Genomic DNA, 204478 nt, shown 5'->3' on the forward strand with positions numbered 1-204478 from the left:
TGTCCATACGTCAGAGTGAAGGGATAGTCTTGTCACACTGTTGGTGTTAGAACCCTATACAGTTGATGCCCTTTTGACCCAAACTAAAACACAGCATTTAACTAGTGCTAGGTTAACAGGATAACAATTAACACTTTTGGCCCTTCATATCACCTTGAAAAGATGTTCAACCCTGAATCCAGCTACTCTGTTGCCATTCCCAGCGACTCAGTCCCAGTCACAAGAGTCTCATGATTGTATATTCCTTACTGAGGAACAGACAAAGGGTTGTCTCGACTTGCAAGATACGCCCCTCTCGAATGTTGATGGGGAACTGTGGGTTGATGGGTCCTGTGTGAAATTACCAGATGGCACAACATCAGCTGCATATGCAATTACAAAACTTCAGACGGTAGTTGAGACAGCTCGTATTCCACAGAAGTCAGCTCAGGCAGCTGAGCTAATAGCTTTGACAAGAGCGTGTGAACTTAGTACTGACTTGTCTGTGAACATCTATACGGATAGCCGCTATGCTTTTGGAGTAGCTCATGATTTTGGGTTACTTTGGAAGGAAAGAGATTTTCTTACATCCCATGGGATGCAAATAATGCATGGAGAATTGGTACACGATCTTTTGACTGCCTTGACATACCCGAAGAAAATAGCGATTGTTAAGTGTAGCGCACACAAGAAAGTGACTGATAAAATAGGACAAGGTAATGCCTTTGCAGATCACACAGCCCGTGAGACTGCAATGCAACGAAACACTACATCTATGTGAGTAGTGAAGTCACAGGCTGAATGTTGGCATGATGCCAGGCAGGAAGTGCTAGACATGCAGAGATCTGCTTCTGCAGAAGAGCTTGAGCAATCGTCTAAAGAGGGAACATTGGATGTTGAGAGCTGTTGGAGAAATAAAGACATGACCAAGCGGAAATTGCCCACAGCCTATTTGCAGTCTAAGACTCCTATGGCACATGGGCTGACACATGTTGGAGCCTCCTCGATAACGAAATTGCCTACGCAAGTTTGGGAGCCTCCAGAAATTGCCGGCACAGCTAAAAAGATCTTGCTTGATTTGTCTTCAGTACAATCCTGGGAAAGGGAGACAAACTCCTACAGGAGAGTTTGCTACACCAACTGCACCTTTTGAAGTTTTGCAAATGGATTACATTCAGCTTGAACGCTGCAATAACCTAAGTATGTTCTAGTAGTGGTATGTGCCTTCAGTAAGTGGATAGAGGCACACCCTACGAAAGATAATACAGCTCTTACTACAGCAAAGGTGCTTCTAAAGGAATTCTTCCCCAGATTTGGTGTTTGCAAACTTTTGTGGAGTGATAACGGACCCCATTTTATTGGGCAAGTTGTTGAGTACGTCCTGAAAGGATTAGGGATAAAGCAGAAGTTTCATGCTGCCTTCCATCCACAATCAGCAGGGCTAGTGGAGAGATACAATGCTACTCTCAAGCTGAAGCTAGCTAAGATCCAGGCTTCTACATCTTTGAAATGGCCTGATGTGCTACCATTGGCATTGTTGTCCATTAGATCAATACCACATTCACGATCTGGCCTTACACCGTATGAGGTGGTATTTGGGAGGTCTATGAATATTTGGGGAATCCCATGATGTACCATGTGTCTTGATGAGTGACTACCTATCACAGTTGACTGACAGTTTGATTACTATTCATCAACAAGTTCGAGAAGCTCTTCCTGACAGGTCTGAGGGTGAAGGCCACAGACTGCGGCCTGGCGACCATGTTATGATCCGATTCTACCAGAGATCGAGCAGCCTGGAACCTGGGTGGCGCGGCCCAGAGCAAGGCATCCTGGCAACGCAAACTGCGGTCCGAGTGACGAATAGGAGGAACTGGGTGCATTCTACCCAATGCAAAAAGGTGCCATCCACCCTGGTGGAACCTACTGCCCTGATTGATGTAATGACCCGATTCTCAGACCAATTCTATAGCTCACCATCCATTGCATACCCAGTCATCACGTTACCAACACCCTTCCCAGGCCCTACAGGACATACCACTCAAAATACCTACCTGAGAATGGGGAGATGACTATTTACAAGGTTAGATAGTCAAAGATACTACTAATATCTAAGGATTTCTACATCACATCCTATGATAAATCACGTTTATAGTCTTAAGACTGTCATGTTTATAGTCTTACGACTGTCACGTTTATAGTCTTACTACTATCACATTTATAGTCTTACGTCTTCTCCCACATTTATAGTCTTACGACTGTCACGTTTAGTCTTACGACTTCTCTCACGTTTATAGTCTTACGACTGTCACGTTTATAGTCTTACGACTTCCCTCACATTTATAGTCTTACGACTGTCACGTTTATAATCTTCCGACTGTCTCTATTTATAGACTTCCGACTGTCTCTTTATAGTCTCCCGACTGTCTCTATTTATACTCTTCCGACTGTCTCTTTATAGTCTCCCGACTGTCTCTATTTATAGTCTTCCGACTGTCTCTTCCTATATCATACACTGGAGTGGAAACCTAATCACACCACACAGAAACGATGCTTGCACACACCTCGAAGCTATTCCCTAATATGATCAACACTCTCCCCTGTCATCAGTTGTCTTCCCAGAGGGAAATTAGGCGTCCCTCTGTACATCAACACCTGGCTAGAAAGAAAGGTTAACCCTATCACAGAAACAACATCCAAATGTATCCATTCAACACCTCTTTATTAACAAACAGGGGAAAAGAGTATGGTTCTCCTTCTTAGAAACAACATACACATGTACCTAATGCACACTGGGGTCTCTTTATTACACAATGATAGAATGACAGGAAGGAATCTTTATTACTAGAATAGCAATTACCAACACATACACACACGAGGAGCTGAAAGAAAAGTGATTAATTATGGCATACAAATAGATAGCTGAAAGAAAAGTGATTAATTATGAACAGGTATAATTAGAACATTCTCAGAACACCTCAACCTATTAAGAAGGGGTCCAACTCCCTGTTCCTCTTTGGTTGAATCAGAACTCTCTGTCATCACCACACCACCATCACCAACGGGCTAACTTCTGATGTTACTCATGGCCTCTGTACTCCACTGGCTCCAACTGCACTCCAACTGCTCCACAAACCAACTCCAGATGTAACTCCACCAACTGTCTTACTCTTCTGCTCCACTGCTCCAAGATACTTGAATCCTTCTCTGGTCCTCAGCTACACCAACCCTGTACGATATCATTACAGGATTCTCCAACACTCTCCTTCTCTATCTTCAACCTCCAACTTTCTGCATCACAAGTCAAGACTTCTGACTCGGGCTGTAGCTGACTTCTTCCTGGCCTCTTCAACTGACCAACTTTCTCTGACCGCTCTGCTCTCTTGCTCTCTGATAATATAGAACGCTCTCTCCTCACGGAAATTTCCAGTAGCAGCTGACTCCCACCGAATTCCTGTGCCAGCTCCCAGGCTCTCCGCGCACCCACAGTGGCCACTTGCGTATTGCGTCTAGGGCCCGAGAGACAAACACATTCCTTCGATAAGAACCAGTCTTCACCAGCTCCTCACTAGCACATAACAGCCTAAACTCTAAACATTACCTATAACCTACAAGCACCTCGGACAACTGAGGCAAGAAGACTGCTCTCTAGTTTAGGCCTCTAGGCCCGAAAAAGGATAAAGAAGGCACAAATCATGTCAAAGCCAATAGGTAAACCCTGCAAATAGGCACAAATAAGGCTGAAATAAAGGATTCATAGCAGTATACTGAGATGGCAGTGGATCATAGTCACCACCAGTCCAAATAGAACAAATTATCCGGTCATTACAATTGACCATTGAGATATTTTGGATACAGAAAGAGGCCAAGTCATATCACCTGAGGAAGTCTTCCCGGACCACACTTTTCCTGGTGCATCTCGATATCAACTGCGGCCCGGAAAGAATCTGCATTGCTAAAAAAGACTGGTTGAGCAACCTTCCTGGGTTAGTAAGAGACTGAGCTGAAGAGGGGGGCGGGGATTTTTTTATATAGTGACACCCGTCTTAACCCTCAGTGAAGAAACCAACGGCTGCCAAGGAATTTAAAGCTCCAACGAGATTTTGTTACTTCAACAACGAGATGAATGTGCCTATGGAGAAACCATCAACTGCTGCGAGGAATAGCAACAAGAGAATAATGTGTATTGTTGAGTTTATCGCCACTGTGATCACTATGGCAGTGATAACTTGGGTTGTAGAGGAAGTAACTCCTGTCCGGCAAACACTGAATATCACTACTCCAGCCCCCATTGAGCACCATTATTTTCCCCTTCCTTATCATGAGCAACAGCATACAAAGTCCTATCTTAACAATACTTTCATCCAGATGTTGCACCACACGCACAATGCTACAAACATTACTAACTGTTGGGTATGTGGAATGATGCCAGCTCATCAGAAAAAGGGAGGAACAACTTTCATTCCTCTCCCCTTTTCCCACAATGGCTCTTGCCAAGCTTGGTTTGCACTTCTATTTGCTTCCCAAGAGGCTAAAATTGCTAGTATGGCTGTAGGGAGAATATAAACTACTATCTTAATAAAGCGTGTTATCCTGATGAAGAAGGTGATCCACAAGCTAAAGGGACTAAATGGGAGTGGGAGGAGTTCCGACCAGGAAATGCTTCTACACATTATGTCTACCCAAATGCTCGAACTACCAAGGGTAATGGGCCATTTGTTATAGCTGTCACTAGAGCCCGAGCAGATTTGTGTCTCAGCAGTGATGGGAAGATTCCAGTAGGAAGAAGCAAATGTACTCAGGTTTTGACCATTGAGGGCAGTAACAATAGTAGCTTTACGTCTTCTCATAATACATACTTCATCTGTGGGGACAAGGGATACTACCATCTGCCTGTTGGATGGTCTGGAGTCTGTTATTGGTTCTTTTTGTTACCTCCTGTGTTTTTGGCACCTGCATCATATCAGAAGGACTATTGATTGTTTGATGACATTTCTAAGAATAGATACAAAAGAACAATAAGTAATGATGAGGTGGATCAAACTGACACTGCACTACAGCAATACGTTGAGTTCTATTTAGGACTGTTCTTTGTTGGTGCTGCTTTGAACAGCAGGAAAATCAAATCTTTTACTTGTGATGTGGAAGCTGTGACCAACCAGACAGCTATGGCACTTGGAAACATCACAGAAGAACTACAATTTAAAAGGATTGTGGTGCTCAAAAACCGTATGATCCTAGATGTAGTCTTGGCTGATTGAGGTGGTGCATGTCGCATCATCGGAAGTAGCTGCTGCGTGTACATCCCATATCGCGCCCCTTCAGTTTTTGATGCGATCTACAAGTTATATAAAATTGCTGCTGAGATACACCCTGATACTGGCACCTGGACTTTTGCCAGCTGGTTTTAGACATTGTTTACTACCTGGGGCTGGAAACTGTTGACAATTATGTCTATATTACTTGCAATTCTGCTGACGTGCTGCCTATGTATACAATGTGGTCCAATGCTTTGCTCCATCTGTATCACTGCTTGTACACCTACCAGATGTGATGTTAAGCAAATTAATGCTCAACGTGTATTAGATAACGAGATTGTTGAAATGATGAGAATCGACATACATGATGTATACTTAGACTCTTCCAGATTATGAATGTCTTCAGCTAATACTAAAAGGGTCATCTGTGGAAATTTGTCAGAGATCGCTGTTAGCATTTAGCTGAAGCCATCTTGTTTCCTGCAGCCATCTTGCTGGCCATTTGCTCGCCATGAGCTTTTTCCCTCTTCACTGTTGCTTTCCCTTGTGCAGTGTTCAAGAACTGGCTATACTTAGCCCCTGCTACTCCGCACATGCTCTGTAGCTGCCCATGCACCTGCTCTAGTCTGTAACTGTAAGGTTGTTTCTACTAAAGTCAGCAACTGTTAGCTCCTCCTTCTTTGCTGACTGAGCATTTCTGTATGACCATCTATGTATGTAACTCTTCCTATGTGTGCTTGTACCGCCTTCTTTTGAGCCCCTGTGTGGGTATAAAAGGCCCATGGTTCTTCTACTCCTTGTGCTACTTCATACACTGCAGAAGGGTGTTGTGTGAATGTAGTTCCACCTCATGAGGTTTAATAAAACTTGTTTTTGACATTTCAGTTTCCGTGCCAACTTCTATTTGCTAGACTGAGGATTTGTGTGCAGAGTAAGGTGAACCCCTAGCACTGGTAGGCCTTGCTGAGGTCTACTTCTACACTCACGCAAAGACTGGGTTCATGGCCCTGCAGTCGGAGCACGACTTCAGGTTGTGGTCACGCACCAAACCCCAAAGGCACATGAGGTGTGGGTCCGTAACCGACATCAATTTGCAACAGGAGTCGCAAGCCTTGAAGTTGGTTCGAGGACGGGACATCCCTCCGTGCACCAGGAGTCTAACGACTTGAAAAAGAGGTCTACAAAAAGTCGCAAAAAGTGACTCGAGGTACCACTCTCTCTGGAACTGTGTTGGCTGGTGCCGAAAAAGAAAGAACTGACAGCATACAGGGGTAGCGTCTAAGTAGATACCGCGATGTCATTCCGGCGATGACAAACGCGGAGTAGACCGATGCCACCTACCAACGCGCAAGGGTACTGCTGAAGACAAATTCTCCATATCCAGTCTGACGCCTGGGGGTAATTTAAAGTGAGGAATCCATAACTAATAGTCTCTTTCAGATGTAGCAATTTCTCACAATCTAGGTAATCCTTCCTTTAAAAAGGATAAATTGGTCAAACAAGGTCACCCTGAACAGAAGTCACTGGAATCCTGGGTATGGTAGTAAGTTCACTAATTGCAGAACAAAGGAACACTTTTCTTGATTATTTTTTTTTAATTCATTAAATAAAAAAAACAATCACCATTGTTGCTAGACTGCATAAGGAAGACAAGAGCAGATTGGCTTTAGAAACATCTCATTGTCCATAAGAGAGCACACCTTTTCAGCCACTTCTTTTGCTCTTCATCTGTAGAGAGATGTTAGCCGAGGGCAGTTTACACAGTAGTGTACAATACACCCACAACCCCAATAACCCTACTTCGAGTCTCCTCAGTCCAAAAAGGGTGCAGACAAACCGCACTCTTCGATGGCGTAGATCTCAAACTAGTGCTGGAGGAGGTCTAATACCTACAGGGGATTCTCTGGTGCCCAGCTCCAGCAAATTCCACCTGGTAGGTATTCCGAGGTCACCTCCCACATTCAATTTTGCCCAAGTGAAGGGGACACACTTCTTATTGGGGAACAGTTTAGACCTCAATATTTCCTGTGTATAAAAACTGTCCAGGTGAAGTGGGTCATTTTCTTTTGGTGAGGATCGTACACCCGGCTCTGCCTTTGTTTATCCCCCCACCCCAGGAAGATCACTGGGTCAGAGGTGAATGGTTGTCCTTCGGCATCTGGGGTATCTCCGACTCCTGGTTCAATTGCCTTGGTGGGTCTTTCTATGTCCTCTTCTCTCTTTAAAGAGGTGAAGTTGGTACTTTCATTTGGGCAGAGTTCTTCAGCCCAGCTCTTCACGTGCCTTGCCCACTTGCTTGGGCATCTTCTTACTGGACGTGTCTTCCAGCTCTTTGGATTTGTAGTAGTGTGGGGCCACCTCCAGAAGCCAGCTGCTGTCGATCTCAATAATCTACAGGGGGAGAAACCAGATAAGTTAAACGAGACCTGAGGAAGAAGGTAGCTCTTGGGTCGATTAGATAACAAAATCAGAGCAAATGTTTAATGGTGGGATTCAGGCTGCAGCTATCCATTGAGTTACACTACACATACAAACCGGTCTAACCCTTACTTTTTGCAGACCATTCACCTTCAGAAAAGCATCTCTTAAGATTGATTTACAAACACCATGCACCCTTGGGCAAGCAGCTACAGCCCATGGGTTACACAACCACACCTGCACCCTTAGGCAAGTGGGCCCTAAATCTTCAGACAGACAGACACACACACATACACACACACACACACACACACACACACACACACACACACACATACACATACACATACACCCTTATGTTTTGCACACTGTGCGCCCTCAGAGCACCAGCTCTAGCCCTTGGGTTGCACAAACATTTTGTACCCTTAGGCAAGCTCCCCATGCCCTTCTATATATGATAAGGTTATCTAGCCCCAGAGTACTTTCCCTTCTATTATTCCCAGCTGTCAAACTGGATCCGGAAATCTTTAGTGAACAATACCCCTGCGCAACAGTATGTGGTGTTGTTCACCTCCACGTGGCGTCCTTCACAGTGCCTATATAGGTGCCACCCAGGCACTTTGACAGTTCTTTTATTTCCACATCAGCCAGTGCAAATCCAGGAAGATCTACCTCTTGGTTATTTTTTGACGTTTTGGAAAAGTCTTACCTCTTTCGGCCCTATTATCGGAATTCCCTGAGGGTGCAACAGGGTTTGCACCCGCTTTGCACGCACTCTGGGCACCTTGATCTCACAGAAGGGGCCACAGACACTTGTGCGTCTCCTTATGTAATACCGAGAGCACTGGAGCACATAATGCGCCAGAGCTATTATCAGAGAGTGTCCCCTCATTTGCATGGGGCTATTGGGAATCCCTTTGCCTATGCGTCCGTGCCGTATTACAGTCGCGGGCGCAGAGGCAAAGAAGCTGTCCGGAGGTGCACTGACAGTGCGTCACTTAAAACGTGAGGCACTGTCAGTGCGCCCCCTGATGGCAGCCCTCTGGCGGGGGCAAAGGGGTCCCATGGACCCCCCTAACATCCCTGTGCAGGCAGGTGCAGTTACTCACTGCACCACGTGCAAAGGGCTCTCTAATCCCCTTCAAAGTGCTGGTGAGTTGGAGCCTGCACTGTGGAACACGGAGTGGCTTTGAAGCAGCCCCTCCGTTTTTCACCTGAACGCACTGCTCTGGGGCAGCAGAAGTTTGTGGCTGCCCTGGGGGCAGCACATTCACTATAATGCAGCGCATTTGGCTGGTTAGTGCTCATACACATACCGTCAATAAATGATGCACACAACTTAATTACGAGATCCACTCCAACTTTGACTGAGCTGTAGATTCACATGCTTTGCATACTCCTGCCATCTAGTGTTGGGTCCGGATGTTTGCAAGTTGTTTATCTCAGTAGAAGTCTTTCCAGTCACGAAGTAAGGTGAATCCTTTCGGTGATAGCGCGCATGGGCATTGACTCCATTGTTAGATTGTTTTCCCGCAGAGGGTGAGAATGGAGTTAGTAAGTGTAGAATAAAGATGTCCATGTGTATGTATATGAGCTAAGAAAGAACTGTAAAAGGAATGGTACCCGGGGGGGCGCGTGGGCGCAAGTGAATCTACAGCTCTACATGCGAAGAACAGATGCTTACTGGGTAAGTAACATTATCCGTTCGAGGCTTGTAAGCTGTAGATCACATGCTTTGCATAGACTATACAGCAGTAAACTCCCAAAGCGGTGGATAACCTGTAGCTGTTGCAGTTTTTTGAAAAATTGTTTTAAGAAAGCCATAGTAGCCCCTATTTTGCGGGTGGAATGCGCACTAGGGGTATTGTCAAGGTGCTCTTCGCTTTCACATGACATGTTTGGATACATTTCAAGATCCATCTTGCAATACCTGTTTTTGAAATGGGATTGCCTTTGTGTGGTGGCAAAAAAGCAACAAAGAGCGGTTTTGTCTTACGGAAATCTTTTGTTCTTTCTACATAATATAGTAGAGCTCTTCTAACATCTAGTGTGTGTAGAGCACGTTCTGCTACAGAATCAGGTTGAGGAAATAACACAGGTAGCTCAACTGATTGATGCGAAAAGCAGAAACCACTTTAGGAAGAAATTCGGGATTGGTCTGAAGAACCACCTTGTCTTTGTTAAGATGAAAGAAAAGGTCTTGTATAATTAATGCCCGGAGTTTGTCAACTCTCCTTAGGGAAGTGATTGCAATAAGAAAAGCAACCTTCATTGAGAGGAATTGTAGTCGACACTTGTGCAGTTCAAAGGGTGGACCCATTAGCCTCATAAGGACTATGTTCAAGTTCCATACAGGTGCAGGTGAGACTCTTGGTGGTATTACTCTTTTTAGTCCTTCCATAAAGGCTTTTATCACTGGTACTCTGAATAGAAATAAGTGTCTGTTTTGTAAGTATGCAACTACAGCTGCTAAATGCAATCGAATGGATGTGTAGGCTAATCTAGATTGCTGTAAGTGTAAGAGATAACAGATGATGTTTTGCACTGAAGCATCCAGGGGATTGATATGGTTATTGTTACAGTATATAACAAAACTTTGTTGCAAAACATGCCCTAGTAGTTGCTTTTGTAGCCTCCTTTTGGATATTCACACAGTCTGGGGGTAATTGTAAATAACCAAATTTGGAGGCCCGATTTCTCCATGGCTCTGAGTGAGGAGGCTGGAGTTGAGATGCAGCTTTTGGTGTGGAACTACTGAGAGCTCTAACGGGGTGGTGAACCAAGGTTGATGTGCCCATGTGGGAGCGATGAGAATGAGTTTGAGGGATGATGAATGAGTTTGAGGGATGATTGAGCTTCCGAACTACCAGCAGAATGAGCGGGAGAGGCAGACGAGCAGAAGCAAATATCCCTGACCAGTTCATCCATAGGGCATTGCGGTTGGAGAGTGGGTGTGGGAACCTGGAGGCGAAGCTTGGGCATTTCACGTTTTGAACTGTGGCGAACAGGTCTAAGTGAGGCAATCGCCATTCCTGAAAGTAGGGAAGAAGAATCTGGGGATGAAGTTCCCACTCGTGGATTTGCTGTCTCTGCTGCTGAGAAGGTCTACATTTTGATTGTTTACTCCTGGAAGATGTTCTGCTAGGAGATAAATGTTGTGATGCAAGCCCATTTCCAAATGGCATGTGCGACAGTTGGAGTGTGTCCCCCAATGTTTTTGTATATAGTACATAGCTGTCATTTTGTCTGCGCGGACTAAGACAGTTTTGCCTATTAGGTGAGCATGTAAGGCTTTGAGAGCTAGAAGCCCTGCTAGTAGCTATAGGTGATTTACATGGAGGTTCTTGTACTTTAGAATCCATAATCCTTGGATTGTGTGACTTTGTAGGTGAGCGCCTCAACCAGTGAGCGATGCGTCTGCGGTTAGCACTGTCTGTGGAACAGGGTCGAGAAGGGGCCGCCCTTTGGATACATTTTGTGGGTTCCACCACTGCAAAGAGCAATGGGTGCGGCCATCTACCAGCACTAGATCGGTCAAGTGACCCTGCGACTGGTTCCACTGACTTGCTAAGCAGTCTAGAAGGGGACACATGTGAAGTATTGCGTGGGGAACAATAATACCGCAAGACATCATCATCCCTAGCAGTTGCTAGAGCTTTCTGAGCGTCTATCATGGCTCCCAGAAAAGTTTGGTGTTGGAAGGCTGTAGACGAGACTTCAACACATTCACTGTAAACCCTAGTTGGAGAAGTAAGTGAATTGTGGCTTGAGTGTGTTGGAGACACTTCTGGTAAGTGCTGGCTTCGATGAGCCAGTCGTCCAGATAGGGGAAGACATGGATGTGCGGTCTTCTCAGATGTGCTGCAACCACTGCCAGGCATTTGGTAAATACTCAGGGAGCAATGGTGACTCCAATTGGTAATGATGACCTGCTATCATGAATGTGATGTTTTTGCGATGAGAGGTATGAATTGAACTGTGGAAATATGCATCTTTTAAGTCTCGAATAAACATAAAATTGCCCTGCTGTAGAAGTGGGAACACTTATTGAAGGGTCATCAAGTGGAAATTCTCAAAAAGTATGTAGAGGTTTCGTTCTCAGAGGTCTAGAATAGGTCTCAAGGAGCCGTTCCTTTCGGGCATGAGAAAGTACAGAGAGGACACACCTGTCCCTTGATGTTGCAACGACAGGTTCTGTGGCTCCTTTGGGCAGGAGCGATCGCACCTCTTGCTGAAGTAGATGTAAATGTTCTTGTGACATTTTGTGAGAACATCGTGGAATGTTTGGAGGATTGTTGGTAAGCTCCAGGCAATAAACATGTTGGTTAATTCCTAACACCCATTTGTCTGTGGTGATTGATTGTCAAATGGGGAGAAATTGTTAAAGATGTCCCCCGACAGGTGTTAAATGATCAGGGGGAAGTGTAGGCAAGTCACTGCTTGTTGGGGGAATTACGTGGTGTGGAACCTTTGCGGTTATCTCTGTATCCTCCGGACCAGGGTCAGCGGACTCGATAATTCTCGCCTCGGTGCCTACTCTAGTCAGAAACCACACTCGGCAACTCTGGGCATCAGCTTGCCTCATCTTCACAACGGCCCCCCCAGACCGCCGGGGATGCTTGGTCGCACCTTAGAGATACCCATCAGGGACCATCTCTCAGGGTGAGCCAGGACGGGTTCCCCAGCGGTCGAAGCGTGGAGATACTCCTCCGGGAGTCGATTCCTAGCGCTATATAAACCCACAATTAAAGAAACCCCTTGTAGAGAAAGATTGACTGTTGCCTTTGTAGAAGGCGGCAGTATTGTCTGAGAACCCCGCACGATAGAAGGAGTGACGAAAGGAGCTCCGAGTAGAGGGAGATTGAAGAGCTCCCATGGACTTGGCTACCTCTGTCTTTTTTTTTTTCAGTGACTTATCCACTTTGGGCCCGAAGAGATGCTCCTTGTCAAAAGGAGTATTTAAAATAGACTGGTGTACTTCGGGTTTGAAACTAGAAAGCCTCAACCATGCATGTCTTCAGTAACACACTTTTGTTGATCTCTCTAGCTGCGGTGTCTGCAGCATCTAAACCACCATCGAATTGACAAATTGGAGATGAACTTCCCCTCCTGCACGAAATCATGGGCTTTTGCTTTGCGTTCATCTGGGAGGTGTTGCAGCAGTTGCTCCATTTCGTCCCCGTGTGCCCCATCATACCTGGCTAGCTGGGACCGGGTGTTGGCAATGCGAAATGACATGCTGCTTGGGCGGCTACTCGTTTATTGGAGGCGTCTAATAGTTTTGACTCTTTTTCTGGGCGGGGGGGATGGGGGGCGGCATCTCCTGTAGTTGGTGAATTGGCCCGTTTATGGGCATTAAAGACCACCAAAGAGTCTAGTGGTAACTGTCCTTTAATAAAGATTGGCTCTGAGGGAGCAGGCTTATATTTTCTTTTAATCAATTGCGAAGGGTGTGAATGCAAGCACGCACTGATCTTTAAAAATATTATCGGCATGTCTCATCGTACCTTTAACAATAGGTGGTTAGCCCTTTATGTGCTACTAAGCGTTTCAAATTGGAAAACATCCTCAAGAGATTCCTTGTGTAACTGTACCCCATGATATTCTGCAGCTCTAGCTAGATATCCGACATTGTCGTCAGGAGGGGAAGGCTTTGCAGGGTAAAGATCTGGGTTGTGGCCTACAGGCGAATCTGTGTTATAATCCTTCCAGGGGTCTATTGGTAAAATATTGCTCCTCCCCTAGAATATACACACACAACACATTTACTTAACAGATGCTCTTTCATAATAAGATTATAAAGCCCATCTTAGTCTTACACCTTGTTAACTTTAACCAGCCTCCTAGTGTTTTGACTGGGAAGTCAACAAAATCTACCCAGGTTTGACTCGAGGTTTTGCAGTCTCTCTAAACCTAATCCTGTATTCCTCAGTGGGGAGTCCGAAGCACTCAATCACGGTACCGTTCATGAGCTCATAGAACTCAGCATCTCTCTCAAAGCATCAGGAGTCTATCCCTGCACTTTCCTGAAAACAGCTCCCAGAGTAGAGGACCCCAATTCTTTCAGAGGGCTTAACCACCCCTAACTCCTGCATTTTGCCAACTTCGGCACTGATTCTTTCCTTCACTTGGTCAGACTGTTTGTATTTCCAGGTCTGGTGGCTTAGTGGACTAACACGTCCACTGTAGGGGCCTTTGTTTGACCTCATGGTCACAAGTTCAAATCCCAGCGGGTTGACTCAGCCTTTCATCCTTCCAAGGTCGATAAAATGAGTACCACTGAGCTGGGTAACAATAAACATCTGTTATTCAGCGCGAAGATACCCTTCATGGTGAACGTGCGCTTTACAAATACACGTGTGTTATATCTATTTTTGACAGGCATATTGTCACCAGAGTCCACATCACGCGTACACCAGTGAGTCTGACCAGGGGTGAGGGAACAGAGCCCAGCATACTGCCCCAGGACTTGCCGACAGTCAGCTTGCTGTTGGGCAGAGAGGGTGTCTGAGAAGACCACTTCATCAACCGACCCATCTTTATAACTGTGGGAGAGGAGATCAGGGAGAGATCAGCTTTTTCCTGATCCTGATCAGTGACCATCAGCATGTTCACATCAGCCCAGTCATGGAAAGGTTTCAAGCAGTTCACACGGATGACCCTGTGAGGGTCCTGTTAGTGCCCAGGTAAACTAAGTATGTGTCGTCACCTTTCCTTTCAAGGCTAGGGTAAGGGCCACTTCATTTGTCCTGGAGTGACCAGAGAGCCACATGCTCTAGTCTCCGTGCCTTCTGGCCTGGTTGGAACTCCACCAGTGCATCCTTTTGGGTCATACCAGAGCTTCTGGAGCTCACGGCTGGCCTCAAGGTTTATGGATGCGTTCTCCATATACTCAGCAATCATTGAACGTAGGCCAAGCACACAGTCCACAATATCTAGATTAGGCTCTTTGAGAGGCTTCTCCCAGCCTTTCTTTACTAAACACAACGGTCCCCTCGCAGGATGACCAAACAGAACTTCAAAGAGACAAGTCTACTCCCTTCTGTGGCACTTCGTTGTAGGCCAAAGCAGGCATGGCAAGAGGACAGCCCATCTCCTTCTGAATTGTTCAGGGAGTCCCACGATCATGCCATTCATGGTTTTGATTAATCTCTCAACTAAACCATTGGTTTGTGAATGATACGGGGTGGTGAACTTGAAAGTCACACCACAGTCATTCCATGTGGCCCTTATGTAACCAGACATAAAGTTACTACCTCTCTCTGACACCAACTCACTCTTGAAAAGTCACTAAAGAGGGCTCTGACAACTGCAGGAGCTGGGGCAGTCCAAAAGTTGAAGAGCCTCAGGGTACCTGGTGGCATGATCCACTACCACCAGTATAAATACGTTCCCGCTCCCTGTTGGAGGGTCAAGAGGACCAACAAAGTCAACCCCTATCCTCTCAAAGAGAACCCCCAGTGGAATGAAGGGGGCCTTCGGGTGGTTAACTGCCTTGCCACTGGCTTGACATGTAAACACAGGAGTCACAACAATTCTTCACATTCAGGGACATACTGGGATAGTGGAAGTGAGCAACTAACCTACTCCAAGTTTTGGTTCGGCCAAGATGCCCAGCTAAGGGGATGTTATGCACTAGAGAGTAAGAACTCATCGTATCACCGAGGCACTACCACTTTCCTAGTGGTACCAGGTTTGGGGTCTCTGGCCTCAGTGCACAGGAGTCCTTCCTCCCAATAGGTTCAGTGGGAGCCACTAACATTTCCCTTTTTCTGGTCAGCATTGTGCTGTGTCAGGCTCTCAAAAGTGTGACAGGTCCTCTGTTCCTCAAAATTGTGAACGTAACGCAAAAAGACAGATCACCAAAATGTCAAGAGATAATTCAAAGAAGAAAATTTAATTTGTAATCAAGCCGCATTAGATGCAATTATTATTCAAAGCATTAAATGGCTACTTGTGTCTTTTTTTTTTAAATAGTGCTCATGGGTGTGTAGAGTGACATAGTGAGGAAGTGGTAGTGAGGGACAGGGTAAAGGTGTTTGTGACATAGATACAATACACACTATATACAAATAAGCCTTTCCAGCCTGTCAAGGTCAATTAGTTCCACAATACATTTCTCATTGGTACATCCTTATTTAGTACATTCTGATCCAAGGGCATGTGAAGGTTAAAAAAAAAACGGTCTACGTTTCGACCCCCATGGAGAGGAGGGTGATTGATGGCCTCACAGTGGGGTCTTCATCAGGACAGTAGAGCACCTGTGGGTAATGAATACAGTTCAGTACCTAATATACTATGAAGGGTGAAATGTCTCAAGTAGGGAATAATGAATCACACCTACTGGGCTGGAGGAAGAACTGCCAGAGTTAAATCCTAAGCGGGCTTCCAAAGAGCTCCTGGTTAACAGTGGAGAAGACACAGGGGTAAGTATTCATGTCCAAAGCAAAGTTACTACTGAATAGTAATATGCTGGAGGTTGTATACTCATATCAATTCTAGTCGTGAGGGGGTATGAGGAATATATCTCCCAATACCAGCGCTGAATAATCCGAATCAAAAATCTGAAAGAGGAAGGGATGGGTATGGTATCAAGTAATGGATTGTTGAATCCATTCTGTGGTCGATTTTAAACTTAAAAGTGTGACAGGTCTTCTGTCCCTGGCACAGATCCTCCCTGGATGGTCCCCCCTAGGCCTAGGAGCGCTGCCGTATAAGGCCCAAGTTCCTGGGGCTCCGCTTCCTCTGGGGCTGACAGGTCTTCTCTCCGAGGAGAAGGGTACTGGAGCTTGTGACTGATTTAAAGTTTGTTTCCCAGACTTCCAACCTTTTCTCTTGGAGGGTTGGGTCATTTTTCCAGGCTCCAACTCCTCTTTTTCACTCCGGGCTTTGCTTTGTACTCTGGTTTTCACACACACCCATTCAGGTATACCCACCATGGCTGCTTGGGTTTTTGAGCTCTGCCTCAACCCAAGCGCAGGACACCAGATAATTTCCTAGCAGATAGGCTACAGCACTAGCAGAGGATACCACCACCTTCTTTAGGCCAGTAACCCCTCCCAGTCCAAGTACACCATTGCCATGGAATGGACCTTAGTTTTGTTGCCGGCACCGGGGCTGAATAGGTCTCTTCGGTCAGGTATTGGTCTGGGGATATAATTTTTTCTGTTACCATGGAGACAATTGTTATGTTAAGGGAAAGTGGAGCCTTGGCTGTGGATCGCTTTAAAAAGAATGCATCCCGTTTTAAACATGGACCGCGGTGGAAGCCTCTTCAACAGCGACTTCGTGTGGCAATATCTTGATTGTTGGAAAGGGAGTCCCAAGTAGAGGGCACTGGCGTAATCAATTCTATACAAAATCAAGGGAATAATGATAAGAATGCTGGCCTCTCTAGTAAAGAATATTCACATTTTTCTGAACTTCTTAAGTTGAAGGAAACAAGAGGCTGTTTCAATGCTGATCTGGGGTTTCATGGAAAACTCATCAATTTGGACGCTGAGACGTTTTACCGTGCTCTTGAGATTTGGTGGGGGTCCTAACGCTGTTGGCCAGTAAGCAGGAGTCCAGTGGTTTAATTTATTATTGGGGATGACAATCTCTGTTTTGTCAGAATTAAGCTTTAGCTGGTTGCTTTTCACCCAATCTCTGATGAATAGCATAGTATTCTGGAAACATTCCCTAGAGTCCGGTGTCTCATCAATTGTGAAAACCAGCTGCATGTCATCCGCAGAGTTGTATATTTTTACCTTTTTCTGCTGTAGAGCATGCATCAAGGAGCGAACATAAAGGTTGAAGAGATCAGGGGACAGGGAGGAGCCCTGTGGTACCCCACAATTCACGCCGACTTTAGCAGAGCTGTAAGGTGAGAGACTGTTTTCTGGTATGATTTGCATATCTTGTGGGCTAGGAACAATGGATTCTTGTATTTTCTGTATTTTGTCTAGAAAATAGGAATTGAGATCATCGCAAAGTTTCTGTGAAGGGGTAATTGGAAGTATTACTCGATCAGGGCTAGATGAATCCCTCACTATGTTAAAAATATCTTTAGCTTTATTGTCAGAGTTTATGACTTGGTTAGTGAAAAAGGATTTTTTTGCCTCTACAAGGGCTTTTTTATAGGTTGTCATAGTTTGAATAAATAGCTCCTTGTTTTCTGGCGAGTATGTTCTACTCCGTTCTGCCCGATGCGTTCCTAATGTAGCTATTTTTAACTCAGCGGAAAGCCATTAAGAAGCCTTGTGACAACGAGAAGGACTAGTTTTATTTTTAGGAGAGGCGTGTATGTTACTGGCCATCAGTTGCCATTTCGAGATTTCTTCCTCAAATTTGGCCACATTGTCTGTCATGGCGGGTAGTTTGAATGCCAGAGTATTGCAGAAGGAATTCAAGTTTGTGCGATTCCAATTTCTGGCCATGGGTTTGGGTAGTAGAATGTTGATTAGTGTAAAGCTTATTAAATAATGGTCTGGCCGAATACACAGGTGAATACTCAGATTGGAGAGAGTAAGCTTATTAGACCAAACCTGGTCTCGTGTATGTCCTTTTATGTGAGTCGGCACATGTATATGCTGTTCAAGATTCAGACTCTGTAGCATGTCAGTCAATTCCCTGGAGTCCTTGCCCCCTCTTCATTCGCCCAGTAGTTCATATCTCCAATTATTAAACCTTTTGCATAGTCTACACTCAGTAAAGCGATGCCATTTGCTAGGTGTTTGGAAAACTCCATCGCTTTAGGCGTTCTATAAATAAGTACACACACCAAGGCAGAAGTGGGGGAATCCAGCTTAATCGTTATACTATCAGCTAATGTGATCCCTATCAGGGATACGGCGGTGAAGGACAGATGCTTTTTAATGGCTGCTGCCACACTGCCCCCTCTTTTCCTAGTGGATCTATTGGTCTATGAAGGTAATCATTTTCTGGTAGTGCCGCTAGCATGTCAGGAGTGGATTCGTCTGTTAGCCAAGTTTCCGTCATGAATAAAATATCTGGTGACTTTGTATTTAAAAAGGTTAAATATTTCTAACTGGTGTTTAACCATGGATCTCACCACTGCACCAGGTCCTGTTGGTGCACAAGTGGGAATCTTTCTGGGACAGATAGGGTCTCCAGTTTGGTGCCCATTGGTTCTGCAATTTTAGCACCAAGGACTGTGACTCCATGTTACAATGACGTGGTAGCAGCCTTCGCTCTGGTGGTATGAGCCCTTAGGCCTTCAGGAGGCTGCTTCTTTGCCAGAGTGTAGAAAATTTTAGAGCATAGGACGACCCATCGCGAGATAGTCCTCTTCTGCACCGCACAACCTTTCATCGCTCCAACGTACCCCGCAAAGAGTTAGGCGTCCACCCGGGACTCTTTTGTGCGGTCAAAGTAGAAAAAAACAACACTTTTTTGGGGTCCAGGCAGAGAGGTCATTTCTCTTCCTTAGAGGGGAGCGGAGGAGCATACAAAGTGAGCAAGGTGACAGACTGCCCCACATGGAATGGTGCTATTACTTTCGGGAGGAAAGAGGCCCTAGTGCGACTAGATTCAAGCTAGCCTGGCTGATGAGGGGTGTTACCCCGAAACCGGTCCCAGGATGCTTGTTTTCCGGTCCAGGGAAGACCTGGCTTGGCAGTTCGGGCTGGACTGTTCCTATGAGGCACAGGATCAAAACTGATTTGAAGATGGCGGTGTCTGAACTGGGGTGGTGAAGGGAGCTAAAGAATGATGATGGATTCAACCCAGATCTGTGACTGGGGGTGAATGTCAGAAACGTTTCCACGCTCCGTCCATCATCTCCTTGCATTTGCTTTGTTCGCCCTAAGTTGATAGGGTGTGCCCAGACGTGGGTCTCTTGCTCACTATGCCACTGGATTTAAGCTAGCCTGGCGGAAGAGGGTTGTTACCCCGAAACTCGTCCCAGTATGCAAGCCCAGAGCCACATGAACGACTTGGGCCCGGTCACCCGTGATCTTTTTTTTTTTTTAAACATCTTTTTATTAAACAAAGGACATTACACAACTCAAACTGACCAGAGCGCATAGAGTACTTTCACATATACATATAGAGAACATAGACTTCCAGAGGTAGACAAATAAAGCAAAATATAGTGAATAGGTTTAGGTGTCTTCCAAATCCACACCGGCAGGGTCCATGTCAGGTGGTGTGCAGATGTCCCCACGATAAGCGTTCCAAACACCCCAGATCTTACCCCACTTGCGAGGTCGCCCCCTAGATACATACACAGACCTCTCCCGGAACATACACCAGTCAAGGTCCTCCATCCACTTCCCAACCCGAGGTGCCCGAGTCGCACCCCAGAGCTGAGCAATATTGCGCTTGGCAATTGCGCAAGCAAGAGTGACCCAGATCTTACCATGGATCGAAAGGTCGGAGGGCTCCCAGACATTCAGCAAACATGCGACACGCTTCCAACTTGATCCGTACACCCCACACTTCACTCATCTTCAAGTGTATCCTCGTCCAAAAATCACGGACCTTCTCACACTCCCACAGTATATGTAGGAACGTTCCCGGCCCCCCACACCCTCTTCGGCAATCTGCAGACACTGCCAACCCCATCCTCAACAATCCAAGACCCGTGGTGTAGGAGCGGTGCAGAATCCTAAGTTGGACCAATCGAAGTCTCATTGGGACCGCCACTACTCTAGGGGATGACACCGCCTCCCTCCAGTCCTCCTCATCCAAAACAAAGCCATCTGTGACCCACTGGTCCCTAAGCTTCACCAGGGGATCCTCAGTATGATTAATCAGCTTATTGTATGCCAATGATATGGCTCTGGTTGGCATGTGACCGTCTAGCAATCGATCCTCAAGCGGAGAGGCCACCGGAGGTTTCTCACCATGGGGGACCACTGCACGTAAAGCATGACGAATCTGAAGGTACCGAAACCGTTCAGTATCATGCAGCTGGTACTTGGCCTGCAGCTCCTCAAACGTCAACATCTCATCTTTACCCCACACATCTCGCACCTGCACAATTCCAATCAAATCCCACCGGTCAAACCCTTTCGTTTTCCACAGTGTCCCCAACTTCTCCGAGCTCCACAAGGGAGTAGCCATTGTTATACGCCCTGCCCAGTTAAGGGCCCTTGTAGCCTCGTGCCATATCTTCGTTGCCGTCGATGGAGGACCCACCAAGGGGAAACGACCATATTTCGCGTATAACACCCTAGTATACTCTCCCCCGGGCACTTGGCCACGGTCCATAGCGAAACCCGGATCCATCGGTGAGCCATAGATTGCTTGATTAATGGGCGCCAACTGGGACGCCCAATAGTATTTCCTGATGTTGGGCAGACCTATACCCGCGTCGTACCAAGGCAACATAAATTTCGACAATGCAATACGGAGCCTCCCCTCCCACAAAAGGCCTCGCTGCAGCGATTCTATCTCACTAAAATACAACGGGGGCACCGGATCACAGGAATTCTGCAAAGCATATAAAAAGCGCGGGAGGGCCATCATCTTAAAGAGGACCGCACGGCCCAATAAGGAGAGGGGGAGTGTTTTCCACCTAGCGACATCACCACGCAGTCTGGCCAGCGGAGGCAACAAATTCAATCTGAAGCGAACCTTGGGGTCTCTCGAGATCTGGATACCCAAATACCGAAAACTAACCAGTTCCAGCTTCACTGGGCCCTTCTCTGGCACCTTGGGAGGCTCACCACTCAATACGAAGAGGACCGACTTCGCCCAATTAATTGCGAATCCAGAGTACCTCCCGAAAATCGCAAGGATATCCATAACAAGCATTTACAATGCAACGGTTTCGCCTTTGCAAAAGTTAGAGCTATTGGCATTGTAAATGGCAACCTTTTTATTTATGAGTTGATTTTGAAAACAGATAAATAAATGGCATTGTCATTTACAATGCCAATAGCTTAATCTCTCGCAAATGCCACACACACACACACCGAGAGCCCCCCCACACAGAGCCCCCCCACACACACACAGCCCCCCCACACACACCCACACAGAGCCCTCCCCACACACCCACACAGAGCCCACCCCACACACCCACACAGAGCCCCCCCACACAGAGCCCTCCCCACACACCCACACAGAGCCCCCCCACACCCACACAGAGCCCCCCCACACCATATACGTTTCCGCTCTCAGACCTATCATATGAAAGAACAGAAGTGAAGGTTGGCAACTCTATTGTTTTTAGTAAACGTATACAAGACTCAGCACTGTACATGCTGTGCGCACTTCTCTAAAGTGGAAAAGACACTGGCTTGATGTCTGTAAATGTACCGTGTGTTTTTATGCAGGGGGCGGTCTCTGCCAAATGCTGGTTACTTTGAGGTGAGGGGGGCACAAGGTATCTAGTGTGCAGCCAGAGTTGAGACTGCTGGGCGGGTGGCCCTTGACATGAAAATGAAAGTAAATAAGAAACTCAGGTGATCTGTTCGAGGGACGGCCCCGCTAACGCAAAATGCTACAACGGGGTAGTGGGGGCTCCACACAATCGTGGCAGAGGCCTCAACACAGACTGTTCCAGCCCACACAACCACCCCATCCCCAGGGCTTCATGTTATCCGGTGGGTGCAGGCGGGGCCCACCGGCACTCTTCTTTGGGGACGGAACTCATTGATAGCCATTAGTCTTTGACCCAACGGCGGAAAGAAAGAGGGAGAGCAAGACCGACAACAGTGGCAAAGGGAGAACACACAGATGAAAAGGAACCCAGGCGTGTCCAACCTAGGTGCAGGAAAGCTATACTGGTGAATAAACAGACATGGTGTGACATACAGACTAGACGGCCTTGGCATTTGGCAACCCCGTCATTCTGCAACAACACCAGCAACATTCTTAGAAACATGTAGGCGCTAGGACGTATTCTTCTCCATAATAAAGCACTGCCCACCTCTGACTGAAGCTCCCTAAAGACCAGGCAATAAGTCTCAAAGACTGCACCGATCGAATATAAACCCCTAACATGAGGGAACACAGAAAGTGAGACACCCACGGCTTTCATCACCCGTAGAGGAACATGAAACATGCAGTCCTCTCACAGTGAGCTACGACGGTAACGTATCATCGCATGGAACAAGGGCGGCATGGGGTCATCGCATGAAGAGGAGCTGTGCACGTGCCGAGAGCACAGCCTGCCACTGCATGGAGAAGAGCTGCAGGAACTACTGAACGCCGTCATTACACACAGATCCGTTACTGACAGGCTATCACCACATGAATATCAACTATAGGCATGCTCTTATGATATGGAGATTACCTATTAGCATGCGGTCATCATATGAAGAGAACAGCACCCATCGCATGTTAAGGAACTACAGACGTGGTCTCATCATATGAAGATTAACTACGAGTGAGCGGTCATCAAATGAAGAGCACATGCTTTAGCCAAAAACGTAAAAAGTGCATTGGAAAGCACTACACACATATGGTGCAGCTGATAGCGGGAGCTGGCATGGGAGGCGAGGCCGCAGTCTAAACAAACCCTGGAGGAGCCCGTAGGCCTCACGGACAGCGGGAGGCGGGGGGGTGGTAGCCTCACGGACAGCGGGAGGGTGGTAGCCTCACGGACAGCGGGAGGGGGGGGTGGTAACGTCACGGACAGCGAGCGGGAGGGGGGGTGGGAACGGGAAAAGACGGAAAGAAGAAACGGAAAAAGGACATGGGAAAGGGAAAAGACAAATATAAACAAAATGCCGCTTGGGCAGGCACACGGACAGCGGGAGTGGGGAGGAAACAGCAAGGAAGGCACTCACCTGGACTTCCTCCGGCGGCGGTCGGCCGCGGAATGGCCAAAACAAACCTGGACAACAACAAAAAATAAACCCCGCCCACGGCCGCGATGACGATGCGAAAAGGGTGGAGAGGGAAAGAATCGTCGGAACGCCCACCAATCGCCTCGGGAAATGACGGACAGTTCTCTCTTCCAATGGCTAGCCTCCATTTATGGAGCTAGCCAATGGAAGAGAGAGGCTGAACTGAAGTGTACAGTGTAACTCAAAAGATTTCGACCTGCGCCGAAAAGCTGCGTGGTGCAGCTTTTCGCCAGGTCGAAACCTAAAAACGATCAGGGAACTGCGTGGGGAGGCCAAATATAGTAAAATGTCTTCTACGTACAACGAGATCTTATCCTCCCTGTCCGAAGTCCAGCGCAATCCCCTGATCGAACGGTCCAACCGTACCCAGGCCGCAAGCGGCTCGAGAGCCGGGGCAAACAAAAGAGGTGAAAGAGGGCAACCCTGTCGGGTGCCCCTCCCAAGTGAAAAGTCGCTGGATTTATGGTTGTTCACGACTACGCAAGACAGTGGGGCCGAGTAGAGAAGGCGGACCCAACCGATAAACTCGGGGCCAAACCCCATCTTCTCCGGGACCGCAAAAAGATACGACCATTCCACTCTGTCAAAAGACATAGTGGCATCCAGGGACAACAACAACGCCGGCTCATGGATGTGGGACGCGCTTGCCACCACCCCATGGAGCCGACGGAGATTAAGGGCGGTGTTCCGACGAGGCATAAAACCGGACTGGTCCGGATGCACCAGCGTCGTGATGACCTTCACCAGGCGGGCGGCAAGCAATTTGGCCAACACCTTTGGCTCTACGTTCAATAGGGAGATCGGGCGATATGACGAGCAATCCAAACGTGGCTTACCCTCCTTATAAATGACCACTATATTCGCGAGGCGTTGATCATAGGGTAGCTCGCCACAGTCTCTGCTCTCAAGATACATGTCTTTTAAATATGGGGCCAAGCGGTCGGTGTGTAATTTAAACAATTCAATGGGAAGGCCGTTCGGGCCAGAAGCCCTGCCAGAATGAACACCTCTGATGGCTGTTGCCACATCATCATTAGTGAGAGCGGAATCCAAGAACTCTCTATGCTCAATAGATAGAACCTGCATCGGGATGTCGCGAATCATGTCGGCATTTTCCTCTTCCGTGAAGCCCCCCGCTGAAGTATAAACCTCCTTAAAATACCGGGCGAAGTCATCCACAGTCGCCTGGGGATCCGATGACACCGTGCCCGCAATACGCAGTTCCGGTATCAGCCGAGAACCCCAATTGCCCTTTTCCAACCAAGCTATCAACTTCCTGGCCTTGTCACCGTGTTCATATATTCTACTCTGCGTGTTAGCGTGCTGCGTCTTTGCTCCGTCACGTGTCAGGGTCCTGTACTCATCTCGGAGCAACCCGAGACGGTGCCTCGCCACAGGGTCGATCCCGGAGGAGACAGCGGTTTCTAAGACCAATAGCTCCGCCTCCACTCTATCTATTTCCGCCCTGCTCTTCTTCTTCTGCCCGGATATTAGGGATATCCGCCTGTAGCGCTGGGGGGACATAAACAGACAAAAACGTGACTGTCCTACCTTCCCAAAGCCCCGATATGCCGATATATCGGCCTCTATTATCAGACCACGTCGACTGAATAGTGAGAGGAAAGGAGTTTTTTTACCAAGATCCCTACTCCTCTAGAGCCAGAAGTAAAGCCAGCATGCGCCACTAATTTGTAGCCACCACGGTGAAGCGTCATACATCGTTTACCCATAAGATGGGTTTCTTGCAACAACGCCACGTCCGGCGAGTGCCTTCTAATCAGCTGATTCCCCATAGTGCGCTTTATCTTATCACCCAAGCCATTCACATTCCAAGGAGGACGGAAAACCCCAAACCCAACCTACCGGAAGCCATTCACCTCTCCCAAAAAAAACAGGACATCCACCGGCACCCATAGCGGATTCTGGTCACACAAAACAAACAAACCAACAAACAAAAGCCCCTCGGTCCCCAACCCCCAACCCCCCCCCCTGCTCCCCTGCATGTAGCATACGCTCATCCCCAACTTGCAGTGTGCCTGTCGCCCCCAACTAACTGCAGATATCTAAAAGTAGAAGAGCGGAGGAGGACCTTACAACAGGCCGCCCGACCCCACCACCCCAGACCAGCAACTACCCCCCCACCCGGTAAAGTCCAAAAAAAGAGTCACAAACAAAATAGTCCAAACAAGCATTTGCAATGCAATAGGTCTCGCATTATTAAAGTTTGAGCTATTGGCATTGCTAAATAATGCAACACCAATAGCTTTTGTTGCAGTTGGTGTTGCAATATTTAGCAATGCCAATAGATCAAACTTAATTAACCCGAGACCTATTGCATTGCAAATGCTTGTTGTAAAAAGAGGCTAATAGGCTATAGAGTACATGGTTACCACCACGATAGCCTATGGAATGTACTGTCAGGAATCAACCCGCTACTAACCTTAGTTGTCTAGTTTGCTGTCACCCTTATGGCAGGGCTCTCAATCATGTTTTCTTGTATTTCCCCTGTTACTGCTTTTTGATTGAAATGCAGCCCAATTGTTCTAAGGCATAATGCTTGATGTGGTTTCATTTGGGTTCGGAGGTACCAATGCTTGTTGTGTATCCATGCAGTATTGTGTCCCATGTGGAATCGAGTGCCTCATTCTTTCCTTTCGAGTAACTGTCATTCAGTGTGCTGGAGTTTTGGTTCACAAAAGAACAGTTTTGTTCATCTTGAAGTGGAAGGCTGGTTGTCTTCACGCATGCAGAACAGCTCTGATGTCGGCTGTTTGGTGTGCATGCAAATTAGGCTACGCGTATGATTTCCAGCAATATATAGCCACACCCTCGTTTTCATGACGCTTGGCTTTCTGTACCGATGCTGATTTCTCCTTCCTGCGTGCAGCGGTTCTTCTTAGAAGACTCCAGTGAAGGTTCCTGTTCCTTCAAGCAAGTCACGAGCCGACTCCAACTGTTTAACAAGCTGACAGCCAATGGTACAAAATACAACCTTTTAGTAATGCTAAACAACCATTTGTAATGCTGAAAGGGTAGCGGGTGCCCGGGGGCGGACGGCAATGAGGAGCAAGCTGCAATGCTGGCAAAGAAAAAAAAAAAAAAAGAACGGAAGGGGCATAGCCGCTAAAGTTAAAGCGTGCCATGCTTGTAAAAAATAAATACATACTGTAAAAGGAGCAGGTTGCGAGGAAAATAAAGGCGTGTGATAGCAATGAGGAGCAAGCTGCAGCGCTGCGTAAAAAAAAACCAGGAGGGGTGCGGCCGCTAAAGTTAAAGCGTGCCGTGCTTGTAAAAAAATTAATTAATAACACATTATAAAGTGCAAGTTGCAAGGAACAGCAATGAGGAGCAAGCTGCCGCCCTGCCTAAAAAAACAAGCTCTCGGCATTGCTGTAAATGCGTGGTGAAAACGAGGCCTGACACGCAAATAGGATTTCCGGGCGGGAGAAAGGAGAGGCGTGACACGCACGAACTGTCCGGAAGGGGCGGAGAAACAACGGAGCGGGCTGCGGAGACTGGACACGGAGGAACAGGACTAGAGGAGCATATCAGACCCGGTGAGGGGGGGCGTCGGGGCACATTGACGGTGCCCGCCCCCCTCCCAGTGATGGAAGCCCTGCGTGTGCCCGGTGAGTGGGGTTGGGAGTGTGTGTGTGTGTGTATGTAAGCCCTACGTGTTCGGGGGGGGGGATGTGCGCGCTTGTATGTGCCTGCGTGTGTTGTGCCTGTGTGTGTGCCTGCCTGCGTGTATGTGTGCTGTGTCTTTTAAACATGCCTTAAGTTTTCAGCAGATACGCACTCCGAAACCGAAAGCACTCAAGCTGTCTCCAGCAAGCTGACAGCAGCCAGATACGAAAGCGCGTTCACGAGGACAAATCTGAGACAGCCGAACGCTGTCTCAGATTCCCAAGAAACTGAATACAATAGGTAGCAAGCTAGACATGCATGCTACGCATGCGCAACTCTAGCTCGCCCTAAAAAGGGGGGGGGGGGAGGGAAGAACTAACAACCTCTACCAGACCCCTCTTCCCAACAGCCACACTAATACAGTGCGAAGTCAACTATTCACAGTTCTTCACTGTCTGTTTGGGCTTTAGTCCCGGCATCCGAGTCCTCGATCCGGTCCAGCCAGTCTACGGCAACCTCAGGATTGTCAAAGAACCAAGTCTTAGTTTCATGTTCGATCCGCAGACGAGCCGGATACATCATCGAGTACTTCATGTCCCGGTCTCTCAGCCGCCGTTTGATGACCATAAAGCCTTGCCATTGTCTCTGTACCATATGGGTGAAGTCCAGGAAGAACAACATCGAAGCGTTCTCATATGCCAGCATGCCCGCGGATCTCGCCGTTTGCAGGATAGCATCCCGGTCCCGAAAATTCAGGACCCGGGCAATAATGGGTCGGGGAGGCGCCCCAACCTTCGGGCGACCGCCGGGGACTCTGTGGGCCCTTTACACGGTGAAGAAGTTACTTGAGGCCCTTGGGCTTAAGATGATTTAGGACGAGCTCCTCAACAAAGAGGTCCGGAGCGATCCCCTCCAATTTTTACGCCCCCCCTCCCCCCCAGATGCGGACGTTATTGCGGCGCGCCAGACCTTCGTACTCATCGAGCTTTCGATCAATTTGAGTCCGGGCTGTCTTGAGATCACGCAACTCCTTCTACAATTCAGACACATCCTCGATGAGACTCGTCGTCTTTATTTCGAGGTTCTTGACCTTCTCAGAAGTTTTGGTGAGGTCGGCCCTTATGAGACCCACCTCGATGGATACCGTATTCAGTTTATTGTCCATCTTGCCCAAGGAAGATTGGATCCCAGTGATAGCAGCCATCAAATCTTTCATGGTGGGATCGTCCTCAATTGACTCGCAATATCCCTGCCCCCCCCCCCGCCGGGGTTCGTTTCGCATCGACTGGGGACCCCTTGGAAGTAGCGTATTTGTCAATTTTATTTGACTGGACCTGCCGAGAGCCTTTCGATGTTTTCAGCTGAGCTTCTCAGGGTCTCCTCTTGACGCCATCGCCACAGCAAAGGCAGGGGAAACCCATCACTCTTCAGTCGAGCCCAGGCAGGTTCTTCTGTAGTTAACCTCCGATGAGGGTAGGGAGGCCCAGGACGTCCCGTCCGCCACCCTGCTGCGACAAATGAAGTTCCGACCGGTCACTTCCGGTCCCGGGGGCCGCTGTTGTTGCACTCCGGCACGGGCAGCTCCACACTTGAGGTCCCGGCGTCCGAGATCGTAGGCCCCAATTTTCCCGACGACGATAATCGGTCACCAAAGCGCCCGATCAAACCAGAATTTCACCTGGTGACTCAGGTGCTGGTCCCCCACCCGATGGTAGGGACGGGGCTCAGGATACTGTGCCGGATAGCTGGTCAGGATGTGGCGGCCGGCGGAGCTGATGCTCAAGCGGCGATCTTGGTCGCTGGCGCGGCCCCCCCCCCCCTGATCTTCTTGAGAACTCTGGGCAAGAGTGGTATGGGTGGAAAGGCATCCAAGAGGACTGAGCCCCACTCGAGACAAAAAGAGTATCCGAGCATAAGCAGACTTGGAAACTCCAGCGCGCAAAACTCCTGACATTGCTGATTCTCGGCAGAAGTAAACAGAAGCAACCAAGGTTCTACCCACTACTGAAAGAGACCCTGCGCCACCTCCGGATGGAGGTGCTATTCGTGATCCGCTAGGTATCGACGACCGAGTTTGTCTGCCCTGGCATTTAAAGAAGCTGCCAGATGTTGAACCACATGGGATATCCCCTGCTGTCCCAGCCAAGTCCAGAGACGCAGGGCCTCTTGACAAAAGATCCCCCGTCCCACCACGCCCTGTTTGTTGCAATGTCACATGGCTGTGGTGTTGTCCGTGAACACCTGCACTAGTCTCCACTTGATGGAGGGTAGACAGGCTCTCAATGCCAAATGGATGGCTCTGAGCTCCAACATGTTGATGTGGAGCCTGGATTCCGCCAGAGACCAGTGTCCTCTGATCTCCACCTCTCCCTGGTGGCAGCACCATCCCAGGATCGACGCATCTGTCACTACTGTGAGATCTGGTTGGGGAAGAGAGAGGGGTCTCCTCTGACCCAATTGCGGTTTGCCAGCCACCACAGCAGGTCTCGTGCAATTCCCTCCGAGATCTGGACCATGTCAGAGAGATTCCCCTGATGCTGCGCCCACAGGAACTTCAGGTCCCACTTCAGAGCCAGCATACGCCATCTGGCATGTGCCACTAGCAGGATGTAGGAGGCCATGAGACCAATCGCCCTACTCTCAGGAGCCCCTGTTCTGGGCTTGGACCAGGTTCCCAGTAAGACGTCCGTGAGGGCCTCATAAAATGGGAGCAAAGCTTCTGATTAGGGAACTCCTGACTGAAGAACCTCTGTCAAGATGTTAGTCTTGACCGCCACTGATGGTAGCCCTTCGCAACACCACAGCATATGAAGCTGCCTCCTCCTTAGCCACGACAGGAGGGAGAAAGCATGCCAGTATCTGGAGAAGTATGCAGTCTGCTGGCCTCACCCAATTCCTCATATCAGTCCATTTCCTCGTACGGTTAAGCAACCACTCCCAATCTTCTCCCACTCCCAGCTTTTCAGAATATGACTTCGAAAGTGACCTAGGACCTGGAGAGCCTGTTGGCGCCGGAATCGGTGTTTGTTGGCGATGCTTCCGGGTCTTTGGGAATCAGAATGGGGCTGATGCCATCTGCGGCACCAGAGGCATCGGGGGTCGGTGCCAGGGAAGGTCGCAATGGCATGACTGGCACTGGTCCGTATCCATTCCCGCATCCATGGGGGGCCCGCAGCACCAGAGCCACCAGCTTGGAAACCGATGGGGCCCCCTCCGACTCCATAGGGCCCAAAGACGGACCGGAGGGGTTAGGCTACTCAAAAATGAGGCACATGGCCTCATAAAAATCTTTTAAGTTGTGCCGGGTCGCTCTGGCTCCTGGAAAAGCAGGGATGCGCTGAGCCCGGACCGAGAACAAGGTCTTGTACACTGAGGCTCCTCCATCGCATCGCACCGCCAGAGAGGGGAGATGTCTTCTTGTGATTTTTGTGCCTCTTACCTGAATGTCCCAACGATTTTGCGAAGGAATAAGTGGACTTGGGTGTCCTGGAGCAATGACCGGAACTTCTTCTCGACCGGGATGGTGATGCGACAACTGATGAGTTGAGTGACGCAGTGTCACCTGCCTGGTTGCAAGCAGCTTTAGGGACCGCTCCCTCAAAGCCTTTGGAGCCATAGCCCAACAGTCGGATCACGACTTTGAGTTGTGGTCGCGCTTCAGACATCACACACAAACCAACCGCGGGTCCGACAGTGACATGGCACGGGACAAGTGCGGGACAAGTGCTGCACGGTTTCAACCCTGAAGTCTTCCTAGACATGACTTCCTACACACCAAAAAAGTCGACAATAAATCCTGTAAAACAGTGGCAGATGGTCGCTCTCTTCATGGATCAGCACTTGAAGGGCGTAGAAAGAAAATAACTGATGCCAACGCACTAAGGTGGCACCTATAGAGGTGATGCGGAAGATGCCACGTGGAGGCGACCAATGCCAGGTATAGGCGCATAGGGGTATTGAGTGAAGAAAAATCTTCTGGATTCAGTCGGACACCTGGGAAATTCAAAGGTAAGGAATCTGCTGCTAGATGTCTCTATCAGATTACCCACTGATCTTGGGTTTCGGAGTATCGTGCTACTCACCGTGAAGAGCTCTGACGCTTCATCAGGGATAGTAAGCACTATATAAATAGAACTACTATTGATTGACTGTGGAGTCTGAGGTCTTACCCCACACACAATCTCTCTGAGCAGTCTTTCACCTCTCACGCTTGCTACCATGGGAGACGAGTGAGGTAAGGGGGTATGTGACCCATTTTACAGTGCCTTAGCAGAGCAGACACCAGAGGCACAAAACCACAGTTAGGGGGGCAGTACCCCTGTGCCCCCCCTCAGAACATCCCCTAACAGCAGAGCTAACCCCCAGTTTGCACAGATCACATAACTTGGATCTTAAATGGCCTGACAACACAGCTTTCCCTCAGGGTGCAGAGATCTTACAGGGTACATCAAAAGAGCGATCCCACAGGTTACACCCAAACAAACGAAAGACCAAAGCTTCTATACACCCCCCTCCATCAGTCCCAGAGTGAAAGTCAAGTTACCTGTCGCATGAACTCCTTGGTGGTGAACACCAGCTCATGGTAGATAAGCCACCGTGGCTGCTCCTCGAACAGACTGCTATTAGGGTGCACATACACGGTCTGGTGATGCTTGACAGACTTGTAGCCGCTGCGTGTGAGTCTAGCCGTGTGGTAGAAGAATCCTGCAGTGATGGCCTGTGGGAGAAAGAAGAGGCTGTGAAATAACAGAGGGGCTCTCGGACTTCTAGGCTGAAGCCTCTCACCAAGTCACACAACACGCCCCATACTCTGACACAGGAACCCTCTTTGCTCACCTTGGGGGAGTGCCAAATCAGCTAACATCTCTGAAATACAGAGGGGGTCTGCTATGCATTGGTTACTGCTGCCATCTATTGGTGAGAGAATTCCTCGTACAGAACTCTGGTAATGTCTGCAGAATACAGTATTTATAGTTGCAAGAAATTGGGTTATTAGTTGGGGGTTGGGGCTTAGGGCTACTGGCCCCTAACTATGGTTCAGTGGTTCACTGCTAATCAGGTGGACCACTGAAGTCACTAAATAAATCGGAGGTCAACCCCCCGGTAGCTGTGGCACAGAGCAGACAGACTCAACTTGGAGACAATGTGAAAAGCATTCACGCAGCACTAAAACAGTAATAAAGTTAAAATGCAAAACAATACAAATCACTAAAAGAGTTGGAAAAATAGACTAAAGTTTAATCAACCAAATGACATCAACATGACAAAACTCCAATAAGGGCAATCAGAGATATGAGTTTTTAATGTTTGACATATGACTGTTTTAAATAGAAATAGCGCAAAGAAGCACACCGAGCCAACGATAGTCAACAGTCGAGGTAAAACAGGACGTCGGTGCAATTTGACTCTGACCACGGTGGAGCACGGGTCGGATACACTAATCAGATTTATCCAGGTCAAATATTTTACTTTCTGACTTTAGTCCTTTAAGTCCCAACCCGCTACAGGAGTACAATTCTAAAGCGAACCAGGACCACAGGGAAGGCAGCTAGAGACTCACATGGTATGGAAAGAGTCCAGGTCCAGTTGCCACTGGTCAGCTGCAGGAAAAGGCCTATTGTGTGCCTGTAGCATTAACAGAAGACCCACCATATAACTGGTGGAGTCAATGCCTTTGTCCTGTGAATGAAACAGTGAGCAGGTTCAGCCTCCTAGGCTCCTCTCAAGTCTCGGTTCAGGTCACTTCTCTTCTGATCTTCCACAGGTCCAGGAGTGTTCTTCAGTGGCTGTCTGGAGAGGCCACAATTATGCTTTGCACGAGCTCGCATGTGGGAATGACTCATGAAGACGCCCTAACCAATGGGGTAAAGGTTCCCAGGGCTACCCTACACACTTTCGTGATTTTCGAGGTGACCAACGTCTTTGGCCACTATCAACTTGGCTCGGAGGGACGGTTGTGTGTGGGCAAATCCGAGGACTATGGAAATCAAGAGTGCCCCTCCCACATCCAACACTAAAATCTAGTTTAAGCCAGTTCTTGTACCACCAATAAACTCTGACATACAAGACTGTTAGGACAAAGCTAAGCTTTCATCAATAAGGCAATGGATACACACGTTATTTTGGCAATCTGTTCACCTCTTTTGAAGTGCACCCCAAGTGTTCTATAAAATACCCCAGCAGACCAGTCAAGCAGTCTTCACGCTCCAGCATGATCTGACACTGTGATGTGCACAAGAGGCCCGCTGTGATGGAGGCTGGTCTGGCTGGGGGGTGCAATTGAAGTTTCAGACCTTGGTGTTAGATATATCTAGGTGTCACAGGGTAGGCCTCTTTAAAAGTTAAGCAAGTCTTTGGGCGCAGCACACAGGTCATCCAGTCAAGGGTATAACAATACCTCCCCACAAAAAGGCCTTTTGTCCCTTTCCTGCAATCAACTTCACACCTCATTAACACTCACGAAAATGCTATTTGCTGGCAGGCAGAAGGGAGAAAGAAAAGTACAGATTTAGCGCCCAGGGACTTCAGGAACGGTAAAGGTGACTTTCTAAAAGTCAAATTAACGAAATATTTATTATAAATCTGACTTCACTAGTAAACTGGGCTAGTAAGAAATATTTAAAAAAAGTCCCGAAATTAAATTTGTAGGTGTTTCCTAGGCAGAGATAACATTTATTAAACTTGGGGGGGCGGAGCTTGCTCGAGTCCAAGATGGACGATTAACTCCCGAGCTCCGCCAAGCCGACAAATAATCTTACAAAATCCTAGTCCTTCGCCCGCTGGAGGCAATAATTACCCGCTGTGCTCGTTGGTGAGGCGACCCGGCAGAATTAAGTTGATCCGTGAGGAGCAATCCGACAGGGGACTAGGCCGAGAAGCACCGGTGCTTTCACCCAGCGTCATTGTGCGAGACTATTCTGAGATCCACAGCGAGGGGCACAAGGATAGCGGAGCGCTCCCCTGTCTTGACTGTGAGAGGGGGGCGCAGGATACTGCCTGCAGGCTGAAGTGGCGTTGTGGAGTGCGTACGGGTAGTTGCGGCGAGGAGAGTGGCCTTGCTCAGAATACCTGCCGACTGACTCTCTGACGGTGGCAACTGGTCTGCAACGTGGCCACTGCTCCCCTAAAGGATCCTGGGGGGCCGTAGCACTCCAGCTGAAGGCACTAATATTGAGTGGCAAGCTCTGGCGTTCCCAGATTCCCTTGGCTGCGTGAGGGGCTATCTGTTATTCGCTGTTGTGCTACAGGTCGCCCTCGGACATCGCGATGAGGAAGACTGACCGCAACCAGTCCAAACTCCCCTTGAGGCGAAAGTAGGCCCTCTACGCCACCGGAACAAGAACAAGACATAAGAAGCATGCTGAAATCTATGGAAAAAGGGCTACAAGAGGGTATCTCCTCGCTTGGGGTGAAGATGGATGCGCTAACGTACAGAATGGGAGAGAGGCTGGATAAGCATGCGGATAGACTTGACATGTCAGAGAGGAGGATTACAGAGGTGGAAGAAGTGCAAACCACCATGGATACAGAACACAAGCAACTTGGTAGACTGCTGCAACTACTGCAGGATAAGACGGAGGATTTGGAGGCCCGGTCTCGGCGCTGCAATGTGCGCATCCTTGGCCTTCTCGAGACGACTCATAAGGGCAAAATGGAGCCCTTCATTCTGCAGGGCGTAGGGAGGCTGGATGCAGGGGTGTCCTTTGAGGTCGGATTTCACCGTACTGGGCCACTCGCGGTTGGGGGGGGAGGGGGTGCTCCGTGCAGAGGCTGCTGGCGACGTCAGGGTGTCTTGGAGGGGTCAATCCACAGTGGACTCTGACTCAGGAGCTCTGGGGGACCTCGCTGGGACCGGTGGGCCACTCAAACTCGGGCCATGGCGACGGGTGCAGTGGTAGGTCCAGGCGTCGGGTTTCTTTGCCCTCAGCTGGCTCTGAGTCTTATTTCTGAGTTTCTTTTGTACAGAGCTGGAGATCCGGTCTTTGTTGAAGGCAGTCAGTCTTCCCAGGGGTTCTGGAGGTCGCTGGCTGCAGGACAAGACGATTCTTGCCGCAGGATCTCCAGAAACTGCAGACGGGCTGGTAGGGCTGGGGACCTGTCAGTTGTTCTCTGCAGTCTCCTCTGCTAGGAGCCTTCTTTTGCTTTTGTCCTTCTTTGTACATTGCGGGAATCTGCCTTCTTGATTCAGGGCTACCCCTAAATACTGTATTTAGGGGGCATTTTAGGGGGTCTCGGGGCTTGAGGAGACTACACTCTTGGTGTGCTCACCCCACGGGGGGGGTGAGTGAGCACAATCCCTAATCCTGATTGAGGAGTGCCTGCCATCTGCAAGATGGCGGGCACTGAAGAGTGGGCTTCACTTCGCCCCCTCACCTGAGGGGTAGAGTTAGCAGAGGTGGCACACCTTCTGGGCTGGCTAGTTTTTCCTGCCGGTCTTCCCACCAAAAAGGAGGGGAGACAGGAAGGGGGCCTGTTCCTGATAGCAGGAGAGGCTCGGGTCGCATTACAAATGCTGCCAGGCCTTTGAAGCTCCCCTGCCACAGAGGGCTCTTCCTGGCCTGGGGGAGGTGTGAAGGGTCTCACCCTAAGGGTCCAGAAACATGTCTCGTGGTGCCTGGCTGGTGCGTACCAGTCAGGAAACCCACCAGAGGCTGGTCGTTTTTCAGGGGGAATCTTTAAGAAGCCCTCTGTGTGCATTGTTCATTAAATCTCACACTGGTATCAGTGTGGGTTAATGTGCTGAGAAGTTTGATACCAAACTTCTCAGTTTTCAGTGTAGCCATTATGGTGCTGTGGAGCTGGTAATGACAAACTCCCAGCACCATATACTCTTAATGGCAGCACTGCACTTACAATGTCTAAGAATCCTACCTTAGCCCTGGCAACTAATAGTTTACTAAATTGCTTTAGTTTTCATTTCCTCCCAGATCTGGACGTGCATCGAGCGTCAGAGATGGAGTCTGGTGGAATGAAGTAGAGACTGTAGTATCTGGAGCCCGAATCTTCCACGATGCAGCTGATATGAGCCATGTGGGAACTTGTGGGTTAGAAAACAAGAACCTTTTCATTATTCAGCTAATGCTTCGACTGATTTCATCTCATGATGCTCAGTGTGCATCTCTGATTGATCACCCTAAACTATTCAAGTCCGGACGCCTCTCTCTGGTTTGATACCAACATTAACCAGACATTTGTCAATCACTGTCAAGCACATATAAAGCACATCCAAGTCAGAGTCCATGACACGCTCATCTTTCCTGCTCATATTGATCCTTGGATGTCTCTCACATGGTGCTTTGTGCCGCTTGAGATGCAATAACCGAGTGGGGTTTAGTGACACAGCAGCTGCAGCTTGAAGCAGAGCAGGGCTCGGTGAAAGTCTGTGTGCACAGTAGTGAAAAGGTTAGTCAGAACATGAGTATTTTATTTGCCAATGTTGCTACCTCTGGAAAAAAACAACTGATGGACAGAATGCTGTACAATGTCAAACATTCACCCCAGTACAGAGATCTGGGCCTAACTCCATCATTTCTTTGCTCCCCACACCATTCCAGTTTGGACCCAGACATATGCAAATCAGTCTTGACCCTGCGCCCAATGGGAACAGTCCAGCCGAACTGCCAGGCCAGGTCCTCCCTGGACCGGAAACACACATCCTGGGACCGGTTTCGGGGTATTTGGGGTGAATGTTTGAATAGTCTCTAGAGTAGAGAGAAAGAAGAGAGACCGGTGCCCTGGCATGTGTCCGTGCGCTCACCATGATCATGGAAGTGCCAGTCGGGAAGGATGCTTGTACCTTTTAGAGACATTTGTGAAGATAGTTCCAGAAGGAGAGGAAGTGTCAAACATATCACACCCCTCTCAAACTTTATAAAAGAGGTCTCCGAGATTCAAGCAAATGTACACGTTGTGGTCAGATAAGCGTTGATTTTTATCACCTAGCATGGAGCTGCAGGCTGGTATTATCATACTGGGAAGACAGGTAAAATACATACACAACATAACGGAAACCTCTACAATGTACACCCATGGTATGCTTGCTTGGATATGTTCCACAGGTAAAGGGTGCAATAGGGAAATTTGTGAGGATCGCTTTGCTACTAGCAAAAAGACGCACAGCGTTGACATGGGAGAGAAAACTACCACTGCGGGTTGAGAGTTGGGTCAAAGATCTAGCATACTGCAGAGAAAATTTGGAATTATATGCAGAGGAATCACCAACGAAGTCCAGACCTAAAGACATTTGGGAACCCCTAAGACAATATCTACACTCCAAATCTAAAACGACACCACGCAGAATTAACGTCCATGAGTAAGGGTCTATTGAGATCTTGGAACACGAGCTGACCTTGTATTTAATGAATATAGATGCTAATATTGTATGAAATGTCCAATTTCAGATGTTTTTGTATTCATGTTTTGTTTTTTGAATGCAATGCTGCCCTGTGTGGCAGTTTTGGTATTTGTCTATTCTGAAACCCAATAAAAAGAAATATATAAAAAAAAAAAAAAGAGAGGAAGTGTCACTATATATTGATTAAGTGTGTCCGAATGTTACTGGAAAGAGTGCTCGGAGCAAAGCATGGAAAGAATGAAGACCTGGGCCCTGAAATCAGCGCAAGAAGATGTAGTAGTGTGGGGTGGGGGATGGATGCGAGGCTTAAGTACTCTTATTCCTGTGCCTCTTTTTAAATGCTTTTCCTCTCCTCCGTTGTCGCCCATTGATATTGAACATCCCATGTGTAGGACTGAAGGGGCTGGACTGCGAGAGAACAGTGGGGTCCAATACAGATAGAGAAGCACTGTTCCCCCTGAAAACAATCTCAGATGACCAAATTGTTCAGACACTATTGGCATTCAGACTATGAATTCTGCAGGAATTCTTTGCCCAATCTCTCCCTTCAAAATATAATAATACATATACGACGTAAATAAGCAGATGTGGAAAATTCTCGGCTCCTTACATACTCTTCTGTACAAGTGTCCTCACCTTCCGGATTGGTATACCGTCTCTCTCACAGCTTGTCATTTCCACCTCGATTCTCTCCATCAACCCTTCCAGCTGCTCTCGCACATCTCGAGCCCGCCGCATCGAGCGAAACTGGATGTAGCATTCGTAGCACCACTGCGTAGAGAAGCCGCTATCCACCCACTGAAGAGAAAGGAAGGACAGGGGCCGAAGTCAGTCATTTATGATTATCAGACCCAAATCACGGTTTACACTAATGCGCGCCAACTGCAGAGAAGAAAAGGTTACTTACATTAAACGAATTATATTTCTGGTGGATACTATATCTTGTTAAAGATTCTCAACCCATAACTATACTATCCTCCAGGTTTCAGCTTGGTCCAGGAATCTTTTCCCAAGCAAAAACTCTCCAGTGGTGCCAGGTGTAAACACACAACTCCAACCACAGGTCCATCGGCCTCGGCTGTGACATTATCAGACCATACATGGCACAGAATGGCCGTCACTCCTGCTATGTTTTCTGCTACCCATTGAGACATTCGACAGATGAGCAGAAACACATTGGCATCTTATTATCTCAAGCACTAACTCAAAGGGAGGAGGGGAAGAGGCGAGGAATCTGGAAGAAGATGTACTATCCACCAGGAGGCAAAGATTACTCCCCAGTAACAATCAGTGTGTAGTTTGTAGTGCTGTAGATTCACATGCGTTGCACACTCCTAGCGTCTAGTTCTGGCACAGACGTTGCAAGTTGAAGATTCCTCACCTTATCAATGAGGCCACAAAAGCAACATCATCCAGGTGAGATTGAGTAGGCCAGTTAACTAAGGAAGTTATGCAACACAGCCCTGGTTAAGTATCCATCTCTGTGTGCCTGAGCCACACAACAGTAATGTTTGGCAAAGGTAAGCAGAGAGGGCCAAGGGGCTACCTAGCAGATATCAGTCCCTGCAGGCCTTTGTTTACAGAGCAGTAGAGCTGTCGTGGCATTATTTTATTTATTTTTAAATTTATACAGCGCATAGCTGCCCCAGTGACGAGGCGTTCCAGCGTTACCCAAACAAATGACACTGGACGACTTCAACCCAAGGGGGTAGCCTACGCAGGGACCAGCGAGGTCTTTATGGCCTTTTGAAATGCTAAATGATTCTGAAGTCCTCTAATTGAGATCGGAAGGTAATTCCAGAGGAGCGCTGCCTGGACTTTAAAAGAACAGCCCCAGCTTTGGCTCTTTGGAAGCGAAGAATACAAACTGAGCCAGAGTTGGCAGAGCGCAGGGGATGATTAGGAACATATTGGACCAGGAGATCCACTAAGAACGGCGGTCTTTGATGTGTCAGAATTTTGTAGGCTACACACAGTCTTAAAGTGAATTATTTTAGCTACCGGCAGCCAATGCAGTTTAGGCAGAAGGTTTGCAACTGAACGAAATTTAGGGAGTGCTAACAAAGCACGCACTGCTGCATTCTGGATTTTTTGGAGACAAGAGATACAAGATTTGTTGGCACCTAGGTAAAGCGAATTCCCATAATTTAGCCTCGATAGAATTGTGGCTTGCAGAATAGTTTGGCGGACCTTAGGAGAAAAATAACCAAGTAACGGTTTCAACCCTCTCAGGAGACCGAAACATGATCCCGCTAAGGCTTTTGGTTGTGCGTCAAATGAGAGCTCACTGTCTATCCAAAAGCCTAAGTTCTTTACTGCCTTCTTTACCAAAAGTGCGGGTTTTAATTTGTCAGGCCACCACTTTTCAGACCAGAGAACGCTGTCTCTACCCATCAGCGCAGTTGGCACAACTCACATCTGTGGGAACTTTCCTAGCCAAGGTGTGCAAGATCTTTGTTCATAGGGCGACCTCAATTATGTGTTTAGTGACCCCCTGCTTTTCTCGGCTCCGACAAAGCTCACACAGAGCTGATTATCCATTCTGTATTGTCTTGTGTGGTTGATGCAGTAAAATATCAGGCGCCAGGAATCCAGCCTATTTAACCTCTCCTCTTCCTTAATGGGGAAAGCCAAGGAAAAAAAGGATGGAAGAGTGATGGACTGGCCCATGTGAAAAGCAGACACAACCTTCAGTAACAAGGCAGAAGTACCAGCTCCTCTAGATAGAAAACAGCATTTGGTGACCAGAACATCAGGGCGGTTACCCGTCCACGAATGCTCCAAAGTTATGACCATCTGTGGAACAATGAAGGAGGTAGGAGAATGTCTGACCTTCTAGGAAGCACACCCCAAGGGGTCATCTAAACAGAGAGGGTTTATCGACAAACACAAAGGCAAACAATGCAGCTAGCGATCCATTTACAGTAGTGACTGCAAAGCTCTGCTGTGCAGGGGGGAGCGCAGAAGACTGTAGAGAAGAGATGAGATGAGAAGAGCAAACCTTCAGACAAGCACCAGGCAAATATCCTGACAAACAGCCCTGAAAAACTGACTTTGCACAGGTTTTCGGGCATCCAACATGGTGTTTGCCACGTCTGGTGGTAAACAGAATGCATATAGTTAGCACTGCTCAATCTCTGCATGTGCAGGTGAAGGGTTAGATGATTGAGATAGAGAAGCCAATCCTTCACTAATGAAAGAGGAAGAGGAGGCGACTGCAGAGTAGTAACAAACCATGTGTGTTTTACACCAACTCGTGACCAAAAATAAATCATCATCGCCCAATCGGAGGCAAGCAGGGGCAACAACTGCTGCAGGGTCTTCAACAGAAGTTGTATCAGCTGCAATGCATGAGCAGACCCCATGGCCAACTGAATCATTCAGAGGGACGTGCACGGAACAAAGCGGACGGCATCTTTCAAAGAGATCCATGCATCGAAATATCTGTCAAATCACGCTTTAGCTCTGGTAGAATCAGCAGTTTCCTTCATGGCCAAAGCACAGCACATTTATGGGGAGAACAAACCATCTGGATGAGTTCCATTTCTGGACTGACTTCCCCTTCTTTGTACTGGAGAACCCCACAAAGAACCGGTCATCCACCCAGTGATCCTTGGCTCGGTTCATGTAAAAACTAAGGGCTCTCCTGAAGTTCAGCTGATGAAGCCCATCCTCCACCTCGGAGGGATGTGCAGACAGACAGAGAGAAGAGCACCAGACTCCCTCACATATAAACACAACACAAACTTTGGTACAAAGGGGGCCCGGGCCTGAAGCTCCAACTTGTTTGGAAAGAAGGTGTGTGTGGTGGTTGTACTGACCCTCTCTGCAGTTCTCTGATACAACATGCATGAGTCACTGGACCAGGAGAAGTAGCCTCAGGACTTAAGATCAGAAGGCACAGGATCAGGCTACGGGCTGCTAGGCCGGAGAAGGACTTCTCAAAATAGACACAAAGAGCACTTTATATGGGCTGGAGATGGAGCTTCTGCACATTTCTGTACCACAAAGGTAAAGGACCGAACTTCCACTGAAGGGGTAAGAAACGTCACCTTCTAGAGAAGTGGCATTTTGTAAGCCTATGTAAACACCAGCTTTCATGAGATGGGGAGGAGGAGGTCAGTCTGCTGAGGAGCTCCTCCATCCGTGCAAACCTGGGTTTTAAAGAAAGGCGCTATGTCAGTGGTTAGTCATTAGAATAGGCAAGAACCTTCTTTGCTATCCATATACTGTCTGCCGACTTAAAGACAATTGTGGCGCTGCTTCAACCTTCAAAGGGAGCTGCCAGCAATGACGCTGTAGGCAGGGCCAAATGTACAATGGATGGTGTCTTAGTACATAGGGGCTTTCTTGAAAGCACTGCCAAAACTTGAACCTGTGAAAGAACAGAGTCAGGCATCGTCGTAGCTGTTAAATCTCTTTTAGGAGCAAGCTCACCCTTGGGAAGTGCCCAGAGGTTTGCAGGGGCATCATAAAAATATCCAACATGGCCTGTCAAAATGCCTCTGCCTGAGAAAGGTTTGCACAGAAGTCTGGAACTCCACATTCACCTTTATCAGAACACACATCAGCTCAGACGCCGAAGAGGAAACAGTGCCTCTGAGTTACCTTGTGGTCATCGGAATGGGTCTTACTTCGAGAAAGAAGAGAACTTCTCCATCCCTATTGCACATTAAATATATTTTGCAGGAAGATCCTTTGAGAGGAATAACCACCTGGTAGGGGACTTAAATAGAAGGAAAATGAGCCTTTCACTCTCCAATGGCCTTCAGGTGCAAGAACGAGCAACAGTCACAAGCCAAGGGGTTGTGGTCCAATCACAGACATCACATACAGATGTGTGAATGCAATAAGGGCATCTTCTTGCAATATGGTCAGTCATGTATAAAGCCCAAGACCTTAGGAGGTGTCATTTAACAGAGTCAGTTAAGAAATCACCAAAGATTTTCATTGGCAAAAGCCAAGGAGAACCTTGTCGATGAGGCACGGAAAAACTAGCAGGTACAGCAGGAAGATAACCACGAGGTGAGGAATATGCAGGAAGAAGTATCCATTAGAAGAATGCATCAGCTGCCCTCACATACGGAGTGTGGACACAAGTACCATGAACTAGACCAATGGGTTAAACTTAGTTCAGGCCATGATAGTAGCCATCAGTGTTTGGGCTAAAGACAATCCCTCCCCAGGGCAAGAAGACTAAAGACAATCCCTCAGCAGGGCAAGAAGGCTAAAGACAACCCCTCACTAGGGCAAGAAGGCTAAAGACAATCCCTCACCAGGGCAAGAAGGCTAAAGACAATCCCTCACCAGGGCACGAAGGCTAAAGACAATCCCTCACCAGGGCACGAAGGCTAAAGACAATCCCTCACCAGGGCAAGAAGACTAAAGACAATCCCTCCCCAGGGCAAGAAGACTAAAGACAATCCCTCCCCAGGGCAAGAAGACTAAAGACAATCCCTCCCCAGGGCAAGAAGGCTAAAGACAATCCCTCACCAGGGCAAGAAGACTAAAGACAATCCCTCACCAGGGCAAGAAGACTAAAGACAATCCCTCAGCAGGACAAGAAGACTAAAGACAATCCCTCACCAGAGCAAGAAGGCTAAAGACAATCCCTCACCAGGGCAAGAAGGCTGAAGACAATCCCTCAGCAGGGCAAGAAGACTAAAGACAATCCCTCAGCAGGGCAAGAAGACTAAAGACAATCCCTCAGCAGGGCAAGAAGGCTAAAGACAATCCCTCACCAGGGCAAGAAGGCTGAAGACAATCCCTCAGCAGGGCAAGAAGACTAAAGACAATCCCTCACCAGAGCAAGAAGGCTAAAGACAATCCCTCAGCAGGGCAAGAAGGCTAAAGACAATCCCTCAGCAGGGCAAGAAGACTAAAGACAATCCCTCAGCAGGGCAAGAAGACTAAAGACAATCCCTCACCAGGGGTAAAGGCTAAAGACAATCCCTCACCAGAGCAAGAAGGCTAAAGACAATCCCTCACCAGGGCAAGAAGGCTGAAGACAATCCCTCAGCAGGGCAAGAAGACTAAAGACAATCCCTCAGCAGGGCAAGAAGACTAAAGACAATCCCTCAGCAGGGCAAGAAGGCTAAAGACAATCCCTCACCAGGGCAAGAAGACTGAAGACAATCCCTCAGCAGGGCAAGAAGACTAAAGACAATCCCTCACCAGAGCAAGAAGGCTAAAGACAATCCCTCAGCAGGGCAAGAAGGCTAAAGACAATCCCTCAGCAGGGCAAGAAGACTAAAGACAATCCCTCAGCAGGGCAAGAAGACTAAAGACAATCCCTCACCAGAGCAAGAAGGCTAAAGACAATCCCTCAGCAGGGCAAGAAGGCTAAAGACAATCCCTCAGCAGGGCAAGAAGACTAAAGACAATCCCTCCCCAGGGGTAAAGGCTAAAGACAATCCCTCACCAGGGGTAAAGGCTAAAGACAATCCCTCAGCAGGGCAAGAAGGCTGAAGACAATCCCTCAGCAGGGCAAGAAGACTAAAGACAATCCCTCCCCAGGGGTAAAGGCTAAAGACAATCCCTCACCAGGGGTAAAGGCTAAAGACAATCCCTCAGCAGGGCAAGAAGACTAAAGACAATCCCTCACCAGGGCAAGAAGGCTAAAGACAATCCCTCACCAGGGCAAGAAGACTAAAGACAATCCCTCACCAGGGGTAAAGGCTAAAGACAATCCCTCACCAGGGGTAAAGGCTAAAGACAATCCCTCACCAGGGGTAAAGGCTAACTTCCAATACTACATGCAAGAAACCACTGATTTACACACAAAAAACATTTTCAGATATACGATGGCTTCAAGGCCCTAAAAAGTAGCGAATTGTTTCGGCTCTCTGGAAAGTGCTGCGAGGCAGTGTGTTGTTGCAAACAGCGCTTAGCAGAACAACGAAATAAACAGAAGGTGAAAGAAGGCCGTGGTCCATGTGCTCTTTCAGTCCTTGCCCACTTTACTGCAGTGTTACGCACAGGAGACGAGCCTGCGTGCTCATTCACTCCCTGCAAGAATCAAACTTATTTAGTAGTATATCTCAGCTCCGATGTGTCAATTAGGAAATTGCTATCTTTGTTAATATCATATGCATGCAATGGCACAGAGCTGTTTGCATGCATTGTTGGTTTCTAAAACACACTCAAGCAACTTAAATTCTAAAAGGAAAGTAAAACACAAATGTGGAGTTTTTGGAATATGGTATTCAGATCTTTTATTTGTTTCATTTGTTTACTAGGCAAAGTTGGCTATGAGCCTAGGGCATTCCCTTTTTCTGCAAGATTAAGAAGGCTGCTGAAAACAAATAAAAAATATAAATATAAAAGACAGAAAAATGCACCCATTTTTTAGAGCCGTATTGAAACAATTATTTTAAATTCAAAGTCCTGTGCTCTCTTTATAGTACAGGACGATGGACATCCAACACATCGATTTAAAGTGAAAAGGGGGGTAGATAAAAGCTTGTAATCAGTGTGAAATAACTTCATCATTGTGAGCCAAAAAACCTTCTTTCACTGAGGTAGCGCTGCAGGGTATACAAGTACACTCCACCATGGCTATTGACTACTAATGCAATAGCATGCTCTGCGCTTCATGTGTACATTCAAGACTAGAGTTCCCTCTTAAACAGCGCGTGCCCCAGCCTCACCTGCGTGTAAACGTTCAGCAGCACTAGGTGATCTCCTCCGGGCACGAAAAAGTTCATGCGAGCATTGTCCGCGTGGACCACCTTGTCCTTGGGACGGTAGAAGATGGAGTTGTTGACGGACAACATGGCGGCGATGGTGAGGATCTCTTCAGAGCACTTGTACCTGTGGGGGCGGGGGGCAAGAAAGAGGTTATTTGCCTGCACCAGCAGTGCACCGTCGTTGGCTCCGTCATAGATGCACATGCTTGAATATTACCCGGTTGGCCTGCCGGGAACCTTTGTGAATCAACCTTTCAATAGCAGTGTGCCTGTGGTATATGACATTAAGTCTGGCGAGCCAGAGGGGACCCATCTCTACTCCCCTCGGAGGCTCCAACTGTCCGATTTATACGAGTTCATCAGGTTATTGGAATGCATAAATCAGCGGTGTTAAGAAAGGAGAGGATTACAGAGCTGCTGTTGCTGCCATCCCTCTTGCAGAAGGAGCTACAACTCTGCCACTGATAAGTCTGCCCACAACCAAGTTCAATGCAAGAAACACTCCATCTAGCAACACTGCTCATTCAAGGGTCTTCCTTGCTTATACAGGGGTCTACCGTTATTCACTTACCCAAAACTTAAAAATAGCTAATTTGTCCTGCAAAACATTCTGTCTGTTTCAATTAAAATTTGAGACATCTCTCAACATCCCAATAGTGTAATAATCTCTCTTCAGCCATCGTTGGATTCAGGAAAATATTTGTAACACAATGCTTCTATTTAAGTGAAAAGACTATTGCACCTTTGGAAACAGTTAGGATTTGCCTCGAGAATCAATGATCCTTGGTAAAAAGTCGAATACGGCTTTTTAATCGACAGTGCGTGTATTTCATCAACTCGTCATGTAGAAGTCACAGCCAAGTTGAAGTCGGTCTTTCAGGACTAGTACTGGTCTGAGGATCTGTAGAAATGCTCAAAGGGAGCATTCATCAATGCAGCTAGAAGAATACATGTGTCAAACCTCTTATAAAAAGTATCACAACAGGTGACCTGAACTAAGACAGTTGGTCTGCCAAACACAAGAAAGTGGACAAGTAACCTTTTACCGTTGCAACTGAAAGGCACTGCTGGGCCAACACAAGTGCAATCAAAAGCATTTCAGCTAATCCAGCCTACAAGGAATCACAATCGCAGGTACCACACAAGGCATAGAAGCACACCCAGCATAGATCGACTTAAAGGAAGGGCGTCTGGCAGCAAGCATGACGTCCACCACTTCGGTAGGCAGGTCAAATGCATTTATTTGCCCACACTCAATCTCCATGCATGGAGGTGTAAGTTGTGGAGACTCGGGTGCAAGACCTGCCTTCTTGCTGTAAAAAGAGTTCCTTCCGCGACAGAAACCTGATCGGAGGGCAGGTGCTCAGGCTCAGAAGCTATTGGTACCATAGTCTCCAGATCCAGTCCGGGATAATCAAGCTCACTGTATTTCCTTACCTTGTTCAGTGCCAGAGTCAGGAAAGGAGCAGTGGAAATGCATGCACAATTCCTGTGCTCTGTTCCAACTGTAATGCATTCCCTAACGACCCTGCACCTGCTCTGAGGTGCATAAAAGCTCCAATCAGGGCTCTCCCGTTTCATTAAAATGCAGTGCACCACCTTAAGGTGGACACACCACTCATGGTTCACCAGATTCCTGCTCAACTTGTCTGCACTGGTATTCAAGGACCCTGCAAGGTGGTTGGCGAGCAGAAAGAGATCATGCAACTCCAGTCACTTCCAGAGGCGTACACAGCCAGGATCCCACTCCACCCTGCGCCAACCACCCATGTATGGATGGCAGGAAGAGGTTTAGAGCTAAAAACACCACAAAAAGCTGTAGGGGACTGATGTGCTGCTGACTTTCCTTAGGAGACATAACTCATCTGTTCTCCACGTTCCCTAGGGGACCCCTAGTTGGATGGATGAAAGCACAAGAAAATTAGGTGCTCTGGAACCAACAGAAGAATTGGCACTGAATATAGAAATGTCAAATTGTTGCAATGTTAATCTTGACTCCCTCACACCATCTCTTTGAAATGAGGGTGGCGGGATATGGTTGAGCCCTACTTTGTCTTTTTAAGTTTGCATTTGGAAATAAACTTTGGCTTACTCTGGACTTCGAACGTGAGCTAGACTGAGGCAGAAGCCAGGCCCACAACTTGGACCTAAGGTGAGAGCGGAATCCATGCTTCACCTACGATCTCTTATGTTCTTCCAGTCCTGGGTTGTCTTCAGGTGCATAAAGACACACGTCGCACAACTTAAGAGTCATGGCTGGAGCCCAAGTACCAGACACTCACTTGATGCAAATCCTTACCCACCATCTGCTTTCAGCAGTTGCAGCACAATTAAAAACCTGTGGTTTTTGAAGAGGATATGGTTCCCTAGCACACTATAGAAACATTTAGTGGTCATCAGAAGACCAACGAAAGTTGGGAGCTGAGCTCCAGATTCTTGTCAAGCAGTGCGGAAAGGAAGGTACAAACATCAGTGAGCAGGGGTGGTGCACATATGTGCCTCTGCTACGTCACTTCTGGGGTGGTTCAGAGTCATGGGGTGGGACGTACAGCCTTATCTGCCAGGCGGCACTTAGGACTGTAGCACATAAACCAGCTGTTTCTAGAAATGCTAGGTTCAAATGAATTCATTTCTATATCCTACATAGAGCTTATCTAAGACCTGGCATTATTAACAGGTTCTATGCGATTGCAGCTGCAAAATGCCCTAGATGTGGGGAGTTGGGGGCAGAAATGTTCCACATGGTATGGTACTGAAATTCTACCTGAGCTGCAGCTCGGGCTCCCGAACTTGCCATTCGCGGGCGTGAGCGGGGGAAAAAACGCCGCTGCACTACGCTAAGTGGAGTTTTCTGCAAACTCCGCGCGAACGGAACGGAGTTCACCGCCCAGGCCTACTGGAAAGGAACAGGTGTTCTGTTCATTCAGAAAGTGAATGAGCAATAAAAATGCCAAAAAAATGTGTTGTCTGTTCAAGGAATGAGGTCAAATGTCAGTTTGTCTTCTAACTAATTGCTGCTTGGAAAATGACGTTTATATTTCTCTCTTACTAGAGTTAGAGGTTTTTGTAAAGTGATAAGTCTAAAATGTCAGTTATTTTTCTCTAACACAACATTTAAATAAATAGCCTGTAAATTATTATTACAAATATTTCAAAATATATCGGGAATTACAAAAGCAATTTGTAATTAAGAAGTGTGATGGAAAAAAAGAGTTAAATAGGAGCAAAACAAACCAGAACACTTTACTTGGTGACGAGCAAATTACACATATTTGCAGAAACTCTACTTCCAAACATTGTTTGTACACTGTAGAGTTTCATCAGTAAAGCTGCACGTCCGTGGGAAAGCTTGTGGTCATTTCAAAGTCAAATCTGCTGATTACAAAAGACAGTGTGCTACCACTTCATTCTTTAGTTATTTATTTGCTAAAAGTGATATTTTTTAAACATGATTTGCGAAACATTCCTGCCCCCTTGATGAAAATACTGTTAATGAACTATGAGGCAAGTCAGGGGTCAGGTGTATCCTGTATGGGCTAGATTTGTATTAAATATGGACAAAACGTTTACTCTATTAAATGAAGAAAGACTTTTTTTGTACAGCCGACATGCTGAACTCGCACATTTGAAGGTGCGCTCATAAGTGATAATGAAGAAAATGGTGGCTCATGAATTACATTATTTATCCACGATCACATCATTCAAAACCAGTTTATGGGTCAAGACCATTACAAGTAGGTCGAGTAGATTATTTAAGTCACTAGACCTGCAGGTCTAGTAAACTTTTTGTGATTTTTCAATGCCCGTTTTGTTGAGCGCTACCATGCTCAAAAAAATATAAAATCAGAAGGACTCTGCCTGATATGATCTTGAAACGTAAGGAAATCTAAAACGCCAGGTCCCAACAAAAGGGAAACCTTTGGACTTCTGGGTCTCTAGGTTATCTCAATTTCAAAATACAAAAAACCTTTGTCTTCAATAAAGGATGAAAAGAAACACAAGCGTGAATCATAGTATTTTGGGATCAGTTAATTTTTTTAATGGAAAGATGTGATGTTGGTGGTCATATAATCATACGAAGCGCTTTTCTCTATTGACACCGGAGATGAAAACATTAAACAAAGCCTTGAAGATATCCGAATGGACGAAACACGTTGGCTACAACCAGACACGTGGAGATTATTTCAAAAGAATTATTAATAATGAAATCTATGAAGGAGTCTGTGCATTATGTGATACACATTATTGAAATTTATCAATTAATATTACTTTATTATTTTGGACAATTACTTGATGTTCTGCTGAGTCAATAGCCTGTTCAACGTTTGCCAGGAGTTTCTCCTGTGTTAAAAGGAAAGAGGTTTGTCCTTTTTTGCCTCGTGCATTTCGAAAAAAAATCCGTACAATAATCCACCTCTGGGAGGGCACTGCACAAGGAGAGAAGGCTTTCCCCATCTTGGAATTTGAAGGTGAGAGGCATTGTGGGATTGTTTGCAGCAGGGCAAACAGGAGCTTCTGAAAAAGTGGGTAGGGTTGCTCCTGGGAACTTTTACCCTATTGATTCATGCCACAAGTCGTTGCCAAGCACAGGCTAGTGAACTCTGCAAAGCAGGACAATCGGCATGCCTTTCTCAGGACACATTTTGGACCTGTGGAAGAACAGAAGAGGACTGGATCTGCCATCAGTGACCCGAGAGGCGCCTTGAAGTATGGACCGCCCCCCTCCCTTGTACACAGGACAAAGAAGTGGACTCTAAATGTCAGTTGGCTGACCGCCTGTGTTGCTACAGGGACATAGCACGCTGCAAGAGACCTTTTCCTGGAAGTACACAGCTGACCAGTGGCAAATTAACCTGGACCGGACTTTGCTGCTGGCCTCTGTCTTGTACCCGGTGAGTTTTTAAGTGCCTTCTCTTAGGTCCTGGGAGCCTTAGAAGTGTATAATCATGACACAGAAATGTAAATGCCACTTGTAGACTACAGTACCTATGTGTCATCCACTACAGTGGCAGTGAAAACATGGCTTTAGGCCTACCCTGTGCAGAAGTGCACTAGTTTGAGTTTTTTGGGCACCAGAAGAAAGTTAGGATACTTGGAAAAACATTTCCTACATAGCTTCAGGGGGACCTGTGGGTAAAAGTATCCTACTTGCAGTGCCACTGCGTCAGATTAAATTATAGCAGCGTCCCGTTTAAGGCTCCCAGCTCCTCCCAAAAATACTACATCACATTCTGTGTTGGGACCCAAAATATTGTCAGCAAGAAATCTCCGCAGATCTATAGCCCTAGGTGGAGAAACCTGCTTCAAGAATCCAGCCTTTGTCTCCACAGCAGCAGCTACATTTTCAGCAGCTCTAGGAGTATTTTTTTTCTCCAAAAGTGCCAAAATCCTTTCCTGCATTTGGACTTTAATTTGTCTGACTACCAGACTTTAACTGGGACCAATCCGCATGGTGTATCCGGCAGGACTCCAGCATCGTCGGTCTAGCTTCACGCATTTGTCCCGGTGTGCCACTTCCATAGACTGGAGCTTTGTGCTGCTATTTTCACTGAAATGTTTTAAACTTAAGTCTGTGAATTCCTTTATCGTTTTTTGGTTGTTTTGATCTTATTTTACTCAACGATTTCTTTTTATTTTAAAATAGGTTGTGGGATTTTATTGTGTTTTGTGTAACTTTTTCCACGGTGTACGCCTGCTCAAAGTCTTTACACGTTACCTTTGATTTAAGCTTGAATGCCTGGAATCACATTACCAGGTATTGAGCACAGGTTTATTTAATTTAATTTGTGTGACATCTAGCAATGGGGGACCTTATGCTGAGGTGGATTCTTGTACACCCCAAACAATAACTAACTTTCCTACAATATCTTAAAAGCATTGCTGATGCATTCGCAGCTCAGAGGAATCCCATGTCCTGCCTTCTACGTCCGGAGCGGCCATGCATGGTATATTGAGATTGCTTTATCTCCTCTGTGCAGCCGATGAAATTAACTAAATCTTTCTTCACCCTTTTCATGCAGCATGACGGCAAATTATACGGTACTTCAGATTTCTTGCCAATCCTAGAAAAATCAAACTACCCTTTTCTAAATGTGGGTAAGTACAGGCATCAGCCGGACCCATCTTCTCGCCTTTAGTTTAGCAGAAAAATAAGAAATAAGATTTTGTCAAATGCAGACACTGATAAACTCAATGTATTTGATGCTGTTTTGATGAGGGTATGCAATTTCCCGATATCATTGGGCGCGAGTCCTTGATCTCGGATACAAGAGCAACATACTCGTCCAATCCTGGGTCTTTCGATTGTCCTAGATGACCATCATCTTCATCGCTTTCATCTTCAGTGTTCAGAGTGCCAATGTTGGTGTTCATTTCACTACCATTTGTCGTGTCGATTGAACTGCTGTCATCATCATTGGAGATTTTGTCAACTTCATTGTGGTTGTCCTCACCCTCCGCCGCTCCCATCCGCCCACCCCCTTGTCTTGGGGCTACCTGGACTGAATCCTCCGATAACCGAGGCCCAGAACATTTATGAGATAATTGAAGAATCTTGAGAAACACCAGGAACTAGGCTGTTGGGGTGAAACCTCTGGCAGTTCGAGCCGCTGAGAGGAGAAGAGCTCAGTGTCAGTCACTCCGACGGGCCGGACTTCAGGGGATAGAATGAGGAGGACAGGTCGCGTGATGCCTATGTTAATTTCAGAATTGTCTTGTGTACAGGTACACTGCTATTAGACATCGGTGTCACAGGGTTCCCAGCTGGAGGACGGAGGAATATTCAAGTATATGAATCAATGAAAGACCCGATGCCAAAGAACGAGTATGCCTAAGAGCAACATTTCACGACCAATGAGAAACATCATTATTACTATAAAGGATTGAAAGTTTGTCTCAACTCACTGTTCAGAAGCAAGGATCATCTTCGAAAGCATAGGGTCCACTGGAAGTTCAGCCATTCTCCTTCCGAGCTTGAGAAAAGAGAGGAATAGAGGGAGTTAAAGAAGGTCACTCAAAAGACGTCATTACAAACTGTGTTTATCCACCGATTAATCCATGCTGACCTTTCCAGCCAGCAACAGACCAATGCTTGTGAGCCACTGCCATCACATGTGACAGGCTAGGCTCGCCCAGTCCAGAATTGAGGCCATTCCAAGAAAGGATTCCCGGCTGAGCCGATGCGGTCAAGGGTGGAAGGCGAGGCCTTCCCAGACCAGCACCGAGGCAGCCGCATAGAGGCCTTCCCAGACCTGCACCGAGGCAGTCCCTTTAAAGGCCGTCCTCCTCCAGCACTGAAGCCGTCACATGAATTTGCATACTTAGGACCCTGTGTTGTCCTTTCCAGGCCAGCACCGGAGCCTTCACGTTAATTAATAAACTGAGGAGCCTGCACTGACAAGGGTGGAAAGAGAGGCCTTCTGCGTCCAGCAACTGGCTCCTCTAATGCTCAGGAACAAAACAAATGACTAGCACATGCCCCACAGTCGAAGGTCTGAGTGGCGGAATAAATAAATGTCATTTTTGGAGATGAAGACAGGTGGAGCAGCGAAGAAGCCAAGAACTCAGGCAGTGAAGATATCCCCAAAATTACAGGTTGAGACAATCGAAAGCAGAACTACACCTCAGATTACAAAAGTCTTCCAAGCTTGAACATCGGGCAGGAGAAATACATCAACGGTTACTCAAGGGTCACAGACCTCTGTTCTCACACGTACAGAACAGACAGATGGTAATGTCTCAGGAGGCTTACGGCAGCAGATACACACACTGGCTTACAGTACGAACGTCCCTCGCCCCCTGTTAATCGGTCTGGCCATGCTCAAAAGCTGGCATTGCTTCTCCTACCTTGGTGAGCTCCCCCAGGTGGTTCAGTGCCCCCAAGGCATACAGCTGCTCGAGCGCCAGTACCAGCGTCTCGTGAGGAGGGGGATCCATGAAGTCAAAGTGAATCAAGTCATTGATCCCTGCAGCGAAGGAAACGAGAAGAAGAAATGTGAACCCACAGATCTGCCACCGGGGGCAACCCCAGATTTCAGTTTTTCCTTTCTACAATTAACACAAAGGATCCTAATGTTGTGGATCTGATCACCTCTTAAAACACAACATATCCTAGCATCACCACAGTCAACACCTACCTCCCACCCACACAGACTGCCAGCCGCCTAACTACCTCTTACACGGACACCGACCAACACAGGCTGCCAACCCCCCCCAACTACATCTTACCTCAAGATCATTCCAGACTGCCAGCCGCCTACCTCCCTCTTACCTGAGACCAACCCACACACACACTGCCAGCCCCTAACTACGGCTTACCAGGAGACCAACCCAGACTGCAAGCCCCTCCAAGTACCTCTTAAAACACAACATATCCTAGCATCACCAGTCAACACCTTTCTCCCACCCACACAAACTGTCAGACCCAAACTACCCCATACCCTGAGACCAACCCAACAGACTGCCAGCCCCTAACTACCTCTTACCCTGAGGCCACTTGTGGCTAGCCGCTCGGACACTAACTGCCTTCACAATCCAAAACGGAACATGCCCTATGCACACTACAATATAAATCAAAACATGTAGGCTGGTGTGCGAAGAACCATTAAACGAAGAGTTCTTCACTCTAAAGGAACTGTGTTTTTTTTCTCTTGGCAATTGTAATAAAAATAATAATAATAATAATAAACAGTTTATAAAGCGCCTGGTAACACCTTCCCGGTGTGTCCCCGCGCTAGTAAGGAAGAGCTAGACACTTTAGCATAGACAGCCCGCCCCGACGTGCCCCTATAGCCTATACAGATGCGTTTTCAATAATGCTCTAAACTTGACTTCCGCGCTCTCTAGTCTCATCTCCAGAGGAAGCTTATTCCAGCTGCGGGCAGCCATTACACTAAAGGAGCGTCCTCCCATTCTTGATTTATTAGCCCGCGGGACCACCAACTGGCCCGATCCTCCCGAGCGAAGAGCCCTCGAGGGTTCATATCTGCACACTAGGTTATCCAAGTAGGAAGGGGCCCTCTTCCATACAATACGATGGCACATGAGGAGGCATTTATATTGGACTCTTTTCTTAACCGGCAGCCAGTGCAGGGTGTCCAGAGCCCGACTGGAGGCCGCTCTCCTAGGTCGTCTCAAAATCAGACGTGCGGCCGAATTTTGTAGGACTTGTAATCGCCCCAAACTTTTCTCGGTGGCCCCCAGGAATAACACATTCCCATAGTCCATCCGGGAAGTAACCAGCGCTTGAATCAAGGTCCGTCTAGCTGGCAGGGGGAGTGGGTCCAGCGTTTTATTCAGTGTTTTCAGAACACCAAAGCCCTTACCGATATGTCCCTCATAAGACAGGGTGGGATTAACCCACACCCCTAGGTTTTTTGCTTCCTCACATGGTACCGGGGTGGGATCCAGACATGGCGGCCACCACTCTGATGACCAACTAAGACTATCTCCACCCACTATCAACACCTCTGTTTTAGAGCCATTCAGTTTTAAGCAGTGGGAGTCCATCCAATTAGCCAAAGCCTGCATACAGGCCTTAAAGTTGGATGCTGTCATTGCAGGGGCTTGGGACAGAGATAACAGCAGTTGGGTATCGTCGGCGTATGATACTAATTCCACTCCACACGCCTGAACGATACCGGCCAGGGGGGCCATATATAAGTTATATAAGGTGGGGCTCAGGGCAGAGCCCTGAGGCACCCCCTGGTCCAGTGCCCTTTCAGCAGAGCAGGCAGACCCCAGTTGGACTTGGAAGAAACGGCCCGTGAGGAATGACTTTAGCCATCCCAAGGCAGCCCCGGTTACACCACCATCGCTAAGACACTGCAGCAAGATGGAGTGTGCTACAGTGTCAAACGCGGCACTGAGATCAAGCATCACCAGTGCCATGGTGTGCCCAGCATCCGCTCCCTGTCTCAACGTTTCAGTGGCTCTCAGAAGGGCCGTCTCCGTCGAGAACCCTGCCCGGAAGCCCGACTGAGAGGAGTGAAGAATCTCAGCCCTCTCCAGGTGATCCACCAGTTGACGATTTACGACCTTCTCTGCCACTTTGGCCGAATAGGGAAGCAGAGATATAGGTCTCAGATTTTCAAGAACCTCCATACCCACATTCGGCTTTTTCCTGATTGGCAGGACAATAGCCTTCTTCCAGTCGGCCGGGAGCTGTTGGGAGGTGAAGGAAACGGGAAGCACCTGCCTAAGCAGGGGTTCAAGTACCTCCAAACCCTCAACCAGCACCCTGGGAGGCGCAGGGTCGCGCGGGGAGCCTGATTTTACACTGCGGCAGATACTACGAAGGTCTTCCGACGGGGGGATAACGAAATGCTCCAATCTCACCGTCAACCCTCCCCGCCCCAGTGGTTCTATAAACTCGAGGCCACTAGCAGGTTGTTCAGAAAAGGAAGCATAGATATTCTTGACTTTCCCAGCAAAGAATTCAGCCACCCGGTTACACTCTGCCACCAAATCGGTAGACGGGGCGTTTTGGCTCGGTACCTGGGATATTTCTTTACAAATTTTAAATAACTCCTTCGCGGAGTGCTCTGCCTCTTCTATCCGCGTGTGGTAATATGCGGCCTTGGCCCCTCGCACTTGCCTTTGATATTTCCTCATAGCTAACTTGTAGCCATCCTTGCTCCCAGTGCAGGATGTCAGCCGCCAACTGCGCTCCAGCCTCTTACACTCCGATTTAACCAGCTGTAACTCTGGAGTAAACCAGGGGGCGGTCCTGCTTCTTTTACTACAAGACTTAGAGCTGCTTAGTGGCGCCGTGGAGTTTAAGGCATTTAGAATGCGCTCATCCAGCTTAGAGTTCGCACTCTCAATATCCGCACCCTCCAGCGGACCCCCGCTTAGTATACGTATATTAAAACTATTCTGGGAGAACTGCTTCCATTTGCGATACAAATTTTCTTTTGTGTCAGCTATGTTCTTCTCATAGACTGGGCTAATTATCTCGAAGGGAACTAAATAATGATCTGACCATGGAATCGGGATTGGGGTATCCACAGTCACACCATCCCAGCTAGCAAACACCGGATCTAGTAGGTGACCGAGTGTATGCGTAGGCGAGTCGTTTTTCAACTCAAGTTGAAGTTCCTGAAATTGCTGACGAAGGTCAGTGACATCTTTCAATTGAGTATCTTCTAAATGCATGTTTATGTCACCTAAAACTAACAGTTCCGTCTAATCGCTAGGTGAGCGACGCCCTCAATGATACTAGACCTGAAGTTTCCGTAGCTGCCTGGGGGTCTATATAAGAGGATCTCGGATATAGAATCCTTTGGACTAAGCTTCAGATTGAACGTACCCGCTTCGCTACTGTCTATTTTAGTCGGGAGTAGAGTGCATTCAAATGGGGCCTTTACAATAATAGCAATCCCCCCACCTCTTCCTCCTCCCCTGTCAATTCTGGCTATGGAATATCCTGGAGGGACCGCGTTGATAATGTCCGGGTCCGAGTGTTCGCCCATCCACGTCTCCGTTAGAAAAAGAATGTCTAGCTTCTCATCCAACAGGAGATCCCATATTTGAATGCAGTGCTTACTCAGAGATCGACAGTTCAATAAGCCTCCTTTAACTCTCCGCCCATCAGCACAGCCGGCGGGTACCCTAATGCGTTTAAAGGAGCAGTAGGGGCAATCATGCAATGCAATCGCCTCCATAGATCGTCTGCAGGGGGTTTTTAGTGGTGGGCATAGGTCACGAAGCTCCTGATATTATGAATATGCTGTGATTATATATTATATAAACCCATGTTTTGATTTATATTGTAGTGTGCATAGGGCATGTTCCGTTTGTCATTTTGTAGGTTGTTTTGCAACTCACACATCGAGGGGTTATAGGGCTCATCCCCTCGCCCTCTATTGCACCTCCGCTTAACCACGTATCTTTAACACCTTTTGCGAAGATAGTCAGCTGAGCGCCCAGTAATTCCCCTCATTTCTAAAAAACCCTTTCTTTAGTCACTATGCCTTCACAATCCAACCAGAACAATCCTGCGCCGAGAATGACATGAACGATCAAAATCAGACACGGACACACACATGTTCTAATTCCACCTCCTGCATACGACAGACAGTCAACAAAACACAAGGGTCTGCAAAATGACATGCAGATCTATGGTAAGACATTATAGACATTATAAAATCAATGATGTTTGCCCCCTCCTTCCCTTAAATTTGCTCCCCTGGGATTGATTTGCATAAACCTTTACATTAACAGAAAACTAAACAGGCTAAAGTGTTGAAAATGTCATGTGAATGTTTGCGCAGGGTTTGGGACAGGAACACTTGGATATTGCATATCATTAAAAAAAACTTCATTGAAAAAAAACAAAAGTTATTAATTGAAATGAACCACCGTTAAAGAGCAGTTATGGTTCCAGACACTAAAATTCATCAGTTATGGTTTGGTAAACTAATCCTGACTTGCACTTCCGTCTAGCACTGTTTATGACCTAACCCATTACATCACTCGAAGACTGTTCAATGACATGTTTGATGACGTCGATGACGTCATCTAGGACACTGCTACTTAACCCATTACATCACTCGAAGACTGCTCAATGACATGTTTGATGACAACGATGACGTCATCTAGGACACTGCTACTTAACCCATTACATCACTCGAAGACTGCTCAATGACATGTTTGATGACGTCATCTATGACACTGCTACTTAACCCATTACATCACTCGAAGACTGCTCAATGACATGTTTGATGACTTCATCTAGGACACTGCTACTTAACCCATTACATCACTCGAAGACTGCTCAATGACATGTTTGATGACTTCATCTAGGACACTGCTACTTAACCCATTACATCACTCGAAGACTGCTCAATGACATGTTTGATGACATCGATGACGTCATCTATGACATCGATGACGTCATCTATGACACTGCTACCTAACCCATTACATCACTCGAAGACTGCTCAATGACATGTTTGATGACAACGATGACGTCATCTAGGACACTGCTACCTAACCCATTACATCACTCGAAGACTGCTCAATGACATGTTTGATGACAACGATGACGTCATCTAGGACACTGCTACTTAACCCATTACATCACTCGAAGACTGCTCAATGACATGTTTGATGACAACGATGACGTCATCTAGGACACTGCTACTTAACCCATTACATCACTCGAAGACTGCTCAATGACATGTTTGATGACATCGATGACGTAATCTATGACATCGATGACGTCATCTATGACACTGCTACCTAACCCATTACATCACTCGAAGACTGCTCAATGACATTGATGAAGGAATCACTGGGTCATCCATGACGCTGCTATTGAAGTTATCTTTGATTTTTCTAATGATGTGAATGAAAAATGTAGCTATGTGTAGTGTTAGCAATAAGAGTAAAATCTGGTCCTGCAAATGAGTAGTTTTGGTTCTGCTGTTTTTGTAACAGTTTCTAAAAAGTACTGAAGATCGTTTCCTGACAATACCAGCAGAGTGCCAGGTTTGTGGGCTGGACCATAACAATTAACGTGGAACTCCAGTCTCTTATGTGTAAACCCTTATGTGGAGTCACATAAGTGACTACAATGGGCTTTTGGATGCTGGACAAATGTAAACTGGAGACCCCTCCTAGTGTGTGCTGCACCTGCCATGACCTGAACCCTGAAATGTGGCTCTCAGCCGGAGTTCAGCCGAGCCTCGCATTCGAGGGAGATTTGGGAGGATCCCGACAACAATTCTCTGAGGCATCTGACATCAGATCGGAATTAAGATCTGTGAATAATGTTTGGATGAGGTTACTAGTTGCATGACAGGCAGGGTTAAGTGTGTGGAGAAGATTCCCCAGTCTTACTTACCCAGACTCTTCAGTAGCAGCACCACGTTGCCCAGGTTGGTGCGCTGGATCTCGGGAATGCTTGTGTCCTCCATTTCATTCTTGTAAGCCCAGGCTGTGTACAAGCGGAAGCATTTTCCAGCCGCCACACGCCCTGCTCGACCGGCTCGCTGGTTGGCAGAGGCCTGTGGAGAAGAAGGGAATGTAGGAGGTAAAGGGTTATACAAGCATGCACCAATAATGGGAGCATTTACCACAAATAGGAGGCATGGAGAGGGGAAGCAGCCCTTTGTTAGCGAGTAGGCAGTGGGTCAGCACACTTACTCAGGACTGGGACAATCAGCTCTTGGTCTGCTGATTCCTACAAGAAGTAGGAGGCGGAGAAGTGTGGTTGGGGGCCACCACTAAAGCCTGTATCTTGCAGCACAAGATTACCAACAAGAACTCGGACAAATACGAAGGTGTGGTAGTCCCCTTCTTAATATAAAGATACAGATGGATAACGTTACAGTTCCACAACCCGATGTCTCCACCAGGAACTCAAGGCCCCCAAGAGAATTAGTTCCGTTCTTTGTAGAGTCATAGACAATAATAACATAATAGTCAGATGCAAACTCACTCCCAGGAGGGGCTCATTTGATTTGTAAATAGTGATTCCAATGATGATGGTGTAGTGTGGTGCCTTTTCTAGGCACCTGATGCAGGTGCGAGGGCTTTTCCATACATTAAAGCATGGTGCTTCTATCAGGACTCCAGGACTGCAAGAGAGGCGTCGCCAACAAGGACCTCATGTCAGAGGCGTTTCCTACCTTAGAGCACGGCGTCACAATCAAGGATTCCATGCCTGTGCGAGCGTTGTAACTCTTCTGTTTGCAGAAGCCGGGGTCTATTACGTAGATGATTCCGTCGATTGTCAGGGAGGTTTCTGCAATGTTGGTGGCGACCACAACCTGAAAACAAGGAATAAAATAAATGATTTGCAAGTTTCGTACCCGCAGTTTTGGCCCGCAGTGGCTCGGGCCCACCACAAACTCTTCAAATTATAGTTTGCTATATGTCGTCTTCTAGCAGATAAGGAAACCTGGTGAGGGATAACAAATAAACACCAATTTTTTCCTGTTAGAAAACAAATCCTCAGCTCCTGTAACAATCAAGCCTGAAATCGAGTTCAATGTGCAGTCGTCGGCATTGGATAAGAAAGAGATATATGGATGAGGGCACGCGAGGGCACATTGACTTTCTTCTTTATCCAGCTGCACTTGAAATGCTTCCATTATTGGGTTACAGATGTTATCTATCTTCATCAGACTAACCAAAACAACATGATCTAGCCCCAGATTCCTTACCTTTGAACTTCCCAGGAGTCAGACTGGATCTGGAAGATTTTTCTTGAGCAGTACCCTTGCACACCGTTAGGCACCGTCGGTCCACTCCGTGTGACGTCCTCTCAGATATTGTGACGTCCGCGTCGTCTATATAGATGCCACCCGGGGCCACTGACATCAGTACTTTTCACGACTTTCCACGCCAGAAGCGCGGAGCCATAAAGTTGTCTGACAGTGGTGTGTTTAGACAACTAGGGCCCTGAAGGGGAACCGCCCTGACATTAAGAACTGATCTGTAGTGTGGGGAGGATTGGTGGGTCAGTACCAGATAAGGGGTAACCGAAGGTAAGTAATTTGTCCATCTGATAGAGACATCTAGCCTTTGAACAGATACCGAAGCAATATCTTCCCCGGAGTCGAGACTGCAGAAAAGTTTAAATCAGAAAGTCCTGTAGGAACGAACAGACAAAAGCCCTTCCCTACGTACCCGATTGTCCAAGCAATAATGTTTAACAAACGTTTGCAGGGATGCCCACTTAGCCGCCTAGCAGATGTCGAGGAACGTGACACCATGCTGGAGAGCTGTTGTGGCTGCCTTAGCTCTGGTAGAATTCGCTCTGGGGCCTTCAGGAGGCTGTTTCTTTGCCAGAGTATAACAGTTTTAATGCAGAGCATAATACATCCAGAGATGGTACTCTTCTGCACAGTACGTCCCTTCTTAGTCCCAACGTACCCCAGGAAGAGTTGATCGCCCACCTGGAACTCATTAGTGCGGTTCAGTTAGAACAATAATGCTCTTTTTGGGTCTAGATGGAGACGTCCTTCTTCCTTAGAAGAATGCGGAAGAGAATAGAAGGTGGACAAGGTGACAGATAGTCCTAGGGTGGAAAGGTTTCACCACTTTAGGTAAAAAAGAAGCCCTCGTGCGGAGCACTACCTTATCTGGGAAGATGGTCAGGTAAGGAGGCCGATAAGAAAGGGCCTGCAACTTGCTCACCCTCCTGGCAGAGGTTATTGCTACTAAAAAGGCTGCTTTGATGGTAAGCAGCTGGAGGGGGCAATTGTGCAGTGGCTCGAATGGTGCACACATTAGATAAGTGAGGACCAAGTTAAGGTTTCATTGGGCATGATAAAAGGTGGGGGGAAACAAATGTGTAAGCCCCTTCAGAAATCTATGTACAATAGGGGCCTTGAATAGTGAGCGTTGGTCTGGCATAAAGGGCCGAAAGATAACCCTTTAGAGTGCCCAGAGCAGAGGATGAAAAGGAGGATGTCAGAAAGGGAGGCAGACAGAGGGGCCAAAGACTGTTCTGTACAATATTTACAAAATTCCTGCCATCGGCACGTGTATATCGACTTAGTGGAGGGACGCTGGCTGCCAGAATAACTTTGAATACTTTGGGAGGGAGGTCGAATGCTGTCAACTGTCGCCGCTCAATCTCCATGCATGGAGGTGGAGGGTTGACAGGTTCAGGTGGACGACCCTCTCCTGCGATAGAAGATCCTCCCCAGGGGCCGCCTGATCGGAGGATCAATGCTTATCTGCAGAAGCTCGGAATACCAAGCCCTCCGTACCGAGTCCGGAGCCACAACAATGACTTGGGCCCAAGTCTTCCTGATATTCTTGAGCACTCTGGACAGGAGTGGTATGGGTGGAAAGGCGTATAAGAGATCTGAGCTCCACACTAGAAGAAAAGTCTCTGAAACTCCAATGCGCAAAATTGCTGGCATTGAGCATCCTTGACGGAGGCAAACCGATCTAACCAAGAATCTCCCCAACGCTAAAAGAGTGCTTGCACCACCTACGGATGGAGATGCCATTCGTGATCCGTTAGGCACCAATGGCTGAGTTGGTCTGCCTTGGTCTTCAGGGAACCGGACAGGTATTGAACCACCAGGGAAATGCCCAGTTGTTCCAGCCAAGTCCAGGGACGAAGGGCCTCCTGACAAAGGGTCCATGACCCCACCCTGCCTTGTTTGTTGCGGTACCACATGGTGGAGTTGTTGTCCATAAACTCTTGAAATAGCCTTCCCTTGAGAGATGGTAAGAAGGCTTTCAGTGCCAATCGGATCGCACGAAGCTCTAACAGGCTGATGTGAAGACGGGCTTCCAGTGAAGACCAGAGCCCTCTGATCTCCACCTCTCCCAGGTGACCGCCCCATCCCAGGAGTGACCTCTGAGAGATCTGGGTGGAGAAGGGAGAGGGGTCTACCTGTGACCCATTCGCAGTTTGTCAGCCACCAATGCAGATCTTGCGCAGTTCCCTTCGAGATCTGGATCAGGTCGGTGAGATTCCCTCAATGCTGCGCCCATTGGAACTTCAGGTCCCACTGCAGAGCCCGCGTGTGCCACCTGGAATGCTTCACTAGCAGGATGCAGGAGGCCATGAGGCCCAGCAGCCTCAGAGTCAGTCTCACAGAAATCCAGGATAGAACTGAAAAATCGGCATCATAGCCTGAATATCTTAGACTAGCCGTTCAGAACAGCACCAATGAAAGGGAGCAGCTGTGGAGTCACGCGAGACTTTGGCACCTCGATAGTGAACCCCAGCCAATGAAGGAGGTTTACTGTAATATGGAGGTGGGAGACAACCGCCTGAGGCGAGCCCTCTCACAACAGCCAGTGGTCGAGATAGGGGAAGACTGGAACCCCTGATCTCTGCAGATGAGCTGCGACTACCGCCATCACCCTGACCAACACCCGAAGGGGCACTGGTGAGGCTGGAGGGGAGCATAGTAAACTGAAAGTGCTCATGGTTGACCCTAGAGTGCAGATAGTGACAATGGGCAGGCAAGATGAGAATATGTAAATAGGTGTCCTGCAAGTCCAAAGATACCATCCAGTCTTCCGGGTCCAGGGCAGACAGAACCTGAGCAAGAGTGAGCATCTTGAACTTCTTTTTTCTGTGGAAGTAGTTGAGGGCTCCGAAGTGGAGGATAGGACGAAGGTCTCTGTCCTTTTTGGAGATCAGAAAGTAGAGGGAACAGCAACCAAAGCCTATTTCTGGCTCCAAAACCTGCTCTATAGTTTCCTTGGAGAGTTGGGATTTCTTCTCGAAGTAAAGCTAGGTGATCCTCCGTCAGCCGATCGTATGTAGGAGCAATGAAAGGAGGAGTAGTCTCAAATGGGGAGGGAGTAGCCCTTTCGGACGATATGTAGAACCCACCTGTCCAAGGTGATGTCCCGCCAGTGGTGGAGGTGATGGCGCATCATGCCACAAACTGGACGGATTTTGGAAAGATCGGACTAGGAGGATTTGGAGTGGGAGGAGGGAAGGGGATTTGTGGCCTGATCTGACCTGTAGGTCGGGCGAGCTGCGACCATGGCTGCATGGAGATTGCAAAGCTTGCACGGTCCTCTGGCTAGGATATGACTGGCGCGGGTGGAAGCTCATTCCGTAGCCACGAAAAGTGCGAAAGGCGGACATAGGACGAGATGACACAAAGAGGCCAAAGGACTTGGTCGTAGCCCGTGATTTCTTGAAGCTCTCTAGCGTGGTGACCGCCCTATCTCAGAGGAGATGACAGCCATGAAAGGGCATATTCATGAGATTAGCTTGGACATCCCTAGAGAATCCAGAAGTTTTCAGCCAGGCGTGGTGCCTAGTGTACACCGTCAAGGAAATTGCTCTCCCCAGCGTGTCTGTCGCTTCAAGGCCACAGCGTATCGTAAAATTTGCTGCGTCTCTCCTGTCTGCAACAGCATGGGAGAGGACAGCCTGGGCCCCCTTCGGGACTTGTGACAGCATGTGCACAACCATATCCCATAACAAATGGGAGTAACGGCCCAAGAGGCATGCAGTGTTTACCAACTGCAATGCTAGGCTGGTAGAAGAACATATTTTCTTTCCAAAGCTAGCAGCCTTTTGGATTCCCTATCCATGGGTGCAGAAGGGAACAAGCAGTAGAGGCTTGGACCACCAAGCTCTGGGGGGGTTGGGTGAGATGTGAGGAAGGTTGGGTCACCCGGTGCAATGCGAAGGGCAATTGTTCTATTTACAGTAGCCACTGTGCTGGGCTTGGACCAGGTGCCCAGGAGAACTTCAGTCAAGGCCTCATTAAATGGCAGCAAGGGTTCGTATGTGGAGATGCCAGGCTGCAGGGCGGACATTGATCTTGACCACCACAGTAAGGAGCTGCAGCTCTAAGACCTTCGCAGCCCTACGCACCACCATAGCAAAGAGAGCTCCCTCCTCTCTAGCCACGTTCGATGGGGAAAGCATGCCAGGCTCTGGAGAGGTATCCAAGCCACTGGCATTACCAAGGTCCTCACACCAGTCAATTTCTTTGGAATAAAGCAAGACTTCTAAGGGGTCCTGCATCCCCTCCCAATCTTCCTCCAATCCTAGCCACGCTCTTCTGGCACCTGCCTTGGAGGACACCTGGCTGGCTCCTTGTCGTCGGGGATGAGAATGTGACTGGTGCTTGCTGGTAGGCGGCGTCGGACACAGCATCGGGGAAGGTCGATTAGGTACAGCCAGAGCCAGCTTGGATCCGGGAAAAGATCCATGAAAGCCCTGGGCGCCATGTCCGGAGCAGACAGCGTGGAACTCAATGGAACTCCTTCTGCTGAGCATGAAGGAGCCCGAAAGCGTGCCAGCAGGGTGACCCCACCCAAATATGGCACACATGGAGTCATAAAGTTCCTTCAACTGGGCGGGGGTCGCTCCCAGTCCCAGAAAGGAGGGGAAATGTGGAGCCAACACAGGAACACAATCCACAAAACGAGGCCTCAAACGCTGAGACTCCTGTTGCGTTGGGTGACCGACGTGAAGTTCAAGCAGGCTTTGACATCTTGTGTTTTTTTGTGATGCTTCATAACTGACCCCTTCGAGGACTTCGAATGGGAGGATGGAGACTTGGAGCCCCTGGACCGGTGCTCGGACCTTCCTCTCGACTGAGACCAGGAGCGAAAACTCTACCTCAGAGGTGCCAGACGCTGGGCTGCAAGCAGTTTTAGGGACCGCTCCCTTGAAGCTTTAGCAGCCATGGCCCGGCAGTCGGAGCACGACTTTGGGTCATGGTCATGCGCCAGGCATCAAAGGCTCACTAGGTGGGGATCCGTGACAAACATGGCGCGGTGACAGGCGCTGCGCGGTTTGAAGCCAGAGGTCTTTTTGGACCTGATGCAACTTACCTGAAACAATGATAAATTTAGAAAAAAGTCCCCCAAAAAAGTTGGTCAAAAAACGACAGGGGGTTAGCTCTCTTTAACGGATCTCTGCTGGCTGGCGCATAAAGAAAGGAACTGACATCAGCATGTGCGAGGTGGCACCTACATAGACAACGGGGATATCACGATGGTGGAGATGCCGCCTAAGTTGTCACGCTGAGTCGGCCGACACCACCTAAGAGTGCACAGGGGTACTGCTCAAGAAACATTTTCCAGATCCAGTCTGACGCCTGGGAAGTTCAAAAGTAAGGAATCTGAGACTAGATGTTTCCATCAGATGCAAATTCTACTACCATCAAAGTGAAACTTTACTCGGGCTGTCTGAAGGGATTGTTTATGGAATCTGTAGGCACTGGGATGATAACCTCTTTGGAGACCAGGAGAGCACTCAAGGAGGTTCCCTCATATTGCGGCACTGGCGTCATACACGCGATGCAGCCACCTTATCAAGAAAAATAAAAGAAGGGAAAGATGTGCGCAGTGGCCATCTTGCTTTGGGTGAAAGTAAAGAAGAACACAGAAAGTTAGAAGTAACATGAAAAATACTTCCGGTGACTGAATATTCTTGCAGAGTAAGTTGAGCAGGTAAGGCCAGTGATTCTTTATCAATTTGCCTGCCAACACTGATATAATCCGCTGTTCCAAGTTGAACCCAGCCTTACTTTTAATTACTTTTCGTTTCTTTGGTCCCCTTTGGGATAATTTTCTCTTCTCCAGACTGGTTTGCTTTGTGGTCCTGTAATCATCACGTGGATGCATCTGTTTTTGCAGAGAGCTCCCTGCCCTAAAAAACACCTTTCTGGACTGTGACACTGTAGATGATGCCAGGATTTTCTATTACCTCTTTCTCTTGTTTTGTTCCAGTGTTTTCCCCAATTATTAGATGCTGAAAGCAGCTGTCTTGCTCCGATGTGAGCGACAAGAACTTGTTCAGGGAGGACTCTCACGGTTTCCAGAGAGAATCGAGCACGCTATAAGAGGACTTTTCCACAGGCCTCAGAATACGGATATTCATTTGTAACAGCACAGAGTAGAGATTGGACCTATCTTTCCGGGTAATACCCATAAATAATTGAGGAGATCTCAAAAAGGCAGTTAATTTGGCAACAAACCATCGCTCTGTACAATACGGATCTCAGGTCATACCACAGACTTATCTCTGGAAGGACTCTCCAAGGAATGGAGTCACGTTGCTTCTTGGACATAGGGAGGCTGAATACTTTATATTAACAGTTGCAAGCACACCTGGATATAAGGACCTTCTTTAAGATGACAGCAATTTAAGAGCCTTGAGGAAGTCGTGGAGAGACCCCCCCCATATATACGATGAAAGACGTGTTGGCTAAAGCTTACAAGATTGCCTCAAGAAGAGTGTCGAAGCACCGGAAAATAAATCAATATCATCAAGAAATGTTCTTCTCTTTGTTTTATACACGGTTTTGTATACCGACTGCTGATATAATCACAAGCTCCTCATACTGTTGAAACATTGGTTATTAATCCTAGGATTGCGTTTTTGGGGGAGTGGGGCGTTTCTTCCCACTTTGAGAGTACTGTGGGTAAAACCCTTGTACCAAAAACTTGCAGGTGACTCAGAGCGCTGCATACCCATTTAATTCCCACCGTAGTAGATGCTTTTCCCAATTCCCCTGTTGCTGCGCACATCCCAATTACTACTAACAGTACATATGTTGTGGAAGCAGTGGGTTGAGTCAGCACACCACGGACTGTACTTCTGGTTGCACGCCCGATAGTCCGCCAGGCCAAATCATAAATCCGATTTCTGATATGAATCTATTTGCGAACCAGTTAGGTGCCTTAGCTCAAGCTATTCAAGATATGAATAGAGAACTTCAGGTAACTTCTTTGGAAATGCCTTTACTCTTAGATAAATCAATTGCAGAGCAGAACTTTACAGCCTTCTAGTTCTGTAACACCCTATCCTATTATCACAGCCCATTCCGAAGGAGAAGGGTTTAAAGCGGCCCCTGTCATGACATCCAACATGTCCCAGTGAATAATATGACTGAAGTAGTTATGACACTGCCTGAAAAATATTTCAGAAACCATAAACTTTTTTTTATAGTCTAATTCTTTCAGTGCCAGTTATTTTGTTTTAACCAACCCCAAATTTCAGTTCAGATACTTGGAGGTAACTTTTAAATTGTCCTACTTAACTAAGGATGCTTTGCAATACAACAAACTTCTTTATTCTAAAACCAAGTCCCGTGCTTACTGATTACAATCTATAACTTTAGCAATTGTATTCCGTACTTGAAAGGAAATCTAAGCATCATACAGGGGTCTCTTGACTTTGAGAAAGGGCTCACAATAACAAGTAAGCTTTATTATCCACTTCCAACAGTTACAAAATTACATTAATTGGACCGGTAAGGCGGCCGCAGCAGCCTTTTATCAAAGCCTTAAGGAAGAAGTGAAGGCCACCTCATCCTTGGTAGTCAATCGTCCTGTTACAGCACTCAGGTCATCAAACTCACTCTTGAGGCTGAACAGGAATAAGTGATGTTGGGAGGAGAGACATTAGGATACTCGACGTTCTGATTGTTCTCTAAACCTTCAGTAGAGGCTGCCTCTTCTTCATCTACCACTGACAACCCTATGCAAACAGCGAGAATTAGGAAAATGTCTCAAGAGGGGAGAGATCGCTGCCGCACAAACAATTCAAGCTTATACTGTGGTATCTCTGGACACTTCCTCAAGCAAGTCCCCAGCTGTCGGAAAACAGAAGTGTCTGCAACTACAACAGGCAAAAACCAGACTTTCCCACCAACTGATAATGCAACCCATTTCTTTTTATCTGTCCTGATCTGTTTATCAAAGAGAATTACATGTACTTTTGACATGGAGGACTGCGGGGCAACAGGAATATTTATGGATAGCAAGTTTGCAAGGGAACGTTAAAAAAAAGATTCTAGCTGGGCTTATTCGGGCAGTTGACGACAAGCCTTTAGATTTAGGAGATTCTACACACATTAGTGGAGAGCTGTGCATGGGCAGAAGTTGCACATATCTTGAAAGGGAGAGTTTTAATATAATCTATGTCCTAGCCCCATTACTTTAGGAACTCCCTGGCTAAGCAGACATAAGCCTTCTATTGACTGGATTAAATGGAGTTCTCTGCTGCTTATTGTCAGGGGGCGTCTAAAGATTACTCCCCAACACATTACACAGCCTCTGTTGTGTCTTGCAACTTCTAAATAGTCCCTCTGCCTTATCAATAATTTGCATATGTGTTTAACGAAATGTCTGCCAATGTTCTCGCATCTCATAGAGATATCAACTGCACCACAGATGTAAGTCCTGGAGTGAAAATATCTTACGGTTGAACATATATCCTCATTCATTCAATTAAAGTGTAATGTTCAGGAAAATCAAGGGTTGATGCTGCATTCAGCATCTCCTGCTGGTGCTCCTACCTTTTTCATTCTCAAACAGAATGGAAAGTTAAGACACTATGTGGACTATAGGAAATTAAATGCTGTTACAATTAAGAGCCATTACTCCTTTCTTCGGTCTGACTGGATCACATTGTTTACCAAGCTTCATTGGAGAAGAGATTATAATCTAGATAGAATTAGAGAAGGAAATGCATGGAAGTCAGCATTTAACACCAAGTTCAGGCATTAAGAATATGTAATAATGCCTTTCAGATTATGTTATGCCACTGTTACCATTCGGCACCTCATCAATGAAGTAGTCAGACATATTGGACATTAATTTTGTAGTTTCATTTCAAAGACATCTTGATTATTTCTGGTACTATTTGTGGAGTGGTGTGGCTCAATGGTTAGAGGCGACAGACCTGTAAGCAGAGAACGGCCCGGGACCAGGGTTCAATTCCCGACGCGGCAGGGTCTTGGACCAGGGTCAACAGACTTGATAATTCTCGCCTCAGTGCCTACTCTAACCAGGGAACACACTCAGCAACTCTGGGCATTAGCTTGCCTCATCTCTACAACGGCCCCCCACAGACGCCGGAGATGCCTGGTTTCACCCTGGAGAGACCCAGAAAAGGGACCATCTCACAGGGAAAACCAGGACGGGTTCCCCAGCGGTCTACAGCGCCAGGACACTCGGGTAGAGTAACAGTGCGCTTTACAAGTATCCCACATTTACATTTACTTTTCAGCAACATTGAAAAAATGTGACTAAAGTCTTAAGGAGATGGTGTTGCCATCTGTATGTATCTCTGTGTACAGGAAAGGATGTTTATTTCTCCCGAAGAAAAAAAAGGTATCTGCTGCCATGTTACCCAGCCCATGGCAGGGTATCTATGCATAAATGGGAGATCGATTTGGTTTCTGAATATTTCTGGTGGTCTTCTATACAACCGGGATGTGAAAGAACATGTTCTCTCTCGTGTTACCTGTAGACAAGCTAACTCCTTTCATACTAAACTAATTGTGTGATTGTGGTCTTGTTCTGGTTACGACTTTCTATGGATTTTATCGCTGAATTGACGCTTTCAGATTCCTTTACCGTTCTGTTAGTGGCAGTCCAGTATTTTACCAAAATAGCACACCTCATACTATTGCCAGCACTACCAACAGCTCCAATAACAACAAAGTCATCTTCAAGAAAGTGGTGCGATTACATGACTTACCTGATGTCACAGATAAGGACAGAAGTCCTCAATTCTTTTCTACATTATGGAAGCCTTTATCCAATTCTTTAGGAATAGAAGGACATATCTCCACTAGTTGCTACCCGTTAACGATGGGCTGACGGAAACTATGAAGGAAGCCATCAAACATGTTGGTCTGTAATTACACAATATCACACAGACTCCGTGAAGTGGATTCTTGTCGCGGAATTTGTTTTTATTTATGAATCACTTCGGCGTGCAGTTCACCGTTCTTCTATTCTTATGTCTTTCATCCTCCTATGTTCCCTATTATTGTCAGCTTTCTTCAGTCTCACCTGTATTATTGTCAACTTTCTTCAGTCTCACCTGTATTATTGTCAACTTTCTTCAGTCTCACCTGTATTATTGTCAACTTTCTTCAGTCTCACCTGTATTATTGTCAGCTTTCTTCAGTCTCACCTGTCTGATCCACTATGCAATGGTCCATCACAAAATTATAATGTACCTAAATGTGCCTTAGGCATTTTATAAAAAGTATTCTATCATCACTGTGCAACTATTTTTTTTTTCCACTTGTAACGCGCACGGATACTCATGAGTGTCCCGGCGTGGGGCTCGAAGGGAACAAGAAGAAATTAACAAACAAAGAGATGTGTCTTGAGTTTCTTTTTAAAAGTAGCAGGGTTATGAATCGACCATAGGAAGAGGGGAAGGAACTAACAATTAAGTAGGAGATTCTGTCTGCGCCCAACTAGTTTCATACGTTTGCGTGGATTCCACCCTAAATTCACCCCTTATTTGTTGCGTCTTTTTCTATCACTGGGGTAGTAAGAAAAATGTTAACTACCCTGAAAGCCTCTACTCGTAGTGTGTCATGCTGTAGATTCACTGCTCTACATGCTCCTGCTAGCAAGAATTTTGGCCTGGACGTTAATAACTTACTTTTGTTTGAAGAAGTTGTTACAACATCGTCTGCGACTCCTCCCACCAAGTAGGAGGTAGTAAAGTGGCTGCTTCACTGTCGTCTCCATTGTCCTGCTGTATTATGTCTGGCATCTGAATATGGTTGGAATCTGACCCGAAGAGGTCATCCATTGTTTGCCAGTATTGTTGTAGAAGTGTAAGCCTATGCTGTGATTGTTTCTTGTACCTACCTTCCTCAGCCAATCCTGGTGTTTCCCTCCTGAATCTCATAAGAATGGTATTAGGGTCTGTTCCCGGGGAGTGAGGGGCTGGCTTTGGTAGTGTCACCACCATTAGAGGAACCACTGGCAGAGGTTGAGTGCTGGTGCAGCTCCAGGCTGCATCGGTGGTCCGCTTTGAGGGACGACCCTTAGGGCGAAAGGCTCTGAGGGTGAACCCATCAGCTGTATCACATTATGAGCCTCAAACAGACCCATGGGTTCCAAAAAGAGCACAAGAGGGGCTGCTGCATTCCTGAAAAGCACAATGGTGAGCATGTGATGAGAAATCCACATAGACCAGAATATCTGCTGGTCCAAACTGCAGGGCCAGAGCAGGGAGTGGGGACAGTAGAAGGCCCTTGTGGGAGAAGGAGCAGGAGCCAGAGAAGGAGGTAGCAAGGCCAGCAAAGGGTCCTTGGGAGGAGTGATGCCCACCAGTTCTAGATCTGAAGAGGAGTCAGCTGGAGAAACAGGAGTGAACGCCAAAGTGCAGAGTCGTCACTTTTCATCTTCTTTCTGTGCTTCTTCCTCTTTTCTTAGAGGATGGAGGAGATTGTGACTTCAAACATGGCCACGACCGCTGTCTGGCGGATGCACGTTGCACACGCCATAAAAAGCTTGGCCTCCTGCTCCTTGAGAGCCTTAGTGTACATGAGGCAGCATTTGTCCTTTGAAGTTGAGTCTTCCTTCGGCCCAAAGCACCACAGGCAGACATCGTGGGGATTGGAGATGCAGAGCCGTCCAAAACAGGAGCGGCAAGAGTTAAAACCTGGCCTCTTAGGGTGCGACATCCATAAAGCATTGAACAATAAGGAACCTTTTGGTAAAATGATATGAAGAAACAAAGAAAAAAGTAAATTAGAGTGTAGCCCCTGATCCATATCAAGTGGCGCAGAAAAAAGGGAACAGATATCAGGACGCCGAGGTACTGCCTACATGGATCTAGGGTCTTCACATTCTCGTGACAGACATCAGCTTGGAGCTGGCGCTAGCTGCCACTGCAGGGAAGCTATTGCAAAGTTTCTGGATCCAGTCATCGGAAGATGCGGAGTCTGCAAGTAGAAGTATCCAAACCTCACATACTTCTGCTACAATTTACACATACATTTTTGCTTCAATAAGGTGGCCATTAAGTTGCTAGCCCTTCTGAGACGTAGAGTCACCTACGCAAACCTATCTAAAAAGTACCTTTACATTCTGCCTCATTAATTTTTAGACACAATCAGTGGATGCTTTTAAAAGAACAAATAACTTGACGTCTGAAGCCCCAGCTGAAACAAGAAGAAGGGAAACTTTGTTTTGCTAGGACAGCCACTGCGATTGATCGACCTACCTTCCTGGCACCTGGAGGGGTCGGCTCAAAGATCTTAGCCTGCATGTCCGAGGGCAGGTTTGCATAGATAGGCAGAACAAGGAGCTCAGCAATTTTGGATCCCAGGCGCCGGCAGCGCTCCTGCAGCATCTCACAGCAAGCCTCGATCTCTTCCTGCAGAACACAGAGATCCCTTTATTCCATTAGAAGACAGTTTGGTGTGCAGACACCTACTCTTTCTTCCAACATTTCCTCCGCCAAATTCCACCATCAACAGAAGACACGATGCACCCGTTTGTGTCTCAAACAGAACTGCACTGAAATTAGACCTCTTACCTGTCCAGTGAGGAACACAAGGACGTCTCCAGGGGACTGCGTCACGTGGATCTGGAGGACGGAGACCACACAGGCTTCCAGGTAATCAGACTCTGGAGCCTAAGGAGATAGGCAGACAACGTTAATATCCAAAAAAGACGTCCACACATGCTCACTCTAAGCCTCTTGATTTTTAAAGCTGTAAAGCTGATCTTTGAGAGTTGACCTTCGGAAGAGACAGAAGTAGAGGCCTGTGAAGAATGGAAGTCACTTCTGAAAGGAGCTCTGTAATATCACAGCTAGCAATCTGGCTTATCAGTCAGTTTCAATCATGTTCTGGGGCTTCCCAGTGCATTTCTTTACAATATACAGGCAGAGCAAGGAACATCACCCCTGCATCCCTATACTCAGTCTGCTGCCTTGGCATGCTCAGCAATCATTGCTCTCTGGTAAACACATCATTCCTACCCATCTCACTCCCATAACTACTGCCACCCACCTGATCCTCCGTGACACTTACAAATCACTTTTACGGCCTCAAACTCCCGGATGTATCTCCAGCCTTCTTCTGTCCCTGGGAATCTATATCCCTTCTATACCCTTCCTTCTACTGCCAATCTACCACCATGCTTCCTCATCCCTGGGGCACTCAACGATCACTCCTACAACCTTTTAGTCAATAATTTCCCAAATAATCTCCCAGCTTCACCAAATCCCTTCTGCACAACCAGCCTATTCCTTAAAACTTACTACCACTTGTGAGCCATCGAGAGGCCCTGTGCTGCCCCGGTCCCCAACGAGAGGCTCTGTGGGGCCCTGGTCAATATCGAGAGGCCCTGGGCTGCCCCGGTCCCCAACGAGAGTCCCTGTGGGACCCGGTCCCCAACGAGAGGCTCTGTGGGGCCCTGGTCAATAACGAGAGGCCCTGGGCTGCCCCGGTCCCCAACGAGTCCTTGTGGGACCCGGTCCCCAACGAGAGGCTCTGTGGGGCCCTGGTCAATAACGAGAGGCCCTGGGCTGCCCCGGTCCCCAACGAGAGACCCTGTGGGGCCCGGTCCCCAACGAGAGGCTCTGTGGGGCCCTGGTCAATAACGAGAGGCCCTGGGCTGCCCCGGGCTGCCTCGGTCCCCATCATGAGGCCCTGGGCTGCCCCGGTCCCCACCTAGAGGCCCTGGGCTGCCCGGTCCCCACCGAGAGGCCCTGTGCTGCCCCTGTCCCCATCGAGAGGCCCTGTGCTGTCCATACAGAGGCCCTGCCCTGCCCTGGTCACCTTTGTATAGTAGATGTCCACAGGAAAACGTCGGCCTGGGATCCGGAAGATGGGGGCGTCATCAAAGAAGGCCGAGAATCTCTCGGTGTCCAGGGTGGCGCTGGCAATGAGCACCTTCAGGTCAGGCCGGAAGCGAGCGATGTCTTTGATGAGTCCGAAGAGGATGTCAGTGTGCAGGGTGCGTTCATGGGCCTCGTCGATGATGATGACACTGAAGAAGGAAGAAGATATGAGACTGAAATCTCCCGCATTTTATTGCTTAACCAGGTCTGGAGGCACAGCGGTCTAGTGCGCCCACTCAAGGAATCTGCTCATAGCATTCAATCACAGCGAGCCCACTCAGCCATTCATCCTGCCAAATCTGAGACAAGCAGGCTCATGGACATGGGAATCAATGCCCTAACAGATGAACATGTACTTTAAAAAAGCATGTTACCTTCATGGGAACATGTGAATGTCTACTCCAATCTCGGAATACGACTTTTCACGAGAATTGTCAACTCTACCCCAGACGTCTGGAGCAGGGCAAACGTTTAACATGAAACACGTGTTCACCTGAAGCGAGCTCACCTGTATCCTGCCAGGTCAGGTTCCGTCAGAAACTCTCTCAGGAGCATGCCGTCAGTCATGTACTTTAGCACAGTCCTTTCCGAGGTGCAGTCTTCAAAGCGGATACTGTATCCAACCTGCTCCAGGGGAAAAATGAACGAGGCCATTGGTCAGGAGTTCACCAAACCCATGTGATCACTTCATGTATATACTAGATCCGCTGCGTACCTTACAAACATACGGCACCATGTATATACTGGATCCGCTGTGTTGCTTACAAACATACAGCTGTTCGAGAAATGTATCTAATTCCACAGAATTCCTGACTCCCACACTCGTTCCCACTGCTCTGCTGGGACCACAGCCTCACAGGGCCATCAGGGCTCGAAAACCCCCCAAAATGGTACTAGTCCTGCAGGACTAATACCTTAATAAATGTCCTCGACCTAACTACAACCTACTGGACCTCCGTCTCTGAATGCGGAGCAAATGTGACAAGGTAACAAGATTTAAAGGCATCTTTATTGCTCATTAACTTTGTGAGCAATAAAAATGCCTTTAAATCTTGTTATCTTGTCACATTTGCTCCGTTTTCACAGACCGAGGACAAAAGTTGGTTTGTTTTCCTACTCGCCAGAAAGGGCGAGTAGGACCTAAAAACAGCTCGACCTTGTTAAATTTAGCTCGACTATGCGAGTGGAATTTTCGAGACCTGGCCATACCCGGAGCAGACCACACCAGCACACCCCATACTTCACCAAGCACACATACCACCTCACGCATCTAGATCACGTACCTCATTCCCAAGCTTGACCCCCATTTCTTGGGAGACCCTCGAGGCAACACTCATGGCAGCCACCCGCCGGGGCTGCGTGCATCCAATCTTCACGTCCTTCTTTGTGTAACCCTAAAGCAAGAAAAGGAATTCGATTTCAGAAGGTCGCCTTTGCCAGTCCCTCTCATTGAAAAGAGGCAGAGTTCATCATGCCAAGGTAAATTTAAAGAGACCAAAACAGATAGGGAGACTCGTCGGGTCACTGGAATTATGCGATTCCGCGACCGAGTCTTCTTTCACTTAATTATGGATTTGTTGCATCTGCCACATATTTATTTTTCTGCGTACTCTGCAGATAGAAAATATAATAATTAAAAACGTTGTTTCTAACTCAAATGAATCAAAGGTTACTAAAAACACGGCAATGTGGTTTAGCGTGTAGCAGAAGGTCCTCTGCAAACGTTAACTGGTGATCTTTCGGTCGTTTTTTCTGTATTTGGTTCTTAAACTGGTACTAATGAGGTCGAATCTTTGCCAAACAGTATTACACCATCTGTAAAATGAAGTATTAAAAAATGTGCTTTATTCTGCCACATTATCTGCCTTTTATTGCTGGATAATTTAGTCAACGCTGCCACATAACTGAGTGCTCCCCTGCTGCATAATTCCAGGGCCCCGACTAGTGTGCACAAGCCACCAGCACGGTTTCGAAGGAGTCATCGTCTACTTACATTCCACAGGTTGTTGACATCTCTCTTAATGTAGGCTCCATGGGAATATACTTACAGGCAGCAAGAGGTCAAATTATTCATCAATTGTACATGCCAGGGGTCCGGTCGAGAGCCTTACACCCTCGTACATCTAAAGTGGCAGAGATGTGGCCTTACTATGCGCCGTCTTCCATTTGCACTCACTAGTTCATACAGTTATGGAGGAATCCGTGAGGCCTCAACCAAGTCCATATAGCAGTTCTGCTACTGGTCTCATACAATCACTGTGGGATTAGAGTTAGCCTTACCCTTAGCTCGTCTCATATAGTTGCATCTTCATACCAGTCCTACGTGATCAAATGAGCAGCCCCCTAAGGCTGACTCGCACGTGCACTTATCTCTTGCTAAAGACACTGCAGAATAGTCTTGCACATGAGCTTACCTCCTCGAACAAGTACTGTGCAATCGGTGTCATCTTATTTATTTATTTAGAGGTTTTATATAGCGCTGGCTGGACCCAGGGGTATCAGAGCGCTTTACATTTTTGAGACAAGAAGGTCAGTAAGACATGGGTCATACATAGCATAAATGAGTATAAACAACATATAAGTCTCCGCCTGACATATTTCAAAATGATAAATATGTGAAATAAGAACACCGAAAAGTGGGAGATGTGATAATCAAAAATAACCAGGCATACATTGAAAATTGCAGAGGAGGATAGGGAGGTTGGTGGTCAGAATTGGGTTTGTAAGGACGAGAGCTGTAGGGTCAGAAATGAGGGCAGACGGAGGACAAGGGAAGGGGGGGTGCAGGGTGGAGTGAAGGTGGTAAACAGGGAGGTGGAAGTGACGAGGAGGAAGGGCGAAGTAAGGCTGAAAAGAAGGGAGGGCGGATGCATCTGAGGTCGGATAGATGTGGCCAGTGGAAGAGAGCAGATATGGATTATGGTCCCCAATATTTATTGAGGAGATGTAGTTTGAGTTCTTTTTTGAAGCAAGGGTAGGAAGGGTTGCAACGAAAGTCAGTTGGAAGGGCATTCCAAATGCATGGAGCGTTGCCGGAAAAGGACCGAGACTGGGTGGTTTTCTTTTTTAGAAGGGGGGGGATAAGAAGGAGGGTGTTTGTGCTTCTCAGGGAACGGGAGCAACCGGCTTTAGTGAGTTTGTTAGCGAGGTAGGTCGGTGTATTCTGATGGAGAATTTTGTGTGTAATGCAGGCTGTTTTGTACGTGGATCTACCTTTAATGGGGAGCCATTTAAGGGTTTTAAGGGTATCTTTCCTGAGTCCGTCTCACATGGTTCCAGACTCCTAGTTACTAGGTAATGGTATGCATGACTAGCTACCAGCCTTTTTTATTGATACAGCATCTAAACTTTTTCCCTATGAATAAAGTTGGTTAAGGGAACTAGTTGCTGTGTGTTTTATGCACTTTTTTATGTTGTATGTTTGTCACTAGCAGACTGTTTCTGCTTTTCACATTTTGTCACATATTTGTGTTGTTTGTGTTTGGACACTTTCCATTTTGTCTTTGAGAATGAAGTTACTACCGATGATGAGACAGGGGCTTGTCTGGAAATTACATACCAGTTACCCCGTTGGTGGTGTTTCCGTGAGGTGTCTCTTGGTTTTCACACATTTTTCACAGGAGAATGTGATCCCACACCTTGAGGCTGGATTTTGGTGATAGACCTAGTTGGGTCATACGATTGGGTGTTCTGTGTTTCTGCCAAGGAAATTTGGTTTTTAGGAATCTGGGCGCAGAGCAGTAAAATTACCCCCACAATTTTTGTGTGGTTCTGGAGTAGTTATCAGTACGAAATGACTGTTCTTCCTCCCTACTGACTTCTGTTGACGCCCCTGGACAGGGTCTTGTTGATTGTTCTATAACTTTTGAGTGGAGGACGACCCGGTCTGTTTTTCCCTCTGGGCTCCAATTGTGGTTTTCCTGGTTACAGGTGACATATGCTTACCTCCTTGTACAGGTACTGTGTGACCTGTGTGGTCTTTTGTGTGCCTGTCTCAAATAGTTAGACCCTCATAGTTACATGTGACATGTACCTATTGTTTCGAACAGGTATTGTGCGATTGTTGTCGACTTCCCTTAGCCCGTCTCACATGGTTACAGCCTCCTGGTTATGCGTGACAAGTGCTTACCTCCTCATACAGGTACTGTGGGATCTGTGTTGTCTTCCCTTAGCCCCTCTCTCATGGTTACACGGGACATGCTTACCTCCTCATACAGGTACTGTGGGATCTGTGTAGTCTTCCCTTAGCCCCTCTCTCATGGTTACAGGGGACATGCTTACCTCCTCATACTGGTACTGTGGGATCTGGGTCGTCTTGCCTGAGCCCCTCTCTCATGGTTACACGCGACACATGCTTACCTCCTCAAACAGGTACTGTGGAATCTGGGTCGTCTTTCCTGAGCCCGTCTCCCCCTCAATGATCAGGATCTGGTGCTCAGCAATGGCGGCGAGGAGGTCGCTGCGGTAAGGGAACACAGGCAGGCTGCGGCGCACCTCCTGGATAGACAGTTTCACTTTCTCCGCCTCGGACATCTGCGGACCATCCTCCTGCAATCAATGTCAAAGCTGGGTCAGGCTTGAGATGAGGACACAAATCTAACTTTCACAACTGGGCCAAAGCAGAGAGCTGAACGAACACACCATCATAAGATCACGGCATTCAAAACTGGGCTCATGTCTGTTGCTCCCCTCCTACAACCCCACCAACCCCCATTCACCATTATCCAGATGTAAGGTGCCAGCATGGTCCTGCCTCGTCCACGGGAGATACATACTGCAAAGTATACACAACCCTCCCCTCTCCTTTCCTTTCCATAGCCGCAATGGACCACTGGTCAGCATCTTACAGGGCCGCCGCTCATACCGTGGGTTACAACGAATTATCAGATCATCCACAGGACAATCTAACCCCAAATCATGCAAGAATTAGCAAGATATGGAGCCCTTTCATGACTCCACATCAATTGGGCAAAATCAGAACTTTCACCACTGACAGATGCCGCTCAATTACCACCTGCAGACTTCCTCCTCCGATGGGGTGAAGATAGCAGCAAATACCTTGGCGTTCATATTCATAGAAGCAGAGATCAGATCCTACAAAGCAATCACGGCCCGGCTATGGCCTCCCTCACGTCACAAGTGGATAGATGGATCAGACTCCCCCTCTCACTGGCGGTACGAGTGCTACAATTAAAATGGCTTTAAAAAAAGAGAGACCCGCACTACGCAGTATTTCAAGAAGTCTTATTCTAGTTGAAATGATAAACAAAACCTAATATGTTTATCTCGGCGATTAGTTGCGCCTTTTATTCATACTTTTTTTTAGAAAGAAAGATACTGTTTTTTAGCAAGAGAAGACAATATTCTTCACATACATAGCCAAACAATCCTGTTGTCTTAGTTATACAAAAACATATATACAAAAAATGAAAACATACAGTTATTACAAATCATTGCATTCTACAAGACATTACATTCGAAAAGAAACAGGTGAGAGATGTCAAATTCTTTCAAATAACATCATCAAAGTACTAAAAATGAAGTACAGTTCATTCCTAAATACTAAAGTGTCATCAATAAATAAGGCTTAATCCCCTTTATCAAAAGCGTTTTCAAAGGATAGGACTTAATCCCATTTGGCAAATGGGATTAAGTCCTATCCTTTGAAAACGCTTTTGATAAAGGGGATTAAGCCTTATTCTTTGAAAACACTTTTGACATCTATCCCATACTAAGTATCTACATTTATTGATGACACTTTAGTGTCACTGGGCACTGGGTCAACGCAGGGGCTGCAGTGGCACTGGGTCAACGCAGGGGCTGCAGTGGCACTGGGTCAACGCAGGGGCTGCAGTGGCACTGGGTCAACGCAGGGGCTGCAGTGGCACTGGGTCAACGCAGGGGCTGCAGTGGCACTGGGTCAACGCAGGGGCTGTAGAGTGGCACTGGGTCAATGCAGGGGCTGCAGAGTGGCACTGGGTCAACGCAGGGGCTCTAGAGTGGCACTGGGTCAACGGAGGGGCTCTAGAGTGGCACTGGGTCAACGCAGGGGCTGCAGTGGCACTGGGTCAACGCAGGGGCTCTAGAGTGGCACTGGGTCAACGCAGGGGCTGCAGAGTGGCACTGGGTCAACGCTGGGGCTGTAGAGTGGCACTGGGTCAATGCAGGGGCTGTAGAGTGGCACTGGGTCAACGCAGGGGCTGCAGAGTGGCACTGGGTCAACGCAAGGGCTGCAGAGAGGCACTGGGTCAACGCAGGGGCTGCAGTGGCACTGGGTCAACGCAGGGGCTGCAGTGGCACTGGGTCAACGCAGGGGCTGCAGTGGCACTGGGTCAACGCAGGGGCTGCAGTGGCACTGGGTCAACGCAGGGGCTGCAGTGGCACTGGGTCAACGCAGGGGCTGCAGTGGCACTGGGTCAACGCAGGGGCTGCAGTGGCACTGGGTCAACGCAGGGGCTGCAGTGGCACTGGGTCAACGCAGGGGCTGCAGTGGCACTGGGTCAACGCAGGGGCTGTAGAGTGGCACTGGGTCAATGCAGGGGCTGCAGAGTGGCACTGGGTCAATGCAGGGGCTCTAGAGTGGCACTGGGTCAATGCAGGGGCTGCAGAGTGGCACTGGGTCAACACTGGAGCTGCAGAGTGGCACTGGGTCAACACTGGAGCTGCAGAGTGGCACAGGGTCAACGCAGGGGCTGCAGAGTGGCACTGGGTCAACGCTGGGGCTGTAGAGTGGCACTGGGTCAATGCAGGGGCTGTAGAGTGGCACTGGGTCAACGCAGGGGCTGCAGAGTGGCACTGGGTCAACGCTGGGGCTGCAGAGTGGCACTGGGTCAACGCAAGGGCTGCAGAGTGGCACTGGGTCAACGCAGGAGCTGCAGAGTGGCACTGGGTCAACACTGGAGCTGCAGAGTGGCACTGGGTCAACACTGGAGCTGCAGAGTGGCACAGGGTCAACGCAGGGGCTGCAGAGTGGCACTGGGTCAACGCAGGGGCTGCAGAGTGGCACTGGGTCAACGCAGGGGCTGCAGAGTGGCACTGGGTCAACGCAGGGGCTGCAGAGTGGCACTGGGTCAACGCAGGGGCTGCAGTGGCACTGGGTCAACGCAGGGGCTGCAGTGGCACTGGGTCAACGCAGGGGCTGCAGTGGCACTGGGTCAACGCAGGGGCTGAAGAGTGGCACTGGGTCAACGCAGGGGCTGCAGAGTGGCACTGGGTCAATGCAGGGGCTCTAGAGTGGCACTGGGTCAATGCAGGGGCTGCAGAGTGGCACTGGGTCAACGCAGGGGCTCTAGAGTGGCACTGGGTCAACGCAGGGGCTGCAGAGTGGCACTGGGTCAACGCTGGGGCTGTAGAGTGGCACTGGGTCAACGCAGGGGCTGCAGAGTGGCACTGGGTCAACGCAAGGGCTGCAGAGTGGCACTGGGTCAACGCAGGGGCTGCAGAGTGGCACTGGGTCAACGCAGGGGCTGCAGAGTGGCACTGGGTCAACGCAGGGGCTGCAGAGTGGCACTGGGTCAACGCAGGGGCTGCAGAGTGGCACTGGGTCAACGCAGGGGCTGCAGAGTGGCACTGGGTCAACGCAGGGGCTGCAGAGTGGCACTGGGTCAACGCAGGGGCTGCAGAGTGGCACTGGGTCAACGCAGGGCCTGCAGAGTGGCACTGGTCAACGCAGGGGCTGCAGTGGCACTGGGTCAACGCAGGGGCTGCAGAGTGGCACTGGGTCAACGCAGGGGCTGCAGAGTGGCACTGGGTCAACGCAGGGGCTGCAGAGTGGCACTGGGTCAACGCAGGGGCTGTAAAGAGGCACTGGGTCAACGCAGGAGCTGTAAAGAGGCACTGGGTCAACGCAGGGGCTGCAGAGTGGCACTGGTCAACGCAGGGGCTGTAAAGAGGCACTGGGTCAACGCAGGAGCTGTAAAGAGGCACTGGGTCAACGCAGGAGCTGTAAAGAGGCACTGGGTCAACGCAGGGGCTGCAGAGTGGCACTGGTCAACGCAGGGGCTGCAGAGTGGCACTGGGTCAACGCAGGGGCTGCAGAGTGGCACTGGGTCAACGCAGGGGCTGTAGAGTGGCACTGGGTCAACGCAGGGGCTGCAGAGTGGCACTGGGTCAACGCAGGGGCTGCAGAGTGACACTGGGTCAACGCAGGGGCTGCAGAGTGGCACTGGGTCAACGCAGGAGCTGCAGAGTGGCACTGGGTCAACACTGGAGCTGCAGAGTGGCACTGGGTCAACACTGGAGCTGCAGAGTGGCACAGGGTCAACGCAGGGGCTGCAGAGTGGCACTGGGTCAACGCAGGGGCTGCAGAGTGGCACTGGGTCAACGCAGGGGCTGCAGAGTGGCACTGGGTCAACGCAGGGGCTGCAGAGTGGCACTGGGTCAACGCAGGGGCTGCAGAGTGGCACTGGGTCAACGCAGGGGCTGCAGAGTGGCACTGGGTCAACGCAGGGGCTGCAGAGTGGCACTGGGTCAACGCAGGGGCTGCAGAGTGGCACTGGGTCAACGCAGGGGCTGCAGAGTGGCACTGGGTCAATGCTGGAGCTGCAGAGTGGCACTGGGTCAACGCAGGGGCTCTAGAGCGGCACTGGGTCAACGCAGGGGCTGCAGAGTGGCACTGGGTCAATGCAGGGGCTCTAGAGTGGCACTGGGTCAACGCTGGGGCTGCAGAGTGGCACTGGGTCAAAGCACGGGCTGTATATTAGCACTGGGTCAATGCTTTCAGACAATATTTTATATTTTACACTGTCGCCGGAGAGAAGACCACCAAACAAAGTTTTATTTAAAAAAATAAAAAGACAAAACAAGCACTAACAAAGCTAAAAGGCTGTCCGCGAACATCAGAGCCATTGGCCTTCCCAATGCTTTTATCTTTAATGGTGCATTCATGAGCGGGCAGCCATGGTGTAACCACGATTATCCTTTCTATTTTACTAAGCACATGACTTTGCTGCTAGTCAGGAAGGTTGATCAGTAGCATAAGAGGAGAACTGAGAAAACATGATCTATAGGGGCTCTTCCTCTGGAGGACCAGTGGGAAGGCACGTTTGCCCCACAGAACAGAATAAACTGGGAGGCCAAAGGTCACTGCAGTGCACTGTGGGTTGACGTCTGGTGTAAGACAGTAGATTTCACAGTTTTACGAAGAGTTCGGGCCTATATGTTTATTCTTAAAGCAGGAGATTAAAACAAGTGCTAACTGTTTTAGAAGTAGGTTTAATGCTCACAAGTCTCTCACTCTCAGACTCACCTTCTCTACGGTTCCCTTCATCCTCACCGCGCTGACAAATTGAATCATTTCGTCGTCCTCCATCACATACTCGTATTCCTTCTGCTTGTTGCGCTCATGCGCATCCTTGGCCCCAAAGCGCAGTGACGCCGCACCCATGTGGTCCTCCTCCCAGCGCTTCTGCTCATCTCGGGGCGCAAACTTATCCTCGGTCTGGGGCTCCTCGTAGCGATCAGGGATTTGCTGCCGGAGACAGTGAGAGAAGACAAGTCAGAGGAGCAGAAAGATGCTGAAAACGCATAAACAGAGTGTGCACTGGGAAAGAGGCAAAAAAAAATATATATATTATTTGAGCAGAAAGACTCATGGTGGGAGAGAGCCAAAGGAGAAATAAATGAGAAATAGACAAGCAAGGAAAATAAGAAAATAGAAAAAAAACAGGAAAAAAGAAAGGGAAACAAGAGTGAAATAGAAGTGGAGACAAAGCACAAAAAAATGCAGCAAGAGGTCAGGAGTATCTTCGGTGTAATAGTAGGTCTCCTCCTTGAGAATCTCCATTATAATGATAAGCAGTGAATTGTTTTGCCCACAAGCAGGATCCCAGAGCACTTTTTAAAATAAAAAATGCTATTTTTTTTTAAAAGCCATTTAAAAAAAAAAACTAAGTATTTTTAAAAGCCTATACAAGACAATATGGGTAAAGTTTCACCTATTTTCTTTGAAAAATACACACATTTTAAATGTGGAAAAAGAGTCACTATAAATAACACAGTGAAAAGAAAACTATTTGGTGAGGGACTTGCCCTCGGTTCCACCACCATCCTTGAACTGGCTCCACTGCCAGGGCAGGACACTATTTCTTGATGAAGCTGTAGTAGCTTACCCGGCCTCTCAGTTTCAGCCTCTGAGGCTACACTGTCCCTTTCTTCTACCATCTTCCTTCAAAAAATGTTTAGTGAAAGGGTTTTCCGGTCTCTGTGTTCTCTGTAGTGACTCCTCCTCTGCCTATAAAATTGTTTTTTTCCAACAAACATAGCCAAATATTAGACAATATTATCTTATTATAAGCTGTTAAGAATATTTTGCTGCGATAAAATTTGACTTTAAAAAAAAAAATAACTATTATGTATTTATTTTTGTAAAAAGTGCTCCAGGATCCTGCATCTGGGCGGGAGAACTCAGTGCTCATGAATAATAATGGAGATCTCCTGGAGAAGAAGAGATAAATGAAGGACTTAAATGTGAAGAAAATAAAAAGGAAATGGAAAGGAAAATAAGGACAAAAAGCAAACACGATCTAGATTATAGCCTGAAAAGAAAAAGCTGGGGGGAGAGCTCGGAGAACAAGGTGGAAAGATAAGGTGGAAGACCACAGGCAGGAGGGAGAGCTCGGAGAACAAGGTGGAAAGATAAGGTGGAAGACCACAGGCAAGAGGGAGAGCTCTGAGAACAAGGTGGAAAGATAAGGTGGAAAGATAAGGAGGAAGAACACAAGCAGGTGCAGGAGAACAAAGGGACTAGACCCCTTCAGGCCCCATGCCTCAGAGATGCAAACACTACCGCTCTTACCTTCTTGCGGGTCTCCTCAGGCATAAAGTAGCGGTTGCTTTTCTCAATCTTTTCCTGGTTGCCCGCCTTCTTGTAATCGCGGGCCAAATCGCGCACTTGGCGCTTGTACTCCAGTTCTTTCTTCTCCTGTTCCGTCAGCTCATGCTCTGCGAAGAGGTACTCCTCGTCCGCGATCTCTGCCTCCAGATCTTCCAGCTTGTCTGTCTCACGCTTATTCAGATATTCCCGTCGTGACTTTTTACGGAGCTCTGGCACCTGCATGGGGTAAAAAGGAGCAGATAACTCACCAGACCCCATGACAGTAACAAACAAACCCTTTGAACCAGCTGCACCCAATCTAGAGCACTTGCAAGACCTTCTCCCCAGATATTAGGGCAGTTACGGGGGCTCTGTGCAGTTGATGTTTTGGTATACCATATAAAGAGCCAGCTTCGTACAGATTACAGTTACAATGCCGCAGCCGTGGGTAACACTGCACTAATGAGAAGTGCCAACGGCTTCTTCCCAAGTTTTGACTCTCTGGGGGTAGTGAAGTGGAACCGTTAAGGGTTAATCTAGGCGGTCGTTCTCAGTTTCTTAGAAAGACAGAGTACAACAGTCAAATAACCAAGAAGGTCAATGTCCAGACAGAGCCTGAACTAGGAGAACATACAAGTAAATAAAGCTGCAAAATGAAGATCACCCACTCAAACTTCAGAGTATTCTAGCACAATCTGGGGTGAGCCTCCACCCCCAAATGAGGTTTCACCCCTGTTAATGGCAGGAACATAATGTGCAACAGACGAGGAGCTGCTCTTTGGTTTACTGACATAGTATATAGCTAGCAGCACTACACCTCTGGACAGAAGTCCCTCCGCTCTGTGCAGACCACCCACCAAACAAAACTGCTGCAAGCACCAGACAGACCAGAACCACAGCAAATAAAGAAGGGACAGACACGGGGTGCCACGCGGCCAAAGGTTTACCATTTTCTTGCGATCTTCTTCAGCCAGTTTCAGCCGCTTCTGAGATTCTTCGTAGGCCTGGGCAGGAGAAGCAAATGTTGTGGTCAGTGTATCAGAGCTGATGACACAGTCATGGAATCAGTACACATTAACAAGAGAGACCCAAGTGATCAGAGCAATACATAAGGGAGGGTGGTCTTGTATAGTTTCACCCCTTAGCCACTCATAACGGCAAACTCCTAATCTATTTCTTTCCTCCAGGTTAATCTTTTTCTTCCCTACGCCTTCTGTGCTTTTTCACGTTCCCTACCACACCCAGTCTGGCCTGCGCTGCTCTGTCAGCTCGTCTCTCGAATGATGACCACCACCCACAGACCATGTACCGAAGACGTTTCTGTGGACGGTCCTCCCCACATCACTTTCTAAATTAGCAGTGTTTTATGCACTCAAACCATTTATGGCCTTGTCTGTTGCTAATCCCTCTCCTCCCAAACACTCCTAAATTCAATCTCCACTTCCCCTTCACCCATCTGCACCTTTTTGTCTGAGCGCTCCACAATGTTGCGCGTTTTCTCCTTGTCTTTCTTCTTGATCCGCTCGGCGAAGGCGTCGCGCTCCTCCAGGTCTCGAAGACGCTCACGATCCTCCTTCTCCCACTCATCCTCAGAGTCCACCTGTATAGGCGGCGGTGACCGACTGCTCCTGAGGGTGGAGGGGTAAACAGGGCATTAGAAGTGGGAATACCTGGGTACTGTGAGACTACAGAGACCAGAAAAGGGACCTATTCCAAAAGGTGCCACGAGGGGCGTAGAGCGCCAGCTCACACAAGACTTCACAACAAGGATTCCATATGACCACAGAAGGTGTAGCTGTTCCCACAGCACACAGACCCTTAAAGAATGGCTGCGATACAGAGTGCAACTTCACCTGCTCGTGTACCCAGGGGTCCTGCTCCCAAGCACAGATGTATTCTCCAGTGACCCCTGTGATGTGAAGAGGTTTTTATGCCTCTGCACAGTGCCACAAATAAAAGCATAAGAAAGGCAACCCTACTCAATAGGAACCAGGGCATTTAACATTAACAAAAAGCATCGGCTCCTATTGGAAAACATTTGTATAGCTTAAAGATTACAGGCACAATGGCATAGTACGACTGGAGTAGGATGCTGACAGAGTAAGCCAGTGGAAAAGACAAAACACTATTTTGCAAACAAACGTATAGTCTGTATTTAAACATAAAGGCAGGCAGTGCAAGGTGTCCCAAGTGAACGGAACCAACGTAACACAGAGGAGACAGAACTGCCATTTTTTTATGATCTCAAATAATAGCATGCACACTTACTACTTTGGTTAAATGTCATTCATGATGCATTCTCCTCTTCCTTACTTAGCATTGAGATTATCCCCACCTCGCGTTCCCCATTTCATTTTTCTTGAAGGATACACTAAATTGTTAATTCTCTCACATCTCACGGGGAGCACATATGTGTCTCTGCTTGAAGAGGAATGTAAGACTTACTCCTTTGTTTCCGCCTCACTCTCTGACGACGCCTCCTTCCTCTTCCTCAGTTGTTTGCGCTGCTTCTTCTCGGCCCGCCGCTTACGTTTGCGCTCAGCAGTCTCGCCCTCGCTCTCTTCGCTGTCTTCAAGCAATGAATACGTGCGGTTCTTCTGTTGAATGGCCAATGCCTCCCTCTCTGCGGCCCGGGCTGGGCGCTCCACCACCTGCTTCCGTGGAATCTACAAAGAGATGCAGAGGGGCTCAGACAGAGGGTGAGCTGGCAAAGAAGTCGAACATCCACCGATCGCACAGCAAGAAATGTACGGCCTGTAGGCAACTTTAGAAGGGGACACTGCATGCCCAGTTTGTCGCTCTAGAAGCAGAGAGCGTATGTGTACCCTACAATTCAATAATGAATGCCATATTTGGAGATCTGGGTGGATAATACATGGCCCTCATGAGCTCCTGTCTCTCATAAGAAGAGGGGGATCAGAAGAGCTTGTAGGTCAGGCATGCATACTCACAAAAGCAGATTCCATCAACACAAAAGTATGCAGCTCCTAAGAAGAGGAAGGGAGCACAGGTCCCAGGTAAATGTCAAAGGAACCAGAGGAGGTGGAGACAGTTCCTCTAGACTGGAGGGAAGGAGGCACAGGCTAATCTGAGGTGTAAGGAGGGGGCAGGCAAAACTGAGGCATAAATCAGACTGGAGTGTAATGAGGCAGAGGTTAATCTGAGGTGTGAGGGAAGGACAGGTGAACCCAAGGTGTGAGGGAGTCACAACCCAGACTGGAGTGAAGGAGGCACAGGCTAAACTGAGGTGTAAGGAGGGGGCAGGCAGAACTGGATTAGAAGAGGATAACGAATAGAGGCTATTCTGGGGCCTATGGAGGGGAACAATCCAGATGCCATATGGGAGAGACACATGCGCAGACCCAGAAGGTGCTGTGGGATGGAGGGCCCTGCTGCGCTGCAACGAGGCCCGTAGACATACCAAGAGGAACTTTTTACAGGAATGTTTTATTATTGTCACCACTTCATATGCTGGTTTAATGGTGCCCACTTCATATACTGGTATATTGATCCCACTTCATATACTGGTATATTGATCCCACTTCATATACTGGTATATTGATCCCACTTCATAAACTTGCACAGTGAAACCTACTTTATATACTAGTATGTTGGTGCCCACTTCATATACTGGTATATTGGTGCCCACTATAATTAGTGGTATGTTGGTGCCCACTTCATATACTGGTATATTGGTGCCCACTATAATTAGTGGTATGTTGGTGCCCACTTCATATACTGGTATATTGGTGCCCACTATAATTAGTGGTATGTTGGTGCCCACTTCATATACTGGTATATTGGTGCCCACTATAATTAGTGGTATGTTGGTGCCCACTTCATATACTGGTGTATTGGTGCCCACTTCATATACTGGTATATTGGTGCCCACTTCATATACTGGTATATTGGAGCCCACTTCATATGCGCACATATTTAACCCTTAGTGGACTTGCTTCCTTCACAGCGCAGCTCCGTCCGGTAGCTGCTGCTGCCCCGGAGGTCTGGAGTTCGAGGCCCTTCTCTCCGGCAGGCCGCTGCCTGTGCCTCATCCCTGGTGGTCTAGTAGCAGAGCGCCACTGCTCTGCTGCTGGACTACCCTTCTGCCTCTCGTTTTCTGCTTTTCTCTTTCTATTTTCCTTCTGCTTTTGCCTTTTTTTGGTTTTATTTCCTTTTTCTGTTTCTTGCTTCTTTTTCGGCCCTGCTTCTGCGATCCCTTGTGGCCCCACTCCCACAGTGACCCTTCCCGCTACCACGTTTTCTCAACTTCCAGCTGTCCAGCACCCCCAGCAGTACTACTTAATGGCGGCCGAGCCGAAGGCGTGCCAAAGGCAAGCCAGTCTGCACCTGGACGACACCCAGCGCCAGGGACCCTGCCTCTAGGACCTTCCACCACGACGCAAGCACCCTTCTCACCCTCAACTCACGACGCCACGCCGCCTGCCAGCTCGCATAGCCGAAGGAGACCCATGGACCATTTGCCTGCCGGAACTGCAGCCACACTTTCACCCACCCCAACACAGCAGCTTCTCCTGCCGCCCAGCCGACCAACAGCACACCTGACCGGCTTAACTGCATCCTGCTCAACATGCCACAGAAATCTGGGACCTCCTTGATGCCACCGCTTCAGATGCCGACTTCTTCACGGAAACCTGGACCAACCCCAATTCTAGACCGGACATCGCCATCACCATTCCGGACGCCTATGAAATCACCTGCAAGCCGTGCTAACCGACCAGGAGGAGGCATTGCTATCGCCCACAAGAACACCCTCCAACTGACCATGCATGCAAACGACCAACAACAACCCCGGAACACCTCCACTTCCAGATCAAGAACAACTCGAACACCTCCCTCCGCGGCACCCTCGTCTACTGGTCCCTCTGCATGCTCTTCACCGACGTCATCAGAGACCTCATCGCACCCAAGGCTCCCACACCCACCAATTACATCCTACTCTGAGACATCAACTTTTACATGGGCAACCCCAGTGACCATAACACCACCGCCCTACTGGAGAACTTAACCAATATCGAACTCAAGCAGCTAGTCAGCGCACCAACCCACACAGCCAGACACACGCTCGACCCAGTCTTGTATGCCAATGGGAACATCACCTACAGCCAACACCACCGACCTCCTCTGGACCGACCACCACTGAATACATCTCGCCTTCCCCACTGTACACCCCCGCCCTCATCGCCTCCCCGTCTCAGCTGGAATAAGTCCACCGAAGAAAGTCTTGTCGACTTCTTCAGCATGACCACTTTGCCAACACCAACAGACGCCAACACGTAACCTTCAATGATGAATCTCCAACTGCACCAACACTCTGGCACCCCTCAAGAAGACACCAGGCAAGCAACGCTCCAAGAAAGCCAGCTGGTTTACTCTCGCCTTCCACGAGTAGAGACGCACCTGCCGACCACTTGAGAAGAGATGGAGGAACAACATAATGACGGAACCCCACGCAACCTTCAAATCTGCCATCAACGCACACCAACTTCTCCTCAAAACCACAAAGAAAACGGCCATCCAAGGCAAAATCAACTCCAACACACACAGCAGCAAAGAACTCTTCGCCATCGTCAAGGACTTTGCCAGACCCCCAAGCGAGACCACAGACGTCCCACCCTTCCAAGACCTCTGCAACAAACTTGGCACCTTCTTCCACCACAAGATCAGATAGATCTATGACAGTTTTGACACCCTAGACCCTGCCACTACACCCGCCAACACTGCAGTCAACCACGCTGAACCTCAACTGTACTCCTCTTAGCACAGATGACACGCTCAAGACCATGAACAGTATCCACTCAGGAGCCCATCGGATCCTTGCCCGTACCACATCTTTCATAGGCAACCACCTCTACCCCCCCTCCTCCCCGCCCTGGCTTCGCCGCACCATCAACTGCTCCATAGAAACCGCCACCTTCCCCGACAACTGGAAACGTGCCGAGATCAAACTCCTGCAGAAGAAACCGTCGGCCGGCATGACAGACCTCAAGAACTTCAGACCCATCTCCCTCCTCCCATTCCCAGCCAAGGTCATTGAGATGGCCATCAACGCCCAACTCTTTGAGTTAATCGAAGAAAAACATATCCTGGACACCTCCCAAACCAGCTTCTGAAGCAACCACAGCACCGAGGCCACACTCCTCACCGCCACCGATGACATTCGCTCCCTCCTCGATCAGGGCAAAACCACAGCCCTTATACTACTAGACCTTCCGGCTGCCTACGACACCGTCTCCCACTGCACCCTAATCACAAGACTCCACGATGCCAGCATCCTTGACACATGGCACTGGACTGGATCTACTACTTCCAGACTGGCAGACTACCCCCGTTCCTCTCAGAGCCTACAGCGATCAGCAGCGGAGTACCCCAGAGCTCCTCCCAGATCCCCACCCTCTTCACCATCTACATGCACACCCGCAGCCATTGTCAGAAGCCATGGACTCAACATCGTCTCCTACGCTGACGCCACCCAGCTGGTCATCTCCTTCAGTAACTAACCCAGAGCCGCCAGAATCAACTTTCACAACAGAATGAAGGCCATTGCTAACTGGATGAAAGACAGCTGCCTCAATCTCAACTCTTACAAGACCAAAGTATTCATCCTGGGACCCACCCAGTCAGCATGGGATGACCCCTGGTGGCCCGTCGCAGTAGTAACCCCTCCCACCCCTATGCACCACACATGCAACCTCGGCATCATATTGAACTCCTCGCACTTAATGAACTGCCAAATCAATGCAGTATCCTTATCCTGTTTCCACACACTCCGCCGGCTTTGAAAGAGTTACAGATGGCTCTTCACACAATCCAGAAAAACAGTCACCACGCACTCATCACCAGCATACTTGTCTACGACAACGCACTCTACGCCAGCGTCACCCAGAAACAGCTCAGGAAACTACAGAATCTCCAAAATACAGACTGGTCCTCGACATCCCCCATTGCAGCCACATGACAACACCTTCGACAACTCCACTTATTCCCAATCAAGAAGAGAATCACCTACAAGATTCTTGCACACGCATACAAGACTCTCCATGACGCAGGACTAGAATATCTGAACCACCCCCTCGTCTTCCACTCACTAGCAGGACAACTCCGCTCCGCCCAACTTGCCTTGGCCTCCGTTCCAAGGATCTACAAGAAGAGAACCTGAAGAAGATCCTTCTCCTGCATCACTGCCAAGACCTTGGAACGCTCTGCCCTCCACCTCAGTCAATCTGCATTGCTGACCCAATTATAGGAGGACCTCAAGACCTGGCTCGTCAACTGAACCTCCATACCCAGCCCCCTCCAACACTCCCAGCGCCTTAAGACCCTCACGGGTCAGTAGCCATGCTTTACAACCCCCCCGATTTATTGGTGCCCAGTTCATATACTGATATATCGGTACCCACTTCACATATGGATATATTGGTACCCACTTCATATACACTGATATGTTAGTGCTCACCTCAAATGCTGATATACTGGTGGCCGCTTCATATGCTGGTATATTGGTACCCACTGTAGGAAAGTGCCCCTTTTTGACATGGTCACCCCCACCTTTTGCCTGGTATTTGATGCAATTTTACAGAAGAGCACTGGGTTCCTGCTATCCAGGTCCCCAGTGCCAGATCTTTCCCTAAAACTGTACAATTGTTCCCCTAATTGGCAAAAACGTTAGCGCCCCTAGCAAGACCCCAGTAAATGGTTCCCCTGGTACCTAGGTCAGGGAGGCTAAAGAGAGTCCCTAAGGGCTGCAGCATGTATGTGCCACCCAAAGGAACCCCACAACACACTCATGCAAACCGCCATTGCAGACTTCATGACATGGTGCAGAGAAAAGTGAAGACACAACATGGCACGCCTCCCGTGTGCTATGCCTGCAGACATGCATGTAATATTAGAAAGTCATCCCTACAGCAGGCCTTACAGCCCTAAGGCAGGGCGCATTATATTACATGGGAGGACAGATCTGCATGAGCAGATATGCCCCTGTGATGTCCATGTGGATTCCTGGACATTGCCAGTGATCAGGGAAGCCATCTTGAGTACATATACTGGGCACTGCGATTACGGGCTCCCCAGCTACATGATGGCTTCGCTGAAACTAAAGATGTTTGGTATCTAACAACCAGAAATAACAAGGCCACACTGATTCCAGTGATGGATGTATTATTAAATGCACCCAGAGGACACCTTGAAGGTGCCCCCTGAAACCCTACCAACCTGTCGTGTACTGGCTGACTGGTGTAGACCAGCCTGCCACCACAGAGAGGTTTCTAACCACCTGCAGGCAACAGCCCCGGCTCTCTGAGGGCAGAAACAATGCCTGCTCTGGACAGGGATGTTGTCACCTCCTTCAAGCAGGATGGCTACGTAATAGCATATCAAGGAAGGGGGCTTCAACCGCCTCTGGGACGCACCCCAGTCTTCCCCAAGACAGGGGAAATGCCACCCGAGCCCCAGGCCCAATTGGCACCAGAACAGGTGGGAAAATTAGCCAGTCAAGAAGTGTGTTCCCTTTCAGGCTAGTTCCACCCCTAAGGTGGGTGCCTGATGTGAACACGAGATCTAGAATTCCACCATCTTGTTTTTTGTGGAATTAGGCTCATTGGGTCAGGGTTATGCCCACTTCCCACAGGACATGGTGATATAGAGGGGGTAGTCACCCTAAAGGTAAGTAGCCCATTGACTTCTACCGGTCACTTCCCGTAACACCGCTAAATGGAGTATTTAGGAGCACTCCTGATGCCATGGAAGTTAGATTTTTGATGGATCCAGAAAAGGAAGACAAAGAAGAGCCGTAAGAGAATGAGAAATGAAGATTTGCTGCTGTGGACTTTTGGCGCCAACCCCTTCCTGCACCAGTCTCGATAATCATGACCAAGTGACTCGTCCTGCAGCTAAGCAACTACCAAGAACCCCAGTAGACTGCCAGCCGTTCGCAAATTGCCTGCAATCTAGCTTGGAGTAGAGGAGCTACTTCCCTGCAGTCCGCAGGCACCCGCCCCGACCAACGTAGCAGCCTCCCAGGAAGACGTCACATCTGTTGTCCAACCGAGTGAGAGGAGTCCAGGAACGACCGGAGCAGCTCAGCATCAATACTCTGGGTACTGGAACCCTTGAGGCAAACAAAGCCCATGAGAGTCCAATCTTGACTCCCACTGCGCCAAGACCGAGCAGCCGTTGAGGGACGTCAGCATCATAGAGACCCACTTTTGGAGTGGCTCAGCAGTCTTGATTTTGCACCCTCAGCCGGTGAGACTGACAACCGTGGGTACCTTTGACGCACAGATATCAGCCAACCTATCTACTCTGCACCTGAGCATCCCAGCCCGGGTACCGATGAACCGGCTGTGCCCTCGTGCTCCTAGGACCCTTGTGACACGAACCCCCCATTGAGAGCTCATGGACTTGTCTGCAAGTCCCCCTCTGCAGCCTGTTTCTACCTGCCCCCCTATCATTCCACCAGCGTAGCGAGCAAAGCTACCAACCCGGCCAGCACCTATGCACTCAGACACCCCAGGGCAGGTAACTAGTAACTGCTGTTGGTTCTTTGGACCCCATGACCACGAGTCCCGAAGAAACCCCCCAGAAACCGACAGTAAATAATTGCATGCAACATATGCCTTTTTCCCATAGGAAAGCATTGATGCGAAAAGACGCTTTTAAGTGAACATTTTACTCACCTGTAAAAACTGATATTTACAAAGTACTTACTTGATAACAAAATTCTTGGTATCACAATTTATATAAAATAGAACTTATTTTTCTAAATTGGTCTCAGATTTATTCTGGTGCGTTTGTCTCATGTATTGCCTCTGTGAGTACAACAAATGCTTAGCACTACCCTCTGATAAGTCTAAACCGCTCGCTCACACTCCCACAAAATACAGCATTTAGTGTTATTTTTGCCTGTGTACACCAATAAGGGTTGCCTGGACTCTCTACACAGTGTACCTCGTTTTGGTCCATTATATAAAGAGCCAGTTTCCTCCACTCGCTTCATATGCTGATATATTGGTGCTCACTTCATGTACTGGTATAGTGATTTCCACTTCATTTATCGGTACCCACTGCATCTACTAGTACCCACTTCATATAATGATTTATTGGTGCCTATTTCATATACGGATTTATTGATACCCACTTCATATACAAATGTACTGGTGCTCAGTGCATATACTGATATATTGGTGCCCACTTCATATATCGCTACCCAATACATATACTGGTATATTGGTACCCACTGCATTTATCGGTACCCACTTCTTATACTAATGTATTGATGCCCACTTCATGGTATAGCGACACCTACGTCACTTCATATGCTGATCTATTAGTGCCCACTTCATATACTGGTATATTTGTACCCACTTCATACTATGATCTATTGCTGCCCACTTTATGTACTGATAAATTGGTGCCCATTTCCTGTACTGGTATGTTGGTACCCACTTCATATATCGCTATACACTTTGTATAAATGTATATCAGTACCCACTTCATACACTGGCACATTTGTACCCACTTCATATACTTATTTATTGGTGTCCACTTCATACACTGCTATATTTGTGCCCATGCTATGTACAGATATATTGGTGTCCATGTAATATACAGGTATATTGATACCTAATACATATACTGGTATATTGGTGCCCATGCCTTAGGCTGGTATATTGATACCCACTTCGTATACTGGTATATTGGTGCCCACGTCACATACTGATTCTGGACACCAAGAAAAGGCCTTAGCCTTTACTGATCCAGAATCCGCAGCTATGTACAATCTTCAGTGACGCACAGACACGCACAGCGTTTCTGTGAATCTTGCATTGCTGCCGCCCTTCCAATACATTTTCCATAGCTTAGGACATTAGTACTCTGCTTTGAAGCTTGTATGGTGAGCTCTTCAAACTGAGGTTAGACTGGATGAGATTGTGTGGTGCTTCCAGGACACTGCGCATCCAGTTCTAGACTTCCATTCAATAAATCCCTGCATCGTGTAAGCTGTTGTCTTAGTTTAGATCCAGTGGGCAACACTTGGAAAAAAACATTTGTCACAGGAAAGCGTGGGTCCCCAAACGCTGTATTCCGCACACACTTCCAACCATGAGGAAGTAACTTTACTTTTTAATAGACAACAAAAATTAGGAGAGTGAATGTCTTGAAACGTTACATTTCACGCTTTCCAATGCAATCCCTAGCAGATCAGATGCAAGACTGAGGACTGCCACAAAGCAGAACTTAGAGACGATCTGTGTACGATCCTCTTCTATGAAATGTTCACTAGGAGCAGCAGAGAAGAAAATTACAATACTGAGATGAGAAACAAAACAAGTACCTGGCTCAAAGAAGGAATGAACGATAAAATAGTGCTGGCTGCGAGGGACCGGTCTGAAAGATCCATTTCTGAAGAGCAAGAGCATGGAAACACTGAATGTGAAGCCGCTGCCACTCGAGGCATCGAGTCCACCAAGACCTTCGACTGCATTCTGTATTTTGATACTAAGTGACCAACTATTGCGTTTCGTTACACGGTGACGCAGTTATCACTCTGAAGTGCTCATACCAAGCGAGGGCCTATGAACACCACTCAATGCGTGTTTTTCATTCTATTTACTATCACTCTAAAGGGGACACCTAACAAAAGGAATTAATTCAACAAGGGAGAGGGACACAGCTGAGGACAGCCGCGAGAGCTGCTGCAGCAGCAGACACTTGATCCAGAGTTTCCATTGCACACAGAGTGTTCAGACATTTACACATCTCATTTAAGACAACAGATTTTTCTTTGGCTCCGTGGCACATCCACAATCAATGGGACATTTCAGTCCCTCCAGACCACTTGTCAAATTATTCTTTGGTCAAAAGTCTGCTTGCGAGACTATGCTGTAAAGTGTGCCTTCCAGCCTCGTTTTTTGTACAATTTCTCAAAGTTTGAGGAGCATCTCGGTCGAGAAAAACAAGATCTGCAGAGCAGTAAGTCCTGGAATGCTCCATGACAGCCCCTTGTGCACTGCTAGTAAAAACCATTGCTAGCAAAGGCCAGCTGTAGAATTATTTTGAAACCTTGAATGTGTGCTTGCATTCTAAAGTATTTGCTCTTGATTTGTTTCTATGTCCACACCATGCCCTACACCATACTGCACCGGACGCCTGACGCGTGTCTTGTGATGTGCACTGCCATCAATACTGCACCTTACACCACACCTTGCCACTGAGCCTCACATTTCCTGCCACCCACCCTACAGCCAAAACAATGCTTCTACTACAAAGATTGCACCACACACCGTGCCCTGATGCGGACCTCGTTTCTCACACTGTTGCCCAAACAAGGCTCTGCTGCACAGATTGCACCACACACCGTGCCCTGATGCGGACCTCGTTTCTCACACTGTTGCCCAAACAAGGCTCTGCTGCACAGATTGCACCACACACCGTGCCCTGATGCGGACCTCGTTTCTCACACTGTTGCCCAAACAAGGCTCTGCTGCACAGATTACACCACACACCATGCACTGCATATTGCACTTCAGAATAGCTATGACAGCCAGACTCTGCCTTGGAGCATGCTGTGTATTGCAGACTGTTCCTTTTTGCAGAGCTGGCTGTGGGTAAAAATACATGGCTCTGTTTACCACACACTGGCCTGGTCCCTGCACCTACTGCACAAATGATTTCCTCCCCAATAAAAGACTCCGTCTCTGCACACTTACCTTGTTCCAGAGCTCACTGCAAAACTGGCGCACCTTCGCATCTACCTCCAGAGTGCCCGTCTCCTGCAGTCTTCTTGCCAAGTCGTCAGGATCAGCGCTGCGGCGCGCTGTGCCCACAAAGAACTGTGCCACATGCCGGTCACTCAGCCCTAGAAGGCTGTGGAGCTGATCCTTCACCCAGGCTTCGGCAGCCTCCATGGCTATGGCCAGTCAGTAACCTTTTCGTCAAAGGTCAGGGATGCACCTCAAACTGGCCAGTCAATCAGAGGCCGTTCCTGAAATAAACAAGCCCACGAGATGGTGAGAACCAAAAAGACAACAGAGGGCTAGACATACCATCAGCATCATCATTACCGTCAACAGGGTATGTAGGTGAAAAAACACAAAACTTACAGAGAAAGGACTTCAGATGTGAAGAAGGTCTCTCCGAATAAAATACAGAACAACATCTTCTGACAGATGAGCAAAATCATAGCACCTGGCATTTGAAAACAAGGGATGCCTTACCAATAAAAAAGTTAAACCATGAACAATGACAAACACATATTGACAGGGTTGATGCACCCACCTCTCTCAAGGTAGAAAGGGCGGGCAGTTGTGACTTACTCCAGGAGTTGGAGGAAGTCAGAAACACAGATTTAGTATGAGACAGGAAATAACATTCATGAACATCAATGCTCACCTGTGCTTCATGTTAGAACAAGCATTGGCAAAGACAATAGGTCTTGACAATGCCTGAGCTATTGGCCTTGTCAATGTGAATGTCTTTAGCCGTGTTGTCTACCAGCACATCTGTTGTTCAGCCTGGCTGAAAGTCACTGAAAGCTCAGGATCACAGGATGTTGAGCCGATGTGAGTCTCTTCGCCCCTATGTTGAGCTTATTGTCCTGCCCTTCCTAACACAAAAAAGCAATACAACGTGGCCTGTGCTGGCTGCATGATAGTGCTTTTTTAGTGACTTTCAGTCATGCTGAAGAGCAGATGTGCTACTAGAAAACATGGCTAGGAGACATAAATATTGAAAAGACCAATAGATAGGGCATTGCCAAAATCTATTGGCTTTCCCAATGCTTGTTCGGTGTTGACAAGGTATTGCCAAACAAATATGGAAGGGATAGTGAGAAACAGTTAAGGAGCTTTGAAGTGAAGCGAGGATGTGTTGTTACAGCCAGAGCAGCCGACAAGGGAACTGGGAAAGAAGGTTTGAATCTCGGGCAGCTGAACAGTTTGGGATTCTGGGCAAATCACTTACGCTTACCCCTGCCAATGACAATGAATGTGTCATTGTGGAATGTAACTTTTGAGTACTTAAAGTGCTCGAATACCATTGGCTGGTGTTAGCAGTATGGCAAGATTGAGGTGGAACAAGCGCTCCAATACCATCAGATTGTGCAAAACAAAAATAATAATAACAGCAGGGACAAGGGAGGGTGTGGGGGTGCGGGTCAAGCAGGGAAGGAGGAGGGATGGGAGATGGGCAAGCATCGACAGGAGAGGGTGGAAACAAGCAACAATGAAGGGGGGAAAAGTTCCCTTTTCGAAGTAGGATCAGCAACAAAAAGAATGCGTCATTGTGGAATGTAACTGGTGAGCACTTGAAGCGCTCCAAAACCAGTGGCTCGTGTTCACGCTATGGCAAGATGGAGAACGAAGTGAGCGCTCCAATACCATCAGATCGTGTACACACAAAAAACAAGTGCTGTTATTTAACAACTTTTAAAGAAATGCATTTGTTTATGTACATGCATTTCAGTGATAGGTGTGTGCATGTACAAGAGAGACGTTCCAAAAACACAAGTATTCCTTTGGAGTTCTTGGAAATAAAAAATAAAAAAATTGCTTGCACCAGGGAGCAGTGTAAGGAGACATATACTTTGTTCATGCACCATGGGAGGGTTAAACAAAAGAAGAGTGCATGACGCCTGCACGCCATGACGAATGGCATTAAAGAAAATGAGAGAGATGCTGAAGTTTACCAATGGTAGGAGATGGGCGGCCTGTAAGCCCGCAGAAAGAACACAGCATGTCTTTTCGAGACAGCGCATGCGCGGCCTGGCCAAGCAGCATGCGCTGTGTAGCCGAAACCTAAAAAGGATTGCTTACTGTATTGTTTGATATTCAGAAGACATGGTCCAGACGTTTAAGCAGGACCTAAAATATCAGCCTCAACTAAATCTATCACGTCATGGTTCTACGGAACTAAAGGTCTTCACCCTAAGAATAAGTGTCAGAATAAAAATGAGTTGCCCTTACAATGAATACAGTACAAGTCCATCACCAAAACAACTTTAACCCCAAACAAGTCTATAGTCCTCTCTTTAGATTCTTGGTGGTGATGTCCTGGCACAGGGAGGATGCTGGAGCGAAATGGCACAATGCTGCGCATGAGGGAATTTACATCAGGGCCTATGTATGCAGGACATAAACATAGGCATCCAAACTGGGAGCGTCTCAAACAGCAATGGTGCTGTATTTCGCTTAACGTAACAGAAGGTATATCAGGCCTTGTTGACACTACACAATGACTTGTTAAACCAGACAGGCTTTTTAAATACAGAGTCTAGCAGCAGACTCTTTCTATCAATCGTCGGAGAACACTGCGGCCCCAGTGCTTCCATAGGAAGCTTAACAGTATATTAGGGAATGTCATTAGCAAGAGGCGCGGGTGGATTTAAATATATGCAGGAAAGTTTAAGGATTTAATGTTGGGAGCCCTTTTCAATTACAATGTTGGCATTAATCCTTCCCTCCATAAACATTAGAGGAATTGGCTGTAAGAATTGATAATACTGACATTCTCACCAGGGGGGAGACTGACGGAATTGACAGGTATGGTGTCTTGAAGGAGACAGGCATATATTCAGACAGAATCCCCCAGGAACAACCCTTCATTAGAATAATCAACTACATAGGTCTACATTTGGAGGAAACAAGGTGTGTGTTCACTCAAGATATTGAAGACTCCATGTTTTGTGTTCCCCATATTGAAAGTGTGACGTGGGTTTAAAGACAATTGATGAGTGCATAAAGGGTGCATCAGGGACCAGGTTACAGTCTACTGGGAAACCACAAGATAAGAAGACAGCCGTAAGTGAGAAAAGCAAAGAAGATTTTAACTAGAATGTGCAAAATTTGCAGTCTGATTTTTTGTATTAAAGCAAAATATTTGGAAAATTATGCAATATTATGTGCAACTACACGAAATGCAAATCCGACATTTAGCTCTATATTCTAACATGTAATGCATCTTAGCTTCCATTTTGGGTGCAAAGATACATTTTGCAATAAAAAAAGAGCATAAAAAACACAAGTGCGGTGAACAAAAGTGCTCTGGTCATTCTCATTGCTTCTGCACTATAATGTTGCCACAAACACAACAAAATTACACACTGTGGCTTATTTCATACATTTTGTATACAAGTATATGAAATTACAAAAAAATTACGTGGGTATAATTTCACTTTCACCCAATACTAACTATAAACTGGTGTAAAAGTAGAAAATGGCCCAAAATAGAGGACAAGCAAACTAAGTAGAAAATAAAAGATAATATTGATAAGCAAATGCGCTACGGAGTAGCAGACACATTAGAGATGTAGACAGACACCTAACAATGAATGCACAACTTGTTTGTTTATGAGGTTCAAAGCAAATGTATGTGTTGTAATTTCTAGATGTGTGAGAGGGTAAAAAATGCATAGGCCACTGTGTTTTGAAAATAAACAAGGCACACAAATCTCAGCTGTGGGCTCCAAAATGGGAACATTTGGGACCAAAATGACTGAAATGTCTTCTGATGTGAAATTAAGGAGGATGGATTTGGCACTGATTCACAAATGAAAAGATTCAACTGACCTAAGGTTGGAAGGAGTGGAGAATAAGCACCCGGACAGGGAAGCTGAAATCTATCAGCTGAAATGGAAAATAACAGATATGCAAGATAGGTAATGGAGGCACAATATCCGACTGTAGGACATACCAAATAACATGCAAAATTACGACAAGGTAGCATTTCCCTAAAGATTTCTGCTGCACTTGCTCAAAATTAATTTTACAGAGAAGTCTTAATTTCAAAGGGCACATACATGAGATGAAGAGACAGGTAGATGTGATGTTATATCCTGTTATTATTAAGTGCCTATATTATTTATGCTTGTACCTCTTTAACTGCATGAGCCATGCTGTGTTTCCTTTTAACTCTGCATTCTTAACAGAGCTTTGCTCATACAGCATTCTCCACTGTTAGTCAGTTGTAACCTGTGTCCTGCTGTGTCAGGACTGGATGCTGTGCTGCTCAATAAATCATCTTAACTACAACTGCTTCCTTGGATCTTTACAAAATTGGCGACGAGAACAACCTTACTCCAGCCATCTACAGCACAGGAGCGGAGTTTGAACCCATTTTTGGATATATTTACTTATTTTTACAAAATTCTACTGATCTGCCTGCTTTGAAAATACCCAAGACATCCTGCACTACCTACTGGCTTCTACCAACGTCTCTACCAACGTTTCCCTGCAATTTGGATGTTTTTGTGGCATTTATTTTCCTTTTCTGACCTTTAAATGTCTTTTGGCATCTTTCAAGCTGGTACTTTATAGCGCGATCGCTTCACGAGCGTTTCTGCTGCCTTGACAACGCGACTTCTTCACGAGTGTTCCTGCTGCCTTGACAACATTCACTCGTCATTGCCTCATTCCTTGACAACGCTTTGGTTGCCAGCGCACACGTCATCGCCTTGGTTAATTAGCGATGACGCTTTGAACATCGTCGGAGTCATTTCAGTTTTCTACGCGCTCCTTAGCAACCAGCTACAATTGGGCCGTAACTTCCAGCAACGCCTCCGCGTCATCACCCTGCGTTACCAGCCACGCTATCATTGGTCTGGATCTGCTAACAACGTCTTCGCGTCATCACGCACGCATTGTTTGGACGTCTACACGCACGCTACATCACGTGCCTCCATTTTGTTTCTTGGTTGCCTAGCAACTTCACACGGCGATCAACTTTCACGAAGGAACCTTTTCCAGTCATCGTTTTGCTTCGTTTCTTTTTGATTTTATCTAGTTTTTAGCCCTTTTTACTAGCGCTTCTCTTAATTACAGTTCACACTGTTTATTTACCTCGCCAAGCGCTCCACAACCATTATTAAAACCACAGCTTCGCCTCTTCTCCACTGACAAGCCACTGACCACGCTGACTTCAATTGGCATAAGTACTGTTACATTTTACCTTTTACCTTTTCTGCATATTTACATTTTTTTTTTTTTTATATTTTATCATTTTATTCGTTTGTTCAATTTATTATTCTATTTTACTATTAACAACATGCAGTTTGATCCTCCTGCAAAATTTTTACAAGTCAAGGGCGATCCACCGTTGCCTTGGTCAAGGTGGAAAGAGGAGTTTTTCAATTATATGAAAGCTATTGATGGAGAGCGTATGGGTTCAGAAAGAAAAAAAAGTATTTTGTTACATTGTTTAGGCTCTGAGGGTCAGGAAATCTTTAGGACCTTGCCTCCTTTTGCTGCGCCTAGTGGTAGTGGTGACTCTGTGAATGTTTACACTGAAGCTCTAGGTAGGTTGGAAAAACGCTTTAAGCCTACCGCTAACATTGCGTTGAATCGTTTTAAATTTTATACTAGAGCACAAAAACAAGAGGAATCCTTTGATGATTTTCTTACTTCTCTAAGAGCATTAACCTTACATTGCAATTTTGGTGCCATGGCAGATGAAATGATTCGCGATCAGATCATTGTCCATGTCAAAAACAAAAAAATTCAAGATAAGCTTTGGTGTATAGGTGATCCTAATCTGGAAGAAACTATAGCTATTGCTAAGTCTACAGAAATGTCAGAGAAATGGATGAATATTGTTGTGAAACAAACATCTAATTCTCACTCTGTTAAATCCAACACTGAAGAAGAAGTGTGTATTGTTAAATCCAAAGTTGATGAAAAAAATGTTGTTCCTTTCCAATCTAAATTTAAAAATACTGTGGGTATTGGTAATAGAAGATTTGATTCTAATAGTTCATCACTTTTATGCTACAGATGTGGGAGTAAATCACATATAGCCTCTTTTCAGGGCTGTCCTGCCATAAACAGAACTTGTAATATTTGTAACAAGGTAGGACATTTCAGCAACGTATGTAGAGAAAGGAGGTACAATTCTCAACCTCGTTCTGGACGATCTGTCACTCCCTCTTCCTCAAAGGTATCTTCTGTTGGGGTGGTTGAAGTACAACATGAAGTTGAACGTGGCTATGTTGTCTCTATTCTTGGATCAACCACTAAGAAATCTCCCAAATGTACTTTTCATGTCTCAGGTATTGCTATTGAACTTATGGTAGATTCAGGATCTCCATGGACAATTATTACCAAAGAATATTTTAACGAAAAGTTAACAAGTGTTTGCAATATTTCTGATTTACAACCTTCAGACATTTTAGCTGAAAGTTTCAATGGAAATACTATCGATATTGAAGGTTTCTTTGATGTTCTTTTATGTTTCAGAGGTAGATCAGCTCAAATCAAGCTTTATATAGCTATCAAAGGAGTCAATGTTCTGGGTTGGCATGATCAATGGGAACTTGGCATCACGTTGAATCCACGTGCCAAGGATCCCATCTCTCTTTGTAGTGAACAAGATATGATCAACTCTGTTTCTGATGTTAATGGAAAGGATGATGTAATTATTTCATGGTCTGAAAAGTTCAATAAAGTTTTCTGTGACCGTTTAGGAAGATTGGAAAATTTTGCACACAAAATTGTTCTCAAGGAGGGTGCTGTCCCAGTCAAACAAAAGCTTAGGGGAGTTCCTTTAAATGTTAGGGATGAGCTAAAAGAAATGTTGGATGACCTACTCAAGGACAGTATTATAGAGCCCATTGAATCTTCAGAGTGGGTTTCGCCCATCGTTTTGGTGCGCAAACCTGACCAGAAATTGAGGGTCTGCATTGATTTGAGGGCTTTAAACTCTAATATTGTTATAGACTGTCATCCACTCCCCAATATTAATGAGCTGGTTTCCTTGTTTGATGGTGCGCAGATCTTTTCCACCTTGGACCTTAGATCTGCGTATCATCAAATTGAGCTTACTGAAGATTCCAAGAAATATACAGCCTTCATTACCCCTATGGGACTATTTCAATATAGAAGGATGCCGTTTGGATTAGCATCCGCTGCCTCCGTTTTCCAACGTATTATGTTTCAAATTTTTAGGGATCTTGATAAATTCGTAAAATGCTTTCAGGATGACATCTTAATTTTCTCAAAAAATGAGGCCGAACATAGTTCACATTTGAGTATTGTATGCAAAAGATTAGAAAAATCTGGCCTTACCCTCAAAGCACACAAGTGCAAACTTTTTAGGAAGTCGGTGGAATACTTAGGTCACACCTTGTCGGGGGAAGGTCTTGTTCCTAAAAAATCTAATGTTGAGGCCATCCTCTGTGCTCCAGCCCCAAAGAATAAGGAACAACTTCTCTCTTTCTCCGGGATGTGTGAATACTATAGTAAATTTGTTGTGAACTTTGCCACCAAGATGGAACCTTTAAGAAAACTGTTAAGACAGTGCAACGATTTTGTATGGGAAACTGAACAGGAAAAAGCTTTTACAGATATCAAACATGATATTGTTAATTCCCCGACTTTGAAACCATTTAGAATTGGGAAAAAATGCATCATCACCACTGATGCAAGTTTGTACGGTCTTGGGTGTGTGCTATCTCAAACTGATGATGTTGCAGAATGGAACGTAGCTTTCTCCTCCAGAACTTTGAGTGAAACTGAACGCAGATATGCGGTTATTGAACGTGAGTTGCTTGCTTGTGTGTGGGCCATTGAACACTATAGGATTTACATTTGGGGCAGTGAGTTTATTCTAAGAACGGACCACAAACCTTTGGTGCATATCCTATCAGCCGGGGGTGGTTGGAATTCGACAGCTAGGATTGCACGTCTTTCATCCAAGCTACAGGAGTACAATTTTAAGGTTGAATATATTCCAGGGAAGAAAAATGTCACTGCTGACTGTTTGTCACGTCTTCCGTGTGAAAGTAAAGTAGACAATGTGAATAATCTTTCTGAAGTTGATTTTGTGTTAGGATTGACAGATTTAGTATCTCCCCAGTATCAAGATATTTCTGAACAGTTTTGGTTAGAATGCCAGAATAAGGATGAGAAATTTGTTAAGCTGAAGAAATACCTTCTAGAAGGTTGGCCCAGCAAGAATAACGTTGAATATGATCTGCTACCATTTTACAACATAGCAGAAGAGTTATGGTGTGAAGGGGATTTGTTCTTCAAATCTGAAAAATGTATTCCACCAAGTGGGGTGCAAGAACTTATTCTCAAATTAGCACACAAGACCCATCCGGGAATCTCGGCCATGAAGCGTATTATAAGGTTACATTTCTGGTGGCCTGGAATGGATAGATTCATAGACCGTACTGTCAGAGAATGCAATGAGTGCTGTAACAGCGACAAGATGTTAAAATTACATGTTCCACCTCTTAAGACAGTGAAATGGCCAGAATTTCCGTGGAGCAAGATAGCATTTGATATTTCAGGACCCTTCCAAGTGTTGCCAGAAAGTTCACGTTTTGCATTGGTCATTGTGGATTACCACTCTAAGTGGCCAGAAGTGAAATTTGTAGCCAAAATCACTTCTGAAGTTGTCATTTCTTTTTTTAAAGAAGTTTTTGCTAGGGAAGGCTGTCCTTCGGTATTGGTTTCTGATAATGGGGTGCAATTAGTCTCCGCTGAAATGAAATTGTTCTTACAATCCTGCAACATCAAACACATGTGTACATCTCTTTACGAGCCACATGAGAACGGGCAGGTTGAGCGTTTCAACCGTGTTTTAAAGGGTTTTGTCTCTGATGCCATCAAAGAGAAAGGGGATTGGTTAAACCGTATCAGACAGAAACTTTGGACTTATCGTATAACTCCCCATAGCACTACTGAGATTAGTCCGTTCAGACTACTCAAAGGTAGGGATCCTGCGTCAGACACGTGCCCTTGGTGGTTCAAGGAAAAATGTGAAGCTCTGGTACAAAATAATGTAGATGTCAAGGAAGTTGCAAAGAGAGTAAGTGGGAAACAAAGTAAATCTGAAGTTTGGTACAATAAGAAGTGGAAAACAAGAGAGCATGAATTGTGTGTTGGGGATTGGGTAAGAATCTTAAAACCTTTCTTAGTCACCAAAGGTACGAGTAAGTTTGGCAGACCTATTCAAATCAAAAGAGTTTTCAGTAACTCAGTTGTTACTCAGGATGGCAAGGTTTGGAACTCAGGCAGGGTTGCTAAATGTCCTACTCAAGATGTGTCTAAATTCCAACCTCACGCTGTTACTGATAGAGGTTACATTTCTGATGGTGGGTCTGATTCATTTTCTGATTCTGTAGCTTCAAGGATCAAAGACGATAGGCGAATCAGAAGAAGACCAGTTTCTTTGCAAGATTTTGTATAGCTGTTTTTTCTCTTTCCTTTGTTTGGTCTGTAGCCCTCCCAGCCTTACTCCTTTCATTTTCATTTAATGAGGGAGGTGTGTTATATCCTGTTATTATTAAGTGCCTATATTATTTATGCTTGTACCTCTTTAACTGCATGAGCCATGCTGTGTTTCCTTTTAACTCTGCATTCTTAACAGAGCTTTGCTCATACAGCATTCTCCACTGTTAGTCAGTTGTAACCTGTGTCCTGCTGTGTCAGGACTGGATGCTGTGCTGCTCAATAAATCATCTTAACTACAACTGCTTCCTTGGATCTTTACATGTGATCAAACGAGACCTGTGAAAGTACGTATCTTACACCATCAGTAGGTGACAACTATTCACAAGTCACCAACTAACTTTAATTCTGAAGGACTGGATGTTCAAAAAACCACAAACTTCTCGTATGACACTGCTAAAAGAAATGTATGGATTGAAGAATGAGACTACGTCATGTAAACTTTAAATTTAGACTGTTGAAGCCAGGAGTTATGATTATTAAGGTTGAGGGGAAGACAAAGGTGTTTTTTGAACTTCTCGAAAAATGTCTAGATAATCTTGATCATAAAATGTAATCTCTTTTTTTGTCGTAAACGTTGGTAGGACAATACTTGCCATACAGATGACTAACTGGAGACCTATATTCCACCCTCTTTGTGAAAGCACCCAACACTGTGATCAAAGAATACCCAAGTTCTATAGGCCTCAGGGTAGCAGGAATCGCTTCATATTTTAGGAGCATCTCTATAATCTGCCCCTCCTCGAGCAGTCACAATTATTGTTAATCACACCAAGGAGCAGAGAGAATTCACCTGGCCATCCACAGCCTGCCCAAGACTTAGCTGCCAAATGCCCTCCCGTCTCACTCATGCAAACAATGAGAAGAACATTATTTTGCAGTTTCCAAGACGAGCGGGAGCCCAGTTATAGGACCTCGCACGTTTTGTTTGTCTTAGAGATTTGCACAAGTGCCACCTTTGCCTACATATCGTTTGTTATTGTGCTGGAGTGTCTGCCTTCTATTGCAGTATTATGCCTCTACTTGTATTTTGTACGTTTTTGTAACTTGCACCCTTATCCCTTTTTTCTCCTATAATGCACCGATTGCTACCTCATGTATCTTGGTTGCTCACTATTGTCACTTTTGATCCATGTAACTTATTGTTTGCTCTTGTATTTTGTTCCTGTATATCATTATTGATCCTTTTGTGAAGCGCTCTGACACCTTCGGGTAAAGTAAGCGCTATATAAAATTGCATAAATAAATAAATAGCTTACAGCTTGGAGCTCAGTCCTCCTGCTTTATGTGTGGCTGGAATTAAGGCCTCAAACACTCACCAGTAAGACACAGCTCTTCCCCCACAATTAACCGGTCAGGGTCTGCAGCGGGGGCCGGTGTGTCCAGCGGGGTCCAGTGTCCAGCGCCCCCTGAAGTGGAGTTAAAGGTCCAGCTCAGGAGGTAAACACAGGAGTCCATGCTGGAGGTCCCGCCCCCTCACCGGGATTGACACTAGAGACTCGCGCACTCATTGGTTCCATTCTCCGGCGGAAGATCCGTCTGCACCAATCAGCAGCGCGCCGAGCAGAGGCACCCGGAAGCGGCTGGAAACCGAAGAGGACGACCCGCGCCGGAGCTCGGAGGAGGCTGGAGCTGACCCTCCGGGCCGGGGGTGGAAGGGGGGCCGTGCAGACCCCAGACACGGCGTAGGCGACCTGCGATCCAACGAAACCGTCACACTGCCCCGCTCATGGCCTGCAGCTTCCGCTTCCGGGGTCCCTAGCGTAGATGCTCTAGAAATTTGAAAACAAGCACTAACGGCTGTGGAAAGAGGCCCGAATGAAGCCCCGCCCAGAAGTGAACGCGCAAGGGTGGAACAAGAGGGAAGAGCAAAGCTTCCGAAGCCGAATGATTTAATAACGTGAATGAAAACTTTTCTAGCTGACGGCAGAGAGGCGAGGACTGGGCTTCTCTTTATTTACAGCGAAAGCACAGCAGCCAATCAAAACACTAACAACCTGAAACTACATATCCCATGAGACCCAACTGCCCGATGTCTCATCCAATCACAAGCCTCCATATATATCTCTCTCTCTCTCTCTCTCTCTCTCTCTCTCTCTCTCTCTCTCTCTCTCTCTCTCTCTATATATATATATATATCGTTAAGACTACAGCTTCGCCTGTTACAAAGTGTCACAGATCAATGACTAAACAAAAAGGCAACTTAAAAAAATCAAAATAAATGTGGGATAATGAGGGTACCGCCTTGGTAACCAAAACACACCGCTGTCCGAAGCCATCTGACATCCAGAGAAGATGACAGGCATACCTGTGTGAATTTACTATTTGTATATATAGAACTCTAACCACTAGTATATGTAGTAGGCTTTTGTACTTACTATTGGGCATATCAGCAAGCGGCAGCAATAATTATCGCTTTACGCCTATAGCGTGCATAATTCTAACGCCGCCTAACGCAGGATTCTATCACCCAGTCAGCGCAATATTTACAACGCGCATCACAGAGGAGATAAAAATCCCGGCGATGGGAATAAAATATCGCAGGAATACCAGCGATATAACCAACAGTTAGAGAAAACTTTGTAAATAGGGAGAGGTAGATTTAGTATTATGATACACCGCCCATGCAAAACATTTCTAAGTCGTGATTTTATCAGGCGTAATGGAACCGGCGAAATACCTGGTTAGCGCTAGATTTAATGCCGATAAACTTGTTAGCGAATTACTAGATAATAGAGAGTAGCCCTGTTAGCGCTTATTCCCGCTGAGTTTCAGTCGGGAACGCCTACCTCGCATCTCATTAACGATGCGAGGCGCTAGGAAAATATGAAGACAATGGAGGCTGTGCCGTTCCTCAGGAGAAGAAAGGTATGAGTCACACTAGTGTTGTGGTGCCACTGGTCTCAGAGAGGTCACAGTTGGGCATCCATTTTGTTGGATTGTAATGCCCTCACACACCCTTTCAGGTGTAATGCTTCATCATCTGGGCTGCTCCTCGTTGGGTCGGCGGTGCAATACCCAACAGGCTCACCTCAAAAAGGGGCACTTTATCGGAGATCTTTTATCCAACAGCCGTTTTGTGAAGTGCGGGTGTGGGGCCAGGGTTGTGTAGACATGAATGTGAGTTAAAATAAGGCTGGGAGTACATATGAGAAACTCCTGTCTTAATAAAAATGTGTGATAACCAGCACTTGATGGAATGCAATGTTCCTATTTTAGTGTTGGTCAGTGTGTGTTTGTACTGGTCAACATGTTTCTCGCGTTTACGTTAATTCACTCGCGATTCTTCAGGACCTTATGCAACAATGTATTTAATCTGTCTACACTAGAGGACATATATAAGTATCCAATAGGCTAGTCTGAGTGTCACAAGAAGAAGGTGCTTATTGTGTTCATGAATCTGTGATGGGTTGGATCTACTTGTAATGATGAGACAAAAAGGCATATGAAAACAGGTGTAGGTTTCCAGATCATCATGGTGGTGACATAATACGTTTCTTCAGAACACGCTAAATTTGTGCAGCTAGCGTATTCAGTGATTAAACAAGCAATGGAAATGCAATAGGGCTCGCATTAGGAAAGTTTGAGCTATTGGTGTTATAAATGAATTATTTTTATTTGTGTTTTTTTTAAAATAGCTAAATTAATAGCTTTATCATTTACAATGCCAATAGTTATAACTTTCGCAAATGTGACACCTATAGCATTTGCAATGCAACATGTTTTGTATTTACGTGACTTAGATGTATTGATATTACAAATAACAATGGCTTTTAATTTTTTTAAATAATTAATACTTAAATAATTTATTTAATTTGTAATGGCAATAGCTTAAACTTTTGTAAATAACATTTGTGAAGATTATGTTCAGTGTTTTTTATTGTGACGAAAATCCAAGAACAGAAGTGAAATATTAACATATTTTTGTGATTTGTAATAAAGCGTGAAAGCTTGAAAAATTGAAAGAACATATTTGAACCAGTGATGCTGTGGTTGCGCTGAGTGGTGTGTGCATCGATGTAGCTGTTTGGTGGGTGCATTGGTGGAGCTTAGTTGGAGCATCGGTGGAGCTGTATGGTGGGTGCCACGGCGGAGCTGTGTGGTGGGTGCCAGGGCTGAGCTGTGTGGTGGGTGCATTGGTGGATCTGTGTGGTGGGTGCATTGGTGGAGCTTAGTTGGAGCATCGGCAGAGCTGTGTGGTGGGTGCCTCGGCGGAGCTGTGTGGTGGGTGCCTCGGCGGAGCTGTGTGGTGGGTGCCTCGGCGGAGCTGTGTGGTGGGTGCATCGGCGGAGCTGTGTGGTGGGTGCATCGGCAGAGCTGTGTGGTGGGTGCATTGGTGGAGCTGTGTCGGTGGAGCTGTGTGGTGGCTGCATCGCTGGAGCTGTGTGATGGGTGCATCGCTGGAGCTGTGTAGGTGGAGCTGTGTGGTGGGTGTATCGGTGGAGCTGTGTCGGTGGAGCTGTGTGGTGGGTGCATCAGTGGAGCTGTGTGGTGGGTGCATCGGTGGAGCTGTGTAGGTAGAGCTGTGTGGCGGGTGCATCAGGAGCTGTGTCGGAGGAGCTGTGTGGTGGGTGCATCGGTGGAGTTGGGTGGAGGGTGCATCGCTGGAGCTGTGTAGGTGGAGCTGTGTGGTGGGAGCATCGGTGGAGCTGTGTAGTGGGTGCATCGGTGGAGCTGTGTAGTTGGAGCTGTATGGTGGGTGCATCGGTGGAGCTGTGTGGTGGGTGCATCGGTGGAGCTGTGTAGGTGGAGCTGTGTGGTGGGTGCATCGGTGGAGCTGTGTGGTGGGTGCATCGGTGGAGCTGTGTGGTGGGTGCGTCGGTGGAGCTGTGTTGGTGGAGCTGTGTGGTGGGTGCGTCGGTGGAGCTGTGTGGTGGGTGCATCGGTGGAGTTGGGTGGTGGGTGCATCGGTGGAGCTGTGTGGTGGATGCATCGGTGGAGCTGTGTGGTGGATGCATCGGTGGAGCTGTGTGGTGGATGCATCGGTGGAGCTGTGTGGTGGGTGCATCGGTGGAGCTGTGTGGTGGGTGCATCGGTGGAGCTGTGTGGTGGGTGCATCGGTGGAGCTGTGTGGTGGGTGCATCGGTGGAGCTGTGTGATGGGGCATCGGTGGAGCTGTGTGATGGGGCATCTGTGGAGCTGTGTGGTGGGGGCATGTGTGGTGGGGGCATGTGTGGTGGGTGCATCGGTGGAGGTGGGTGCATCGGTGGAGGTGTGTGGTGGGGGCATCTGTGGAGCTGTGTGGTGGGGGCATGTGTAGTGGGGGCATGTGTGGTGGGTGCATCGGTGGAGCTGTGTGGTGGGTGCATCTATGGAACTGGGTGCATCGGTGGAGCTGGGTGGTGGGTGCTTTGGTGGAGATGTGTGGTGGGTGCATCGGTGGAGCTGTGTAGGTGGAGCTGTGTGGTGGGTGCATCTGTGAAGCTGTGTGGTGGGTGCATCGGTGGAGCTTAGTGGGTGCATCGGTGGAGCTGTGTGGTGGGTGCATCGGTGGAGCTGTGTGGTGGGTGCATCGGTGGAGCTGTGTGGTGGGTGCATCGGTGGAGCTGTGTGGTGGGTGCATCGGTGGAGCTGTGTGGTGGGTGCAGCTGTGGAGCGGTGTGGTGGGTGCAGCTGTAGAGCGGTGTGGTGGGTGCCTCGGTAGAGCTGTGTGGTGGGTGCCTCGGTGGAGCTGTGTGGTGGGTGCCACGGTGGAGCTGTGTGGTGGTTGCATCGGTGGAGCTGTGTGGTGGTTGCATCGGTGGAGCTGTGTGGTGGTTGCATCGGTGGAGCTGTGTGGTGGTTGCATCGGTGGAGCTGTGTGGTGGTTGCATCGTTGGAGCTGTGTGGTGGTTGCATCAGTGGAGCTGTGTAGGTAGATCTGTGTGGTGGGTGCATCGGTGGAGCTGTGTCGGTGGAGCTGTGTGGTGGGTGCATCGGTGGAGTTGGGTGGTGGGTGCATCGGTGAAGCTGTGTAGGTGGAGCTGTGTGGTGGGTGCATCGGTGGAGCTGTGTCGGTGGAGCTGTGTGGTGGGTGCATCAGTGGAGCTGTGTGGTGGGTGCCTCAGTGGAGCTGTGTAGGTGAAGCTGTGTGGTGGGTGCATCGGTGGAGCTGTGTCGGTGGAGCTGTGTGGTGGGTGCATCGGTGGAGTTGGGTGGTGGGTGCATCGGTGGAGCTGTGTCGGAGGAGCTGTGTGGTGGCTGCATCGGTGGAGCTGTGTGGTGGCTGCATCGGTGGAGCTGTGTGGTGGCTGCATCGGTGGAGCTGTGTGGTGGGTGCATCGGTGGAGCTGTGTCGGTGGAGCTGTGTGGTGGCTGCATCGCTGGAGCTGTGTGATGGGTGCATCGCTGCAGCTGTGTAGGTGGAGCTGTGTGGTGGGTGCATCGGTGGAGCTGTGTGGTGGGTGCATCGGTGGAGCTGTGTCGGTGGAGCTGTGTGGTGGGTGCATCGGTGGAGCTGTGTCGGTGGAGCTGTGTGGTGGGTGCATCAGTGGAGCTGTGTGGTGGGTGCATCGGTGGAGCTGTGTTGGTGGAGCTGTGTGGTGGGTGCGTCGGTGGAGCTGTGTCGGTGGAGCTGTGTGGTGGGTGCATCGGTGGAGTTTGGTGGTGGGTGCATCGGTGGAGCTGTGTGGTGGATGCATCGGAGAGCTGTGTGGTGGATTCATCGGTGGAGCTGTGTGGTGGGTGCATCGGTGGAGCTGTGTGGTGGGTGCATCGGTGGAGCTGTGTGGTGGGTGCATCGGTGAAGCTTAGTGGATGCATTGGTGGAGCTGTGTGGTGGGTGCATTGGTGGAGCTTAGTTGGAGCATCGATGGAGCTGGGTGGTGGGTGCATCTGTGGAGCTGGGTGGTGGGTGCATCTGTGGAGCTGGGTGGTGGGTGCATCTGTGGAGCTGGGTGGTGGGTGCATCTGTGGAGCTGGGTGGTGGGTGCATCTGTGGAGGTGGGTGCATCCGTGGAGCTGTGTGGTGGGTGCATCGGTGGAGCTGTGTGGTGGGTGCATCGGCGGAGCCGTGTGGTGGGTGCATCGGCGGAGCTGTGTGGTGGGTGCCTCAGCGGAGCTGTGTGGTGGGTTCCTCGGCGGAGCTGTGTGGTGGGTGCCTCGGCGAAGTTGTGTGGTGGGTGCCTCGGCGGGGCTGTGTGGTGGGTGCATCGGTGGAGCTCTATGGTGGGTGCAACGGTGGAGCTGTATGGTGGGTGCATCGGTGGAGCTTTGTGGTGGGTGCATCGGTGGAGCTGTGTGGTGGGTGCATCGGTGGAGCTGTGTGGTGGGTGCATCGGTGGAGCTGTGTGGTGGGTGCATCGGTGGAGCTGTGTGGTGGGTGCATCGGTGGAGCTGTGTGGTGGGTGCATCGATGGAGCTGTGTGGTGGGTGCATCGGTGGAGCTGTGTGGTGGGGGCATCTGTGGAGCTGTGTGGTGGGGGCATGTGTAGTGGGGGCATGTGTGGTGGGTGCATCGGTGGAGCTGTGTGGTGGGTGCATCTGTGGAACTGGGTGCATCGGTGGAGCTGGTGGTGGGTGCATTGGTGGAGATGTGTGGTGGGTGCATCGGTGGAGCTGTGTAGGTGGAGCTGTGTGGTGGGTGCATCTGTGAAGCTGTGTGGTGGGTGCATCGGTGGAGCTTAGTGGGTGCATTGGTGGAGCTGTGTGGTGGATGCATTGCTGGAGCTTAGTTGGAGCATCGGTGGAGCTGTGTGGTGGGTGCATCGGTGGAGCTGTGTGGTGGGTGCATCAGTGGAGCTGTGTGGTGGGTGCATCAGTGGAGCTGTGTGGTGGGTGCATCTGTGGAGCTGTGTGGTGGGTGCATCTGTGGAGCTGTGTGCTGGGTGCATCTGTGGAGCTGTGTGCTGGGTGCATCTGTGGAGCTGTGTGCTGGGTGCATCTGTGGAGCTGTGTGCTGGGTGCATCAGTGGAGCTGTGTAGGTGGAGCTGTGTGGTGGGTGCATCTGTTGAGCTGTGTGGTGGGAGCATCTGTGGAGCTGTGTGGTAGGTGCCTCGGTGGAGCTGTGTGGTGGGTCGTTCGGTGGAGCTGTGTGGTGGGTGCCTCGGTGGAGCTTTGTGGTGGGTGCATCGGTGGAGCTGTGTGGTGGGTGCATCAGTGGAGCGCTGTGGTGGGTGCATCGGTGGAGCTGTGTCGTTGGAGCTGTGTGCTGGGTGCATCGGTGGAGCTGTGTAGGTGGAGCTGTGTGGTGGGTGCATCTGTTGAGCTGTGTGGTGGGTTCATCTGTGGAGCTGTGTGGTGGGTGCCTCGGTGAAGCTGTGTGGTGGGTGCATCTGTGGAGCTGTGTGGTGGGTGCATCTGTGGAGCTGTGTGCATCGGTGGAGCTGGGTGGTGGGTGCATTGGTGGAGCTGTGTGGTGGGTGCATTGGTGGAGCTGTGTGGTGGGTGCATCGGTGGAGCTGTGTAGGTGGAGCTGTGTGGTGGGTGCATCTGTGAAGCTGTGTGGTGGATGCATTGGTGGAGCTTAGTGGGTGCATTGGTGGAGCTGTGTGGTGGGTGCATTGCTGGAGCTTAGTTGAAGCATCGGTGGAGCTGTGTGGTGGGTGCATCGGTGGAGCTGTGTGGTGGGTGCATCAGTGGAGCTGTGTGGTGGGTGCATCGGTGGAGCTGTGTCGTTGGAGCTGTGTGCTGGTTGCATCGGTGGAGCTGGGTGGTGGGTGCATCGGTGGAGCTGTGTGATGGGTGCATCGGTGGAGCTGTGTAGGTGGAGCTGTGTGGTGGGTGCATCTGTTGAGCTGTGTGGTGGGTGCATCTGTGGAGCTGTGTGGTGGGTGCCTCGGTGGAGCTGTGTGGTGGGTGCCTCGGTGGAGCTGTGTGGTGGGTGCCTCGGTGGAGCTGTGTGCTGGGTGCATCTGTGGAGCTGGGTGGTGGGTGCATTGGTGGAGCTGTGTGGTGGGTGCATCGGTGGAGCTGTGTAGGTGGAGTTGTGTGGTGGGTGCATCGGTGGAGCTGGGTGGTGGGTGCATCATTGGAGCTGTGTGGTGGGTGCATCGTTGGAGCTGGGTGGTGGGTGCCTCGGTGGAGCTGTGTGGTGGGTGCATTGGTGGAGCTGTATGATGGGTGCCTCGGTGGAGCTGGATTCAATGGTCTTATTACGAGGATGCCCTGGTGTCAGAACACTCATGTTGTAATAAAACAACGGATAGTACATTATCTAGAGATGTATTTGAAATCAACTTCAAGAAATTTGTTTAGCAATATTAGAATCTGAGTGCTTACTCACTCAGCATCAGAGTGGTTAAACTGCTGACCATGGAACGACTAGTTTCGTTCCAATTGTGCAGTACGGTACAAATAAATCTGTTTTGTGGCGTTCATTCAATTTCTTCATGCATGCCAGGTCACGTGCTTTAAACCACAGCCATATTACGTAGGCCATGCATCTTAGAAAGGATTTCTAGTTACACTTTTTTTGGTCATTCCCTTTAGAGAACACACCTCAACTTTCACGAAAGTTACAGCACATTAACAATGAGAGCTGCATTAGTGAGCGCAGGACCCATGATCTTCAAATTGCACACAGTTCTCTACAACATGCACATTAACCCACTTAGCTATGACACCGCTCAGAAAAAAATGCCTTGATAGGGGAGGGTGACACAGAAATTGAGCTGCAGGTGTGCTTCGTGCAAATTATGATGCGATATGTTTGGGGAGCACACTCACACACAACTCTACTCCACACTCCGAGCTCGTGCTAAAACCCGAATCTCGAGGGAGTTGTGTGTCTGTGACATTGTAACCTGGTAGCTTTTCCATCTTCCTTCCTTGTGTGCAGATATTTTCGGTGTGACGATTACGATGCAAATACACTCGTTCGAGAGATTGGAGCTGTCACTGGGGCGCTGGAGTCACAGCTGAGTTTGGAATGAAAGAGGCGGATGCGTGCACTCAGCATTCAAAGACCCTCGGACGCCTTAATGGCACATGGAATACTTTACAGCCTTCTAATGGCAGGCGGCGGTTATTGACTGGGAAGAACAAACAGAAAGCACCAGAAACTAGGCGGAAATGCAAGACACATGGCAAGCTGGAGGGAAAACGTGCGATATCGGCCTCCGCTTTTAAGGGATCTGAGATTTAATGAAAGGTTGGTGCATTTCAAAGGCATGGTGTTTGACGTCTGTGCCCCTTCACATGCGCGGGAAAGGCGGGAAGACATAGCCCTACTTGGCTTTCTCTGCCCTGCTCTCTACAGAGAAATCTCCCGAATAGCCCCTGCATTCTGTTGGTTAGAGATGCTGATTTATCAATTGTTAAGGTAGGTGGAAAATAGAAATGGAACTGTCCCCGGAATGGGTAATCAGCATGCATGAAAGTCTACAATCCCTAAATAAAACGCCTGTCTCTAATTTCTTTATACCTCAAAGAAATAAGTTAAACAGGTTTTAAAAGGAGACACGGCCTCCGGCCGTGAAACTGAAAGTACGGCCGGGCGGCCGTGAATAATTAGGTGGTGACAAATGCGCTGGGAGGGCTGCCTTTGATGTGGTAATGCGAGGCAGGCAGGCAGGCGGCTGGTGGCATTGTGCACGCGCTTTTTAGGGCTTGCGCTTGCGCAATGACCTAAAAAGCACATGCACTCAAAGGAATCGCCAGTGGTGGTTAAACACTGGATAAGCCCCTATAGAGCTTCCAGCTGTGCACATGTGCACAGCAGGCGAGCCCTAAAAAGTGGTTAAAAACAATAGGACAAATTATCCTCAGTGAGCAAGTCGTGTACTGCATGCCCCTGTGGATATTGAAGCAGAGCAAATGGTGGTGCTAGGAAAATATGCACAATGGCGTTAGTGTGTCCATGCTGAGAGGGCGTTAGAATTATCGCGCTTTTCATCCCAAAACATACGCTAAAGCGGCGATAATTCTAACGCCGTGCCTAGTAGATATGCCCCTACCATTCCTACGTGAGTTTAGATTTTATCTGTTTGTATCTCTTCCTTGAGTGACTTTCAACTTGTACATGTGCAGTTTTTTCCTATTTTTATCTCTTCCTTCTACGACTTTAAACCTTGTACATTTGCATTTTTTTAGGTCGAGCTGGCGTTGGAGCGCGAAGCGCTCCCGCCAGCGAGACTATAGTCACCTTCCTCCCTGTCAAGGGAGTAACAGCTGTGAACGAGCCCGATACAGACCTGGGCACGAGCCGACCCAGGTCTGTGAACGAGCTTCAAGGTTGAGCAGCTTGTGCACGTTTGTTGGAGGTCAGGCGCTGCAAGCCCGCCAGACCAATTATCCCAGCGTGAAACTCTACTTCCTGAGGCGCCACAAGACCAATTATCCCAGCAGGAGTCTCCACTTCCTCAGGCGCTGCAACAATTATCACAGCATGAGACCCACTTATCACAGCATCTCAACAGGCGCCCCAGGCTGCTGGAGCACTCAACTATAATTAATGTGCAGTTGAGTGCTCCAGCAGCGTGGGGCGGCTCTCTGCATGCTGTGATAATTATATCTTTGGGGCCTCATGCTGTGATAATTAGGGCGGCATGCTCTATTTGCAGCACTGAACATTTTCAAAGAAGGCCAAGCAGTGACATTCATTGTAGACACTCACCCTCAGCCCTCACCCCCTCACCCCTCATACACCTCCTCACCCTCACACACCTCCTCACCCTCACACCCTCACCTTCACACCCCCTCACACACACCCTCACATACCCTTACCAGCACAGCAAAACACAACACAGCACAGCACAGCAAAACACAACAGCACAGCAAAACACAGCACAACACAGCACAGCACAGCAAAACACAACACAGCACAGCAAAGCACAGCACAACACAGCACAGCGCAGCAAAACACAACCCAGCATAGCACAGCACAACACAGCACAGCACAGCAAAACACAGCACAGCACAACACAGCACAGCAAAACACAACACAACACAGCACAGCAAAGCACAACACAGGACAGCACAGCACAGCAAAACACAACACAGCACAGCACAACACAGCACAGCAAAACGGATCACTGACAGAATATCGACTGAAAGAATATCGACTACCCAAAATATCGTTGACAAAATATCGACAGTCAAAATATCGAGTTCCAATCTACAAACAGGTAAGTACAAAAATATCGAGTACAAAATATCGTTTACAAAAATATCGTTGTAAAAAATATCGACTTTACTAAAAACAATGTTTAATTACATTAATATAAAAAATTTATTACTAAAATATAATTAACAATACTTAAAATAACTTTTAATAATTAAATAATTAATGAAAGTAAAAAAATAAAAAAAATTTCATCATATTTCTTAAAACATATATATATAGTAACAAAATTTAATTAAATAATAGGCAATATTGTATATGTACCCCAAAAACCCAAAACTGACCCTGAACCCTAAAAATACCCCTTTACCCAAAAACTGAAAACTGACCCTGAACCCTAAAAATACCCCTTTACCCAAAAACTGAAAACTGACCCTGAACCCTAAAAATACCCCTTTACCCAAAAACTGAAAACTGACCCTGAACCCTAAAAATACCCCTTTACCCAAAAACTGAAAACTGACCCTGAACCCTAAAAATACCCCTTTGCCCAAAAACTGAAAACTGACCCTGAACCCTAAAAATACCCCTTTACCCAAAAACTGAAAACTGACCCTGAACCCTAAAAATACCCCTTTGCCCAAAAACTGAAAACTGACCCTGAACCCTAAAAATACCCCTTTGCCCAAAAACTGAAAACTGACCCTGAACCCTAAAAATACCCCTTTGCCCAAAAACTGAAAACTGACCCTGAACCCTAAAAATACCCCTTTACCCAAAAACTGAAAACTGACCCTGAACCCTAAAAATACCCCTTTACCCAAAAACTGAAAACTGACCCTGAACCCTAAAAATACCCCTTTGCCCAAAAACTGAAAACTGACCCTGAACCCTAAAAATACCCCTTTAATTTAGCATAATTAGCAATTAATCAATTAAATTAAAGTAATTACCAATTACATTTTAATTAATTAAAAAATATTTTTTAATTTACAATTATTTAAATATTACTACCAATTATTAAATTTACATATTTAATTTATTATAATTAAATTACTTCCCACCCTATTCCCCTATAAACCCACAACCCGCTACAGAATAAAATTACACAATAATTTAAAAAAATTATTAATTAAAAATAATAATTAAAAAAAATGACACTTTTCACATATAATATAACATAAAACACTATAAATAATTAAATATTATTTAAAAAACTATATTTTTTACTATCTAGATTATATACTTGGATATTTTCACTGTCTATATTATTTACAGTCGATATTACTTCACTTACCTTAAAAACGATATTTTGACTGTCGATATTCTGTCTAGTCGATATTTTCTCCAAACGATATTTACAACTCGATATTCTTTCCAGTCGATATTTTGGAGTCGATATTATGTCTGTGCACCCAGCAAAACACAGCACAGCAGAGCAAAACACAGCACAACACAACACAGCACAGCAAAACACAGCACAGCACAGCAAAACACAGCACAGCAAAACACAGCACAGCACAGCAAAACACAGCACAGCAAAACACAGCACAGCACAGCTAAACACAGCACAGCAAAACACAGCACAGCACAGCAAAACACAGCAAAACACAGCAAAGCACAGCACAGCAAAACACAGCACAGCACAGCAAAACACAGCACAGCAAAACACAGTACAGCAAAACACAGCACAGCAAAACACAGCACAGCACAGCAAAACACAGCACAGCACAGCAAAACACAGCACAGCAAAACACAGCACAGCACAGCAACACACAGCACAGCAAAACACAGCACAGCAAAACACAGCACAGCAAAACACAGCACAGCACAGCAAAACACAGCACAGCAAAACACAGCACAGCAAAACACAGCACAGCAAAACACAGCACAGCAAAACACAGCACAGCAAAACACAGCACAGCAAAACACAGCACAGCCAAGCACAGCACAGCCAAGCACAGCCAAGCACAGCACAACCAAGCACAGCACAGCCAAGCACAGCACAACCAAGCACAGCACAACCAAGCACAGCACAACCAAGCACAGCATAACCAAGCACAGCATAATCAAGCACAGCATAACCAAGCATAGCGTAATAAAGCACAAAAAAACATAGCATAACAAAAAATAGCATAACAAAACACAACAAAACATAGCATAGCATAACAAAACATAACATAGCATAGCATAACAAAACACAGCATAGCATAACAAAACACAACATAGCATAGCATAACAAAACACAACATAGCATAGCATAACACAACATAGCATAGCATAACAAAACACAACATAGCATAGGATAGCAAAACTAAACAGAGCATAGCATAACAAAACAAAGCATAGGATAGCACAACAAAACATAGCAAAACAAAACAAAACATAGCCTAACAAAACATGGCATAACAAAACATGGCATAACAAAACATGGCATAACAAAACATGGCATAACAAAACATGGCATAACAAAACATAGCATAGCAAAACATATAATAGCATAGCAAAACATAGCATATCAAACACAACAAAACATAGCATAGCAAAACAAAGCATAGCATAGCAAAACATAGCATAGCATAACAAAGCATAACAAAGCATAGCATAGCATAACAAAACATAGTATAGCATAACAAAACATAGCATAACAAAACATACCATAACAAAACATAGCATAGCATAACAAAACACAACATAGCATAGGATAGCAAAACTAAACAGAGCATAGCATAACAAAACAAAGCATAGGATAGCAAAACAATACATTGCATAGCATAACAAAACAAAGCATAGAATAGCAAAACAATACATTGCATAGCATAACAAAACATAGCATAACATAACAAAACATAGCATAGCATAACAAAACAAAACATATCATAGCCTAGCAAAACATAACATACCAAACACAACAAAACATAGCATAACATAGAAAAACAAAGCATAACACACACAACCACACACACACAACCACACACACACAACCACGCACACATAACCACAACCACAACCACACACAACCACACACACAACAATCTATCTATCGCCCTCACTCTATCTGTCTATCGATCTATCGCCCTCACTCTATCTGTCTATCGCCCTCACTCTATCTATCGGCCTCAGTCTATCTATCTAATCGCCCTCACTCTATCTGTCTATCTATCGCCCTCACTCTATCTATCGGCCTCACTCTATCTAATCGCCCTCACTCTATCTATCTATCGCCTTCACTCTATCTTATCGCCCTCACTCTATCTATTGCCCTCACTCCATCTATCGCCCTCACTCTATCTATCGCCCTCACTCTATCTATCTATCGCCCTAACTCTATCTATCTAATCGCCCTCACTCTATCTATCTATCTATCTATCTATCTATCTATCTATCTATCTATCTATCTATCTATCACTCTATCTATCTATCTATCGCTCTCACGCTATCTATCGCCCTCACTCTATCTATCTATCGCCCTCACTCTATCTATCTTTCTATCGATCTATCGCCCTCATTCTATCTATTTATTTAGATGCTGATCGCCATCACTCTATCTATCTGTCTAGCTATCTATCGCCCTCACTCCTATCTATCTATCTATCTATCTATCTATCTATCTATCTATCTATCTATCTATCTATCTATCTATCTATCTATCTATCTATCTATCTATCTATCTATCTATCTATCTATCTATCTCGCTCACTCAATCTCTCTATCGCCCTCTATCTATCGCCCTCCCTCTATCTATCTATCGCCCTCACTCTATCTATCTATCCCACTCACTCTATCTATCGCATCACCACAGCATCACTCAGCACCACCACAGCATCACTAAGGGGCACAACAACATCACTATGCGCTACCACAGGATCATTGAATGCCACAGCATCACTAGTCGCCACCACAACATCTCTCAGCCCCACCACAGCATCAATCTGTGCAACCATTTACCAACAACTGGGTCAAATATGATCTCTCAATGTTTCAAGCTTTATTAAAAATGTCAGAAAAAGAGGTTAGTATTTCACTTCTGTTCTTGGATTTTCGTCACAATAAAATACACTGAACATATTCTTCACAAACGTTATTTACAAAAGTTTAAGCTATTGCCATTATAAATTACAATAACTTTTATTTAAGTATTAATTATTAAAAAAATTCAAAGCCATTGTTATTTGTAATATCAATACATCTAAGTCACGTGAATACAACACATATTGCATTACAAATGCTATAGGTGTCACAAGTTATAACTATTGGCATTGTAAATGACAAAGCTATTATTTTTGCTATTTTCAAAACCAACACATATATAAAAAATGTGTCATTTACAATACCAATAGCTCAAACTTTCCTAATGCGAGACCTTATGCATTGCAAATGCTTGTTTCTGTTTGTATCTCTTATGTAACTCATGTAGTCCAAAGTCCTTATGTATCGCAACTGGTTCTTTTGTAAAGCGCTCTGACACCTTCAGGTAATGTTTGCACTGTCCTGGGGTGTCTTCACACATTTTAATGGACATTGGCTGCTTACAGCCTCCCAAAAACGAACTGAAAAACCACTGTTCACAGTGGTTTTCCAGTCGTTTTCCCTGCCGCCATGTGATTTTGGCTCTTCACCGGGTGACCTTGTGAAGGGAGCCAAAATCTTTTGACACACAGTGGCCCCGTGTGAGTTGGCATGTCTGCTACAGTCCATCCTCTGTCTTTGCAAACAACAACATAAGGCCTCAAAAACCTGAGTCCAACAAGAAACTTCAGCTGGACACAAACATGCCCAGTCCACAGTGGGAGCCGAATCCAGCACGCAAAGATGAACTTCCCTCGTATAGATACAATTGATCTACCACCAGCAACACAGTAGCCAGCTTCAGGTCAATTTAACATCCATTCCTGAAAATAAATTGTAGAAACCCATAGTTCAAATTTGTAATGTTCAGGAATTAGTTTATTTTCAGCAGCATAGCGCAACACATCAACTCAATAACTGTGTCCAAATCAATCTGACACTACTACATTCTCGACATCACTAGGGTAACCCTGGAACACATACAACTCAAAAGTAAACTATATACAGTAAAATACAACACGCCTCCTTCCTTTATAATATAAATGCAAACTTCAAACCTTAAACTTATTTGGAAGGCTTATCGATCTATTGTTCATTTTGACTCTTGAGAGAACACTCGTCTGTTTAACAGGTCCGTCCACATGAATGAAATGACCCACACTTTTATTTTCCACTTCCATACATTTTGCATCATTCCTACATTTGAAACTTTTCTCACATTGCACACTCTACCATCCTGGGTAACCACACTATTTTTGTTAGCTTTGACCATCCTGATCGCATTGCCAAACTTAGACCCACTTTTCGTCACCACACCCATTTTCCTGATCCTCACCACATCCCCACCTTGAAAATAAATGGTTTACCTTCCACCTCAAATTATTACTTGTCTTCATCTCTTCTTGTTTCATTTTCATCTTCTCTGCCACTTCACTAAGATTAGCTTCCCCACATGGGAGTTTCTTCCTCACCCACCACGGGCACAACTTGGAAATACAATCTCTTCCCTTTAATAGTTTGAATGGACTCACTTCAGTAACCGCGTGTGGTGTAATACAATACATCTATAGTTTTTCTCTTAGTACATTCTTCCATCCATTTCCAGATTTGTGCGCCACCACCACAGCATCATTAAGGACAAGATTAAAGCGCTCAACCTGTCCATTCTCTTGCGGTTTGTAAAGGGACGTAGTGATATATCTGATACCACACGTTTTAAGAAAATCCTCCATTTCATGTGAAGTAAGTGGTTCCCCATTATTAGTTATTAACATCTCAGGGCACCCCTCACGAGCACGCATTTCTCTAAAGAATACAAAAGCCACTTGAGAAGTGGCATGCACAACCAATTTAACCTCTGTCCATTTAGAATGGTAGTTAACCGCATGCGCGCTAGCGGGTTTTCCCGCTGGATTTTCAAAAAACCCGCGTTACGTGACAAAGCCAGCTCGTCATGCGCGTAGCACAGGTAACCCCCATGACGAGCTGGCTTTGTCATCAGCGCTGAAGGGGTTAATAAGGACTAATGCAAATCTGACATCAGAAAGTAAACAATAAAATGGTCCTGAAACATCGAAAGCTAACTTTTGCCAAGGGGAACTAGGCTACTCCACTGGTTTGAGTGGAGCAGAAAGTGTCTTAAGCATCTTATCACTATTCATACACTCCATGCATTCTCTCACTGTACGATCCACCATCTTGTCCAAACCTGGCCACCAAAAATGCACTCTAATAAGTCTTTTCATTGAGGACATCCCTTGGTGCCCCACATGTGCCAAATTCAAAATCTCTTCTTGCATGGACATAGGTGGAACACACTTTCCACCCTTAAACAACACTTCTCCCTGCAATTCAATTCCATCAGAAACTTTAGAGTAAGGTCCGACCTCAGGCAGTACTTGTTCCTCCTTTGGCCACTCATCTCTCACATACTGTTTCACCAATTTGCATACACCATCCTCATTCATCGCACGGTTTCATTTTTATTCTGAAATGCCTTCAAACTCTGCTCCCACACAGTCCTTGATGGTAGCTACCATCTCAACTTCTTCCTTATCTTCCTCATTCCTACTATCCGGACACAGCAGCCTAGATAGACAATCTGCTGTCACATTACTAATGTCCTGAACGTATTCCACTTTGAAGTTACACTCTTTCAACATGGAAGTGAGTCTTGCTACGTGTGCAGTAGAATTCAACCCCCCTCCTGGAGTTGAGATACTTACTAAAGGTTTGTGATTTTATTTTATTTATTTATTTATTTATGCATTTTTATATAGCTCGGACTTTACCCGAAGGTGTCAGAGCGCTTCACAATAGGAACAGAACTGATACATGAGAACATTACAAGTGAACAAATTACAAAAGCATACGTTACATTACATGAGGCAAAAGTGACAATTGTGAGCAAACAAAATACAAGAGGTAGCAAACGGTGCATTACAAGAGGAAAAAGTGACATGTGTGCAGGTTACAAAACCGTACAAAGTACAAGTAGAGGTATAATACTGCAATAAATGGAGGACATTCAAACACAAGAAAAAACGTTACATAGGCAATGGTGGCACTTGTGCAAGTATCGAAAGCAAACAAAATGTAAGAGGAAGCAAACATTGTGTTACAAGAGAAAAGTGACGTGTGCATGTTACAAAAGAGTACCAAACACAGGTAACACTGTAGTATTGCAATAAATGGCAGACTCTCAAACCACAAGAACACACTGGGAAGGCACTTCCATAGTCATGGAGAGTATACATTTTCAATAGTAAAAGGTCTTCCTTCAGATAATAGAGAGGGCGTGAATTAACTTTGGAAGTGTCTTTGAAGGAGGAGAACTTTGAGGTCAGTTTTGAAGGCCTAGGAGGAGGTGGTGGTCCGGAGCTGAGGCGGGAGTGAGTTCCAGATTCTCACTGCGCTGCCTGAAAAGGATTGGGCCATCGTTCTTTCCTTCTTGAAAGTGGGAGGTTCAAGCAGTAGATCTTCCAAATTTTGTGATGGTCTTGAGCCTCCAGAGAGTTTCAGTTTATTCGCCAGGTAGCGAGGAGAGGAGGAGTGCAAGGCTTTGTGGGTGATACAGGCAATCTTGTAGATAGATCTTGCCTCGATGGGAAGCCAGCGGAGGGTGGATAACATCGGTGTGATGTGGTCACTTCTTTTGGCCCCATAAATGAAACGAGCTGCTGAATGGAGAACAGATCTAAGGGGGGACAAGTGGGGTTTGGGGAGGCCAGTAAGAAGAGAATTGCAGTAGTCCATTCTGGAGAGGACAAGCGATTGGACCAGGGTTTTAAGGTCATGCTCTGGGAAGAAGCGACGAATCCCCCAAAGAAGGCGCAGTTGGTATCGAGCAGACTTTGCAATTGAATTAATGTGGGAGAGTAGATTGAGTTTTGTGTCGAGTATGACACCAAGGGATTTTGCGCTGTCGACAATGATGGGTTTATTGTTAAGTAGATTCATCTGATCCATCCATGATTAAACCGGTGGAGGAGAAAGTAAGGAGGAGAGGAGGAGGAATTCAGTTTTGAAGGGATTCAGAATCAGTTGATGAGTTGACATCCAGTTTTGAATGGAGTCCAGAGTAGAGCTTAGGAAGGAGAGATCATGAGTGGAGGCAACCTTGAGGTAGATTTGAGTGTCGTCTGCATAGAGATGATAGTGGATCCCGGATTTACTTAGGAGTTTTCCCAGTGGTTCCAAATAGAGATTGAACAATGTGGGTGCAAGTATAGAGCCTTGAGGAACACCTTGACCTACCGCCAAAGGCGATGAAAGACTGTCCGCTATTTTGATCATTTGGGATCTATCAGAGAGGAAGGAAGCAAACCATTTAAGCACAGTGCCCTCCGTGCCCATTCTCTGTTGAAGAGTGTTGAGGATGGTGTTGTGATTGACAGTGCCAAAGGCTGCAGAAAGGTCAAGGAGAATTAGAAGACAGGACCCCCCCGAATCGAGTATCCGCAGCGCGTCATCAATCACTTGCAGAAGGTCTGTTTCAGTGCTGCAGTTTTGGATGAAGCCGGACTGAAAATTGTCAAGAAGATCATTGTCCTTGATATGACGAGAGAGCTGTTTCGCAACACATCTTTCTGTGATCTTCGCAAGAAAGGGTAGGTTAGTGATGGAACAGAAGTTGTTGAGGTCATTCACATCAGTAGTGGGTTTTTTAAGCAGAGGGGTGACCTGCCCAGTTTTGAAGGGAACAGGAAGGGAGCCTTGATAGAGGGAGAGGTTGACCAGAGTGGTCCAATAGGGAAGAGAATGGGTATAGAAGTCAACGGCAATGGCACTAGGGATGGGGTCAAGAGAATGGTTGGAGGGCTTTGTTTCGAGGATGCACTTGAGGAGGACATCTTCAGAGATGGTGTCGAAGTTCTGCCAAATGGCTAGTGATTTGCGCTCCTCTGGAGGGGTGGGATAAGCGACCTGATCCACAAGTGATTTCACTTTTTCGTCAAAGAATACAGCGAAATCCACACCTTTCTTTGTAGAATCCTCCAACTTGGAGGTTGGGGGAGAGCTGTTAGGAATCTTGATGCGATGAAATAGTTTTTTGGGTCTATTTTTGGCTGAGTCAAGGAGGGATCTGAAGTGTGATGCTTTCCCAAGGAAGATGTGGTACTTGGATCTTGCTGAACGAAGCGTGGCCAATTTATCGGTGGAGGGTGCTTGCCTCCATTGTTTCCCCAGGAGTCTTAGGTGCTTCCTTTCTTCATAGAGAAATTTGTTGATCCAAGGTGCTTAGGGAATGGGCCTTTTCTTTTTGCTTTGGAGAGGGGCGACGTTATTGATTTCCACTGCAAGGGCTGTGAGGCATTGGGAGGGGAGAACGTCAACATCTAGATTCGGGTCAAGCCTTGGAAGTGACAGCAAAGCTGATTCACAGAGGGAAACGGTGTCAACATTTTTAGTGTCACGGAACCAGGAGGTAGCCCTCTTAGGTTGGCCAAGAGTTATAGAGTGTGCTAGGTGAAGAGAGAATGGGATGAGGAGGTGGTCAGACTAGTCTACGTGAATAGGGGTAGCGATAGAAAGCATGCCTGCTTTAGAAATACCAAGGTCCAGGATTGAGCCCTTAGAGTGTGTTGATTCTGTGCAGTGTTGGGTAAGATCGTTTGTAGAGAGGAAGGTGGCCAGCAAGTTCGCCGAAGAGTCTTGCAGAGAGCCCCAGTGGAGATTGAAGTCACCCACGAAGGTCTGATTGTCACTTTGCGAGTATTGGTCGCTGATAAAGTCCGTGAGTTCCTCAATAAACGAAGGGCCACTACCAGGAGGGCGGTAAATGACATGGAATCTGAGGGGTGAACGGTGGTGTAATTGAAGCTCAAGAGATAGACATTCAAAAGTGCGGAAGGCGCTGATGAGAGAAGCCTTAAGTTGAAGGGAGTTTCTAAAGATGACTGCAACACCTCCCCCAACTTTGATAGGTCTGTCATACCTGAAGATAGAGTAGCCTGTGGGTAATAGGAGATCAAACATAGAGTGAGAGGTATCGTTGAACCAGGTCTCTGTGAGGAAGAGCATGTCAATATTGTGATGGGTGATGGTATCAGAGATTTCGAGTTTGTGTTTCATTGCAGATCTGCAGTTGTGGAGCAGACAGCGCAGCTCTGTCGAGACTGTTTTGGTGACGGGGGCACTTGGGCTAAGAAGGGTGATAGGGATATTGTACCAATACTGGGATGCACGGGAGGGTTTAGGTGGATGCTTGGTTCTGACAGAAGAGATGGTCGGAATAGTGTAGATAGTTGGGTTACTCGGAGATGCAAGTTGAAGAAGGGTGGCGTTCAAGGGCTTGTGTGAGTGAACAATGTTTGCAGACAACAAGTTATGCTTGGCTGTATTGGGGTGAGGGGGCGAGGTGCATCTCGTGGGGAGGTGAGAGTTTTCCAAAGGAGTTGAGGGGAATGGGAAAGTGGAAATCTTGGAGCTTAAAAGTGAAATGGAAGCTACAAGCTGGGAGATGGAGGTGATAAGAGAGCCTAGCTTATTTTCCAGAAAGAGTAGGGCAGAGCACGGAAGGTTGGGTGTCTCGATGGCAGAAGGAGGGGGTGAAATTGGTGGTGGAAGATAGGGAGAGGTGGGGGGACAGGAGGAGAGTTGGGGTATAGGGTTCATAGGTGGGGAAAGGTGAAGGTTGAGAGCGGGGTTGGTGTATCAGAGGTGAAGGGAGAGTTGTCTTTGTTGGCGTTGTACGAAGGAAAGGAATTAAGGACATATTTAGGGGGAGATGGGTGCGGATCAAGGCGGTGGAGGACACGGAGAGGGGAGGACTGTGAGGTGTCATAGGAGTGTAGGAGGTTTGGGAGGAAAAGAGGGGAGGTGGTTGGAGAGGTCCTGTTGGCTAGGAGCGGTGGCTGTGAGGGAACGGGCATCTGGCAGAGTGAGGGGGGTTGGGAGAAGGGGAAGTTGAAGAAAGGAAATGGTTTTGCTGGGCCCTATGGGGGGAGATGGAAAGGGTTACCAAGGGGGGAAAGGGGGTAGCACAGCATTGCTGGTGGAGTGGGGGGAAGGAGAGAGATGCAATGGGAATGTGGAGAAATCGGGGTAAGAAGCGAGGGGAGGAGGGGGTAGAGAAGAGGGGAGAGGGAGGAATAAGGGGAGCATAAGGAAAGTTAACTTGGGGAGGAGGTTGGAGGAGGGGTAGACTAAAAAAGGGAGTACCAGGTAGGAATAGGGGGGAGGAGATGAGATTGGAGTACCGGGACGGTGCAGATTGGACGAGGAGCGTATTAGCTAGTGGTGTGAAAACTAGGTCAGGGACAATCAATATTTGCCCGGCGGTATCGCCTCTTTAACCCACAAAGTACTAATCAATGAAGAGGCAGGCGCTGGAGACTGGAAGGCAGGAAACAAGGTTTATTCTCTCCGGAGGAGAACACATCAGTTCGGACAGCAGGTATCGTCATGAGGTGCTCTAACCGCATCTCTGAGGCCTTGCCTCTTATACACAGTTAAATGAATTTTATTGCAGGTAACACAGTCTTGTAATGCTTTGAAGTATGAAAGGACATCCTCTGAATCTCCCCTTCAGGCCCGTTCCCACACACATTTACAGTTGAAGTCCCCACCCCGGTAACAACAGGTGATGATTATCGCGCAGCTGGACATTCCGCCGATTCATGGAATGTGTGGGGTTGATCGGATCTCATAGGGTGGGGGCTTTGATCAATTTGAGGGAAGCTTCCTACTGTACGGGGGGGGTCAATAAACAGTATCCGCAGAGCTAGGTGGTGGCCTGGGAACGAGGAAGACAAACGGGCACACAGGAAAAGGGGGTTTGTATCAAAGGGCCTGGGACCATGAAAGGAATGAAGGGAGGTGTCGCGCTGGGAACAGGATGGGGCTCTGAGGCAGAGCTGCGCTGAAGAGGGGTTTTATGACCCAAGGCATGCGAGAGCGGGGGGGGGGGGTTGTCAGCGTGCGGGCTTTGCGAGGGCGAAGGGCTATGCTGGGGGCCAGTGGTGTGCGGAGGGTGGTTCTGATCGAGGCACCTAAAATGGCGGGTGCCCACGACAAAAAGTGTGGCATCCGGGGAAAAGGCAAGATGGCGCAGATAATGTTTACCAAAACGTACTAATTTTCCACAGTCCTCCCTTTAACATATCCAAGACATCTTGCTGGCCTATTTCCTATTCATGTCTACTGTGGCGGTCATAAGTAAGGAAGTAGGAACCCAGGTGAAGGAGCTATAAACATTACATTTAAAATCTTTCGTCTTAGGAGGCGGGTCTATTGATAAACTCGTTTGCAGGAAAGTCATAGTAATGCAATATCGGGCAAAAAACGATTCTGTAGTGAGAGCATTGAGTACATTTCATAGATGCTTATAGTCATTCGGAGTGTGAACTGATAGGTTGTTACATATGTAATTCTGTTCATATTTGGTCGGAGCATAATCAATACAATGGTGGCTGGGAGAGAAATGAGACGTAGTAAAAACAATAATCAGGGGTGTCATTGTTCGAAGGGGAGGTCCTATTGTCATGGACCATTATTAGTGAGTTCTCGGCATTCTTTGTCGTCTTCTGTTGGCACGGTGGAGCACCGGCGGTGGAGCTATGAGTCCAGCTCTATTCTAGGTCCCGCGTTGCAGGGCACAACCTTTTCCTCGCTTTCCTGGTCAAAAAAGGTTCTTTTTCGCCCTGTGTCCTTTCGAGTCGATTGTCAAAGAGTTCAGGTGGAAGAAGAGAGCGTGTGAATAGTCCTTAGGGTAGGTCGGAGGAAAAGGGGGATGGAGCAGGGCCAGATCGGGAACAGACCAGGGGAACGGAAAATTTCGGGTAGGCGGGCCCATGACCGAGTTCAGAGAGCGGGGACTTTTCGGCACACGTTGATCGTCGAGCAAGGGCATCAGGTCAGCCCTTTCCTCTCATTTTGTCGAAAACAGTGCCTCGTCCTGCAGCTCCTTACTGTCGCGGTCTCGCCTTGGCCAATGTCGCAGATGTTCCATAATCTGTAGTCAGGCCACGTGCTTCCACATCCGGTCTTTCTTTCCTCCGACAGTGGTACCCTTAAATGAGTTCGAAAAGACAGTCTTTAGAGAATTGGCAGAGGAAGGTAATCACATAAGTCTATTTCTCTCCCAGCTCCAAGCAAATGAGAAACATCCGTTATATTGGGGTTCACAACCAACATATAAATAATTGATGATGGGCTTGCTGGATTTACTATAACTTTCCCTCGCAACTATTTCTTTGGTGTTTGTTGGTGTTACATTCATTGTTGTGGTACGAGATCTGGTACCTATTCATTGCATTTTGTTTATTACAGTTACGTCAGTTCTTCTGGCAGAGACCCACTTCCCTAGTACGAGCCTTACGAAGCTATACCGTTCTCCAGGGCTTTATATTTTACGAAAAAGTGCAACGTGCTATCACCATGGTCTGATAGGTATCTTTCTGAGGAACGAGCATAGGCTAAACATTTTTCCATTCTATCAATGCATCCTACCTTTTAGCTAAACATTTTCTTTCACCAGGGTTCATTGCAACAATTTCTTCATTTTCGGTCTAATCTTAACGTTTGCAAAACATCATTCTAATTCCTACATAGTCTTTTACAACCGGACTACTTCATTAAAAACTGGGGGGGGGCTTGCGATGACTATTTGATTCATCCTTGGGGTGACCGGGGTCTTATGGAAAACAACTAGGAACATAGCAAACTGGGGTGAGGGACACATTTTTTTTTTTTTAAACTCTCGCCCGGGTCAGCTGATACGAAACTGGGGGCGTTCGGGGATGCTTCGATCACTTTTACTGTTTGGGCATCGAGATAGTTCGGGACGGGGAAGGTCGTGTTACCTGAGGCATTTTTTATCATAGTAGCCACTGACATGTAGTTCCCTTAATACGGGCCAGATTGGGGAACCTCAGTCGTCTTACCTGTCCTTTCCCTTTTGGTCAATTTTTAGGTTTCATCAATATTTAGTAGAAAGGAAAGGCAGTAACATGGCATCAAGGTGATTTTATCTAAGAAAAATTTGTGCAAATACTTGTGGTATTTGGAGCCAATTGGGTGGTGGTTTGCCAATTTGGAGTCAGTCGTTAGGGAGAGTGAGAGTGTGGGAGAGAGAGAGAGAGAGAGAGAGAGAGAGAGAGAGAGAGAGAGAGAGATGTGCAACAATAGGCTAAATAGTACACGTGCAACATAGGGAGCGGCCGTGTATTAAGATAGGCTATTCAGCGCATTAATCAACATGAGACATCACGGATCTGTGTTAGAATTTTGAAAGCATGCAGTTCGGGACGGGCGAACATTAGGTTGGGTACAGGGGACATGCATTGAGTAAAAGGCACCCTTGTGTCGCATTTCTTGCACTCTCGGTCCTTCGACCAATTTAGTCAACGCTTCAGTCACACAAAAACATTCTCTCATAGTTTCAGACATACGTGACATGTGCCCATTCACGCAACACGGATTAGGGGTGATCGTGTTTCATCATATCATACAACTTATTGGTTCTTTCGTTACAAGAGCAGTTTGTGGGTGTGCTTAGGTGCCACCTTGCGGCGTTAGTCCGCTTCATGTATCGGACATGGCGAGGCTTCGGATCTTCACCGTACCTCAGTCGTGATTCCAATGCAACCTGCAGAGGGAGGAAAAGAGGGGAAGGGAGGGGGGGGACAGCATTCAAGCATATCAAATGTACGGGCACGAAAATCCTTTACTTACCACATACTCGTCTTATCTCCTCGGGATATAATCCCTTGGGTCTTGGTTTCCGAAGCCGGGGGAGGGGCGGGGTAGTGTGGCAAGAATGGCGAGCGATAGGTAGTTCATGAGGGAGACGGTCCGAATGGGACATCATAGGCCGTGTATAGGGAAGCGCTTAGTGTGAGGTATCTAGTTTATAGACATATCTAGCTATCGGGATCCTTAAATCTTTTCCAACGCTGTGATGTTCTAAGGCATATCGGCTCTTCGGCCAACTCTGTTCCCTAGTACCTTTGAGTGCCGTACCTTTATAACATTCTATCATTTACACCGCTTCACTTTACCCGTCCTCAGAAGTCGAGGTCCTTCTTCGTGCGTTAGTTCCTGAGCCAGTCGCATACTTGGAGGCAGGGTATCGTGTCGTAGATTCGATCCTTCATCCGGGGCTGCGCAACCATCTTTTAATAACCTTGAAAAGAGAACAAAGCAGGGTGCACAGAAAATCTCTCCCGCTGATCCCACATTTTACAAAAAGCATGCAATACCCATTTCATAGTTTGGAAAACCTTTATTTGCACAATCGTTCAGCATGTTGATATGACAGTGCGATCGTGGTTGGCCGGACACGGCAATGGCTAAAGTGCGTACAGTAGGGGGGGGCTATATTGTAGGATTAAAAACATGTTAAAAAGGTTTATTCATTCATTTGCAGGGAACTAAAAACGTCTATCAATAGTTGAGGGATCAAGGGGCATTCATTTCATAATTGGAAGCACAGTTGGACTAGTTGCAATCAAATTTCCTATAGGTATACCGTGGGCGTGTGTCATAAGCGAGGTTACGTGTCGGTTACGATAATATCATAATGAATCGTACATTGAAAAAACATTTTTCACGTGGTCCTTTTACATGTTCGTCGAGTGAATCTTCCCTCTTTTTCGTCAAGTGTACAAAGGATCATAACATATCTCGGAACATCGAGTCTTTTTAGCTAAAAACACCACGAGGTGTTCGTAAGTTCCTATTGATACCGGCGCCATTTTGGGCGGGGCCGGGTTAGTCCGGAAGTAGCATCAGGGAAAAATGTTTCCTACAACCGGCAGTTGGACCAGAGTCCTTTTCGGCAGTTCAAGAATTCATGCTAACAGAAGGAGTGGCTATGTCATGCTTATTTCGTTAGTGATCAAGGCAGTTGTTCCTCACTGGGAGCCTGTAGGGGCCGAGGGCTCCTGGGACTTTTGTAGAATCTTCAAGGCTGTGGAGATGCTGTCGGAGGTGGGGGCTCGTGCCCCGGTGGGCAAGCGTCCGAGTTACGTTGCTGGTCAAAGTTACTCTAGCGGCCTAGACCCGCCTTCCAGGGGGCCCAGACGCCATTTTGCGGCCCTGCAGCAGCCGCCCTTTGTCGAGTCTGCAAGAGTGGAAGAGACCTTTTGGGGTGAAAAAAATGGAACTTCGTGTCGTGGGAGCAGGACATTCGGCTAGGGTGCAGCTGAGGCGCCCCCACCTGGGGGGCGAGGGAGACTCGTTTGCGCCGTCTCCCTCTCCCGGTGCACTCCACGCTGCTCTCTTTCATGGGCATGCACGATGGCCTCTCCACATCCCGTGCTCCACAAGTCCCATGTCCAGTGCTGCGGAAGTATGGCCACCTGCGGCGCATGTTCGGTGCTGCGCAAGTATGGGCGCAGCCGTTGTATGTTCGGTGCTGCGCAAGTATTGGTGCAGCCGTTGCATGTTCGGTGCTGCGCAAGTATTGGCGCCACAGTGCATGTTCCGTGCTGCGCAAGTATTGGCGCAGCCTGGCTGGAGGATTTCGGCACCGGGCCGGGGGCTGGGAAACCTCCTATCCAGGGAGGTGGGAGAGGCCCGTCCGCGTCGCCTCTCCCTCCCAGCCCAACCTGGACCAATTTCAGCGGAGGTATTTGTGATGGCCGGACTGGGGCTGGGAAACCTCCTATCTGAGGAGGTGGGAGAGGCCCGTCCGCGTCGCCTCTCCCTCCCAGCCCACCCCACGAAGAAGAGGATGGGACAGCCATTTCATGCCGGGCCCGTGGTGCCTCCTGGACATCCCGCCGTCGATTCGATCGATGGCAGTCAGCAGGCCCCGCCCCACACGTGCCGTGTGTTTCACCTTCCGGATGGGCGTGACCGGTGACCTGCTGCATGTCGGGAACTGCCGGAGTGGGGGTAGGTATTTTGTTTGGACAGGCATGTCTGGGTAATGGGGGGTTGTCTATGCAGGCCTGTAATTGCTTCCTTTCACAGAGTGGGGGGCAACAGAGAGTAATCAGTCCCATTGCACTCGAAGTTTGAGTTCATTAATGGAATGTATACTAATCTGTCCGATACTACTCTGTGTATTGTTTCTGTAAGTTATCCGAAAAGGGTGGCCTTTTTTGTGTTAGGGAACAGTAGCGGTAGTACGGGGTTCGTCACCGGGTAACTTAGAGCTAGTCTGGTTTTCTCGTCTTAGCGTTGTTAGATCTATGAGGACTCGAACATGTCGCTGAAATCGGTCTGGCGAAATCTGTGCCATCGGGCATAATCAAACGTGGTGGTTCTATCTGGCTTGTCCATGTCCGTCTGATTCATCTTTGTCTCGCGCCTTTTCCCTTTCTGCCGGCCTGTTATTCCTGTCGGCCCTCTGCTCCTACTCTCGTTCAGTAGAGTCGGACATTGGGCTTTCCAGTGCCCGGCATATTTACAAAAAGCACATTGGTTTTGCCCTAAGTCTGGCCGTCCTGTGCGTAGTGTCGGGGGATTACTTTCGGGTCGTTGTGTCCTGGGGTTGTCCTGTCGATATATTCCTTTACCTGCTCTGTCCTCGTCTCTTTTCTTTCGTTGCATTGCTTCTTTGCGCCACATACCGAGACTGTCGAGCATAATAGGCGTTGTCTTATTATTACGAAGGGCTATTTCTAGCGTTTCTATTTTATCAAGATCGAAGGATCCTATCAGTGGCCACTGTTTCTCTTGATTTTCTTTGGTATACCTGTGCCACAGTTTACTATAGGCTATGGTAACTAATCCATAGTTTATGAACATGTCTTTATTAGGGGTGCCTTCCAGCGGAGCTAGATGATCCACCTCTAATAAACGGTCCGGGCTGAACCAACTACCAACCAGTGGGGAGAAGACAGACATGACAGCTCGCGACGAGGACAAAAAGTCAGCACTGCCTATCTTATCACTGCGTGCAAAGACTAGACAGAATATTTCTATTCTACGTTGTTTGCAGGCAGTGAATACCTCATGAACCAATAACAAAACAATTACTAAACAACCAGTGGGGAGAATAAGTAGGCCCGCAAAAGGTCTGCGTCCTCTACCCTTTCACTATCTGCAAAGGGGAACCTGTTCTTTCCTGTTTGCAGACAGAGAATCTCCAGAAAACAGTCCGCGAACAGTAGTTCAGGGTCAAAAAAACCCTTAATCAGTGTGGGAGAGGGAAATCTCCCGAAAACAATTCGTGAACAAATGAACAATCAGTGGGGGAGAAAGACAGGCACGCTGGCTGCGTTACCTATCCTTCACTGTTTGCAAAGAGAAAGAGCCTACTGTTTCTCCGTTTGCAGACAGTGAATCTCCAAATAAGTCAACAAAGAGTAATACTAGTATTTTCTGAACAATTAATCAATCATTTCGCAATTCGTCGTGTCTACACGACCTTACCCGGACCGTATAGACAGTTTCTTATCTTCCGAATCCAGCGCCCGATCGTCCTCTTTTCCTCGTATTCCTCGCGGCACTCCTGATGGTTCCCAGTCAGGACCGTAGATCACTCGAGAGAGGTCTGTTCGGAACCAGTGAAGTTCGGATGATCGGCTGCCAGACGAGGGTCTATTGGGCAAGAGCTCTCCAGATCGTTGCAGTCGTTCACTCTGTTGTCAGGACCTCTCCCACTGGATCCACGAGTCACTGATGGGCCCCACGCTTGGGACGCCAATTGTGAAAACTAGGTCAGGGACAATCAATATTTGCCCGGCGGTATCGCCTCTTTAACCCACAAAGTACTAATCAATGAAGAGGCAGGCGCTGGAGACTGGAAGGCAGGAAACAAGGTTTATTCTCTCCGGAGGAGAACACATCAGTTCGGACAGCAGGTATCGTCATGAGGTGCTCTAACCGCATCTCTGAGGCCTTGCCTCTTATACACAGTTAAATGAATTTTATTGCAGGTAACACAGTCTTGTAATGCTTTGAAGTATGAAAGGACATCCTCTGAATCTCCCCTTCAGGCCCGTTCCCACACACATTTACAGTTGAAGTCCCCACCCCGGTCACAACAGGTGATGATTATCGCGCAGCTGGACATTCCGCCGATTCATGGAATGTGTGGGGTTGATCTCATAGGGTGGGGGCTTTGATCAATTTGAGGGAAGCTTCCTACTGTACGGGGGGGGCAATAAACAGTATCCGCAGAGCTAGGTGGTGGCCTGGGAACGAGGAAGACAAACGGGCACACAGGAAAAGGGGGTTTGTATCAAAGGGCCTGGGACCATGAAAGGAATGAAGGGAGGTGTCGCGCTGGGAACAGGATGGGGCTCTGAGGCAGAGCTGCGCTGAAGAGGGGTTTTATGACCCAAGGCATGCGAGAGCGGGGGGGGGGGTTGTCAGCGTGCGGGCTTTGCGAGGGCGAAGGGCTATGCTGGGGGCCAGTGGTGTGCGGAGGGTGGTTCTGATCGAGGCACCTAAAATGGCGGGTGCACACGACAAAAAGTGTGGCATCCGGGGAAAAGGCAAGATGGCGCAGATAATGTTTACCAAAACGTACTAATTTTCCACAGTGGTATGGCTGACGTGATGATGGGGGGGCATACTGTGAAGTGGGAGGAAAGGGAGAGGAGGGCACAAGGGAGGGGGAGGGAAGAGGGCTGACCTGTGCCTCCTGAGGGTGCAGCCTATTGGAGTGTAGGGGGGTCAGGGGAGGAGAAAGGGAGTAATGGGTGGAGCAAGATGGAAAGTCAGGGGAAAACCCGGTCGCAGAGGAGGGGAGTAGGGAGGGGAAGAGGTGGTCAAAGAGAGAGAGACAGGTGTCTTTGCCTTGGATCATGACAGTACCGTTGTTATAGATTGAGATGGTGAGGGAGCCGTTGAAATACACAGAGGGGGAAATCTTGAGTTGTTTCCCATGAGGGATAGAGGAGGAGGAGGTGACGTTAAGGGAATTATATAAGCTGGTGGACCAAGAGGGGATGTCGTGAGTAAAGAAAATGAAATCGTTTTTGCGCCTCCCAAAACGTTCATTGTAAAATTGATCAACGAAAAGGGAATCAGGGAAACGTTCAAAAGTGTTATGCTTCAATCGTTTTATTTAAACTTTAGTCTGGCCGGGAGGATAAATGATTTTGTAGCAGTTAATTCCAGCCTTAACTTGAGTGGTGGCCATGTTGGGAAAATGAGAAGAGGGAGTGCGGGGGGAATATGAGAGGGGTGTTACTGGGAAAGCAGTGGTGAGGAGAAGTATAAGGACTAAAAGGGGGCACATATTCCAGACGTCGGATGAGGAAATCTGAACTAATGTGCCGTCCGGGAAGAGAGGTGGGTATTTGTTGAGCCCTTCAACTAGGTGTACATGAAGCCAACTGGCACTAGATAATAATTACAAGGGAAATGTTTACATATGATGGGACCAACTGGACCACTGTCAAAACCATCACGAAGCACAATTAGACAAAATAGAACAGATCACAAACGAACACCCAGTCACCACTGGTGATCACTGTACTTAGCATCAGCCTGTAACAGATGCACATTCGGCACCAACCGTATAGTACGCCCATAATCTCAACAGACCACTATTGGACCCAATCTCCTGAGAATCACAAACATTAGGGGCAAAGAGCATAGGGTGGAACAAAATCTGACTAGCAAAATCAAAATATGCACAACAGCCTCGTCATCATAAGGCCACCTTTAGTGGTGCTCAGAACAGGGTGCCTAAATCATACAACATGAAAAGCATTTCCTAGCACCACATATACTTAAAAAGGGCCTGGCTCTGTACAAACCTCACAGTCTCCCTGGCCAACTGGCCATCTCAGAGGGGGACTCAAATGCCCTGAAACCATAATGTGACGGTTGCTGCCAATGCAGCGAGAGTCCTAACTCAATCAGAAATGTCCCCACAGATAAAGTGTCATAACGGTGCAGCTGGCGCTACTCGGTACAAAAGGGGGTGGCGATGGACGGAGCATCTGAATCAATCAAACACTCACACCCAGTCAAAAGATCTGGGTTTAATCCATCACCGTTCAGACTGATTTGCATATAGCCATGTCTGAACTGGGGTGGCAGAGTGGGCTAAAGAACGGTGATGGATTAAACCCAGATCTTTTGACTGGGTGTGAGTGTTTGATTGATTCAGATGCTCCGTCCATCACCACCCCCTTTTGTACCGCTTTTGGCCACCATAAGTGTGGCAGGGTATGCTCAGACGTGAGTCCGTTGCTCACTTTGCCACTGGATTCAAGCAAGCCGGGCTGAAGACGGCTGGAATGCCAGAAACCGGTCCTCGGAAGCTTGTTTCTGGTCCAGGGAAGACATGGCTTGGCAGTTCGGGCTGGACTGTTCCCATGAGGCACAGGGTCAGACTGATTTGGATATAGCCATGTCTGAACTGGGGTGGCGGAGTGGGCTAAAGAACGGTGATGGATTAAACCCAGATCTTTTGACTGGGTGTGAGTGTTTGATTGATTCAGATGCTCCGTCCATCACCACCCCTTTTTGTACCGCTGGCACTACTTGCAGCACAGCTGTAAAAGGCCTAAACGTTGCAGCTAGCACTACTTGCTGCGCAGCTGTAAAAGGGCTAAACGATGCAGCTGGCACTACCTGCTAAACAGCTGTTAATGGCCTGAACAGTGCAGCTGGCACTTCTTGCTGCGCTGAGGAGAGCGTGAGCCTTCCCGCCCGCCTGTGGCGTGCAGCAATTAACGGGCTCAATCACCGCCTTGTAGGGCAGAAGGCGTCGGGCCTCCACAGGGTTGTGGAGGGGGTGGAAGGAAAGGCGTCAGTCCCCGCACGGAAGGGCGACCACGTCGGACAGTTGCTGCCGAAGCCTCTAGGCGGCCGCAATTTTGCGAGGACCGGTGAGGTGTATCGGCAGAAATCAAACAGTCTCACTGGAGTTGGAGACCGACTTTAATGAACACCTCTTTGTTTCAGAATACCTCTGCATCACCTTGTAATCAATAGGAAGTGTTCCACAACTTTATATTGTCCAGGGCATCAGGTAGGTATTATTGCTTGAGATCAAATATAACTATATAGGCAGCTCACATTGATCCTACATTGGATCTCTTCTTGCTGGTAAAGGGCACTACTCCAATGGTTGCTACTGCAGCCACTTCAAAACTGCATTGTTCGGCACCACCGGGGTTTACATATAGAACCCTTTGTCACAACCTGACCTCCATTTTAGGGTCAGGCACTTGATTTGATAATTCCCCAGGTAACAGGGAGACGGCCCCTCCATAAAGCGCTAACTGTAAAACACTCGCACTGCCTCCACGAAGTATGGCCATATAAATACATTTCCTGCCTCTTACCAGCGTTCCAGGTTTTCCGATGACCATGTACACAGCACTGCCGCCATCTTGAAATCAGGTTGGATCTGGAACAATCACTGCAAAGTCGCGATGCAATGCTCCGTAGTCCCTCGGTTATGCATTGCTGCTTTCACTCTCCGGGTCCCGCTCTCCCGCAGCCCTACTGTGCGTCCTCAGCTCCCGGTGTGTGTGGCCCATCGGCGGCGCCTCGCTCGTCCTCTCTGCGCAGCTCAGTGCATCTCTCACTGCCTACCTACCGCTTCACGTACTGCTGCGGCCAAAACACGAGGCTGCGAGTGTGTATTCTCTCCACCTTCCCTCGCGCCGAGTCGGACAAGTACCTTAACTGCTCGGTTCAGCCTCTTTCTCTTTCTGCCATTGCCGCTACAGCTCTGGTTGCCATGTTTCCGCCCGAGCCCTCTGATCTGGCTGCCTGTGTGCTGCTGCGGGGGCCGCTCGGTAGGAAGCCCGCTCTGATTTCACACACTAATGCAAAGCAAGCACAGGCCCGAGTGCCCGAGCCTACAGATCACAACATCTTCAGACTGCAAGGCGGGAGCCATTTTGAGATTCTTCCTGGCTGTGCACGTCTACCGCTACCCTGCCACCCACATTGGAGCACCGAGCAGCACTACCAGGACCAGACTCCGTCCACCCGGGCGCATTGAGAAAAACAATGCGAGATATTTGTAGTGGCTGGCTTCACGTGTTCAAGTGACAAAGTAGATGTAGCCGAGATGAGGATAGTACAATATTGTATTTTCTCAATTAACAACAATAATACTGAAGCAATTTCAGGTGGGATGTAGCTAAAATAAATCACTTTGTCTTTTAAAATCAGTTCTTAATAGAAATCTGCTGCCCCGTACAGTCCTGCCAAGTACCACTCATCAGGCGTTAGACTAACGCATTTCAGTCAGGTGATCCGCATCACCGCACTGAAATGCAAAGTCACGCATAATAGGCATAGCGCCTACCTCAACTGTTAAGCTGTAGTGCTGCTATGCTGACTCACACTGAAACTATTAAACCTGAGTGGCAGCGTGCTGTGGCGAGCACGCTGCTCCCTATTGGCTTGGGGGCTGGATGAGCTGCTAACCGCGGCTACAATGTATCAATAGAGATTGGAATTCAGCGCAGCTGACTCACTGAGTCAGGTTTGAGTGACGCAGAGAGGCGCAGGACCGTGGATGTCACGTCCTGCTGCCCCCTGTGGGGCCTGAGCGGGTGACTGGAGTTCCAAAAGTAAGTTTGGGCGACCGACGGCAGTGCAAATGCACTGCTTGCACCACCGCACTGAAGTTGAAATTCAAGATCTTCAGAGCGATTGCCGAATCCAACCCATGGATGGGTGGTGGCTGGAGCCCAAAGCACTGCTGGCTGCATAGCATAGGAGCCAGGGCAGAGCATTTCCCGAAGGAGTCCGGAAGCAGGCGGCGGAGCCGTAAACTGAATTGCGCCGTACGCCTTCCAGTTTTAAGTAAGTTAGTCTCCCTGCTTCTAAAATTTGCTTTATAATATAAATAGGGCTTACCTCATGGTCAATCATCTCCCTGCTGCCCTATCGCCGAAGTTCTGCAATGAGCCACACACACGTCATAGTCTCCTACATCGTATGCGGCTAATTTACCTCTTGACAAACTTAATCACCAACAATGCATTCCTTGTGCCAATATGCATGCCTCTGTGCGCTGTTTTTAATGGGTATCATTATGTGCTCCACCGGTCTCAGCCTCTATGAAACCAGAGTGCTTTGCAATGTTTTTTCAAATGGCCCCTAGGGAAAAAAAAATCGATATGTCGACATAATACTTTGAATGGAATGTTTGGTAATGTCCTAAAATTACGGAGTGCAGCATGTTAATTCGTGAAAAAATGTGGCACTCTACACACTTTCTTTACTGTCACCATGCCATCCTGCTCGTTATTTCTTTGGCAATAGTCTGCCTAATCCACCAGCTCAGAATGCCACATAGCGTATAGACCCTCTTCTTGCTCCCAAGCCTCTTGAATATTCCTAGAGTTTCTCGTTGATCAAAATGGGTATAATTTCTGATATTTATAAGTTTCCTCATCATCGTTGCTTGATTTTACTCGTGAGAAAATGTCACTCATAGTCATTGAATGTCACTCATATTTACATTGAAATTAGGAAAATGTCACACATAAGCCATCTGAAAACTTGGCCGCTATGCCCATACATAATTGTGAAAATGTTCTTTTGCCCACACACAAGCAAGCAGATCTTTTTCGGTAACTGCATACCACCTTTCACATTCCAATAATGTCCTAGACGCAAAAGCCACACACCATTCATCCTTACCACTCATTTGACTAAAAACTCCACCAGTACCATGTAAACTAGCCTCTACAGTTATGACACACATTTTGGTCAAACAACACAACTTAAGAGTGGGAGCCCACACAATTTCTTCCCTGATTTGCTGACATGCTTTTTGTTGTCTGTCCGTCAATAGGAACTCACTTTTGTTCCTCGTTAACGCACTGAGAGGCTCCATATAAGAGAAAATCCTTGTATAAGTTTGCTGTAATACTCACATAACCCAGAAAACAATAACAACTTTTTCTTATTATCTGGGGCAGGGGCATTTACTATGACATCCATAAGAGAATTTTTAGGAACAGTCCCATCTCTAGATAAAGTGTGTCCCAGATATTCCACTGTTTCACAAAATAATTTACATTTTTCACCTTTCGGAGTTAGCCCATGAACCTCTAAGACTTTGCAAACCTTTTTTACATGTTCTATATGGTCCAATTCATTCTTTGAGAAAATTAAAAAGTCATACTGAAAGCATTTCCCATGACCCTCCATCTCTTTAAACATGTGGAACCGTATTCTCTGAAATAAAGAGGCAGCAGAGGCCATACCTAAAGGCATCAACTTGAAGTGGAACAGTCCTTTAGGCGTTGTAAATGCAGTAAAATGCTCAGGGCCAGATGTATCAAAAAAGCAATTTGCGATTCCCAAATAGCGATTTTTACCGAATTACTATTTGGGAATCGCAAAATGCTATGCAGGTAAAAAAAATCGCAATTAAATAGCGAATCGGTAAAATTTGCAATCACAATTACCGATTTAAAAAAAAGCAAATCTGTATTTGCGAATTCGCAAAATAATGAATTGCAAATTAGCGAATCTGCTATTCAGGTGCAGCATGATGACATCAAAACCAGGAAGTGTGACTGCCCATGCTGTTTCTGAGTGCCTGAGGCTGTGCTAGAGACTGGGAGCAAGAGCACACCATTCAGAAGCCAGTCTGGAGTGCAAAGACATCCACAAAACCACTGTGGATACACAGGAGAAGGCAAAGGAGGCTGCAGTACGAAAAAGGAAACAGAAATTCAGGGAGAAAGAATTGGAGGTCCTCATAGAGGAGCCATGAAGAGCTGTTTGGGAACAAATCTCTGCACATCCTTGAGTCAGAGAAGAGTAAAATCTGTTTGGACATACAGGCAAAAGAAAATGCCATTAGTGTCACACAACGCTCCATAGACGACCTACGCAGGCGCTGGTACGACTTGCTCTCAAGGGCAAAACAGAAGGTTGCAAGCAGGCTTGCGGAGGCTAATAAAACTGGTGGAGGTCCATCTACTGAGCCGGCGTCCACACCCCTTGAGGACTTGGCGGAGTCCATCCTACAGCCAGAAACCATCAGTGGCGTAGCAGACATTGACAGCTCAGCCACGCCCAACACCAGACAAGGTAGGATGCATGCTAAATCACCCCGACCCATTACCCACTAAACACCCCACTCAGGAATGACTCAATATATAAGTATATTAACACTCCATGCCACAATTTTGTGATCACCCAGCAATGCATCATGGGAGATGCTGTCCCACACATAAAATAGTAAAGCATTGACACAGAGTAACATATCCGCAGTTGTGACACACCAGTAAAAGACCAATTGAAGCACAGCATTTAGGTATACCAACTGAAGGGAATTTATTTTGTAAATAACAGAAAGTAGGACACACAACAAGTACTTCTCTTGTATTCACAGATGAACCTGCGACACAGGGGGAATACATACCAATTAATGAGGCACCACAGCTACAGGAACAGGCAGGGGAAGAGGAGTCAGACCACACAACACAACACAGACAACACTCGCACCAAGACCAGGCAGGTACACTGTGGCTCCACTACAGGAGTTGGAGGGAGGAGGGCAATCCATCCAGGATGAGCCACAGCAAAGACCCGAAGAGCACAGCCTCAACATGACCAGTCTCCTGTGCAGCGTAGCGACAGCAGTCGCATGAGCCACAGCCAAGGCCCGAAGAGCAGGCGCAGCCTCAACATGACCAGTCTCCTGCGCAGCGTAGCGACAGCAGTCGCATGAGCCACAGCCAAGGCCCGAAGAGCAGGCGCAGCCTCAACATGACCAGTCTCCTGCGCAGCGTAACGACAGCAGTCGCATGAGCCACAGCCAAGGCCCGAAGAACACAGCCTCAACATGACCAGTCTCCTGCGCAGCGTAGCGACAGCAGTCGCATGAGCCACAGCCAAGGCCCGAAGAGCAGGCGCAGCCTCAACATGACCAGTCTCCTGTGCAGCGTAGCGACAGCAGTCGCATGAGACGCAGACCAAGGGCACAACACACCGCTGACGAAGGAGAGGAACCCTCTGTCTTCTCTCGGCTGGAGGGCGCAATGGTGAAGGTGCAGCGGCTGCAGCATGTGGTCAATGCAAAGGCAGCTGGTGTCTGTCAATCACAATCTGACTGACATCAAGGATGGCATCAGTGAGCTCAACGACCCTGTGGCAGAGGGTAATAAGGCATGTGCCGACAGCATGAAGGACATGACCCTAGGCATCAAAGAGCACTGTACCACCATGCAGAGGGACCATGCCTACAGACGCAGGGGAAAGCAACGCCGAGGCAGTTAACCGTCTGTGCAATGCCACAGCTGTCCTTTCCAGACACACCATTTTGGAGGTGTGGTGGACCGTTTATCACGGCGGATTATATCCCACTTGGGATCATGAATACAGATGAAGGGTTTCCTCCCCATTGTTTATATACAATGCATTTCGCACGTTGAGCAGATTCGAATATTTGATGCTGAGCTGGAGGAATACCATCATCCTAGGTTACTTATTCTTCCATTTTTTGGACGGACTATGGACAATAATCACTGAGTCCTTTTAGTTAGATTAAAGAGCCCTGAAGAAGTTCTCATGGCTTGGTGCCAAATAGAATGAAACGCGTTGGCTGCTGTTTGAGTGAAATTTAATTTGGAATTTGATAAACAGAGGATTGGAAGAAAATACAAAGAGACTGAAAATACTTTTTTTCTCACTGCACTGCTCTTTATGTGATATAGCTTTTGAATCTGTGAACAGTGGCACCAAAGGGCAACCGGTGCTGAGAAGTGTGTACAAACCATCTGCTTTATTAGGATTTCAGTACAGCTGTGAGGTGCTTTGCTATAAGTCTTTTGCCCAAGTTCTCTCTGTGTTGGATTCACCAAGCTCAAGGTGTAATGGCTCAGGCTTATTCTATTCAATGATCTTCAGAAATTATTTACCGCCCTTTCTATACATTTAACATTCCAGTGGCCCCAAAGCTCTGCTCTATAAATGGCTGCTGGCGCTGCCTTCATTCTACAAAAGTGCGATGCGTAACAGAGCCGTGGTCTCCCAGCCTTGCCCTAAGTCTCAGGACAGCTGCAGCAGCCTGGATCAGGGCAGAGCTAATGCCACCCCTTTGCTTCATCCATGACCAGCGCCAGGAAACATACGGTGACAGAGCGCTATACAAAACTCCCTTAAGATAAGATAAGATGACCATCCTGAGCAAAGTGGATGCCTAAATATTCAGAATAGTGTCCTCTTTCAATTTGTTACTCATAGATGCGGAACCTTTTAGGGCGATGGCTGGTGGCTCTGACAATCCTACAACTTGGTACCATGACGGCGGCTGTTCAAAGGACAGCCTCGCGTGTTAGAGACCAGTCATTTCTGTACTTTTATCTTACATTGTTATTGATTTTAGTGTTGTTATCATCTGAATAAATAGGTTTGGTTCACATTCTTGTTTTAGAAGGTTACTTTTGTTTTGCATTTTACTCCCATTCTTTTTTTACTGCATTGTCTTTTCACTTTAAGGCCATATAATGGGTTTTACGCTCCACTTGCCTTTTACCTCAGCACTAAGTAATAGGTTCTAGTTCTACAGAGAACGCCTACGCTCAAGTGAATGCAGTCAAGACTATAGATATGTGAGAATACCATCTGACCAGGCTTACCCTCACACAGCTCTGGAGGGCATGTGATTAACCAAGTGTCTCGTCAGTTGGACTGGCACTACGAGACCACGGTATTGTAGTTCCATCGAGTCTGCAAGAAGCAGTAGAGACACTGGCCCACTGAGGTGATTAGGTGGTCTAACAGGAAGCTGTGGGTTCGTATCCAATCCTCGTCGCCACTGAAAAGGAAGCTGCACAGGACCACCAGGTGTGATTTCCTGGAATGAACAGAATGGTAGAAGACTGTTAGTGAGTGCCAGGTGTGGCAACTCAAGAGTGACCCATTGCATCCGGCTCCAGTCATCACCTAAGACCTCTGCAAGTCCCTGTGGGCAAAAATCAGCATCGACTTTGGAAGCTTCTCGGATGAGAGGTTGTCACTGGAGGTTATGGACACGTGCACCAAATTTCCGGTAGTCGAATTCATAGTGATGACGGCTTTTGACCCAATAAAGCCGGAGTTTAAAAAAAGTTTCTTTCATGTGGACTGCCCCAAGAAATATGAACGGACACGAGCCCACACTTTCAAGGGCATGAATTCAATGACAAACTGCACGAGCCACCACAAGATAACCATGAGGTGGCCTCAAACCAACGGTGAGGTTAAGCATTTTATGCACACCCAATGCAAAGCGTTGAGAACATGAGTGGGACATGGAACATATCTGGTGTGGAAGCTTCATATATTCCTGGAGTTGTATCGGAGGACTGTGATATTCAGAGTGTGCCTGCCACGTTAATGTTTGGGGGATCCTTACAGGACACCATCCCGGGAACTCTAAATGGCAACCCAGTGGTACAGAACCTCAAGCAACCATTAACAAGGAGAGAGGACCAACCAAAACATGAATCAGTGATGCAGAGCCACCCCGAAGGGTCTGGGAGAAGGAGAGCAAGGACTGGCCAAAGACGGATACGGATGGAATTCCAATCTTGACATTTGCCTCCACTGGAAGGCTCAGGTCCCTCAGGGTACCTCTGAGTGTGTATCTGAGTGAGTGGTGGCTTGCAATAAGTTCTCCTTGTGTTGGGATCTCACTGTGTGAATAACCCTTGGCCTCCGTTGAAGTGTTCTGATCCCTGAATAATATTCCTTTATTAGATATGTTTTTGCAGCACTTCTATGGAAGCTTCCGCAGTGCAGGGCGGTGCATGCGGTGTGACCTCATCATCTGCAGCACTCACACCACTTTCTGCAGCAGCAGTTGCTGTCTCTCCAGGAGCACCATCCTCTGAAGGAGAGAAGAGGAGTAGGCTGACCCTTCCCACGCTCCACCCAGGGACAGTCATCAACCCTCTGCATGGGTGTGGGCCAATGTACAGACCCTTCAGGAATGAAGGCTTGCCAACCATTGCAGTGAAAGCAGTGCCTGGCACATAGACGTGGGTCCCCAGGGAACTGCCCCCTCTCCTCCGCCTCCACTCTGGGCAGCCACCTGATCAGAATCAATTGTGTGTGCAGTCACTCTGCACCATCTGCATTTGTACAACAATTGCACAACTGGATTACCCATCCACCACCCCAGCACTGCACATCAGGGGGCACATTGATGGCATTACAGCACTATGGAGTGACCTGCCTCACAGCAGCGACTCCTCTGCTAAGGCGGAGGAGCGGCGCCTCACTGCCTGCAACACTGCAAAAAAAGTAAAAGTAAAATTATAATAACACAATGTTATACTCCTTTTCTGTTTCCATGCTTAGGCAGCATTGTGGGTGGGTTGGGGCTGGGCTGCCGACCTCACAGAGCAGAGGAGGAGTGGTTTGCCCACTCCTGAGTATGCAGTAACTGTTTGATCGGCCCTCTCAGGCCGCCCAAACCAGTCATGCGCACTTTGCCTGTTCTCCATCCAGGCTGCATTACAGCCTGGATGGAAACATGCCCCAGGCTCCTTTCCCTAGCTGAGCTGAAAAACGGAGCTCAGACCAATCACAACGCTGCATTGCAGTGTTGTGATTGGTCACGGGAGCCTGGGTGGGTGCTTCCTGATCCTGCCTCCTGTTAAGCAGAAGCTGCTCCGACTTTACGGCGGTGTGACCGGTGCCACCGCACCGGGTGTCAAATCTCAGGGGCACCATTTGTGCTCCGAAATTGGTACAGATCGCATTTCCGAAAAGCCTGCATTTAGATCACCGTTGTCTCTCTTTCATTCCCTTTATTTTTTTATTGAATTTTTTAATACATTTTAACCCCCTAAACCGAGGCCAAAAGAAGCACAACATATCATAGAAAAAAAAAAAAAAGAAATTTTACATTGTACATACACAAATGAAGAATAAATTCATCAATCCCAGAGGTATGCAAACGAAAACCACAAAATTAATAGAAAGTCAAAAGGCAATAAAATAGATACAACGTAACTGCTACAGCTTATCTCATTAATTGCTAACCACATTAATCAATATATCTCTATGTACAATTCAATTATTCTAGATCTCATCTTTCCATCTAGAAATTGGTTCCCATATTTTCAATCCTAGTTTCCTCCCTTTCTTCCCCCTTCTAGTATAGATTGCTTTTTCCAAATTATATATATGCAAAATCCTTGCCAACCATTGTTGATATGTCGGTGGTATTGGGTCAAGCCAAGCTGAAGCAATACATAACCTTAATATTGCCATGGCAACAAAAATAAAATAATGTTCTTCCCCCTGTACACCGTCTGAATTTACACCCAGCAAGATTAAAGTGGGGGTTAGTTTAACTGTTATTCTCAATGCCCTTTGCATACAAGTCTCTATTGCATTCAAAATCGTACATAATAATGGGCATGTTGCAAATACATGTATAATATCTGCTTGCAGACTTCCACATCTTGCACAATTAATACCGGTTGTGGCTCCCCATTGTGCAATTCTTGCCGGAGTATAATATAACCGATACAGTGTCTTGTAATGTTGCGCCTGCAACGCTGCAGAGCACAAAACATTCTGACCCAACTCTAATGACATCTTAAAGCAATCTATTTCAGCATCTAATTTAGTGGCCCAACTTTCCCCCCCATTTCTCCAAATCATCTTGTTTTGATTCTATTAATTCATAATAGAACCTTTTAATGCTACAATCAACTCCTTCCTGTACCAATTCCAGAATATAGTTTTTCTCAAATCCAGCAGTTCCCCCTCTTTTATTTAACAAGAAACTTCTTACTTGGAGATACTTAAAAAAAATTCTTGTTTCTATCCCATATTTTGCTTGGATCTCTGAGAACTGCATGAGACCCACAGATCCCATCAAGTCACCAATTTTTATAATTCCTTTTTTTACCCAAACCGTAAATGCTGGATCTGAAAAGATTTCACTAGGAAAATTTGGATTATTCTTCATTCTGGTGTATCTATTATTTTTACCCAATCCATATCTCTTGCTGAAGGCTTTCCAGATATTATATGCTGCCATGAGCGTCTTAAAACGAGTTCTCTTATAATATGCTGAATCAAAATGTCTGAGGAGTACATTATTAACATCTTCTCCCAGCAAAAGCCCATATATTGCCAGGGTTCCTAATTCATCATCCCCCTCCATTTCTGCCCCACCAATTAACCCCACCATATTTTTGCAGGGCAGCGGCCCAATAATATGGTTTCAGATCTGGTAGTGCCCATCCACCTTGTTGTCTTGGGAGTGCCATAAAGTGTAATGCTCTTCTGGTCTTTCCTTTAGACCATATAAACCTATTAATCATGACTTCTAGCTTTTTAAACCAGGAATTGTCAAACATCAGTGGGATTGCCCTAAATATGTATAAAAACTTTGGCAATACTAGCATCTTGATAATATTTGTTCTTCCAACTAATGAAAGGTGGAGGTTATGCAATCTGTCTAAGTCCCTTCGAACTTTTGCTATAATAGGGGATATATTCAATTCCACCACCTTGTCCAATTCTGAGGTAATGATCATGGCATACTGCATTTTTATTCTTAATTATTTGTGTTTTGTTAGTATTCAGAGAGTAACCTGAGACCTTTCCAAAATTTCTTGCCTCTATATCCACTTTTTGAATAGCCTCCGTGGGTGATGATGTAAGAACTGCCACATCATCGGCATATGCAAGTATTTTGCATTCCCCCCTATGCGTAATCAATGGGGCTATATCTTCATTTCTTTCCATCCTCCGTATCAAGGGGTCCAAATACATAGCAAACAACAGAGGGGAGCACGGGCATCCCTGTCTTGTCAACCTCTTAATTTGAATCTCCCTAGTCAACCCCGAATTCACCCTTACAGCAGCTACCGGGTTCTTGTAGAGTGTTTTTATTGCGTTAAAAAATCCCTCTCCGAATCCCACTCTTCTTAAGACACACCATAGATAGTCCCAGGAGACCCGATCAAAAGCCTTCTCTGCATCTAAAAACAGTGCCGCCATCGGGCCCCCTGAGACTTCCATGGTGTCCAGTAAGGTGATTAGCTTCCGAGTATGGTGAGTCGTACCCCGCCCTGGTATAAACCCATGCTGATTAATGGAAACCAATGGTGTTATCACATTAGCGAACCTTACTGCTAATGCCTTAGAATAAACCTTTGTATCAGCATTCATAAGTGTGATGGGTCTATAAGAGGCAGGCTCCTTAGATGATTTCCCCTTCTTTAAAATTACCACAATTTCTGCACCTGACCACGAAGCAGGTACAGATACCCCAGATTGTGCTTGTTGCAAGGTTTTCACCATATGTTTTCCCAATGCTTTCCAAAATACCTTAAATAATTCTAGAGGTATTTGATCAGGCCCTGCTGCCTTTCCTGAGGGTAAACTCATAAGGGCGGCTTCAATCTCCTGAGAGTCCAAAGGTAAATCTAATCTCTGTCGTTCTTCCTCTTCTAACATCACCTTTTCAATGCTCTCTAAATAAAGTGCAATTTCCACGGGGTCTTTTCCTTGCTGCTCTTCGTATAATTTCATATAAAATTGTCTAAACACTTCTTTGATCTCCTGCGTCTCAGTTACCACATTCCCTGAACTATCTATAATCGCCCTTATCTCTCCTAACAAACTTTTTTGCCTTGCTCGTACTGCCAATGTTCGTCCGACCCTTTCACTAGCTTCATAGCACTTCTCTCTATTTGCCACATATATTTTTGCCGCCTTAGTTGCTATATCTTCCTCTGCCTCCATCCTTATCTTTGCTAATTTAATAAGAGAGGACTCCGGTGAATTACCCGTCACTATACATTCATTTAACTCCTCCTCGGCTAAGAGCAACTGTGATTTAACTGTTTGAGTTCTTAGTCGCTCCTGGTTACGTTTATTCACATTAAAGCTGATGGTCTCCCCCCCTAACCCCCGCCTTGAAGCTATCCCATACAATACCATCTGCTGCAGTACCTCTATTTATTGTCGAATACTCCTCAATCCATTGTAACATATGTTGAATATAAATCTCATCCTGCAGGAGTACCCTTTCAAATGTCCACCTTGTACCCTCCCTAGTAGTTAACGTGGCAGTATAATTTAAAATTGACGAGTTGTGGTCAGACAATAAGCGAGGCATCCTCTCAATCTGACTTTTAGATAAACAGTTACTTGTTACGAGGAAATAATCTAATCTCACACTCACCTTATGCGGGGCAGAATAATATGTATATCCCTTCTCTTGCGGTTTTAATTTATCCCATAAATCTATTAGTGCGTTATTCCTAGCCATAGAACAAATTGCTCGGTAAACTCTTCTCTTCCTACCTTTATACATTGTATGCGATCCTGCCGTTAATCCTAATCCCCCTGCACCGTTGATATTAAAGTCATCTCCAAGAATAATACAGGGTGCCCATGTAGCCAACTCTACATCCAGATGCTCAAAAATTTCAGGGTCATCCCCTGTGGAACCATAAATCGAGCCTATAGTGATCCACTCTTCCCCAATCATACACTCTACCAGCGCCCATCTCCCCCAAGCGTCTTCTAATTTCTTCCTTGTGATAATATCCCTACGCCTTGATAGTATTGCCACCCGTCTATTTCTGGAGCCCTGTCTCCAAAAAGCCAAGATTACAAAACCCACTTGCTCCAAGAGATATAATTCAGATGCCATAATGTGTGTTTCTTGTAAAAGTAAGAAATCGACTCTAGTATTTTTTAATAGAAGCGATACCTTCTGCCTCTTCTGCCTATCATTCAGGCCACAAATATTCCATGTCATTATTCGTACAGCCATTAATGAATATCAAACACATAACCAACCCTTTTTAACCATTCAAACTCAAATATTTGTTTCAACAGATATAGCCTCCATGTTTCGTTATAATTTATTTTCTTTTGATTTGTTTGCATTTTTATATACAATAGTTCCATGTTGTGCCCCTTGCCCCCAAACGGTTCCCGACCCCTCCCCTCGAACCCCTCCCCGACTGTCCCACCCTCCCTACTGGCAAATAGGTCCGTGAGACCTATATGTGGCGACTGTGGACCCATGGGTGACGCACTCTCTCACTTCCCTCCCTTACGCCTATACCTCCCAAAAAAGAAAAAAAAAAGCACTCCACTATCCCTTATTTTTCTGTTATCCTCCCCCCCATCGATCCCCCCCTACACTGTCCTCCTCTCTAGTATTCTTATGTCATACCCAGAGATTCTTAAATATAACATTCTCGTAATCCTCTTTTCAAACCTCCATTATTTATGTTTTCTGATTTCCATGTGAGGTCAGAGCCATTGTACCGCCCTGAGATCTATTTTCCTTCAGCCACACCAAGTATTCTTGGGCCTTGATCTCCAAATAAAAAACCTTGAATTGACCATTTTTAACTACCTTTAGTCTGCTAGGGAACATCAAATATGCCTCACATCCTAGTTTTTGAAATGGGTTATTAGCTCCCTCATCCTCCACCTCCTCTCAACCGTTGTATGGCAAAAATCAGGCCTAGCAAAAAATTCAACATCCTTATATCTACATTTAGCCTGGGGTCTTGCCTTTGCCATGATTTCTTCCCTTAATATGTAATTTCCAACATATATTAGTATTGCCCTGGGTTTAGCAGACATATTGCCCTTACTCTGTACAAACGGGAATCTATGTGCATGCTGTATTTCATTTTCCCAGTTCCAGCCTGTAATATCCGGCAGTGCACCACTAAGCAATTCGATTACATAAGCCCTCACATCCTGCCCCTCCTTTCCCTCCGCCACACCTAGTAATCGTATGTTATTTCTTCGCTGCCTATTCTCGAAGTCCTTGAGTTTCCATAAAACATCTGACGTAGTTTTTTCTTGGTCCTGTTTAAATTCTTGCCACTTATTAACCTCATCTTCCAGATTACCAGTTCTCTCCTCGACTTCAGTGACTCTTCCCACAAGGTCTGTGTATAATTTATTAACTTTCCTGAGAGAACCCTGTATCTTCTTACTCTCCTGTCTCGCTCTGTGACTCGATTTTGGAAAAGGGGGGTGGTGATGGACAGAGTTTCTGAATGATGCAGAATACTCTTACCAAGTCAAGAGATCATGGTTTTAATCCATCACTGTTTTTTAGCTCACTGCACCATCCCAGCTCAGAACCTGGCAATATGCAAATTAGTCTGTTCCTGTCCCAGTGCATGATGGGAACAGGGCAAACCAAACTACCAAGCCAATTCTTATACTAGGAAGGAAACAAGCTTCCGGGGACAGGTTTCTGGGATCACAGCCTTCGTCGGCCCGGCTTGCTTGAATCCTGATGGTGCAATGAGCAAGGGACTCACGTCTGAGTATACCCTCCCACACACAGTGTGGATAAAACCGATTTTGGAAAAGGGGGGTGGTGATGGACAGAGTTTCTGAATGATGCAGAATACTCTTACCAAGTCAAGAGATCATGGTTTTAATCCATCACCGTTTTTTAGCTCACTGCACCATCCCAGCTCAGAACCTGGCTATATGCAAATTAGTCTGTTCCTGTCCCAGTGCATGATGGGAACAGGGCAAACCAAACTACCAAGCCAATTCTTATACTGGGAAGGAAACAAGCTTCCGGGGACCGGTTTCTGGCATCACAGCCTTCTTCGGCCCGGCTTGCTTGAATCCTGATGGTGCAATGAGCAAGGGACTCCGTCTGAGTATACCCTCCCACACATAGTGTGGATAAAACCGATTTTGGAAAAGGGGGGTGGTGATGGACAGAGTTTCTGAATGATGCAGAATACTCTTACCAAGTCAAGAGATCATGGTTTTAATCCATCGCCGTTTTTTAGCTCACTGCACCATCCCAGCTCAGAACCTGGCAATATGCAAATTAGTCTGTTCCTGTCCCAGTGCATGATGGGAACAGGGCAAACCAAACTACCAAGCCATTTCTTATACTAGGAAGGAAACAAGCTTCCAGGGACAGGTTTCTGGGATCACAGCCTTCGTCGGCCCGGCTTGCTTGAATCCTGATGGTGCAATGAGCAAGGGACTCACGTCTGAGTATACCCTCCCACACATAGTGTGGATAAAACCGATTTTGGAAAAGGGGGGTGGTGATGGACAGAGTTTCTGAATGATGCAGAATACTCTTACCAAGTCAAGAGATCATGGTTTTAATCCATCACCGTTTTTTAGCTCACTGCACCATCCCAGCTCAGAACCTGGCTATATGCAAATTAGTCTGTTCCTGTCCCAGTGCATGCTGGGAACAGGGCAAACCAAACTACCAAGCCAATTCTTATACTGGGAAGGAAACAAGCTTCCGGGGACCGGTTTCTGGCATGTCAAGTCAAGTCAAGTCATAAAATTTGTATAGCGCACTACATACCCAGAGGGTTTCAAGGCGCTTAGGAAGGGGAGGAGGATTATTTGTCAAATATCCACGTTTTAAGCTGCTTTCTGAACGCTAGGTGGTTGTGGGTGAGGCGAAGGTAAGCGGGGAGTGAGTTCCATGTTTTAGCAGCCAGGTATGAAAAGGATCTGCCTCCCATGGTGGTCTTGTTGATGCGAGGTACAGTGGCGAGGGCTTGGCTGGAAGAACGTAGTTGGCGGGAGGGGGTGTAGAAGGACAGTCGAGAGTTGAGGCAATCTGGGCCGATGTCGTAGAGTGATTTGTGTGCGTGGGTAAGCAGTCGGAAAGTGATTCTCTTATTGACGGGTAGCCAGTGGAGGTCTTTAAGGTGACCAGAGATGTGTTCGTTGCGTGGGATGTCTAGTATGAGCCTGGCTGAGGCGTTTTGGATTCGTTGGAGTTTCTTCTGGAGTTTAGCGGTGGTACCTGCGTAGAGGGTGTTTCCGTAGTCCAGTCGGCTCGTGACCAGAGCGTGGGTGACTGTTTTCCTTGTTTCGGAGGGGATCCAGCGAAATGTTTTTCTGAGCATGCGAAGAATGTGGAAGCAGGAAGAGGATACGGCGTTGACTTGTCTGTTCATTGAGAGTGAAGAATCCAGGATGACGCCAAGGTTCCGTGCGTGGTCTGTCGGGATGGGTGCTTTTCCGAGGGCTTCCGGCCACCAGGAGTCGTCCCAAGCAGAGGGGGATGTACCTAAGATGAGGACTTCTGTTTTGTCTGAGTTCAGTTTCAGACGGCTTTGTTTCATCCATTCGGAGACTTCGTTCATTCCTTCGTGTAGGTTAGTTTTGGCGGTGTTAGGGTCTTTGGTGAGTGATAGGATCAGTTGGGTGTCATCCGCGTAGGAGATAATGTTGAGGTTGTGTTGGCGTGCGATGGCCGCGAGGGGGCTCATGTATACGTTGAAGAGGGTGGGGCTGAGTGAGGATCCTTGTGGTACGCCACAGATGACTTCAGTGGCCTCGGACTTGAATGGTGGGAGGCGGACTCTCTGTGTTCTTCCGGAGAGGAAGGAGGTGATCCATTCCAGTGCTTTTCCTTGAATTCCGATGTTTCTGAGGCGCTGTAGAAGGGTGCTGTGGCAGACTGTATCGAATGCTGCAGAGAGGTCGAGGAGGATGAGGGCGACTGTGTCTCCATTGTCCAGTAGAGTTCGAATGTCGTCTGTTGCTGCGATGAGGGCGGTCTCAGTGCTGTGTTTTGCTCGGAAGCCAGCTTGTGAGGGGTCGAGGGATTTGTTGGCTTCGAGGAAGGTGGCGAGCTGGTTGTTGACGGCTTTCTCGATGACTTTGGCCGGGAATGGAAGAAGCGAGATGGGGCGGTAATTTTTGAGTTCGGTGGGGTCCGCTGTTGGTTTTTTCAGAAGGGCGGTGAGTTCAGCGTGTTTCCAGTCTTCTGGGAAGGTAGCGGAGTTGAAGGAGCAGTTGATGACATCGCGGAGGTGCGGTGCTATGACGGAGTCTGCTTTGTTGAAGATGTGGTGAGGACATGGGTCTGTGGGGGATCCTGAGTGGATGGAGTTCATCAGGCGGATGGTGTCCTCAGTGGAGATTGGGTTCCAGGCGTTAAGGGTGTTCACGGGGGGAAGATGGTCAGCAGATGGTAGGGTGGGTTGGTTTCCGGGTTGGTTGTCAAAGCTGTTGTGGATGTCTGCAATCTTGTTGTGGAGAAAAGAGGCTAGGGAGTCGCAGAGGGTTTGAGAGGGGGTGATGTCGTTGGAGTTGGCCGAGGGATTGGAAAATTCCTTGATGATGTTGAATAGTTCCTTGCTGTTGTGGGCGTTGTTGTCAAGTCGATCCTTGAATGCTGTTTTCTTGGCTTTTCGGATCAGTTGGTGGTGAGTGCGGGTGGCGCTTTTGAAGGCGTCCTTGGTGCTGGTGGTTGGGTCTTTTTTCCAGGCCTTTTCAAGGAGGCGGCAGAGTTTCTTGGACTTCTTAAGATCATCGTTGAACCATGAGGCTTTCTTGCTGCCAGGTTTGCTTTGACGTTTTTTCAGTGGTGCTAAGGTGTCGGCGGTGTTGGACAACCATAGGGTGAGGTTGGCGGCGGCTTCGTTGGCGTTAGAGGAGAGGGCTGGGGAGTTTCGAAGGAGCGATGCGGAGATTTGGTCCGTGGTGATTTTGTTCCAGTTTCTTTGAGGGTAGGTTGGGAGTGGTGGATGGGTTTCGGCTTGTTGTAGGTGAAGTGAACGCAGCTGTGGTCGGTCCATAGGAGATCCGTAGTGTGGCTGAAGGAGACATGATTGCTGGAAGTGAAGATGGGGTCAAGTGTGTGACCTGCGATGTGGGTGGGGGAAGTGACTAGTTGTTTAAGTCCGAGGTTGGCGAGGTTGTCCACGAGGGTGGCGGTGTTGTGGTCGTTTGTCTTTTCAAGGTGAAAGTTGAGGTCTCCCAGAAGAATATAGTCTTTGGAGGGGAGCGCGTGTGGGGTGATGAAGTCCGTGATGTCTTCACTGAATTTTGCGCGGGGTCCTGGTGGTCTGTAGAGGAGAGTGCCTCTGAGTGTTGTTTTGGGGTCGATGTGGATCTGGAAGTGAAGGTGTTCTGAGTTGGCGAGGTTGGTGTCAGAGCTGGTTGAGATGCGGATAGATTTCTTATGGACGATAGCGATTCCTCCTCCTGTGTGGCCGGTACGGTCCTTGCGTGTGATCTTATAGTCTTCTGGGATGGCAATGGTGATGTCTGGGGCGGAGGAAGCATTCATCCATGTTTCCGTAAGGAAGGCGACGTCTGGAGAGAGGGTGTCTAGTAGGTTCCATAGGTCAATGGCGTGCCTGTGGACTGATCGGGTGTTGAGAAGGATGCATTGTAGGTGGTTGGGGTCAGGAATCTGTGGTGTGGTCGTAGCGGAGATGTTGTCGGTGCCGATGAATTTGCAGGAGTAGCAGGAGAAAGGTCCATGGGTGTGTCCAGGAGCGGCTTGGACGCAGTTGGGGGCGCGACCGGGGTTGAGGGCTAGGAGGGTGGAGGCATCGTAGGAAATGTGGGAGGGCTGGGGGTCGCGAGGGGCAGGGGGTATGGCGCTGGGCGCGGTCCAGGCGCGGACGGGCGTAGACGGGCTTACCTTTGGCGCACCTTCGGCGCGGTTTGGGCGCGGTCGCTGCGCGTAAACGCTGCGCGCGGGAACAACTGTCATATATGGAGAGTGGAGGGGGAGGGGCGAGGGCGCTTCAGCTGGGAGGCGGGGCGGGCTAAGGAGGACGACAACAACAACAAAATGGAGGCGGAGGGGTCAGGGCGGCAAGAGCGCTTGGGGGGAAACGCAAATACTGCAACAGAGTCACGCAATTGAATACAATGCTAATGAGCAAAAGCGGCGAGATGATAACAAATTCTACAATTCTACAGTCACGCTGGCAATATCACACTGCAAATGGGCAAATCGGCAATTTAGCAATCAGAATGGGCAAAGCGGCAGTCCAAGCACGCAGCGGCAATTAGAGCGCACAGCAGGCTGTAGTTATTAATTACAGTCCAGATCAGAGCATAAGCGCTGCACAAACGATACCGCAACACCAACAGCAGGGGAGCGACCACTCAGCTCGGAAGCGAAGAGCGAGTCACGGCGCTTCCAGGTGAGGGAGCGCTGTTTGTTGTCTGTGGGAGGGCGCTTCAGCTGGGAGGCGGGGCGGGCTAAGGAGGACGACAACAACAACAAAATGGAGGCGGAGGGGTCAGGGCGGCAAGAGCGCTTGGGGGGTAACGCAAATACTGCAACAGAGTCACGCAATTGAATACAATGCTAATGAGCAAAAGCGGCGAGATGATAACAAATTCTACAATTCTACAGTCACGCTGGCAATATCACACTGCAAATGGGCAAATCGGCAATTTAGCAATCAGAATGGGCAAAGCGGCAGTCCAAGCACGCAGCGGCAATTAGAGCGCACAGCAGGCTGTAGTTATTAATTACAGTCCAGATCAGAGCATAAGCGCTGCACAAACGATACCGCAACACCAACAGCAGGGGAGCGACCACTCAGCTCGGAAGCGAAGAGCGAGTCACGGCGCTTCCAGGTGAGGGAGCGCTGTTTGTTGTCTGTGGGAGGGCGCTTCAGCTGGGAGGCGGGGCGGGCTAAGGAGGACGACAACAACAACAAAATGGAGGCGGAGGGGTCAGGGCGGCAAGAGCGCTTGGGGGGTAACGCAAATACTGCAACAGAGTCACGCAATTGAATACAATGCTAATGAGCAAAAGCGTCGAGATGATAACAAATTCTACAATTCTACAGTCACGCTGGCAATATCACACTGCAAATGGGCAAATCGGCAATTTAGCAATCAGAATGGGCAAAGCGGCAGTCCAAGCACGCAGCGGCAATTAGAGCGCACAGCAGGCTGTAGTTATTAATTACAGTCCAGATCAGAGCATAAGCGCTGCACAAACGATACCGCAACACCAACAGCAGGGGAGCGACCACTCAGCTCGGAAGCGAAGAGCGAGTCACGGCGCTTCCAGGTGAGGGAGCGCTGTTTGTTGTCTGTGGGAGGGCGCTTCAGCTGGGAGGCGGGGCGGGCTAAGGAGGACGACAACAACAACAAAATGGAGGCGGAGGGGTCAGGGCGGCAAGAGCGCTTGGGGGGTAACGCAAATACTGCAACAGAGTCACGCAATTGAATACAATGCTAATGAGCAAAAGCGGCGAGATGATAACAAATTCTACAATTCTACAGTCACGCTGGCAATATCACACTGCAAATGGGCAAATCGGCAATTTAGCAATCAGAATGGGCAAAGCGGCAGTCCAAGCACGCAGCGGCAATTAGAGCGCACAGCAGGCTGTAGTTATTAATTACAGTCCAGATCAGAGCATAAGCGCTGCACAAACGATACCGCAACACCAACAGCAGGGGAGCGACCACTCAGCTCGGAAGCGAAGAGCGAGTCACCGCCTTCTTCGGCCCGGCTTGCTTGAATCCTGATGGTGCAATGAGCAAGGGACTCACGTCTGAGTATACCCTCCCACACATTGTGTGGATAAAACCGATTTTGGAAAAGGGGGTGGTGATGGACAGAGTTTCTGAATGATGCAGAATACTCTTACCAAGTCAAGAGATCATGGTTTTAATCCATCACCGTTTTTTAGCTCACTGCACCATCCCAGCTCAGAACCTGGCTATATGCAAATTAGTCTGTTCCTGTCCCAGTGCATGATGGGAACAGGGCAAACCAAACTACCAAGCCAATTCTTATACTGGGAAGGAAACAAGCTTCCGGGGACCAGTTTCTGGCATCACAGCCTTCTTCGGCCCAGCTTGCTTGAATCCTGATGGTGCAATGAGCAAGGGACTCACATCTGAGTATACCCTCCCACACATAGTGTGGATAAAACCGATTTTGGAAAAGGGGGGTGGTGATGGAGAGAGTTTCTGAATGATGCAGAATACTCTTACCAAGTCAAGAGATCATGGTTTTAATCCATCACCGTTTTTTAGCTCACTGCACCATCCCAGCTCAGAACCTGGCTATATGCAAATTAGTCTGTTCCTGTCCTAGTGCATGATGGGAACAGGGCAAACCAAACTACCAAGCCAATTCTTATACTGGGAAGGAAACAAGCTTCCGGGGACCGGTTTCTGGCATCACAGCCTTCTTCGGCCCGGCTTGCTTGAATCCTGATGGTGCAATGAGCTAATTTGCATATAGCCAGGTTCTGAGCTGGGATGGTGCAGTGAGCTAAAAAACGGTGATGGATTAAAACCATGATCTCTCGACTTGGTAAGAGTATTCTGCATCATTCAGAAACTCTGTCCATCACCACCCCCCTTTTCCAAAATCGGTTTTATCCACACTATGTGTGGGAGGGTATACTCAGACGTGAGTCCCTTGCTCATTGCACCATCAGGATTCAAGCAAGTCGGGCCGAAGAAGGCTGTGATGCCAGAAACCGGTCCCCGGAAGCTTGTTTCCTTCCCAGTATAAGAATTGGCTTGGTAGTTTGGTTTGCCCTGTTCCATCATGCACTGGGACAGGAACAGACTAATTTGCATATAGCCAGGTTCTGAGCTGGGATGGTGCAGTGAGCTAAAAAACGGTGATGAATTAAAACCATGATCTCTCGACTTGGTAAGAGTATTCTGCATCATTCAGAAACTCTGTCCATCACCACCCCCCTTTTCCAAAATCGGTTTTATCCACACTATGTGTGGGAGGGTATACTCAGACATGAGCCCCTTGCTCATTGCACCATCAGGATTCAAGCAAGCCGGGCCGAAGAAGGCTGTGATGCCAGAAACCGGTCCCCGGAAGCTTGTTTCCTTCCCAGTATAAGAATTGGCTTGGTAGTTTGGTTTGCCCTGTTCCCATCATGCACTGGGACAGGAACAGACTAATTTGCATATAGCCAGGTTCTGAGCTGGGATGGTGCAGTGAGCTAAAAAACGGTGATGGATTAAAACCATGATCTCTCGACTTGGTAAGAGTATTCTGCATCATTCAGAAACTCTGTCCATCACCACCCCCCTTTTCCAAAATCGGTTTTACCCACACTGTGTGGGAGGGTATACTCAGACGTGAGTCTCTTGCTCATTGCACCATCAGGATTCAAGCAAGCCGGGCCGAAGAAGGCTGTGATGCCAGAAACCGGTCCCCGGAAGCTTGTTTCCTTCCCAGTATAAGAATTGGCTTGGTAGTTTGGTTTGCCCTGTTCCCATCATGCACTGGGACAGGAACAGACTAATTTGCATATAGCCAGGTTATGAGCTGGGATGGTGCAATGAGCTAAAAAACGGTGATGGATTAAAACCATGATCTCTCGACTTGGTAAGAGTATTCTGCATCATTCAGAAACTCTGTCCATCACCACCCCCCTTTTCCAAAATCGTTTTTATCCACACTATGTGTGGGAGGGTATACTCAGACGTGAGTCCCTTGCTCATTGCACCATCAGGATTCAAGCAAGCCGGGCCGAAGAAGGCTGTGATGCCAGAAACCGGTCCCCGGAAGCTTGTTTCCTTCCCAGTATAAGAATTGGCTTGGTAGTTTGGTTTGCCCTGTTCCCATCATGCACTGGGACAGGAACAGACTAATTTTCATATAGCCAGGTTCTGAGCTGGGATGGTGCAGTGAGCTAAAAAACGGTGATGGATTAAAACCATGATCTCTCGACTTGGTAAGAGTATTCTGCATCATTCAGAAACTCTGTCCATCACCACCCCCCTTTTCCAAAAGCGGTTTTACTCACACTATGTGTGGGAGGGTATACTCAGACGTGAGTCCCTTGCTCATTGCACCATCAGGATTCAAGCAAGCCGGGCCGAAGAAGGCTGTTTTAATGCCAGAAACCGGTCCCCGGAAGCTTGTTTCCTTCCCAGTATAAGAATTGGCTTGGTAGTTTGGTTTGCCCTGTTCCCATCATGCACTGGGACAGGAACAGACTAATTTGCATATAGCCAGGTTCTGAGCTGGGATGGTGCAGTGAGCTAAAAAACGGTGATGGATTAAAACCATGATCTCTCGACTTGGTAAGAGTATTCTGCATCATTCAGAAACTCTGTCCATCACCACCCCCCTTTTCCAAAATCGGTTTTACCCACACTATGTGTGGGAGGGTATACTCAGACGTGAGTCCCTTGCTCATTGCACCATCAGGATTCAAGCAAGCCGGGCCGAAGAAGGCTGTGATGCCAGAAACCGGTCCCCGGAAGCTTGTTTCCTTCCCAGTATAAGAATTGGCTTGGTAGTTTGGTTTGCCCTGTTCCCATCATGCACTGGGACAGGAACAGACTAATTTGCATATAGCCAGGTTCTGAGCTGGGATGGTGCAGTGAGCTAAAAAACGGTGATGGATTAAAACCATGATCTCTCGACTTGGTAAGAGTATTCTGCATCATTCAGAAACTCTGTCCATCACCACCCCCCTTTTCCAAAATCGGTTTTATCCACACTATGTGTGGGAGGGTATACTCAGACGTGAGTCCCTTGCTCATTGCACCATCAGGATTCAAGCAAGCCGGGCCGAAGAAGGCTGTGATGCCAGAAACCGGTCCCCGGAAGCTTGTTTCCTTCCCAGTATAAGAATTGGCTTGGTAGTTTGGTTTGCCCTGTTCCCATCATGCACTGGGACAGGAACAGACTAATTTGCATATAGCCAGGTTCTGAGCTGGGATGGTGCAGTGAGCTAAAAAACGGTGATGGATTAAAACCATGATCTCTCGACTTGGTAAGAGTATTCTGCATCATTCAGAAACTCTGTCCATCACCACCCCCCTTTTCCAAAATCGGTTTTACCCACACTATGTGTGGGAGGGTATACTCAGACGTGAGTCCCTTGCTCATTGCACCATCAGGATTCAAGCAAGCCGGGCCAAAGAAGGCTGTGATGCCAGAAACCGGTCCCCGGAAGCTTGTTTCCTTCCCAGTATAAGAATTGGCTTGGTAGTTTGGTTTGCACTGTTCCCATCATGCACTGGGACAGGAACAGACTAATTTGCATATAGCCAGGTTCTGAGCTGGGATGGTGCAGTGAGCTAAAAAACGGTGATGGATTAAAACCATGATCTCTCGACTTGGTAAGAGTATTCTGCATCATTCAGAAACTCTGTCCATCACCACCCCCCTTTTCCAGAATCGGTTTTATCCACACTATGTGTGGGAGGGTATACTCAGACGTGAGTCCCTTGCTCATTGCACCATCAGGATTCAAGCAAGCCGGGCCGAAGAAGGCTGTGATGCCAGAAACCGGTCCCCGGAAGCTTGTTTCCTTCCCAGTATAAGAATTGGCTTGGTAGTTTGGTTTGCCCTGTTCCCATCATGCACTGGGACAGGAACAGACTAATTTTCATATAGCCAGGTTCTGAGCTGGGATGGTGCAGTCAGCTAAAAAACGGTGATGGATTAAAACCATGATCTCTCGACTTGGTAAGAGTATTCTGCATCATTCAGAAACTCTGTCCATCACCACCCCCCTTTTCCAAAATCGCTCTGTGACTCTCCACTCTAGCCTCCACTTGAATCTGTTTCAACATAGAGTACATCGTTTCAAATCCAAGCGAGTCGTGACCTTGACCTTGACCTGTAGTCTGCCTCTGTGACCTATCTTGGGTTAGCGCAGAGCCCGCCGACTCTTGATACAATTGCGATGTCGCAGAATAGTCCCAATCCAGTCTTTTAACAGCCTGTACTTGTAGAGGACTTACAACACTTTTAGTTCTGTTTCGTCTCTTTTTCACTAGGGTCTTTGATTTACGTCTATAGGGGAGTTTATGAGTTGTTTCTTCCCTCAGTTCCGAGCTATCTGTAATGTCTGAGTCTAATCCAGTTGGGAGTATCTCCATTTCCTATTCAATATCAGTATCAGATCCTTTTGAAAGATTACTTGACTCTGTGCTTGAACCAAGTTCAGTCCCTCCCACAGCTCCATTTTCCTCCTCGTCACCACCCTCATTCAGTGAAAAAAAGCAGTCGTCACTCGGTGAGCCTGGATTTAGAGGAGAGTATACAGTAACACTCATAGTATTAGAATCCAAAACCAATACATCTTTATCAATCTGTGACCCTATTGATATAGGCATTGTATCTCCACCTTTATCTTGCTCCTCTATTCCCTTAGTATCTTCTGTACAGATTGTATCCTGTATTGTGCCCCCTACCACCTCCGTGCACTTTGCTAATAATTCAGCATTAGGGAGTTCCTCCCCTTCCTCCCTTCCATCCTGTGTTACCTGGATTGTCTGGCTCTGCTGTGTCTCTGTGCTAGCCGGAGTCTGAGTGATGGCTGGAACACTCTCTAACTCCTGTATCACGCACTGCCCCTTGCCTGGAGGATTGCCCAACTCTAACTCCTTCACAGTATGGATCGGCGTCTGATCCGCTCTCTGCTCCGATGACTCTGGGTGGCTCGTCTGCGAGGCCCGCCCCGCCTGCTGCTCCGTCTGCTCCGTCTGCAGCTCCGCCCCCTGCACATCCATTGCTCCCGCAGCCATCGTGTCGATTCGCTCCACGGTGCCGCTAGCACCGCCGGTGAGCACCCCACACTCCTCCCGGAGACTCTCCTCGGGCTGCAGTTCATATATCATTGACAACGGGGTATGTACAATCACTTTGTCCACTTTATCCGCCGTTTCATTATTTTTAGCGCTCGTCGTTGCCTTTACGTTCAGACGTGCTGTAGCTGCTGCAGGAGAAAACGCCTCCAGAACTGTAGACTGTCTCAATCCTGCCTGTTCGAGTGTCTTTGTGCCGTTATTATTCTTTCTGGTTACAGTAGTTTTGTCCTTTAGTTTTTCCTTTTTCTCTTTTTCCTTTTGGGTTAGCGCTGCGTTAGCGGTATTTGCTGCTACATTGCTGCCAGTCGCCTTGTTTGATTCTAAGGCGTCCATTTTCCGTGTGTTTGTTTTAGTTCGTAGATTTGCCGCTGGAGCGCCAGGATCGCTACAAATCGTTTTCTCTTTGTCCTCCTTTGTAGTTCTTTGTTTTGGAGCCATAATAAGCCTCCTCAGTCGAAGCAAACAGTAGTGGCTCTTGAAAATAATTCTCTCAAGGATTTCATGTGCGCGACTCAGGCTCCCTTTTACATTACCCTTTAAAATCAGGGCTGGTCTTAATATCTCAGCAAGAGAGTCCAAGTCGCTCGGTAGGGAGCTCACCGTAGATAGAGCTCTTTGATGTCCAATTTCATAAAGGCATTCAGTTTTCATTGGGGAGTATTTTCTAGGATCTTCTCAGGGGGGGGAATTTTACTGCTCCTTTAACATCTCCGTTAATTGAAAAGAAGAGTGCTCTATATTCAGTTCAAACCGCTACCTCGGGAGTGGGAAGAGAACACGTCTTCCCCCTACGGCCTGCCAGCGGCCATCTTGCCCCCTCTCTCTTTCATTCCCGTGACATTTGCCATTGGGGAAATAAAAAAAGGGACAACGGTGTTCACATGATTACGTCATCAAAGATGATGAATGGCGAGCCGCCGTGTGTTTGTAGTGGATGGGACAGCTGTCTATTGGGGCCGGCTGGTGGGCACGAATACATCTGGTATCAGTGACCTGATTATTGCAGCGCCAGGTAGAGCCGAGCTCCAGTCTTGTGTATTATGTTCAGATTGGCTTGCATGGTAGCAATAATTATTATATTTGAAGCTTTGGTTCAGTTGAGGTTAGCACCTGGCAGACCAGTATTTAAATGTCCCTATGACACAAACTTTGGAAACCTGCTTAAAGCTGTTTCTTCCATCTTATTAGTACAACATCTGGGAAAGGTGGTGACCCAGTCCCCACACTTCTTTTTTGCAGTTCTATCCTGCTTTAGCACATAAGTAGATTGCATGCTGATGTGTAGCTTCCATTGGTGTAGCAGGTACAGTGGCACCGGGCCAAGAGGCCAGAAAGGCTCTCTGATCCCTGATTATTGCTGTCTTTTATAATTCAAACGGACAGTGCTGTTTTTAGGACTGGGCGACCAGTGCCATCGCACCGGGTGTCAGGGTCGAAGAATTGTCCTTGGACATGCTGAGGCAAACTGAGAGCAGCCTGGGGGTCTTCTGTGACGGCCATCTTTCAGGGACTAATACCATGGCGTCTCCGGTGGCTCATGCACCTATTGGCGGGAGCTAGGATTGGTATAGTTACAGTTTTGACTCATGATAGAGTAGCATAGAGGGTTAATGCTCCCGCTGCAAACCACAAATTTGTATCTGTGCAGGTCGCTCAGAGGGGTGCTGCTTCTGTCTCAGAGATTCTTTTGTTATTTGGAGTTCAGAAGTTACAAGACTTCGACTACAGCGCATTGAGCAATGAACCGGCACCAAAGCACTGCAGGCAAAGTGCATAGCAAAGGTTTAGAATCGTATTGCTTTCTTCCTCAATCGTTCACTATTCTGACATTGATAAAAGTGGCTCCTTTAGGTCCTTTAGGTACTAATTCAATTTAATTTGTATGAGACTCCAATCAATGTGTTACATTTCAAATCATGTGTTAGTGGGCAGACTTACTAACACTTTGTGCCTGGTGTTCATCACAGAAGTGAAGCAAACCTGATGCAGTGTGGTTATGGGGTTTACTTTCCAGTGCAAAACCTGAATTGTTTTGGAAAGTAACACTAAGGTAACATTAGTAGTAATTTATGCTTGCTTGTGTCCAGAAGACATGTCATGGGGTTTTACGTGGACATTCCTAGGCCCCACCAATGGACTCTGACTCAAATCCCTATCTGGTAAGTGTGGTAGAATTGGATTTTAATAATAATTTCACATCCTGGAGGTTGGAGAACAGATTTACTTTCTCTAAACCTTTCCAACTTTGTATTTGTGCTGTACAGTGCAGCACACTTGAAAAGTGGTAAAGTGTTAAACTTTGGGAAAGCATAGCATTAGTGCTGGAAGGGTTCGCTGCCAGCATACAACCTATGCTTGATCACACAGACACGCCTTTGTACTATTGTGCTTTGGGGAAAGGCAACCATTATGTAAGTCGGCCCTTGAGGAGCGAGCAAAAGCACCATATTTTAGTAGATATGGTGCTGTTTTGCACTTTCCTTTTCACGCAACACCTTGAGGACTGCGCTGTGTGAAAATATAGTAAACCCTCCCCATTTTTTCCATATAAAGCCTGCCAGTATGGATGATATGTGATTCATATGCCTTGTAATCCTCATTGTCTTAAATACCATATCCTATACATTGATTTACACACTTGTATGACCTATTGTCTCTGTATGATGTGTCTGTGATGTAAAGCGCTCTGACACTCTATATTGGGCTGGGTAGCGCTAGAAAGTAAGTGAATGTAAGAGAAGGGCTAAGGGGGGATGTGCAGCACCATTGGAGGGTGGGATTCAGAGAATCTATGAAGAAAGAGGTCATGGGGGGGCGTCAACAAAGATTGTCGCACTGGCCGCCACCAATGCTAAAGCGGCCCTGATGTGGCTTCGGCGTCGACCTCGAGGCAGGGGGGTGTTCTGGCTCTTCGACTTCTGCATTGAAGGGGGCTTATTGGTGGCATGAGACTGAGGGCGAGCGAGACTGAGCATTTGATACCGAGTGAGGCCTCTCAGTGCCTGGGCAGCTACTTAACGATGGACCTTGATGTGGGTTGGTGCACTTGTCTTTGCTCGACGTTGAGTTGGCATCGAGAGGGATTGCCCTCAACAGCTTTGGCTTCTGGTGCCTGGGCTCTAGACTCGATGCCCGACTCTTGTGAGGGCACTGCTCTGCCTTGATGGCTGTGCACTTTGGGGCTCCAGACTGACCAGTACCTTTGCCTCCAGGGGTCGCTGGGCTGTGTGTTTAAGGTTCGTCCCAAAGTTGGTTCCTGCTGTGGTGGTGGTTGGAGGGACTCAACTTCTCCTTCTGCATCAGTGGCCTCAGAGCAGGCCTCCACCTTCTCCTGCTCTTGACCCCTGGGGATGTGAGAAGGTCCACCTCTTCCTCTTCAGTCTCATGGACATCTTCAGTCCCCAAGATGTCTGGTGTCGCGGATAGCTCCTTGCGCTGTGTCTTATGGGGCTCCCGCTTTTGTCCCTCCTGTTTTCTTGCAGTGAAATGCCAGGCAGGCCTCGCAGGCGGCTTCTTTGTGCTCTGGGGAGAGGCAGAGGTTACAGACACTGTGTTGAACAAGTCACGAAGACTTTGCATCGCACTTTGGACAATAGTGAAATGAAGTTTGCTCCATGACTGAGTTCTTACAGCATACTTGAGACTAGCCTCGAGAGGCCTCAAAAGGGGAATGGTGAGTTGATGTCAGAGGGCCTTTGATTGGATTACAAACAGATTTGAAGGTCTTTGATGGAAAGTTGTTTTTGTTTCTGGGTAGGAAAATGAACCTGCAGAACCTGAAAAGGAACTAAACTTCCTGCGCTTTGACTTCAGAATAGGTTCTCAAGCGCCCAAGCCCAATGGAGGAAGAAAGCAATCGGAGGTGGAGTCTTTGCACTGATGCCTTCATGGAGGAGTTGCAACAGGTCTTGTGACTCAAACTTCTTCAAAGGAAAACAATATAAAGAACACACATCTGGCATTGGACCTTTTGATTTCACTGAAATTAGGTATAGGGCCAGATGTAGGTAAGTAAATACCGGTCGGTAACGGCCGAAAATCGGTAAATATCCCGTTACCAACCAGTATTTAGCCCTTTCCAATGTAGGAGGCTGCAAATAAGGATTCGGTAATTTACTGATTCGTTATTTTAAGGAATCGGTAAATTACTGAATCCTTAAAACCAATTTAGGTGGCACTCAAGTGAGTGCATTTTTGCATTAAGGAATCGTTATTTACCACCAAATACAAGTTGGTGGTAAATACTGAATACCTTAAATAGAGCTATTATTTGCATTTTTTCACAGTGCCATGTGGCAGACATACATGCCCTTAGGGCATGTATGTGCGCCACATGTGCACACATGCATGATTGAGGGGTGCAACAGGGTGTCAATGTGACACCCTGCCTCCCATGAATATGCTTCCGCTATTACTGATTCGGAACTTACCAATCGGTAATAGTGAATGGCTTCCCATTCATTTCTATGGGCCTCCAGGCCCATAGGAATGCATGGGAAGGTATTCCCCATTACCGAATTGGTAAATACCGAATCGGTAATAAGGAATATTACCGAATCGGTAAATGTTACCAAATTATTACCTACATCTCATTTACCAATTCTTAAATAACGAATCGGTAAAATTTGGTATTTTAGAATCGGTAAATTGCGATTACCTACCTGTAGCCTATAATATACTTACTTATAGGGGCTTGCAGCCAGCTCTCTTCCTCAATTGGCCGGTTGTTGTGTCATTCACATTTTAATTCCACCCAATAATGCATAAAGTTTGATGCAATAGGTCAGCCAGCTCCAACCTTTGGCTAACTTCACTGTGAGTGGAGGCAATTTGCTCTTTCACATTGGGGCATTTCCCTTCCATGCCAGGATTTTTTTTTTCAATGTGTGCTTTTTCATGCCAAGAAATATTTTTCCTATTAGCTATTTTGGTTTAATGGGGAAGCCCAGCAGATACCCCAACAATACCGTTTTACAAACACCATGGGAAAAGAAAACAAGCACTGACAAAACCAAAAGATTGGCAGCCAATAGCAGACCTGTTGGCTTTGCAGATACGTGTTCGGCCTTGCTAGTATTAACAGCAACTCCCTGTCTTCAGTGGGGATGTGGGCACATCACTTATAAATCTAGAACATTGTCTAGCAGAGAAAATATTTTTCTTGATCTAAATAAAGACTTGTGAGCATTTCACTAATAAACGGAGAGCGTTCCCAGAGACCCTTTCACGCACTGCACCTAACCAAGGGCATCCCAACCCTCCCAGGCTATTGTTGTACAATGCATCAACACAGCGCTTGATAAACTGTGAGAATGACTATAATTCACTGTGAGTCTACCACAAGAGAATCACAAAATGTGTTCTTCATTAAAATGCTTCTTCCTGCTTGTTCCTCATTGGTGCATGTGCTGAGAATCATGTACGTGTGTAGAATGTATAAAGTCTTTGTCTAACATCCTACAAAAGGACGTGTATTTCTCTGTACCCTGGAACCCCTTACTCCCTACCTTTAATCAATCAATCAAACATTTATAAAGCACGGCAAATCACCCGTGAGGTCTGAAGGCATTGGCGGTGCTGGCTGCTGTGCGGTGGTTTGTTCATTCGAACAACCAGGTCTTGAGTTCTCTCCTGCAATGTTGAAGCGACGGTGCGGTCCTGAGGTTCAGGGGAAGGCTGTTCCATGCCTTGGCCACCAGGTGAACAAAGAAGCATCCTCCTCTGTTGGTTCAGTAGATGTGTGGGGGCTCTGCGAGGGAAGCAGATCGAAGGTGTCTGGTCGGTTGGTGGAAGGTCAGGCACTTGTTGCTGGTCCTTTGTTGTGCAGGGCATTGTAGGCGAGGGTCAGCATCTTGGACTGGCATCTCGTCTGCTTCAGGAGCCAGTGTCGTTTCTTGAGGTGGTGTGTGATGTGGGTCCTTCTGGAAGGTCGAGCCTCTGTATTTTTTATTGTCTGGAGTCTCTTCAGGAGGGGTGCAGTGATTACTACGTAGAGTGTGTTTCCGTAGTTAGTTTGTTGTTGAGGAGGGCGTGAGTGACAATCCTTCAGTTATTGATTGGTAGCCACCAGAACATCTTGCGGAGTATGCGTAGGGTGTGGAAGCAGGTGGGTGAGACTGCGTTTATCTGTATTTTCATAGAAAGCTTGCTGTCCAGCATGATGCTGAGGTTGCGGGTGTAGTCTGCCAGAGCGGTGGTAGGCCGAGTTCCGCGGGTCTTCATGCATCATACCATGGTGAGGTGTTTTTCCCAAAGTTGAGGACTTCCGTCTTGTCTGTGTTGAGTCTGAGACAGCGGTCCTTCATTCAGTTCGCAATGTTCATCATGCATCTATGGAAGTTGGCTTGGTGGTGGAGGGGTCTTCGGACAGTGAGAGGATGAGCTGGGTGTTGTCCACGTAGGAGATGATGAGTCCATGCGATCTGACGTATCACCCAGGGCGGTCATGTACATGTTGAAGAGGGTGGGGCCGAGGGATGATCCTTGTGGGACACCGCAAAGGATCTTGGGTTCAGAGGTGAAGGGTGGGAGACGGATTCTCTAACTTCTTCTGGTGAGGTATAAGGCGATCCATTTGAGGGCGTCTCCCTCGATCACAATGTAGTGGAGTCTGTTGACCAGGATGTGGTGGGAGACGGTGTCTAATGTGACTGACAGGCCCAGGGTGATGAGGGAGGGTGAATCTATGCCGGATCTCACAGGGAGCTGTACTAAGTTCTTTGCAATCGTGTATTTTATGCTTTGCTATTAAACTCATTGATGGCATGTTTCATGTTCTTTGCTGATAAACTTCTTATATAAAATGTCAATCTATATCCGGTGTCGGTCATTGTTATCAGATCACCTCAGAGCTAACTATTGAAGTTGATCTTAAATGTTCTATTGACGGGTCCAGTCAGGGCCACCAGTCTGTATCGAGACTACACCGCTCCTGTCCTAGCCGTTGGGGTGCCTTTGGTATGATAATCTAAGAGAAGTTTGCGTGCCGACAGAGGCGTGGAGAGATGCTTCCATAAGGTCTTTCACTTGTGAGAGTGGTAGGCAGGAGAGGTCTTCCACTGGAGAGGGCACTAGAAGTGGAAAGAGGCAGCTTCAAGCCATGTCCAGGTCACGTCTCACCCAAGCTCGAACCAGAGGTCGGTAAATTGGGTAAAGTGACAGTTTAAAAATAGCACCACCGTCTACTTACAGCTCGTCGTACCAGGAGACCCCGTAAGGACAGAGGACACCCCTCGGACACCCACCCATCTTTTACTTACTACAACCACAACTGAAAACAAGCACTGGCGTTGCCAATAGGTCTCGCAGTAGGAAAGTTGGAGCTATTACAATTGCAAATAACAATGCCTTTTATTTTTGTTTTCATTTTAAAAACATAAAGGGCTTTGTCATTTACAAAACCAATAGCTCCAACTTTCCTACTGCGAGACCTATTGTGTACTGCACAGTGTGGGTGAAAGTGGCACTGCGTGGGTGTGAGTGGCTTTGAGTGAGTGGCGTTGCGTGGGTGGGTGGCGTGGGTGAGTGGCGTTGCATGTGTGAGTGTTGCGTGGGTGAGTGGCGTTGCGTGCGTGAGTGGCGTTGCGTGGGTGAGTGGCATTGTGTGGGTGAGTGGCGTTGCATGTGTGAGTGGCGTTGCATGTGTGAGTGGCGTTGCATGTGTGAGTGGCGTGGCGTGGATGAGTGGGGTTGCGTGTGCGAGTGGCGTTGCGTGTGTGAGTGGCGTTGCGTGAGTGAGTTGCGTTGCGTGTGTGAGTGGTGTTGCTTTGAGTGAGTGGCGTTGCGTGGGTGAGTGGCGTTGCGTGGGTGAGTGGCGTTGCGTGGGTGAGTGGCGTTGCGTGGATGAGTGGTGTTGCGTGGGTGAGTGGCGTTGCGTGGGTGAGTGGCGTTGCGTGGACGAGTGGCGTTGCGTGGGTGAGTGGCGTTGCGTGGGTGAGTGTTGTTGCGTGGGTGAGTGGCATTGCGTGGGTGAGTGGCGTTGCGTGGGTGAGTGGCGTTGCGTGGGTGAGTGGCGTTGCATGGGTGAGTGGCATTGCATGTGTGAGTGGCGTTGCATGTGTGAGTGGCGTTGCATGTGTGAGTGGCGTTGCGTGGATGAGTGGCGTTGCGTGGGTGAGTGGCGTTGCGTGGGTGAGTTGCGTTGCGTGAGTGAGTTGCGTTGCATGTGTGAGTGAGTGGTGTTGCTTTGAGTGAGTGGCGTTGCGTGGGTGAGTGGCGTTGCATGTGTGAGTGTTGTTGCGTGGGTGAGTGGCGTTGCGTGGGTGAGTGGCGTTGCGTGGGTGAGTGGCGTTGCGTGGGTGAGTGGCGTTGCGTGGATGAGTGGCGTTGCGTGGATGAGTGGTGTTGCGTGTGTGAGTGGTGGTGCTTGGGTGAGTGGCGTTGCGTGGGTGAGTGTGGCGTTGCGTGGGTGAGTGTGGCATTGCGTGGGTGATAGTGGGCTTGTGTGGGTGTGAGTGGCGTTGCGTGTCTGAAAGTGGTGCTGTGTGGGTGAAAGTGGCACTGCGTGGGTGTGAGTGGCTTTGCGTGAGTGAGTGAGTGGCGTTGCGTGGGTGAGTGGCGTTGCATGTGTGAGTGGTGTTGCGTGGGTGAGTGGCATTGCATGTGTGAGTGGCGTTGCGTGGATGAGTGGTGTTGCATGGATGAGTGGCGTTGCGTGGATGAGTGGCGTTGTGTGGATGAGTTGCGTTGCGTGTGTGAGTTGCGTTGCGTGCAGGGGCGGTTTCTCCTTGAGGGCGTCGGGGCTCCGCCCCCTTAACTTTAGCTGGCACTCGTCAAACAAGCAAAGTGTTGTGTTTCACTGTTTTGTGTTCGTGACACAGTGAACACACACAGCCTAAAAATGCAGTTTCTTCTTTTTTTTTTTTCAGGGTCAGGGGTGCGCACACACTACCTGCGATGATTGATTCTGCAGCGGGGCTGACGATCTCAGAGTGGCAATGTCTACAGCTTTTGCCGGCTGATGATCTCACCGCCCTGGGGCTTGTGATGTCATCAGCTCGGCAAAAGCATGGAGTTGCGGACCAGTCTCCACCCCCTGATGCCGTGGGGATGAAATCAGCCCTGGGCGTTTTCAGTGAAGCCCTGTAATCCCGGGGCTTCACGTCAATCAGAGAATGGAGAATTGGTCACACCGCCCGTTCCCAACTCGTCACTGTGACGAGTTGGGAACGGGTGGGGTTAAGGCTGTAAACAGACTGGAAGCTGAGAAATCGAGTCTGCGCAGACTCGAGATGGCTGCTTCCAGTGTGTCACACGTGGGTTGGTTTCAGAGCAGCCAGAAACCAACTTGTGGTCGGACATAGGCAGGCGAGTTTAGTTGTTTCAGGTATTTGTTTTTATTACTGTTTAAAAAAACAAAACGTTTTTTTCATTGTGGCCTCACACGACCTACCCCTTTTCACACTCTCTTCTTCCTCCCACATTCCAGCGCCTGTTGAAAAATGACGAGTCCCCCCCTTTCCCCCCCTTGCTGTTCACTCGCTCCTTTCCTTTCACACCGGCCCTCCTGCACACATTGCCTGCCAGCTACGTGATAATGTGCAGTGTTTTCTGTAATGGCCCGGCTTTAGCACTAATTACATAGTGCTGTGGGTGCCAGAGGGTGTCCTGGCTAACACACCTATATCATGGGCCATGGAACACCATAGCTGCCAAGGTTTCAGGTTGCTATGAGTGACATTTCTATAATTGTAGTGCGATTATGAGTGACATTTCAACAACTATGAGTGACACTGTATCGCGAGTAAAATTAAGCAAAGAAGACGAGGGTAACAAATATCAGAAATTACACCCATCTGAGCAACGAGAAACTACGAAGTTAACCGCTGCTAAGCACCAGAAATGGAAGGGCACTAGCCTAGTGCCCTTGTAAAGTCAGAGGCACAACACTACTGTTAACTGCTTTAACTAGTTAAAATATCTAAAACACTCCTAAAAACGATTAATAAGCAACAGCTCTGTTACCTATGGTTTTTCACCATTATTTTCGCCATGCAAGCCGTGGAGCAAAGCTCTTTCTATGATGTTGACTGAAGGAGCTAAATCTGTTTGCCTATTTCTGAATTACACATGCAGCACAAACGGTGTAATTCATAAGGATTTGTGCTGTGTTTTTTTACACCAATGCTAAATTACTAAAAGAAATCGTCATGACATAGGGACAAGTTGAAAAACATTTAGTATATGTTAACAATGTGAAGCGCAATCAGACATTGCAAGAGAGAACGTCATATTGTTGTTATATAAGCAATAAATGATATGCCCATATGTGTGCATATTTTATACCATCGGAGCATCCTATTTTTAGCCTCTTGATACCAATGGCTCGTCAATTATTGAATTGACTGGGTTACTGAAGCCCTTGAGTAAGTGGTTCATTAGATGTAAAAAGCACCCGGTTCTCGGCCGCTTACTATCAGATGTACCTTTTCTAAAAGGAACGTGCGGATTTGTGTGCACAGGGTAATATATTAAAAAGGGGGGGCGCACAGTTGCCATTTACCCAGGTGATTTTTCTTCTGTTTATGCGCAGTTCTTAATCGGGTGGCAAAATAATTGTGTGCCAGTGAAAAAATGTGGGTGCCAAGGTAATTTTACAAACTTATTCTAAATGACGCAGTTTTCATTCTTGATGTATTAGGTATATAGCGAGGTCAGGGGAAACAAAAAAAATAAGGCAGCTGTCGATGTCGTTGGTGCGAAAGTGACTGTCACACATTCACTGGCTCGGCGGGCGGCATGCAGTCTCTCAGAGGCTGTTGAAGTCAGTCGGTTTCGAGAGGGTCATTCTGTGCTAGAGGCTGCACTGTGCGCAGTCTGGAAAGAGGCCTGCTTTCCCTGGTATTTAAAGAAAAGCACCACCTGCTCCAAAGTACAAGTGTTGCAAGGCGACAGCAACAATCACAGGGGGCCCTGCCGGGCAGGTAGGAAACTGATCCAGGGTCATACTGCCAGGGCCTCGGTCACCTGTTGGTGGATGGGCCGGTATTATAAGGGCACAAATAGAAGGGGAGCTCAAACCAACTGAACACAGGCAGAAACGACCTGCAAGCTTTCACAAGCCTTAGTACGCGCATCGGGCCCGGGCTTGTTTTTCTGGCAATCAATCGATGGCCGCACTCTCTGACCCACGTGGGACCCACGTGGGACCCAGGTTCAGTCTTGAAGGATGGAGGAGGCCCCTACACTGATTTCAGCTGCGTCACCCATCGTAATTATAGGCAGCTGACAGTCTAGGTCATAGCCGACAGGCTGTGGTATTTCAAATACACACTCTTTGACAACTCAAGGAATCAAAATAAAAAAACATTAATTATAGCTTAGCGTCCTAGAGCCCCGTGCTCCAACTGTCCACCCACTCGCTACCTCAGTTTAGTTGCACCACATATGCTAGTCTTTCAATAACCGATATAGCAGAAGTTTACTTTAAGACAGATTAATGCTGGCTCTATCTTTTTCAGGCACTTACTTCTTGAAGGCAAGCCGGCGCTGCTCATGCTGCAAAAGGGAATGATCATTCGGCTGGACCCCCTGCGGCCGCGGCGGCCGGCCTGCCAGCATGAGAGAGGCTGTGAGCAGCAGGCAGGCAGCCTGCACTTTCAGATCCCCCGCCGCTTTACAAACTTCCTGTTCCTGGGCAGGACGTGACGGCACTCTACCGCCGCACTTCCGGATTAAAATCCCGGCCCCCCTGGTGACACGGTCGGTGATTGGCTGGCTAATAGCGCTCGGCTCTCAGAGCTGAGCACTGCAGTGTAGTCTGGTTAACTGTAGGGACACACAGAAGTAGGCGCACCTCGGAGCAACAGAGAGCCACGGGCACAGTGACAGAGGCGCCGCTGGTGGCTCGCCTGGCAGCAGGTGCAAAATGCGTGACATTGTATTTCAGTGCGGTGATGCGGATCACCGCACTGAAATGCGTGAGCGTCACACCTGTTGCGTGACGCTTGGCAGGACTGGAACACTCGTGTAAAATCACTGCAGCTCACTAATGGACTACTGACTGTTCGTTAACTCCCTGACATAGTTTCTTAATCTTTGACAAGCAGTAGGTGTAACAGTTCAATCCCTTTGTTTGTTTCTAAATTCAATTGGATGCAATATTAATACTTCCCTAGTGATTTCCTTGGTTTTCTCGCCAATGATGAAATTAGCATTTGAATTTTCTAATTTCTACTCCCCTTATTTAATTGTGTTCATTAACATTGCGTCCACTGTGCAACACAGCGTGCAAACAAAACTTCACCCTCTGTATTTATGTATGCATGTACATTGCATTTCAATAGGCAAAAGCCAATACCCTGACTGGTTTTCATTATTAGAGCTTTCTTTCAATTTAACTGTGAATTTAAACGAATAACCAGTGATATGGCTGCTGTGGAAAGCCCTGAGTGGTGTAGTTGTCGGCAAGGACTTTTTGGAAAACTCTTGGAAGCCCTTGTGTCACTTGTGATATTTTAAGGAGGAGGGGGCCAAGCTTTACTTGCTAGGTAAAGTTTCAGAGGAATAACGTAACCACTAGAGTACAATTTTGTCTATGCCAAAAGTGTTCACTGGCACATTAGATTATTTTTTTTAAATCTACTTTATCGAATACATAAAGCATGTCTACGAGGATACTTACTCTGGTCATTGTGGAAAGCAGTTGTTATTTAATGCTTAGTAATGTATTTTCGGTACCGCTACACAGTCTGAACCTTGACTGAAAGTCACTGCGGAGGTTATTTGTTTCCAAATAATTTGATAATTGTGAGCTAACAGCAGTTCTGAGGATTTTAGTGCTAGGTGATAAAGGGACATCGGTCTGTAGTTGGGTAAAGTTTGATTCATGGGCAGTCAGTTTCTGAATAAGCTGGGTAAATATGACATCCAAGCGTTTGAGGAACAATCCCCAGTAACGTGTGTAGATCAGTTTGATAACAGACTAGAACAGTTTGATGTTTTTTCGGCACAGGGATCTGTGGTTGAGGCAACAGTTTGAGATTATTCAAGGTCTTCTTGAGTGCATCTCCAGAAACAGCTGCAGACATATTCATGGTTGGTTACTGATTACCTAAGATCTTACAGGGATTTGTGTGTTAGACCTAGATTAACAACCTGAGCATAGGTGTCTTGCTGCTGAAGATAGGCATCCGGCCAGCATAACTCTTTTGTGGGAGTTGCACATGTGTATAAGTGTGGGTTTTAAACTTTTTTTTATAAATTTGAAATAGCTGTATAAAAAACATTAACTTTTCACTTCAAATTTGGGAGTATGCCCTTTTAGCTGTATATAACTGATTTGTAGGCATACTCATTGATCTAACATGCAGTTTCAGAGGCAGGGCAGTACAATATTTCCCCGCAACTTCCTCTTTGTTTCAAGACTGAAAAGACTTCTGGGAATCATTTGTTGTGCCGTGCTTGGGCTGCTTTAGGGTTCTAAAACTGTGTGCACAAGCTGGCTGCAAGCTCAGTGATAATGCTGCAAAGAGAGAGACTGTTGCATTTACTATAAGGTGGTCATGCCGGTTACATTTTGGCATGAACTAAAAGTCTGGCGCTTTAATCTCCATGTGCCTATCTGAATCTCCTCTTCTTTCTTGTTTACATGTAAGTAGGTGAAACGGAAAAGGTATACTGTGATTTAATACTAGGTTACTTCAAAGAACGCCATTGATTAATTCCCCAGCACTGTTTTGCTTGGCTTCACTCTTAAAATTCGGATTGTGCTAGTGGCAAAAAAAGCTTTGGGAAAGCCAAAAGGTCTGCCTTTAATGTGATAAATCATACAGCCAGTTCTTCATAGCAGTTTGCATGTATTACTATGTTAATTGAAGAGCTGGTGGCATTGCTCTTCATGTTTGCATGTATGCTTGTGTTGGTACACAAATCTTTCCTTTCTATACTCAGACGTGGGGCTTGTTGTTCTGGTTTACTATTTATTTCACTCGTATTTTATAGAATATGATTTATTTCCATAACTAAACATATACTCAGAAGTGGCTGCTCATCTCATGGCTCCGGGTTCGGTCGTGAGTCTAGAGTTTTTCTTTCTCTATGCAGGGACTATCCTCTTTCCAAAGAAAGCCCCAAAGTGAATGGCACTGATAGTTGGACTTCTCTGGACTAGTGTGGCTGGAAGTCAAAATGTTATCCATTGCTGTATTTTTACTGTGTTTTAACAAAGATTTTTTTAGTAAAGAAACTATTCTGTGTCCCTGTTGGCCTGCATTTTTTACAAAAAATGCGTGCCACTAGTAATTCCGAACATCTAGTGAAGAGTGGGCACACGAGGTTCATACCCAGTATTGTACCTGCCATTGTCTGCATTTGACAGGTAAAAAAAGGCATGGTGCCCGGGGCTGTCATTCTGTTCGCTTTCATAGAACCGCTTAACAGCAGGCCTTCTGGCAAATCACAGCACAAGTATGTGTCTGCTGTCTGTAGTCTACAACCCTCAGGGTGAGGTAATTTTACCAAACCCAGCACGGGCCACGCACACCTTCACGGATCAATTACGATTAAGTTGGACTCATCACCCCACCTTGGACATAACTGTTCAGTCTGGGCTCTGAAAAAAATTAATTGCAAATGTTTTTCTGTTCCTTTAAAAGAAAATTGGTTTTCCCCCTTTTTTTTAAATGACTTGTGCAAAGCAGATTTTATAGAGAGAAATTTGCCAGACAGAGCTGTGTGTTTTTTTCATGATGCTTGTAACGCTGTGTCTGCTCGCTGTTTTGATAATGTATTGCAGTGGTTGCTCGGTTTAGTCTTGCACAGTGCTCTTCCTGCCCCCATGGGACAGATCTCTTTCCAGCCTTCTCCAAGGACTGCAATAACGTGCTGGGACATCCCAGGCTCTTTACGCTAATCAGGTTACAAATAGTGCTCTGTTAGCTCTGAACCTTGCTTACCCCAATCAATCACATGATACATATAGCTTATAAGGGAACAATTTTAAATCTCACAGCTCCTGATACTCTTGCTACATCATTATCATCGCCCTCATACATTCACGTGCAGCTCTAAAGGAGCTGGTGCCATAAACCCACGACATCTGGGCCACTGCACTAACCCCAACAGGTAAACCTCAATAGTAGGATCAATAGTGGGATCCGAAAAGTGACGTCTATGTGTGTATTCATGTATGTATTTAATTTTGTCCACATGTAGAGAACTGCCCTCTGTACTAGATGCGTCTTCTACGAGCTGCACTTAATAGCAATGACCAGGCTTTTTGTTGGAGGGGCTAACATTACAGTAATGCCCAAGAGAAAGATTGTAGGCACATCCTGGACAAATAACTTAGCGCATTATGTGGCATCTTTTTTAACTGTTGCCTATGTGGAACCCTAAGAGAATAAACACCAGTGATGATTCCAACTAATAAAAGTCACACCACCCCGGGATTGCAGGGGGCCATGGAGTCTCAACATGGACTTAAATGTGGAGCGCGCTTTCCGAATTTAGAAGCGCACCTTTCCTTGGGGCTCAAGGTGAGCTTACATTGGGCATTTACCATAAGAAGCATCCTTCTTTGGATTTAATTGACTACACGTCCCAGAATACCTTACGTACAGGCTCATAGAAGAGCAGATGCATATCAGAGTATGATGAGATTTAAATGAGGAGGTGTGGCCCGTATTGCTTCTTTCGACCGATGTGCCTCTATATATATTTACCGGAGAGAGCCCAGCAGGGATTAGGGCTGGTGAATCCGCCAGGCTTTTGATGTGAAACGCTGGGAAAGGGATAATTCCTGCAATGCGGGAAGCACCAGTCCCCTGGTAATTTGTTAATACACCATAATCACTTTTAGGCGGCATCTGCTTGCACAAGTTCTGACACGTCTAACACTAGAAAACACCATTAGGATTTCAAAGCGTTTTTAAAAATTATTATTATTGCTGCATTTTCGCTTCTTTTTAAGGATATATTGTTATAAAAACACATGTAATTTCCCAGTAGGATGCTTTTGAATTAGCTTTTGGGCACATCTAGGTGGGAGCAAATGTCCTGAATACTGTTTAACATTTTTTTTTTAAGTTGTGGGGTTGCGTGCCTTAAGAACAGCATCAGCGAGAATAAGCAATTTGAACTCCAAGCTATCGGAGCTTCTTGGAGGCTCTTTTGGTTATACACCACATTTCTACCCACATGTGCCTCCGTCATTGTTTTAAAGTGTGCACAACTCTGCAAAATAAGACAGGGGTGGGCTAGCCTGTGGATGGGGTGGTGTCATCTCTAAGAGTAACTCTTATTCTGAAAGTGGCGCGGGCCCTTGGCAGTGTTGGATAGTTAGATGTGACCTGGCTCCACATTTCATCCTTGTGAGGTTTATAATATAAATATAACTGGGTAAGACATATTAAAATGCATGGAGGGTTGCTCTGTGGGTTAATGAATGTGAGGTTAGAAAGTTAGCAAATTCCTGGCTCAAAATCCCATTTTACTGCGTTTGTTGACTAACAATTAACATAAATGTGGGAAATACCGAACTGTGGGGATCTAAAGCATGGCCTAAGAAAGGCCTGTGTGCCTGGGCAGAAGTCGAGGTGATCACGTTTAAAGTATGTATTTTAATCTTGTTTTAAAACAAAACACAGTGCACACCCTCTGGGAGAAACTGGACCAATACATGCTTAATATCTGCCCTGGCCTTGCCCGTGAAAAGCTCCCACTGCTTCTCCTGGGTTGCTTCCAATTTCATTCCCACATTCAACGAGTGTTCCAGAGAGCTAGGCTCACCGTAGAGTATTTATGTGGCCTGTTGGTGTCTCAGAAGGCTTTGCCGTATCTGTCCTCTATCTCGGTGGAGGGGATTGGGGAGGATAGGTAGGGAGGCTATCTCATATGGAGTGATAACAGGCTGAAATCGCCTCGAGGTGCCCCACTGCACTGCCCAGGGATGGGTGTTTCAAGCCATGACGCACTTTCGAATCAGAAAAACACAGTACTAGCCAGCAGCAGCAAATGTTTCCGCTTTTATCATTTACAATGCTTTCTGTGTAATTTAAGGTGCACAGAAAGGAACTGTTTTCTACACTACAAATTCTGATTAATAAAATTTGTTCTGACCAAGACTTCTTAAGGTCTAGTAAACAGTTACTTTTTGGTCCGTGGAATTTTAATGCGCATCAGCGCATCAACTGTATCGCGTAAACACATTTGGATTTGCAATATTTAAATTCGCCTGCAGTGCAAACTGCAGTAGTGTGGAAGTAGTGTGGCTCACTGGTTAGAGGCGGCAGACCCGAGAGCAGAGGACGGCCCGGGACCAGGGTTCGATTCCCGGCACGGCAGGTTTCTGGACCAGGGTCAGTGGACTCGATAATTCTCTCGCCTCGGTGCCCACTCTGATCAGCGATCACACTCGGCAACTCTGGGCATTAGCTTGCCTCATCTTCACTAACAGCCCCACCAGACCGCCGGGGATGCCTGGTCTCACCCTGGAGATACCCATTAAAGGGACCATCTCTCAGGGAAGCCAGGAAGGGTTTCGCAGCGGTCGAAGCGCCTTGGGACCCTACGGGTAAGTAGTGCGCTATATAAATGCCTATACATTTACATTTACATTTACATTTATTGTTATTTTTATATGTCAGTAGTAATAATGTGGTCCATTGTTAGGGCAAGGCCACATCCTATAAACCATGTTTTGGTCCACCGTCAAAAGCATTTGAATTTTCCAGCTCTATTACCTGTGGCTTGTAAATAGATTTGGGCAGCCGCTATTCAAATTTGTCAGCCATAACAGCAGGTAGCAGCCAGTATTTTCATTGGCATAGCCTGTTATGAAGCTCTGTGGTTATACTGAATAAGCAGCTACCTATGTTATATGACAGCTCTTTAATAATGTAATACCTGCACTTTCACAATTGCTTTATTAACCTTCCTGCTTTCTCAAATTTGCTTGAAAATGCACCATTTTTCCACTATTTTTTCAAAATTTTCTCGGGGGGAATTCCCCCCGAACCCTCCTTAGGGGGTTCGGGCTCGCTCGCTACGCTCGCTCGCTACGGTGCAGTATGATTAGCAGTTTACGCCTCACCACATTCAAATGTCACCAGCCGCCACTGGTTGCGTGGGTGAGTGGTGTTGCGTGTGTGTGGTGTTGCGTGCTTTTTGGTGTTGCGTGTGTGTGCATCAGCTAAGCCAAACAAACGTAAATATTCTGAGTGCAGTGGAGCGCGAAGGGCAGCACGAGTCTCTAATGTAAAATAAATACGCTGTGAGTAGTGAAGCGTGAAGGAGACCTCGAGCCTTCAAACTGAAAGGGAAAAGGCGCGAGGATCAAAAAGCGACGAATATCTCATGCTGGAAACACATTATATGAAATGCTACTGCTGCTAATTAAATATAAATAAAAAGTGTTTAGGGAGTCACGGCTGCGACGAATATCTCATGCTGGAAACACATTATATGAAATGCTGCTGCTGCTAATTAAATATAAATAAAAAGTGTTTAGGGAGTCACGGCTGCCGAGAGTAACAAGGCAGTGCTGGGAGGGGGGCTGCGCACCAACTGAAGTGCTCTGCTTGCACGGCCTGCGGCCGTGTGAAGTGATAAGACTTTGAAGTATGTCACGGCGCCTGAGGGGAGAGCAGAGAGAAGAGAAGGCGACATGCTGTGACAGAGGTGTGGGAGGTCTGGCAGGGAACAGATGGCCTGGCCGTGAAGCAGGGGGCGGGGCAGCGCTGGGGAAGCCTGTGGGAGGGTGATTGATGCATTTGATGTGGGGAGGGAGGAGAGCCTTTTGCAAGCCTTGTGCTGGAGAAATGCTGCCTGGTGCACCTTTTGTTAAGTAGAGTCTAAAAAAGCATTTTAAATGCACTAAAGATTTATCAAGTCCCACTCTTAAAAAACATCTTTTTGTTGTGTATAAAATAGAAGACAAAAGATCCAGCCCTATTTAATTTAAAAATGAGATCTGACTAGCAATACAGTGGGCATAGATTTCTTCATCAAACTCTAAGTAGATATTATGTTTATTTTCCTGTCCTAGCATTTAATTGATAAAAAATGGCTCTATGAGATGAGGTAGTTGTCAGAATTATTATGGCGTCAACAAAACCTTTCGGTATGGTTTTTAATGTGTTTCATGATCTCTAAATATTTCACTAATGCGATATTGTTACATTGTTGTTGGTAGTAAGGTATTGTTACGTTCCTCACTCGTGTTCATGCTAGTATACATTTCTGAGCCACTAAAGAAAATAATTTTCTCAGTGATGCATTCGAAATTTGGACTTCTTCGTTTTTATTAGTTCATTGGTTTGCTGTCCGTTTTTAGTTATGTAAGGCTCCGTTTTGCCCGTGCTGTTGCATTAAATGCTCACAAAACCTTCAATTATTTTCAGTTAGCGCCATTGTGATATTTCTAGGTCTTTCAGGAGACTGCAGTCTTTGGGGAGGCGTGAAGCCTTTGCTGCCGTGAAAGATATTTTATTTTTCAGCCCCTTGTGCTGGAGAAATGCTGCCGATGCGCGTGTCTGGCAGGGAACAGATGGCCTGGCCGTGAAGCAGGGGGCGGGGCAGCGCTGGGGAAGCCTGTGAGAGGGTGATTGACATAGAAAGTCATCTATAGTGACAGAGAGAGCGAGACACGGACAGTAAGACAGGGACAGGCATAGATAGGTATGCAAGCATAGACAGGGATAGACAGAGACAGAGCGAGACAAGGGCAGCGAGACAGGCTATACAGATAAGCGAACAGAGACAGTGAGAGGTGGACATATAGACAGAGACAAAGCAACAGAGACAGTGAAAGACAGACAGACGCTGAGGAGGAACATGGCAAGAGACAGATAAACATACGTCATAGAAAGCACGAGACTGAGGTGGAAGCGTTTTAATAAAATAGGTGAGGTGATGGGAAAAGGCAAAAGGAGGAGTGCTGCTACGGGCTGGGGAGGGGGAGGAGAAATGAAAGGAAAGGATGTGTTTGCGAGGAGAGAGAGGGGAGGGGCTGGTGTGGGAGGAGTGCTGCTACGGCAAGGCTGTGTTTGCGGGGAGAGAGAGGGGAGGTGCTGGTGTGGGAGGGGGGAGGTGCTGGTGTGGGAGGAGTGCTGCTACGGCAAGGCTGTGTTTGCGGGGAGAGAGAGGGGAGGTGCTGGTGTGGGAGGGGGGAGTTGCTGGTGTGGGAGGAGTGCTGCTAGGGGAGGAGAAGCCCTGGCAGTGAATGCTCGTGCATGTTTGCTCACGTGATTCACGTGAACTGCAAGAAAACCGCGGCTGAAAGCCCTTTGGTTTGACGAGGATTTTGCCGACTTGAATTCTCGCTCCGCTCGATGCGTTTGCGCGCATCGATAGGTCGCGAGACCTAAAAACCCATTCCAGCCACCACTAGAAGAAGCAGTTCCAAAGGGGAGACATTTCCCAAACTTCTCAAACTCAAGAAAATATGTTGCTTTTCTTTTTTGCTCTTTGTGTTTTATGTTCACTACGAAGGATGCCCCTCGGATTCGTGGGACGGTGGTGCCAGCTCTGCACTCCCTCATCCTCAGTGGTGAGACAGCGTGGTGGGTTGAAGTCACTGCTGCATAGAGATCTGTGCAACCTTCAGATTGGAATCCCTGTTTTCTGTCTGGGTGACAGTGACAGCTGTTATTCACAGCGGTGTGAAAATCCAACATGTTAGCAGTAGGCGCTACAAAGAACAATTGCCAGTAAAGCCTCTGAGAAGTTTAAAGCACTAGCTGTGGAGATCTGCGTAACACTGGCTTTCATCCTTCCAAGGTCGAAAAACGTAGTGCCATTGAGTGGGTAATTTTAATGCATGTTATTTCAAGAGTTATTAATGTACAAGAGCGTGGCAGCAAGCGCTCTACCCCCCCCCCCCCGACCCTCCACCACCACCACCCCGCCCCGCTAAAAACGCTCCTTTTTGATAAGTCTGTGTTAGCTCAGTGAGTTAATGCACCTGAAATATGCACGCAGCTTGCTAGTCACAGGTCTTTGTTAAGTCGTTCAAGCTTTTAGCCTTCGGGGGTAATTAAATGCTAACTATCACACTGGTTAGGAGTAGCACTTTTAATTGACAGCGCTTCAAAATGTCAAGGCTGTTGTAGCGCTATGATAAATCTCACAGATGATTGGAAGAGTTGCATTAATCTATGTTGTGAATAAGGAGAAAATGATATGATACAATACCATATAATACTGCTTGCTGTGTTGTCAAAGAAGGCTCCATTGTCGAAGCTCTGGTTGCAAAGACTAAGGGCCATATGTATCAAGGCCCAATGGGTTCGCAAACGCCGAAATTCACAGAATTTCGGCGTTTGCAAACTCATTTTCGCAAAATGGTATTTATGAAAGAATTTGGGTGCAAAATAAGGAATCGCAAAATTTGCGATTCCTTAAATGCAATGTATTAAGCAAAAGAAAATTCCAAAATGCCCTTAAGGAATCGCAAATATCCACCAACTTCTAGTTGGTGGAGAGTTGCGATTTCCTTGGAAAATGCTAATTTCAGCATTTTTCAAAGTGCCATGTGACACACATACATACCCTTAGGGCATGTATGTGCACCACATGTGCACCCATACATATTTCAGGGGTGCAACAGGGTGTCCTTTGGACACCCCTGCACCCTTGAAATTATTCTCAATTTGCGATTAGCAAATTGCGAATCGCAAATTGAGAATAAATTCCCATTCCTTCCTATGGGCCAGGAGGCCCATAGAAATGAATGGGAAAGTATTCCTTAATTGCAAATTCGCAATTTCCGAATCCGCAATTAAGGAATATCAAGAAATCGCTCAAAAATTGCGATTTTCTTGATACATACCAATTAGCGATTCTGAAATAGCGATTTCTTAAAAATCGCTATTACAGAATCGCTAATTGGTATCTTGATACATATGGCCCATATTGTTTACCATTGGCTCTAGGTTTTGTCACTCACATTTGCTTGCTTTCTATTGGCTGGCTCTGTTTGTTTTAGTCTGTCCATCTTATCTTTGTCCCTCCCGTGGAGCAGAGTCTCTTCACGCCTCTCTGATTGGCTTCTTTGTTTCTTCCACCAGTGATCACTTTTCAGGAACTCTTTTTTAGGGCTCGCCTGCTGTGCACATGTGCACAGCTGGAAGCTCTATAGGGGCTTATCCAGTGTTTAACCACCACTGGCGATTCCTTTGAGTGCATGTGCTTTTTAGGTCATTGCGCTTGCGCAAGCCCTAAAAAGCGCGTGCACAATGCCACCAGCCGCCTGCCTGCCTGCCTCGCATTACCACATCAAAGGCAGCCCTCCGAGCGCATTTGTCACCACCTAATTATTCACGGCCGCCCGGCCGTACTTTCAGTTTCACGGCCGGAGGCCGTGTCTCCTTTTAAAACCTGTTTAACTTGTTTCTTTGAGGTATAAAGAAATTAGAGACAGGCGTTTTATTTAGGGATTGTAGACTTTCATGCATGCTGATTACCCATTCCGGGGACAGTTCCATTTCTATTTTCCACCTACCTTAACAATTGATAAATCAGCATCTCTAACCAACAGAATGCAGGGGCTATTCGGGAGATTTCTCTGTAGAGAGCAGGGCAGAGAAAGCCAAGTAGGGCTATGTCTTCCCGCCTTTCCCGCGCATGTGAAGGGGCACAGACGTCAAACACCATGCCTTTGAAATGCACCAACCTTTCATTAAATCTCAGATCCCTTAAAAGCAGAGGCCGATATCGCACGTTTTCCCTCCAGCTTGCCATGTGTCTTGCATTTCCGCCTAGTTTCTTGTGCTTTCTGTTTGTTCTTCCCAGTCAATAACCGCCGCCTGCCATTAGAAGGCTGTAAAGTATTCCATGTGCCATTAAGGCGTCCGAGGGTCTTTGAATGCTGAGTGCACGCATCCGCCTCTTTCATTCCAAACTCAGCTGTGACTCCAGCGCCCCAGTGACAGCTCCAATCTCTCGAACGAGTGTATTTGCATCGTAATCGTCACACCGAAAATATCTGCACACAAGGAAGGAAGATGGAAAAGCTACCAGGTTACAATGTCACAGACACACAACTCCCTCGAGATTCGGGTTTTAGCACGAGCTCGGAGTGTGGAGTAGAGTTGTGTGTGAGTGTGCTCCCCAAACATATCGCATCATAATTTGCACGAAGCACACCTGCAGCTCAATTTCTGTGTCACCCTCCCCTATCAAGGCATTTTTTTCTGAGCGGTGTCATAGCTAAGTGGGTTAATGTGCATGTTGTAGAGAACTGTGTGCAATTTGAAGATCATGGGTCCTGCGCTCACTAATGCAGCTCTCATTGTTAATGTGCTGTAACTTTCGTGAAAGTTGAGGTGTGTTCTCTAAAGGGAATGACCAAAAAAAGTGTAACTAGAAATCCTTTCTAAGATGCATGGCCTACGTAATATGGCTGTGGTTTAAAGCACGTGACCTGGCATGCATGAAGAAATTGAATGAACGCCACAAAACAGATTTATTTGTACCGTACTGCACAATTGGAACGAAACTAGTCGTTCCATGGTCAGCAGTTTAACCACTCTGATGCTGAGTGAGTAAGCACTCAGATTCTAATATTGCTAAACAAATTTCTTGAAGTTGATTTCAAATACATCTCTAGATAATGTACTATCCGTTGTTTTATTACAACATGAGTGTTCTGACACCAGGGCATCCTCGTAATAAGACCATTGAATCCAGCTCCACCGAGGCACCCATCATACAGCTCCACCAATGCACCCACCACACAGCTCCACCGAGGCACCCACCACCCAGCTCCAACGATGCACCCACCACACAGCTCCAATGATGCACCCACCACCCAGCTCCACCGATGCACCCACCACACAACTCCACCTACACAGCTCCACCGATGCACCCACCACACAGCTCCACCAATGCACCCACCACCCAGCTCCACAGATGCACCCAGCACACAGCTCCACCGAGGCACCCACCACACAGCTCCACCGAGGCACCCACCACACAGCTCCACCGAGGCACCCACCACACAGCTCCACAGATGCACCCACCACACAGCTCAACAGATGCACCCACCACACAGCTCCACCTACACAGCTCCACCGATGCACCCACCACACAGCTCCACCGATGCACCCACCACCCAGCTCCACCGATGCAACCAGCACACAGCTCCAACGACACAGCTCCACCGATGCACCCACCACACAGCTCCACTGATGCACCCACCACACAGCTCCACCGATGCACCCACCACACAGCTCCACCGATGCTTCAACTAAGCTCCAGCAATGCACCCACCACACAGCTCCACCAATGCACCCACTAAGCTCCACCAATGCATCCACCACACAGCTTCACAGATGCACCCACCACACAGCTCCACCTACACAGCTCCACCGATGCACCCACCACACAGCTCCACCAATGCACCCACCACACAGCTCCACCAATGCACCCACCACCCAGCTCCACCGATGCACCCAGCACACAGCTCCACAGATGCACCCACCACACAGCTCCACAGATGCACCCACCACACAGCTTCACCGAGGCACCCACCACACAGCTCCACAGATGAACCCACCACACAGCTCAACAGATGCACCCACCACACAGCTCCACCTACACAGCTCCACCGATGCACCCAGCACACAGCTCCAACGACACAGCTCCACCGATGCACCCACCACAGCGCTCCACTGATGCACCCACCACACAGCTCCACCGATGCACCCACCACAAAGCTCCACCGAGGCACCCACCACACAGCTCCACCGAACGACCCACCACACAGCTCCACCGAGGCACCTACCACACAGCTCCACAGATGCTCCCACCACACAGCTCAACAGATGCACCCACCACACAGCTCCACCTACACAGCTCCACGGATGCACCCAGCACACAGCTCCATAGATGCACCCAGCACACAGCTCCACAGATGCACCCACCACACAGCTCCACAGATGCACCCACCACACAGCTCCACAGATGCACCCACCACACAGCTCCACTGATGCACCCACCACACAGCTCCACTGATGCACCCACCACACAGCTCCACTGATGCACCCACCACACAGCTCCACCGATGCACCCACCACACAGCTCCACCGATGCTCCAACTAAGCTCCAGCAATGCACCCACCACACAGCTCCACCAATGCACCCACTAAGCTCCACCGATGCACCCACCACACAGCTTCACAGATGCACCCACCACACAGCTCCACCTACACAGCTCCACCGATGCACCCACCACACATCTCCACCAATGCACCCACCACCCAGCTCCACCGATGCACCCAGTTCCGCAGATGCACCCACCACACAGCTCCACCGATGCACCCACCACACATGCCCCCACTACACATGCCCCCACCACACAGCTCCACAGATGCCCCCACCACACAGCTCCACCGATGCCTCCACCACACAGCTCCATCGATGCACCCACCACACAGCTCCACCGATGCACCCACCACACAGCTCCACCGATGCACGCACCACACAGCTCCACCGATGCACCCACCACACAGCTCCACCGATGCACCCACCACACAGCTCCACCGATGCACCCACCACAAAGCTCCACCGATGCACCCACCATACAGCTCCACCGTTGCACCCACCATAGAGCTCCACCGATGCACCCACCACACAGCCCCGCCGAGGCACCCACCACACAACTTCGCCGAGGCACCCACCACACAGCTCCGCCGAGGAACCCACCGCACAGCTCCGCTGAGGCACCCACCACACAGCTCCGCCGATGCACCCACCACACAGCTCCGCCGATGCACCCACCACACAGCTCCACCGATGCACCCACCACACAGCTCCACGGATGCACCCACCTCCACAGATGCACCCACCACCCAGCTCCACAGATGCACCCACCACCCAGCTCCACAGATGCACCCACCACCCAGCTCCACAGATGCACCCACCACCCAGCTCCATCGATGCTCCAACTAAGCTCCACCAATGCACCCACCACACAGCTCCACCAATGCATCCACTAAGCTTCACCGATGCACCCACCACACAGCTCCACCGATGCACCCACCACACAGCTCCACCGATGCACCCACCACACAGCTCCACCGATGAATCCACCACACAGCTCTCCGATGCATCCACCACACAGCTCCACCGATGCACCCACCACCCAACTCCACCGATGCACCCACCACACAGCTCCACCGACACAGCTCCACCGACGCACCCACCACACAGCTCCACCAACACAGCTCCACCGATGCACCCACCACACAGCTCCACTGATGCACCCACCACACAGCTCCACCGACACAGCTCCACCGATGCACCCACCACACAGCTCCACCGACACAGCTCCACCGATGCACCCACCACACAGCTCCACCGATGCACCCACCACACAGCTCCACCGATGCACCCACCACACAGCTCCACCTACACAGCTGCAGCGATGCACCCATCACACAGCTCCAGCGATGCAGCCACCACACAGCTCCACCGACACAGCTCCACCGATGCACCCACCACACAGCTCCACCGATGCACCCACCACACAGCTCCACCGATGCAGCCACCACACAGCTCCACCGATGCAGCCACCACACAGCTCCACCGATGCAGCCACCACACAGCTCCACCGATGCAGCCACCACACAGCTCCTCCGACACAGCTCCACCGATGCACCCACCACCCAACTCCACCGATGCACCCACCACACAGCTCCACCGACACAGCTCCACCGATGCACCCACCACACAGCTTCACCTACACAGCTCCACTGAGGCACCCACCACACAGCTCCACTGATGCACCCACCACACAGCTCCACCGACACAGCTCCACCGATGCACCCACCACACAGCTCCACCTACACAGCTTCACCGATGCACCCACCACCCAACTCCACCGATGCACCCACCACACAGCTCCACCGACACAGCTCCACCGATGCACCCACCACACAGATCTACCTACACAGCTTCACTGATGCAACCACCACACAGCTCCACCGATGCAACCACCACACAGCTCCACCGATGCAACCACCACACAGCTCCACCGATGCAACCACCACACAGCTCCACCGATGCAACCACCACACAGCTCCACCGAGGCACCCACCACACAGCTCCACCGAGGCACCCACCACACAGCTCTACCGAGGCACCCACCACACCGCTCCACAGCTGCACCCACCACACCGCTCCACAGCTGCACCCACCACACAGCTCCACCGATGCACCCACCACACAGCTCCACCGATGCACCCACCACACAGCTCCACCGATGCACCCACCACACAGCTCCATCGATGCACCCACCACACAGCTCCACCGATGCACCCACCACACAGCTCCACCAATGCACCCACCACACAGCTCCACCGATGCACCCACTAAGCTCCACCGATGCACCCACCACACAGCTTCACAGATGCACCCACCACACAGCTCCACCTACACAGCTCCACCGATGCACCCACCACACATCTCCACCAAAGCACCCACCACCCAGCTCCACCGATGCACCCAGTTCCATAGATGCACCCACCACACAGCTCCACCGATGCACCCACCACACATGCCCCCACTACACATGCCCCCACCACACAGCTCCACAGATGCCCCCACCACACACCTCCACCGATGCACCCACCTCCACCGATGCACCCACCACACATGCCCCCACCACACATGCCCCCACCACACAGCTCCACAGATGCCCCATCACACAGCTCCACCGATGCACCCACCACACAGCTCCACCAATGCACCCACCACACAGCTCCACCGACGCACCCACCACACAGCTCCACCAACACAGCTCCACCGACGCACCCACCACACAGCTCCACCGATGCACCCACCACACAGCTCCACCGATGCACCCACCACACAGCTCCACCTACACAGCTCCACCGATGCACCCACCACACAGCTCCACCGATGCACCCACCATACAGCTCCAACTACACAGCTCCACCGATGCACCCACTACACAGCTCCACCGATGCACCCACCACACAGCTCCACCTACACAGCTCCAGCGATGCACCCTCCACCCAACTCCACCGATGCACCCACCACACAGCTCCTCCGACACAGCTCCTGATGCACCCGCCACACAGCTCTACCTACACAGCTCCACCGATGCACCCACCACACAGCTCCACTGATGCACCCACCACACAGCTCCACCGACACAGCTCCACCGATACACCCACCACACAGCTCCACCTACACAGCTCCAGCGATGCACCCATCACACAGCTCCAGCGATGCTGCCACCACACAGCTCCACCGACACAGCTCCACCGATGCACCCACCACACAGCTCTGCCGATGCACCCACCACACAGCTCCGCCGATGCACCCACCACACAGCTCCGCCGAGGCACCCACCACACAGCTCCGCCGAGGCACCCACCACACAGCTCTGCCGATGCTCCAACTAAGCTCCACCAATGCACCCACCACACAGATCCACCAATGCACCCACCACACAGCTCAGCCCTGGCACCCACCACACAGCTCCGCCGTGGCACCCACCATACAGCTCCACCGATGCTCCAACTAAGCTCCACCAATGCACCCACCAAACAGCTACATCGATGCACACACCACTCAGCGCAACCACAGCATGCACTGGTTCAAATATGTTCTTTCAATTTTTCAAGCTTTCACGCTTTATTACAAATCACAAAAAGATGTTAATATTTCACTTCTGTTCTTGGATTTTCGTCACAATAAAAAACACTGAACATAATCTTCACAAATGTTATTTACAAAAGTTTAAGCTATTGCCATTACAAATTAAATAAATTATTTAGGTATTAATTATTTAAAAAAATTAAAAGCCATTGTTATTTGTAATTTCAATACATCTAAGTCACGTAAATACAAAACATGTTGCATTGCAAATGCTATAGGTGTCACATTTGCGAAAGTTATAACTATTGGCATTGTAAATGATAAAGCTATTAATTTAGCTATTTTAAAAAAAACACAAATAAAAATAATTCATTTATAACACCAATAGCTCAAACTTTCCTAATGCGAGCCCTATTGCATTTCCAATGCTTGTTTCTTTTTCCTGAAGCACTCTACGAGCGTGCATGTGTTTTCCAGGCCTCTCCCTTGTATCTTCTCTCCCTCGTGCACTCTGTGTCCCTCTAAAGCTCGGTGCCTCTGTGCACCCCTCAGACCTCTGCATTACTGTCTCCTCTGTGTGCCTCTGTCCTCTCTCACCCATGTGTTTCTTCACCCTCCACCGCTCTCCATATTACTCGGTCCCATCTCGTCCAGGTTTCCTCCCAGCCTCCAGTTTCTTCGAGTCCCCCCGACCCACTCTCCTGTTGAATGTTGATAACACGTTTCTTTGTGACCGGCCGGTCCATCTCTAGAGCTGCAGCGAAGGGCGCCTGTTCTCTGAAACCATGATAGCGCATTGAAGCGGCGCTGCAGGGCGCTGCTGCTGATCGAGTCTGCTGCAGCCCACAGGTGACTCAAAGGAAAGACTTAGATTTACACCTTTTCTGGGTATTTTTGCAGCTGTGCAGTGTGGCCCTAGGGGAGGCAGTACAGAACTCAGAACAATCACCTTTAAAGCTCCAGAGCGGAAACGCTGCAGGGTACAGAGCACAGCCAACGTCTGCCCCCGGCTGTGATTGTTGGGTGGTAGTGAGCATTGTGTTTGGCATCAGCAGGTGGTGGTGCACTGGACAGCAGTTTCTTTCTTGTCCTCGGGTTGACTGTTTCTAGCGGATAACAACATATGCTTTTGTGCTATGAGAAACAGGCTCCGATGCAGCCCCTTTTACATACTATCTGGTGCCCTCTGATGCAGTTCGATGCTGGTGGGGGGGGGTTACCTGTGGAAGGGGGCGGGTATGATGCACCGGCACTATCGGATGCTGATCCCAGCATGGCCCGCCTTGCAGGAAGAGGTGGCACTGGCTGGCAGCAAACATAAGGAAGTTGAAGTTGAAGTTGAAATGCATTTATTGAGCGCACTAACACCCAGCGGTTTCATGGCGCTTTACTCAAAGTTCAGACAGCAGAGAAAAAGGAAGGCAGAAAGGCTGAAAGAAGGGAGGGGTTAAGGTAGAGAGAAGGCTACAGAAAAAAGATGAGTTTTAAGAGTTTTCCGGAAGTCCATATAGTTAGTTATGGACCGAATAGGAAAGGGAAGGCTATTCCAGAAAGTAGGGGCAAGAGTGCAGAAACGAAGGCCACCGTGTTTTTTCCTCTTGAAACGAGGGACTACCAGGAGGATAAGGGAGGAAGAGTGAAGGTTTCTTTTGGGAGGATAGGGCTGGACTTTGGATCTGACGAAGCCGGGGCGGTGCCTGCAAGAGCCATAAAGGTGATGCAACCTAGCTTAAAAAGAGAGCGTTGGGAGATGGGGAGCCAGTGAAGGGATTTGAGGAGGGGAGTAACGTGATGGTACTTAGGAAGCTGGTATATCAGGCGTGCAGCCTGGTTCTGAATGAGCTGTAGGCGCCGGAGCTCGTATGCCGGAATTCCTACATAGAGCCCATTGCCATAGTCAAGGCGGGAGGTAATCATGGCCATGACAATGAGCTTAAGGGCCTCAGTCGAAAAGAAGCGGGAGATTTTCCGGATGATGCGTAAAGATAGAAAACAAGATGAAACAACCGCGCTTATCTGTGGGCGCAGAGTCAGCTCTTGGCTGACTAGGATCCCTAAGGTTTTTACTTTGGCAGAAGGGGAGGGGGGGGGGGAACCGAGGACAGGGGGCCAAAATGCAGAGGACCAAGGACTGGGAAGATTACCAGTAAGTAACAACTCTGTTTTGTCCGGGTTCAATTTGAGCTGGTTGGAATTCATCCAGTCAAATATGAAGGTAAGGACAGAGCAGAGGTTAGAGCTGGAATCGGGGGGAGAAGAGAGATTAAAGATAAGCTGCAGATCATCTGCGTAATTGTAGACTGTTACCTCCATGTTTTGTAAAGCCTGGATGAGGGGGTGAATGTATAGGTTGAAAAGAAGGGGGAAAGAGCAGAGCCCTGAGGAACCCCGCATTAGATCAGGCGGGGATCGGCCGAAAAGCCGTCCAGATGGACGACCTGAGTCTGGCCCTCTAAGAAAGAGGAGAGCCAGGCCAAGGCAGAGCCCCGAATGCCCGCTGCCTCGACACGGCCGATAAGGATGGAATGGTCGACCGTGTCAAAGGCAGCGGACAAGTCGAGGAGGACCAAGGCCTGGGAGGAATTGGAATCCGCACGTTGCCTGAGCTCATCCAGGACCGAAAGAACCACGGATTCCGTCGAGTGGCCTGGACGGAAGCCGGCCTGGAGGGGGGATAGGAGTTGGTTGTCCTCCACATAAGTCGAGAGGCAATGGGTGATGTGAGTCTCCAAAGTCTTTCCAAGGAACGGGAGTAGGGAAATAGGGCAGAAATTGGAAGGGGAGGAAGGATCACTCCCAAGTTCTTTTAGGATAGGGGTGATAATAGCTGATTTGAAAGAGGCTGGGACGGTGCCGTGCTGAATAGATGTGTTTAACAGGGTGAGAGGGTCCAGGACAGTTGGAAAAGACCTCCTTAAGTATGCGGGCAGGGCAGCAGTCTAGAGGGGATCCAGATTTGACCTTCGCTAAGAGGCCAAGGAAGGTCTCTTCTGAGAGTACAGGAAATGAATCAAGAAAGGCGGTGGGAGCTGCAGGCGTGGGGAGGAGGAAGGAGGGAGAGGGCAGGGGAATATTGAGTTTGATGGTAGCTATCTTTTCGATGAAGTAGGAGTTGAGGGAGTTACAGAGAGATTGGGAAGGAACCGGTTTGGGTGGAACTCTGTCTGAGGCTGCTAAATTATGGGCAATGGCAAAAATCTCCTTAGGCTTATTGCTAGCTAGGAGAATTTTAGTAGAGAAGTACTCCGTTTTAGCCGCTAGGATCTCCTTTTTGTAGTTACGGAGAAGAGCAGAGTACTGGGATTTGAGAATAGGGCAGTAAGTGCGTCTCCAGTGACGTTCGGCTTGTCTTAGGGAAAGTTTGAGAGTTTTAAGATTTTCCGTAAACCACCGGTTAGCCTCATATGGGCGACAAAATCTAACTAACTTGAGAGGAGCTACTGACTCGCAAGCTGCGGAAAGCCAATTATTTAAGATGGTAGCTTGTGAGTCGGGGGAGGAAACTGGTAGACAGGGAGAAGAGGCCGCGAGGGAAGCGCACAGGGCAGGCATGTACACCAGGTTCCAGTTACGGCGCCACCTATTTTTTGGGGGTGGGACTTTATTGATAGCTCCTAAGTCGAGGGAGAATGATATCAACGAGTGGTCGGACCAAATGCAGGGGGAAATAGACAGAGATGAGATGGAGATGTTGGCAGCCCAGATCTGATCCAGGATATGACCACCAGAATGAGTGGGGAGGTGGATCAAAGGCGTAAAATTAAGGCAGCCAAGGGATTCAGTGAATTCCTTGGACATAGGGTCTTCTCGGGGATCAAGGGGCCAGAAATTGAAGTCTCCTACAATAAGTACGGAAGAGTTGTTGACCACGAGAGTGGCCAGCAAGTCTTGAATGGCTGAAATAAAATGAGGCATAGTCTGAGGGGGACGGTATAATAATAAACAGGTCAGGGGCACCGCAAGATTGGTGGAGCGGGTGACTAGAAAGTCTACAGAAGGAATGCGGGGGAAAGGTATAAGTTGTAACTGGAGTCTAGAGTGCGTGATTATGGCTACACCACCACCGATTTTCCCATCCGGGCGGTCAGCTCGGAGGACATAGTAAGAGTCGGGGAGGGTAGCCAGAACATCAGGGGATGAGTCCGGGGAATACCAGGTTTCAGTTAAAAATAAAAAGTCAGGTTGGGCAGAGATCAAGAGATTATGGAGCTCAAGTTGGTGTTTAACCGCCGAGCGGGTATTCAGGAGAATAGCACTTGCCTGAGGAGGGGGGAATCGCCGAGTGCTGCGGGGGATGTCCTTCATAGGAAGCACGCTCTGCGGGGGTGAGAAGGGAGATTCCAAGAGTATTGATGCGCGTCTGGACAGAAGGACAGATACACCAGTTGCCCTGGCAAGCCCGTAGTTGTAATGAGGAGTAGGAGTATTTTTGGGCATTATGACTGGCCCCGGGTTGTGGTTCTGAAAAAATATGGGTCCGTAATAGTACCGGACTCGAGAATAAAAACTTCGTCGAAACAGGACGAATTTGGTATCAAAAGACCGATAATGACGAGTACATCAAGTACATGTATTTTCGGCATATTCGAGTGACGATTTCACCTCGAAACCGTCATTTACCTTCTGAACCCTTAGTTGCATGTTGCCCTCTACATAGGCCTTAATCCAGTCGAATTTGATTCCACAAGGACACGTACTCCTTAATCGACTTCTTCCTGACCCCAGTACAAGTTAGAACCATTGCCCCAGGCCGAGCTCGTTAGGTCAGTTCCCTCCCAGTGGCCGAGCAAGATAGTATCTAGGCCCAACCGGCCATAAAGCCATTTCAGCACGCACACCTGCCATATCTCGCTCACATCTTTCTCCACTCCTTTTCCTCACTTATTTTATGGTGGGGAGGTGACCATTTTTATTAGGGGTCCAGCGATATCTGATGAAATGTTGGGCCTTGCCGGATGATTTGTTATGGGCAGCACGACGTGAAATATGTACATGTCATCATGACTCTGCTTTCCTTTTGTAATCAGTAACCATAAATGAAATACCACGCACCCAAGGAATGTTTCGCCAAAGGGTGAAAATTGTGTATAAGAAGAGAAGCCTAACTTTGTGAAAGTGTGCAGTCTCCTGAATATACTGGTATTGTACTTCTAGGACCCTGTCACCTTGGTTGCAGCCAATAAACGAATCTTTGACTTCACCTGGAAGACTCTGAAGTTTCTGTGGGTCTGACTCAGGAGAACCCGAGGTCTCTGGTGTGTTGATCCCCTGGCACCGCTGGGTTACCGGTTCTGTACCGGTTCTTAAAAACCCAGTACCTCATTTGGCGCCCAGCGTTGGAGCGATTCCAGTGGTACCAATCAGCCTGAAGATCGTGAGGAGCTTCGTGTGAAAATTCCGGAGGAGGGCCCACCACCTCATCGACCCCTGCATGTCGACGTGGTCCGAAGGTCTTTACTGCGAGGTTCCCCGCTTCTCGACGGCTACAAGGACTGCTGCCCTGGCTATCGCCCTGATGTTGGACCCTTGACATTTTCGGTAGAGCGAAACGCTGAGACGAGTCTTCTGGTGAAGCCATCGATATTTTTCAGTTAAGTATAAGTGGAGCGTCTCCTAGTCCTTAGTTGGACTTACTTTGTGATATCTTAGAGATACATAAAGGTTTTTATTGGTTCTTGCAAGCACCATAACCGAAGGACTCGTGTTTTCACGAGCAATATCGTAATCGATAACTCCTTTGAAGTTTTGGAACTAGACTAGAGAGAAAGGATGCCTAGTCTTAGACTCAGGAATTTGTTTTGTCTTGGTAATAATAATAGGGACTCCCGATTGGAGGACTCATGTCCGGTTCCTCCAGTTGGAACTCCGACTTACGAGCTGTACGTTAAACATGGGGTAGGCCCCATCGTTTACAACGAGGTATGGATTAAATACACTAGGAAAGACGGTGTTTTAAAATGGCCCCAATATGGTAGCTTTGATTCTGAAATCTTAGACAACCTTGAAGTTAAACTCTTCAAAAAGAAAGCCCGGCCGGCGATGTTTGACTCTTTCCGCATATGGCGCAAGGAAGCCAAACAAAAAGAAATTAAATTAGCTAAGAAAAATAAGAGAGAAGAGGGACTTTCAGTAATGCAAGCTGCCGTGCAGTTTAAAGATAATGAGGAAGAGCAGATAAATGAACAATTGCACAGGCAACGTAAAATGGCAATAGATAAGTGCTATCCAGTTTTGCCGTCTCTTCAGCAAGGGACAGGAAAAGAGCGTGAAAAAGACCAATTAATGTCGCAATTGTTAACTTCGCCACCGCCCTATGCGCAGAATGCTACAGCACCTCCGCAACCTTTAGTTGCACAAGCTGCGCCTCTGGCTTTTCCACAGCACCCACCAGCTGTTCTTCAGCTGGTTCCTACTTCTTCGGTGCAGCCTCCTCCAGGCCCACCGACCACTTCTGTTTCTCCTGTGTTTTCTACGATTTTGCCTACTGTACTTTCTACAAATGCCCCTTCTATGATTTTGCCTAGTACCACATCTATTATTCCTCATACCTCTTCTGCCATCTCTGCATCCGCTTTACCTCACCCCGTTCTTTCATCTGTTTGTTCTACTAATCTTCTTTTACCACTTTTCGGGTCGCCTGCCACGACCCCGAACATAGGAAGAAGACAGTTGCGAAGTCAACTGCCCGATTATCAAGAGAGAGATTCCCTGAATGGTTTAGCTCGGAAATGGGTCATGGACACTGCAAAATATGATTTACAGTCTGTCATGGAAGTTTTCCATCAATGGGAAACAGCGACACAGAGATATGTGTTCGAACAGATGTGTGTTTTTCTTTGCGAAGATTTAGAAGACAATGATCAGGATTGCCTCCCACAAGAGATGTGTCGTATAAGGTTTAAATTTAGTCTGGGTATGATTGTAGGTCCCGATGTGGAAGAAGCAGTTGAAATGCTATTATCATATCGAAGTAAGGGAAGTAGTTCTGGGTCACCATCGGAATCTAGTGCATCTAGTAGGAAAAAGGCACGACAATACCCTATGAGAGAAGTTCCCCCACAATGGAGAGAGGGTGACGCGACAGCTGTCCCACCTGTCCTGCCCCACTTTCACCGAGTATGGGTACATGTTCCATGGAAGCGAGCTGAAGTTTTAGCGCTCAAACAAACACTACCAGATCCGCGTAAAAATCCTGCAGGGTACTATAAAGAATTGTCGCAAACTGCTGGGTCATGTATTATGAATTTGGCCGATATCGATATGTTATTCGGGAACGTTGTTCCACAGCCTTTATGGGGAAAAATTCGTCATGTAGATCATGACCAGGAATTAGGTGACACATGGGCTAATATTACTGTTGCAGATGCACGACAAGTTGGTGGTGCCAAGCCTGAGCCCCTGATAGCGGAACTACCTGGTAGGATAGTAGATTACATGAAGACGATAATGCCTGCAATACGTGTAAATTGGGATAAGTTATCTGCATGCAAGCAAAAGAAAGAAGAAACTGTGTCAGATTTCTTCACCAGATTTGAAGAAACATTCATTGACCACAGCGGTCAAGATATGACCACAGAAGGTGGCCAGAGATTGTTTGTCGATAAATTTGTGCACAATCTGCTTCCAGACTTGTGTAGAAAATTAAAAGATTCAGAAAGCTCTTGGGCAGTCTCATCTTCAGCCCAGATATTAGCTACCGCACAGTACTACGAGAATAGAGACAAGGATGAGAAAGATAAAGTAGAGAAGAAAACTAGAGAACTCAAAACGAAGGTTTTGCTACAGCAAGCCTATCCTCCACGTGGTGGTGGTAATAAAGATAATAATGGTCCGAATCACTACCGGAACACTTTTCAGCAGCCTCAGAGAAACTTGCAGAGATTCGATTACAATCAAAACCGCGTAGGTCCCAATCAGTGTTTATACTGCAAACAAGAGGGTCATTACAAATATGACTGTCCTGCCCTGCCGCAACGTACAAATGAATTTTCTGGTGTACGAGGTCGTGGTAGTCAGCAAGCGCCTAGAGGTAGAGGGCGTGGAAACACCCCTCAGGACGCACGTCCCCTTCCACCACAAAACTCTATGAACAGGTTTGACCAGCAAAATAACGTATCTGACAGGACAGCGCAATACTACGTCGATGAGTATTACACAGAAAATGAGCAGTGGGAGAGTAATGATTGCTAGGACAGCCTTAGACAAGGAGAGGGAGTTGTTTCAGTTCCAGTAGATCAGAGTGGACCTTACGTTGAGGTGATTACATCGGGTGTGTCAGAGCCTTTTCTGTTGGATACTGGTGCTACAAAGAGTTCTATTATGCACTCCAAACTCCCTGGCGCACCTTTGTCTGGCGAAATGAACGTTTCCGTAGGTTTTTCTGGCGCCCCGGTTAGAAATCCGATTTCTGACCCTTTATCTCTTTCTGTTGGTCCTTGTGAATTCGAAGCACCCCTTATTTTGACAACAGGTTGTGGTGAAAATTTGCTAGGATTAGATTTGCTAAAAAGGTTGTATGCGACTTTGTACTGTTCTCCCTCAGGAGTACAACTGACTTTAGGTAAGAAAGTGGTTTCTCCCATGTATTTGTCGAGAAATACGCTTCCAACAGAATTGACACTTCTTCCAGATATTCTTTGGGCTACTGGTCCGAATGATGTAGGTCTTTTAGAAATTCCACCATATGTTGTAAAATTGAAGTCGAATGTCAAAATGCCACGAATTCCCCAATACAGAATATCCAATGAGGGCGAAAAAGCTTTGCTAGCGATTGTTTACGAGTTAATTGAGAAAGACGTAATTGAAGAAACACGAGGCAATGTTTGCAATAGTCCTGTTCTGCCTGTTCTAAAACGAACTGACCCTTCTCAGCCACCTGTGTATAGATTTGTGATTGATCTTAGGGAAGTAAATAAGATAGTGGTGCCACAATTCCCAGTTGTCCCCGACATTACAACATTATTGACTATGATTCCAGCATCCGCATCCTGGTTTTCGGTGATTGACCTGAAGAAGGCTTTCTTCAGTATCCCGATTGCTGAGGAAAGCAGGGATATTTTTTCCTTTAGTTTAGGTGGTCGCAGTTTTCGCTTTAAACGCGCTCCTCAAGGCTACTGTGAGAGCCCCTCAATATACAGTCAAGCTCTGAAAAGCCAGCTCGACGCAATGGTTTTGCCCAACGGTTCCACTCTCGTACAGTACGTGGACGATTTACTCATAGCCGCGGATACTGAGAATATATGTAAAATGGCCACGTTGGCACTGCTGCGTCATCTATGTGATCTACATCACAAGGTGTCACTTTCCAAGCTCCAATATTGCCGACAAGAAGTGACCTACTTAGGTCATCTCTTATCGAAGGAGGGAAGGAAACTGACCCCAGAAAGAATTCAGGCAATAGTGAAAGTA

General features: G+C 47.6%; 1 protein-coding gene across 1 annotated transcript; it reads right to left on the minus strand.

Moving 5' to 3' along the window:
* Window positions 1-6938: 6938 nt before the first annotated feature.
* On the minus strand, window positions 6939-109000 carry DHX16 (DEAH-box helicase 16). The gene is made up of 21 exons (XM_078641709.1): window positions 108572-109000; window positions 97737-98011; window positions 87454-87674; window positions 86471-86636; window positions 85956-86012; window positions 84991-85245; window positions 83443-83664; window positions 78555-78743; window positions 75479-75589; window positions 74704-74819; window positions 74134-74344; window positions 72885-72983; window positions 72570-72722; window positions 59758-59898; window positions 58971-59133; window positions 52970-53088; window positions 52028-52095; window positions 45086-45248; window positions 38073-38234; window positions 31626-31799; window positions 6939-7628 (listed from the first exon to the last, which is right to left on the minus strand). The coding sequence occupies exons 2-21, from the start codon at window positions 97932-97934 to the stop codon at window positions 7500-7502; spliced, it is 3117 nt and encodes a 1038-aa protein (XP_078497835.1). The 5' UTR covers window positions 97935-98011; window positions 108572-109000; the 3' UTR covers window positions 6939-7499.
* Window positions 109001-204478: the final 95478 nt, after the last annotated feature.

Source organism: Lissotriton helveticus, chromosome 5_1 (assembly GCF_964261635.1).
Source record: "Lissotriton helveticus chromosome 5_1, aLisHel1.1, whole genome shotgun sequence".
NCBI classification, from domain to species: domain Eukaryota; kingdom Metazoa; phylum Chordata; class Amphibia; order Caudata; family Salamandridae; genus Lissotriton; species Lissotriton helveticus.

What these genes read in the sequence shown, in the direction of transcription:
- DHX16 (XM_078641709.1), bottom strand. Translation starts at nt 97,934, where the DNA reads ATGGAGGCTGCCGAAGCCTGGGTGAAGGATCAGCTCCACAGCCTTCTA. An exon ending in GGGTCAAGCTTGGGAATGAG is followed by an intron (nt 74,820 to 75,478) that starts GTACGTGATCTA and finishes CCCCTGGAGCAG; the next exon opens with GTTGGATACAGTATCCGCTT. An exon ending in GCTGCTACTGAAGAGTCTGG is followed by an intron (nt 53,089 to 58,970) that starts GTAAGTAAGACT and finishes CCTTCGCTGCAG; the next exon opens with GGATCAATGACTTGATTCAC.